General features: G+C 39.3%; 2 protein-coding genes across 3 annotated transcripts; both read left to right on the plus strand.

The window, feature by feature from the left end:
• The first annotated feature begins 3455 nt into the window (after positions 1-3455).
• Positions 3456-145993, plus strand: LOC121327812 (trafficking protein particle complex subunit 10-like). The gene is made up of 23 exons (XM_041272020.1): positions 3456-3696; positions 24314-24395; positions 46413-46548; positions 55830-56026; positions 62437-62632; positions 63275-63386; positions 86204-86451; positions 96579-96725; positions 96994-97108; positions 97547-97623; positions 102446-102537; positions 103162-103302; positions 104094-104206; positions 119582-120108; positions 120503-120644; positions 121269-121427; positions 121957-122189; positions 122698-122798; positions 124472-124598; positions 132915-133085; positions 133428-133605; positions 142120-142314; positions 144378-145993. The coding sequence occupies exons 1-23, from the start codon at positions 3636-3638 to the stop codon at positions 144608-144610; spliced, it is 3783 nt and encodes a 1260-aa protein (XP_041127954.1). The 5' UTR covers positions 3456-3635; the 3' UTR covers positions 144611-145993.
• An 18694-nt stretch (positions 145994-164687) lies between these two features.
• Positions 164688-272462, plus strand: LOC121327813 (periodic tryptophan protein 2 homolog). Of its 2 annotated transcripts, XM_041272021.1 has the most exons (21): positions 164688-164833; positions 169056-169168; positions 169438-169532; positions 180780-180879; positions 191253-191396; positions 191567-191702; positions 191955-192184; positions 196954-197097; positions 197622-197692; positions 210429-210565; positions 210895-211043; positions 217891-218038; positions 218275-218425; positions 238915-239095; positions 239315-239462; positions 241476-241584; positions 244058-244123; positions 244466-244684; positions 264697-264847; positions 269058-269132; positions 271788-272462. In XM_041272021.1, exons 1-21 carry the CDS (start codon positions 164816-164818, stop codon positions 271939-271941), a joined length of 2739 nt encoding a protein of 912 aa, XP_041127955.1. In that variant the 5' UTR covers positions 164688-164815; the 3' UTR covers positions 271942-272462. The 2 variants fall into 2 exon arrangements, with proteins under 2 accessions (XP_041127955.1, XP_041127957.1); XM_041272023.1 differs by lacking the exons at positions 191253-191396; positions 191567-191702; positions 191955-192184.
• The last annotated feature ends 15896 nt before the right edge of the window (positions 272463-288358 follow it).

Below are 288358 nucleotides of genomic sequence, written 5' to 3' on the forward strand. Positions count from 1 at the left end.
GATGAGGTTCGATTGTTATTTTGTAACTGTATTGTATGATGTATGAAGCCAGGGCAAAAGTTACACTTCGCAACAATCCTGCTTTTTTGGTGAAAAACCATTTCGGCTTTTCACATTAACCAGACAGTGGAGCTTAGGGCTTTTCATTCGCCAGTCCAGTCTGAAAAGGAGGCGATAAGCTTGATAAGCTTTGTCCGGTGCGGGCTTTAGTGTATGTGGGAAAGCTCTGTCTAAACAGAGGCTGTCAAAATGGATCGCAGACATAGTCAAGACTGCCTATTAGAGAGGCAACTTGCCCCCTCCAGAAATGCACACTGCTCATTCCACCAGGGGCATGGCAACTTCATGGACTTTGTTCCAGGGCTCATCTGTCAGGAATATTTGCTATGCAGCGTTGTGGACTACTCCACATACGCAGTTCTTTCAGCTGAATGTCGTGGATCCACAAAACCCTGGTTTTGGAATGATAGTGTTAAGGGTGGCCTGAGGGTTGACCCTTACAGCACAGACATAGAGTTGAGTTCTCCCTCAATTTTTTTTGCCCCAGCTACTTGTATTGGGGTTCCTAACGGTAATGTGCAAGGTAGCCTTGGCTTAGCCTTGTGACATACCAGCTGGTCTGCAATATTGCAACAGCTTTGGACTTTCTACCCATAGGTAATGGTTACATTTCTATTTCAGGGAACCAGAGTTATGATAACCTAATGTTCTCCACTATCACCATCTTGCACTAGGGATTTCTGTCTAATGTGGATACTCGGACACAGAGGGGAAGAGCTCTATCGTCCCTACCTCAGCGATCTGATAGACTCCATGCTGCATCTTCCTTGAGGGATACAAAAAGACCAGGCAGCTTGAAGGAACAAAGAAGCTCTGCCATGTCTCCCCCAAGGAAGAGCTCTTTTCAAGCATGGGCGTGGCAGCAGGGAGAGATACACACCTGCAAAGTCAGCTGCAGCCGTGCAGTGACTTCAACCAGCGCTCCACAGCCGTCTCCTTTACAGGTCACGATCTTTTTTGTTATTTTGACCAGTTGTCATTTTCTGCAAATAAATGCTCTAAATGACAATATTTTTATTTGGAATTTGGGAGAAATGTTGTCAGTAGTTTATAGAATAAAACAAAAATGTTCATTTTACCCAAACACATACCTATAAATAGTAAAACCAGAGAAACTGATAATTTTGCAGTGGTCTCTTAATTTTTTCCAGAGCTGTGTGTGTGTGTGTGTGTGTGTGTGTGTGTGTGTGTGTGTGTGTGTATATATATATATAATATATATATATATTATATATATAATATATTATAATATATACACATACACACCATAAAATTGCTGCTGTGTTGCATTGAAAAAAAATATATTAATAAGAAACACCTGCTACAAATCAAGGATTCCTGTATGTCCAGGTAGCTCTTGAATTCTGAGTGCAGGATACTGTTCCATAAAAAAAAAAAACAAAAAAAAAAAACAATAAAAAAAACAACCCAATTGATCACATTTTAGGCCTGCTTTTCAGTAATATATGTGAACGCACAAAGGCGCTTATAACCGCAATTATTGTATGAACAGGATTGCAGACCTAAATATGCGGCAGCCCTGGGCCAGCACAGTGGTGTGAATGGGGTCTAAGATTGTCAGTAGTCACTTTCTAATGATCAATGATTGGTTTCGAAAACTTTAATAAGCAGGAAATGTCATCATGCAATTAACATGTTTTTAACAGGTTCCTTTCCGTTTTATGCAATTCCTGTCAATTTACAACATATTCAAGGGGAATCTGGAAATACAACTACTCAGACAAACTTAAAGGGTTTGCCTACCTGGATTACTATTTATCATACTTAATAACTACTTCAGAGAAATTCATGACAAAACAAAACTCTGAAAAGCTGATTAGTGGCTTCATTTAATGCACACAGTCAAAAGACTATTTAACACATTTCATCACCTGTATTAGTAATTTTAATAACAGAAAGTGGCTGAAACAAATTCCTTGTATCTATTAATCATGGCACACTGATGAACGAAGCAGAAACTGCAATAGAAAAAATATACAGAACAAATACCATGTCATATTAAATGGTAAGAAATTAGATATTGAGATATATAATGTTTTCATATAGGAAGTGTCTGGTTTGCAGATTACAGGATAGCATAGAGATAGAGATATAGCAAGATGGAGACTGGAAATCAGTGAGGTTTAATGCAGTTTTTAAGCAGAAAGGGGACTAGATCTGCAGCAGTAATCAGCAGTAAAATAGAATCTTGGAATTTGATATTACTGAATTGTAATGTAATAACTGTACTTGTAACTTGTTGTGTAGAAATGAAATTATAAAGACAATAATCATTTAATCATTTATTCACAAAAAATATTTTTTCAAAGTAAAAGATTCCACTCTGAATATCAACATGAGTCTCTGCGTTCACTTTGAATATCATATTGGATCAAACATTGTCAAAGTGAAAATTAAACCCCTAGAGCTTTCTCATAGCTTGGAAGTTGGAAGTTACTCACAATAACAAGATGCTCGGATACATTGTGAAAAGTGTTGAATTTAAATCAAGGGAAGTAATGTTAAAACCGTACAATGCACTAGTAAGACCTCATCTTGAATATTGTGTGCAGTTCTGGTCACCTCGCTGTAAAAAAAGATATTGCTGCTCTAGAAAGAGTGCAGAGAAGAGTGACCAGAATTATTCCGGGCTTAAAAGGCATGTCATATGCAGACAGGCTAAAAGAATTGAATCTGTTCAGTCTTGAACAAAGAAGACTACGTGGCGACCTAATTCAAGCATTCAAAATTCTAAAAGGTATTGACAGTGTCGACCCAAGGGACTTTTTCAGCCTGAAAAAAGAAACAAGGACCAGGGGTCACAAATGGAGATTAGACAAAGGGGCATTCAGAACAGAAAATAGGAGGCACTTTTTTACACAGAGAATTGTGAGGGTCTGGAATCAACTCCCCAGTAACGTTGTTGAAGCTGACACCCTGGGATCCTTCAAGAAGCTGCTTGATGAGATTCTGGGATCAATAAGCTACTAACAACCAAACGAGCAAGATGGGCTGAATGGCCTCCTCTCATTTGTAAACTTTCTTATGTTCTTATGTTCTAATATTTCCATATTGCCCCAGTTTCAGGACTTAAAATTCTAGTCACCTTATATATAAATATGTAAACAATGTAAACAAGAAACAAAATCAGTTTAAACTGTCACATAATCATAGATTGGTTCTTAAATTCTCTTACAAAATTTGAAATTGTACTGTAGTCCTCACCTTCCCCGTGGCCCCTTAGTGGGCTTCAATAATGGCGCCTGTAGTGAATGCACGCATTGAACCATGGTATTGATTGTCCTAGTGCCTTTGACATATTTTACTTGGCCAAGAAAAATATGCGTTCACCTTCCCTTTAAGGCGCCCAGCCCATAGGAAGTCGTAATGCTTTGCAAATGATAGAGGAAGTGGATGGGTACAGAGAGAGAAAGAACCACTTCAATAATAATAATAATAATAATTATATATATATATGCATATATATTACTGCATACATTATCAGCTAATAACAACACTGATTTTGTTGATGTTTTAACGTTTACATGGAGGGCTAGCATTGACAAGCGGAGTCCATGGAGCCCCCTGAAGAAAAGCCAATAATATACACAATGGAGAACAAACCGATTGTAACGTGTGAGTAATACTTTTTCTAGCAGATTTTTATTTTACATTGTACTACTACTGCAACGAGCACCACTGCAACCTGTACCTGCCACCAAAGAAACGCGGCAAGTTGGGGGTTGAGGGGGCATGATTGAATCTTCCTGTATTTTATATATTATTAATAAATTTGCTTGTTTGTACGTCAGTAGAATAATAGATACCGACTGCTATGCTGGAATTTTGCTACAGTTTAAGACAACAGTTACCTGACCAGTCACACAGGAATGTGACTCTAGATATGGGCGGGATACCACACACCAAGGCGGTTTTGTTAAATATTTTTTGTATGTTTGTGTTGTGCTCTTTTTTTCTTCCTCGAACCAAAGAAAAAAATATTTTCATACTGCTGCCTTGTTTAGCGTGTATCCGCAGATGTGATGCAGCGCCATATGAACTGACAGCCAGCTTTTACTAGGGTCGTTTCTTCAGCGTGAGTGACAGAAAGAAATTGTCATATGCACAAGACTGCAATTTCCCAGCCACGGGAGTCTTTTTTTGTTTTGTTTTTTTTAAATTAGAAAATAACACCACATTCAGTAGGTATAATAATAATAATAATAATAATAATAATAATAATAATAATAATAATAATAATAATACCACAATATTTATTTAACAGTGCACTCCAAACTTGCAGCCTCGGCACTTATAATGCCCTGTGCCGGTCCAAGGAAATGGCCAGATTTGTCAAGATTTGCCAGAAAATAGGCTATCTGTCTAGCTGAGGTGTCCTCAAAGTAATTTTGGCACGGGCATAACTTGATCTTACTTGGCTGTTTGCGGGCACGCTGACTATTGCATAGGTTCTTATCTTACACACTGCCTTCTCGCGACATACCCATATATATATATATATATTATATATATATATATATAAATATATATATATATATATATATATATATATATATATATATATATAGACACACACACACACACACACACACACACACAAACACCCAAATCTATTTAGGGTGTTATTCTTGGCTCACTTTGATAAGGTAAGGTCTCAGGCAGTAATTGTGCGTGCTGCTCTTATTCTTTAAATAATTTATATGAAATATGTAGTGCAAATATTTTAGCATGTTTACGCAGATAACCATGAATAAACTAAAAGAGGTTACATAGCATCTCGCTTTGTTTGAATTTGTCAAATTTGTCAACACTGCTCTGTTCTAAAGATCGCTCATCTCCAGTACAATTATTCAGAGAAAGTGGATTCGTAACTAAATCTACTATGGTGTTTACCTTGTCTGGTGAAATTAAAAAACTATATAGAGAGAAAATTAAATTCTAAATACTGAAATGTACTATTTTTCTCAATAACAGTCGGCGAAATGCAGTACTCAAACGGCGTAATAACATCCCGCCTCCATCCCGCCTCTGCTCACTAATGATCATGCAGAAAATCGTGAACGGCCTCTGCTTCTTTATGTATTATTTGAATGATTGTCAGTGTCCTGCCTTAAAAAACAAATCTATTTTCTATGTAGTGATTGTTATTTATTCATTTATCCAAGTATACCATTCCAGTCAGTTCTGACAATATGAAAAATTGGATTTTAAAGCTGTAAAAAATATGCTTATTTTAAGGACTGTTAGCTAAATTGTAGAAAAGTACCTGATCAAGGACAAAACGTTCTACTGCCTGCCATCAGCAAAGAAAGTGTAACATGCAGTTCCCATTCAGGTTCACAGATGACACCTGTAATTTGATCCCTGATTGAATTTGTCTTTTTTTTGTAAATGTTCAATTATCAATATTTAGAGGTTGAATATTTCAGTCCAGATCTGATTCTTTCTTAGGTGATTTCATTTTAATTTGAAGGTGCTACCAACACCTGATTATGGGGGGGGGGGGGGGGGGGGCAACTCTGCGCTCACCAGGTAAATTTTTTACTGGTCAGGTGCTACTATTTTCCACTTTCAGACCTTGGCATCTCTGGTATATAGCAGTTTTTGTGGTTGCATGGCTATACACCAGGGGTCTCCAACCCTGGTCCTAGAGAGCCCCTATCCAGCAGGTTTTATAGGTGTCTTTACATCATCAGTGGCTAAAGATCTGGAAAACCTGTTAATCTGGACTAATTAAGCCAATAATTGGTTCAATTAAGTAACTGCGAGATTGGCTGAAATGAAAACCAGCAGCCACAGTAGCTCTCCAGGACCAGGGTTGGAGACCCCTGCTTACAGCATACTCAATGTCACTACCCAACAGTAGGTTGTTGCTTTTACTTCATGTACGTGCTGGGTTATGTTATTTATGTAAGCTTAGACAGTTTTCATAGTATTCTATAAAGTATTCTCCTTTACTGTGTTTCAATGTATTGTGATGTTTATTTTGAAAAATATATATTACCTGTACAACTACAAAACAAATACAACATGATAGGAAGGTCTGTCATGTTGTATAACAGTTTCTCCACCAAATGTAAATTATTATTATTATTTTCCAAACGAGATATTCCCATAAGTAATAGCATAACATCCTTAATGCTTCAAGTCGAACAAAAATATACACCTGGCCAAAAGTAGAACATTTCATGGTTGGACTCTGAACATGGATATATTACAGTTGGCAACAAATAATTGGTATTTCTGCTTAAATGGGATACAACTCTGGGAGACGGTTCTTCCCAATGCTATTTAGGTTGTTTAATTGGGACGTCACGTTATTTAATTGGGATACAGTATTTTCAAATGATGAACGGAGAACACTTTTCAGAGCAAGACAGTTCTTGTAGCGCAGTGCAATGATTACGTGACTACTTTGTGACTTGTGTAAGTTGTGTTAACCAGGTTGAACTCTTGAAGGAGCTGGAGTCTGCTATGGTTTCTCAGGCTGTTGGGGCAAGGAAAGTCGGCGTGTTAATATAGCAGGTGCCTTGCCTTGTGATAAGATGTAATTCATTATTTTTCATTTTATGTAGAAGTAAAAAAAACACGATTCATTTGGTTTAGGAATAAAAAACGGTTCATACGGGTCATGCAATTTCTGAAATGTCAGAGAAAATTAAAATCGGTTTTTCAGACCTGGAAAGTCAGGGAAGTTTTACGAATTCTAGCTGTGGTCATGGAATGTCAGGGAAAATCATGTAAGACAAGTTACATTGCCCCGTGTACAAATGACTTTTTTTTTTTCCTCCCCACTTTACGGTTATACATTTTCCTGGCACATTTATTATCAAGCGTTCGTTGGTTTTCAGCTGTAGTGTTACTATGGTTACCCAGCGGTTAGCACGTGTTTCCGTGTTTCATGTCAGTTGTGTGTGTCATTCGTAGCTGCTGACAAAGTGAGGGTTGCATGCCGATTTTAATTTATTTAGCAGAAAGTATGCCTGGAAAATGCATTTTTGACGACGTGTGGCTGGCTTATGAGAAATACAGATCATGGGTAGATGACAGGAATGCAAAATGTGTTTTGTGCGGCACAAAATTGGTTTTGTCTAATATGGGTGAGCCACGCTAAGAGCAGCAAGCATCAATTTCTTTGGAAAGGCGAATTAAAGAAAATACTAAAAATATGGACATAACTCAGTTTCTGAGCAGCAGCGTAACTGGGATGATTGATTCAAGAGCCAAGGCTGTAGACAAGGACTCAGCGACTACAAAATATCTCTCCACACCCGGTACTGTAACTTCAAAAAGTGACAGAGTTCAGGCCTTGGGTTGTCGAAAAAATAAGACATTGGAAGCAGAGATTCTCTGGTGTTCGGTCACATTGGTCCTACAAGTCAGCAGAGTCCACAGGTAAGTCTACGTTATTTGTATCATGGGGTGCATTTTTCATTTTGTTGAAACATTTTTTAAAATTAAAATCCAGTTCACTGTAGTGAAAGGGAGTGACACATTGCTCGGGTGCAAGCTCCCATAAAAATAAAATATTTTTTTAATTTGAATTGTCAGTAGTGTGGCTTATTAAAATGCCTATGCGGTGAAATTCATTAACTTGTTGCTAACGTTTTAAAAGATGAATTGTGTATTGTACTGTACTAAGCATGGATTGCAAAGCAAGTTCAGAGAAACTAGTGTCTGTGCAGACTGTGTATTTAGATTTTATAATTACATGAATAACATGATGACAAGACAGTGTTTAACTGAGACATGTAGTCTTTTCTTCATTTTTTTTCTGATTATTAAATAATTAGAAATTTAAAAGTATTACACGGTTTTTAATCTTCAGTATGGGGTGATGGTGCAATTAATATTGGAATCTGTTGTGCAGGCCATACGTTTGAAAGCAGCAATAGAAATTATGAATTAAAATAAAAATGTATACTTTGGTGCGCAACATGGCATGCTTGGATCCATGTGAGATGGCTACTGATCAGGAATCTTACGTGAAAAAGCTCAAAAAGGTTCTGCAAACTCTTGCTGATGCAAAACGTTTTAATGAGAACAGATGTGATGATGTTCTCATGCTGTACAGGCTGTGTGTATCAATGACATTCTGACCAGTAGAAAAGCAGAATTTACCGATTTTGATTATAATAAATGTAGGGTAGATACAGTCTTCTATTAAATAATGGCAGGCAACAAAGAATTTGACAAACTGTGGAAGGTTGTGCAGGTCCTGCTGCTTCTGGCTCATGGAAATGCCTCAATTGAGAGAGGCTTTTCTGTGAATCGTCAGATTGAGGTTGAGAATCTTGAAGAGAAGACCTGCATAGCCCAGCACCTTATATGTGAGCATCTTAACTCAGCTGGGGGGATCCAGAATGTGGTGATTACCGAGGCCCTCTTACTGTCTGCAGCTGGTGCCAGACAAAAGTACCATGCTTACCTGGATGAACAAAAGAGACTTAAAGTAAAAGAAAGAAAAGAAAATCTCTTGTGGATGAAATTGAAGAGATAAAAAAAACAAAATGGATTGAGAAAGATGCACATGCGTTGGAAAAATTAGCTGATGAATTTGCTTTGATGGCTGGAAAAGGAAAGCTGACTGATTGCAAAGTCAAACAGTATGCACAGATCTGCTAAGGACAAACTCGAACAATTGGGGCATGTAAAAGAAGAACTGGGCAAAAAACTCAAAGAACTTAAAAACGTTTTAAAGAAAAAAAGACAAGCATCTAGCGTTAATCTCAAATTGTGTTTCATGATGTCTGAAATGCGCTTTATTTAATATAGCACCCTTCACAACAGAGCTTCTCAGGCTGCTCAGGTGAAAGAAAAATACTCCAGCTAAGACATTACTAAAATCCAGCTGTGGCATTGATGAAGCGGCTGATCAAATCAAGACAAGATTTTCAGAGCATTATTGCTACATACATGCATTCATTTTGATGACCAGGCCTTCACAAGTGCTGATCTCTCTTATTTTTGTTTTTACAGTTTGATATAAATCTGTTCAGATTTATTTTATTGTGTGGTTGAAAGATAACAGTTCGTAATGTCATCAGTTAGTTTGTTGTCACACCACATTTCAACATAGTCTCATGAAATAATGAGCTCTAAGGAAATTATTTTATTCCACAAATAAAAGTAATTTATTTATTTTGTAGAGGTTTGGCTGACTGGTGTGCATACCAAATTATTTTAATGGTACAAAAGAAACTTCCAAAAGCTAAAAAAAAAATAATAATAATTCTATTGTATGACAGGACTTCAGTTTCTGAAAGTGCATTTTGTGAGAATTTACATTTATTGACTTGTTGATAGTTAGTGCAGATACATGCTTAGAGGTTTATTTGAAGAAAAAATAAATAACCCAGTTTTGTTGTTTGAAATAGTAGTTTTTCCTTTACTCCTTTTACTTTACAGTACCATTTCATTAGTGACTTTGTCTTGTGGTCATTCTACTGACATCTAAAATAATTTCAGTTCCCTGCAGTTTTTTAATTCTTTTTACTTGATCTAACAATTATAATGCACTAAACAGCAGCATAATGTTTTATTTGTTCTGTGACCACTAATTTAGTCTCTGGGTAGGCAAATCCGGTAATGGTATGGGTAAAAAGGTAATGGAAATAAAAAATTAAAAAATGATCATGAAAAGTAATGGAATTTTACATTCCCTAAAGTGTACGTACCTGAAAAAAAAAAACAATTGACTCATATTTTAAATTATGTATTTAACATTTAATCATAATGTAATGTGATTTCATTAGTTTTCTTTTCATTTAGAAACAAGAAACTGACTAAGGTCGTCTCAAATGCCTCTTGTTTAATTGGGACAGCCGCTTATTAAGGATATTTTTACTTCTCCAGAGGCATCCCGAAAAAAGCGGAGCCGACTGTACAAAGTACAACCCCAAAAAGTGCAATAACCAGTCTAGGGTCAACAGGAAATTGCAAAATTAAATCAACCTGGGAAAAGACAAGATATGAAAGAGGGAAGCTGCTTGGATCTCTCAGATCTTAGCCAATTGGAATGCGATGTAGAATTTTAAATTGTATCAACCCATGCAAAGCACAGATATTGTGCCCTTACACTTAGGATTTAGTTCAGCTAAGAAGTCCTCGGGATCTAGTGGACAATAAAGGAAATTGGGCCCACTGTGCAAAAGACAAAGTTCTGAACCGATAGACCAGTGGTTTTCAAAACTGGGGTATGCAAGAAAAATCCTGTAATGGTGGACAATGCATTTCTTTATCATGTTGTAGTACTTAGAAATCAAATCAACAATGTTGAATCGCCTTTGGAATAGAACTACAGCCGAATTGGTATATATTTTCTTTTTGTTGGGCGAGGTTAGCTCTGTGAATACAGCTGGCTGCTGAGAGTGAGGTGAGCGTTGAGCGCACACATGGCCGACTTACATATTTGAAATAGCAGAGTGGTGGTGACTGCAGTCTACGGGCTAAAAAAAAACAAAAAAAAAAAAAACAGATTGATTCTTTTAAAAGTGTGTAGTATTTACTAGGTAGTTTACTCTGGAGTTTAAATGTTCAGTGTTAGTAGTTTAATCAGTTCAGTGTTTTATCTACTCAGTGTTCTCACCAGGAATTTGTCACAGCGTGGTGGTGGGAAGAGCAGGGGGACGGGACGGACTGCATGCTTAACTAGTGGCCTGAATAAAATTGCTTTGTACTACTGATTAAAACACTGGCATCTGCACTGCATTCAATTGTAACCATCTGTAAGTCTACTAATTGTTCCATTCTTGAGGATTACCAAATTCCGTTTTTCTAAAATTCCATTTGTTCCCACTTTTTTTTATCAACGTATTAATAATAAAATATGGCATTTGAACATAAATATAATGTTGGTAGTTAAAATAAGTAAATGAATTAAATATTGCCACAATATTACCAAATTTCCAGTCAGACTCTTGTTGCTGTAATAGATAGTATAGTACCTGAAGAAACTTCAAACATGTCATGTTTATAGACATCACTTGGCTCATTACTGGCATTAAAATAAAAAGGAAAACCTAAGAATTATATTACAACAGTTCAGCAAAACTTTTAAGAATACCATTGCACCATCCTCATACAGATAATCAGATTTCTTTTAGATGTTTTACTGAAACATTGCTTTTTTTTTTTCTTCATTGGTGCAGCTGCCATGTTGAGTTTCAGCTGAGGCATGGAGTGAAGTCACATGATCAATAAACTCGCAAAAAAATGGACATGGTGTGTCTTCAATTACTACACACCTAAATGTATTTTCGACTAATGTGATGCTTACATTTTTTACCAATTTTTTAAAAACAGGGCTCTGTATTTAGATTTTTTACTACTGACCCCTTGGGCCACTGAGTTAGTGTTTTTACTGGCCCAGATACAATTTTAACTGGCCCAATAGTAAGTAAAAAACTGGGCGCGTTGTTTTATTCACCGCTGCAAATGTATTGGTGACCCGGAAAAAAAATTGGCTATTCCAAATTGGGAGAAAATTATAAAAACAATTGGCGACCACTAAAAAAATAAAAAAATTAATGAAAAAAATTAATTGCATCAACTTAAAATGTTTGCTTTATATTTTGAATACTTAATTTAAAGGTTGAAAAGTTCCTAACTTAATGGGATTTGGTAGGACTTTTATTACTAAGCAATTTACAGTATTCTTGTCCACTATATATTTAATTTAGTCTCCCACAGTCTACATTGACAGATTCCATGGGGAGCATCAAAGTCAAGATGACTAGATGACTATATAAAAATAAAATAATTAGTTATCATCTGCAATAAATTCACCCGATGTTTAATTTTTAAACTATTATTGTGTTATTTTATATACAGTTATTTTTGGCTTTTGAGTTGCTAAGGGTCAGTAAATTAAAGGAAAAAAAAACTCCCTGTTTTATTTTCACTGTGGAAATCTGGTAATCCTAAACTACAGGGACAGTGCGAGAAACTGAAGCTCTGGTAGAAACTTTGGTCAGACACCAAAGTCTTGCCGAACTCGACAAAACTCACAAAATAGTAAAACATATTCAATCTTTTCTAAAATTACTTTATTAATGCTGACGGTAGGAGAACGGTGCGGAATTGGGTAAACTTCATTATCCTACTATAGGCATTCGAGAAATGTATTCATTAAATCAGTGAAGTGCTCCCCAGTGCTTTCTTCCACAGCAATGTCTAAGAATCTAAAACCAGAAAAATACATCAATAGCTGCCATCTTTCTTTCACTCCACTCTCTATTTTTGCCTTTTTCATAATTTGGTTCTTATCATTGTACATTTTTTACTTTTGCCTTATTTGTGCATGTGGCAGGCTGGTCGGGGTAAGGAGACTCAGAGTCAGGAAGTGCAGGGAAAATAAAAGACTTTAAACAAAAGGCACGATGGCCAAATAAAAAGAACAAAGACAAAACACTATTAACAACAAGTTATAAACACAAAATATACACCAATTAAAACACAAGCACATGTCTTTTCACTCTCACAAACACTCCAAACCACTCCCTTTTATACAGGTGCTGCAGCTAATTGGGCAGTTTGCACCTCATTAGGTCAGCGCCTTTCACACATTTCTCACACAAACTCATTCACTCAGATCCACTCTAAACACCACAAAACAGAAAAGACATGCTGCACCCTGTCACAGTACAGTTGATTGCTTAAAAAGTGTAAAAAATTGTCATGTCAGGTAACGAATATTACCAGTTGCACTTAAGTACATAGTCTCAGATGCTGACTGTACAAATACGACGTGTGGCTGGAAAGTTCGGACGAGTTTAATTACACCGTTATCGGGGGTGGGTATGTTTTTAAAAATGGGTTAGTAAATTATTAAATGGCACATACTTTCATAAAACAAGCCATGTGGTCTATACTGTATACATTATACAGTTTAAAAATGTTACCGGCCCAATTGGGCCTGTGATGCTTCATAACTACCGGCGAAACTACGCTCTCTACTGGCCCCAGTCCACCGGGCCATGGTTAATGTCGAACCCTGTAAAAAAGGAAATATAACAAAAAAAACCTGTCAAAGTGTGAGTATTGCGATTTTTATTTATGTTTACCTGAGTATTTGCAGGAAGATTGTGTTTAACCGATTTTAGTATTCAATTATACGATGAGTTAAAAACTGTATATATAATATATATATATGATTCAAAATGTTTTATATATATATATATATATATATATTATACATGATATTATATAACTGTATATATACATATATATATATATATATATATATATATATTATATATATATATATATATATATATATAAGTATATATATATATATATATATATATATATGTATGTATGTATGTATATATATATATATATATATACACACATACATACAAAAAAATGATGTTGGCTCGTACAAGTCTATGCAACCGGCATGTTTTTTTTTAAATAAGGAACCAAGATTTCAATTAACATTTGCAATTGAAACAAAACTGAAACTTCTTGATGCACTTTTTTGGGGGGGATACTGGATGCAGCATGCCACAAATAGGGTACTGTAGTTGTAATTCTAATTTTATTCACAATCTCTATTATTATTATTATTATTATTATTATTATTATTATTATTATTAGTGCTAGTAGTGACAAATACTGTAACGATGAAAAGAAAATCGAAGAATAAAACGGTACTAATATTATTATTAATAATTTAGCTAATGCCTTTATCCAAGGTGACTTCCTTAACTTACTATTGTTCGTTTTGGATTGTCCTTTTACTATAGCGAACAAAAGGCTTTGGACTCAAACAGAGTTGTTATAGCGAGGGTATACTGTATTTAATTTTTGACTTATGTGCTTAATAGACGGCCCTTGCACATTTTTAATATATAATGTGTGTACATTTGTTATTTTTCACCACCCATAGTGTTCAACATTTAACAGAAGGTATAAAAAAGTTTGGATCAGAATCCAATATCATCCCTTACAAAAAAGTAACATAATGCATATAATATACTTAAGTATACTTGTGCTAAAATTGTCTGATTTTAGTATACTATTGTTACCATTATTCTGTCCTATTTTGGCACAAGTACTGTATACTTGCAGTATACAACTTTATATATTCTTTTTGTAAATAATGCAGCAGTTCTCAAATATTGGACATTTCTTAGATTGTATCTTCTCTTTTGCATACCTGCATTGTCTCTTGCTACATGTGCACCTCCAGATTCTGACAAATACTTTTAGAAAACGAGGAGCAACTTCTGCGCTGGATCAAAAAGCTATAATACTCTGCGGCTGCCCGCCTATGTGGATAACTATCAAAAAACTAGTAGAAACTAACTAAAACACAAGTCTGGTAAAAACAAATGGACATCTAGAAAAAGTATGGAATTTTGATGTTGAAAAACTACATAAGAAAGTTTACAAACGAGAGGAGGCCATTCGTTCCATCGTGCTCGTTTGGTTGTTAGTAGCTTATTGATCCCAGAATCTCATCAAGCAAAAAGTCCCTTGGGTCGCCATTGTCAGTACCTTTCAGAATTCTGAATGCTTAAATAAGATTGCTGTGTCGTCTTCTTTGTTCAAGACTGAATAGATTCAATTCTTTAAGCCTGTCTGCATATGACATGCCTTTTAAAACCGGAATAATTCTGGTCGCTCTTCTGCACTCTTTCTAGAGCAGCAATATCCTTTTTGTAGCTCAGCGTCTGAATTTGGCGGTCTATAGCATGCTCCTATTATGCCCTTTGAATTTCTGTCCATTATTCTGACCCATATTGATTTGGTGTTGTTTTCTTTGACCAGATTTAACACATGGGCTTCAAGACTATTTCTTATGTATAGCGCTACCCCTCTGCATCTTCTTTCTTTCCTATACAGTGTATAAATATTATATTTGTCTCAGACAACCAAGTTTCTGTAACACCTATCACATCATAGTTACTTAGTGCAGTAGCTTTAAGTTCTAACATTTTGTTTCTGATACTTCTAGCAATTAGATAAATACATTTAATGGCTGTCTTACCCGAGTTGTTGCCCTTGTTTTGATGTGGTCTCCCTTCTGTTTTTTTGTTGATTTCTCCAGTCTTTCTAGTTTAAAAGGAATGGGGGAGAAATCAACAAAAAACAGAAGGGAGACCACACTTTTCTCTCAGTAGATTGGTTCCCTTTTTATTTTTTATCTATGTTCTTTTGCTCTTAGCTCCATTCATTTTGGGGCACTGTAAAAACCAACGTATTCAGTGTGTATGCGGTACTCCTACTCGGAACTACGATCGCCTGAAGTTAAGCCTCTCATCATGTGACAGAGTTCACAGCTTATGTTTCGTTTTTAGTCTGTTGCTCCATCATTGTAGGGAGAACAGTGTATCTCTGCAGCCTGGATCTTCCAGCCGTGCAGCTCTTGTATACCCCTCTTATTGTAGCAGTTAGTCTGAAAGGGGTGGTATAGTTGGAAAGCTTAGACGCTCAGCCCCCACAAGCCTTCCCCCATGTTCTTTTCATATAGAGGTTCAGTGGTACAGTGTTGTGTTTTTTTTGGATTTTTTTTAGCCATCTGTGATTACAATATATACAGTGCCTATAGAAAGTCTACACCCCTGTGAACTTTTTTCACATTTTGTTGTGTCAGTGCCAGTGGCAAAGTGCCCGACCCTGTGTGTATTTTGTGTTCTATGTTGTATCTTAATGTTGGTGTATAGTCATTGGTACATGGGATATAAACGGGTCTGTGTAACACGAGTGTTTAAAATGTATATTTGTATTTAGGCACAAGATTTGCACAGAACTTGACGTGCAAGTAAAAAGTAATAATATGTGAGCACGGGGAATTGCACTTTATTAATTCAAATGCAGTTGTACCGCGACTCCAATTGAATGATTGATTAGCAATCGAGTCTCGGTACAGCTGCATAAAAGCAGCATGTTTTCACTCACTCTGGGTTGTGTGTTCGGTGAGTGGAGAACGAGATTGGAGATGGAGGTAATAGTAATAATCATAATCGTTAAAATATCTGCTCACCGTTTTGTCTGTATAGTCCATTTTGTTTGTCTGTTTATTTTGGCCTCACGTGCCGTGTGCTGTTTTTCTTACAACCTTTTTATTTACTGTTCTGTTGTTTCATTAAATGCTGAGTGCCAGCAAACTCTCAGCTCCACCCAACTCCACCTCTCTCTCTGTTTATTTCCTGGTTCCTGTTTCTGGTCTGACATCCCCCACTCCGGCCGTCTTTGTGACAGTGCCTCACATTTCCATGCATTTAAATGAGGATTTCTTTCCAATTATCTACTCCACATTGTTAAGGGGAAAAAAGTTTTTATTTAGAAAAAAATTGTGTATTAAAAATACAAAACTGAAAGATCATGATTGGATAACTCTCTACCCCCCTGAGTTAATACTTTGCGGAAGCACCTTTGGCAGCAACTGTGAGTCTGTTGGGAAAGGTCTGTACCAACTTTGCACACCTAGATTTGGCAATATTTGACCATTCTTCTTTACAAAACTGTTCAAGCTCTGTCAAGTTCCTTGGGGTGCGTTGATGGACAGCAATCTACAAATTTTTGATTGGATTTAGGTCGGCACTGTGACTCGGCCACTCAAGGACATTTACCTTTTTGTTCCTTAGCCACTCCAGTGTAGCTTTGGCTGTGTGCTTTGGGTCGTTGTCATGCTGAAAGGTGAACTTCCGTCCCAGTTTCAGCTTTCTTGCAGAGGGCAGCAGGTTTTCCTCAAAGACTTCTCTGTACTTTTATCCATTCATTTTCCCTTCTATCCTGACAATTGCCTCAGTCCCTGCTAATGAGAAACATCCCCTTAGCATGATACTGCCACCACCATACTTCACAGTAGGGATGGTGCTGTTTGGATGATGCTCTGTGTTGGGTTTGCACCAAATATAGCGCTTTGCATTTAGGTTTTTTTGCATACTTCAAACGGGACTCAAGGTGGGCTTTCTTGAGTAATGGCTTCCTTCTTGCCACCCTACCATACAGGCCAGATTTATGGAGTGTTTGGGATATTGTTGTCACGTGCACACTTTGACCAGTCTTGGCCATAAAAGCCTGTAGCTTGCAAAGTTGCCATTGGCCTCTTGGTAGCCTCTCTGATCAGTCTCCTTCTTGCTCTGTCATCCAGTTTGGAGGGACAGCCTGATCTAGGCAGGGTCTTGGTGGTGCCATACACCTTCCACCTCTTAATAATCGTCTTGACCATGCTTCAAGGGATATTCAAGGCATTTGATATTTTTTATACCCATCTCCTGATCTGTGCAAATTTTGAAAGGGGGTGTAAACTTGAATGAATATATATATATATATGTATGTGTATATATGTATGTATGTATATATATGTGTGTGTGTGTGTGTGTGTGTGTGTGTGTGTGTGTGTGTGTATATATATATATATATATATATATATATATATAATACAGTGCCAAGAAAGTTTGTGAACCCAGTTTGCTACGCATGTGGACTGGCAGAGCTATACTGGTGTTTTTTTTCTGAAAAGAGACCAGTATTGCAGATAGCAGACTGTTTGGTTCAAATTGCATGTACTGCTTACAATTGATAGAGACATTGCGTCTACAAGTTTCTTGCCCAACAATGACTGCAAGCTAACGAGATACAATGCTGTGGACTAGAAGGGAACAGGCTGTAAAGACTTCAGAGAGATCAAAAGAGATAATCCCACTGGCACTAAAGGGGGTCGCAAGGAGATAACAAAAGGCAGATGTATGGACCTTTTGTCTCCAGGAGTGTGAAGAATGCACTGAGTTCAGAGGTTGTCACACTAGACTACACACAGTAGAAAGTGCCACGAAAGTTTGTGAACCCCTTTAGGATTTTAACATTTCAAATCTGAAATGTTATTAGATCTTAATCTAAGTCCTAATAATAGATACAGATAACCTGATTAAACATTTATTTATCCACAAATGATTCAACATTCAATATCCATGTGTGAAAAAGTACGTAAACCTTTGATTCATTAAATGGTGGCAACCCCTTGAGCAACAATGACTTCAACTAAGCGTTTCCTGTAACTGTTGCTCAGTCACATTATTTTTGAAGAGGTTTGGCCCATTCTTCCTTACAGAACTGCTTCAAATCGGTGACATTTGAGGGCTTTCTTGCATGGACAGCTCGCTTCAGGTCTTGCCACAACATTTCGATGGGGTTTAGGTCCAGACTTTGACTAGGCCATTCTAAAACGCAGAATTGCTTCTTCTGCAGCCATTCTTTTGTAGATCTGCTTGTATGTTTAGGATCATTGTCTTGCTGCATGACCCACTTTCGGTTCAGCTTCAGCTCACGGACGGATGGCCTGACAATCTCCTCTAGAATCTTCTGATACAATGCAGAATTCATGGTTGTGTCAATGATGGCAAGCCGTCCAGGTCCTGATGCAGCAAAGCAGCCCTAAACCATCACACTCCCACCACCATTCTTGACTGTTGGGATGAGGTTCTTCTGTTCGAACGCTGTGTTTGGCTTTCGCCAAACATAACGTTTCTCATTGAGGCCAAAAAGTTCTACCTTTGACTTCTCCGTCCAGAGAACATTGTTCCAGAAGTCTTGTGGATACCTCCGAACTTCAGTCGAACTTGTGGATACCTACGAACTTCAGCAATGTTCTTTTTAGAGAACAGTGGTTTTCTTCTGGCTATCCTTCCATGAACACCATTCTTGTTCAGTCTTTTTGAACACTCACATTAGCTAAGGTGAGGGTGGCCTGCAGATCCTTGGATGTTACTCTGGGGTTCTTTGTGACTTCCTTGATAATTTTTCGGTTTGTTCTTGCAGAGATTTTGGTAGGACGACAGCTCCTGGGTAGAGTGACTATGATCTTGAACTTTCTCCATTTGTCTGACAGTGAATTGGTGGAGCCCCAAATCTTAGAAATGGTTTTGTAACCCTTTCTAAACTGATGAGCATCAGTATTTTTTTTTTTTCTGAAGTCCTCAGAGATTTCTTTTGATCGTGGCATGACTTGTTTCCACACACCTGTGTGGCGAAGACCAAACTCACAAAGTTTATGTTCTTTATATAGGGTGAGGCCTATCTTGCACCGATTCTAGTTATCCTCAATTGAGCTGCTAAAACCAGGGGTTCACTTAAGAACATAAGAAAGTTTACAAACGAGAGGAGGCCGTTCGGCCCATCTTGCTCGTTTGGTTGTTAGTAGTTTATTGATCCCAGAATCTCATCAAGCAGCTTCTTGAAGGATCCCAGGCTGTCAGCTTCAACAACATTACTGGGGAGTTGGTTCCAGACCCTCATGATTCTCTGTGTAAAAAAGTGCCTCCTATTTTCTGTTCTGAATGCCCCTTTGTCTAATCTCCATTTGTGACCCCTGGTCCTTGTTTCTTTTTTCAGGTCGAAAATGTCCCTTGGGTCGACATGCTTGTATTAGGTCGCCGGGTAGTTTTCTTTGTTCAAGACTGAATAGATTCAATTCTTTTAGCCTGTCTGCATATGACATGCCTTTTAAACCCGGAATAATTCTGGTCGCTCTTCTTTGCACTCTTTCTAGAGCAGCAATATCCTTTTTCGTAGCGAAGTGACCAGCTGAACACAGTATTCAACATGAGGTCTTACTAATGTATTGTACAGTTTTAACATTACTTCCCTTGATTTAAATTCAACACTTTTCACAATGTATCCGAGCATCTTGTTGGCCTTTTTTATATCTTCCCCTCATTGTCTAGATGAAGACATTTCTGAGTCAACAAAAAGTCCTAGGTCTTTCATAGATTCCTTCTTTAATTTCAGTATCTCTCATATGATATTTATAATGCACATTTTTTTCCTGCGTGCAGTACTTTACACTTCTCTCTATTAAATGTAATTTGCTATGTGCCTGTCATTTGCTATGTGTCTGCTCATTTTGAATGACCTTTGCTACTGCAACAGTGTTTGCCACTCCTCCTTTTTTGTGTCACCTGCACATTTAACAAGTTTGCTTACTATACCAGAATGTAAATCATTAATATAGATTAGGAATAGCAGAGGACATAATACTGATCCCTGTGGTACTCCACTGGTTACCTCACTCCATTCTGAGGTTTCTCCTCTAATCAGTACTTTCTGTTTTCTACATGTTAACCACTCCCTAATCCATGTACATATGTTTCCTTGAATACCTACTGTGTTCAGTTTGAGAATTAATCTTTTATGCAGGACTTTGTCAAAAGCTTTCTGGAAATCTAAATAAACCATGTCATATGCTTTGCAATTATCCATTATCGATATTGCATCCTCAGAAAAATCGAGCAGGTTAATTAGACATGATCTCTCTTTCCTAAAACCGTGTTGATTGTCTTCCAGGATACTGTTACCATATAGGTAATTTTTCCATTTTGGATCTTATTATAGTTTCCACAAGTTTGCATATAATAGTAGTCAGGCTTATTGGTCTGTAGTTACCTGGTTCAGTTTTGTTTCCCTTTCTGTGGATTGGTATTATTCATGCGCCCTTCACAAAGACAAATGTGCCCGATCCCAGCCTTGCTGAAGCACCTCCAGATTAGTCCAATTTTCAGCTTTGCCCAACACCTGGTCGTCTAATGGTTAGACGGAGACCTGGAGAGGCCTACAAGCTACAGTGTCTCGCACCCACTGTGAAATGTGGTGGAGGATCGGTGATGATCTGGGGGTGCTTCAGCAAGGCTGGAATCGGGCAGCTTTGGCATGAATCAAGCCAAGTACAAGGTTGTCCTGGAAGATAACTTGCTTCCTTCTGCTCTGACAATGTTCTCGAACTCTGAGGATTGGTTTTTCCAGCAGGACAATGCTCCATGCCACACAGCCAGGTCAATCAAGGTGTGGATGGAGGACCACCAGATCAAGACCCTGTCATGGCCAGCCCAATCTCCAGACCTGAACCCCATTGAAAACCTCTGGAATGTGATCAAGAGGAAGATGGATGTTCACAAGCCATCAAACAAAGCTGAGCTGCTTGAATTTTTGCACCAGGAGTGGCATAAAGTCACCCAACATCAATGTGAAAGACTGGCGGAGAGCAATGCAAGACGCATGAAAGCTGTGCTTGAAAATCAGGGGTATTCCACCAAATATTAATTTCTGAACTCTTCCTAAGTTAAAACATTAGTATTGTGTTGTTTAAAAATGAATCTGAACATATTTTCTTTGCATTATTCGAGGTCTGACAACACTGCATCTTTTTTGTTATTTTGACCAGTTGTCATTTTCTGCAAATAAATGCTCTAAATGACAATATTTTTATTTGGAATTTGGGAGAAATGTTGTCAGTAGTTTATAGAATAAAACAAAAATGTTCATTTTACCCAAACGCATACCTATAAATAGTAAAACCAGAGAAACTGATAATTTTTTCCAGAGCTGTATATATACTGTATGTGTTACACACGCAGTTTAAATTTTTTTGCATTTGCCAACCTGGCATTGCTGTCTTTTGCGGTTCTCAGTGGGGTTGTCAGCTTCAGCTATGGGCAATCTCCCTCTGTTCCAAATGCATCTTGTGAAGTTCCTGTGCGAACTGTAAAATATATTCTCTCCTTGGTAAATTCTTCTCTGTGCATTCTTTGTAAAGTACCCAGGAGTTGATGGCTGCTAGGTCCAATACATTGTAAAACACCTGAACAGGCCACCAGCGGGAGCCAGCTTTCACGGAATAGTTCTGTGCCATCTGATCCAAAATATCAACTCCCTATATTGCTGCGTTGTAAAACTCAACAGGGTTTTTTTTCACTAGACCCAGTGGTAATTGACTGATGATGTATGCTGAGTCACTTCTATCGCTTTCCATATCTTATTCATCTCCAGAATCTCTTTCAGATACAGCCCATAAAAATTACAAGCACTGCTCAGCAGTTACAGTGGCTCTCAAAAGTATTCACCCTCCTTGGACTTTTCCACATTTTATTGTGTTACAACATGGAATCAAAATCTATTTAATTAGGAGTTTTTGCCACTGATCAGCCAAAAAAAAGTCCATAATGTCAAAGTGAAAAATAAAATCTACATATTGTTCTAAATTATTTACAAATATAGAACAGAAAATAATTGATTGCATAAGTATTCACCCCCTTCGCTATGACACACCTAAATAAGTTCTGGTGCAACCAGTTTTCTTTAGAAGTCACATAATTAGTTGAATGAAGTCTACCTGTGTGCAATTAAGGTGTTTCACATGATTTCAGGTTAAATACATCTGTCTCTTGGAGGTCCTACAGTTGGTTAGTACATTTCCTAACAAAAACTACATCATGAAGAAGAAGGAACATTCGAAGCAAATCCGGAATAAGGTTCTTCAAAAGCACCAATCGGGTAGGATATAAGAACATTTCCATAATTAAGAAATGGAGAGAATATGGCATAACTGTGACTCTGTCTAGAACAGGCCATCCTCAAAAACAGATCTGGGAGAGAAGGACACTAGTCAGGGAGGCCACCAAGAGACCTATGGAAACTCTAAAGGAGTTACAGTCTTCCATGGCTGAGCTGGGAGACACTATGCATACGGCAACAATAGCCCGGGTGCTTCACAAAACTGGCCTTTATGGGAGAGTGGCAAAAAGAAAGGCGTGGTTGAAAAAAATTCACATCAAATCTCGGCTAGAGTTTGCCAGAAGGTATGTGGGAGACTGAGACCAAGTGGAAGAAGATTCTATGGTCTGATGAGGCCAAAATAGAGATTTTTGGCTTCAATGCTAAGCGCTATGTTTGGCGCAAGTCACACAGCACATCACCCTTTGAGAACACCATCCCTACAGTGAAGTATGCGGATGCTTCTCTGCTTCAGGGCCTGGAAAGCTCGTGAAGCTAGAGGGCAAAATGGATGCAGCAAAGTACAGATAAATCCTGGAGGAAAACCTGCTGAAGTCTGCAAGAGACCTGGGACTTGGGAGCAGGTTCATCTTCCAGCAGGACAATGACCCCAAACATACAGCCAAAGCCACACTGGAGTGGCTTAAAAACAAAAAAGTTAGTGTCCTGGAGTGGCCCAGTCAAAGCCTGTACCTCAATTCAATTGAGAATATGTGGAAAGAGTTGAAAATTGCTGTTCACCAAAGGTCCCCATCCAACTTGACGGAGTAATTTTGCAAAGAAAAATTGGCAAAAATTGCAGTGTCCAGATGTGCAAAGCTGGTAGAGACTTCTCCAAATTGATTCATGGCTGTAATTGCTGCCAAAGGTGCCTCTACCAAATATTGGCTCAAGGGGGTGAATACTTATGCAGTCAGTTATTTTCTGTTTTGTATTTGTAATTAAGTTAGAACAATTTGTAGATTTTATTTTTCACTTTGACATTATGGACTTTTTTGTGTTGATCAGTGGCAAAAACTCCTAATTAAATCCATTTTGATTCCATGTTGTAACACAATAAAATCTGGAATCTGTGAGGCTGTCATTGTGATTGCTCCCAGGGCTTTTAGGTATAATGTAATAAATCTCCTATATTTTTGCACTCCCGTGTTTCATGCTTTGTGAAAATATTTTATACATACGGACAGAAAGATATATGAGAAAATTACATTTTAAATCCAAAAACCAACAAAACGACTGCCGCGGGGCTTCTAGAACCATATCAGACCTGAAACATTACACAAAAGGTAAAGGGTCAGACATTTAAAAATGTTATTTCACAAAAGTGAAAAAAACTGTGATGTAAAAAATATTATAAATATTAGATTGTTTCCATCTGCCAAGGGGCTGAGTTTAAGTCAAGTCGTCTTTGATTTCATTGAAGCAGGACTGTAAACCCTGTATTGTGTTTTGGCCAAAACTATTTTTTCCAACTTACAGGGCTGAAATTATCTATGCATGGTGGGACAAGTACATCAAAATGGAAGGAAGTCAATTAATTTTATGATGAGATATCTTATCTTATCTGATGAGATAATTATCTGTTTAGCACTCTTTAGAATCACTTCTATATCTTTAGATAAACACAAAAAAGCAGGAACAGATTTTAGAGTCGATAGGGAATAACGGGAATACTTTTAGAAAATACTGCAGACCAGTTTCCTATCTTAGGAAGGTTGCATGGTTTTAAGAGCACTAGTAATTTAATAATAGCTGTTGTTTGTCAGTGCATTACATAATGAATTACTGATTTAAACTAACAGTTTAAAAACGAAAGCAAATTCAGTTAGAGTTTTCAATGGTAAGATTGACGGTACTTGCTTATACTGGTCACGTAAATCACAGTTCAACTGTACACATGCTAAAATAGAAACACTAATAAAGCATTAATCATATTTTCTTTCCTGATATTTAGGTGCTGGGGATCAGAATTTGTTTACTTCCCTCTACCACTCACTGGCACAGCAGCTTTCACGGGAGCCGATGGAATGGAGGAGGTTTGTGAGATTTTGTTGTTTGACTATAATTAGGGTTTGAAGTTTTCAATTTAACCAATAACTGAAACACACCCCTGAAGACCTATTTAGAATTTTTTTTTTTTTAACTGTAAACCTGAATTTTGCTAATATATATTTTTCATAAAGAAAATGGCTTTCAGAAGGCTGGCAGTGTGCGGAGACATTGCTACTATGTGCGTTTTGAGTGGTGTTTATTTTTTATAACCAAAAAGAAATGATTTTGCCAAATAATAAACCTGAAAAAAAAACGGAACTCAACAAAAAAAGCCCTAATTATATTTAAATGTATGTATATAGATAACATTGCACAATATTTATTTATTTTATTTAATTTCTTTACAGAATGATAGATAAAATACAAAATTTATCAGATAAAAAATTACCATCAACTTTATATCTAAATTGGATTAAAAAAGCTAATCTATGAAAGTGAGTCTTTAATCTTGATTTAAAAAGACTGACCGAAGCAGGGCCTTAATAGTGGGAGGCAAAGAGTTCCACAGTCTGGGTGCATTAAAGCTAAAAACACTTTCTCCTCTCCTTTTCAATTTTACCTTTAGGAGGCACAAAAGTTCAGCGTTGCCGACCTTAATGTGCGCAGAGGTTTAATAAGTGTAACTTCACAGCCAAAAATTGTGTCACTGTTTTTACCACACTGTCTATAAAGTGCTATAAAAAACGTATTTGTGACAGTAGAGTGAATTATGGCAGGGTGGTAGTCCTGCCATAGTTATGGTTGCAATGTTCTTTCCGTTATAAGCCCCTATTTTGTGCAGTTTCAAAAGTAGGGTTAATTTCAATCAATCTACCTGCTGTTTTGAATTTCAGGTCTGATCGGTATTCTGAGTTTTTTCTACATGTTTTGTGTTATTCTGTCCGGTAGTTTTTGAGCTACAGCACTTTTAATAAACGGGTGGTTCTTCATGTAAGTTTGGTGCCGGGAGATCGTTTTTTATTATTCACCTGTAGGTAAAAAACTACTGGACTTTTACTACTCCCATTTGGCAGATTACTGCATCTAAGCATCTTTGGTGCCTTTTGTCATATCATGTGATATGCACTATTGAAGCAGTGTCACTATTGGATGTGCATGTGCATGTGGTCTTTTGGAAGGGTATAAAGGAACGTTCATATTGTAACACTCTCTCTCGCCTCAGCTCAAGCTGAAGACAGCACTGCCATAGTGAAGTCAATGGTAATAAAGTTAAATCTGTTTAGCACATACCTTTGTCCTGGGTCCTGTGTTCCGGAGCAGTAGTTGGATGTCCAGGACCTGCAATAGCAAAATGGAGAGCCTACGGAAACCAGACAGAACAAAGAAGGCCTGAGCAGTTTGCCACGAGGTCATAGAACATGACATGGTGCCAGAAGTGAAGCAGGTCAGACCACTTTGCAGACCCAGCTAAACAGACAGTGGGTGAGGTGCTAAATGCTCTGAAAGCTTACTGTGAACCTAAAAGCAATGAAATATTTGAAAGACACCAATTCTGGGCACATGAGTGGCTAGACCAGGGGTGGGCATAGTATGGCCCGTTCAGAGGTTTAATCCGGCCACTACAGCTTCCATGTCATCATTAGCATGTTGCAATTTGTTGTTGATCAGTTACTATGGTTACGCATCAAGAACTGCGAGGGGTAAAAATAGCTAGTAGTGCGCTTGGAATTTGTTTATTTTTTCTTGTGAGTAGGGGAGCAGAATAATTCAAAATGAGTTTATCAAAGAGGAGGAAAGTTGATGCAGAATGCCACATATTTAAGAAACAATGGACCTCAAAATACTTCTTTACTGATGTGGCAGGGAAAGCTGTCTGCTTACATTGCAAAGAGAGTGTGGCTGTAATTAAAGAATACAATCTAAAACAGCATTTCGAGAGCAAACATGCATCCAGATATTCAAACTTCTCTGCCGATGAGAAAGGAAAGACAGCGAACAAGATGGTTGCTCGAGTGCAAAAAGAGCAAAGTTGTTTCACAAAGCTATACGGAGCGAAAGATGGAGTTATGAATTATCACAAGCTATGTGATCGCACACAAAATTGCTCAAAACAGCAAACCATTGTCAGAGGGAGAATTTATCAAGCAATGCTTAGTTAAATGTGCTGGGATATTGTGCCAAGATAAGAAAAAGCAGTTCCAGAACATTTCTTTGTCAAGGCGAAGTGTGGTGAGGCGTGTCGAAGACATCGTGGATAACCTGGAACAACAGCTGAAAAGCAAGGTAAATGATTTTTCTTACTTCGCACTGGCACTTGACGAGAGTTAGAATCTAAATTAGAATAGAAATGGAAGAAACTGGTGAGTGTGACTATTGACGGGAGTCCAAATCTGACAGGCAGACATGTTGGGTTGTTGAAACGATTACAAGACCAAGTGACAGAAACAAACCCAGACCAGAAATTCATTTTTCTGCATTGCATTCTTCACCAAGAGGTCCTCTGCAAAAATGTTCTGAAACTAGGAAATATCGTGGATACAGTTATAAAACTGGTTAACTTTATTAAAGCGAGAGCAGTAAACCATAGGCAATTTGTCTGTCTGTAGAGACTGTTGCACTGTTGACAAAAAGGTTTTGACTATAAATTATTTCCTAAGACAAACTTTGAATAAGTATATGTAGTTAGCTAAGTGTTGTTAAATCTCACTATTTTGTAGCGGACAGAACATAATGGGGTAGTCGTCATAATACAAAAAAGGTAGCAATAGTAATTTTAGGAATTCTGTAACGTTACAAAAAAGTACGGCCCTGACAACTTATCAGAATTGGTGAAATGGCCCCCATATGTAAATTATTGCCCACCCCTTGGTTAGACTCACATACCTTAAACAAATATGTAACTGAACTCGGGGTAAAGGCAAAAAAACTGTGTTTTTGGCACAAATGAAGAAACAGTGTTGAGACAAAATAGTCTTTAACGTAAAGGACTCCCATCTCAAAGAGAAACTTTTAACTGTCTCCGATCTAACCTTATCGAAAGGTTATAGACTTATGCAGAGCCAAAGAAATCTTACATGCACAATCAAAACTAATGCTTGAGAGCCCCGCTTCTCAGACCGTAATAACACTAGCGGCACAAACATCAGACACTGTCGATCCTTCAACCATAGACTACATTTCTGGACACAAACACACACGACAGCCATCACAAAAATCCTGTGGTAACTGCGGGGAAACCCACAGGCCCAGAGCTTGCCTCGCATATGGTTTAACATGCAGGTCGTGTAACAAAATAAATCATTTTGCTAATGTGTGTAGGGCGACATCTAGCGGTAGAACTCCAACACGACAGGTCAATGAGGTTTTTATTGGAACCCTGGCCAGATTCATAAGCGGAACAAACATACACGCACAGAGGATCAACGGAAAATCCAACTCATAGTCCAAAACAAGGACATTGAGTTCAGAATTGACACAGATGCTGATGCTAGTGTTCTTCCCTTTGCATTATATGAAGCATGGTTTGCAAACAAACCCTTGGAACACACAAGCATAATGTTAACAGCCTGTGGAGGTCTTAAAATAAAACCCCACGGTACCATACATCTGGATGTCACAAAACGAGACGCTACTGTGCTAAAATTACAATTCTTTGTAATTTTAGGAGTGAGGAGTGGCAAACACTGTTGCAGCAGCAAAGGTCATTCAAAATGATCTAGACAAGATTCAGAACTGGGCAGACACATGGCAAATGACATTTAATAGAGAAAAGTGTAAGGTATTGCACACAGGAAACAAAAATATGCATTATAAATATCAGATGGGAGATACTGAAATTGGAGAAGGAATCTATGAAAAAGACCTAGGAGTTTTTGTTGACTCAAATGTCTTCATCTAGACAATGTGGGGAAGTGTCACAGAGACGGCCGAAGTGGGCGGCGTCAGAACCAGGAAAAGGAATGAATGACAGAGAGGTGTGGTTTGGTGGAGCTGAGGGAATGTTTCGCTCAGCATTTAATAAACAGAACAGAAAATAAAAAGGTTGTACAAACAAACACAAACACAGGACACGACACACGTCGCCAAAACAAAAAGACAAACAAAACGGACTAGACAGACAAACACGGTGAGCAGATACGTTACATTGTTATTATTATTATTATTATTATTATTATTATTATTATTATACTTATTATTTCCTCCGTCTCCAATCCCGTTCTCCACTCACCGAACACCCAACCGCGAGTATGTGAAAACGTGCCTCTATATATACTGTTGTGCTGGGATTCAATTACTAATTAATTATTCACTTGAATCCCAGCACGTGAATTAATAAAGTGCAATTCCCCGTGCTCACATATTACTACATTTTACTTGCACGTGAAGTGCTGTGCAATCCTCGTGCCTAAATACACATATACATTTTAAACACTCATGTTACACAGACCCGTTTATATCCCGTGTACCAATGTCTATACACCAACATTTAAACACACAACACGCAACACATAACAGATAATATACACAGGGGTGGGCACTTTGTCACAGGAAGCTATAAAAAAGGCCAACAAGATGCTCGGATCCATTGTGAAAAGTGTTGAATTTAAATCAAGGGAAGTAATGTTAAAACTGTACAATGCACTAGTTAGACCTCATCTTGAATATTGTGTTCAGTTCTGGTCACCTCGCTATAAAAAAGTTATTGCTGCTCTAGAAAGAGTGCAGAGAAGAGCGACCAGAATTATTCCAGGTTTAAAAGGCATGTTATATGCAGACAGGGTAAAAGAATTGAATCTATTCTGTCTTGAACTAAGAGGACTACGCGGCGACCTAATTCAAGCATTCAGAATTCTAAAAGGTATTGACAATGTCAACCCAAGGGACATTTTCGACCTGAAAAAAGAAACAAGGACCAGGGGTCACAAATGGAGATTAGACAAAGGGGCATTCAGAACAGAAAATAGGAGGCACTTTTTTACACAGAGAATTGTGAGGGTCTGGAATCAACTCCCCAGTAATGTTGTTGAAGCTGACACCCTGGGATCCTCCAAGAAGCTGCTTGATGAGATTCTGGGATCAATAAGCTACTAACAACCAAACGAGCAAGATGGGCCGAATGGCCTCCTCTCGTTTGTAAACTTTCTTATGTTCTTAATAGTAAATGTTCCAGGGTCAAAAGTGATTATTGCTGACCTCCTGTCCAGGGCTCCTCTCCCTAGCGACTTTGCAGAATGGAATATAGAGCAGTTTGAAGACAGGGTTGTGAACAGCGTACAGAAAAGTGTTTCATTGCCAGATAACATGTTAGAAAAAATACAAGAGGAAACAGCAAATGATCCTCAGTTTACTGAAATAAACAAACTCCTGAATGGTGCCTGGCCAGACAGGTTGTCTCAAACCCATCCTATAGCCAAGCCTTTTTGGCCAATCAAGCACTTATTGCGAGTCCAAGACGGATTGCTGCTCTTTGGAGACAGAGTAGTAATTCCTTCTAACCTTAGAACACTGATGTTGGAGATATTGCGTGTTGCACATCGAGGTGTCAATAGAACGAAAGCATACGCACAAGAGTACATGTTTTGGCCCAATATGGGTTCTGATATAGAATTATGTGTTAAACAGTGTGACCCATGCCAGGCGCTACTCCTGATTAGTCATGACATTCCTGACATCCCATGGTTAAAGGTTGGTGCAGACATATTTGATCTTGACACACACAGCTACCTGATAGTCATTGACTACTGTTCCAAATTCCATGAGATCCAGCAGCTGCCAGACGAAATAGGGGCGATAGTGATAGGTGGTAGTGGCAGACAACATGCCTTTTGCGAGTAAGGAGGTACACCTGATGGCTACTAAATGGGGATTCACTTTTACTCATTCCAGTCCATATTACACTCAAAGCAATGGTTTAGCTGAACGTACTGTCCAAATTGTCAAACAAGTGTTGAATAAGGCTATGCAGTCAGGCACTGATCCACATTTGGCTGTTCTCACCCTTCGCAAGACCCCCATTTCGAGGATGAAGTACTCTCCTCAACTGCTTATGGGCAGAGTCTAACAAGGGGTCATACCTGTGGTGTCACGCAAACTGAGGCCATGTGTGGTACGGCAGGCCACGCAACAATTGGCCAAGAAGCAACATAAGCAAAAAGCTTACTATGACAGGGAGGCTTCTGAAACCATTTAAAGCAGGTGATCCTGTATGCCTTGAAACTGCACAGGGCTGGTTCCCAGCTACAGTTCAAACTGTTTGCAAGGAGGTCCTATGATGTGGGAACTGCCTCTGGCAGAGTGTACCGACGCAACATGAGGCATCTCAGAGCTGACCACAGTAAACTGCAGGAGTTTCTCTTTAATGCCTCATCTGTGGGGTCGCTTACTGACAATGTTCCTGTGTCCAGTGAAAATGATGGTGTTGCTATTGATGTTACACAAAATGATTTTGCTGTTCCTGCACAGCCTGGAGCTGACGTTCGGGTTACCAGGTCTGGTAGACAGCTGGTACTATCGAGTCGTTATATGACTATGCCATTTAAAAAAAAAAAAAAAATCTTTTGTTTAAAAAAAAAAAAAAAAAAAAAGAAAAAACCTTTGAAAAGGGGGGGTGTCGTATCATGCGATACGCACTAGTGATATTCAGTGTCACTATTGGACGTGCATTTGTACGTGGTCTTTTGTTCGCTCTCTCTCGCCTCAGCTCAAGCTGAAGACAGCACTGCCATAGTGTTAAGTCCCAAGTGGAATTCAATGTGTAAGTTAAATTTGATTAGCACATACCTTTTGTCCATAACCTGCAATAGCGAAAGAGAGAGCCTACGGAGACCAGATGGAACAAAGAAGGCCTAAGCAGACTTAAGTCGCAGTTTGCCACAAGGTCACAGAACATGACACCTTTTGTGTGTGGGGAGGTTTAAAAATGTGTATTTTAATATAAAAAAGTAATTTAGCTGGCTGCACAAATATGCACTCAAATCCTATTTAAAAAAAAAAATTACCGATAACAAACCCTTCACAAAACAGGGTACAAACAGCTGCATGTCAATAGAATATTTAAATTAAATACGGTGCTGTATGAAGTTGCTATTTACGCCGCAGCTGGAAGTAGACTACATTACTGGATTGCTGTGCTGTATAATAGTAGTGCATAGGGACATATTTTTTCATCAAGACTGTAATGAGCTAGTTGAAACATTTAAGTAGCTGACTCACATTTTTAAGTTTCTGAACCTAGCTGAAAAACAAAAAATGTGTTGGGATGCAGTGTTTTAATTAGCTCTCTTAGAACAGCCCTGTTTCACCTGCATTATACCAGGCTGGTTGCCTTTTTTTGTGTGGTCTATACTTCATGGGATGCTGTATAACATATTTATTTCCATGTATGTAGGACTTTAGAAATTGATACTGTAGTAGAGTAAAGTAAATTCAGTAACAAAAGCTTTGTTAAAATAACGCTAAGGTTGCATTTCAGGAAATGGGACGTTGAGGTTGAACGCAACCTTAACTCACACCTATTATGCCTGTAATTCGCATCAGATATGATGTCATACATGACATCAGTAATGACATAGCAAACGACTAATCACATGACAGATGCTCCACCAAGACTGCCCAGAAGGACATTACCTGGGTGTGTTTATTGGCATGCAGAATATTGTGCCGTCAGCGGCTGTTAGGAATTCATATGACAATAACGACACAAGAAGAGTTTGGTCCTCATTTTCCATGACACTGTTCTAGAAAAAACAAACATTCCTTTTGCTGAGTGAGATACATATTCAAATGCATTTGGTAAAAGAAAGTTTACAAATGAGAGGAAGCCATTCGGCCCATCTTGCTCGTTTGGTTGTTAGTAGCTTATTGATCCCAGAATCTCATCAAGCAGCTTCTTGAAGGATCCCAGGTTGTCAGCTTCAACAACATTACTGGGGAGTTGATTCCAGACCCTCACAATTCTCTGTGTAAAAAAGTGCCTCCTATTTTCTGTTCTGAATGTCTTTGTCTAATCTCCATTTGTGACCCCTGGTCCTTGTTTCTTTTTTCAGGTCGAAAATGTCCCTTGGGTCGACATTGTCAATACCTTTTAGAATTTTGAATGCTTGAATTATGTCGCCGCGTAGTCTTCTTTGTTCAAGACTGAACAGATTCAATTCTTTTAGCCTGTCTGCATATGACATGCCTTTTAAGCCCGGAATAATTCTGGTCGCTCTTCTTTGCACTCTTTCTAGAGCAGCAATATCTTTTTTATAGCGAGGTGACCAGAATTGAACACAATATTCAAAATGAGGTCTTACTAGTGCATTGTACAGTTTTAACATTACTTCCCTTGATTTAAATTCAACACTTTTCACAATGTATCCGAGCATCTTGTTGGCCTTTTTTATAGCTTCCCCACATTGTCTAGATGAAGACATTTCTGAGTCAACAAAAACTCCTAGGTCTTTTTCATAGATTCCTTCTCCAATTTCAGTATCTCCCATATGATATCTATAATGTACATTTTTATTTCCTGCGTGCAGTACCTTACACTTTTCTCTATTAAATGTCATTTGCCATGTGTCTGCCCAGTTTTGAATCTTGTCTAGATCATTTTGAATGACCTTTGCTGCTGCAACAGTGTTTGCCACTCCTCCTATTTTTGTGTTGTCTGCAAATTTAACAAGTTTGCTTACTATACCAGAATCTAAATCATTAATGTAGATTAGGAATAGCAGAGGACCTAATACTGATCCCTGTGGTACACCACTGGTTACCACACTCCATTTTGAGGTTTCTCCTCTAATCTGTACTTTCCGTTTACAGAGATTTTTTTTTTCCAGTGTAATGGTGGAGCATTTGTCATGTGGTTAGTCATTGCTGACATATATCTGATGTGATGCATAGGCATAATAGGGGTGAGTTAAGGTTGCGTGCCTTAACGTCACATTTCCTGACTTTTGTGATTTTGAACTGAAACCTTAACGTTATTTTAACAAAGTTTTTGTTAATGAATACATAATTGAATACATATATATGTGTGTGTGTGTGTGTGTGTGTGTGTGTGTGTGTGTGTGTCTCTCTCTCTCTCTCTCTCTCTATATATATATATATATCACACACACACACACACACACACACACAGTCGCTCCTGTACTTATGATGCACGGCACTTACTACTCTTTTGCATTGTTACCCCGCTTCGACTTTACGACATCGATACGGCATTTATGACACAGTGAGACACAAGACACGTGTCCTGTGCGCTCGCTCGTTGTTCGAACCGCAGTACCTGCCGTGGTCGTCCTGACTCAGTCACTTAGTGTTTGGTTTTTTCGGCATGTAACTGTTTTTTTTTAGAATTGATTTGCCTTTAACAATGTCTGATAAGAAGAAACTAATGGGGGGAGATATTTCGGGTTCTAAAACGTAGAACCATTACAATGGAAACAAAGTTGAACATTATCAAGCTTTCCGAAAAAGGTGAGACGGCTACCGAAATTGGTCGAGCCTTGGATATCCCTTGTACATCGGTGGAGAGAATCAGAAAAGATAAGGTAAGAATTAAGGAGCATGTTAAGGCTCTGCTGCAATGCAGGCAACAGTGATAGCCAAGCAGCGTGAGGGACTTACTGCCGAGGTTGAAAAACTTCTGATTGTTTGGATTGAGGATCAGACTCAATGCCGTATATGCCCTTGAATTTGGCATTCATTCAAGAAAAGGCTAGGAGTCTTTATGGGCAAGAACTGGGGGAGAGTTTTAAAGCTGAACCTTTTAATGCAAGCAGGGGTTGGTTTTCTAGATTTAAAGCAGGCGCTAATTTGCATAATATGAAGGTGAGTGGTGAAGCTGCTTGTGCTGATGAGGAGGCAGCTCGTAGTTTTCCTGAGACATTAGCTCAGATTATTAAAGAGGGTGGGTATTGTGCACATCAAGTGTTTAATGTGGACGAAATAGGGCTCTATTGCAGGGGTCTCAAAGTAGTGGCCCACGGGCCACAAGTGGCCCACACAGCGCAGCAATCCAGCCCGCTAAATAGTTACAAAAGTTATTTAATCTGGCCCGCATGGAGCTGCATGCGTAAAACTCAAGTAAACAGTTGTAAAATGTGTGTAGGTGATGTTGTGCATTGTTTATCGTTAGTTCTGTTGTAATACGTTGCTACCACTTTAAGAACTGTCTCATTAGCTACTGTAAATTGACACAGTCCTGGTTTACAGCAGAGAAAAGAAACCATACAGACCGACGTGTGTCTGGGAGGAGCAACTGAACTGACAGCTTGGTGACAGTGAATGTCTCAACATTTTGTGCATTAACAATTGACAAAAGAGTTTTAGTAATATTAGCCAGCCTGCAAATACAGTAGCAGAGCTTGTTGTTGAGCTTTCTAAAGATCTTGAGGAGCAGCTCTGCGAGAAAGGCAAAGCATTCAGTGCATACTGCTTGATGAGAGCACCGATTTGGTTGACAGTGTGCAGCTGGCGATATTTGTGAGGGGTGTTGATATTAAAGTCACGGCAGAACTGCTAAGCCTTTCTACAATGTGCGGTAGAACAAAAGCAAGTTAGATCTTTCAAAACCTTAGAAGCACTAGAACACGCTGGTCTGAGATGGCATTCTTTAGCAGGCTTAACAACAGATGGAGCCCCAGCAATAATTGGGAAAAAGAACGGGTTGGTAGCGCTTGTGCAAAAAAAGATGGAAGAACAAAGCGCAGAGCAACCAGTAGCATTACACTGCATCATTCACCAGCAGGCACTGTGCAGTAAATCTTTGAAGCTCGACAGTGTTATGCCTGTTGTTGTGAAATGTGTGAACTACATTCGCTCCAGGGGCTTGCAGCACAGACAGTGCTTTCTTGGAGGAAATTGAATCCAAATATGGTGACTTGCTGTACTTCACAGAGGTATGTTGGCTAAGCAGGGGCACTGTCTTAAAGAGATTCTTTGAGTTAAAAACAGAGGTGAAAAGGTTTATGGAGTAGATTAATATGCCTCAGTCAGAGCTTGAAGACACAAAATGGATGATGGATCTTGTTTTCCTTGTTGATATCACCCAAGAGTTGAATAACCTAAACCTGAAGCTACAAGGTCCTGGTCAGCTTGTGACAACAGTGGTTGATGATGTGATCATTCACAACTAAAATGAAACTGGAAAAATCAGATTTCTCAGAGTAATCACACTGATTTTGGAAGAGCTGGACATTGAAATGCAGTTCAGTGGTGCTGAATATGCTGCTAAACTTGACCTACTTTTGGAAGAATTTGGTCAGCGGTTTGCAGATTTCAGAAGGCATAGAGTAAGCTTCCAGTTATTGGCTGATCCATTTTTAGTGGAAACAGCACCAAGTGATTTACAGATGGAGCTCTTTGATCTGCAATGCAACTCACCTCTGAAGAATAAATTCAAGGAAGCCCAAAGAGATGTCACACAGTTCTTCAAGCAGCTACCACCATCTTTCCCACAGCTTTGCAAAAACTTCAGAAAACCATGGCTCTGTTCGGCAGCACATACATTTGTGAGAAACTTTTTTCCATTATGAGTATAAACAAGTCAAAATACAGAACAGAATTATCTGACACACACCTTGCTGTGATCCTGAAGGTTTCAACTGCTTAGTCACCGAGGCCAAACGTCAACAGACTCACAGAACTGAAGCGTTGCCAGGAGTCTGGCAAGCACTAAAAAATCTTTGGCAAACCCAGATTGTAAAAAAGTTCTATGACAGTTCAGTGTAACACTTCATGAAAGAAGGTTATCTTTTTTTAACCAATACCATCTTTCGTGATGTCATTGAACATCCTTAGGATTTCAGGGTTGACATTGGCCTGCATGTAAATTGAGTTTGAGACCCCTGCTCTATTGGAAAAAAATGCCATCTAGAACATACATTGCTAAAGTATCATTGCCCGGTTACAAAGCTGCTAAGGATATACCCACTCTTCTGCTAGGTGCCAATGCTGTGGGTGATTTTAAACTCAAAACACTTAATTATATACCATTCAGAAAACCTTAGGGCAATCAAGGGTTATTCAGAGGGATTCCTTCCAGTCATTTGGAAGTCCAACTGTAAGGCTTGGGTAACTGGGATCGAGGACTGGTTTAGTCATTATTTTGTGCCAGCTGTGAAGGATTATTGCCATAAGTCTTGTATTGAAAATGTTGTTGATCCTCGACAATGCTCCTGGCCATCCTGTTCACCTTGATGACTTGCACCCCAACATGAAAGTGGTCTATCTGCCCCCTATCACCAACTCTTTGCTACAGCCTATGGATCAGAGGGTATTTGCCCCTTAAAGGCCTATTATCTTAGATGAACATTTGCCTAGGCCATCAGGGCAACTGATTTTGAAGGTGGGACAACTCTTTAAGAATTGTGGAAAGGCTTCAACATCTACCATGCAGTGAAAAACAATGGTGACTCCTGGAATGAAGTGAATCAATCAAATTTGAATGGTATCTAGAGAAAACTGTGTCCAAAATACTATGTTAGGCATTCAAACATTTGGAAATCGCCATGGCCCTATTTGAGGTGAATGATTCAAACCTTGAGCTGAGTGCTTCATAAATCGTGGGATATCGAACATGTACAGTTGCAACAGAGAAATTTACAAAGAAAAGAGACATTTATTTAAAAACAGTTTACACTATACAACGCTTTTTTGTCAAGATGGTGAATGAAGAAATTAAAGGTTTGGCTCTGGATAACATGAGGTAGAAGAAAATAATAATAACAATGACAGTAATAAAGACGAAATGTCAAATCAACCCGACTATGGACTAACCCGGTTATGGAAAGTCGCTGTAAAGTCCTGTACAATGGCAGAAAAAAAGCAAGAAAAAAAATACTTTGTCAAGTTCCTTACAATGGTAACGGACATAACTATAAAGCATAATCATTTCTATATATTGACGGTACCATATACCATAACAGCAATAGGCAAATTAGTCAGTCGTCTTCAAAGGGAACTGCAGGGCCTTGCGTGCAGTGAAATCCGCAGGCACTGCAAAATCCTAGAAATGTTGGCCGAGGAAAACCGCAACCTCATCCTAAGTGTTAAAGAACAAGCGCGCTCTGTCGTGAGTAACCTTCAGAACAGCAGGGAGTACTAAAAAGTTATTAACTCCATGGGAACGAAGCTTCACCAAACGCCCTCCTCTTTGCAGCAGTAACGGAAGAATAATCCACATAGAAAGACAGTTTACGACCTTGGATGTTAACCTGGTCTGATTTTCAATCAGCCTGAAAAATGCGCTGTTGGTCAGTGTAACATCAGCACTGAAATATCAAAGTGCGGTCCCGACTGGAATCTCTATTACCACCAGAGTAAATGCAATGCGCTCTGTTTAGCTTCAGAGAGGGGTGATCGCCATTAGACTTCATTGCCAGAACCAACGTGGAATTTCTTTTTGAAGAAAGCGAACATGGTCATCACCTTCGACTCCCTCCGGTAGGCCCACCAGTCTTGTATTGCAACAACGATTTCTGTCTATTGTGTCAATACGATTGCATTGATTAATTTCACCTTTTTGCTGGCAAAGATCTGCTATGGTGTTGTCTTCAGTTAAGTTCTGCAATATCAGTAACCTCATTTTTAAGAGTATTAAAGACAACAGTGGTATCAGCCACACTTTGAAGAATAGGCCGCAAGGCCAAGTCTGTTGCTTCCTGGACTGTCCCCTTGAAGCAAGTGTCTCCCAATCCTCGGGGCCCACTGACTTTTTCAAGTGCTTCCCCCCCCGGTGTCGACTGAGAAGCAACGGATGCCGTGCGCGAATCTTGGAAACAATACTGCAAAATTAGGAAAGAAACAATTGAGAGGATTAATTATGCGTTTACATTAAAAAGGGCGCTATTTGAATTACAATCGGGTAATACATAGCAGTTAACCTGGTTTAGAGCAATGAGTCAGTCAACACATCTTTATCAGTGTTTCATATTTTATCCTGGTTGTTATTATAATGCCAGTAAAACTCTAAACTTAATGTGTGAAGTACTCTCACATGACATTGCTGGACTGTTACTAAACTGTTTCATATTTATTGTTATTGTAAATGCCAGCAATAAGCTAAACAAGTCTTTTCAAAACACCTTTATTTGTAGACTGAACTACTGTGTTAGTGGAGGACTGTAAATATGATTCTCACAAATATGCTGGACATTTGGTTTTCTGAACTCTTGTAATAGTTCTTAGGTTTTTCTGCTTATTTTAATGCCAGCAATGAGCCAAGTGATGTCTATAAACATTATGGCAGGTTTGAAGTGTCTTCAGGTGCTTTATTTACTATTACAGCAACAAGAGCCTGACTGAAAAAAAAATATTTGTAGTAATATTTATTAAATTTACTTAATTTAACTAGCAACATTATGTTTATCTTCAAATGCCATATTTAATTATTAATATGTTGATAAAAAGTGGGAACAAATGGAATTTGGTATGCCCAAGAATGGAACAATTAGTAGCCTTAAAGAAGGTTACAATTGAAACCAGTGCAGACGCCAGTGTTTTATGCAGTAGTATAATGCAGGTTTATGCAGACCACCAGTTAACCATGCAGTCTTTGATAATAACTGACAGGGCTGCATAGGATCAGAGGATGATTCAAAATCAGAGGCAGAGCAACAATAAATGTTTATTGCCTCTATTATAAAGCTGATATATGACTGCGGCGTCAATACGAGGGTGGCGCCAAATTGAATACGGAAACATGGGCAGCCTACAAAATTGTCACAGCATCTGTCAATTTTCAGAAAAAAGGTTGGGTGTCTGACTTAAAATTTTCAAGGTTATGTAAACCCTGCATACTAATGTGCTGGTGATGGTGACATTGACCTCTGACCTAATATGGATGGCACATTGAGGTCATGTGACTTTAAGTTCCTGCTTTATATGTACTGTATAATGGATACACAGTTGTATTCTGTGATTTGCTTAGTAAAGTTCCATTATCGACAGTGTCCAGTACAATTAACCATTCCACTGCTGCATATTTTAACCAACAAATCGATAGGTCTTATTCCACTTATAGTGTATATTTGCCCCTGGTGTGCTTTGTTTTTGTTACTAATGCAGGTCATACCCTGCCTAATGAATGAATCAGGACTGAGCAAGACAGCTGTAGCTGTACAATGACCTGAACTAACCTGGCTGTACGGAGAGCTTCTTTTATTAAATTCTTTGTCACAGATCACAAAGATTTAACTTTTGCATACTAGGAGATTTGTCCAAAGAACATAAGAACATAAGAAAGTTTACAAACGAGAGGAGGCCATTCGGCCCATCTTGCTCGTTTGGTTGTTAGTAGCTTATTGATCCCAAAATCTCATCAAGCAGCTTCTTGAAGGATCCCAGGGTGTCAGCTTCAACAACATTACTGGGGAGTTGATTCCAGACCCTCACAATTCTCTGTGTAAAAAAGTGTCTCCTATTTTCTGTTCTGAATGCCCCTTTTTCTAAACTCCATTTGTGACCCCTGGTCCTTGTTTCTTTTTTCAGGCTGAAAAAGTCCCTTGCGTCGACACTGTCAATACCTTTTAGAATTTTGAATGCTTGAATTAGGTCGCCACGTAGTCTTCTTTGTTCAAGACTGAACAGATTCAATTCTTTTAGCCTGTCTGCATATGACATGCCTTTTAAGCCCGGAATAATTCTGGTCGCTCTTCTTTGCACTCTTTCTAGAGCAGCAATATCCTTTTTTATAGCGAGGTGACCAGAACTGCACACAATATTCAAGATGAGGTCTTACAAGTGCATTGTACAGTTTTAACATTACTTCCCTTGATTTAAATTCAACACTTTTCACAATGTATCCGAGCATCTTGTTAGCCTTTTTTATAGCTTCCCCACATTGCCTAGATGAAGACATTTCTGAGTCAACAAAAACTCCTAGGTCTTTTTCATAGATTCCTTCTCCAATTTCAATATCTCCCATATGATATTTATAATGTACATTTTTATTTCCTGCGTGCAGTACCTTACACTTTTCTCTATTAAATGTCATTTGCCATGTGTCTGCCCAGTTCTGAATCTTGTCTAGATCATTTTGAATGACCTTTGCTGCTGCAACAGTGTTTGCCACTCCTCCTACTTTTGTGTCGTCTGCAAATTTAACAAGTTTGCTTACTATACCAGAATCTAAATCATTAATGTAGATTAGGAATAGCAGAGGACCTAATACTGATCCCTGTGGTACACCGCTGGTTACCACACTCCATTCTGAGGTTTCTCCTCTAATCAGTACTTTCTGTTTTCTACATGTTAACCACTCCCTAATCCATGTACATGTGTTTCCTTGAATCCCAACTGCGTTCAGTTTGAGAATTAATCTTTTGTGCGGGACTTTGTCAAAAGCTTTCTGGAAATCTAAATAAACCATGTCATATGCTTTGCAATTATCCATTATGGATGTTGCATCCTCAAAAAAATCAAGCAAGTTAGTTAGGCACGATCTCCCTTTCCTAAAACCATGTTGACTGTCTCCCAGTACCCTGTTACCATATAGGTAATTTTCCATTTTGGATCTTATTATAGTTTCCATAAGTTTGCATATAATAGAAGTCAGGCTTACTGGTCTGTAGTTACCTGGTTCAGTTTTGTTTCCTTTTTTGTGGATCGGTATTACGTTTGCAATTTTCCAGTCTGTCGGTACCACCCCTGTGTCAAGAGACTGCTGCATGATCTTGGTTAGCGGTTTGTAAATTACTTCTTTCATTTCTTTGAGTACTACTGGGAGGATCTCATCCGGCCCAGGGGATTTGTTTATTTTAAGAGCTCCTAGTCCCTTTAACACTTCTGCCTCAGTTATGCTAAAGTTATTTAAAACTGGATAGGAACTGGATGACATGTGGGGCATGTTGTCAGTATCTTCCTTTGTAAAAACTTGTGAAAAGTAATCATTTAACATATTTGCTATTTTTTTTTTCTTCCTCTACGATTTTGCCATTTGTATCTCTTAAACATTTAATCTCCTCTTTGAATGTTCTCTTGCTGTTGTAATATTGGAAAAACATTTTGGAATTGGTTTTAGCTCCCTTAGCAATGTTCATTTCTATTTCTCTCTTGGCCTTTCTAACTTCCTTTTTGACTTGCATTTGCAGTTCTGTGTACTCTTTCTGTGTACTTTCTTTTTGGTCCTTTTTTAATGCTCTGTAAAGTGCCTTTTTTCGCTGAATATTTTTTTTAATTGATCTATTAAACCATTTTGGCAATTTAGTTTTACATTTAGATTTTGTCTACTTTAGGGATGTAATTGTTTTGCGCCTCTAGTACTACATTTTTGAAGAACAACCATCCTTCTTCTGTGGGTGTTTTCTCTATTTTACTCCAATCTACTTCTGTTAGTCTCTGTTTCATTCCTTCATAGTTTGTCTTTTTAAAATTGTAAACCTTAGCTTTAGTCATTACTTTTGGGGTTTTAAAAAACACTTCAAATGAGACCATGTTGTGGTCTGAGTTTGCCAGTGGTTCTCTGACCTCTGTTTTAGTTATTCTATCTTCGTTATTTGAAAAGACTAAATCAAGGCATGCCTCCCCTCTAGTGGGTGCCTTGACAAATTGTGTTAGGAAGCAGTCATTTGTCATTTCCACCATTTCTATTTCATCCTTCGTGCTACCCACCGGGTTTTCCCATTTTATTTGGGGGAAGTTGAAATCCCCCATTAGTATGGCTTCTCCTTTGCTACACACATTTCTAATGTCATTGTATAACAGATTATTTTGCTCACCGTCTGAATCTGGCGGTCTATAGCATGCTCCTATTATTATGCCTTTTGAATTTTTGTCTGTTATTCTGACCCATATTGATTCGGTTTTATTTTCTTTGTCCAGGTTTAACACCTGGGCTTCAAGACTGTTTCTTATGTATAGCGCTACCCCTCCTCCTCTTCTGTCCTGCCTGTCTTTCCTATACAGTGTATACCCACAAATATTATATTCGTCCCCATCACTCTCAGACAACCACGTTTCTGTAACACCTATCACATCATAGTTACCTGTTAGTGCAGTAGCTTGAAGTTCTAGAACTTGTTTGTTTCTGATACTTCTAGCATTTAGATAAATACATTTAATGGTTGTCTTACCTGAGTTGTTGTTCTTGTTTTGATGCGGTCTCCCTTCTGTTTTTTTGTTGATTTCTCCCCCCTTCCTTTCTAGTTTAAATGCTTCCGAACCTGCTCGAGGATCTTTTCTCCAAGTAGACTAGTTCCCTTGTTATTTAAATGCAGTCCATCCCGTCTATACAGATAGTCCTCGTTGTAGAATGTGGTCCAATGATCAAGATAGGTGAAGCCTTCCCGTGTGCACCACGTCTTCAGCCATGCGTTTTGATTAATTATTTCCAGCTGTCCATATGGTCCTTTGCAAGGTGCGGGTAGTATACCAGAAAATACCACAGTTTTGGTTTTCTCTTTTAATTTCCTTCCTAGCTCTCTGAATTTGTTTTGCAGGGATTTTGGTCTGTCTCTTCCAATGTTGTTTGTACCGATGTGGACGACTACTACCGGGTCGTCTCCTGTTCGTTCTAGGAGCCTGTCCACGTTCTCAGTGATGTGCTTGACCGAGGCTCCCGGAAGGCAGCACACTGTTGTAGTAAGGGGGTCCAAACTGCGAATTGAACTTGCTGTGTTTCTCAATATGGAGTCCCCAACAATCATGACCTCCCTTCTTTTTACTGTCTTGTCACCACTGTCAATAGGGTCCTGGATGTTGTTCCTTTCATTCTCTTGTTGTTGGTTCTGCTCATCAAAATTCTGAAGTGACTCAAATCTGTTGGTTGTTTTGATTTCTGGTGGTTGTGTTTGACGAAGTTTCTTTTTTTCCCTGCTTCTGCCTACCTGAACCCAGCTGTTCTGACCTTCTATCTCCCTGGTGGCTTTCAGTCTGTTAGGGGTGATGCAGACTTCCATGAATTGTGGGTGTGCCAGTTCCTCAAGATCCTGTTGCTGTCTCACTTCTTCCAGCTCCATTTCTAGCATACTTACTAGTTTATGCAAATCCTGGATCGCGCGGCACTTTACGCACACTTGGTTTAGCTCCGCTGGGTTTTCTCGGATTTCCCACATCAAGCAGGTGTCACAGATTACTGGCTTGAAGACCATGTTGAGGGTTTTTTTTTTTTGAAGTTTAGTTTCTTCTGCAGCCGTCAACCTGCTTTCAAACTGCTTCGAAACTGCTCTGTACTTTTCCACGCTGTACTTCTCCCACTCGCTGTCGCTTCCACTCGCTGTCGCTGGGAAGACTGCCTCGTTTAACTGCGTTGTTCTGCTGTGCTGTCGGCTCCTCCCCTCGCCCGTGTCTCAAAACGGCGCTGAATTTGAATCAGCTGCTCCGAGTTTCAGCTTGTTTGTTATCAGAAAAACACACAGGGCTGTTTGACTTTGAGCTGCTGCTGTGTTTCCCCAATGTCCTCTGTTTTCTGATTAAAGCAATTCAAGATGCAATTTAACAGTATGACTCTTAAATTTACTGTACTTTTTTTTAAATGTGTTTGCTTAAATTAACATACAGTGCCATGAAAAAGTATTTGCCCCCTGCCTGATTTTCTGCATTTGTGCAAATTTTTCTTATTGAATTTGGTCAGATCTTTTTGTGGGTTATAGTAGTATTTAGAGGGAGTCTGAGAGAAAAAATGACACCAAAGTTTGGTACTTCTTTCATTTGTTTGGTGTGCTAGGTAATCAAACATGCAATCTTCAGGTGTGAAAAAGTTATTGCCCCCATAGTTAACTCAACCCAATTAAAGGGATAATTAGGCTCAGCTGTTTGAATACTATGGCCTGATTTGGGCCAGCTCTGCCCATATAAATCTGTCTAACTTTGGCCCTTACCATCAGATTGAAGATGTCAGCACACAGGTTCTAGAGGCACAACATGCCACGATCAAAAGAAATTCATGAAGACCTCTGGAAAACTTTGTTGATGCCTATCAGTCTAGAAAGGGTTACAAAGCCATTTCTAAGGCTCTGGGGCTCCACCAAACCACAGTCCGAGCCATATTGTTCAAATGGAGAAAGTTTGGGACAGTAGTGAATCTTCCCAGGAGTGTCCGTCCTGCCAAAATCTCTCCAAGAGCAAGGCATAAAATCGTCCAGGAAGTCACAAAGAACCCTAGAACAACATCCAGTTCTGGAACAATGTTCTATGGACAGATGAGTCAAAAGAGGAACTTTTTGGCCAACATGGGCCCCGTTATGTCTGGATAAAACCAAACATTGCATTCCACAGTAAGAATCTCATACCAACGCTCAAGCATGGTGGTGGTAGTGTCATGATTTGGTGATGCTTTACTTCATCAGAACCTGGACGACTTGCCATCATTGAAGGAACCATGAATTCTGCTCTGTATCAGAGAATTCTACAGGAGAATGTCAGGCCATTCGTCCGTAAGCTGAAGCTGAAGCGCAGTTGGGTCATGCAGCAAGACAGTGATCCGAAACACACAAGCAAGTCTACATCAGAATGGTTGAAGAACAAGAAATTTAGTGTCTTGGAATGGCCTAGTCAAAGTCCAGACCTAAACCCCATTGAGATGTTGTGGCAGGACCTGAAACGAGTAGTTTACGCTCAAAAACCCACAAATGTCACTGAGTTGAAGCAGTTCTGCATGAAGGAGTGGGTCAAAATTCTTCCATGGTGCTGTGAGAGACTGATCAATAACTACAGGAAACGTTTGGTTGTAGTTATTGCTGTTAAAGGTGGCGTAACCAGTTATTGATTCTAATGGGGTGATTACTTTTTCACACGGGGGCATTGGGTGTTGTATAACTTTCTTTAATAAATAAATGAAATAAGTATTATATTTTTGTGTTATTTGTTCACTGAGGGTCCCTTTATCTAATTGTAGATTTTGGTTGAAGATCTGGTAACATTCAGTGTCAAAAATGCAGAAAATCAGACAGGGGTAAATACTTTTTCATGGCACTGTACCAGTCATATATATCAGGTTAAGTGACAAGCGGCTTGCCTGCAAGAGCAGAAATTAAAAGTTACTACGATGAGCTCAAGGGGACCAAATCCTGTAGAGATGTGTGGTCCATGCCAAAGAAGAGACAAACAACGCATTATTTTAAAATCCTAATTTGTCAATTTTAATGATTCTGTTATTACTGAGAAGAACTCTTGTTTTGAAATATGTTTTAATATCTTATCGGTTCAATAGGTTGTAAGAGCACAGTGTTTACTGCAGCTACTGTAGATTTAACAAGACATTCATGGATGTGAGAAACTTACCAGTATCTGACTGCTTGTTATCATCTAACTAAAGTCTTTCACATTTGACTTAAGAGATTGGCAAAAGAGAGATGCAGCTTTAAGGGATGTCATTTTCTTTACAAATTAACCTATCCTGTGAGGCACAGCCCATTTACACAAAAGTGAGTGCAACATTTCAGAGGTGTCAGCACTGAGTAACACATTTGTCTACCTACCAAAGATACCTCCTTGTAGTGGATTTATTCTCCTCTATCCAAAGAGGCTCAGAATTCAGGTTGATTATCAGCTTGATGTATATAAAGGAAGAGTCGATATGTGTACTGTTAACGTACACAAGGCTTACAGTAGATTTTATACATGTTCTATAGGGTAAGGTGTGTCTCTGGGTGGAATATAACAGAAGTTTGTGATAAGGCCTTTTGTTCATTCCAGCTGTGCTAAGCCTACCAGGACCAATTTGTCCTGGGCAGTTTTTTCCTGGGGACAGGGTGTAAATCCTTTGATCTGATGAGGTGTCGACCGTGATGTAACTTCTCTCCTGTCTCACGCAATTCTCTGTTATTACAGCACAAGATAAAATCAAAACAGAGACAGTCCCATAGTTATCAGAGGTGGTGGCCCAGGGATGGGGAGTACTGTTGTTCACAAGCCCGAGGGCCAACTGCAGCTGATGCAATCACTGTCTACTACAATCTGGAAGGCGTTTTGTGTTCATTTAAATGTATATAGAAATACAAGGTACACACGTAACACACAAGATACAAAGTTCATCAGAATTAAATAATTTTCCTCTTCATCCTGTATGATAAGCAACCCTGGGCAGGGTATGTGCTCTATTTTAGTGTGCTCTGATTAATTAATCCCAATCTCTGCAGGTCTTATGGACGTCCACCAAAGATGATTCACCTGGAGGCCAACTTTGTCCAGTTTAAAGAAGACCTGTTACCCAAGGAAGACAATAAGGCACTTCTAACTTTCCCTTTTCTGCATATATACTGGACAGATTGCTGTGTAAGTATTGCTTAATTAGCATGTTGTAATTATAATTAACACAAATATGTTTTGAGATTGCTGTAATTTACCGTAAATGAGTGATAAAGATCGGCTTTTGTGAAAATGTGAGTTTTGGTTTGTGTTGATCAGGTGTTTGGTTATGCATCAAAGTAACCCCCCAATCCCCTCCTCTATACTTGTTTGTCCAAGAAGTGGAGTGTTCCCCTTTTTTGTTTCCCAGCCTCTCTATTGTGTAACAAAGGCAACCCTGGGTAGGGTATTAGATCACATTTGGATCCCATGTTTTTTAATCAACCTCTGTTCCAAATCTGGCCATCAAACATGGAACTGGCTTGCTTTTGTTACAAAAATGGCTAGTACATTGTTTGTTTGTATAGCATGTTGGCCCAGTGGGAACTTGCATTGTAAAAATAAGTATCTTCTTTGTATGTATCGAGTGCTTTTACCTGTTTTGCTGAGCTAAGCATTACTGGATGTCACTATATTACATTTTGGCAGTATGATTAACTGTCAAAATATACCTTGGTTATGTTTTTGTTTTTTTGTTTTATTATTATATGCAGCTATTTAACCAGTAAAAATGCCATTAACATTTTTTTTTTTTAAAGTAGCTGTTTAAATAGTTAAAATCTAAAATAAAATGTACATAGCTGTAGGTGTATCTCCCTCTTCTGGGTTTTAGCTGGAGCATATTTTCCAGTTTTCTGCAACTACAGAATACAATGAACGTCCTGTACAAAAGGACATATAAGAAGGACATGTTAATAAACTCCTATAACAGTGCAATGTTTGCAACATTTTTCTAAAAAGGCAAAAAATAAGTTTTTACTGTTTCAAAACAGAAATAACCTTAGTGTTAATTTAAGTGCTCTTAGTTACATAACCTTATTTTATTTATTGCGTTTATATAGCACTTTTGATACAAAAGTATCACAAAGCACTGTACCGTACATAGCCAAAAAAAAGACCAAACCACAATGCATTTGTATAGCATATCACACATACAACTGCCACAATCAGACCATTTAATAACAGATTTAAAAAACAGTATATACATAATACAAAAGCAGCAATTTTTAAGTTACATTAAAACCCAGCTGTACAGCCGGGCGTCAGAACATTATAGCCGGGAGCACTTTTAACAGAAAAATAAACTATAGCCTTACCTTAAATATACAATAAGACAAAGAGTTTGAATAATGTGTCGTCTTTCGTTGACTGTATCTGATTGCGCTTTTTTTATATTTTACATTTTCTTTTCATTACGATTTGACTGGGGAAAGAACGTAGGGTCTCTTACTTTTTAGCTTAATTATTGAGCTTATTGCTTCATTTAAATTGTTTTCTTTGTGTTAAGTTTTCAGGGCATTTTGTTAATGCACGTCTATTTTTGTTTTTCGCTATTCTACATTTTTTGAGTGCAGCTGTTCATTTTAACCTTTTTTTTTTTTTTTTTTTTTTTACAAAACAGTACTCACACATGATTGGTTGCCATCATAACTGTTGCATGAAATCGCAGTATAATAATCCAGCACCTCTGCACTTAAGCATTTGTATATCAGCAGACAACAGCTGATATCCCATTACGCCTTTCTTCTTAAAGTTGTACGGCCTCTATATATGAACCCCCAATATCTCTCACAAGCACCTGGGTACATATTACAATATCACAACAAAAGGAATTCGCTTTTTTTTTTTTTTTTGGTACATATGTATAGCTATTATGTACTATATATCACCTTACAGTACAATAGTACGACAAAAAATGGACTGAATGATAATACCCGAAAATAATCTTATTATTTCTTACATTGTCTGATGAACTCCACACAATGTGAACTTCCCAGTCTCCATGTCGCTTGGGTCAGGAGAAAGAACCAGATCTCTTTCCCAGAGATCCCTTTTATAATCCTTATTGGCGCTAATTTCGTTCTCCTCCTCCATAAAATCCCACCTCGTATCCACGTCAGGTTGTCCAATTTCTCTTGCGTATGCGTGGGTAAGGACTACATGCGTTTCGCTTTTGTTATTTTTGATCGTAAAAAAAAAAAAAAGTATAGGGCTAGTTTTTTGTTTTTCTCCTGTTTCCTCTCTTTTTGCCTCTTCCTGTCTTTTTGCCTCTATGCCTTGGCACATGGCAAATGACATTTAATCGAGGATAATGTAAGGTACTGCACACAGGAAATAAAAATGTGCATTATAAATATCATGTGGGAGATACTGAAGAAGGAATCTATGAACAAGACCTAGGAGTTTATGTTGACTCAAAAATGTCTTCATCTAGACAATGTGGGTAAGCTATAAAAAAAGGCCAACAAGATGCTCGGATATATTGTGAAAAGTGTTGAATTTAAATCAAGGGAAGTAATGTTAAAATTGTACAATGCATTAGTAAGACCTCATCTTGAATATTGTGTTCAGTTCTGGTCACCTCACTACAAAGGATATTGCTGCTCTAGAAAGAGTGCAAAGAAGAGCGACCAGAATTATTCTGGGTTTAAAAGGCATGCATACAGGCTAAAAGAATTGAATCTCAGTCTTGAACAAAGAAGACTATGCGGCGACCTAATTCAAGCATTCAAAATTCTAAAAGGTGTTGACAATGTCGACCCAAGGGACATTTTCGACCTGAAAAAAGAAACAAGGACCAGGGGTCACAAATGGAGATTAGAGAAAGGGGCATTCAGAACAGAAAATAAGAGGCACTTTTTTACACAGAGAATCGTGAGGGTCTGGAACCAACTCCCCAGTAATGTTGTTGAAGCTGACACCCTGGGATCCTTCAAGAAGCTGCTTGATGAGATTCTGGGATCAATAAGCTACTAACAACCAAATGAGCAAGATGGGACGAATGGCCGCCTCGTTTGTAAACTTTCTTATGTTCTTATGCATACTATCTGTTCTAAGTGTGCCATTGTCATTCCCGCAGCAGCTGAGAAAGAGATGCATCAGTGAAATCAGCTCCACCATTACGGAAGCTCCAGCAGCCAAGGCTCAACCACCGCCTTCGCAGCTACCTATGCCTAAAGATCTTTTCTTTCAATGGTTAAAAGAATATGAGCAGCCTAAACAAGGTCAACTTTGACAGCCTGTAACTCATACAATAACGGATACCGCCCCACCTGGAAGTTCACAGGAGCGATACTTTCTAGATGCTCCCATCATCGATTCCACCCCCGAGGATGACGTTTGTGAGCATACAGGCAGCTCCTCTCTTATATACACTGATGCAGATGCCGTACTGAGAAGGATTTCATCCTCTCTCAAAGTACAAACCCAGACCTGTGCAGATCAGGATGACTTCCTTAGCATCTTGGATGCAAGGGATAGAAAAGCATTTGAAGGGTTTCCCTTCCATGAGGCCTGTTGAGGCTATTTGGCAAAAACCTGCTGCTTTGCACCATGCCTGCCCAGAGTAGATAAATTCCACAGGGTACCAGTGTATCATAAAAACACCTTTTCAAACAACCTAAGTTGAATACCATCATGGCTACACCAACTGCAGGTATGTCTTCTAGATCTGTTTATTTTATTGGGTCTGATGAAAAAAACAAGAAATTGATAATTTCTTGAAAAAGATTACTCTGCCTCTACATGCAGCATGCAGATCAATAATTATCAGATCCATGCAACTAAATACCAACATATGCTGTGGAACCAGCTCTCTAAAATTTTACAATCCCCTACACCTGAAAATCTGGAGGTTACCATGTAGCTAGCAGAAGAGGGAAAAAACACTGCCAAACTTCAACTGCAGGTTGAATGTGATACCATTGATACAAACACCAGAGCCGTGGCTAATGACATCTCTGCAAGGCGGTGCATTCAAATGAGGGCATCTTCCCTATCAGCAGACACCCAGACAAAAATATTGGAGCTACCCTTTCAGGGTCATCTTTTATTTGGCACCAACCTTATGGATCCCTTGTCTGACATGAAAGAGGCTAGGCAGGCAATTCAGTTTTGTTCTTCTACAGGGAGAGGTACACCATGCAACATGTTTTTTTTCAACAGGCAGAGGTGATTTAGAAACCAACCCCCTCCATTGCCAACGGGAGGAAGGGTGTCCCATTGTTTAACCAGCTGGGAAGGAATTACATCAGACCCCTGGGTCCTGGGGCTTATTCAACAGGGTTACAGGATTCCATTCCAGGTTTTAACACCATCAACAGGCATCATTCAGATGGTTTTAGACTGGTCAAATCCAAGGGGTATCTGCAGGAGGAAATATCAAATATGCTGCATTCCCATGCCATAGAAGAGGTCCCCTTATCTTCACAGAGCCAGGGCCATTACTCAAGGTACTTCTTGATACAAAAGAAAAATGTGAAATTCAGCCCCATTCTAGACCTCAGACACCTGAACAGTTTCATTCTTTTAGAAAAATTCAAGCTGGTATCTTTAGCCATTAGCAGTTCAACCAAGGGACTGGTTGATTTTCATAGATCTCAAAGATGCCTAATTCCATCTGCCTATACACAAGGAATACAGAAAATATCTCTGATTCGCCATAAAAAAACACCAATTCAAGTTCAAAGTCCTTCTCTTTGGGATCTCCAAAGCCCCAGGGTCTTTACCAAGGCAAAGGCTTTGTTAACTGCACATCTTTGGGGCATGGGCATCCACGTCTATCCATATCTAGATGATTGGCTGGGAAGAGCTGCTTCCAGAGAGAAGGATTTGGAACACAGGGACAAAGGACTCTGTCTTTTTCAGGACTTGGGCTTACTGGTTAATGAAGAAAAGTCATCTCTCATCCCAACACACTCTAATCTTCCTGGGAGCACAGTTCAATACAATATCAGGAAGAGTTTAGCTCACAGAAGAAAGAGCTGCCACAATCCGACACATGGTAAAACAGGTCAAAGTAGGGACCAGAATAACAGCTTGTTCCTGTCAAGAGTTTCTGGGTCACATGGCAGCATCAGTCTTTCTTGTAAGAGATGCAGCATTACATATGAGACACACGCATGTCTCTCTTCTTCTTGGAATCGCACTCTACCAGACTCCCACCACATAAAAGGTCTCCCCAGGGGCAACCACAGAAGCCAGATGGTGGCAGCTTTCACCACGGGTAGGTATGGGGATGCCACTATCTCCACATCCTCCTACTCTCCGTCTATATACAGCTGCTAATATAAAAAAAAAAAACAGTACTGATCGTCACAGACAACACCACAGCAGTAAATTACATAAACCATTAGGGAGGCCCAAAATCGTGGGACCTCTGCACTCTAGCCATGAACATCTGGACCTGGTGCAGAACACGGGACATCTCTTTAAGGGCGTCTTACTTACCAGGACTCGACAAAAGTGTAGCACACGTACTCAGCAGGGTAATGGCACCCCACGAATGGAGGATCCGCCCAGATATAATAGGGGGGGTATTCAACGAACTAGGTCACCCAAATATAGACCAGTTTGCAACAGTAGAAAATGCCCAGCTACCACTCTTTTGCTTCCGGTTTCACCAGGAGACAGCAATAGCAACCTAATTTAAGCTTTCCCAGCCTTAACTCTAACCCCAGAGGTACTCAGGAAGGTGAGAAGAGACAGTGCCAGTCTCATACTAGTAGTCCCCTACTGGCCCAAGAGGTATTGGTTCTCGGAGATTCTGGAGATAACCGAGACAAGACCCATACATTTTCCACTGAACCCCGATCTGTCATCGCAGAACAGGGGGAAACTACTTCACAAACCAGCACTTGCTGCTTGGAGATTGAACGGCAACAATTGAAGGATAAGGGGCTATCGGAGTAAGTGGTAAATATTTTGCTCGCTTCAAAGAAACCGTCCACCTCTCAAGCCTACTCAGGTAAATGGAGGGAGCTTGTCTCCTGGTGCAAATTAAAATCCTTGCACCGTTCAAACATTCCCCTCGCGGAATTTCTGTCTTACCTTAGTCACTTATTCCATAAAGGTCTCTCCGTGTCCTCTATTAAAGTACATGTTGCGGCAATCTCTATCATTTTACCTGGCTGGGATAATCACCAAGCGTGCTCCCATCCATTAGTTACCAGATTTATTAAAGGGGGGAACCATCTAAACCCCCCAAGTAAATGTCTTTCTCCCCAATGGAGCCTCAGTCTGGTACTTAACAAGCTCTTGGGTCCTCCCTTTGAACCCATGGCAACTTGTGACATGAAATACCTGACATGGAAAACAGCATTCCTGATGGCAGTGACATCTGCAAGAAGGGTAAGCGAGCTCCAAGCACTGGTTATTGACGCTCCGTATTTTAAGTCCTTTAAGGACAGGATTGTGTGCAGAACTAATCCCCAATTCTTACCAAAAGTAGTAACTGTATTCCATGTAAATCAAATATAACATTTCCAGTTTTCTACCCCAACCCCACAAATCAAAGGAAGAAGCTAGAATGCATCTTGTAGATGTCAGAAGAGCCCTAAAATTCTACATCCACAGGACCATCGGTAGCAGACCATCAGGGCAACTTTTTATCTCCTTCAACTCGCCTGACAAGGGGAAACCTGTCTCTAACAGACGATTTCATTCTGGATAACGTCATGCATTGAGTTCTGTTACAGGCTTGACAGTAAACAGTTCCAAAACCCATCAAAGCACACTCTGTAAGGGGAGTGGCTACTACTTGGGCAAAATTAAAATCTGTTTAGATTCAGGACATCTGCAATGCTGCCACTTGGGCATCTTTTGACACTTTCATCAAACACTATAACTGCAGTGTTTCTTGCTCTCAACTTTGCTCATTCAGTTTTATCTGTGGTTTTCTTCTGCTAACATCTAACCTACCACCCCTCAGTCCACATGCTTTGGTATAGTTCACACTATGTGGAATTCATCAGACAAGGGAAGAATACGAAGATTACCTTTTAATACGGTTTCTTCATTGGTTGATGAACTCCACACACCTATATCCCACCCTCTGTTCCCCTCTCTTTTTCATTTCTATTTTTGGTTTGTTTACTTTATTGAAATTTGGACAACCTGACGTGGATATGAGGTGGGATTTTTTGGAGGAGGAGCAAGCAGTTAGTGCTAATAAGGATTATAAAAGGGATCTCTGGGAAAGAGATCTGGTTCTTTCTCCTGACCCAAGCGACATGGAGACTGTTCACGTTGTGTGGAGTTCATCATCCAATGAAGAAACCATATTACAGATAATCTTCGTATTATCTTTGTTTAGTAGCTGTTTTATCGACCTGTGTTTGATGAAATTAGCAGTAACATGTGCCTGCTGTATTTGACTACATCCTGTTTTGTTTATATACTGTAGAGGAAGATACTAACCACTCTGGCTGTCATCACATGACACCACTGTAACGTATCGAATGTGTGGGAGATACTGCAGTTTTTTTTTTTTGTTGTTGTCCCATGGTGTAAACTCAGCGATCACATGCTAAAAAAACCCCCAAAACATTAGGAACCACGTGTTTTTGATATATAGTTACTTTGCATGAAACCTTGTATTCTCAGACTTCTGTGTGGTTTAGTTGGTGTTGGAAAGAAAATCAATTTGCATCTATTTAACATATTTTTCTAAGAATATTATTTTGTGATCCCTCTATTTATCTATTACTTTATACTTTATTTGATCTTCATTTTTCTACCTGACAGGTGTGGCATATCAAGAAGCTGATTAAACAGCATGATCATTACACAGGTGCTGGCGACAATAAAAGGCCACTTTAAAATGTGCAGTTTTGTCACACAACACAATGGCACAGATGTCTCAAGTTTTGAGGGAGCGTGCAATTGGCATGTGGACTGCAGGAATGTCCACCAGAGCTGTTGCCAGAGAATTGAACGTTCATTTCTCTACCATAAGCCGCCTCCAACGTTGTTTTAGAGAATTTGGCAGTACGTCCAACCGGCCTCACAACCGCAGACCACGTGTAAACGCCAGCCCAGGATCTCCACATCCAGCTTCTTCACCTGCGGGATCGTCTGAGACTAGCCTCTCGGACAGCTGATGAAACTGTGGGTTTGCACAACCGAAGAATTTCTGCACAAATGTCAGAAACCGTCTAAGGGAAGCTCATCTTTGCGTGCTTGTCGTCCTCACCAGGGTCTTGACCTTACTGCAGTTCAGCGTCGTAACTGACTTCAGTGGGCAAATGCTCACCTTCGAAGGCCACTGGCATGCTGAAGAAGTATGCTCTTCACTGATGAATCCTGGTTTCAACTGTACTGGGCAGATGGCAGACAGCGTGTATGGTGTCGTGTGGGCGAGCGGTTTGCTGATGTCAACGTTGTGTACAGAGTGCCCCATGGTGGCGGTGGGGTTATGGTATGGGCAGGCATAAGCTACGGACATCGAACACAGTTGCATTTCATAGATGGCAATTTGAATGTACAGAGATACCGTGACGAGATCCTGAGGCCCATTGTCGTGCCATTCATCTGCCGCCATCACCTCATGTTTCAGCATGATAATGCACGGTCCCGTGTCGCAAGGATCTGTACACAATTCCTGAAAGCTGAAAATGTCCCAGTTCTTCCATGGCCTACATAGTCTTTTAAATTGTTGCATGTTGCGTTTATATTTTTGTTCAGTGTAGTTTTTTATATTTACGCAGAAGATACAATAGTAAATGATCAAAGTGAAATTCAAATAAATAGTAAAAAACAGAAAACTTACAAAAATTGGTCTCATACCAATAAACCCATGTGTTATAATTGCACCTGACTACTCTGTACTGTGTGAAGCACTCATCTCTGTTTTCTGCGCATGCACCATCTTTGGTACTGCTTTCAGAAAAGTGCATTTTTGTTTTTATGTGGGAGCCATAGGCAATATACTCGACGTAAAATGAAAAAGAGTGGTGTCACATTTGTACAGACTTCACTGCCATTTGACTTTTTATTTGCATTTTTTATCGAGTACCAAATAAGCAGCAAGCACCAATTAGGAGCCAGTAGGGGCCAGTCATGTAAACTACTTTAGCATATCACGGTAAACCGTGAACTCGATAACCTTGGAAAAATGGTCATGGTAACAAAACGGTGGAAATGTAAACTGGTATACCATGACATCCCTCGGTGCCAACATTGGTCAAGGAGTTGAGTCAATAGATTTCATTGCAATGCTGCATGTATCTATCAGTTTGTATTTTGAATACAGTACTGAAAACAGTATTGGAACCTCGCTTGCATGCCTCACATTGCACTTGCTGTGGTACAGCAGGTGAGCATCTGGTACATATTTGGCAAAGTGAGCCTCTGACAAAAAATGTTTTCCTGTCAGGTTCATATTATATTGAAGAGTTGTCCCTCACTACATTGCCTCTTTTGTTTCCTAGGATACAGAGATTTACAAGGCAACAGTGAAGGAGGACATCATCAGATGGCAGAATTTGTTAAAGACATACAACACAGTTGACTGGCTGATTGTGGTGGTGGAGAGTGATACCAAAAAGAAGAATAAAACCAACATTCTTCCCCGGACATCTATAGTGGATAAAATAAGGAATGACTTTTGCAATAAACAGAGTGACAGGTAGCAAAATGTCTCATTATTATGAAATTCAGTTAATGATAATGATCTAAAATACTCTTCATTAACCTATTTACAGTATGTAGTGGCCTCTGATTGGTTAGCGTAAATGATTTGTGATTACTTGATTGACTATCTTGGAAACTGTTAGTCGTACTTGTAAAATATTCCTTTCGAGATGCTCCATATTCTGTAGATTTAGGTATATTCGTTGTTTGTATCACTGGCATATTCAAACTGTTTGGATGTTCTCGTACATAACTTGCTGTATTTCCATTATTACATATTTAGTTAAAATGCCTTTGTAAGGTATAAATGAAACAGTACTGAGCTTTTAATATTTTTTTTCAGTTTTACAGTGCCAGCAGACATCTCTGAGGTGCTTGTGTTAACTTGTAATTTACCTAGATTACTCTAGTAAAAACCAAGCTGTATGAATGAGTAACTGTATGTAAAAATAATGTGATACAATGACAAGATGCCCTGGATAAGGGCGTTAGCTAAGAAATTATTAATAATAATAATAATAATAATAATAATAATAATAATAATAATAATAATAATAATAATTATAAATTATTATTATTATTATTATTATTATTATTATTATTACAAAACAAATCGAGCAATATCACGCCAACAGTGTTATTTGTAACAACATGTCATTTAAAATACATTTCAACCTTTTTAATAACATGCTCATTGAAGAATATGTCAAAAATAGTCCGAAAAGTCAAAAATAATATGAGCACCTCAGAGATCTACCCCTGCTGTAAAAGTAGCAGAGAGAGGAATACTGTTGGGCAAAGTGAGAAACCTACCATTAGTAGCAGGGTGGTCAAACATATTTTTAGATTTAAACAGAAAATAAATCAAATTTATTAATCCGTTAATCTGAAACAAATTTAAAAAAAAAGTTATTTTAAACCATTAAAAAAAAAAACTTTAATGCACAAAATCACCTTATTGTTTAACTAGAAGTCAATCTTGGATTTACTGTGCGCGCTGCTCTAACTTTGAGTTTCAACAGTTAAAAACTGCAAAATGTTTATATTAAAATAATAACGATTCCAATAAAAAAGTGAATGTGTGCTGCATTGCTGTGTTAAAATAACAAATCCCTGACTTGGTTGTACAATATGTGCTTCTAAAAACACCATCTCATGTAAACCGCCTGTCGAAAATGGAAGGCACCTTATGAGCAGCTGCAGTAAAACGCGTAGGAGTCATTTAAAATGGTAAAGTTTTATTACAATATTAAAATATGATCATTAAATGTGTGAGGGCACCGATGATCCGAACTGCCCCATCAAGTCACTGGAGAAGTGTGTAATGAAAAATGTCTGAAGAATATGCCAGCTTTCTATCTTACCAGTGTTGGAAAGTAAATACAACTTTATATAGTTTGTTTAAATATAGCTGATACAGCATACATAACAAAATAAATAACAGAAAATGTTTTTGAAGTTCATACCTCATAGATACCTACGTGTATTAACAACTGTGTATATATCAGACTTGTAGGACTCGACCTTGTGTGACTCAGACTCGAACATTCGGGCTCCATGACTCGGAGATATTAATGACGACAAGTCCTTTTTAATTTTCTATTACCCAAATAATATTACAGTTACTAGGAAACCTGTGTACAATAAAAACCCACACAACGAAACAGTGTCTAATCACTGGTTAACCACCACAGACCAATTTATTTTTTCTGTCTTCTGCATTACATTTTATGAGAATAAATAATGTCATTTCTAAAATGCATTCTTAAAAAAATATGTAATTTGATTTTGCTGAACTTCGTGAATCTCTGGTTTGCACTGAAAACAATAGAATGTTGGTCACCTTAATAATTTTGAGTTTATTCTTTTTGTAATTTTTTGGTTTCAGTAATCATATATAAGTTATAATCATTAATTTTGAGCATCTTAATTCATATCAGAAAGTCGCTGTGTGATTAAATATTCTGTGCGTTGCTTCTAATCTCCACTCGTTTCCAGCACATGCCATCACTGTTTACAGCAGCTAGATCAGACTGATATGACAGAATGACTGATAGCAAAAAATACCACTTAATTTATCAAGATGAAAATAATACGCTGTGTAGCGTCAATCTAGAAATCTGGCTGTGTGAACTTCATGCTTTCATTCCATTATGAACCTACACAAAGGGGAAATAGCTTACTTAAATGTAATGTTTTTGTATAAAAGATAAATACATTATCTGAAATCAAATTAACTGAAGCACAATCTCATAAATGCATCATTGTACTACAGGCTTAATAAAAGTGCAAATGTAATGAAAGTGAAACATAACATTTCTGTTTTGCAAAATAAATTATAAAATGAATACTAAATGTACTTTTTAAGAACACAGTGTGTGTGTGTGTGTGTGTGTGTGTGTGTGTATATATATATATATTTTTTCTTTTCTTTTTAGACCAATTACTGGTCTGTTTCCAGTTTAAAAATATATATGTATAATTAATGGTAAATGTAACTTTTTTTGACAATAGGAAAACACCCATCAGATTGCAATTGATTGCACATGTACCAAAATGTGACAGCACACGATTTACAATCAGACAACGTACCACTTTCTGACTTTAGACAAGTCAAGTTTGTATGCATACCACATTCTGACACTACACTGGCTCTGTAGTCCAGATCATGGCTTCTATCTGAAAAACAACGTCCACAAACTTGAACTTAAAGCTTATCTATAAACTTCAGGTATTCAAACAGTATTCCAATTCCAAAAGAAAATAAGATAGTGACAGATGAGTTGAAAAATAAATGCAAATAAAATAATCTAGCTAGAAAAAATAAATCTAAAAATCTTTTTTTTTTTGTATTTTTCCTGAGGGATATCAGACTATGTCCGTTAAGTAAACTGTTGCCCCACTACCTGAATGAAAATTCATTTGAGTTTGTTTCAAGGACTTGTGACTCTGACTCTGGGACTCGGACATGGACATGGACACGGACTCAAGGTTTGAGGACTTGACTACAAGTCTGGTGTGTATATACACACACAGTGCACCCTCTTTATAACGCTGCAGTCAGGAGCCATAGGGACTGTGCTGTTTTTATTCCGCCTTAAAATGAGAATACTAGTGTTAGATGAATGTCATTATGGGGCAAATAGGAGCCATGACTGTACCGCCTTATAACGTAGTAACATGAGGTTTACTTGTGCCTTTTTGTTGTTGAACAAGCAAACAAAAACTTAAATTGAACTTTAAACACTTCAAATAAAACAAATGTGGAAATGCCATTATAAAATGGGTGAGGGAGTCACCATTTTGGTTCTCGTTTATTACATTCCAAATAACAAAAAATATGTAATGTATACAATCTATATAAAATTCACTGCACAACATTTCAATCTATATAAACATCACTACACAACATTTCCAGCAAGTTGGGCACTGCTTAAGCAAGGCATTTCAGAATGCCTTTTTTCTGCCCTGTGACATTCTGACTCGCTTAAAGTCCAAAGCACCTTTGACCATTGTCTTTTTGTGCGTATTTTAGCCTTTTAGTCTTGTTCCCCTTTCTTAATGGGTATTCTTACTGCAACACATCCTTTTAGTTCTGATTTCATACTGTTGATTTGATGGACAAGGACACCTGTGCCTTCTGCCAGTTCTGTTGTCAGTTTAACGCTTATCGTCTTTCTGTTCCTTAAGGATATTATCTTCAAGTATTGCTCATCCTTGTTAGACAGCTTTTTGGGTCTTCCACCCCTGGGTTTGTCACTGACAGATGATGTTTCTCTTTACTTGTTCATTATGCTTCGGATACCACACCTTGAAAATTGAGTGATGCAAGCTATTTCATTCAATGTTTTTCCAAGTCAATTTTATTATAATAGTAGAAACCACTAGTGGAGGCTTTGAGTAAATTGTTGATGCTGATAATGCATCAGAGTAGAGTGAGACTTTTGCATCGCAGTGTGTGTGTGTCTATATATATATATATATATATATATATATATATATATATATAATATATATATATATATATATATATATATATATAGATATATATATATAGACACACACACACACACACACACACACAGTGGCTTGCAAAAGTATTCAGACCCCTGACCAATTTTCTCATATTACCAAATTAAAAATGGTACATTGAAATTTCATTCTGTTTGATATTTTATTTTTAAACAGTGAAACTCAGAATCAGTTATTGTAAGGTGACATTGATTTTATGTTGGGAAATATTTTTAAGAAAAATAAAAAACTGAAATATCTTACTTGCTTAAGTATTCAACCCCTGTGCTGTGGAAGCTCCCAGTTTGCACCTATGAAAGAAATTGCCCTAACGAGGACACAATTACCTTACCATTGGCCTCCACCTGTGAACCATTAAAGTTGCTGTCATATTTTCTGGTTAAAAACCCTGCTGTTGAAGGATTATTGGTAAGGCTGTGAATCTGAAGGAAAATGAAGAAGTTAGAGATAAAGTAATACAAATGCATAGATTAGGGAAAGGGTACAAAATAATATCCAAGTGTTTGGATATCCCAGTAAGCACAGTTGGATCAATAATCAGGAAGTGGAAGCTGCATCACACCACCCAGGCACTGCCAAGAAAAGGCCGTCCATCAAAACTCAGCGCTCAAACAAGAAGGGAGACTTGTGAGAGAAGCCACAGAGAGGCCAACAATCACTTTGAAGAGCTACAGAGTTCAGTGGCTGGGAGTGGAGTAATGGTGCACCAGTCAACCATATCAAGAGCTCTGCATAACACTGACCTGTATGGGAAGGTGGCAAGAAAGAAGCCATTACTCAAAAATTACCACCTGAAAGCACGTCTGGAGTTTGCCAGAAAGCATGAGAGTGACCCAGCTGCGATGTGGGAAAAGGTTTTGTGGTCAGATGAGACCAAGATAGAGCTTTTTGGCCAAAACTCAAAGCGCTATGTGTGGCGCAAACCTAACACTGCCCATGCCTCAAGACACACCATCCCTACAGTGAAGTATGGTGGTGGCAGCATCATGCTGTGGGGATGCTTCTCATCAGCAGGGACTGGGCATCTTGTTACAATTGAAGGAAGAATGGATGGAGCAAAATACAGGAAAATACTGCAAGAGAATCTGCTTCATTCCGCTAAAAAACTGAAGCTTGGGAGGAAATTCACATCTCAGCAGGACAATGATCCCAAGCACAAGGCCAAAGCAACATTGGAGTGGCTCAAGAACAAAAAGGTGAATGTCCTACAGTGGCCCAGTCAAAGTCCTGATCTCAATCCCATTGAGAATCTGTGGCACTATTTGAAAATTGCGGTCCACAAGCGTCGTCCAACCAACCTGAACAACCTGGAGCAAATCTGCCAAGAAGAATGGGCCAAAATCACTCCGACACTGTGTGCAAAGCTGGTACATACTTACCCCAAAAGACTTAAAGCTGTTATTGCAGCGAAAGGTGGCTCTACCAAATATTAATGTGTGGGGGTTGAATACTTATGCAAGCAAGATATTTCAGTTTTTTATTTTTCTTAAAAATATTTCCCAACATAAAACCAATGTCACCTTACAATAATTGATTTTGAGTTTAAGTGTTTTAAAATAAAATATCGAACAGAACGAAATTTCAATGTACCATTTGTAATTCAGTAATATGAGAGAATTGGTCAGGGGTCTGAATACTTTTGCAAGGCACTGTGTTTGTGTATTTATATATATATATATATATATATCTATTATTATATATTATAGATATATATCTATAATAATATATATATTATATATATGTTAATTGTTTTAGCAATAGAAAGTCAAAGTTAGTTCAGCATGCGCAGTAAATCCAAATGGACTGGGTTAATAATGAGCTGATTTTTGTGCATTAAAAGGCCTTTTAAATGGTTTAAAAAACATATTTTTAAAGTTTTTGTTTCAGATGTCTTTGTTAAGTTAAACTAATTCATGCCCTAATTCATGCCTCTGCCCTACCTCCACCATCCACTAGGGACCAGTGTGTGCAGGTGGAGGCAGACAGATGACACCGGCGATAGAATAAAGTGCTATCATGCACGTTTATGTTAACACACTCCTAAAACTCCCTCTCCCCAAACAAAGGATTCGGCTATCCTTTTATAGCACGTGCCTTCTGATTTAGATTTTTCCCATCCCTGCCAAACAAATTCAAAATATATAATTTGTAGTCACCCAGTTTTAACAAAAACTTTCTACCTGTGCAGGGCTTTGTGACCTGTCACAATGTATAATTAAACCCCTCTGAGACCTGGAGAAATGTTAGTTATATCAGGGTGTTCACAATAATAGGCTTTTGCAATTTGCTCCATCAGAACAATGAAGAAACACTAATTCACAAAGTTAATTGAATTTCATTTACCCCACTATTTTATGTTTTAATCTTCCGTAGATGTGTGGTTCTATCTGATCCTTTGAAAGACTCTCCCCGCTCTCAGGAATCCTGGAGTGCATTCCTAACAAAACTCAGGACGCTGCTACTCATGTCCTTTACTAAGAACCTGGGCAAATTTGAAGATGACATGCGAACACTGCGGGAAAAACGGACTGAGCCAGGCTGGAGCTTCTGTGAATACTTCATGGTCCAGGTGCAATAGAAATGTTTACACCCTGCTTGTTTACACTGAGTCAAGATTCAACATCCATTTTCCAGTAGTCCCACTGTTGCTTAATATATTTACACAAAACACATTTTCTGAACGGATAAAATTAGTTTTAATCGTATAGCTCCAGCAATAAACAAATTAGTGTCAGAGTAGCAGTTAACCAAGGAGTTAAACTGTCTGGTGTTGCATGTGTTTCTTTTGAAGAGAACCCTTTCATCACCCCATGCAGATAAATGTGTAGATGGGCATGTAGTGAAGGTTCCAGTACAGTTACTGTATTTTAAAGAAGTACTCATCCAATTGTGTTGAAAACTTATATACACTTTGCATAAGTCCAGATCTTTAGGATATCAGAATTTAGGGTGCACTCTTTTACAGTAAATGTAGCTTCTGACTGGAAATGATATTTGATAAAAGTTATTCCACTTACTGCGAATGTAGGTCATCTTGAAATACTTCATGGTACTGACTTGGTTGGCAGCACAGTCTTCATAACCAATGTATACACAGTGCTGTGGCTATAGGTCAGAGTGACACCATTTTACTGAGTATGCTCCTAATGTACCTGATGGCTATCTGTAGGTTAAGTAAGCAAATATTTTGTTGGCTATTTCTTTTTTTAAGGAAGAGCTAGCGTTTGTGTTTGAGATGCTGCAACAATTTGAAGATGCCCTGGTGCAGTATGATGAATTGGATGCTCTGTTTACACAATACGTCGTTAATTTTGGTGCTGGAGGTAATGTTCTATTTTCTACATTGCTTTTTGATCAAATGAATGGAAGAAAACATTTAACAACTGAAAAATTAACAAAATACTAAAGTTCATATACAAAATAATTCCAGTAAATCTTATCTGATATGCATTACCTTCACTTCATTGCTCTCATGTTTTCCTAGATGAAAGAAGCACGATTATGTTAATTGTGTTGTGATTTTTAATGGAATTTTTCTATAGCATGTATAAACAATAAAATTGAACGTAAAGCACTTTTTCCCACGCTGTACTTCCCAGTAATGGAATTCATCCAACACACTTCTGAAAGTTTGAGTCCGTGAAGGAAAAAACAATGTATTAACAAAAACATTCTAAGTGTTTGTTATTTATTTTCTTAAAAAATACCTTCTTGACCGTAGATACATTGGCTTGCATTTACCAATCACTGGTTTTCTTATGACTGACATATTTGCAATTTTGACCTAATTCCTTCATTCGATTTTATGAAGTTGACCAGAAGTACAGCACTGATGTATTCTTCTGATGTAAGATTCTTCTCCAGCAACTTAAAAAAAGTACCATTCAAGTTTTTTATTTCACCTTCTTTTATTTCACCTGCATATAAGTAAGATTGATTGGAATTATTTTGTTAGCACCATGTAGTTTAATTGATAACTAAAATATTTTGCATGATCATATTTAGAATTATATAAAGCATATTATGTCTTGGAAAAAGCCATTTAATTTTCCCACCTGTAAATTATATGGTGTCTAATAAAGCAGTAACTCTTTTTTTATAGAGCTTGGAACAAAATAGTACTTTGTTTAAAATGCCATCTTTCCCACCCATGTCTAGCTCTGTACTATTTATTAAGTAGATAGGTACCACAATAGAACATCAGATATGTCTGAAATTTACATAACAATAACAAATAATGTGCTGGTTTTATCTGATGAAAAATGTTGTTTATTGTTTGTAATTAATAGTTTTTATATATAAATTAAATTTCAATGACGGTTTTATGCGTTGTACCATGGCAAGTAAACATCACACAGTTCATGCCTGGCTTCCACTGCCAGTATTTTTTTTTTTTTGTGTCCATCCTGCTTCAATTTCATAAACAGAGTCCTGCAGAGTCCTTACAATGGAGTTTATACATTTTAAAAACCTTAACATATCCAGAGAAAACATTAATTATGTAACTATAAGTAAAATGGTAAAGGTAAAGACATGTATGTCCTCGCCCGCGGAAAAGATGAAGGCCAGGTTCCAGGTGATCAGCAGAGATGAAAAAGATCTGGGCAGCTGTTTACCACCATGGAACTGTACTCGGTGAATTACTGTGGGAACATTCAGCGCCACCTGCCCCGCATTTTCCCATGGGGCCCCATGGGGCTGAGAACACAGATTGGCCACAGGAGGACATACTGTCCATCACTGCCTCTGAGGAGGTGGGCGAATAGGAGCTGGCATATTAATAAGTCTGTCTTTCACAGAGTCTGCTTTGTGATTTCTACCCCTGATGTTTTGTACAAGGAGTTCTCTTTCAAGTTTGAAATGTAACCATTACTGAAGGGGTATTTACCTCTTAAAGACCCAAATTGATGTACCAAAGCTGCTCTTAGAGTCTGTGATGAAGTCGTGACCCGTCCCCATCCCCGTCCCCTGAGGGATGAAAAGGACTGCGCTTACAGATCTCTCAGCAGCACTGCGCAGGACTGAGGTACTCGCTTCTGTTGTTGTTGTTGCTTACAATTTCAGCCACACTTTATGCCGTTTTGGTGACAGCTTTTAGTATCACCATTGTAAAGGCATTTAGTCCATTCTAACAAGCAGACTTCCCTCGGTCTCGTGTGTGGTACTGACTGTGGTTTTGCCAGTGGCTTTTAGTGATGGGCATCCCTGTACGTTGCCACCCGCTGTGACTCCGAACCAGTGGACCTGTACCGTACTGGGACCATGGTTACCACACTGATAACAGCAGACCCGGTGCTAAAGCCACTGAACCAGTACTGAACCGACCCGGTACCGACCCTGTGCTAAAGTCACCAACCCGGTCCTATGCATTGCCAAAGCCACCAAACTGGTCTGGTGCCGACCCAGGTTCCGAACCAGTACTGTACTGGTCCTGAACTAGTACCAACCCGGTGTTAAATACACCAAACCAACCCGGTAACCTCCAGGTATGACTCGGTCAATATCTATAAGCGGATTGAGGCAGCACCTGTACATCTGTAGCTGTACACTGCATTGCTTGCTCCTTGCATCTTGCCTGGGTTCTTTCCCTGTGAGACATGCAAGGCCAGTCTGCCTATTGAGGACAAGCACGGCAGGTGCTTTTACTGCCTTACTTCTGCTCAGCGCTCTTCCCTTATCACCTTCTCTTATAGAGGTGACTGCCCTAACAAACAGTGTCGGATTTCGGAGGTGATCCTCGAGAGGGCCTATTCAGCCAGATTGTTCGCCGCACAGCTAGGAAACTACAACAGAATCCTGGTATCCTACCAGTCACATTTGCTGTTGTCCCTCTAGAAGAATCACATGCCCTAACCAGCTGGATGAGCTGCACCTGGTTAACAAAAACTTGCTCTGTGTGTCCAAGCTCAACGGAGAGGCTGTAGTTAGAAACCTGGCTATGCTGGTAGTTGCTAAAGGCAGCTTTGGCTTTCACAGGCACGTGTGTCTGACGGAGACAAACCACCGCTGTTGAACGAGATGCTGCAGCGCTCTCACTGCATGCTTGGGAAGCTGGCTCACCTGCTTCCCAAGTGACCACCTCCAGTACGTAAACCAGCAGCAAACTGGCACCCTAGGGCCCAGCAGCCGTTCAAAACAGGCCTCGTCGCAGAGACTTTAATAGGTTCCTCCATCCTGCGCACAGACAGAAGCCGCAGACCAAGCTACAGGCTAAGCAGCAGTCATAGGAATTTGCTGCCATTGGCCCAGGGCCCCTTCTCAGGAAGTCATTTGGACTATTGGGGGGCCAGTGCACCAGTCATCTGGGTGTTTATTACTGCTCAGACCAGCTATTCGCTGCAGTTCAAGCACAGTCCTCCTCCCTTTTTGGGACGTGACTGCAACATCAGTCACGGACCCACTAGACGCCACAATGGTGTCTCAGGAGGTAGCAGCTCTGCTGCAAAAGCGAGCTATTCGTATGATAGACCCCCTCCAATTGGAGGAAGGATTCTACTCCTGGTACTTCTTGGTGCCCAAGCAGGATGGTGGCCTCGGACCGATCCTCGGCCTAAGACAGGTCAACCTGTATCTGAGCCGAAGCACCTTCAAAAAGTTGACGATGCAACAACTGTTGCTGTCTCAATCAAGCCAGGTGATTGGTACACCACTGTGATGTAGAAAGTACAATTTATATTTGCTTAAATGAAAATATACCTATTGAATCTTTATTTCTAAGACACTTCTGACAAGAGATCTGGATAAACTCATTGATTACCAGAGCCATGTGTAAGCTAAATCCCCTGCTGTGTTGGTCAGCCAGATTTAAGTGGATTATAAACTGCTTTAAATTCCCTGCTGTGATGATCAGGTAGACTTGACTTTGTTAAGAACATTTAGAGTGTTATCAGAATTATGTGACAAACTTCAAATAAAGTGTTTCACACTTGTGACAATAAAATCCTAGCGACAAGACATTGTGACGCCGAATGTGTAGTCAAGAAGATCTGGTCAAAAATATAGAAATACTGCCATCTGGTGGACGATGGAAATGGTTCAGTTGGTTGTTAAATTAACATTGTTTTAAATAAGAACATAAGAAAGTTTATAAACGAGAGGAGGCCATTCGGCCCATCTTGCTCGTTTGGTTGTTAGTAGCTTATTGATCCCAGAATCTCATCAAGCAGCTTCTTGAAGCATCCCAGGGTGTCAGCTTCAACAACATTACTGGGGAGTTGATTCCATCCATGTCCATGTTATGTCCATGTTACATAAGAACATAAGAAAGTTTACAAACGAGAGGAGGCCATTCGGCCCATCTTGCTCGTTTGGTTGTTATTAGCTTATTGATCCCAAAATCTCATCAAGCAGCTTCTTGAAGGATCCCAGGGTGTCAGCTTCAACAACATTACTGGGGAGTTGATTCCAGACCCTCACAATTCTCTGTGTAAAAAAGTGTCTCCTATTTTCTGTTCTGAATGCCCCTTTTTCTAAACTCCATTTGTGACCCCTGGTCCTTGTTTCTTTTTTCAGGCTGAAAAAGTCCCTTGGGTCGACACTGTCAATACCTTTTAGAATTTTGAATGCTTGAATTAGGTCGCCACGTAGTCTTCTTTGTTCAAGACTGAACAGATTCAATTCTTTTAGCCTGTCTGCATATGACATGCCTTTTAAGCCCGGAATAATTCTGGTCGCTCTTCTTTGCACTCTTTCTAGAGCAGCAATATCTTTTTTATAGCGAGGTGACCAGAACTGAACACAATATTCAAGATGAGGTCTTACTAGTGCATTGTACAGTTTTAACATTACTTCCCTTGATTTAAATTCAACACTTTTCACAATGTATCCGAGCATCTTGTTGGCCTTTTTTATAGCTTCCGCACATTGTCTAGATGAAGACATTTCTGAGTCAACAAAAACTCCTAGGTCTTTTTCATAGATTCCTTCTCCAATTTCAATATCTCCCATATGATATTTATAATGTACATTTTTATTTCCTGCGTGCAGTACCTTACACTTTTCTCTATTAAATGTCATTTGCCATGTGTCTGCCCAGTTCTGAATCTTGTCTAGATCATTTTGAATGACCTTTGCTGCTGCAACAGTGTTTGCCACTCCTCCTATTTTTGTGTCGTCTGCAAATTTAACAAGTTTGCTTACTATACCAGAATCTAAATCATTAATGTAGATTAGGAATAGCAGAGGACCTAATACTGATCCCTGTGGTACACCGCTGGTTACCACACTCCATTCTGAGGTTTTTCCTCTAATCAGTACTTTCTGTTTTCTACATGTTAACCACTCCCTAATCCATGTACATGTGTTTCCTTGAATCCCAACTGCGTTCAGTTTGAGAATTAATCTTTTGTGCGGGACTTTGTCAAAAGCTTTCTGGAAATCTAAATAAACCATGTCATATGCTTTGCAATTATCCATTATCGATGTTGCATCCTCAAAAAAATCAAGCAAGTTAGTTAGGCACGATCTCCCTTTCCTAAAACCATGTTGACTGTCTCCCAGTACCCTGTTACCATATAGGTAATTTTCCATTTTGGATCTTATTATAGTTTCCATAAGTTTGCATATAATAGAAGTCAGGCTTACTGGTCTGTAGTTACCTGGTTCAGTTTTGTTTCCCTTTTTGTGGATCGGTATTACGTTTGCAATTTTCCAGTCTGTCGGTACCACCCCTGTGTCAAGAGACTGCTGCATGATCTTGGTTAGCGGTTTGTAAATTACTTCTTTCATTTCTTTGAGTACTACTGGGAGGATCTCATCCGGCCCAGGGGATTTGTTTATTTTAAGAGCTCCTAGTCCCTTTAACACTTCTGCCTCAGTTATGCTAAAGTTATTTAAAACTGGATAGGAACTGGATGACATGTGGGGCATGTTGTCAGTATCTTCCTTTGTAAAAACTTGTGAAAAGTAATCATTTAATATATTTGCTATTTTTTTTCTTCATCTACGATTTTGCCATTTGTATCTCTTAAACATTTAATCTCCTCTTTGAATGTTCTCTTGCTGTTGTAATATTGGAAAAACATTTTGGAATTGGTTTTAGCTCCCTTAGCAATGTTTATTTCTATTTCTCTCTTGGCCTTTCTAACTTCCTTTTTGACTTGCGTTTGCAGTTCTGTGTACTCTTTCTGCGTACTTTCTTTTTGGTCCTTTTTTAATGCTCTGTAAAGTGCCTTTTTTTCGCTGAATATTTTTTTTAATTGATCTATTAAACCATTTTGGCAATTTAGTTTTACATTTAGATTTGTCTACTTTAGGGATATAATTGTTTTGTGCCTCTAGTACTACATTTTTGAAGAACAACCATCCTTCTTCTGTGGGTGTTTTCTCTATTTTACTCCAATCTACTTCTGTTAGTCTCTGTTTCATACCTTCATAGTTTGCTTTTCTAAAATTGTAAACCTTAGCTTTAGTCATTACTTTTGGGGATTTAAAAAACACTTCAAATGAGACCATGTTGTGGTCTGAGTTTGCCAGTGGTTCTCTGACCTCTGTTTTAGTTATTCTATCTTCGTTATTTGAAAAGACTAAATCAAGGCATGCCTCCCCTCTAGTGGGTGCCTTCACAAATTGTGTTAGGAAGCAGTCATTTGTCATTTCCACCATTTCTATTTCATCCTTCGCGCTACCCACCGGGTTTTCCCATTTTATTTGGGGGAAGTTGAAATCCCCCATTAGTATGGCTTCTCCTTTGCTACACACATTTCTAATGTCATTGTATAACAGATTATTGTGCTCACCGTCGAATCTGGCGGTCTATAGCATGCTCCTATTATTATGCCTTTTGAATTTTTGTCCGTTATTCTGACCCATATTGATTCGGTTTTATTTTCTTTGTCCAGGTTTAACACCTGGGCTTCAAGACTGTTTCTTATGTATAGCGCTACCCCTCCTCCTCTTCTGTCCTGCCTGTCTTTCCTATACAGTGTATACCCACAAATATTAAATTCGTCCCCATCACTCTCAGACAACCACGTTTCTGTAACACCTATCACATCATAGTTACCTGTTAGTGCAGTAGCTTCAAGTTCTAGAATTTTGTTTCTGATACTTCTAGTATTTAGATAAATACATTTAATGGTTGTCTTACCTGAGTTGTTGTTCTTGTTTTGATGCGGTCTCCCTTCTGTTTTTTTGTTCATTTCTCCCCCCTTCTTTTCTAGTTTAAATGCTTCCGAACCTGCTCGAGGATCTTTTCTCCAAGTAGACTAGTTCCCTTGTTATTTAAATGCAGTCCATCCCGTCTATACAGATAGTCCTCGTTGTAGAATGTGGTCCAATGATCAAGATAGGTGAAGCCTTCCCGTGTGCACCACTTCTTCAGCCATGCGTTTTGATTAATTATTTCCAGCTGTCCATATGGTCCTTTGCAAGGTGCGGGTAGTATACCAGAAAATACCACAGTTTTGGTTTTCTCTTTTAATTTCCTTCCTAGCTCTCTGAATTTGTTTTGCAGGGATTTTGGTCTGTCTCTTCCAATGTTGTTTGTACCGATGTGGATGACATTGTTACGTCCATATTAGGTCTGTGGTGCCTGTCCTCTCTGTATTGCTCAGATCTGCCTTTCTTTTTTCGGCTTCTCTCGGCTCCTATCGGTCTCACTCAGACATTGAAATGTTTTCTCGGCTTTTTCTGGAGAAAAAATGACAACTGAGACCTGTGCTTGATGTCTTTTTGATGATGTCAGACAGGGTCCGACTTTGGCCCGGAAAGGGAAAATTGTAATGTCAGACCTGGTCCAATATAGGACCGCAAAGGGTTAAACTAGAAAGGAAGGGGGGAGAAATCAACAAAAAACAGAAATAAGACTACATCAAAACAATGGCAACAACTCAGGTAAGACAGCCATTAAATTAGTTATCAAAATGGTAGACGTCTCAAAAACAGTGTTAGAACTTGAAGCTACTGCACTAACAAGTGACTATGATGTAATAGGGTTACTGAAACTTGGTTGTCTGAGAGTGATGGAGACTAATATAATATTAGTGGGTATACACCAGGAGTGGCCAATAATTTACGTATGGGGGCCTCTTTACCAATTTTGATAAGTTGTCACAGGCTGCACATTTTTTGTTATGTTACTGTATTCCTAAAATTACTATAGCTACTTTTTTTGGCGTTATCCGAGAGTGATAGAGACGAATATAATATTAGTGGGAATACACTGTATAGGAACGACAGGCAGGACAGAAGAGGCGGAGGAGTAGAGCTGTTGTGGCAAAGTCCCCGCCCCTGTGTGTATTTTGTGTTGTATGTTGTGTGTTAATGTTGGTTTATAGACATTGGTACACAGTATATAAACGGGTCTGTGTAACACAAGTGTTTAAAATGTATGTTTGTATTTAGGCACGAGGATTGCACAGCACTTCACATGCAATTAAAAAGTAATAATATATGAGCACGGGTAATTGCACTTTATTAATTCACGTGCAGTTGTACCGCGACTCCAATTAAATGATTGATTATCAATCGAGTCTTGGTACAGCTGTATAAAAGCTGCATGTTTTCACTCACTCAGGGTTGTTGTGTGTTCGGTGAGTGGAGAACGGGATTGGAGACGGAGGAAATAAATAATAATAATAATAATAATAATAATAATAATAATAATAATAATAATAATATAATAAATAATAGTAGTTAAAAATAGAAGCTCACCATGTTTTGTCTGTATAGCCCATTTTATTTGTCTTTTTGTTTTGGCAACGAGTGCCATGTTCTGTGTTTTTGTTTGTTACAGCCTTTTTATTTACTGTTCTCTTCTTTCATTAAATGCTGAGCGCAACCAAGCACTCAGCTTCACCAAAACTCCGTCTCTTTGTTTGTTTCCTGGTTAGTGTTTCTAGTCTGACGTCCCCCACTTCAGCCGTCTTTGTGACACTATACATCAAAAATAGTCTTGAAGCCCAGGTGCTAAATCTGGAAGAAAAATAATGCAGAATCAATATGGGTCAGAATAATGGACAAAAACTCAAAGAGCATAATAAAAGGGGTATGCTATAGAACGCCTAATTCAAACACTGAGCATTATAATCTGTATACAATCACATTAGAAATGTGTGTAGCGAAGGAGAAGCCATACTAACGGGGGATTTCAATTCAATATAAAATGGGGAAAATACAATGGGGAGCACGACAGAGAAAGACGAAATTAAAATTGTAGAAATGACAAATGACTGCTTCCTAACTCAATTTGTCAATGCACCAACTAGAGGAGGGGGCATGCCTCTATTTAGTCTTTTGAAATAACTGAAATAAAGGTTAGAGAACCATTGGCAAACTCAGATCACAACATGGGCTCATTTGAAGTGCTTTAAAACCCCAAAAGTTACGACTAAAGCTAAGGTTTGCAATTTTAAAAAGGCAAACTATGAAGGAATGAAACAGAGACTAACAAGTAGATTGGAGTAAAATAGAAAAAACATCCGTAGAAAAAGGATGGCTATTTTTCAGAAATGTAGTACTAGAGGTGCAAAACAAATATAATCCCAAAGGATTGTAAAATAAATTTAAAAAAAAAATAATTCGGAGAAAAAAAGGCACTTCACAGAACATTTAAGAGGGACCAAGAATAACTCACACAGAAATAGTACTTGGAACTGCAAGTGTTTAAAATGTATATTTGTATTTAGGCACGAGGATTGCACAGCATTTCACGTGCAAGTAAAAAGTAATAATATATGAGCACAGGGAATTGCACTTTATTCATTCACGTGCAGTTGTACCGCGACTCCAATTAAATGATTGATTAGCAATCAAGTCTTGGTACAGCTGCATAAAAGCTGCATGTTTTCAGTCACTCGTGGTTGTGTATTCAGTGAGTGGAGAACAGGATTGGAGACGGAGGTAATAATCTGACTGTTCATTTATTAAATGCTGATCGGCACCAATCGCTCAGCCCCACCCAACTCCACCTCTCTTGTTTTATTTCCTGGTTCCTGTTTTTGGTGTGACGTCACCCACTCCAGCCGTCTTTGTGACACGTGCTGTAATCGTGGGATTACTAGTGCCTCCTAGACGCAGACCAGAGAGGGAACCGCAGTGTTTTTAAAAAAAAAAAAAAAAAAAAAAAAAACAGCAAAAATGGAAGGCTGGGGAGATGGCTGCACTGAGCTGGAGGAGCTCCTCAGTGATCTGGAGGACCAAGGCTGGTGCCTTGCCCGTGGGGTGTACGGGTGGCTGTCTGCCCTTACCAAGAGGGAGAGGAGGAACTGGCCGAGGAGAGGAAGGTGAGGAGAAGGAGGCAGAGAAGGGGAAAGATGAGGACGAGGTAGAGGGAGCCAAGATGGTGCACTATGTGCTTTGCTTATGGCATGAGGATGAGAACTGCCCAGAACAGGAGCCAGAGGATGAGGATCCCAATTGCCCTATGCCTAAGGGGGAGTCGGTGCATCCACAGCCCCAGAAGGGGGAGTCGGAGTGTCCACAGCCCAAGTGTCCACCAGCAGAGGGAGAGTGCCTGCTGGTTCCATCTCCAGTGTCGGTGGGAGAAGCCCTGCTTGCTCGAGGGCCACTATCGAGGGAGATCTGGGACTGGCTGACTGACCCTGACGGTGGCCTGGAACGAGACCTCCCAAAGGTGATTAACTTGCTGTGGGCCCGAGATGGGGAGTGTTGGGAAACTTGGGAACAGCAACACCATCCAGTGTCCCTCCGAGACATCGCAGCCATGGTGTTCAACTACCTGGCTGCTGATATGAGAGGCGTCCCGCCTCTGGTCTCATCAAAAGAATCCCTGACACTGTCTCCAGGACCTGTTCCTATCCAGTTTTAAATAACTTTAGCATAATCAAGGCAGAAGTGTTAAATGGACTAGGAGCTCTTAAAATAAACAAATCCCCTGGGCCAGATGAGATTCTCAGAATAGTACTCAAAGAAATGAAAGAAATTATTTACAAACCACTAACCAAGATCCATGAGGATTAATGGACAGTGTGGGTGCTCTGTGCATTACGATAATGGGTCGTGAGACGGGAATGCGTGCCTGTGATTGGGGGAGCGTGCACGACGGAGTGAAATCTAAGCCTGGCAGAGGGAGAGGCTGGGTGAAGAGTGTGGCTTTTGAAGCTGTGAGAGAACCAGCTGGGTTTTTTTTTTTTTTTTTTTTTTTAATTACCAAGTCAGACACGCAGAGACCGGTAGCTTTGTGTGTGTTACCTGACTGTGTATTAAACTTTTTTATTCATCCTGTGTTCATTATTGTTTATTGCATTTCAGTGGATGCTCATGACTTTTTTGACAAGTCAGGCACAAATCACAAAATAGCTATTACCTCTGCCACTCAATGGCTAACGTAATAAAAGTCAATTTACTTTGCTCAGCTGATTGCATAGATGCCTCCGCTGAGAGCATTTTAATGCATTCAAATAATAGACTTCAGTCGCTATGTAAAATATACCCCTATCAATTAAAAATCAATCTAGATCTTACCCGTCTTTGAATACCTGCCATCAATAGGGTTATTAAATCAATAATTCCTTAAGATAGAAGTCTTTCTTTTTTTTCTACTTTGCTCTTACTCTTGGATTGGCTTTCATTCACTTCCCTGTGGATTTACAAAAATATTCGGCAACTTTATTTCCATTGCACTCAAGTCTGCTTTGGGCAATTTGGACAGGATAAGTGGGTGAGATCTAACCAACAATTTATTTATTTATTTATTTATTTTTATCCTTGCATTATAACTCTTGCAAGGTGGACGAAAGCTAATATTGGGGTGCAACAGATTTGGCTATATTGTGTGTTACACCTCACAGTTGTGAAGAATGGACATTAAAAAAAAATTCGAACTTATTCTGGGTTGTGACTGTCATACTATTTTTTTCCTTTTGTGTAGAACTTGTCTTGTTTTTGCCCAGATATGCCTTTATTGTGTTGAATAATATATTGGTGTTCATTATTATTATTCCTTTGTTGTCCTGATTATTTATTATTTTGTTTTTGATTGCTGTCAATCAGTCTATATGATTATCTTCCTGTAGAGTGATCGTTACAACATCTGTCCTAAAAATCCCATCAGTCTCTCATCAGACTTCACTCAGCACTGCAGCACTCCATGCTTTACCCAACCCATAAGTCTCTATATGAACACACCTTTGCTTTCACATGTACTGCTTTCAGTCCAAAGGAGGCCAACCCTTGTACGGAACAGTGCACAGTACACAACACACAAAAACCTTTCTGTACAATGTTTAGAAATATTTTAGTCCACTCCATTATACAGTAAACTCTGGTCAATTAGCTTTGGTCAATTACATTTAGAGTCTTACGATTTTAATCTTTTTACATACAAAGAATAGCTACAAAATTAAAAAGAAGTGAAAAAAACTATTTTAACCAATACTGCTAGCACTTCCCTCACTACGCTGCATCCACGAGCTTTCAATCTCCAATAATCTATTCACTCAGGCATAAAGAAAGTGAGCTGTGAGCAGTGCATCTCAAGGGGAGTCCCCAGCATCTCAGAGTGGCGTTTCATCTGGAAGAGCAGAGATTTCCTCTTTACCTCAACCCACTGGCCCCTCTGGTTCTCCATAATAATCTGTTATATGCCTTAACACCGCTCACCCTGCTCCTCAGACAGGATCAGGCCAAGGTGCTCCTAGTAGCCCTGTATTGACCCAGGGACTGGTTTTCAATCCTGATGCAGCTCCTGAGTGGCCAGCCATGGAGACTGCTGAAGCAGTGTCACCTGCTCAGTCAGGCACGGGGGACCTTATGGTATCCAGACCCATCGATCCTTCAGCTCTGGGTCTGGCCCCTGAACAGTTGAATTTTACCCGTCTGGGTCTGTCTAATAGGGTTATTGACATACTACAAGAATCCAGAGCAGAGTCCACATGTTCCCAGTACAGGTACAAGTAGGGCATCTTTCAGATGTGGTCTCTGCCTCGTGGGTTTGAACCCACTTGTCCAATGTCAGTAATAGTACAATTTTTGCAAGACTTGTCTGACAAGTGGAAATCACCCTCTATATTAAAGGTCTATCTGGCAGCTGTTTCAGCTTGCCATGTTACTTTACACCAATTTTTTTAAATGGACTTAGCTACTTTGGCTTGAAGGAAGTTGTTCCTCGCTGGAGGTTAAACATGGTGCTTAATGTACTCGCGAAGCCTCCGTTTGAGCCCCAGCATTCAGCTAAGCTGCCATTTGTAAAGCAGCTTTCTTGCTCGCTATCACCTCCCAAATGCGGGTGAGTGAGTTGCAGGCGTTCTTGATATCGAAAATCAGCTTAATTTTTACAGAGGCCATGTGACAGGATAGCCAAAGTGAGGAGACTCGGAGACGGAAGGTGCAGCAAATAAAATACTTTTAATTAAATAATAATTACCAAACAAAAAGGCACAATGGCCAAATAAACAGAACAAACACAAAACACTGTTAACAATAAATTCTAAACACAAAATACACTCTCACATCTTCTTACTCTTACAAACACTCACCAACTAATACTCCTACCACTCCCTTTTATACAGGTGCTGCAGCTAATTGGGCAATTCGCACCTCATCAGCTGCAGCCCCTTTCACACATTTGTCACACAAACTCATTCACTCAGATCCACACAGCAGACTCACATCCACTCTAACCACCACAAAACACAAAGACAGGCTGCACCCTGTCACAGGCCAGTACAAAGGTTACGCTCCATACCAATCCAGCCTTTTTGACAAAGATTATCCCAGCATTCCATGTCAACCAGTCTCTGAAATTGGAGGCTTTCCATCCACCTCTTTTACAGTCTGACAGAGAACATAAGAACATAAGAACATAAGAAAGTTTACAAACGAGAGGAGGCCATTCGGCCCATCTTGCTCGTTTGGTTGTTATTAGCTTATTGATCCCAAAATCTCATCAAGCAGCTTCTTGAAGGATCCCAGGGTGTCAGCTTCAACAACATTACTGGGGAGTTGATTCCAGACCCTCACAATTCTCTGTGTAAAAAAGTGTCTCCTATTTTCTGTTCTGAATGCCCCTTTTTCTAAACTCCATTTGTGACCCCTGGTCCTTGTTTCTTTTTTCAGGCTGAAAAAGTCCCTTGGGTCGACACTGTCAATACCTTTTAGAATTTTGAATGCTTGAATTAGGTCGCCACGTAGTCTTCTTTGTTCAAGACTGAACAGATTCAATTCTTTTAGCCTGTCTGCATATGACATGCCTTTTAAGCCAGGAATAATTCTGGTCGCTCTTCTTTGCACTCTTTCTAGAGCAGCAATATCTTTTTTATAGCGAGGTGACCAGAACTGCACACAATATTCAAGATGAGGTCTTACAAGTGCATTGTACAGTTTTAACATTACTTCCCTTGATTTAAATTCAACACTTTTCACAATGTATCCGAGCATCTTGTTAGCCTTTTTTATAGCTTCCCCACATTGCCTAGATGAAGACATTTCTGAGTCAACAAAAACTCCTAGGTCTTTTTCATAGATTCCTTCTCCAATTTCAATATCTCCCATATGATATTTATAATGTACATTTTTATTTCCTGCGTGCAGTACCTTACACTTTTCTCTATTAAATGTCGTTTGCCATGTGTCTGCCCAGTTCTGAATCTTGTCTAGATCATTTTGAATGACCTTTGCTGCTGCAACAGTGTTTGCCACTCCTCCTACTTTTGTGTCGTCTGCAAATTTAACAAGTTTGCTTACTATACCAGAATCTAAATCATTAATGTAGATTAGGAATAGCAGAGGACCTAATACTGATCCCTGTGGTACACCACTGGTTACCACACTCCATTCTGAGGTTTTTCCTCTACTCAGTACTTTCTGTTTTCTACATGTTAACCACTCCCTAATCCATGTACATGCGTTTCCTTGAATCCCATATGCTCTGCCCAGTGTGGGCCCTGGAGTACTACGCTGACGTGTCAAAAAGTTAGAGGCAGTCCAAACAATTTTTTGTCTGCTATGGGGTGAAGTTCAAGTGTTAGCAGACACAGGCAGGCATACTGCCAGTGAGCTGGCCAACTTGCCCCCTGCCCATTCCAGCAGGGACATGGCAACTTCATGGGCTTTATTCCAGGTTGCATCTGTCAGACATTTGCAATGCAGCAGCATTGGCTACTCCCCATACCTTTACAGACTACAGACATGTCGTAGATCCTCAAAACACTGGCTTTGTAACTAGAGTTAAGGGTGGCTTCTCAGTCGACCCCGTACAACACAGGCATAGAGGTGAAAAACTCCCTCAATTTTTTCACCCTAGCTACTTATTACTGGGGTTCCGAATAGTAAAGCATAGGGCAGCCTTTGGTTTAGCCTTGTAGAATTTAGTCATCTGCAATCTTACCCTTGCAACGGCTTTGGTACACTCGCCCATTCGGTAATGGTTACATTTTGTACTTGAAAGGGAAGGTTAAATTGTTATCATAACTTTGGTTACCTGAAATAGGTTCCATTAAGATCACTGTATACATGATTGTATGAGGCTTGAAGGAAAAATGCTGCTGAGATCTGTGAGCACAGTCCTTTTCATCTCTCCGGGTCAGGGTCACGACTGCGTCACAGGCTCAAAGAGCATCTTTGATATATCAGTATTCAGGATTCAGGTCTTTAGGAGGTAAATACCATTTATTAATGGTTACATTTCTATTTCAGGGAACCAGTCTTATGATAATAACCTAAAGTTTTCAAACTTTGTGATAGTGGGCTTACCATGGGTAAGAAAAAAAATGATTCCCCCACCCACTTTTTTTTTTTTTCACCTGACAAACTGAAAAGCAAATGTAATATGTTTAAGATGACACCAGTGGAGCTTGCAAGGCAATACTGCACATACACACACTGGCCATTTTATAAAAGTTTCCCATAGTAAAAGCAAAGCATGGTATAGCATAGGTAAGCGTTGTAAAAAGTGGTTAGGTATGGTAAAGCATATTCACGAGCATGGCAAACTAAATGCATAGTTTAACCACGGAAAAAGCATGGTAAAACTGCAGAAATACCAATGGTAAACTTTTACGTTTTCAGGGCTCTAAATTGGCAAGAAAGGGCAATCCCCAAATGGCCTTGATTTCAATAAATTTGCAGAGGGCATCTAGGCCACTAAACTCATGTCAAGGCCAAAGTGTAGTATATTGTTTAATTATGCTCAGGATTCATATATAAAACTAGTCATTATCCAAAGAAAGAGACAAGAGTGTATGAACTATGCTGTGTGGCTACTGGCATGCTGGCTCCCTGTGGTAATTTCACTTTGTGAGGAGCACAGCTATTATATAGCGAGCAACTGAGTGCTTGGCAGACTGGGTAGCCGTGCACCAAGAGGCAGCGAGGTCCTTGACCAAGAAATCAAACCTCCCCTCCAGCAATGTGGCCAATTTCATTGCCGCTGGGCAGCCTGCTGGCTCAGCAACCAGCAGCCCAGATTTGAGCCTTTGAGGATGTGGCTCCCTGTGTTGAATTTGCTTTTACTGCTACGCTATGGGACCATTTTGTTCAATTTTAATAGCAGATATTTTACTCTGTTTAAGCTAAACTCAGAAATATTGTTCCCACATGTAACATACACAATCCTGAGGAACTGTGTTGTATTTATGGATGAACTGAAAAAAACTAGACTAATCTTTATCATAAGATGGACAAATAATGATAATAAACACTAATACAGATGCGTAAGGGAGGCAGCACCAGTGTTGAAAACTGGAAGAAAATGGACGGCAGAGAAAGCTGTGGAAGATGCTAAGGCTACCCTTCGAATTGGAGATATTATGGGGCAAGTTCAGCATGGAAAAGGAGGTCTTGGTCTCAGTTCGGCTCCTCCTGCATGGCACAAGGCAACCCCAGCCCAACGAAGGAAGCTGGTAGTCCATGAGGTGCAAAAGCAGGAGGAGAGTATCAGGTGTGTAAAGGCCGTTTCCCAGGCCATGCAGGGAGAATGGATGAGATGGGAGATTGTGGAACAACGCAAGATCAGCTGGCAAGTCCTATGGAAAATGGAACAGAACAGGATCAGTTTCCTCATCAGATCAGCATATAATGTTCTCCCCTGACCACAGAACCTAAACCTCTGGGTGTGAGGATCCCTCATGTCCTTTGTGTTTGTTCATCACCTGCAACATTAAGGCACATTTTGACAGGATGTAAGGTGGGTCTTAGCCAAGTACAGTTTACTTGGCGCCATGACCAGGTGCTGCAATGTTTGGCCTTAGCATTGGAAGACAAGCGTAACCTGACCAATAAGTTGCCACCAGTTACATCAAAGCATTACACACAAAAGACAATATTCCTCAGTCCAGTGTGCTCCCATGACTTCAGAAACTTTCTTCAGAGCAGTGTAACTTCCATTTCGTTCCTCCGAACTCCAAGCCACCTCTAGCATATGGACACTCCTCGTGCACACCTCCTTTTACGGACAGCACACTTGGTCAGCATGCACGTCTGGCAGCAGCAGCACGACTGCACTTCAAAAGTCAGCAGGTTTTTGTGATTCTGTCTTCAGCCCTGTGATTGGTTAGTCTTGTTATTTTGGGCAGTGTCTGAGTCCACGTGAAGTGTCTTTCATTGGTTGTTCTCGTACCGACGGTTGTTCTCCATTGGTCCGCTATTTCACCCCCGGTCGGCTGGATTTACAACAAGGACTGGTTCTCGTCTTCGGTGTCAAGGCACACAGAATTGTCTGGAAGTTGCCTTCAGCAAAATACTACTGGTGCCAAAATGACACATTCAGTGATAGGTAAAGATAAAACACTTGTCCAGCAGTTAGTTTGACTCTTTCTAAAAGCATTCTTTGTCAGTGGGGGAGTTTGTGACCAGACCAAGAAGACACAGAGAATGGTTTAAGATCCCCTCTGTATATTCCAGTTCTGTTACTTTCATGCACATAATGATATGATGACCCCCCTCTAATGCACCATCAATTAAGAAAAACTAGTACTACTACAAAACAATACAGAATTTGTATAAACTCCCCCACTCCCCTCCCTCTGAAATGGATTTGTCTTGCTCTGAAAGACAGTGCCACTTTTTTTTTCTTATGAAACTTGGCAACACTGGTCAGAAGTATACTAAAATGTTTCATTACTCTGTAGAAATATTTCCAGAATAAATATAAGCAAATAGTAATAACAGACCACCTATATTAATTCTGCTAATAAGCACTGGGCAGTTGTTTAGTGATTTTAATTATTTTATGCGTCATTTTCTGGTAGAGAGAAATTGTACAGGAAACGTAACAAAGCAAGTACCTAAGGAAAGTGTAAGCATTTTTTTATGTATTACAGATAGGGCTGTTAATCGCATTTAACTTCTGCGATTAACACGTACATTTTTTGGGAGAATAATTTTTTTAACGCACGTTAATCGCATGTGCTGTGTGTCCCTCATAGCATACCATATCATTTGCTGTGACACCATTTTAGTGCATAATATTCAAAGTCATCATTTGAATATTAAATTAGTCATGGACTAATTTATTTCAATAACCACTATATTAATCTATATTATTTACAATTATGGAGGATATATTTTCTGTTATATTCATGGAGTACAAAATCTTTTTTAGGACAAGGGAATCCACTTTGACACTGTTGCATGAATATGTGTGTATATGTGTGGTTGCTTCTGAGGAAGGTGTTTGTTTAGGGTAATTTTTGGGAATGTACTGTCTGTCTGTAGTGTGTCTTTTTAGAAGGCCGCTCTACATTAAGCCTTGCATCATGGGTTTAAAACAGCGATTCATCCCAGTTGGTGACTATGGCAAAGTGCCCACCCCAGTGTATATTTTGTCTTATGTGTTGTGTTTTAATGTTGGTGTTTAGTCACTGGTACACAGGATATAAACGGGTCTGTGTAACACGAGTGTTTAAAATGTATATTTGTATTTAGGCATGAGGATTGCACAGCACTTCACGTGCAAGTAAAAAGTAATAATATGTGAGCACAGGGAATTGCACTTTATTAACTCACGTGCAGTTGTACCGCCGACTCCAACTGAATGATTGATTAGCAGTCAAGTCTCGGTACAGCTGCATAAAAGCAGCATGCTTTCACCCACTCTGAGTTGTGTGTTCGGTGAGTGGAGAACGGAATTGGAGACGGAGGTAATAAGTAATAATCATAATCGTTAAAATATCTGCACACCGTGTTTTGTCTGTATATTCCGTTTTGTTTTTCTTTTTATTTTGGCTATGAGTGCCGTGTCCTGTATTTTTGTATGTTACAACCGTTTATTTTCTCTCTGTTCTGTTCACTCATTAAATGCTGAGCGAAGCCATTCGCTCAGCTCCACCAAACTCCATCCCTCTCTGTCGTTTATTTCCTGGCTCTGGTCTGACGCCACCCACTCCGGCCGTCTTTGTGACAGTGACGTACTGTATTAGACTCTGGTGCCTGTATATTAATTTTCTGTAGTGTTCAGAGCTGTGTGGTAGATTGATTTAGATAGTGTGTAAACTGGACCAGCTCTAGACCTGCAGAACAGTATAAATTGGCAAACTGTCTTAGAACGCCAGCTGTTCTAAGCACCAGCCATTTTAAGGGCCACACAACCAAGGGCAGTCTGAGCTGTGGCACTTAGAGCGAGGACCTTTTCCAAATCTCTCGTAATGGGGGATTCATTAGCCTCATTCCCACTATGACACCTAATGTCTGGACAAAGCGTAGTCTCTTTATCCTGTCCTAGAATGAACACTGGTTAAGTACTTGCTTCAGATACCGTCAATAACTCCCTCCCCCCCCTGTATTGCCTACTACAAACTATAAATTATTCTTCCTAAATTCTCTAACAAATCTCTGCTTCTCAACGAATTTATAACTGATGCTAATCTTGATCTTCTCTGTCTAGCAGAAACCTGGCACTCTGTAAATAATAAGCACTCACTTTGTCAATCCACTCCAAATGGCTACTCGCTCTTTGACAAGCCACGCCTCACTGGTAGAGGTGGGGGCACTGCTGTTACTGCTAACTCTGTGCTTGCTCCCTCAACTCTCTTTCCCAGCCTTCTCTTCATTTGAGCATATCGCTATCAAGCGCCCCTCTCCCATGTCCCTCACCCATGCTGTTATCTGTCCACCAAAGAATAACTGTTTTTATTGCTGAGTTCTCGCAATTCCTCTCCTTAATCTGCACTTCAAATGACAAATTTATGCTCCTAGATGACTTCAATATCCATGCTGATTTGCCTTCTTCCCCTTGAGTGACCGACTTTGTCACGCTCCTGGACTATCTTGGACGCTCCTGGACTATCTTGGACTCTCTCAATCTGTCAACATTCCCACTCACACCATGGACACACCCTGGACCTGCTAAAAAATCTGCTAAATCCTATAATACTCTCGGAATGTGTGTTATCTTCTCCTCTTACTGGCACTCTTCTGTCTTTGGTCGATGATGCCATGTCCGTCTACAACGCCACCCTTACTCAGATCATTCACATAGTTGCCCCGCTTACAACCAGAACAGTGAAGAAACATCACAGCTGTCCATGGTATACCCTCGAACTTTGACTGTTTAAGTCTGCCTATCGCAAGTCTGAGTGCAAATGGAGGTCGTCTGGACAAAGAGATTTGGACCGATCACCTCAGTAGCTACAGACATGCACTCGCTACGGCCAGGGTGAAGTACTTCTCTGAAATCATATCCAGTGACACGGTAATCCAAATATTCTCTTCAAAACCATTAAGTCCTGCATCCAGCCACTGATAAATCCATGGTGCCGGTTCTCAGCTTGCTTCCAAGATATCGAGGCCTGGCTGTCTGCCAATTTTCTTCACGATCAACACTATCAAATCTGAACTACTTCTAGTAGGATCGAAAACTCAACTCAAGAATCTCAATATTGCTTCCTTGAACCTTGGAAACTGTCTGATGCTGCCTTCTCCCATTCTACGAAACCTTGGTATACTTCTGGATAGTAACCTCACCTTTGATGCCCAAATCTCCTCTGTAGTCAAATCCTCCTTCTACCACCTCCGAAACATCTCAAAGGTCTGTCCCTACCTTGTAGCTGGTTCAAAATGCCGCTGCTAGGATCCTTACGATATGTAAAATATGTACGATATTTAAAAAAACATGATCACATTACCCCCCGGTCTTGCCCAGCTGCAGTGGCTACCTGTAATGTTCAGGATTACTTTCAAAATTTTCCTCCTTGCCTACAAGGCCCTTCATCACACAGGTCCAGAGTTTCTCTCCAACCTACTGACTTGCTATGTCCCTACACTCAAGCTGAGGTCCTCTGACTCTGGCCTACTTGTTATACACAAGCAAAAGTGTACCACACTTGGAGAGCACTTTTAGCTTCGCCCCGACTTTATGGAACCCTTAGCTTTAGTGCCTGCAGCTCCCACAGTCACTATCTTCAAATCAACTCTCAAGACTCAATTGCTCTCTCTTGCTTTCAATGTTTTTTAAGCCTGAAACCTGTTATTAGCTGTTGTCTAAATTGTTATTTCAGGTTTTTCACTCCATCTTATTCGTATGATTCTGTATGAAACACGCATCCACAATGTTTAGAATTCACATCTTAGCCCTGTATATAATGTAATATGCCTGTATGTATTGTATTTGCATTGATTTTTGCTGTTTGTATTTAACTATGCCTTGTATTTAACATATAGTCAACCCTCTTTATACCGCCAGGTAAGGGCCATGGGAAAAAATGGGCAATAAGTGAGGGTGACGTTATAGTGAGGGTATAAAACAAAAACAAAAAAAAAAACACACACACAACCTTCTATATTTCGTTTCGTTATACAATTACAGGCCATTTTAATAAAACATTAATCTTTTTAAAAACTACAGTACTAGTTCTTAACACAGCAGTTGGTCTACTAGTGACACTTTGTACAAAACATACATGGTTACTTTTGAGGAACAGTTTATACTTAAAAAAAAATATATAATAAAAAATAAACACTCATTTAGTGTAAAATCACCCAAACAACAATTCCATAAAAACAAAGGATATGATTTTTTTTTTACTGTACTGGTCATTTGAACTTTACTATTTGTGGCATGACTGTAAGCCTGCTCAGTACTATCCCCCATTGAACAATGCCATCCTATTTATTTCACAACACAATTTAAACTCAACAGCGTTATTTTTTAAGCAATTTAAAAAAAAAAAAAAAAAAAAAAAAAACGTTGAATATGTACAGGAAAACACTTATTTTAAAAATAAAAAAAACTATACTGCTGTTTACAAAACTGATGCTTTAGTTTAAGTCAGCCTTCATTTGTGCAAAACTTGCACATAAACAAACAAACCTCTTACTGTACTTTTTTTTTTTTTTTTTACTGTGGTTTATAAAAGTCACTTATTTTAGACTGCGTCAAGACTTTTTCAGGTTAAACAAATCGACCTGAATGTCTCAGATTGTCCTTCGATTAACAGAGGCAAGAAAACATTTACAATGTCTTGCTTTCTTATTTTCAGATGCATACATGCAGATTTTTTTTTCTTTTGCTCTGGTATTAAATGTAGGGTCGACTCGCCATGTTGTACTTTCTATTTTGCTTTGACATTGGTGTGTGAACGTTTGCTTGGCTTGTGAAGTTGGTGGGTGGCGGACAGCGGGGTGGCGATATAACAGTTAAAATAACACTGTTTTTATATTAGTGACATTTGTCCAGAGAGAATAGCTGGCGGTATGAGAGAGTGGCGTTATAAGGGGGGGGGGGGGGGGGGGGGCAGTATAACGCGGTACAACTGTATTATCCATTGTTCCTCAATATCTTGCAAAGCAGTTTCTGATGGTGGTCCACTATGAAAGGCTCTATATAAAATAAAGATTGATTGTTTGATTGAATCATTCTAAACTAAAAGTCTGTATGTTTCAGCAACAGCCAGCAAAGAGCTGCATCTTTAAAAAACAAGAAGTGGCAGGGACAGGCAGAGTGCCTCCACTGTAACAACTGCACGTCCCCCTAGGTTCACAGTTAGAATTGTATTCTCCTCATATTTAATTTTTTTCTCGTGTCTAATTTCCAGTACCATAAATAACTGAGACACAAAAAATGATCAATAATATTGCAATAAGCAATTATTGTTTCAACCCTACACTTTACTGAGTCCTGCTGTCCTAGTAAGTAAGGCTTTTTGGGGATTGACTGGTCCATTACAAATGTGCCTTTAATTATGTCACAAAGTGCTAGATAAAACGTGCTGTGTTAATAACTTACTGTCATTGGTTGTTTTTCCAGACGGAGCCAACTGGCTGACTTCTTTCTGCCAGCCGGTGCACAGCTGGAATGGTCTGTTGCTACGCAAGCCTATCGATATGGAGAAGAGGGACCTGATCCAGAAAAGCAAGGCCACCTTGCTGGACATGCGCAGCTACTTGTTCTCACGGCAGTGCACCCTGCTCCTTTTCCTGCAGCGCCCCTGGGAGGTCACCCAGCGTGCCCTGGAGCTGCTCCACAGCTGTGTCCAGGAGCTCAATCTATTAGAGGTATCAGACTCATCATCTTCCAATAAATGATCTAGCTGCTCTTCTCATTCATAGATTTTATTTATGTACTTGATTTATTACAATAAATAATAATACAAAAGCAACACAATATTTTTAACAGTAAGGTATTAACTGAAAAACTGAAAACCTTAAGATTTAAAGTGAAATCATCTACAACATACTCTGACCTGTGAAAATAATTAAAACCCTGTGGGGTAAGGCCTTTGTTGAATGTTTTACCCTATTAAACTACTGGGTGTGATACAAAACTCCAGAACAAATATCTCATCCAGTCTATTAGTAGTAAATTGATAAATGGATGTACCTCTGTCTAACTTTTAAGGAATATGTTGCCTTTTTAAATGAAGGCGATTAACTATCTAGATATTTAATAAATATTTTTGGATTGATATATTTTTACATGTTAAATATGGTAAATGTATGTCATGGTTATGTTGTAATTATTTCTGTGGCAGGGGACTAACCTTACTATTGTACAAGAAACAATACACAGGATAATCAGGATTTACAAAACAATTCAACCAGCTGCTATTGCCGTTACTAAAATGCAGTCGCACCTAATAATAAATCAATTTAAACACGCTCAATCGATATCACACATGCGCACAGGTGGATGATAATTTTGAAACTGTGGTCAGACTGTAAACCTGCTAACTTTGAGCTGCTAAACAAAAGTGAAATATTTATGCACAGTGATTTAGAGATAATGTAGAATACTGTTAAAAAATAAATTCAAGATCATTTTCTTTTACTTTCTTTAATTTTGTGCATAACCTTCAAAAGTACCCCAGGAGTACCACACTGTAGCGATCTGCAAATTTGCACAGCATGCTACGTTTCTTTTAAATGTTTCTCTTTAAATTAGAGGGTTAGTCTAACAGGGTAAAGCTGCAGACTGAGGGGCTCATCTAGCGTACATCATCGAGGGTACCTCACTCATCGTACCCCTGTGTGCACAGCTTTTAATTGCATCATAATGAAGCCGAGCTCGAGGGTAGCTCATCCAGCACCTCGGTCACATGACAATATTATCAATCAGTCAATTTTTATTTAATACAGTTCCCTTTGTAACAATTTGCCACAGGGTTCTTCACATGGGGAAAACAAGAAATGTACATAGTAGTAAGCATTAGAAGCAGACCAACAAATTAGTAAATACAATAAAATACATAAGTATGATAAAATAATAAAAACAATAAAACATACAGTAAAAAGGCAGTACAGTATAGAGTCAATTATCAGAACTAAATGGGACTGATATTAGTTTGCATAATCGATTTGTATGGATAATCGAACAGGTACTAATAACAATAAAGTTAACATACACAAGTACTTAGTACACAAATACCTACTGAGATATAGCTAGTAACATCAAGCATACAAAATTACAAAGCTTTACAAATCATTAAATTAATGTAATTCAGTAAAACTTTAACACCTACCGTTAAAGTTTTTAAATACTGTAATTAAATGTACCATATCAGGGCTCTACATTTAGATTTTTTACTACTGGCCCCTCGGGCCACTGTGGTAGTGTTTTTACTGTCCCGGATACAATTCTAACTGGCCCAATAATAAGTACAAAACTGTATCGCCCTGCTTGGCAAGTTAATAGCAGAGTAATGTATTCGGCTGTGTGTTAGCACCTTTTAAAAATAAAACTATCTTCTGGATTATTTGTTTAACCATTCCGATTGTGTTGATACCATATGTTTAAATGGTAACTGCTGATGTAGTTTTTAAATCTGGCTTTTTGTACATTTTTTGAGATGACAGTATAACAATAATATAAGCTATCTGTAATAGATTCGCCCAGTGTTAAATTTAACTATTATTGTGTTATTTTATGTACTGTTATTTTTGGCTTCAGAGTTCCTATGGCATCAGTAAATTAAAGAAGAAGAAGAAAAAAAAAAATTTCACTGTGGAAATCTGGTAATCTGGACCTTGCGAGAAACTGAAGTTCCAGTAGAAATTTTGGTCAGACACCAAAATCTTGCCGAACTCGACAAAAAAACTCACAAAATAGTAAAATAAGTTCAATCTTTTCTCAAATTACTTTGTTTAATGCCGACGGCAGGAGGACCGTGCAGCATTTCGTAAACTGCATTATCCTACTGTAGGCATTTAAGAAATGTATTAATTAAATCAGTGAAGTGCTCCCCAGTGCTTTCTTCCACAGCAATATGTGTCTAAAACATGCTATATTAAAAACCAGAGCAATACATCAATAGCTGCCATCTTCCGTTATGCCTTGCAGGATATTGCAAACATCCGGTTCACACACGATATAAACAAGCCGAGTACACTTGCAAACTGCATTGTGAACACAAACAAACTCGGTCCTGGAAAAAACCGAAAGGGGAAAAAAATAAAATAAAAATTTAGCTTGCATGCATATGGGTTCATGGTGGTTTTTCTTTTCCGTATCTTTAGTAATGTGAACGGTAACCAAAGAGAGCCCACATCTCAAATAAAAAAAAAAAAGCGAAACCTTTCAATATATGCTGTTGTATTAATTCAGCCATTTAACATGCACATTGGCATGCTTGTCAGAAAATGAAATACTGTATTTAAGATTTGAAATGTATGTATACAAATGATACTCGTTTTTTACAAACAAACCCGCAACCGAGCTGTTACCATGGTAACAGCAATTCTAAAAGGTTAACAGATTTATGCTAATCATAATAATAAACACCACTCAAAAAATAATCATAATAAAAGTAATCGTTCTCAGATCGTTGTCACTTGTAGTCTCTCCCAAGGCAGCACCAATCTTACTGCTGATATGAGCGAGTCGTGTAAAGATTGTGAATGGCATTTCTGACCAGAACACATTGCATCCCAAATCAAAACGTTCAATCTCGTTGTCCAGCTCCATGTGGCGTATCTGGGTCTCCATCGGTGCATCTCTGTTTGCTGCAGTCACAGCAGACATACACCTGCTATCTTGCGAATTATTACTGTGAGACTGGATATGAGGTCAACTAAATGTTGAATTCCCAACAAAAAAGCTGCTGTTTCATCTGCAAGTATAGAAAAAATTGATATTTGTTTCACTGTAATCATGAAGCCAGATTAATACTTTCTTCCACTCCACTCTATATTTTCGTCTTATTTTTTTCTTCATAATTTTTCATTATCTAATCATTATTGATTTAAACACTTTACTTTTGGTTTATTGGTGCAGTTGGGTGATTAGTTGTAAATAAAAAAGAAAAATAATTTTAACAAATTGCCATATTGATAAACAAGTACAGCACTTCAGTATGGAGTCTCAGCTGCTGACTGTACAACAAATACGACGTGCGGCGGTAAAATTTGGACGAGTTCAATTATGCCTTTATTTGGGGGGGGGTTAAGGGATTGTAAATTAGTTTATTTTAGCGTTTTTTTCAGCTTTTGACAAACTGACCTATATAATGCGTTCATATACTACATACATTATACAGTTAAAAAATGTTACCGACCCAGTTGGGCCTGTGGTGCTTCATAACTACCGGCTAAACTGCGCTCTCTACCGGCACCGGGCCGCCGGGTCATGGTTAATGTCGAACCCTGTCATATACCAAACTAAGGAAATCATCAAAGAAAACAATTTGTATAAAACTGTTTGTTTTAATTTGCTTAACTGCAACAATTTAAAGCGCACAATGCTCCATCAAGGTTTTGGTCGTTTGAATAATTCTGTTTTTATTTGCCTCCGTCAGCTGGGCCTTTTTTTTGGCAGCTAAATCTTGCAGCTGTTTTAGCAGCAGAAGCTGTGTGGGTAATACATCACACTAATTAATCACGTGATTACAGGTGTGAATGTTTAGACAGTATGGTTGATCAAAGATTGTATAATTGACTCTCTACTGTAGTAGTAAAACAATAAAACACACAGTAAAAAAGCAATAGTAGTAGTCATGTATGTGATAGGCTATAAAAATATCTCTTCAGCCTAGTTTAAATTCCTGCCATAGTTTGTGCTTCCCTTACAGAGACTGGCAATTCGTTCCACGATTTAGGGGTCCTGTAGACGAACGCTCTGCCATCTGTGTTCTTTATTTTAACATGTTTAGAACGGTGAGATACCCAGCATCCTCAGATCGGAGCGGCTGACCTGGAACATATGAGACCAATAAGTCACTCTGGTAGAATGGAGCTAACCCGTTTAAGGCTTTATAAATTTAAAAGCAGGATTTTAAAATCAATCCTGGTTCATATTCGGAGCCAGTGTAGGGATGCCAGTACCATCGTAATATGGTCAAACTTTCTTGTTTTTATTAGGATCTTAGCAGCGGCGTTTTGCACAAGCTGCAATCTGGACAAAACAGTTTGGAATGCCAGAAAATAGGGCATTACAGTAGTCTATTCTAGAAGTTACAAAGGCATGCATCCTGTGCTGAGAGAAAGCGTCTTAATTTAGCAATATTTCATAGATGTAAAAAAAGACAATTCATTACGTTCCTAATGTGAGATTCAAACAAGGGGGCGCTATGGCGCTCAGTACATTTATTAAATAAGAAAACAAACAAAAGATGTAAACAAACACAAAACACCAAACAAAAAAGCACATTTGCCAAACAAACAGAAACAAACAACTATCATGCTGGTTTTTAGCCAGAACGTATAGCAATTGTTTAATCTAGTTTTTTTATTACCTCCTCTCCACACTTGTTCTCCACTCTGAACTCTTCACCCTAAACAAAGACAGCTGCAGGCTTTTATATTCTGGCGGAGGGGTTAACTAGCTATTAATTAATTATCTTATTACCGGCCATAGTCTGCACGAGTTTAATAAGGGTGCGTGACTGTCAGCCAGTTAAATAATCAGTAGCTGATCAGTCACACATACTCACAAGGTTTTAAAATACAAAATACAAAACAATAACAAATAATGGCGACAGCTTTACATCTGTGCCGCAAACAATAAGACAAATAATACAGCGCCACACATACCCAGCCCCACCTCTTGTGTGCTGCACACGTGGCCTTAAAGGTCACCTCCCCCTTTAAAAACCCAGCAGTCCAGGTCAAAGTCATGGGCCAGGAAGGAGGCTTCAATGGGCCCATGTCTGGCAAGGCAGTCGGCACTCGTGCTGGTAGTGGCAAGTTTGCCTGTGGGGGTTGTCTCCTCACTGCTTTCTCCTTCAAACACATTCCCTTCAACTTCACTTTGTCTTCCACTACACCGTACATCTTTAGAGAAAATAAATTTCTCCATTGCTCTCTGCTGTTTCCTGGCTTCCTCTTTCTCTAAGCTTTTTCTTTCTTTTGGAGGCACCTGGTGCACAGCTTCTGTAACACTCCATGATTGACTGCAAGAATATGTGGGGTGGGGGACCTAGATCATGTTTTCTTTGTAAGTTGTAGTTTATCTGTTTATCTGTTATCAGTAGATAATACAAATAGAAAACCTGCTGATGTTTCTAACAATGTGGTAATATGTTATATGCACACATACAGCTTCATTTTAGAATTAGCAAAATAAGAGGGAGGCCTAGATCTAAAAATGATTTAAAACCTGATTTGGTCACTGAAGAATTAGCTTTCCAATAATGTATATAAATCACATTGTGTATCCCCTTTTATAACCTTTTAAAATGTTGAAATAATGTGATTTGGTCTCATCAGGCTTTAAAAACTAGTTCTTTCTTTGCCCCTTTTGAAAAAAATGCTAATGCTGTGCGCATATAAGCCAGATACACACATACATGATTAATACAAACAATTCATAAAGCACATCAAAATCTTAATGTATTATTCAGCAGGTTGCATGAAAAGATAGATCATATGTGGTGATCTGAACACACTTAATAACTTAAATACAATAATTAAGGTTTTAGAGAAACTGATAAGCAGCAATCTTGGACTACTTAATGTTAATTAAGATAGCTAGGAATAATGCAAGTCACGTTCTGTGAAACCAGCCCTATAAGTTTAAAACACAAAACAAATATACAGTATGTGTATTATTTAATATAAAATAAGTGTTTTGTTTGTCTTTTTGCGCTTCTTTTTTATATTGGGTATTTCCCGATGACTTTTAAAATATTGGTACATGATTACACATTGAATAAGTCTGTTTCATTAGCATCTTCCTAGCTCGCAGTATTTAAACCTATAGATTCCCACATTTGCTGAAGAAAATGGGAACTCGGGAACTAATGAAATACCAGTAGTAATAATAAACCTTTTTTTATTTTTATTATAATTCAGTTCTTTTTTTTTTTCTTTTTTTTTTAAATCAGTTCATGTTTTTAAATATGTTTACCAGAATCAAAGACTCAGTGTGCTCCTACCGGTACTGTATGCTGTCTTTTGCAAATTAGTACAAATACAAGGCAGTGCAGTCACGTGACACAACATTTTACCAGAACCTTACACCGGCGCTCAATGATTTTGTTATATAAAAATATAGGGCCTATTGTAATATATATTTTTAAAAATCACAACTTGAATCTCTTGCCTCAATCTCGGGGCTAGCGTCGACCTGGACTCAAGTGAAAGATCAGGGTGAAAAATGACACCCAGATTTCTAATTTCTGTCTTTGATTCAATGAGGTAACAGTCCACTGTACAAGCATATTGATTTACCCTCTCATGTTGATTTCTTGACCCCAAAATTATGACCTCTGTTTTATCAGAATTTAACATAAGAACATTTGTCTTAATATCAGTGAGACAGGTAGTTGAGGTATTTGCAGGCTTCCCACAGTCCTGTGTTGCCACTGGCAAACAACTCAGTACCTTTTACAGGTGGGAATCCCTGTACGTTGCCACCCACGGTGTCTGTGAACCGGTGGACCCGTACCGAACCGGTACCGAGGTCACTGACCCGCTCCACTCCTGACCCAGTAACATATCAGGACCGAGGTTTCCACACTGGTACTAGTACCGTCCCGGTGTGAAAGCCGACAAGTAGGGACTATAATAATAAATAAATAAATAAATAAATACATACATACATACATAAATATATTTATTATCCCACTGAACTGCTAGAGGCTGCTGTGTTTTAGGTGAATAATATTAGATTATTGCTGCGGGACTTTTGACTAAGACAACCATGCACTTTCTTAATAGGCTACTTGTTAATTGCTTGTCCATCTGTCAGAGTTTGTCTCTTGTCATTTTTCGTGTCTGTGTGTTTGGGGTAATAATTACGCCAAAGGGCACTTTATCAACTTATGCTTTCTGTGAACTTGCAGATAACAGTTTAAATACATATTTGCACATACCAATTGCTGGTATTAAGAAAACGGGATGGTTTATAAAGTGTTTTGTGTTTTACTGAATCTTGTTGATGTGCAATGCATTGCATCTGACCTGGCTTATGCTATACTGTTTCTGAATACAAATGTGATTGGTTATTTGTTGTAGAGCTGTGTGGCAGGGCAGGGCCCTGCCTGTAAATAATATTGTTTTGTGGTGTTTTGGTGGTGGCTGGCAATTAGTGGTTACATGTTTTTTTCTTTCTGCAATATAAAATATGTTGAGAAAAATGTGGGATAGAGACTAAGAGCGGGACTGTAGATAAATAAAATGGGAAGGAGAAGCTGAAAACAGCATCAGCAGCACGGGGCTGGTCGCAAGCCCCATTGCGTCTCTGCCCTGGTGGAGGTCTGCCTAACTTGCTTGAGGGGGGAGGAGTGGTGCTTTGAAGTTGGCAAGGTCGGGCATGTGTCGCCCGACTGCTACCACTCCCCATCTGAGGAAGTGGTGGTGGAACCAGGGCTAGAGCCACAGGAGGAGGTTGGCTGGGAAGCCCTCCTCCTCAGCATGGACGTGCAGTATTGTTGTTTCATCTGTGGGGAGTGGGGACATTTCCCGAACTGCCCCCTCACAGAAAGGGACGAGCCCCTGCCGCCTTGGGCAGCCAGAAGGGGATGAGCCCCTGCCGCCTTGGGCAGCCAGAAGGGGACGAGCCCCTGCCGGCTTGGGCAGCCAGAAGGGGACGAGCCCCTGCCGCCTTGGGCAGCCAGAAGGGGACGAGCCCCTTCCGCCTTGGGCAGCCAGAAGGGAACGAGCCCCTGCCGCCTTGGGCAGCCAGAAGGTGGCGAGCCGCTGTCGCCTTGGACAGCCAGAAGGGGACGAGCCCCTGCCGCCTTCGGCATCAAGAGGAGAGGAGCAGAAGCTACCTCTGCCTCCACCACCACCACCATTGGGAGAAGTGGAGCTTCTTCTGCCGCCTTCATGGCCAGGGACTCCCCTCCCACCGCTGTCCCCCCGAGGGTCCACTGCCTGGGGTTGCCTGCTGCGCCGCTTCGCTTGCGGTTGCTGATGATCCTGCTTAGCCTGGGGTCGCTGCCGGCTCTGCTTAGCCTGGGGTCGCTGCCGGCTCTGCTTAGCCTGGGGTCGCTGCCGGCTCTGCTTAGCCTGGGGTCGCTGCCGGCTCTGCTTAGCCTGGGGTCGCTGCCGGCTCTGCTTAGCCTGGGGTCGCTGCCGGCTCTGCTTAGCCTGGGGTCGCTGCCGGCTCTGCTTTGCTTGGGGTCGCTGCCGGCTTTTATTTAGTTCCTCTTGTGGGGCGTGACCTGTTTTTGTTTAACCTTTTATTATGAGCTTGTGAGCAGTAGTGTTTTGTTTTGTATTTTTATTTTTGTTTGATTAAAACGCGCAGCTGCGCTTAAACTGCAGCTTCCTTGCCTCCGAGTCTCCTTGCCTGCCGATACCACCAGGGCCCAAAACGTTACCCAGTCACAAGCTGTTATTTAATTTATGTATTTGTTGGAAATTAATATTAATTAGCGATTACATGTTTTTTTTCTTTCTGCAATATAAAATATATTGAGAAAAATGTTAGAAATGTTATTTTTTTAACTTGAGACATTTACACAAGAAAAACGTCTTGTGTAAAATGCTTTTTTGGGTTTCCATTCGCTCAGTTTATTTTACTCGAGTAAACCAGGCTTTTCACCCAACGTCATGCAAATGAATGGGAAAGGTGGGGGTTGATATGTAAACTAGCTATGTGTAAAGTACTCATGCTGTTTTTGTAGATTACTGGTGAAGTTCTGTGAAAATGTGGTTTACATGCGCAGAGAAGGGGTACACAAGTAAATCTAAGCTGCTATAATAAAGCAAAATACCTTGTGCCTTGCTGGTTAATAATGTTAATAAATTGAAAGGGGGTGGCAGATACTGATAAAATGGACTGAAGTGCAGCATTAGTTACCAAAATTGGCACTGCCTTCTGTGAGACAGACGGGGAAGGTTACCAGTGTTGCCAAGTCTCGCAAGAAAAAAAAAAAAAACACTGTCTTTCAAAACAAGCCCAAAACAAGCGAACCCATGTTAGAATATGAGTGTTTATGCAAGTTCCTACCAGCGACTTATTATAAGCGGACTTGGCAACTATGAAGGTTACCTCAGCCGCCAGTTGGACAGGAGCGATTTGAGGAGTCTCGTGCTGTCAGAGATTCTGTCCTTTCTTTTAAGTTGTGGATTTACTGTTGTGTCAAATATTAATGATGCAAACAAATAAAACACAGTACGTTAATTTGCAATTTTATTTGGTCAGTTCTGAGAGAGCATCAACAACTTTGGATGTAGCTGGGATAAATAAAAAAAAAAAAAGGACGGGAATGAATTCAGTTCAACATTTAAGCAGCAAGGGTATTCTCAAACAGATGCATTAATACTACAACACAGGCATAATGCAATTCATGGTAAGTGGTTTTATACAGAACTGTAAACCCACAAGAGATACACAGCATGACAGACCAGACACCGCAAAACACAATAATAAAAAAAAAAAGCTGCCTGCACATCATTAAGGTCAACTACACCACTGCTAACCATAAAATCACCCATCAGCCACTACTTTCTGCCGTCTTGGAATCCACCGTAATAACGGACCTGCTCCCTTGCAATATTTATAGTTAAAAATAAACACGCTCATTAACATTTACATGTAGTTGTGATATCCTGGTGTTTAAATTGGGGCAAAATAGGGTATAGTATGTAGAACTTGTTTTTACTATTAGATCCTAGTGACGTTCTTGTGAAAATGTGTAGTATTGGTAGGTATTAAATATTTACCTGGCACCACAGATAATAAACTGTTACAGTACCCCTGGTTGAAAACCCCTGACATTATTGATTTCTTGCTGTTTTAGGTTTTGGTGCTGCAGGGAGCTCTGGATTGTTGGGTCTTCTTGAGCTGCCTGGAAGTGCTGCAGAGAATAGAAAGCTGTTCTGATTGGGCACAATTAGATTCAAACGCATCACATACAGTCGGTCTCTGGACTTATGCTACTGAAAAGGTAAATAACTGTGCTCGTGTCTCAACTCTTCATGCTACTATAATAAGTATGGCAGGTATTACAGCTTTTTGAAGCAGCGAAGTGGTAAGAGCACTGGCTTGAATTTGAAATGTTTAATGCCCAGATCCCTATTTCTTGTTGCCTCACCCAAGATGCTTGCTGAAAAAGGAAGGGGAATGTATTTGAAACTTACCAAGCACGTATACATGTTTGAGTGTATTTATTTGTAATACTGGTAGATGTTTTTTTTTCTGTTCATTGGCAATAGTTAAAGGCCTTGGGTTATCTGTGTGGGCTGGCATCAGAAAACGGACCCAATTCTGAAGACTTAAACAGAACAGTGGATCTCCTGGCTGGACTGGGAGCAGAACGACCAGAAACTGGTACAAAAAATTCTTCTGATACTTTAATGAGTATATGTCTAGTGGGTTTACGTAACAGTATCTGTACTACAAATGAATCTGAAGAAAGGGTTATGATAACAGGGATATGTGAGGTAATTCATGGACTGTTCAGTACATTGTATTTTTTTATTTTGTTTATAACCAATAACAAACCTGAAATCCGTAATTATCCCTCTGTTATCTTTATGGATGTAGGTAAATATTTACAATTTTAAAAACTCAAGCAAAATGTATGTTGAATGTAAACATTATGGCAAAGTGTTACTGTCATGTAAAAAAATAAACAAATGTTGGGTACTTTATAATTCTATATTGGTAAAGCTTTTAATATTGAGGCTGGTGTTTTTATAGCATGTACAGTAGTATATCACACAAGCCAGTGCTCATATGGTCTGTTTTGGGCTTGTTCTTTTACAGCTAGCAGTCTGCAAAGCCCTTATAAAAAACTCAAAGAAGCCTTATCTTCAGTAGAAGCCTTTGAAAAACACTACTTAGTAAGTATGTTGGGGTATTTATTTTTTTGTTACTTTGTATTTACTTTGTATTTAACCTCTGACATTGGACAGAGTGCAATCACACTTTTCATTTCACAGGTATCAATGTAATTCTTAAAGGAGAGTATAAAAGTTGTGGTTAAACATTGACAGTCATGAGCCCTAATTATCAGTTTGAAATGTATTATCATTATACCAGTGGTTTCCTTCAGGTGGTCCGTGGAAAGGTTACAAAATAACAGAAAGGAAGCAGCAGCATAGTTTCTTACCTTGTCTGATGAACTCCACGCAACGTGAACTTCCAGGTCTCCGTGTCGCTTGGGTCAGAGAGCGATACTTTCCAGATGCCCTCACCCTAGGAGAGGATGACGTCATCGATTTCACCCCCTAGGATGATGTCTGTGAGCATACAGGCAGCCCCTCTCTTATATACACTGATGCAGATGCCGTACTGAGAAGGATTTCATCCTCTCTCAAAGTACAAACCTAGACCTGTGCAGATCAGGATGACTTCCTTAGCATCTTGGATGCAAGGGATAGAAAAGCATTGAAAGGGTTCCCCTTCCGCGAGGTGGTCTGGAGGCCTGTTGAGGCTATTTGGCAAAAACCTGCTGCTTCTGCACCATGCCTGCCCAGAGTAGATAAATTCCACAGGGTACCAGTGGATCATAAAAACACCTTTTCAAACAACCTAAGTTGGATACCATCATGGCTACACCAACTGCAGGTATGTCTTCTAGATCTGTTTATTTTATTGGGTCTGATGAAAAAAATTTCTTGAAAAAAGATTACTCTGCCTCCACATGCAGCATGCGGATCAATAATTATCAGATCCATGCAGCTAAATATCAGCATAGGCTGTGGAACCAGCTCTCTACAATTTTACAATTGCTTACATCTGAAAATCTGGAGGTTGCCATGCAGCTAGCAGAAGAGGGAAAGAACACTGCCAAACTTCAACTGCAGGCTGCATGTGATACCATTGATACACATGCCAAAGCCATGGCTAATGTCATCTGTGCAAGATGGTGCATTCATAAGAACATAAGAACATAAGAACATAAGAAAGTTTACAAACGAGAGGAGGCCATTCGGCCCATCTTGCTCGTTTGGTTGTTAGTAGCTTATTGATCCCAGAATCTCGTCAAGCAGCTTCTTGAAGGATCCCAGGGTGTCAGCTTCAACAACATTACTGGGGAGTTGATTCCAGACCCTCACAATTCTCTATGTAAAAAAGTGCCTCCTATTTTCTGTTCTGAATGCCTCTTTGTCTAATCTCCATTTGTGACCCCTGGTCCTTGTTTCTTTTTTCAGGCTGAAAAAGTCCCTTGGGTCGACACTGTCAATACCTTTTAGAATTTTGAATGCTTGAATTAGGTCGCCACGTAGTCTTGTTTGTTCAAGACTGAACAGATTCAATTCTTTTAGCATGTCTGCATATGACATGCCTTTTAAGCCCGGAATAATTCTGGCAATATCTTTTTTATAGCGAGGTGACCAGAACTGCACACAATATTCAAGATGAGGTGTTACTAGTGCATTGTACAGTTTTAACATTACTTCCCTTGATTTAAATTCAACACTTTTTACAATGTATCCGAGCATCTTGTTAGCCTTTTTTATAGCTTCCCCACATTGTCTTGGATGAAGACATTTCTGAGTCAACAAAAACTCCTAGGTCTTTTTCATAGATTCCTTCTCCAATTTCAGTATCTCCCATATGATATTTATAATGTACATTTTTATTTCCTGCGTGCAGTACCTTACACTTTTCTCTATTAAATGTCATTTGCCATGTGTCTGCCCAGTTCTGAATCTTGTCTAGATCATTTTGAATGACCTTTGCTGCTGCAACAGTGTTTGCCACTCCTCCTACTTTTGTGTCGTCTGCAAATTTAACAAGTTTGCTTACTATACCAGAATCTAGATCATTAATGTAGATTAGGAATAGCAGAGGACCTAATACTGATCCCTGTGGTACACCACTGGTTACCACACTCCATTCTGAGGTTTTTCCTCTACTCAGTACTTTCTGTTTTCTACATGTTAACCACTCCCTAATCCATGTACATGTGTTTCCTTGAATCCCAACTGCGTTCAGTTTGAGAATTAATCTTTTGTGCGGGATTTTGTCAAAAGCTTTCTGGAAATCTAAATAAACCATGTCATATGCTTTGCAATTATCCATTAGCGATGTTGCATCCTCAAAAAATCAGGCAAGTTAGTTAGACACGATCTCTCTTTCCTAAAACCATGTTGACTGTCTTCCAGGATCCTGTTACCATATAGGTCATTTTTCATTTTGGATCTTATTATAGTTTCAAATGAGGGCATCTTCTCTATCTGCGAACACCCAGACAAAAATATTGGAGCCACCCTTTCAGGGTCATCTTTTATTTTGCACCACCTTAAGGATTCCTTGTCTGACATGAAAGAGGCTAGGCAGGCAATTCGATCTTGGTCTTAAGAACATAAGAAAGTTTACAAATGAGAGGAGGCCATTCGGCCCATCTTGCTTGTTTGGTTGTTAGTAGCTTATTGATCCCAGAATCTCATCAAACAGCTTCTTGAAGGATCCCAGGGTGTCAGCTTCAACAACATTACTGGGGAGTTGGTTTTGAAACCCTCACGATTCTCTTTATAAAATAGTGCCTCCTAGTTTCTGTTCTGAATGCCCCTTTGTCTAATCTCCATTTGTGACCCCTGGTCCTTGTTTCTTTTTTCAGGTCGAAAAAGTCACTTCGGTCGACATTGTCAATACCTTTTAGAATTTTGAATGCTTGAATTAGGTCACCGCATAGTCTTCTTTGTTCAAGACTGAATAGATTCAATTCTTTTAGCCTGTCTGCATATGACATGCCTTTTAAACTCGGAATAATTCTGGTTGCTGTTCTTTGCACTCTTTCTAGAGCAGCAATATCCTTTTTGTAGCGAGGTGACCAGAACTGAGCACAATATTCTAGATGAGGTCCTACTGATGCATTATCAGAATACACAACGAGGCATTGAAAGATTGAATAAACTAATAAGTGTTCCTAAAGACACTCTCGTAATGACAAGTCAGTTTTGAAAATATTGAATAAACTATTTTAATTTAAGTCTGATGATGATGAGTTGTCAGGTTACAAAACAGTAGGCTACTGTATCAGTTGTGAACAAAATGCTATTGATGGCAAAAAGTTGTTCTTTTAAGCAAGTTCCTTTAGGTGGAGCATTTACCATGGGGGAAAAATCAGTTTTGCCACAAGGTTATTCTCTTAGCCAAAGTGTTCTCTTAGGAGGTGTTTCTATACGTGGAGACTACTATATCAGGAAATTTGTCTTATCCAAGTTCGTTTTAAATGACTGGAAAAATATTTAGCAAGTTTGCTGTGTTTTAAAGTGAGTGTTAACAGACTATTGCTGCTGTTTTTCATGCAGAATTGGAGTAAAAGTTAGATAATGGAATGGGTGGTATCTGATTTATCTATTCAGCTAAATAATAATAATAATAATAATAATAATAATACATCTTTATTTCTATAGCACAATTCATGTGCAATACAGCTTAAAGCTCATTACAAGCAGAGTAAAACACAAACAAAAAAAGTACAATTATTAAAAGCAGAAGTAACAGTACAGCTCAAACTAAAACATTAATATTAGGAAAAAGCAATAATTTAAAAATGTTTTGATCAAAAGATCTAAGAATGCGTTCCGGCTGGTATGGAATTAGCGTGTCATTCAAGCAGTCTGTTGCTAATCCATTCAGTGCTAGTAATAGAACTTTAAAATCAATCCTATAACGCATGGAAGCCAATGCAATGAGGCTAACACAGGAGTAATTTGAGCCCTTTTTTGGGTCTCGTTAGCATTCTAGCAGCTGCATTTTGCACAAGCTGCAGGCGTGGTAGAGCATGGCATGTAAGTCCAGAAAACAAAGCGTTACAGTAATCTAATCTAGAAAAAATAAAAAATGTACTAATTTCTCAGCATCATCCAAGGACAGAAAAGGTCTAACATCAGCAATATTCCTCAACTGATAGAAAGAGACTCTACTAATATGTTTAATATGCGATTCAAAACAAAGTTCAGAGTCAAAAATAACCCCCCAGGTTTCTCACCTCAGATTTTAAATGTGATTTTAACAAACCTAATTCAATGTTTGTCAACTCCATCTGTTGCTTAGAGCCTACAAGTAGGACTTCTGTCTTATCCTGATTTAACTGTAAAACATTTTGAGACATCCAGCTTCTAATATCAGCATGACACTTGAATAAGACATTGATAGCAGTTATGCCACCTGGTTTAACAGATATATAACTCTATCATCTGCATAGCTGTGAAAATTCATTTAAGAGATTAAAATGAGCTCAGCAATCCAGTTGTGAAACAAAATGTTAAGTATTCTGTGTTTATGTAGGAATTTTCAAATGTTATGCATGTTCTTAAGTTATTTGCATGAAGTATGACTATGACAGCTGCTTCTGGCCAAACAGAAAATGAAAAAAAGCAGCAATTAAGCTTGGAGTGGCATATACGCAAGTCACACTTTATGGTTTTACGTACGGTATAGCTAGTGAACCGCTTATTAATTCACTTCTGATTAAATAAGGCAAGGCATTGAAGGTATTGAGTAATATACAGTAAGTCTGTCAGTCGAAGTCACGCTTACACCTTTACTTAAATAATTGTGATGAAACTAGGTCAGGACATTTTTTAACACAGGTTATTGAGAGTCTGGGGGTATACATAGGCAGCTGTCTGTGTGTGAATTGTCCCTTGGACTAGCCCTGATTTAACTATTTGAAGAAGAATCTGTTTTTAATAATTTCTCTCTCAGGAACTCTCCCATGCTACTATGGATATGTACAAAACAATTGGTCGACTTCGATCAGCTCGACTTGTAGGAAAAAGCCTGGCTGAGTTTTACATGTAAGACCATTTTTAATATGTTTGACATATTATCTTTATTTTTCCCTAATGCGACTCCTAGCACGATTTTGAGAAAACAAGATAAAATGCAAATGTAAGTGCAAAGTGCTGTACTTTTGTGCTGGATTGGGCCATCCCCTTCATGTTGTGATTTTGAAGGGAGTTTGAGTTGGACACTGGCAAAACTCTGACCATTGAAGAAAAAGTAGGAGTCAGAAGCTGCTAGCAAAACAAGAGCAACTGACATTGCCTTTAAGACAGTGGTAGCACAGAGTTCGCCTTTGCTATAAAATAACTGCATAAATGTTTCAAACCGGACACACAAAGAAAATGCTTCTTAAAATGTGAAATGGTCTGGAATAAATTACTAAACACAGGTATGAACTATGGGCTTTATATTACTCAAGAAAACAGTTTTTATATTTTAGAAACCTTTAGTATTTTAGATCAGCACTCAAATCTTCTTTACAACCCATTTCTGACACATTTCATTTACAGCACTTTGCCATATCCAAAAACCCTTAACTGACCTGTGCTTGTTTTTTAAATAATGATAAAAAGTATTAATTGCACATTGTCATTTGAAGTGGTTAGTTAATGGTTAACTGTTTGTTTGGTCTGCAGGAGAAAAGGGGATCCTCAGAAAGCTGAAGGCTTCCTTCAAGAGGCCCTCAAAACCTATATGACTGAGGGCTGGGCTCTGCCCGTAACCCACACCAGGAAGCAGTTAGCTGAGTGTCAGAAGCAGCTTGGGCAGATGGAAAAGTATCCTTCAAGTATTAGCTTCGTATCACAGCCCACTGTGTGAAATGGGATTGCTCCTTTGCACCATTTAAAAAGATAACAAAAAACCTTCATCACATGATTGTACTGGAATTGGAATTGTAGTTTTATAAGGATTACGTTATTAATAACGATGTTGGGCAGTAAGTATTGTGTCTATACACAGTTCAAGTCTGCTGGGCCAAGCTGAACTTCACTTTTCACCTAAATTAACTTTTTAAATATTTAATGCAGATCCTAGAAGATGGGGATTGTGGTACGGTTACTGAGAGAAAATGTTAATTTTAAGACTATCAAGGTTTGTTTTTCCTGACATGGTTTTAAAACTAATGTGCACTAGACGTCACTGTTGGATAAATCATGTGAGTTTAACAAGGTCATTGTCTTTAACTAGAGTTAATGACTGTATGACTGTTCAGTTGGAATTACCTCATTAACTAAATTATCCAGCTGTATAAATAGGCCTGTTTGTTTCAACTCCAGGTGGAGTGTAAAGGTGGATCTACACTGGAGACGCGCAATGCGAGTGAAAAATTTAGAAGTGACTGGAATGTATGGGTGCGTCTACATCGCCAACGAGCAGACAGTCTGGGTGAAGCGAGCGACTTCAGAAGAATAGAAATGTATGAACTGGTTACTGCATATGCACACTAACATCCACCACAGGATATATAGTGTTTCACGAATCTTTCGATCTAGGGAGTCGGGGAGGCTTTCCTGCACTTTTATGAAGGTTTGCAAGAGTTTTTGTTTTCCTTTACCTGCTTTCTCAGTTATCTTCAGACAAGTAGCCTTTTAGCCAGTGATTTCAATCTCCCAGAAGAGGAGAGGAAACACTTCTGTCAGGAGATCCTGAATTTTGCTAACCAGCAAACTTATAACCAAGGTAAGACCGAAAGCTTAAAAGGGATACTGTATATTATTTTGAATTTCTTAATAAATTCACACTTGTTTAATGTCCTGTTACATTATGTGTTCTGTATTATTTTATATGACTCTTTCTGCTTGGATCATTATCTTGCTTCCTATTCTAGCAAACGTTGCTTCTCTAAAGATTCCTCTAAGCTGGTCATGGAGAAAATGAGGTTTTTAACAATATTAGTGTTGCACAGCTTTAAGATACAATTCTTTACCTGTGGGCTTCAGCTGTAAATGTTTCCCCACCACACCTCTCTACAATCAGTTTTTTTTTAAAGATAGCAACATTAAAGAATCAGACATAATAGGATATAAAGCAGGTAAGAAATTAAATACTAGGTGTGACAGGGTGCATCGGCAAGGAGACCAGAAACACTATATTTCAAGTGATCACATGCATTTATTTACAACACAGAAACAACAAATCGCACCTTAATGTTCCTTCACTACCTGATTAATACCCATGATCACCCTTTAAAGACACCTGTGACTGGAACCTAATTAATCAGTTAATTATTTATTCAATTGACTGCTCCGGCCACTTCCCCACATGTTTTTGCAACCCAATATTCCACACACACACACACCCATGCATTGGCAGAGCTTTCATGCCTCCACACTAGGAAAATGTATCTAATATTAATTGTAAATCTCACGGTTTCTAAGCCAGACGGGTTACGAGTTCAGTGATCATTGTTCCACGTTAGATGATCTCAAAGGCCTGGAATTTTGGAACCGTTCTTTTAAAATGTAAAAAACAGTGTACAAAAATAAATTTAACTGTTGTGTGAGGCGTGTGAGTAAAAATGGATTCTCCAGACAGTGATTTACGTGTAAAAATTAAAATTTTATTTAATATTACATGGAAAAAAAAAGAAAAATAATAAAGAAGGATGTGAGGAAGGGAGTGCTGGAGTAATCAAAAATAAAGGAACGGAAGCCTCTTAGTCCTCTTCACGCTCTGCTTAAATCCAAAAATAAAACAAAAAGGAATAAAAACAGAAAAGAGCCAAGTTAGTAAGGCCTCCGTTCGTGACACAGTCCAAACTCCCGCATACTTCCCTCCAGCCTTTTTTCCCCCGCCTCTATTCCTTAGGACCAACCCTGAACACAGTAGCACGTTCTCTTTAGTATGCAAACCCCGCCCCGGTAGTCAGTGGATCACCAATCCCAAACTGACAGGTATCCTTAATTTCACTTGACTCCAGTGGCTGGAATTTACATACTCGTACTTCCGCCCCTCACCAAGGTGCCGCCCCTCAAAAAGATGACTTTTGTCATGGTCACAAGACCTTGGTAAGGGAAGTCCCGAGTTGGTTTGATGCCTTCTACTGTTGGGAGGCTGAATTGCAGACCGAAACCCCTTTGACTCATCACATGTTGATTTCAACACATCAGGCAAATTAAGCCTTAAGTAGGCCTGAGCTGGCTTGTTGAAAATAATTTGCATAACTGATTTAGTTTATCAAATAAATAAAAAAATCAACATGTAAACAGACCTATCAACTTCACTGCACATAGTAATATATTTACTTCAGTGATTAAAAAAATAAAGACAAAAAGAAAAGGAAAAATGACTAAACATCAGTGGTGTTCAACAGCGATACCACTATTGTGGGCACAGAATGTTTAAAAAACCTGGCAGTCTACTAGCATGTCCGACTATTGCATCACTAGAAAAAGATATACTTTTAATGCCAGCAAACTCACCTTGTTTCTATCTAAATTTAGCTGGACCTACTGAACTGGCTGCTACACCCACTTGGTATTCAGCCATCGGAAAAGTAGTTCACGGCATATGTCACATTTTTCACCAATTCTCAGTAGTTATCCTGCAGATACAGTAATTACTTCAATTTACTATATACATATATTTTTGTATTTATTTGACATTACAATCTCTGGACTATTTTTATGTGAACACAAATATACACAGAAGTCCCCAATCTCCCTATAGCGGTCAAGTATAAATTACATTAAAATCTCTTCCGATACAAACAAAAACAAATTTCCAACAATTTTTTGATGTTTATAACAACATGAATTTACTCAGCAGTAAATTCATCTAAATCAGTGGTTCCCAACTTGTGGTCCGTGAGTAAACTCCAGATGGTCCGCAAACAACTCACAAAATTTGGTTATAATTCTTGCAAAAACTATTTCTACACAATCGCACATTGTGCTACCATGTATTACTGAGCAACACAACAAACAGCTTTAACCACATGATATATAATTATGAGATATGTATGTAGTCTGCATTTTCCCCTTTATCTGTTTTCTTTTATTACAGATGTGTTTATAAATTAATATATATTGCAGCGCCTTTTGAAGCAATACCAAGTATTGCCTTCAAAACCACCATTAACTGAAACAGCTTTCTAATGTGAAACAAATACTAACTAAAGCCTGGAACACACTGCCCAGTCCGACCGTCGCATCCCAATGGAGGAGGTTGCGTTGCTTGTGTGTGAGCATCACACACTGCCTGATTAAAATTGCAGGAAGGGATGCACAATTTGTGATTTTTTTCTGATGTTTGACCTGCCCTGGATGTATTTAGTACAGCGGCAATGAGGCAAATCAATGACAATAGGTGAAAACATAAGGCTATACTAGCTACAATTTTGGCTAGAAGGTGCCGTGATGGTGAATACTATACTATCCTATGACTGTAGACATGCATGTTTTCTCTGTCTGCATTAATACACACATACATAGATACATATACAAGGTATTCCATTGGTTTCTATATGATGTATGTACCAATATCTTTTGAAAACAAGCCTTGACAGCCCCATAAGCATTGCACTTTTTCACTGTTAGATTAAATATTTACAGAATACTTAAACTGCTCCTACAGTCATGATTAACTTATTATGAATAGCTTTATTTGCAATGTAGGGAACATACTGCGTATGGTTATAATGAAAACGTGTACACAGTATTATGTTTTCTCTTCATTGTAAATACAAACTTTATTTGGTATTGTGACAGATTGCCCGTCCACCTATATTTTGTACTAGTATTTGGGCCTTGCATTATTATTTGTATTATGATTTATTGTTATTATTGTTTGTATTTTGTATATTCTGCTGTTTGAAAAACGGCTATGTATTGGTTAAAATGCAGTTGTATTGGTGTTTGGCTAGGATGGGGTTAATTCCCATCCAGGGATGATTGGTCAGGTGCAGTTGGTTAGGAGTTTAGTGATTGTCAATTGTACAATTAACTCCTAACCACCTGCTATATAAGACCAGCTCCAGGCTTATTAAATGCATCAAAATACATACTGGACAGCTAGGCTGCTTACCAGTGCAAAACATGTAACACCCCACTTGCACTTTCAACCCAAACTTAATCAGAATATAAGCAATACCTTCAGGTTCACAGTCTCGGTCCTTTCCACCATCAGGCTTTAGCCTAAGCACAGACAATATCATCAGAGTTTCCCTTGCTTTTACCCAGAGGCTCATCAGACCCCGGTGCTTCATCTGCCTCTTGGTACAGTGCATGCTGGTAAATGTAGTCCTGGTCCTTAAGTAGGTCCCCAGGACTACATTTCTCTCTGCCTCCAGTTAAAGGGGAAAAGTACCATCCTGGAATCTTGCACTAATGTATCTCCCCTCTACTACTTTACCACACGTCCTCACCCTCAGCTCAGACCTAACGGGGCGAGCAACCTCCAAAAAAAACTTCGGGAGAGGCCATCTGCATTCCCGTGTATCTTACCAGCTCGATGTTCAATGACAAAATCAAAAGGTTGTAATGCTAAAATAAAGTCCTTTGAAAAATCAGGTGTCATTAGAAGAACATAAGAACATAAGAAAGTTTACAAACGAGAGGAGGCCATTCGGCCCATCTTGCTCGTTTGGTTGTTAGTAGCTTATTGATCCCAAAATCTCATCAAGCAGCTTCTTGAAGGATCCCAGGGTGTCAGCTTCAACAACATTACTGGGGAGTTGATTCCAGACCCTCACAATTCTCTGTAAAAAAGTGTCTCCTATTTTCTGTTCTGAATGCCCCTTTTTCTAAACTCCATTTGTGACCCCTGGTCCTTGTTTCTTTTTTCAGGCTGAAAAAGTCCCTTGGGTCCGACACTGTCAATACCTTTTAGAATTTTGAATGCTTGAATTAGGTCGCCACTGATACCACTGGGGTCTTTATATTGATATTAGCAGTGCCCCGAATCCAACAGAGCATCCACCTTAGTTCCTTCTGCTTCTATTTCACACAAGTGTGTGTTTGTTACTGATCTGAGACATAGCACACAGTGAACCCATTCCATATGATTCTTCAATCTTTTTATTTTGGTACCCCATATCACATTGCATTTTCTCTGGTTCGGATTCCTCAGTACAGTTGGTAGCTATATGACCCTCTTTGTGACATTTTAAACATCTAATGTCTCTTCCAAACCACACTCTATCTCTTGAGTCTGGCTTATATTGCTAGGACTTCCTCTCTATCCCCCCAGTGTACCACAGTCCCTTTGCAGCTACTGGCTGCTGTGCACCTTCCCCTGACCCAGGAACAGTCTTACCAGTTTTCTCTGCAGGCCTGTACTTTGGGGTTGGGGGTTGGTCCTGAGCTAGGGAGCATAGCAAGTCTCCAGTGGAACGATACCGTTCCACTAGGGTGATCAGCTGGTCAGCATTGGTGGGTCCCCTTGAATGACCCATCAGTGCAGTCCCGGCGGGATCCCTCTCAGGTAGACCCTCTCAAGAACTTCCCCGGTCGATAGACTTTCTGGCTGGAGCCACTTCCATGCATCAAATCAAACATCTGGGAACGTGCTGTTTTTTCAGGGTCAAAACCCCAGTTGTGGAATCGCTGTGCTCTCAGGGCAGTGGTGACTCCTATTCAGGCTGGTATTTCAGTTCTCGGTTGTTTATAGTGCCCGGCCTGTTCAGCCTCCAAATCATAATAGGTTTTTTGAGCGTCCCTGCACAAGAAGGGATCAAGCACTAATGCCCACTGCTCAGCTGGCCAGCCTTCACGTTCTGCAGTGCGTTGAAATGCTTTGAGGTATGCTTCAACATCATTGTCTTTAATTATCATCTGTAAACAGTGACTGGCCCGGATGTGACGTTTGTCCTTCACCACCTTGATGTACTAACCGGATAGTCAGGGTTTTTAACTCCTGGCTCATTTGCTGAGCCTGGGCGAACAGCATTTTGTTCGTCTCCTGTTGGGTGGTCAGTGCTTGCTGCTGCTTCTCTAGGAGTTGCTGGTTCCCACTGCAAGCGATTGGTCTCCTGTTGTACAGATGTGGCCTGTACCAGGGCTTTCAGCAAATCTTCCATGTTGTGGTGTTTTCTTGCACACAGACACTAATGTTAACTTGCCCACATTCTCCACCACATGTAGGAGGGGATTCTTACGTGTTAAGTCAGGACTCGTTCACTGTCCTCTTGTGCTTAAAACAGTAGATTTCCATCCAGGAATAGTTTAAACCAGGACAGTACCTGGATATTTTATTATTTGCAGGGTTTTCACAAAATAAAAAGAACAAAAGACAAAACAAAACCTAGCTTCGTATTGAGCCTAAACTAAACAGTTGTAGTTTCCCCAAAATAAATACTAAAGGGGAAAAGTACCATCCTGGAATCTTGCACTGATGTATATCCCCACTACTACTTTACCACAGTAATAATTGAGAGAATGCATGCCATGTCTGTCTCCAGTCATATGACTGAACGTACTGACTTTGAGACTTGCGAGTGGGTATAACACAGTGACTATATATTTGTAAAACACATGTACAGTATAAACAAATTAACCTGTTATGACAGGATTCATTCTGTTGTAAATTTCCTGAGTGTACTTTTCACAATCGTGAGGAAGCACTGAAGTATGGTTTATTTAGATTTCCAGAAAGCTTTTGACAAAGTCCCGCACAAAAGATTAATTCTCAAACTGAATGCAGTTGGGATTCAAGGAAACACATCTACATGAATTAGGGAGTGGTTAACATGTAGAAAACAGAAAGTACTGATTAGAGGAAAAACCTCAGAATGGAGTGTGGTAACCAGCGGTGTACCACAGGGATCAGTACTAGGTCCTCTGCTATTCCTAATCTACATTAATGATTTAGATTCTGGTATAGTAAGCAAACTTGTTCAATTTGCAGACGACACAAAAGTAGGAGGAGTGGCAAACACTGTTGCAGCAGCAAAGGTCATTCAAAATGATCTAGACAAGATTCAGAACTGGGCAGACACATGGCAAATGACATTTAATAGAGAAAAGTGTAAGGTACTGCACGCAGGAAATAAAAATGTACATTATAAATATCATATGGGAGATATTGAAATTGGAGAAGGAATCTATGAAAAAGACCTTGGAGTTTTTGTTGACTCAGAAATGTCTTCATCTAGACAATGTGGGAAAGCTATAAAAAGGGCTAACAAGATGCTCGGATACATTGTGAAAAGTGTTGAATTTAAATCAAGGGAAGTAATGTTAAAACTGTACAATGCACTTGTAAGACCTCATCTTGAATATTGTGTTCAGTTCTGGTCACCTCGCTATAAAAAAAGATATTGCTGCTCTAGAAAGAGTGCAAAGAAGAGCGACCAGAATTATTCCTGGCTTAAAAGGCATGTCATATGCAGACAGGCTAAAATAATTGAATCTGTTCAGTCTTGAACAAAAAAGACTACGTGGCGACCTAATTCAAGCATTCAAAATTCTAAAAGGTATTGACAGTGTCGACCCAAGGGACTTTTTCAGCCTGAAAAAAAGAAACAAGGACCAGGGGTCACAAATGGAGTTTAGACAAAGGGGTATTCAGAACAGAAAATAGGAGGCACTTTTTTACACAGAGAATTGTGAGGGTCTGGAATCAACTCCCCAGTAATGTTGTTGAAGCTAACACCCTGGGATCCTTCAAGAAGCTGCTTGATGAGATTTTGGGATTAATAAGCTACTAACAACCAAACGAGCAAGATGGGCCGAATGGCCTCCTCTCGTTTGTAAACTTTCTTATGTTCTTATGTTCTTAAGTAGCTCTGTGCCCTTTTCCAGGTTGGCATTGTGTTATTTGTTTTAATGTAGTGCAATAAGCATTTCTTAACACCAGATTTTCAATGCCATTACAGAAGATAAAGTGTATTTCTGCCTCACTAATATTTTTCAAGTACGAAATGTAACCATACCATATGGGTATTTACCTCCTAAAGACCCGAATCCTGAATATTGTATACCAAAGCTGCTCAGTGAGCCTGTGATGCAGTTATAGCCCACCCCCGAGGGCACAAAAGGACTGCGCTCACAGATCTCAGTGCCATTTTTCCTTTCAAGACTGACATGATCAGAGAGCCTTGTTCAGATAAGTATGTTGTTGCTTCTATCTGTGTATTTTTTGCATTTATTGTGTTTTTATACAAATTATATGTGATATTTCAACTAATCGCTGTAATATTTTTACTAATTATGCGTATTGTGTGCACTACAGCCCGTTGCTTGTTTTGTCCTGCTGCGGCTTTGAACATAAGAACATAAGAACATAAGAAAGTTTACAAACGAGAGGAGGCCATTCGGCCCATCTTGCTCGTTTGGTTGTTAGTAGCTTATTAATCCCAAAATCTCATCAAGCAGCTTCTTGAAGGATCCCAGGGTGTTAGCTTCAACAACATTACTGGGGAGTTGATTCCAGACCCTCACAATTCTCTGTGTAAAAAAGTGCCTCCTATTTTCTGTTCTGAATACCCCTTTGTCTAAACTCCATTTGTGACCCCTGGTCCTTGTTTCTTTTTTTCAGGCTGAAAAAGTCCCTTGGGTCGACACTGTCAATACCTTTTAGAATTTTGAATGCTTGAATTAGGTCGCCACGTAGTCTTTTTTGTTCAAGACTGAACAGATTCAATTATTTTAGCCTGTCTGCATATGACATGCCTTTTAAGCCAGGAATAATTCTGGTCGCTCTTCTTTGCACTCTTTCTAGAGCAGCAATATCTTTTTTGTAGCGAGGTGACCAGAACTGCACACAATATTTAAGATGCGGTCTTACTAGTGCATTGTACAGTTTTAACATTACTTCCCTTGATTTAAATTCAACACTTTTCACAATGTATCCGAGCATCTTGTTAGCCTTTTTTATAGCTTCCCCACATTGTCTAGATGAAGACATTTCTGAGTCAACAAAAACTCCTAGGTCTTTTTCATAGATTCCAGTATCTCCCATATGATATTTATAATGTACATTTTTATTTCCTGCGTGTAGTACCTTACACTTTTCTCTATTAAATGTCATTTGCCATGTGTCTGCCCAGTTCTGAATCTTGTCTAGATCATTTTGAATGACCTTTGCTGCTGCAACAGTGTTTGCCACTCCTCCTACTTTTGCGTCATCTGCAAATTGAACAAGTTTGCTTACTATACCAGAATCTAAATCATTAATGTAGATTAGGAATAGCAGAGGACCTAATACTGATCCCTGTGGTACACCACGGGTTACCACACTCCATTCTGAGTGTTTTTACTCTAATCAGTACTTTCTGTTTTCTACATGTTAACCACTCCCTAATCCATGTACATGTGTTTCCTTGAATCCCAACTGCGTTCAGTTTGAGAATTAATCTTTTGTGCGGGACTTTGTCAAAAGCTTTCTGGAAATCTAAATAAACCATGTCATATGCTTTGCAATTATCCATTATCGATGTTGCATCCTCAAAAAAATCAAGCAAGTTAGTTAGACACGATCTCCCTTTCCTAAAACCATGTTGACTGTCTCCCAGGACCCTGTTACCATATAGGTAATTTTCCATTTTGGATCTTATTATAGTTTCCATAAGTTTGCATATAATAGAAGTCAGGCTTACTGGTCTGTAGTTACCTGGTTCAGTTTTGTTTCCCTTTTTGTGGATCGGTATTACGTTTGCAATTTTCCAGTCTGTCGGTACCAACCCTGTGTCAAGAGACTGCTGCATGCCTGCATGTGTCAAGAGACCAGCATACTATTTGTTTGTTTGGCCCTTGTGCCGTTTTGTGTTTGTTTAATAAAACGCTGAACGCCGTAGTGTCTCAGTTTGCCCCGCCATTCCTCACTGTTTGGAGTCTGTTTCTAGTCTGACGTCACCACTGCAAGCCTGCAAGCCTGTTGTCCCGAGATAGAGAGTGCTGGGAAGCCTGGGAACAGCATCCCTCCCAGACATAGCAGCCATGGTGCTCAACTACTTGGCTGCGGATATGGGAGAGGCCCTGCTACTGGTTCCAGTGCAAGAGGGAGAAGCCTCGCTATCTCCAGTACAAGAGGGGGAAGCCCCGCTATCTCCAGCATCAGAGGGAGAAGAGCCATCGCTGCTGTCTCCAGCATCGGAGGAAGAGGAGCCATCGCTGCCGTCTCCAGCATCAGAGGGAAAATTCCTGTTGGTTTCGTCTCCACAGCCTGAGGGGCAGGAGCATGAACGTCCACAGCCCAAGAGGGAGGACGCCGAGTGTCTGCAGCCAAAGAAAGGGAAGCCCCCAGGTCCACAGCCCAGGATGAGAACAGCAAAGGAAAAGTGCCTGCTGTTCCCACCTCCACCAGCAGAGGGTGAGTTCCTGCTGGTTCCGCCTCCACCACTATGGGAGGACTGCTTGCAGCTCCCACCTCCACCAGCAGAGGATGAATTCCTGCTTGTTCCGTCTCTACCGCCCAAGGATGCCTGCCTCTCTCTGCCCAAGGATGCCCGCCTCGCTCTGCCCAAGGATTCCTGCCATGCATCGCCTGGGGTTGCCTGCTGCTCCGCATTGCCTGGGGTGAAGTGGAGCTCCCGCTGCCGCCTCTATGGCCAGGGGCTCCTCTCTCGAGTTCGCCTCCTGAGGGTCCGCTGCTGCTGCCGTCTCCTCCCGAGGGTCCTGCTGCTACCGGAACTCCTTCGCCTGCAGTTGCTGTCAGCCCTGCTTTTCTGCAGGGAATTTGGTGGTCTGCGCCCCACAAAGGGGAGCTGCCAGCTACAGAGAAGGGTCAGGAGACCACCCCCACAGACAACCGGGCGGCGGCCAGGATTGCCTTGGCCGGAGGAGCCGACCTGTGTACAGTCAGCCTGGCCGCCACCTTTGGCCCGTTGCTGCCCCTGTTCCTGGGCCGGGACTATAAACCAGGACTTTGGGGACTAAGGTGGGAGGTGGCCTTTTTAGGCCATGTGTGCTGCGCACAAGGGGGAGCATTTGTGGCGGAGTGTCCCGCCCCTTTGTTTATTATTGTTTTGATTTATGTATTAATGCGACGGCAAAAGCTGTCCAATATTATTATTTGTTATTATTATTATGTATTGTTTGGCCTGACGAGCGAGACGCCGTCCGCCAGGTTATTGTTTTTATTTTTTAAAACCTCGTGAGGATGCTGATTATTTAACTAGCTGACAGCCACGCATCCTTATTTAATCTCATCGCAACCAGCATACTATTTGTTTACTATTTGTTTGTTTAGCCCTTGTGCCCTTTTGTTTTGTGTTTGTTTAAATCTAGTGAGTATTATTTAATAAAACGCTGGACGCCTTAGCGTCTCACTTTGCCCCGCCATTCCTCACTGTTAGGAGTCTGTGTTTCTGGTCTGACGTCACTACTGCAAGCCACCCTTTCACAGTTGGGTATAAATAGCCTGTATCAAGCCCCACACTGAGTGTGTTGGTTTGTTAGAACTAGTTGATGCCCTGTAAAGGGCTGAGGGGGAACCTGATTATCAGAGTATAGCCTCCTTGTGACAGTCAACTGTTTCTATTTCTATTTTTCTATTTATTTAGTTATTTTTTATTTTATTTTTTTCTCTCTGTAGCCACATTTGTACCCAAATGCAATATCTGTTCCGGTGTTCCTCACTCCTGTTTGGATAAATAAAAGAAAGCCAGCTTCGTGCAACAAAAACTTTTCTGGTCATTGCTTGTTTCATAATAATATCTGATATTACACACAACGGTCCCTAACACCTGTAATGGCTTTTGAATTAAAAGGGCATTACGGTACAGTATTTTACTCTCAGGACTACCACTGCATTTAAGCATCTGTGGCTTACTTATTTTCTGTTGCGATGCAAATCTCAGTTTTTTATTGAGTGGAGATGCAAAGCTCTGCAATCCCCCCCTTTCTCCTCCTCCTCCTCACCGGACTGCAATCCCACTCCCTCTGCATGCATATCACACACTAACACTACTGTACTCGATATGTATTCAATGAACATGTACTCACTTTTTTAAACACACTTTCACTAACAGAGAACACCATACCTGCACAATGTAGTGGCACAGTCACGTTTTTCATTACAAATAATGCAGTGTTTCTTGCATCATTGCACTATCCACGCTGCGTACGTGCCTAATCATGCGAGATGTGATTTAAGTTCAAAAACAGCTTTATTGGCTCTACACGTCATTGCACTTGATCAAGTACCGTATTACATGTAGTCAGTTTGCCCCGAAATGATTCTTACAAGAGGATTGCTTGATTCTTACATGTAGAGTATTTTACATTGGTTAGTATAGGAATGATTTTGTCCCAGTGGTTTTGATCACTATATGCGGTTGATTCATATATCAGTTATTCTTATAAATGGAGTGCAGTAATATATATATATATATATATATATATATATATATATATATATATATATATATATATATATATATATATATATATATGTGTTTGTGTGTGTGTGTGTATAATGTGTATATATATAAAATTAATACCTTATTACTTCCATCTGGGACAGCCCTTGATTTAAAGACGCCCTCGTATTGACACAGCAGTCATATATTAGCTTTATAACAGAGGCCACCCTCGAATAAACTACTACTAAAAAAACACATTCAGTAAACCAATAAATGCGCAACACTATGTACATGTAACGCCCCCGAGGGAGCCTCAATGTAGCATGTGAATTGCAAACTAATGCACACATTTTATTTTATGGTAGTACAATTCACATACAAATAAAAACAGTATTACTATCGATGAGAATATTTAGCTTCGGTTTCTCTTGCAGAGAAATTACAAACAAGCAAGTTACAGTGAGAAAAAAAATAACCAAGTAGGTTATATTGTAGTTTTTACAGAAGTCAAACTGATATTCTGTACAGTACAGTACTCCCCTGACCTTCCAACTCCCACCTAATAGGCTGTCGATAACTCACCAATAAATGTACTGTAGTCAAAGTAGGTTAGCCATACACGCTGCTACATACTGGTAGGCTACTGTATTACAGAAAATAAGCAACTGCAATACTTCTAAAATGTCATAAATCACTTAATAAAATATTGCAGTGTTTGAAATCATAGTATTATTAATAAAGATTGTCCTCGTATAAAGGCCGCCCTCTTAAGCACCGCAGTCATTTTTATCAATTTAAAATAAACGATGCGGTGTGAAATTGAAGTAATATGTTGTGTGTATATAAAAAATGTTATATGTGATATATTAAAAATACAAAAATACAAAACTGAAAGATAATTGGATAAGTCTCCACCCCCCTGAGTTAATACTTGGTGGAAGCACCTTTGGCAGCAATTACAGCTGTGAGTCTGCTGGGATAGGTCTCTCACAACTTTGCACACCAAGATTTGGCAATATTTGACCATTCTTTACAAAAGTGTTCAAGCTCTCTCAAGTTCCTTGGGGAGTGTTGATGGACAGCAATCTTCCCAAGTCATGCCACAAATTTTCGATTTGATTTAGGTCTGGGCTCTGACTGGGCCACTCAAGGACATTTACCTTTTTGTTCCTTAGTCACTCCAGTGTAGATTTGACTGTGTGCTTTGGGTTGTTGCAATGCTGAAAGGTGAACTTCCGTCCCAGTTTCAGCTTTCTTGCAGAGTGCAGCAGGTTTTCCTCAAGGACTTCTCTATACTTTGCTACATTCATTTTCCCTTCTATCCTGACAAGTGCCCCAGTCCCTGCTGATGAGAAACATTCCCATAACATGATGCTGCCACCACTGTGCTTCACAGTAGGGATGGTGTTCTTTGGGTGATGTGCTGTGTTGGGTTTGTGCCAAACATAACTCTTTGATTTAGGCCAAAAACTTTCCATTTTAGTTTCGTCAGATCACAAAACTTTTTGCCACATGGCTACAGAATCTGACTGTTTTTTTGCATACTTCAAGCAGGATTCAAGGTGGGCTTTCTTGAGTAATGGCTTCCTTCTTGCCACCTTGGGATATTGTTGTCACATGCACATTTTGACCAGTCTTGGCCATAAAAGCCTGTAGTTCTTGCAAAGTTGACACTGGCCTCTTGGTAGCCTCTCTGATCATTCTCCTTCTTGCTCGGTCATCCAGTTTGGAGGGACAGTCTGATCTAGACAGGGTCTTGGTGGAGCCTTCCACCTTCCACTTCTTAATAATCATCTTGACTGTGCGCCAAGGGATGTTCAAGGCCTTTGCTATTTTTTATACCCATCCCCTGATCTGTGCCTTTCAACAACTTTGTCCCGGAGTTCTTTTGAAAGCACCTTGGTGCTCATGGTTGAGTCATTGCTTTGAAGTAGTTATTGATCAGTCTCTTACAGCGCCGTGGAGGGATTTTGGCCCACTCCTTCATGCAAAACTGCTTCAACTCAGTGACATTTGTATGTTTTTGAGCATAAACTGCTCGTTTCAGGTTTTGCCACAAAATCTCCGTGAGGTTTAGGTCTGGACTTTGACTAGGCCATTTCAAAACTTTAAATTGCTTGTTCTTCAACCATTCTGATGTAGACTTGCTTTTTTGTTTCGGATCATTGTCTTGCTGCATGACCCAGCTGTGCTTCAGCTTCAGCTCACGGACGGATGGCCTGACATTGTCCTGTAGAATTCTCTGATACAGAGCAGAATTAATGGTTCCTTCAATGATGGCAAGTCGTCCAGGTCCTGATGCAGCAAAGCATCCCCAAATCATGACACTACCACCACCATGCTTGACCGTTTGTATGAGGCCCTTACTGTAGAATGCAGTGTTTGGTTTTAGCCAGACATATCGGGGCCAGTGTTGGCCAAATATGTTCCACTTTTGACTCATCTGTCCATAGAACATTGTTCCAGAACTCTTGAGGATCATCCAGGTGCTTTTTGGCAAACTTGAGACGAGCATTCAGGTTCTTCTTGGTGAGCAGTGGTCTGCCTTGCTACTCGGCCATGAATCCCATTTTTGCCCAGTGATTTTCTGATCATGGAGACATGAACACTGACTTTATCCGAGGTGAGAGAGGCCTGCAGATCCCTGGATGTTGTTCTAGGGTTCTTTATGAATTCCTGGACAATTTTACGCCTTGCTCTTGGAGAGATTTTGGCAGGACGGCCACTCCTGGGAAGATTCACTACTGTCCCAAACTTTCTTCATTTGGACAATATGGCTCTGACTGTTTTGATGGAGCCCCAGAGCCTTAGAAATGGCTTTGTAACCCTTTCTAGACTGGGTTTAACAGGCATCAACAACTTTTTTCCAGAGGTCTTCAGGAATTTCTTTTAATTATGGCATGATCTGCCTCTAGAACCTGTGTGCTGACAATTTCACTCTGATGGTAAGGGCCAAAGTTAGTCAGATTTGTATTGGGCAGAGCTGGCCCAAATCAGGCCTGATTGTTAACCAAAGTATTCAAACAGCTGACCCTAATTACCCCTTTAATTTATTTTTAATTAATTTTCTTCAAATTTCTAGAATATTTTTTTTCACTTGGAAGTTGTGGGGTAGGATGTGTAGATAAATGAAAAAAACTATTTTAATACATTTTAATTCCAGGCTATAAGGCAACAAAAGGTGAACATTTTGAAAGGGGGTGTAGACTTTCTATAGGCACTGTATATACAAAAATTGGACTGCAAAATATTCTCTCGTAATATGAAATATGCTAATACTAATACATCTTTATTTGCTATAAATATAAAATTTTTACAACTAGGGGGTTTATATACATTCATACTTCTCAGTAGCTCAATTCATTAAGCTACCGAGGGAATCATTTCCTCAATTAACAAGTTACAGTGAGATTCCTCAATGTTGAATGCACAACCATGTAGAAAAATATCACAGACAATTATTATTACAAAATGAAAACCTAGGTTTGATTAACATGTGCTTAACTATATTCTAGGGCTCCCAATCCAGTACAGTGGAACGGTCTCACTCACTTGGTTCTCATGCGCACAGCTGCCACATCCCCTTTTCGTATGTTCAGAAATCTAGCGAAAACATTATTAAACCTGTCAGATTTAGCACAAGTTATTGATAGTATTGGGGTATATATAGGCTTTCTGCCATATGTAATGCTTTAATTTTTAGCTCTCCGCTATAATTATTTACAACCGTGACTTTATATCACTAACATTCACTAGCAAGTTTAAATGAAATCATTCTTATTTTCTTCTTTTTTTCTTACTTTGCTCTGTAGTACAAAAGGTGGTTTTGGGGATGAGCTCATTTGCACAACTAAGGCAGCTGCACTTCAAACCTTGCTCAGCCGTGGTCCACGTAGGTGGCTCCTTGACCATTGAGCTGAGCCTACACAGCCACATGCCAGTCCCTGTGTGGGTGGGGCAAGTGGCAGCCAGCGTGCACTTCAGCAATGAGAAAAACTGCTTCCACAATGCAGTAGAGTCCCTGAGCAAACAGCGGGTAATGGCAGGTGGGAACAATGGCATTATTCACATTCAAACCGACCCTCCTGCTGGGCACTCTCCACGAGTCAGTTTGCCCTCACTGGAGCTGTACGAGATGCATGACAAGAGCCCCTCTGACAACTCGCTCAACTCCACCGGCGTCATCTGCAAGAATGTGCACCTGCTGCTGCGCCACCAGGAGAGTGTTTCCTCCATAGAGACGCCATCTGGAGTTTCACTGGAAGACAGCGCACAGGTCCTCAAAACAACTGATGTATTGCTAGAGCCAGGTTTTAACAAGATAGTATTTACTGCGCCGGTAAGTTCAACAAGTCAAATAGCTTTCTGTGCACCTTTATCAGAACATCGAATTTACTCAGCTTATGTAGGGATACAGGTATCCTCTCGCCCCTGTAAATGTACTCTGAGAGCTATTGAAATTAGGCCAGTTCAAGCTACTACTGCTTGCAGTAGGAACCACCATTGATTTTTCTATTTTTCAATAAACAAATTTATTTTTGATCACATTGTAGGAAGACCACTATAGAAGATAATACGAGAATGAAAATTTTCATTTTTTAGGATAACATTTATTAGAATAATGTGTAAAACATTCCGAAAATTAAGCAATTGAGCGTTGTATTCCATATAAGAGCTTCTGGAGCACTGTTTGGGGACAGCGAGTAAATAAATTAACAAATCTCACATTTCAGACCCACGAGCCAGGGATGTACACCCTTCGTCAGCTGTGTGCAACAGTGGGAAGCGTGCAGTTTGTTCTCCCCCACATCTACCCCATTGTGCAGTATGATGTCTATTCTCAAGAGCCCCAACTCAAGGTTGAGCCACTGACAGGTAAACTGTATGTTGCTGTGAGTACTGTACATGCATATGTGCTTTAATGCTCAAATATTCAGGAAGGTATACTAGGGATTAACAGTTTGATATTAAGATTCTGTCTCTCATCCCTGTTGATTTGGTATTTTTTATTTATTTATACGTTACAGTGCAATACCGTTTAGACTTAAGTGTGCGTCTACAAAACAAAACATCACAAGTGTCTAAAAAAACCCAAAAGTGAGCATTAATACTTCGAGCACTGAGTAACTTTACAGAAAGTACTAGGATAGCTACTAAAATAGTTTCAGTGTATTATACTGAAAAAATGACAGACACATTAGTGTATTAGAATAGTTTTGTGCTCAACCGGCCTGTACTGGAGTGGCGTTTAAGACGTTTATGCAGTGGACGAGTTAAGCTGATGTGCAACTACTTCGATGTGTTAAGTCATTCTGGTGTGTTTAATAATTCCTACGAATAGGAATCATAATTATATAGAATTTTATGTTAACATGGCCGAAATAAACCCCCTACAATCTGAGCATATATAATGAATATACTGTACAAATACTGAATTAACAAACTGTAATTGGAAATGCATCATATGCTTACCTGTCTCTCTGTTTATGTATATTACAGACAGTCTTTTGGCAGGGATTGCCCAAAAACTGAAGTTTACAATAATTACTGGGCACTATGCAATAAAGAAAGGGGATGTACTACAGCTAAGCAATGTTGATGCCATGCATATCCTGTATTCTCCTGGGAATACTGCAACAATATTGTCCAACACGGGAGGTGAGGCCACAGTAGTCTTTTCACTGGATTCCACATTCACTTCCTGTGTTACAGCAAATAGGACCTTATCGGATGCCACACAGATTCCTATGAGTAGCAAATGTGAGTGAAAGGATAAGGTGGGGAGGGGGACCTAAACCTTAACTCATGAAGCTATATTACAGTGCTTAACAGAAAAAATGGCTATAAAATGAAAACAAAGATAGCAAATCAAAAAACAGTAACATCAGTACAATGTCATCCAGTCTGCCTATTTCCAAGATTGGGAACTTGTGAGAAAGTTATACTAAAGAGGGTAAGGCCAATTTCACAAGGCACTTCTAGGTACTCTAAATCTGGTACAGTTAAGAAAGTAAACTGAAAGAAAAGAACATTTTAGCTTAAGTAACTGGAGTGTAAATGCAGTGCTGTGAAATATTGTGTTATGAAACAGCATGATTGGCCTGCTATAAGTGCTTTGTAAAACTGGCCTTATTTATTATACTTTTTAACTTGTGAAAGTAGTCCTTTTTTGGTTTTCCCCCTCCAGAAAAAGTTGAGGAAAGTGTATTGATGATCCAGTCATCCGAGAAGGTTACCAGCATTATGTTGCCACTTACTCCTGCTTATCATGTCATTGAATTTGAACTGGAAGTAATTTGCCACATCCTCTCCACCCTCTCAAAACCATTTGACAATGAGAGGCTGACCAATGGAGAGCTCCATTGGAAAACCAAAGAGAATGAGAAGCCAGACTCCTGCCAGGCCTCCATCGCTCAAAAGGTAAATACATTTTGATTGTTTATTTTGGCAAATGTTTTAAAATACTTAGGGACCTATTTTTATGTGCAGGGGCATATTTTCTGAGTGGAGTAAAACGAGGGGAACAATTGTTTGTCTGCTATGAGGCAAAGTCCCTTGGTCAAGCCCTGTCTAAACAGAGGCTTGGGTGTACTGACCCATTCGGTAATGGTTACATTTGTACCCTGGTTCCCTGAATTAGAAATTTAACAATTAACCTTCAAGGTTGCTGCATCCATGATTGCAGCAGGCTTGAAGGAAAAATGATGCTGAGATCTGTGAGCGCAGTCATTTTATGCCCCAGGGGCAGGCCATGACAGTGTCACAGGCTGTGCGAGCAGCTTTGATATATTTATTCAGGTTTCGGGTCTTAAAGAGGTTAATACCCATTCGGTAATGGCTACATTTCTATTTCGGGACAGCAGGGTAACCTGATGTTTTTTACCTAAGTATTGATGTGCTTATAACAGGGGTTTGGTTCTTTTTCTAGATGTCTATTGACTGCCCATGGTCTATTTATTCTACAATTATTGCCTTGACGTTCTACAACCCCTTTAAAGCTGCGCAATCCTTGCTATCTGCTGGAAAGAGGTGACGCATGCCATTAATTATGAGTGCAGTTCTTTTACACAGAGACGATAATTATTGCATGTTACAGAAGCTTGGTATGAGTGCTCAATAAGTGTCAAGACCATGTAGTCCAGTAAGACATTACATTCCAGAAAAATATTTCTTGGAATGTCTCTCTCTCTCTTCTGCTCTTTGCTTTTTTTAGATGTGTAAATAAGTCCTAGACTGGATTGAAAGGTTAGAAAAACATTTTGTTCACATTTTTTACATTGATTCCACCCACAGAAAACAGTTTAATAAAAGGGAATGGAGATACAACAATTGAGATATAGTTATTTTTGCAAGACTCAAAATAGTATTGCTGTTAATCAGCGATAAACTTGAGAGAGGAATGTTCTTGTATTAAATTATACAACAACTGGACACTGCTTTCCCATTGTTTTCTATGGAGTTTAGTCATTATTTTATAACTCAGTAATGGAAAAGTTGATGCCAATTAACAATATCTGTATTAAAATCACTGATTTACTGATGAAGGGGACAGTGAAGCCCTGCTCTCAACTTTCAGTGGACAACAATGATTATTTCAGACAGAGCGGTAAAAAAATAAATACCTTTAGAAAGTTGTAATAATGAAACTCCCTTGTTCAAGTAATTGATTCATGACCTCCATTATTTCTATGTAACATGCCACAGCAATGCCATTATCATTTAAGTAACAGCTACTTTTAATTTAGGGAGATATGTCGGTTAAACGGACAAACTTCTATTAAATTTCTTTAGTGAATATCAACACCCAGGATCTAACCTACAAAGCTAATAACACAGGATGCAGAAAAAATTCACACATTCACTGTAGTAGTGGGTGGAATGATTTCAGACATTTGACAAAACATTAATTGGAGACATTAATAAGATTATAATTAATTTAAATCATGAATAAGATTATAATGTTATATTCTAAATTTAAAGTGTATTACGTATTCATGATTTTCCCAAATTTATAAATACATTTTGAAACATGCTCTTTTTATTTATGTATAATATAATATAATATTTAAACGTTAAACATATTAAACCAGTCATTACTTAGTGGGGTAAATCTTTGCCTCACATAACCCTACAGTATAGAAAACATTTACATATTATGGTAATTGTGTGTTTATTTTTCAATTATACATTTTGCTATTAATAAACAACGTTTACTGATCACTTCTTGATATTGAAATGCTGCACAGTACATCCGGGTCTTGGAGCAGCATTTGTTACTGAAAGGTTTTACAAGACCTCAAATTCCCAGAAGCTTCACACTTGAACACTCCTCAGCAGCCAGTCATTGCTTTTCCATGACGCATTTTTTCTGTCTCTGCCATCCTTCATGTGACCTCTTGAGTTAGAATGCAGGGAAGCTTTGGAAGTGTGGCTTTGAAATATCTTTAGGAAAGACTATTTTTTCATGAGTAAAAAAAATACCATAAATACCATAAACAAATATATGATGTCTGTAGGTTTCATGTTGTCCTCTAAAAAAAACACAAAGTGAAGGTTATACTGTACATATTATATGCCATAGATTGTTTTTTTTTCAGTTTTTAGGTCTACATACTTGAAATGTTAAACCACACTAGATAAAGGGGTTAAACCTCACCACTGTCTTGTATTAAGACACTAACCCTGCCCTTTCTTTTTCACAGGAAATACATACAGGTGTGCCTGCAGAATATGTCAGAAGTGAGCTTTCATCTGTTAGACCACAACCTGACAGAAAGCTTGAAGTGCCCAAACATTGAGCTGGTGTCTATGAATGTTAAAACTCGCCAGGTAAAGACTCAAACTTTTGAGGGGAGCTAGTGTTGAACGATTATTACTTTTGAAAATAATTTGATATTTGTAAAAAAAAAAAAAATTGTAAAAAATAAAAATAAAAATCCTGATTTGTAATTAACAATTGAGAGATTGTATGAAATACAAAAGTCTAAAAACAAATGCTAAAATGGTGCAGAAGTCCATTGCAAATTAAGAGGTTCAAGGGGTCAAACAAAGTATTGTAACCATGGATAACCATCAAATAGTAATATGGATAACATAAAGATTTATATGTTATATAATTTGTTATTCTGCCTTGTTTATTGACTCTATTTATTATCGAAATTTGAAAGTAAAACAAGAAAATTTTGTGGGTTTGTATAATGGTCATATTTTTTTAAATAATGCATTTGCACTAAAGCACTCAACACGAACTAAGGACATAAGATACAGAAGCGGCTCTTCTGTTCTAGTTGCCAGCTTTTCATTCACCGTAAGCATAGTTGTATGGACCAGTCCATCTAGTGAACTGGATATAATCAGCAATTTATAGTAACTGTTCACTAAATGGAACAATCTCTTAGTAGTTCATAGATACACATTTTCCAGCAGCCTTTTAAAGAAATAAACAAACCTGCCCCCATAGATAACTACCTATTAACATTTACTTAATAACTAAAGGCAGGCTTACAAACAGAGATTTCTTTAACATAGTTTTGTAGCAGATATCATTGTGTAAAGTGAAAATACAAAAATAACTGCACTTTTGAGACTTATATAGTCAATGGATGTGCATGGCAGGGAACATTTGTGGTTCCCTTTCAAGTACGAAATGTAACCATTACCTCGTGGGTATTAATCCTTTGATACTGTCTAACCTGAATAGAAATTCAGACAACTTATAGCAGTAGGGGGCGCTCTAGGGAGTAGCCAGAGGCCCCATTCTGTAGAGCGCAGTGCCAGGGCACGTAGCTCCAGGGAGCCTACCTCTAGGAAGGGACACAGGAGAAGCCCCACTTCCTCTTCCTTGTGTTCTTCTTCTCCTGCTTCTTCTTCTCCTCCCCCCCGCCCCCCAAGGAGTAAGAAGTGGAGGTCCAGGTCATCGGACCGCTGGCGTAATATATGCGAGATGTTCCAGCAACAGCAATCAACTCTGACCCAGTTGTTGCCAGTACAGGCACCTGTTCCATCACAGACGGTGACTTCTCTCTCCCCCCTGGGTGGGGGAGGAAATGGAGGATGCTCTCTCTGTCCTTGCTTCGGAAGAAACGGAGGAGCAAGAGGGGTTTGTATTGGAAGAACAAGCGGCATCGGATTCGCTGCCCATACCTCCGTTACCTAGGGAGCTGTACCAATGAAGCTTTTAAGGTGCCATGAAGGCTGAGAGGTGCTCACTGTTTGACGAGCGTAAGGAGATTCCATCTGTATCCCCCGTCCATCCACCCAGATTTTTGGCAGGAGCTTATCTCATCATGGCAACACCTGGTCACAGCCTCTGCGACCCCTAGGTCGGGCACAACCTATAGGGTGCATGAGGGGGATAAGATGGGACTGATCCAGTTCCACCCAGTGGGATCGACCAGACCAGCCTTGGCGCAGCCAGCGAACCTGGCGTTGCTGTCCAAGGACACCGCTTGCCCGAACAAGCAATGTAGGGTCATGGAGGTCCTTTTCAAAAAAGCCTACTCCACTGACACCTTCGTTGCACGTTTGGTCAACTACAATACAGGCCTGGTGGCTTATCAGAGCCACATTAGAGCGCCGGTGCTGAAGTGGGACTCACCTCTGATCAAACGGATGAGCTGCAGTTAATCTCTTGCATGTTGCTATGGCTGGCGAAGCTCCTGAGCCAAGCAACAGGGCGGAGTATGGCAGCATTGGTAGCAGCACGCCGTCAGATGTGGCTTTCTCAAGCCAGGCTGACGGAGGGGAATAAGGCTGCACTGCATGATGTCCCCATTACACCAGGGATGATATGTTGCTTCGGTCCAAGGCAGCAAGGGAAGCAACAAAGGTGTTTGATGACCTTGCCCCTAAGCTTGTACCACCGCCTAAGAAGCAGTGGTATCAGAGACCACCACCTCAGCCACAGTGGCAGCCTCAGGGCGGTCCACAGGATCCTCCAGCAGTTGTTGGTACGTCAGGCCGAGGGTGTGGTAGGCACAAGTGGTTTCAGCGCAACGCGCCTGGCAAGAAATCGCTGGTGCCAAAGTTGAAGCAACAGCTCTAGGACATTGCTGCCACAGGCCCAGGGCCTCTTCTCCAGGGACCAGTGCACCCACGATTCTTGGGTGCTCACCACTATACGTCGGGGCTACTCCTTACAATTCAGCCATGGACCACCCCCCTTTCAGGGAATGGTCCATACGCTGGTCAAGGACCCCCGAGCCCACAACTCACTGGCTCAGGAGCTAGAAACCCTCCTGGCTATTCACAGCTTACCACTCTCCGACATAGTCGGAGGGTTCTACTCAAAATACCTTCTGGTGCCCATACAGGACGGCGGCCTTAGTCTGATCCTCGACCTCAGACAGGTCAAACTGTACCTGAGCCGCAGGCGGTTCAAGATGTTGACCCTGCGACGGCTGTCGCAGTCCATCAGGCCAGGCGACTAGTTCACGACAGTGGACTTACAGGACACCTACTTCTACATTCCCATAAAACCAGTGCACCAGAAGTACCTTCGGTTCGCCTTTCAAGGAAAAGGCTTCGAATTTTGTTTACTGCCGTTCAGTCTGTCCCTGGCACCACGAGTTTTTACGAAATGCATGGACGCTGTTCTGGCCACTCTGAGACTTGAGAGTCTCAGAGTTCAAAACTACCTGGTGACTAGCTCATTTGTGCATTGTCACCAGGTCAGGCATGACAACACATGCAACGCGTCACCGGTCACCTCTTTAGACTAGGTCTGAATCATGCGAAGAGCCAGTTGGTCTCTCGGTCCATGACAGCTGACAGGGTGACAAGCATGTTGGCCTGTCTAGACCTATTCCGGTTAGGCAGTGCTTTACCAGTGGTAACATTCCAGAAACTTCTGGGCTTGATGGCAGCAGCTTCTCAATCCCTTCCCCTGGGCCTTTTACATATGTGGTCCCTACAGGTTTGGTTCAACAGGATGGTCCCTGTCTCCAGACTCTCTCTTGGTGGAAACAACCAACGCACCTGCGCTTAGGCGTCAGGCTGGGAGCAGTCACAAGAAGAGAAGTGATCACCACCGATGCCTCCAACCACGTTGGGGCGGAGTGCGGAACGGTCGGGGTGCACAGTAGGTGTGACGTCCCCCTTGGCTGGGCCGACACATCAATCTTGTGGAACTGCAAGCAGTGTTGCTAACCCTTCAGTTCTTTCTGGAGATCAAGGGGAGATGCGTGCTTGTCCGGACGGACAACATGACAGTGGTGGCTTTCATCAACCACCAAGGTGGTACGAGGTCGCCCAGTCTCAACAGGGTGGTCACCAGGCTTCTGCTCTGGGCACACACCCACCTCCTCTCTCTCCGAGCGATTCATCTACCTAGAGTGGTAAACACTGCCACAGACCTCCTTTCGAGGCAGGTTCTGGACGGTGCAGATTGGACACTCCATCCCGAGGTAGTGAGCCTCATATGGGAGCGGTTCGGGTCAGCGGAGATCGATCTCTTTGCCTCCCGGGAGTAGACTCATTGCACCCTGTGGTTCTCCATAAAGAGAGATGAAGGGTGTCTAGGGGACGATGCACTGGCTCACCAGAGTAACTGTAGAATGAGCAGCACGAATACTACACTCTGTCACAATTACAGGCAATCCCCAAGCCTGAAGAAACTATCCCAGCCGGGGTAGTACTATATTTATATTTAATAAGGCACAAATCAAGTAAGTAATGAAAATCTTAGCTCAGATGCTTTCACTCTTGGTGAAAAAGAAAAAGAGAATTTGCAAATGGCCGCAGTGTGCTTTTGTCGGGGCAACTCGTACTGCATCATGCACTCTCACAGAGTTTATTGGCATATATGCTTCAGTTCTTGGGTTCTTAAAGGGGAATAACCCATTAGTGATGGTTAATGTTTCTATTTCACAGAACCAGGGTTATGATAATAACCTGACGTTCTGCTGCTGTACTTCTGTTGAATGATGACTCATCCCTTGATATGTCGTCATAGCAGAGACAGAGCTGGTTGGCAGGCCTTACCGCAAAAAAGATGATTGCTTTGCGCTGGCAACCACCGCACTCTCTCCCCTATCGCCAATGGATCTTCTCTTACCTTGGTGTTGTTCATGTGGAGCTATCCATGGCTTGGATCCACGGTGCCAGGGGTGAGAATGTTCTAGCCTGGAAATCAGCTGCTGATATCATAAAGTCTATGTTGGTTGTACCATTTGCTAACGGGGAGTGATGTGGGTTCTCAAGGTACTCTGGGTGGGGGGTGAGTGGAAAATTGGAATAGGGTCTTTTTCTGTCTTATTGCAATGTGCTATTTGTTAGGCAGTGCTTTACCAGTGGTAACATTCCAGAAACTTCTGGGCTTGATGGCAGCAGCTTCTCAATCCCTTCCCCTGGGCCTTTTACATATGTGGTCCCTACAGGTTTGGTTCAACAGGATGGTCCCTGTCTCCAGACTCTCTCTTGGTGGAAACAACCAACGCACCTGCGCTTAGGCGTCAGGCTGGGAGCAGTCACAAGAAGAGAAGTGATCACCACCGATGCCTCCAACCACGTTGGGGCGGAGTGCGGAACGGTCGGGGTGCACAGTAGGTGTGACGTCCCCCTTGGCTGGGCCGACACATCAATCTTGTGGAACTGCAAGCAGTGTTGCTAACCCTTCAGTTCTTTCTGGAGATCAAGGGGAGATGCGTGCTTGTCCGGACGGACAACATGACAGTGGTGGCTTTCATCAACCACCAAGGTGGTACGAGGTCGCCCAGTCTCAACAGGGTGGTCACCAGGCTTCTGCTCTGGGCACACACCCACCTCCTCTCTCTCCGAGCGATTCATCTACCTAGAGTGGTAAACACTGCCACAGACCTCCTTTCGAGGCAGGTTCTGGACGGTGCAGATTGGACACTCCATCCCGAGGTAGTGAGCCTCATATGGGAGCGGTTCGGGTCAGCGGAGATCGATCTCTTTGCCTCCCGGGAGTAGACTCATTGCACCCTGTGGTTCTCCATAAAGAGAGATGAAGGGTGTCTAGGGGACGATGCACTGGCTCACCAGAGTAACTGTAGAATGAGCAGCACGAATACTACACTCTGTCACAATTACAGGCAATCCCCAAGCCTGAAGAAACTATCCCAGCCGGGGTAGTACTATATTTATATTTAATAAGGCACAAATCAAGTAAGTAATGAAAATCTTAGCTCAGATGCTTTCACTCTTGGTGAAAAAGAAAAAGAGAATTTGCAAATGGCCGCAGTGTGCTTTTGTCGGGGCAACTCGCACTGCATCATGCACTCTCACGAGAGTTTGTTGGCATATATGCTTCAGTTCTTGGGTTCTTAAAGGGGAATAACCCATTAGTGATGGTTAATGTTTCTATTTCACAGAACCAGGGTTATGATAATAACCTGACGTTCTGCTGCTGTACTTCTGTTGAATGATGACTCATCCCTTGATATGTCGTCATAGCAGAGACAGAGCTGGTTGGCAGGCCTTACCGCAAAAAAGATGATTGCTTTGCGCTGGCAACCACCGCACTCTCTCCCCTATCGCCAATGGATCTTCTCTTACCTTGGTGTTGTTCATGTGGAGCTATCCATGGCTTGGATCCATGGTGCCAGGGGTGAGAATGTTCTAGCCTGGAAATCAGCTGCTGATATCATAAAGTCTATGTTGGTTGTACCATTTGCTAACGGGGAGTGATGTGGGTTCTCAAGGTACTCTGGGTGGGGGGTGAGTGGAAAATTGGAATAGGGTCTTTTTCTGTCTTATTGCAATGTGCTATTTGTTCCAAAATAAAAAAAAATAAAAAATTTGATTACAAAAAAACAGCTCACACCTTCACAAACACCTTCCTATTGAGGAGTGTGTCTGGATTACAAGACCATGTTGTCTACTTTATCAGAAGACAGAGTGCAGAGAATAGCCACTTGTCTGAAACTTTTTCAGCTCAGCAGGAAACTCATAATAGTGACGTTTCAATGGTTTCTGGGTTGATGTTGATGGCAACAGCTGCCCAGACCCTCCCCTTGGGTTTTCTGAACATGCGCCCTCTCCAAGGCTGGTTCAACCCACATTAAACCATGGCCATATGCTGACAGTGTCTCAGCTGGGGCGCAATGTGGAACGGCAGGGGAGCACAAGGAGTATGGAGACCCTGCCACTAAATATTCTGGAATTGCAGGCGGTGTTTCTAGCCTTGCAGAATTTTTTACAGGAGGTGCAGGGCAGACAGGCTTGTCCGGATGTACAACACTACTGTGGTGGCATACATAAACCACCAGGGCGGCCTCAGGTCCTCCAGTCTCCACCGGGTTGCCCGCAAGCTGTTGCTTTGGATGCATCATCACCTTCTTTCACTGTGGGCAGAACATCTTCCCAGGGTGACGAATTGGGCAACGGACCTCCTTTCAAGGACAGTCCCCAGTGCCTCAGAATGCAGTCTTCACCCAGAAGTGGTGAGCCTCATTTGGAAACGGTTCAGGAGAGCACAGGTTTTTGCCTGTTTGCCTCCTAAGAATCGACCTGTTGCGCCCTTTGGTTCTCAATAACGGGAGCTGGGGACCCACTGGGAATAGATGCTTTGGCACACCAGTGGCTGGCAGCTTCTGTATGCCTTTCCTCCACTAGCCATGCTCCTACTGTGCTTAGAAAACATCAGGCAAGACTGAGCCAGGGTGTTATAAATAGCCCTTTATTGGCTCAGGAGACTGTCGTTTTCAATCTGATACAGTTGCTGAGAGGCCAGTCGCGGAGTCTATCGAAACGCTGCGACCTTGAGTCAGACAGGTGGGATGTTGTGGAATCTCAACCTATCGAGCCTGCAGCTCTGGGTCTTGCCCCTGAACAGCACCATTTGAGCCATCTGGGACTTTCTAATAGAGTCATTGACACTACAGAATGCCAGAGCGCAATCCACACTTTCCCAGTATGGGTACAGTGGGGCGTTTTTCAAATGTTGTGCCTGCCTAAGGGATTAGACCCTACAATCTGTCCAATAGCAGTTACTCTGCAAATTGTATATGTCTATTTGGGAGCCATTTTGGCTTGTCATGTTAAAATTGATTCAGTCTCCCCAGGAGCTCATTTCCTGGCAGGGCAATTTTTAAAGGGTGCTTGGTGGCTTGGTGGCTTAATGTGGTGCTAGAAGAGTTTATGAAGCCTCCCTTTGAGCCCATCTATTCAGCGGAGCTGAAATATTTATCATTGCAAGTGGCTTTTTTGCTCGCTATTACATGTTCCAAAAGCCTGCTTAATTTTTGCAGAAGCCAGGGCGAAAGTAACACTTCGCACTAATCCTATTTTTTTTTGTTGCCAAAAACATCTCGGCATTCCACATGAACCAGACGGTGGAGCTTGAGGCTCTTCATCCGCCTCCTTTCCAGTCTGTTAGAGAGCGGCAGCTTCATACACTTTGCCCGGTCCAGACACTAGCGTATTACGTGGAAAAAACCAAAAGTTGGAGGCAGTTTTTTTTTTTTTTTTATAATCTGTTATGGTGCTAAGTCCTATGGGAAAGCTCTGTCTATACAGAGGCAATCAAGATGGATCATACATACGGTTCAGACTGCATATGATCGAGCCAACTTGCCCACTCCAGAGAAGCTCACTACCCATTCTACCAGGGGCTTCGCAACTTCATGGGCTTTCTTCCAGGGCGCAACTGTCAGAGACATTTGCGATGTAGCGGTGTGGGCTACGCCCCACCCTTTTACACGATTCAATTGGCTGAATGTTGTGGATCCACAAAACCCTGGTTTTGGAACAAGAGTGTTAAGGGCAGCCTTGAGCTTGATTCTTACAACATAAAATTAGAGGTGAGTTCCCCTCAATTTTTAAATTTTTTTTATAGCCCTGTTACTTGCACGGCGTTCCCCATGGTGATGTGCAAGGTGGCCTTGGCCGAGCCTCGAAGGTTTTCACTTGGTCTGCAATTTTCCTTGCGACAATTTTGGTATGTCTACTTATTAGGTAATGGTTACATTTTGTACATGAAAGGGAACCAGGATTATGATAATAACCTAACAATTAATTTTGTTATCTACAGTCACTTTAAGGGGTATACCTAAATAAATACATAGCTATAGTATATTGGTACAGTACAACAATTTAGCAAATCGCTATCTTGAAATCCTCCCATAAACCCATGTGTATGTTGTTAAGGATTATCAGATTAGTAGCATCTGCTTTCTCCTCCAGCATGTCTACAGAAAGCAGTCAGTATTCTGCCTGTGGGAAATTAAGTGGACCAAAGAACTTCCTTCCAGTCTGCAGTGTCAGTTTTCTGTCAACTTCTCTCCTGCAATCAGTGAAGAGGAATCCACCTCTTTTAAACCCTATGTCTATGAATTTCAGTTGGAAAACATTGTTGTGAGTACCACATGTTGTCTAGTGCAGCTTTAAAAGGGTAAACATAAGAATATAAGAAAGTTACGAACGAGAGGGCTTTTTGGCCCATCTGTGATTGTTCAGTTTGTACCAACTGACTCTCTTTTCTAAGTCTGTCGCCACTCAATTTTCTTTACATTTATTAACATTAAATTTAATTTGCCATATTTCAGTCCAGTATTGGGGCTTAATCCCTTTTGGATTTCCTGGGCTTCGGCATGCGTGTCAGCCACTCCCAACAGCTCCAACTTTTAGATTGATTTTAGTAATATTATCTGATGGCAGTACAGCTTTTTGATTCCCTGCTATGTTCTCCACTAACAGACACTGTATAATGTAAAAGCAGAGATCTACCCAGTGCTGGGAGCAGAACACTGCAGAACTGGCTCCCTCTGCTCTCTAGAAGTTTCCATCACACGGCTTTCTGACCTCACAGAAGCAGATCAGGATGAATCTCTGACAGAATCTGATGGGCTGTGCACAACCAAGCTCATGTACGAAGGTAAAATTAATGCTAATTATTCAGATATGTACACCTGTTTTAAGGGAGGCAACATCACTGTGTTTCTAACAGGGTTCCAACGAGTCATGGAATTTCTGGAAAGTCAGGGACAATTAAATCTGTTTCCCAGACAAGGAAAGTTGGGGAAATTTTACGAATTTTAGTTGTGGTAAAGCAATATCAGGGAAAATCACGTAAGAGTTTATTGCTGAGGTTGCTTAGCCACTTGCGCAAATGCCTTTTTTTTTCTCCACACTATTCAGGTTATACATTTTCCTGGCGATTTATTATCGAGCGTTCATTGGTTTTCTGCTATAGTGTTGCTATGGTTAGCGCATGTTTCTGTGTTTCACATCAGTTGTGTTTGTCATTCGTAGCCGCTGACAAAGTGAGTAGACTTTATGTAGCCATGCTAAGAGCAGCAAGCATCGAGTTCGTTTGGAAAGGCGAAGTAAAGAAATAACTCAAAACATGGACATAACAGTTTCTGAGCAGCAACTGAGGTGGTTAATTCAAGAGCCAAGGCTGTAGACAGGGAGTCAGCAGCTACAAAAATTCTCTCCACACCCGGTACTGTAACTGAAAAAATCAAGAAGTGACGTTGCTTGAGGCCTCGGATTGTCGACAAATAAGACGTTGGAAGCAGAGATTCACTGGTACTTGAAACTTACTCGGTTGCATTGGTCCTACTAGTCAGCAGTCTGCAGGTAAGTCTTCATTATTTGTATCATTTTTCATTTTTTTAACCAAATTACCAGTTTTTATTAAAATCCAGATCGTTGTGTATAGTGAAAGGGAGTGACACTGCTTGAGTGCAAGCTCTGATAGTTTTATTTTTTTTAAATGTAACTTTATTTGAATTGCCAGTAGCCTGCAGAGCTGGGTTAAAAAATGCCCATGCGGTGAAATTCATTAACTTGTGTAGCTAACGTTTTAAAGACAAATTGTGTATTGTACTGTGGGCACATAAGGACCTTTTTACACTGAACAAAAATATAAATGCAACATGCAACTATTTCAAAGATTTTACTGAGTTACAGTTCATATAAGGAAATCAGTCAATTGAAATAAATTAATTAGACCTTAATCTATGGATTTCACATGACTGGGAATACAAATATGCATCTGTTCATTACAGATACCTTAAAAAAAAAAAAGGTAGGGGCGTGGATCAGAAAAACAGTCAGTATCTGGTGTGACCACCATTTGTCATGCAGCACGACACATCTCCTTCACATAGAGTTGATCAGGTTGTTGATTGTGGCCTGTGGAATGTTGTCCCACTCCTCTTCAATGGCTGAGCGAAGTTGCTGGATATTGGCGGGAACACGCTGTCGTACACGTCGATCCACAGCATCCCAAACATGCTCAATGGGTGACTTGTCTGGTGAGTATGCAGGCCATGGAAGAACTGTGACATTTTCAGCTTCTAGGAATTGTGTACAGATCCTTGCGACATGGGGCCGTGCATTATCATGCTGAAACATGAGGTGATGGCGGCGGATGAATGGCTTGATAATGGGCCTCAGGATCTCATCACTGTATCTCTGTGCATTCAAATTGCCATCGATTTAAAATGCAATTGTGTTCGTTGTCCGTAGCTTATGCCTGCCCATACCATAACCCCACCGCCACCATGGGGCACTCTGTTCACAAAGTTGACATCAGCAAACTGCTCGCCCACACAACGCCATACACTCTGTCTGCCATCTACCCGGTACAGTTGAAACCAGGATTCGTCCGTGAAGAGCACACTTCTCCAGCATGCCAGTGGCCATCGAAAGTGAATATTTGCCCACTGAAGTCGGTTACGATGCCAAACTGCAGTCAGGTCAAGACCCTGGTGAGGATGATGAGCACGCAGGTGAGCTTCCCTGAGACGGTTTCTGACAGTTTGTGCAGAAATTCTAAGGTATGCAAACCCACAGTTTCATCAGCTGTCCGAGTGGCTGGTCTCAGACGATCACGCAGGGGAAGAAGCCGGATGTGGAGATCCTGGGCTGGGGTGTTACACGTGGTCTGCGGTTGTGAGGCCGGTTGGACGTACTGCCAAATTCTCTAAAACGACGTTGGAGGCGGCTTATGGTAGAGAAATGAACATTCAATTCTCTGGCAACAGGTCTGGTGGACATTCCTGCAGTCAGCATGCCAATTTCCTGTTCCCCCCCTTGTATCTGGCACTCCCCTAAACTTGAGACATCTGTGCATGTGTTTGTGTGACAAAACTCTCCGGACATTTTAGAGGGCCTGTTCCAATTTTACTCTACAGCACAAGGTAACTGAGATGGATTTTTTACAAAAATTAACTATTGTGTAACAACAAAAAATAATCTTTAGTGGGGGGGGGGCTGGGGGTCCAGTTGATATTTTGGAGCGACCTGAATTTTTTTTGTTTTTAAAAAGGGATGGCTTAAGGTACATTATTAATAATATTAAATTAATATTAAATTAATAGTAATATAATATTAATATTAAAATCTGCAGTGCAGGCCTATGTTCAAAAGCAGAAATAGAAATTCAATTAAATTAAAAAATGGTAATCTGCTTAATGTATTTTATGACTTACTGTCACAGAGACGGCCGAAGTGGGCGGCGTCAGAACCAGGAAAAGTAATGCAATACACAAAACACAGGACGGATGAAATGAAGTGATGAAGATGCCTGTTGGCGCCGGTTTAATACAAAATAAAAGGTTTACACAAACACGAAAAACACAGGACACGGCACTCTACGCCAAAATAAATAGACAAACGAAAACAGACTAAACTTAACAAAACGGTGCACGGACAGACACTGACAAACACGGTGAGCGGATACTTTCTCCTATTATTATTATTATTATTACTACTACTACTACTAATTTCCTCCGTCTCCAGTCCCGTTCTCCGCTCACCGAACACCCAACCCCAGTATGTGACAACGTGCATCTATATATACTATTGTGCTGGGATTCAATTACCAATTAATTATTCACTTGAATCCCAGCACGTAAATTAATAAAGTGCAATTCCCCATGCTCACATATTACTACATTTTACTTGCACGTGAAGTGCTGTGCAATCCTCGTGCCTAAATACACATATACATTTTTAAACACTCGTGTTACACAGACCCGTTTATATCCCGTGTACCAATGTCTATACACCAACATTTAAACACACCACACGCAACACATAACAGATAATATACACAGGGGCGGGCACTTTGTTACATATACCCCCTCCTGTGCAAAGCACACATGGCCTCAATGGCCACCTCCCCCCTTAAAAGCCCAAAAGTCCCGCCCAAAGTCCTTGGCCAGGACCAGAGGCTTCCAGGGGCCCACAGGTCGTAATGCTGTCAGCAGGGTAGCATTCTCCTGCCAGGGTAGTCCTAGCAGCGGAAAGGCTGCTTGGGGTGTGGTCTCCTGACCTTCCCCCTTCTTCGGCGCCGGCAGCTCCCCTTGGTGGGGCTTCAACCACCGTTCTTCCTGCAGGGAAGAAACTGCAGAGGGAGCAGGTCTCCGGACCTCCCCCACGATCTCCGGCGGAGAAACTGCTGCTGGGGTTGGCGGTCTCCAGACCTCCTCCCCCTCCTCCGGCAGCGAAACTGCTGCTGGGGTTGGCGGTCTCCAGACCTCCTCCCCCTTCTTCGTGGCCGGCAGCTCCCCTTCGTGGGGTTCCGGCCACAGTACTTCCGGCTGTGATGCGGAGCGGCGGGCAACCCCAGGCGATGCAGAGCGGCGGGCAACCCCAGGCGATGCAGAGCGGCGGGCAACCCCAGGCGATGCAGAGGCATCCTTGGGCGAAGCGAGGCTGGCATCCTTGGGCGAAGCGAGGCTGGCATCCTTGGGCGAAGCGAGGCTGGCAGTCAGGACAAGCTGGGGTGCGGGTGTTGGCCCTCTTTTCGGCCACTGCAGCCGGGAGGTTCTTCCCCGTGCTTCCCTCAGCAGCCTATGCAAGGGCTGCTGAGGACCGCCAGCATCTAGTCCTGGCCCTTCTGGTGCAGGGAGAGGCAGCTCCTGCTCCTCTCCCCCTGATGGAGGTGGAGGCAGAGGAAGCTCCAGCTCCTCTCCTCGTGATGGTGGGGGAAGTGATACCAGCAGGCATTCACCCTCTGCTGGTGGGGGAAGTGATACCAGCAGGCATTCACCCTCTGCTGGTGGGGGAAGTGATACCAGCAGGCATTCACCCTCTGCTGGTGGGGGAAGTGATACCAGCAGGCATTCACCCTCTGCTGGTGGGGGAAGTGACCCAGCAGGCATTCACCCTCTGCTGGTGGGGGAAGTGATACCAGCAGGCATTCACCCTCTGCTGGTGGACAGGGACCCAGCAGGCATTCACCCTCTGCTGGTGGCGGAGGCAGAGGCAGCTCCTGCTGCTCTGCTCCTGCCGGTGGAGGTGGCGGAGACAGAGGCAGCTCCTGCTGCTCTCCCCCTGCCGGTGGAGGTGGCGGAGGCAGAGGCAGCTCCTGCTGCTCTCCCCCTGCCGGTGGAGGTGGCGGAGGCAGAGGCAGCTCCTGCTGCTCTGCGCCTGCCGGTGGAGTTGGCGGAGGCAGAGGCAGCTCCTGCTGCTCTGCTCCTGCCCATGGAGGTAGGAGCGGCGTGTAGTCTCCTTGTGGTGGAGGTGGGAACGGTGTGTAGTCTCCCCTTGATACAGGGGACTGGTGCGGCTCTTCCTCCCTTGCAGGAGACTGGTGCGGCTGTGGAGACAGCGGTGGGACCTCTGCCTTCCTCTTCCCCTTTCCCCTTCTCTGCCACCTCCTCACCTTCCTCTCCTGCGGCAGTTCCTCCTCTCCTTCCTGGTAGGGGCAGCGCACCACCAGGTGCCCAAACTCCCCACAGGCAAGGCACCAGCTCTGGTCCTCCAGACCACCGAGGAACTCCTCCAGGTCCTGGCAGCCATCTCTCCAGTCCCAGCCTTCCATGTTTTTTTTTTTTGTTGTTTTTTTTTTTTTTTTTTTTTTTTTTTTTTTGTTAAATTTTTTTTTTTTGACAAAACACCTCTCCTGGTCTGACGCTTGGAGGCGCTGTTATCCCACGCAGGACACCACGTGTCACAGAGACGGCCGAAGTGGGCGGCGTCAGAACCAGGAAAAGTAATGCAATACACAAAACACAGGACGGATGAAATGAAGTGATGAAGACGCCTGTTGGCGCCGGTTTAATACAAAATAAAAGGTTTACACAAACACGAAAAACACAGGACACGGCACTCTACGCCAAAATAAATAGACAAACGAAAACAGACTAAACTTAACAAAACGGTGCACGGACAGACCCTGACAAACACGGTGAGCGGATACTTTCTCCTCTTATTATTATTATTATTATTATTACTACTACTACTACTAATTTCCTCCGTCTCCAATCCCGTTCTCCGCTCACCGAACACCCAACCCCAGTATGTGACAACGTGCATCTATATATACTATTGTGCTGGGATTCAATTACCAATTAATTATTCACTTGAATCCCAGCACGTGAATTAATAAAGTGCAATTCCCCATGCTCACATATTACTACATTTTACTTGCACGTGAAGTGCTGTGCAAAAACCATCGTGTACCAATGTCTATACACCAACATTTAAACACACCACACGCAACACATAACAGATAATATACACAGGGGCGGGCACTTTGTTACACTTACGTATTACATATGGCAACATTTTTAAACTAGCTTGATTTTTTTTTTTTACTGTTACGATTTTTTGCTACTAGTTTAATCCAGAAAAGTTTTTTTTTTCTTTTTTCAGGGGAACTCTTTCAAAGAATGTTTCCAGACAGTGAAATAGCTAGCAAATTCCAATGTGGAGAAAAAAAATAGCATACTTGACTGTTTTTGGTATTGCGCCGTAGCTTCAAGTCACTGCGATGTGACAGAATTTTACGTAAGTTTTACTTTTTGAGGAAAGCTTGAACGTGAAAACACAAACTAAACAAATTGACAATCCAGAGGACATGGAAGAGGTTTTCCACAAGTCAACAGGACAGAACTGGAAATCTTTAGCTTTTAATGGATGGGCCCAGTGTTAATTGGAAGTTCCACAACCTGATTCAAATGGACCTTGAACTAGATGTGAATTCAGTGCTACTTAATTTAGGAAGTTGTGGATTGTACATGGGGCATTCAAGAATGGAGCAGATTCTACAGGTTGGAAGGTAGACCAGTTTTTAAGTAGTGCTTATTTAGGGTTACCATAATTCAGATCGTCAAAAAGAGGACACTACCCAGGGGGTTGCTGATGGGCGACCAATTTTTATTTAAGATTAACGTTTCGTTGTGGAAAATGAACATTGATCCTGTTATCTGTAGGGAAACTGATGTGCTGGCAATGACGAGAGACCCATAGGAAAACAAATAGGCTAATAACAAATACTGTACAACCATTCCCTCATAATTTCATGAGTCTTCCCCTCCTTTCTCAAATGCACAAACACCCTAAATTGAAATAATCCATTCCCAACAACAACATATGAGGCTTGTTGCTCGGGAGCTGAAGTCACTGTCTTGTGGTTTATGATAGTGCATTGCTGCTGCCACACTTGAACACCTCGTTGGCTAAAATAAAAACCGCTTCAGCAAGTAGGTATTTAATTTGCTTTGTGTTACTGTGCAATACGTGTGCATATAATAACAGTACAATATCAATGCTTTGTTTTTAATTGATTTGTATGTTGTTGTTTGTAATGTGCAATACAAAATAAAATGAATGTATATTGCAGCTAAGGCATACGCAGTTAGACAGTAAAAATGGGGAGCCAACTCCAGGACTGCTATATATACCATTCCGCAGTATAGCGAGGGGTGATATAACGATGGGTGGGTGTATTAGAAACAATGATTTCGGTTTGATAGTTTTGTGTGTACTTATACCTGTTTACATCTGTACACGGATATATGTACATACCCGTTTCTTTTGAAGTGTGTTTTGTTGTTTTTCCACTATTTGTAGTCATGATCATTTTAAAAATAAAGCCTTTTATGTTTAATTTTCCATATAAATACAATGTTTCTGCGATGCAAATGTTAGATATGATGTTCATGAATAAAACTTTTCAGTTTTATCTGATAGTATGTCTTTCATTTTCATAACAGAGCAGTTTAAAAATGTATGGGTCAAAGTGACCCATGTGACAGTTGTAGGTAGTTCGCAAATCCGGCGGTTCAATTGTTAACACAAAATATAAAAAGAATTATTAATCCAAAGAATATAAAAACATCCCTAACGTTTTTCACATGCAGTAGTTTTAATGACAGATGTCAGCAAATTATATTTTTGCAGCTTCTAGCAAATGCACTGTAATGATGAAATAAACAAGCTTCAATGAATTCCCCTTTGATCTTCTAGCGCCTTCTTGTTTTATATGTTTCTTTGTTGAGATTTTTTTTTATAAGTAATATGCACTTGCTTAAACTAAAAGGATGTAAAAAACTACAGCAAAAGAAAAAAATAAACCGCTAAAGAAATCAGGGTGGCAATCTGAAATATGTTTCACTAAAATGGTGGCATTTCCTCCTTTTTGTTTTTCCCTTCTTTAAAACACTTTCAACATTTTGATTGTCCACCTTCAACCAGATTGCTGTTGTCATCTGGCTGAAATCCTAGAGTTCTGCATCAAGCTTCTCTCTCCGGCATTTGTCATGACTGCTGCAGTAATTACATTTTCCCAGAACGCATAGGGTAGTTGGTCACGTCTGCTAAGCGGAAATGAGTAAGCTTAGTTCATATTCTTTTTAAAGCACACAATTACAGAGTTTTTTGTTTTACTGATATTTTTTTATATTTTTTTTTTTTAATTTTTCCCCAATATTAGGTATCATAGGATTTTGGTATTATGCTATACTGTAGGTATTGCTGTACCTCTCTCCGGCAGTGTTATTGTGATCCTCACATGCCATACCCCCGCTCTCCCATTACTTTGTGCCGACTGTGACATGGCTCCTCACGATGTGACCTCCGTCAGGTTCTATCAGCCCCTAATCAAACACCAGCAAGGGTTCAGCGGAGACCCCAGGGATTGTCCAGAGGACTGGGCCCCAGTGCGGAGGTGTCTCTCACTAAACAACCAACTGCAACCGGCTCAGTCCAGCCCGACTCGCCTTCAGTCAGGCCCGGAGAGAATAGCTTGACATAGGGTTTTTTTCTGGTCCGAAGATTGAAAGGAGAGCCTGTTGCCAAGGTAGTTTTGATATTGAAAACGTGTTTCTTTTGGATTTACCTGATTTTCTCTACGTGGAGGGCCCTGGAGGGTTTTTGTTTTGACGTGCACACTAGAGAATTGTGGAAATATGTTGCTGGTTGACGGCTCGTATTGGAGTAAGCTCTATGTTGTTGATATTAATGGTCGTGTGTTTCCCGTATCACACCCTACGCAACTCTGTATTGGTTTATTAACAGCCCAGAAATATTGTAGTGTATGATGCCATGGATAAAGGGGAAAGGGATTTCATGAGCAAGCATTATCAGTAGTAATGGTGGGGGCTTGGCCAAACTGATCTGCTGTTTTTCCAATTTCTTTCTTTTACAGTGGTGGACAACAGCAGTAACTGGGCATTGTGTGGAAAGAGCTCGGGGGTCATCTCTATGCCTGTGGCAGCTCGGGCCTTGCACAAGGTCCACATGGAGGTGATGCCACTGTTTGCTGGAAACCTGCCTTTCCCCAATGTGAAGGTCTCCAAGTACCTTCCTCACCACTCATCCCACTCCACACAACCTGACATTGGTAAAGTTAAAACCAGAATTATTGCTCATACACTAGTCCCTCGCTAAACCGGACGTGTTTAGAGACAAAAAGGTTGACCGAAATATTGCCAGTTTTAAAAAAAATAATAAAACAAAAAAAGGGATCCCACTCAGATATACTCAGTTTATTTTAAATGTATAAATCATTGCACTGAAATAACATTAATATATTATCTGTACACATGGCATTATGTAAAAATTTAATATTTACATTAGATATATGCAGTACAGTAGTAAAATCAAATAATTTCTAGTGCACTTTCTTTTTAATTTACTACAGGCTAAACAATAAAAACAGTGTTTTAACTGAAACTAAATTATTTTAGTGCATTTTCTTTTTTACGTATTACACAATTAACACAATATACTATACAGTACCTTACATATACTAACAAACTTTACATAAATAAATCACTTTTAAATTTACATAGAACATTTAACAGTGTTCTTTGCAAAAAGCAATATAAGACTGAATTTGAATTATTGTAGTCCACATCTTGTGTTTCGAACTACTGGAGTCCATCAGTATTTCTGAAAGCTTTTCGTCCTTTTCCAACAGTTCAATCAGTTAGTTTAAACTCTGTAGAACATCAGTCTAAAATGCCGTCTTTTAATCAAGTTATTAATTATAGCGGTTTAGTAGGCTAATTGTATCTGCGCTTCTGTTTATTTTCATTCAGCCTTTGTTGTCAGTATAACAACTGTGTGTCTGTTTGGATCATGCAATTCACTTAGCATCACACTACATTGTACAGAGCCTGGGAGGGGACATGAGAGAAAAAACATATATCTTGCACACACGTGTTACTATCTCATGGCCACAAGGTATACCATGCACACGACTTAATATCTTGTGCTCATGAAATAGTAAGTCATACACACAAGTTATTATCTCGTGGCAACAACATATATCTTTTTCTGGGCTCCAAAACATTGGTTATTATTGGAGGACTGCTGTACTATTTTTATTTTTATTTTTTTTTTAACTCCCAAGCTGCCAAGTAGTTTTCTAAAATGCCAATCCCCACTCAGAATATTACTATTAATTCCAAGTAACATTTTGTACTGTGAATAATTCAGACACTATTTTCAGAAACGTGATTGATATCAGCATTGTTAGTAACCCTGTGAGCTACCACACAGCCCAAATTGCATTCCAAATTTCACAGAAAATGAAACCTTTGGAATGAAGTTGTTAGAGGGGTTTTTTCTTTGTGTAAGAAAAAAGAAATGTTATGATTTTAAAGTACAGTACTCTGAATTGGTTTATGAACAGCCTAGACATTTTCTAGTGTCAAAAGCCATTGTGGGGAAAGGATTTGATGCTCAAGTAGTAATAGTAAATGTGTATTGGTCTTGAAAATGACCAACAACTTCATTCCAAGGGCATGTGATGTAAAACAGACCATTTATACAATTTGGGCTATGGTGTAGCTGATGGGGTTATCAGCAACTTTTTTTTTTCCTGAAAAATCTGGTGTTGATCTGAAAACTGCAGAAATGACCATTGCAAACCTTTTATAGGGGCAAAACTGTAACAGGATAAACCTGTAATAGGGTAATGTGTTAAACTTTTTTTAAAACCCCATTACCATGAAAGTAAAGAAATGGTATTTATCAGTTATAATTTATCCAATTTTTTTTTATTAATTAGCATTGCTGTTTTATAGATTAGGACTATTTTTAACCAATCGAAAGTATACAACCAGAAAAGTTTTGTAAGAATTACATTTATGATTTTCGCATCAGTTTAACTCTCACCTGAAAACTCCATCAGTGTCAATAAAGGTGGCACAACATCAGATAATCCTTTCTCCTTATCCACCGATATTTAATTTTGTGTGTGTTCTCTCTAAAACTTTGCATTGCAATGTAGTATAAATACACATTGCTTACATGTAACAAAGGGGTCTGAAGTTAAGTAGACAAGCCATTGCAATCGCACAGTATATAAATACCAATGTATATAATATCAAATGTTATTTATATTACTTGTACATTTAGTACACAGTGAAAGTGCTTTTATATTATTTCTCATTCTAGACAGCTGGCTTGAGAATGACCTTTCAGTTGACAAGGCACTGGACGAACAGGCAGACAGCAGTAGCATCCGAAGCCGAACCAGCACGCACTCCGCCAGCAATGAACACAAAGGGTTGTCCATGCCCCGCCTGCAATCATTCAGCCCTGGCCAGGTCTTCAGCTGCAGCACTGGCATGCAAGTCCTTGTTGTTCCCAGCAAGGACGACCACGTCCTGGAAGTTAACGTTACATGACACTGTTGCTTTCACATTCATAAAACAGACCCTGGTATGGTTGCACTTGACTGGATGGTAACACATGCACCTAGTAGGCCTCTGTTTTAAAACAGCCTACTTTCCTGACAGAGTGTTTGGGCAAATACTGCTGTAATTCTCTTTTTATCTTATCACCTGCCCAGTCTTTTTGTTTTGTTTTGTTTTTTAAACATTCACATAATGTACAACAAACTTAAAACCAGTGTTCATATGTATACGCTGACAGGGAAAGCAGCTTGACCTAGTGCTTGGAGCAGTGGACTCAGTCAGGAGATCCATAGTTTGATTTTCAAGCACTGCCTTTGATTCACTTTGTGACTCACTGGGATTGTCAATTGTCCCTCATGCAGGTCAACTAACTCCAGAGATGTTACTTCACATAAATGCTGTGGAAAAAATAAATATACCATATCCTATAGGGACAGTATACACAACAAGAAAAGTGTGGAAGCTGCTGCCTTTCAGTTGTTATCCCAATGTCAGCTGTGTTGGCTAGGTAACCCTGCAGAGCCTGTTAACTCAATGTCTGATTTTCTTCTCTACATGTGTAGTGTATGTACTCCTGTTTGAATTCTACAATCCCGGAACTATATGATGGAAAATGTACTGGTCCTGCTGCACCCACAACAGATAATTTGTGTCAGGCTTGTGGACTGAAATCAGAGCCATGCTAAACCTGGAACCCTCCTATTGTTGTCTTTTCTCTTCTAGTAGAATATACATTAAATCAGTAAGACCTTATTTCTGGTTGAGTAACACCTTATAGGTCATTTTAAAAAGAAAGGTTCTTGTCTTATTAACAGGTGAAGATCATCTGTAGGGTTAGTCATTTTTAGTACACAGCTTCATCTGCTGGGATCATTGTAGTTACTGATTAATATTTGACAGATGTCAACACTGATCAAAATACATTATTATTTAAAGGCTGGCTGATACACTACAGTCTTTCTGAATTGTGACATGGTTGGAACATAGCTGTATTTTTTTTCACTGATTTCACGATTTCCATGAAATGTACCCATTGTCATGTAATATGCAGTTCCCTGTAATAATTGCTATTTCTGAAAGAATAGTATAGTATTTTTTTATCACTTAAAATAAATATAGCAAACATTTATCTTATTGATACTAGCTGTTACTAACTGCATTTATGAACCTGGCAACTGGTTTAAATTGCTTCCGGTAAATGATTGAACACACTGCATAGTGCTGCACAATTTTTTTCAACGAAAAAGACACCAGCTGCATTTCTGCTAAAGATTGCTTTGTCCAACACAAGAAGGACACATTTCATGTGTCTGTTGTTATATTACATTTATGTATGTTTTTATTTTGTTTGATATTCATTGAGGTGACAATAGAATGTCTTTAAAGGGGGGCTTAAAAACAAAATATTCTAAATTTAGCATGTACTGTTTTTCAGGTAAGCATTTACAACTCTTATTTTTCGACTTTAATAAATATTATGTTTAATCATGAAATATCTTGAATTTTTAGGCTGTGAACTAAGCCATTTTTACTGTGAAAAAAATGCAGCCCTACTAATGGGGATTGAGTAGTTGTGTGGATATAGGTACTGTACTGGGCTCCTTGTTCATATCTGACTAACTGAATAATGTGCTTCTGCCAAAAACACAGTCCTACCTTATTTCAGGTTTGTCCTCTCAGTTAAATCTAAAGTTCCTTCCATGATTCCTTGGATGATGTAAAAGGTAGAAATATAAGCATTTAGAAATATAAAAACTACTTTGAAACACCTCTGAAAGAAAGCAGATTTGTGTTATTTTAGGTTGACTAATGAATAAAAGTAATTTAAAAACTGTATTACAAAATCCACTACTCTTTCTTATAAGTAGTCACACAAGTTTTGAAACTTTTAAAAGCTCACAAAATGTAGGTGTTCTCACATTAACCTATCAAACTAGGTCTTTTAGAATATCTCTGTCCACTTGCATATTACACTCATTTACATATCACATTTTTGTGGAATGTGCAGATTTCAGTTTTAAAGAAAGAGCCCAGATATTAACTATCCAAAGTGTCTGCTTGTGCTTTAGTCTTGTATAGTCCATTAATGGCTAGGAGTAAGTCTTTATTTATTTTTTTATATACAATAATTTTGAAAAGGTACCACTATGGAAATGTTGTCTATCCTCTATCTCTGTTAATAAGACCACTTACAGTGTGTAACAGCTTCCAACTGAAACAGACCCAGGAGTTTATGTTGACTCAGAAATGTCTTCATCTAGACAATAGGGAAACTATAAAAAAGGCCAACAAGATGCTCGGATATATTGTGAAAAGTGTTGAATTTCAATCAAGGGAAGTAATGTTAAAACTGTACAATGCATTAGTAAGACCTCATCTTGAATATTGTGTGCAGTTCTGGTCGCCTCGCTACAAAAAGGATATTGCTGCTCTAGAAAAAGTGCAGAAGAGCAACCAGAATTATTCCGGGCTTAAAAGGCATGTCATACACAGACAGGCTAAAATAATTTAATCTGTTCAGTCTTGAACAAAGAAGACTATGCAGCAACCTTATTCAACCATTCAAAATTCTAAAAGGTATTGACAATGTCGACCCAAGGGACTTTTTCGACCTGAAAAAAGAAATAAGGGCCAGGGCTCACAAATAGAGATCAGATAAAGAGGCATTCAGGACAGAAAATAAGAGGCACTTTTTTACACAGAGAATCGTGAGGGTCTGGAACCAACTCCCCAGTAAGAACACAGAAAGTTTACAAACAAGAGGAGGCCATACGATCCATTTTGCTCCTTTGGTTGTTACTAGCTTATTGATCCCAGAATCTCAAGCAGCTTCTTGAAGGATCCCAGGGTGTCAGCTTCAACAACATTACTGGGGAGTTGATTCCAGACCCTCATGATTCTCTGTGTAAAAAAAGTGCCTCCTATTCTGTTCTGAATGCCCCCCTGTCCAATCTCCATTTGTGACCCCTGGTCCTAGTTTCATTTTCAGGCTGAAAAAGTCCCTTGGGTCGACATTGTCAATACCTTTTAGAATTTTGAATGCTTGAATTAGGTCACCGCGTAGACTTCTTTGTTCAAGACTGAACAGATTCAATTCTTTTAGCCTGTCTGCATATGACATGCCTTTTAAACCTGGAATGATTCTGGTCGCTCTTCTTTGCACTCTTTCTAGAGCAGCAATATCTTTTTTATAGCGAGTTGACCAGAATTGAATACAATATTCAACATGAGGTCTTACTACTGCATTGTACAGTTTTAACATTACTTCCCTTGATTTAATTCAACACTTTTCACAATGTATCTGAGCATCTTGTTGACCTTTTTTTATAGCTTCCCCACATTGTCTAGATGAAGACATTTCTGAGTCAACAAAAACTTCTAGGTCTTTTTCATAGATTCCTTCTTCAATTTCAGTATCTCCCATATGATATTTATAATGCACATTTTTACTTCCTGCGTGCAGTACCTTACACTTTTCTCTATTAAATGCCATTTGCCATGTGTCTGCCCAGTTCTGAATCTTGTCTAGATCATTTTGAATGACCTTTGCTGCTGCAACAGTGTTTGCCACTCCTCCTATTTTTGTATTGTCTGCAAATTTAACAAGTTTGCTTACTATATCAGAAACTAAATCATTAATGTAGATTAGGAATAGCAGAGAACCTAATACTGATCCCTGTGGTAGAGAAAAGTGTAAGGTACTGCACGCAGGAAATAAAAATGTACATTATAAATATCATATAGGAGATATTGAAATTGGAGAAGGAATCTATGAAAAAGACCTAGGAGTTTTTGTTGACTCAGAAATGTCTTCATCTAGGCAATGTGGGGAAGCTATAAAAAAGGCTAACAAGATGCTCGGATACATTGTGAAAAGTGTTGAATTTAAATCAAGGGAAGTAATGTTAAAACTGTACAATGCACTAGTAAGACCTCATCTTGAATATTGTGTGCAGTTCTGGTCACCTCGCTATAAAAAAGATATTGCTGCTCTAGAAAGAGTGCAAAGAAGAGCGACCAGAATTATTCCGGGCTTAAAAGGCATGTCATATGCAGACAGGCTAAAAGAATTGAATCTGTTCAGTCTTGAACAAAGAAGACTACGTGGCGACCTAATTCAAGCATTCAAAATTCTAAAAGGTATTGACAGTGTCGACCCAAGGGACTTTTTCAGCCTGAAAAAAGAAACAAGGACCAGGGGTCACAAATGGAGTTTAGAAAAAGGGGCATTCAGAACAGAAAATAGGAGACACTTTTTTACACAGAGAATTGTGAGGGTCTGGAATCAACTCCCCAGTAATGTTGTTGAAGCTGACACCCTGGGATCCTTCAAGAAGCTGCTTGATGAGATTTTGGGATCAATAAGCTACTAACAACCAAACGAGCAAGATGGGCCGAATGGCCTCCTCTCGTTTGTAAACTTTCTTATGTTCTTATGTTCTTATGTTCTTCCACTGGTTACCACACTCCATTCTGAGGTTTCTCCTCTAATCAGTACTTTCTGTTTTCTACATGTTAACCAATCCCTAATCCATGAATTTCCTTGAATCCCTACTGTGTTCAGATTGAGAATTAATCTTTTATGCGGGACTTTGTCAAAAGCTTTCTGGAAATCTAAATAAACCATGTCATATGCTTAGCAATTATCCATTTTCCGATGTTGCATCCTCAAAAAAATCAAGCAGGTTAGTACATTTCCTAACAAAAACTACATCATGAAGACGAAGGAACATTCAAAGCAAATCCAGAATAAGGTTCTTCAAAAGCATCAATCAGGGGTAGGATGAAATAACATATCCAAGGCATTGAATATCCCCCAGAGCACAGTAAAGTCCATTATTAAGAAATAGAGAGAATATGGCACAACTGTGAATCTGTCTAGAACAGGCCGTCCTCAAAAACTGAGTATCCGGGCAAGAAGGGCACTAGTCAGGGAGGCCACCTAGAGGCCTATCGCAACTCTAAAGGAGTTACAGTCTTCCACAGTTGAGCTGGGAGACACTGTATATGGCAACAATAGCCCAGGTGCTTCACAAAACTGGCCGTTATGGGAGAGTGGCAAAAAGAAAGTCATTGTTGAAAAAAACTCACATCAAATCTCGGCTAGAGTTTGCCAGAAGGAATGTGGGAGATTCTATGGTCTGATATATATATATATATATATATTTGCAGAGAATTTCACATTTTTTTCACAGTGATTATGCTCAAGTGTGACAGGCAGTATTCAGTTCCATAGGTTCGATTTTTTTACCCTAGAAAACGCAGCGAGTAAACGCTGTCGTGTGAATTAGCCCTTAATTCTGACTTCTAAGTTGGTTTTTTTTTGGCCCCAGAAGATTGAACTGGAACACCTAGGTTGGCTGAAAAGTATATTATATTATGACTCTAGTCAATTTTGGATTAGTTGCTTACCGTCAACTTGTATACTCCGTAACAGTAAAATGAAGAGTTGCAATTCTAACTGCAAGGGATTCTGTATGTTAATTTTAATCAGTAAAAAGTTCATTCAGAACTGGAAAGGTGAAGGCATGTGTGACTTTTACACTGAAGCATAATGACATAATTTCATGGTTCAATTAGTTTAAAAAAATAGCATATTTTCACATTGTTCTATAAATGATTCCATTATATTAATACACCTGAGATTGTACTAAGATTGTTTAATTATTTAAACAAAAATGTAAGCATTATACAGTTTAAAATATATAAATGTTATATACGTCATTATTTCTTTCAAGTCCTGTGTTTATCTATATTGATGCATATTCTCTAGAAATGTAGCAGGTTTCATTCACATTGTGTTAATAAATTAAACTTCATCCAGGATGTTCGAGTCACAAGCCGCAGCAATTGTTTATTGGTCTGTAGTAGTTTAGTTCAGAAAAAACGAATCGGCCCTCCAGGTTACTATTGCAGCTGCTCACCAGGCCTCTAGCGCCTCCGCCAAGATCTGACCAATACATATATATCGATAACACAAGTATTAAAATAACCAATCACAATGATACATACATTAATATATTAAAACAATAATTACCTCATTAAAGTCATTTTACAAGTAATACAGTTTAAATCCAAATAAACAGATCATGAAAATAATACTTTAGTCAAAATAAATTATCATATATACAGTGCCTATAGAAAGTCTACACCCCCTTAAACTTTTTTCACATTTTGTTGTGTCAGTACCTCAGAGTTTCATACATTTAACAGAGTGGAAAATGGTGTGTAGATAAGTGGGAAAAATCCTCATTTAACCTTTAGAGGTCCATTTATTCAGCACTCATCAGGCACGCTAGATCCAATTTATTTTCACACACGCTGTTTATTTTACACGTGCTGTTTAAATATGTATTTTTTCAGAGTAAAAAATGTTCAAAAGACATTGAATCGCAAAAAAACACTCAGTACTGTATCTACAGCCAAGCTCCACCCCTTGTTCACTGTATTTTTCACATACCTCTTTATAGACATGCATACTGATAAATCCACTCCTGGTCACTCGTTTTATTGCCAAACTCCTCAATAATGCGATCCAAGTCATTGAGATCAACTCGGCCATTGAAAGGTTTTCTCTGCTTTTTCTGGAGAAAAAACAACTAGAGACCTGTGCTTTACGTCTTTTTGATGATGTCGGACAGTGTCCAACATTGTACTGGAAAGGGAAAATTGTAATAGGACCGCAAAGGGTTAATCAAGGTTTGCTCACGCTCTGTGTCCACTAATGCATGGGTTTTCACATTCCCTAAAACCACATCAATCATACAAGGCCCATCCCGACCATTTTTCCCATGCTTATCTCTCTCAGGTTCCCAATTACACATGGCCACGTCACACTCCATGGCAGCAGGGCATGACCTGGACAGATGTCCCAGTTGGTTGCACCTAAAATAAGTTGGGGGGGGGGGCATTGGTTAAATATCTGTCCCATTGCTGGGGGCCAACCTTGGTCTCCATGAAGGGGAGGCAAGGGGGCCCATTGTTGTCAGCGGTCTTGGCTCCGGGGCTGATGGTGGTGGTGGAGGATAGAGAAGAGGGGCTTAGCTGCTCTGAAGGGCGGGAACCAACAGTATCCCTTTCCGGGAGGAGACTAGTGAGTCAAACGAAAACCAGCTACTCCCCTAGGTCATCCTCCGTTGACATCTTCATCGCCCGAACCTTCTGTGTGACATTGCTGGTGTTTCTGTAGGGGCTGGTGCTGTGGAAAGTGCCAGAGCTACTGTGGCAAACTGGTAAGTACATGTAGGTGAGTGCCGTGCAGAGCGGATTCATCAGAAACACAATGATTCACAGGTGCAAGGGTGTTTATTAATGATTATAATGTTCAGACCGTTATGGCAAAACCTGTAAACAATAATAATGATGGAAGTGGTACAGCGGCATATATCACTTCTGTTTGTAAATCCAACGGGTTTCACCCAAAACCAAAAGTCCAGTCTTTTCTCACCCACATAAAACACAGACGCAGTTCCTAAAATGCGTGATTTAAGTGCTCGTGGTGCAAAGACAGTTCCTCAGTGAAAAGTGAGTGGTGATATACGGGTTTGATGCTGGCCTGCGGCTGCAGCTCTGGGTCATGTTAGTAATCTTGAAACAGACAATGCAAACAGTGTTATGAGACAAAACTAACAAACACTCATGGTTTCTTTCACAAATAACGGGGACTCCTTCTAGATTGTTGCTAACCATATGCAAAGGAAAAGGTCACTTTCACTACATCCCCTATTTATATCCTCGCTCATGACCCCTAGGTTAACAAACGCATCCGCTCTCCAATCCTTGGATGCCACGCCGTCTCCCATCCAGGTATTTGAACTTGGGTGCCGTAGCTCAGCCCCCTTCCTAAATGACCGACTTCCACCTACCCTAAGGAATAAATTGTCGTGCCATTTAGTTAAGGGTACTCTGTTCCTTTTACATAGTGCCCTCACAGGTCGGGAGGGAGATCTAACACCAAGAATCATTCGATCTCTGTCACAGCTACCATTCAATGCGTGCAGTGTGTAATGCTCCTCCCTCTTTCTCTCCTCTGTCTCCCGTCTGCCGCTTCCAGCAGCTCCGTCAGTGTGTTGTGATCCATATCCCATGTCACGTGTGGCAAAGTGGCTGAGTGGAAACAGGTGCAGGAGTGGTGCAGTGCGGTGATGAAACAGACAGAGACTTGTAAGGGGTATTTATTTCTTTTAGCCAGGTCTGGCAACCAAAGGGGTTTTTATTTCTTTTAACCAGGTCTGGCAACCAAACAATAATCCCCCAGCAATATACACCAATGTGTACTGCATGGGGTAAATATGCAGTACAAGGGAAATGCAGTCCCAAATATTAAACAATGCCGGCCCCACAATAATAATCAGTCCTGGGTGCATGCAGTAGTGCTCGTGGTGAGTGATATGTTTACATTTGTGATAATAGTGAAGTGTTGTTCCGGCTTAGTGCTGGCCCATGGCGACTGCTCCAAAACTGTGTTAGCTGTCTGGTAACATACAAGACAATCACAAATAAACAAAACACAACACTCACGATACAATTTCATTTAGCGGTCTCCCACAGTCTTTCTTGGTTCTAGTAATTCAAACCAATGCGAAGGAATAAATTGTTCCTCTCTGTCCCCTTTAATGCTGTCACACATGACCCCTGGTAAACGAGTGCAACCGCCTCTCCAATCTGTGGCTGCCATGTTGTTTCCCTTCTGGGTCAATGCATTATTGCAACAGAGTCCTGTCCCCTTTCTGGCTGGCCAACTTCCATTGAACCCCGGTAAATAACTGTCAGGGCAGCCCGTCCAGGGAACTCTGTTCTCGCTGCTTAGCACCCTCACAGGTCGGGAGGGAGATTTACAACGCTGTATTTCTGTCACAGTAAAACATGCATTACAAGGCAATATCAACAGAACTAAAATATAGCCGTTGCTTATTTTTACAATGAACAGTATAAAAAATAATAAAACTTTTTTTTTTTTAAAAATGACATTACTTACTAATGGGAGGGGTGAGCTTGCATGGATGAACACAAATGCTTGAAACGGGACTCATAAGAACATAAGAACATAAGAAAGTTTACAAACGAGAGGAGACCATTCGGCCCATCTTGCTCGTTTGGTTGTTAGTAGCTTATTGATCCCAAAATCTCATCAAGCAGCTTCTTGAAGGATCCCAGGGTGTCAGCTTCAACAACATTACTGGGGAGTTGATTCCAGACCCTCACAATTCTCTGTGTAAAAAAGTGCCTCCTATTTTCTGTTCTGAATGCCCCTTTGTCTAAACTCCATTTGTGACCCCTGGTCCTTGTTTCTTTTTTCAGGCTGAAAAAGTCCCTTGGGTCGACACTCTGTGTGGCTGAGGTAAAGTGAAAGGTATCTTCAACAGTGAGGCGGGTCCTGTACTTGTTTTTTAGTAAAGTGAGTGCAGAAAAACCTGATTCACAGGTAGACGGAAAAGGCATGACCACTTTCAGGGCTGCAGAGGATAGCTCTGGGTATTCCTGTCATACAGAAATCCAAAAGTTAGCAAGAGGTTGCTGAGCAAACCTGATCTTCTGTGTCTTGTCATAGGAAAGGTCCATCAATGCTTCTTCTGCTGTAAGTGGAAAATTAGCACTTGCAGTTGCTTCAGTAATAAAAGGGTTTCTAATCCACCCCTCTGCTTTCTGATCCTTTTCAGGGAAGTACTGTGGAAACTGTAGCTGAAGGCTTTCCAGGTGGCTGGCGATAATGGATTGTAAGTCACTTTTTGACAAGGTGGGCTCATTCAAAAAATTATGTAATAAATAAAATGCTTGGCCACAGCGAATGAGAAGATGGCCAGCACTGCCGCAGTCACTGCCAGAGTGGCCAACCCCAGTACCATGACTGGTCATGACTCATCATGAGGGGAAGAAGTGGAGCTCCAGGTGGAGGTGGCGGAGGCGTGTAGTCTCCTGCCGGTGAAGGTGGCGGAGGCAGAGGCAGCTCCTGCTGCTCTGCTCCTGCCGATGGAGGTGGCAGAGGCAGAGGCAGCTCCTGCTGCTCTGCTCCTGCCAGTGGAGGTGGGAGCGGCATGTAGTCTCCTGGTGGTGGAGGTGGGAGCAGCATGTAGTCTCCTGGTGACGGAGGTGGGAGTGGTGTGTAGTCTACCCTTGTTACAGGGGACTGGTGCGGCTCTCCCTCACTTGCAGGGGACTGGCGCGGTTCTTCCTCCTGCTCTGGAGACAGCGGTGGAACCTCTCCCTCTGGTGCTGGAGACGAAACCAACAGGCATTCGTCCTCTGCTGGTGGAGATGGAAACTGCATGTCATCTCCCTTCAGCCCATTGAGGATGCAGGTAGGCATGGCTCCTCCCACTTGGAATACAACCTGCTGGGGCAGTCCCATATCGGCAGCCAAGTAGTTAATCACCACGGCTGCCGGGTTCACGAAGGGCACGGGGTAGAAGTGTTGTTCCCAGCATTCCCAACGTTCCCCATCTCTGGCCCACAGCAGGTCAACAACCAGTGGGAGGTCCTCCCCGCTCCACTCCGGGTCCAACACCCAGTTCAGCATCTCCTCAGATGATGGGAAAGGCTCTAGTTCCTCCTCCTCCTTCTCCTGCAGTTGTTTCTGCTGCTTTCCTCTCCTGCTTCTCCCCATTTCTTTCTTTCTTTATTTTTTTATTTATTTTTGTAATCCAAAAACACTTTTTTTCCCACACACACACACAAAAAAAAAAAAAACTTTTTTTTTTTTTTCTCCCAAAAACTACAGTCCCTGCTCTGGTCTTCGTCTAGGAGGCGCTGGTAGTCCCGGTTCTGACACCACGTGTCACAAAGACGGCCGCAATGGGTGACGACAGACCAGAAACAGGAACTGACTCAGAACACAGGCTTTGGAATGGTGAAGGTGCTGATGCACAGTTTAATAATGAAACAGACAGAAAATAAAAGGTTTGTAAAAAAAACAGCACATGGTACACGAGGCCAAAATAAATAGACAAACAAAACGAATAGACGCTGACAAAACACAGAGTGGACGAAAGCTACACAAAACAATTGAGATTTATAATTACGTTATCTCTCTCTCTCTCTCCCCCCGTTCTCCACTTCCGAACACACAACCCCGCGTCTGTGAAAACATGCTGCTTTTATGCAGCTGTCCCGAGACTCGGTTGCTAATCAGTCATTCAATTGAAGTCTTGGTACAACTGCACGTGAATTAATAAAGTGCAATTCCCTCGTGCCTAAATACACATATATATTTTAAACACTCGTGTTACACAGACCTGTTTATATCCCGTGTATCAATATTTATACACCAACATTTAAACACACCACACGCAACACATAACAGATAATATACACAGGGGCGGGCACTTTGTCACAGGGATATATCAAAAAAAGAAGCACGCCCTACTTAATCAATAACATTACAGTGTACAAGACTACACAGAGAACTACATATATGCTATCATCCTACTTTTCAAGCCATGGAAAGGCAGAACAGACCTTCTTCCTGAAGGGTGCCATTCCTATGTGGAAGCCTTCAAAAAGTTATGGCCTATCATGACCAACTAAAAGAAACAGCTGCAGCTGGTGAGGAGTTAAAACGACTAGTAGAGCAGAAACAAAGGGAAATAGAAGCTGAAGAGGACAATAAGCTTGAAACAGGACCTGAAAATCAAGTTCCTGTTGATCCTCTGTGCGCTGCAGAGGTAATGGCTGAATTCAGAGATGTGGCGGCACAACCTCTTCTATAAAATGTAGAAGACATGCTTAAGCACCTTAATAAAGATCTCAGAGAGTGTTTGACCACATTGCCAAAACTTTGCAACAACAAACTGTAACAAAATGGCAATCACAGCACCCACTGGAGTGGCAGCTTACAATAGCAATGGGATGACCATTCACAGACTACTAATGCCTCTAGTGGAGCATGGAAAAACACTGGTGTATTGTAACCTCTCTGACTTCAATGCCTTCATACAGATGTGATCTTTCTCATTATTGATGAGGTGTCCATGATTTCCAATGTCACATTATTACACCCACCTTTGTCTGTGTGAGATTTTCCAGGCTGCTAACACAGATGATGGCTGGTTTGGAAAAATCAACATCTTACTTCTGGGGGATTTGCTACAGCTTCCACCTGTGCATCAGAATCCACCTTATGTGCCAGTTACTCAACAGGAATTGCAAACTGACTGGCTCCATGGGATCTGTGGATCTGTGGAATTTGTTTGCGTATGATCAACTCACACTTAATATGTGCCAGAAACAGGACAGAACTTTTGGTAACCTCCTTAATCGTGCCCGACCTTGAGCCACCAACCAAGCTGATGGCAGATTGTTGACTTTACGCTTGATACCTATGAAAGAGGAGATATTTCCAGCTACAAAAAACAAATTATGTCCTCTCGTATGCCTGGAGAGGACATTCATCTTATGGACTGTGGACTGCGGATGAAATTAAAATGGTGGAAATGACAAATGACTGCTTCCTAACACAATTTGTCAAGGAACCGACTAGAGGGGAGGCATGCCTTGATTTAGTCTTTTCAAATAACGAAGATAGAATAACTAAAACAGAGGTCAGAGAACCACTGGCAAACTCAGACCACAACATGGTCTCATTTGAAGTGCTTTTTAAAACCCCATAAGTAATGACTAACGCTAAGGTTTACAATTTTGGAAAAACAAACTATGAAGGTATGAAACAAAGACTAACAGAAGTAGATTGGAGTAAAATAGAGAAAACATCCACAGAAAAAGAATGGCTGTTCTTAAAAAATGTAGTATTAGAGGTGCAAAACAATTACATCCCTGAAGCAGACAAATCTAAATGTAAAACTAAATTGCCAAAATGGTTTAATAGATCAATTTTTAATTATATTCATTGAAAAAAGGCACTTTACAGAGAGCAAGTCAAAAAGGAAGTTAGAAAGGCCAAGAGAGAAATAGAAATGAACATTGCTAAGGGGGCTAAAACCAATTCCAAAATGTTTTTCCAATATTACAACAGCAAGAGAACATTCAAAGAGGAGATTAAATGTCTAAGAGATACAAATGGCAAAATTGTAGATGAAGAAAAAAAAATTGCAAACATAATACCGATCCACAAAAAGGGAAACAAAACTGAACCAGGTAACTACAGACCAATTAGCCTGACTTCTATTATATGCAAACTTATGAAAACTATAATAAGATCCAAAATGGAAAATTACCTACATGGTAACAGTATCCTTTTGACAAAGTCCTGCATAAAAGATTAATTCTCAAACTGAATGAAGTAGGGATTCAAGGAAACACATGTACATGGATTAGGGAGTGGTTAACATGTAGAAAACAGAAAGTACTGATTAGAGGAAAAACCTCAGAATGGAGTGTGGTAACCAGTGGAGTACCACAGGGATCATTATTAGGTCCTCCGCTATTCCTAATCTACATTAATGATTTAGATTCTGGTATAGTAAGCAAACATGTTAAATTTGCAGACGACACAAAAATAGGAGGAGTGGCAAACACTGTTGCAGCAGCAAAGGTCATTCAAAATGAACTAGCCAAGATTCAGAACTGGGCAGACACATAGCAAATGACATTTAATAGCTGAAAGTGTAAGATACTGCACGCAGGAAATAAAAATGTGCATTATAAATATCATATGGGAGATAGTGAAATTGGAGAAGGAATCTATGAAAAAGACCTAGGAGTTTTTGTTGGCTCAGAAATGTCTTCATCTAGACAATGTGGGGAAGCTATAAAAAAAGGTCAACAAGATTCTCAGATACATTGTGAAAAGTGTTGAATTTAAATCAAGGGAAATAATGTTAAAATTGTACAATGCATTAGCAAGACCTCATCTTGAATATTGCATTCAGTTCTGGTCACCTCACTACAAAAACGATATTGCTGCTCTAGAAAGAGTGCGAACAGAATTATTCCGGGTTTAAAAGGCATGTCATATGCAGACAGGCTAAAAGAAGACTATGCAGCAACCTTATTCAAGCATTCAAAATTCTAAAAGGTATTGACAATGTCGACCCAAGGGACTTTTTCGACCTGAAAAAAGAAACAAGGACCAGGGCTCACAAATTGAGATTAGACAAGGGCATTCAGAACAGAAAATATGAGGCACATTTTTACACAGAGAATCGTGAGAGTCTGGAACCAACTCCCCAGTAATGTTGTTGAAGCTGACACCCTGGGATCCTTCAAGAAGCTGCTCGATGAGATTCTGGGATCAATAAGCTACTAACAATGAAACGAGCAAGATAGGCTGAATGGCCTCCTCTCGTTTGTAAACTTTCTTATATTCTTATGTTCTTAAATGCCAGGGTGTGACTCTAAAAACAGTTATGATGGATCTTGATAACTCCATTTCCTCCTATGGACAAAGTTTTGTTGCACTTTCCAGAGTTACATGCTTAAGCGGTGTCCACCTTATCAACTTTTTAACCCTTTGCAGTCCATTTATTCAACGCTTGTCAGGCACGTCAGGTTCAATTTACTTTCACACGTGCTGTTTATTTTACAAACGCTGTTTAAAATTTTTCAGAGTAAAACAGGTTTAAAAGACACTGCATGGAAAAACGACATCAGTGCTGCATCTTTATATACTGATAAATGCTTTAAATCATTTTATCACCAAATTCCTCAAAAATGTAATCCAAGTCATTATTTTATTATTATAACATCTCAAAAAAGCTCTGCAGATGTCTGTGATATTCTTTGAGCGCTGGATGCAGAAGCAGCTATCTCCTTTGTTATGTGTCTGTGTTATTTCCATGGTGCAGGGGCTATGTGTATTCCTAAGATATGCCCCTTTTTTAAAAAAAAATGTTCGGCTTCATTCAGCTCCTATCGGTCTCACTCAGCCATTGGCTTCATTCAGCTCCTATCGATCTCACTCGGCCATTGAAAGGTTGTCTCTGCTTTTTCCAGAGAAAAACAACTAGAGACCTGTGCTTTATGTCTTTTTTTAATGCTGTCGGACAGGGTCCAACATTGGACTGAAAGGGAAAATTGTAATGTTGAACCTGGTCTGATATAGGACCGCAAAAGATTAAGGCACCTCAAACTGTAGTTGCAAAGTACAATAAGCTCAGAGATCAACACGTACAAGGGACACAAGGTAAAAGATCGAGTGCATTTCATTCACGAGCCATCACTAATGTTCAGGAACAGCAATCTTCAATCTTCTAAGAGAACACTTGCAGTTACACATCCATTCAGAGGCTTGAGCAACCCGAATTTCACCTCATGCTATGCAAATGCAACATTGCAGTGCCTTCTTCACTTGCAGCCTCTGAAGGATTCATTAAAACACAGTCAACAAGAGGCTATCAGGAGCTTTGTTTATTTACAGTATAATCATAAATCTCGAAAAACTACTCACTTCTAAATCTTTTGTAGTCATTTTTGTATTACTTTAGTATAAGTACATGTTAATTTGTATTCATATGTTGTTTTTTTCTGACTTTATGTGAACGAAAAGACACAAATTTGCCCGTTCTCCCATTGGAAATAGTGATATTTTGAAATATCACGTCCTGGTCACAAAAGCAAAGTTTGTGGGGAATAATAGCCATTTTCTATACTTTTGAGGCATAAGCAATTAGGAAATAACACTTACTACCCAGGAACAAAAATTGTGTTACATAGTGTAATGCAAGGACTACACCTTTTCTGCTCAACACAAAACCTATTCTCGGATTGACTATATTTTTACCTCATCTACACTTATTGAATATGTGACAAAAATTGACATACTGCCAATATTAATTTCGGATCATTCCCCTGTACTGTGTAATATATTACCTACAATATGCCCTCCATGTGCAAAGAGATGGTGTTTTAGTACTTTTACAAAATTCAGAATTTATTACACAACTTAATAATAAACTACAAGAATTTATTACATTTAATCTCAGTTCTTCTAAGAATCCTCAGGTTCTATGGGAAGTTACTACATGTTTTGAGAGGTAAATCCACTGCATTTTCTTCCCATATACCCACCTCTAGAAACAAAGAAATTATTAACCTTGAAACCCAAATTCAAATTTTAGAGAGAACAGAAGCAGGCTTTTTCTAATTATAGAGCAAAACAATTAAATATTCTCAAAACCAAATTTAAAGCCCTAACTTTGTCGCGAGCAGAATTACTCATAAGAGACCACTACAGATCACGCTGCTTGTAAAAAAAATTCTAAGAACTAAATTTAACTAAACTGGATCCTGATCAAAGTAAACTTCCTGATGCACCGATTCCCTTAGAAGAATTAAAACAGGGAATTAAATCTATGCAAAAGCATAAGCCTTCGGGCTTATATGGCCTCCCCCCCTGAGTTCTTGCAAGCAATATTTGATATTGATGGTTCTCTTATATTGAACTCTATAAACTACACAATTGAAACAGGCTATTTTCATAAGGATCAAAATACGGCCTTAATCTCACTATTATTGAAAAAAGATCCAAATGAATGTTCCAGTTATCATCCAATTTCCCTTATATGCACGGATGCAAAGCTCTACGCTAAGGTCATGGCTTCTAGATTAGAACAATATATTGATAGTTTGATGCACTTTGATCAAACAGGCTTCATGAGAGGACGTCTAGCTTCTGACAATATTCGTAGATTACTACATATCATTTGTGATGCTGCCTCCCACTCTGAATCTTGTGCAGTTTTTTCCCTGGATGTGGAAAAGGCATTCGATCAAATTGAGTGGCACTACCTCTGGTTGGTCTTGGAATGCTTTGGATTTGGTCAAGATTTTATTCATATGGTGCAAATACGATATAACAATTCTCTGGCATCTGTGATGATTAGTGGCTGTCAATCCTCCCCTTTTAACGGGGAACACGTCAAGGATGTCCTCTCTCCCCACTGCTATTTGCTCTATTGTTGGAACCGCTAGCTCAAGCTGTTTGACAAAGTACAGATATCTCTCCAATAACAACCGCAGGCTCAAAACATTACATTTCTCTTTACACAGATGACATTCTTTTCTATCTTTCAAATATTTCAGAATCAACTCCTCATTGTCGAGCACGATTTACTAAATTTGGCAGCGTTAGGTTATAAAATTAATTGGGCTAAGTCAATTTTAATGCCTGTAAATCTAGCTGCAAAGAATGCAGTACTCCCTATTACAATCCCAACTGATTTACATATTTGGGAATACAGATTCACCCCTCTCTGCAACTTATAAACAAAGTTAATTACACTACTTTATTCGACAAAATTAAAAAAGACTTGCAGAGTTGGTCTCCCTTGCATTTATCTTTACAAGGCAGGATAGCCACGATTAAAATGAACATATTACCGAGAGTTAATTTTTTATTTTCTATGTAACCCTTAATCCCATATCCTACTTTTTTTAAGGAAGCCAATTCTATTATATCTAAATTTATCTGGAATGAAAAACTAGCGCTAGCCCGAGTATTAAATGTGTTGGAACAAAACAGGCTCAAAGCCAGCCCCAAGAAGGCTCAAATCGGGCAACCATAGGTCACATACTTGGGTCACCTGATATCGCAAAGAAAGAAAGATATGGCAAGCGACCACAGAGAATGCATACAGAACATGCCACAACCACGTAATGTGCGGGGCATGAGGCAAGCCTAAGGGCTATTTTATTATTGCAGACAGTACATCCCAGAATACACCACCATTGTAGAACCAGTACATAAACTCGTTACTGGGAGCCCCGGACCCCTTGACCCAATCGACTAGGGCCCCGAACAGGAACATGCTTACACACAGATGAAACAAGCCTTGACCAGTGCGCCTGCACTGGGCATACCCTCCCCGAACAAACCCTTCCACCTGTATCATAGTATAAAATTTGTTCTTAAATTTGTTCTAAAATTATTCAGGTAGTTGGGAGAGACGCGGGTATGTGACAACAGGAGAGGGAGTAATAAAGAACTATGAGTATGTGCAACACCTGGTAGCCGCAACGAAACTCCCCTCTCGATTAGCTGTTGTAAAAATTAAAGCTCGCCAGACCGGGGCAGACCCACATGTAGTTGGCAAGAGGTGGGCGGACGAGACAGCTAGGGCAGTTGAGTTTGGCTGTTCCTCACCCAGTTTTATTCCTCCTACACAGCTGTTTCTGTTTCAGTTAATGATTGTGTTTCAACCTACATATTGAATTGATGATCATTAGCACCTGTTTGGTATAATTGTTTAATCATACACCTGACTATATACCTACAAAATCCCTGACTTTGTGCAAGTGTACCTAGAGATGCTGTTTTGAAGGCAAAGGGCGGTCAAACCAAATATGGATCTGATTGAGATTTTTCTTCTGTTCACTCACTTTGCATTTAGTTAATTGATAAATATAATCTATTAACATGTCTATTTTTTAAAAGCATTCTTACTTTACAGCAATTTTTCACACCTGCCTAAAACTTTTGCACAGTACTCTCTGTGTGTGTGTGTGTGTATATATATATATACATATATATATATATATATATATATATATATATATATATATATATAGAGCGAGAGAGAGAGACACAGACACATATTTCAGATTGTAGATCTCAATATTGATGAATAATGCATACGACGTTGCATATTCAGTCACCATTAATATAATAATCTGTATTGTGACTAATGTAATGTACACGTCCGTTTGCTGCATTTACGCATGATCCAACACGATCGCTTCATTCCACAGTAACCGACTGCACTGTCAACACACGCCTTTATCATATCTTATGAAATAAGTACACTACCAACAGTGTTGCAAAAGATTGCCATATTTATGTCTGCATATTTCCCAGCTCAATCTCTTATATTTACTTCCGGGAATGTGGTGTTTACATCACTGTTTACATTCCCGACAAGCACTTCGCCGCAATTTAGGCTTCCTTTTCAGCCACATATGTGAACGCACTCAGGCCCCCTAAAACCTTAACTGTGAACGGAAATTTTGAGGAGGCACAGTGACGGCCCAAGGCCGACTCAGTAAGTGTGAACGGGGTGAAAGTGTACTTAAACTTTATCTACACATGCGGTGCAGCGCATATGTTTACATTTAAGAAACGATTAAACAGGTTACACAGCACAGTGGTAATACTGCAATCTACCTGGGAGTGAACTTCTGTCACTGGGTTATACACGTTTTTATCAACGCATGTTAAAATAATACAAAATGTGTTTGAATAAGCACAAGACAGCTTGTCACAATGCATCACAGAGGGCATCTTTACATTTTCCTGCATCAACTGTACTTAGTAAACAATGTACAAACACACGATAATATCAATACACGTAGAAACAGGTACTTAATAAGCAACACTATACATATTAGTTAAATTAAACGTTCTCGAACTAAAACTGGCAGATAAACACATGTTATCTAGTTAGGATAGATAGTACACAGCACATATAGTATAGTACAGTATTCACTATCCGACCGCCAGATAAGACGCTTGGTAATTCGCCTTCAGTGTCATGAATATAACCCTGGGTCTGGTTGATGTACCCGTTCTGATGTGTGGTTTTAGGAATTCGCGCATCATTATTCGCCCAGTTAGCGATTTACTTTTGCTTTATTGGAGATACACAAATCATCGACTTACTCCATGCAAAAGTAGCTAGCACATCGAGCCTCGTTTTCAAATCCAACATGGGCGCTGTATGGAATGAATACACCTTTACCAACGAGCTGATTTATTTAAAATCTGCCACTCTTAAAGATGGCTTCCTCTTCCTTCAAGAAGTGCTGGTTTGCCCTTTGCCAACATGACCGCCACAGTACCTCTTGTTATGAACAGCATGTTCTTCATTGGCGAGGCGCGCCCTCTGTAATGGGAGGCTGAACCGTTCGATCATAGAACCGTTCAAGATATTCCTGTATGATGGATTGTAATCGTGTTTAATAGGAACTTGAAAAAGTTTAAACTTCTTTTTTTTTCTGCTCTAGGAGAGTGCGTTTGAACTTGTTTGTTCAAGTCATGGAATTAAAGAATTAACCATGACTAGCAACCAACAAAAGAAAATAAAAAAGTTTGTGACCTCCAAGTCAGCAGGGGTCTCTGCAGTCTATAAAGCGAGGACACGTACAAGCCGAGCTACCCTCTGTTACTTGGAAGTTGTTCTTTGCAAACAGTAGTCACTTCATGTACATGTGCGTTTGCATAGTGTGGGACATACGGGCTGGTTTACAGTTTGTTTTTAGATAGATACATTTTTATTCGTAAAACCGTCGTTTACACCAGGGGACACAGACATGAAATTTGCATATAAAGTAAGTTATTTACTACTACCTGTTGGTATCTTATTTTTTGTTTTATTTTGTTTTTAAGATATTTACGTGGTGACAAATAAAAGTTTGTATTCTGGTATTATTAGGAGGGGGGGTGGGGAGCTGATACTTGTCGCAGTAGCTGACAGGGAACCTTAAACCAGTGAAGATATATTACCGGGGGGGACAAAAAAAAAAAAAAAAAAATACCACAATAAAAAGTTGTTTAGGTTTTTAGCAATTTTCAAGGGTCACGTAAGAACACAAGATTCTGTATCGGCAGGTCTAAAGTGGAAAACTCCATCACACAATGTAGCATATCAGTTCGGGTCAGTGTTGGATCGATAAGACACAAATATAGTAATGCATCAGTTTTTAATTTGCGCAGTTAACGTATATTTTACGCTTGTTTGAATTTGTTGGTGATTTTGAGTACTCAATGGCAATATTGCAGCAGAATTATATTCATGATTTCATAATTTATGATTTTGATCAAATATGCCCAGATAGCACAGCGATTCTGGCCCAGTACTGGCCCGATTACGGTTGTGATTCTGGCGAGATGACGGCTGCTGGAATCGGCCTGATGTCAAACCTCAATCGGGCCAGACCCGGCCCGATTCTTCTGGCCATTGCTAGTAATGTAACCTTGAATTCTACATTTTAATACTAAAAATGTCTGTGTTAGGGCATGCAGACCCCACGTTTGATGCTGTGAAACCCGTTTAAACTGACACCTGCATACACGAGTACATGTAGTCTAAAAGTCAAACTCCACAAACCAACAATTATGCAAAGTGATTAATTATTTGAGTTCGTAAAGTACAATATACTATACCGTAAAACTTCAAATAATCGCCTGTCTCCACAATAGGCGCCGGGTCTGCTAGCTAATATTGTAAATAAACGCTGGGTCTCTCTCATTGCCATGACGCTGAATCCTAAAATGAGGAGCTTGAGCATAGTGAACTGCTGTGACAGCGGTGAAAGTGACTCTCGGGATTAATAAATAATAGTAATAGAAAACTTAATTTAAGGTAGGCCTACATGTAATGCAGATTTGTTTAATGCAGTTATTACATTATTAAAAGTTTCTCAATGACTGCATCCAGCAAATAATCGCCTGTCGTGCTGGCAAATATCGTAAGTAAACGCCAGAGTCGTTTAATTTAAGTTTTACGATATGTTTTGTATGCTTAAGACTACTGTTACAAGCAGTAACTTGCTAAATACAAATAGCACAGGGCATGGTGACCAAGGGGTTTGGTGAAATTATCTCAATTTACAATTGGACCTTAAAAAAAAAAAATTGCTTTGAAACTACAAACTTTCAACTTTATGCTTAAACATTGGATTCACACTGCTTAGACAGCGTATCTATAAAATGTTATTTATTTTATTTCACAGTAATAAAAAAAAAAACATTTTTTTTAAAAGAAACACATTATATTTATTCATTACATTGCAGAAAGACAAAATAAAAGTTGTTGAATTAAAAAAGAAATAGAAAACTTCCATAACTTCCAGTTCCATCACAGGAGGAGATGGAATGCGAATCCAGGACCATCTTTTAGTAATAGCTTCAGTTTCACCTGATGCTTATGATGTTAGAGTTTCGTCTGACAGTAACTGCAAAATTGTACAGAAAACAGAATTATTTAAAAATGAAATTCATATGTATATAATACATAGCTAGTGATGTTCCTCTAGAGCAGGTCCTCAATCCTGGTCCTGGATGGCCGAATTCCAGCAGAGTTTTCAGCTCTCTTTAAATTACTAGTACCTCAGAACTGGGAAGAGTATTTAAAATGGTTCAGTTAACACAATTAGCTGTCTAGACTATGCATTTAAACCGCATTATTTCCCTTTAAGATGGTTTAAAGTGCTAAATACGATTCACATCCACACTATAGAACGTTTAATACCATACTCGAGAACCAGACTCGAGACTTAATTAGGTCACATCAAGTAGTCGCTTTGTCAGAAGTGTGGACGCTGTAATACCAACCTACTGTATTCAGTCCCATTGCTCTGTAACTATTTTTGACACATTAGTCCCGACTAAAGAAAAGGTATTACAGTGTGGACGCACTGTGCTGGAATAATTAAAGTTTTTGAGTATGTTTCTCAAGATTGGTTATGTAGTCTGGACAATTACACATAGTTTAGTGATCAGATTGAATGAAAATCTGAAAGGCCTGTGGCCAGGAGTGGGGACCCCTGCTCTGGTGGATTGCAATTGATCGTTGAACCCTAAAAACTAAAAACACATGCAAAAATGTTATTGCTGTTCATTACTTTGTTAATCACTTAATTTAAATATTAACTCACATTTACAGTCTATTTTACAAATGCTAATATCCATGTATTAAAATTCATAGGAATTAAATTATAAATGTTCCCATGTCATGGTTCTGTGACATTTTATGAACAACTAACCTAACAGTATCCATTGCGTACTAGCTGTTATTCTCAGTTTCAGCATTTAGTACAAGTGAAACAATACTTAAAATTTGGCCAAAGGTTGTCACGTCACATCAGCATTACTCCAATGTTTCTTTTAACTGTATTTCGTAAATATATATATGTGTGTGTGTGTATATATATATATATATATATATATATATATATATTATATATATATATATATATATATGTGTATGTGTGTGTGTGTATATATATATATATATATATATATATATATATATATATATATATATATATATATATATATATATAATTAAAAACAAACTTGCCAAAAACCACTTCTTTTAAAATATTGTCTTTAAAGGTCCTTTTGCCATTGACACCTGTCCAGTTAATTTGTTTTGCAAGGTTATTTGTTAATGCCTTAGCTAGCACTCTCCACACCGTTTCTTTGATTTCTACACCTCCCAACATGCTCCGGTGAGAAATCTAAAAAACAGAATGCTTTAATTATCACAGATGTACTGGAAATCAGACACCTGTTAAAATTTGCAAAGGCTGATTTGTTTTGCAACAGTCATTATTTCATTTTTATAAGAGTCATATTTTAAACAGTAATAACATTCATAACAAAGTAAGTCACACAAAAACAGAATTTTATTGTGTTTTGAAATTTAAAAAGGATGAATTACCAAGCTGTTTTTCAGGACACTGTCTGCCCTGAGCTGTTCTTCCAGCTCTAAAAGGGAAGTAACGTCAGCAATTGGGAGCTGAAATTCAGGTGACTCAGTTTTCGATTTTGAAAACAAGTGGTTTACAGTTTAATTCAGAATTAAAGAATGCTGCCGTTGCTGCTCCTTAATTGTCTCCAAATTATCTCTTTTTCTACCTCTGAAAAACAAAAACAAATTAATTTAAATGTATTTTACTGTAATTGATATGCAGCTGCTACAAATGGGATTTATGTCGAGTTTGGCGTTAACCTAGCATTCTGCAGCAGCAATCAAATTTGCACTCTGACAACTATATACTACATCGGAGTCTTAGCTGTCATTCAGCTCAGGATGGCACTTCCCCTTGGCTCATGTTGAGGACAGGCGGGATAACGTTCAGAGGACATCCCAGGGTCACTTTGTTGGGGATGCCAGAAGATGCGGTGGTAAAGTGTTATCATCTCACTTCTCAGATCCCCGTAGACCCAATACCTAAATTGAGAATCAGCTAGACCCAAGCTCTCCATCAACCTATAGGGACAGCTATCCCTTCACTTCATTTCAGGCCACAGAATATCTCCACCTGTTCCTGATGATGCTTGTGCTGCTTACACAGCGTCTTTTAAAAATGTTTTTATTTTAATGTTTAAGCGTTTAAACTATATATTTAAAAGTTTAAAGGTTTTTATTAAATTAAATGTAATCTAGCACCCCTAGTGTCCAGTTGGGTTATTACTTGTTTAATTTATTAAACTTTTTAACCCATATGAAAACCCGTCATCCTCGGCAAATAAATCCTGCAGGGTGGAGTAGCCCCAAATTACCTTTTTTACAGAGATAGGCAAACTTGGCTCTTCCAGCCCATTTTGTAGGACCGTACTGAAGATCAATTTAATAAGGACCTTGGAACAAAGTCTTTGGAAGAACTCAGGTTGCCTAACCCTGCCTAATTAATTTTTTAGGCAACACAGCTACAAAGCAGATAGCAGGACTTTTGCACCTACAGTCAGATGTAAAATGTTCATGTTGTAAGCAATTTTTATTGGAAATGAAATTCCTAATTTGTCTTTTTTTTTTTTTTTCAGTTTTCAAATTTGCTCGGGACAGTGTATCGTCATGGCAACCTTAATTTTTCTCATGATGGAAATTCAGTGATTAGTCCAGTTGGAAACAGAATTTCGATCTTTGACCTCAAAAAGTAAGTGAAGTCAGCTTTCTCTTTGAAGCATGATTTTTAAACGTGTTTCATTAAAACCTAAAAGTTGCACTTGCAATAGTTCTTAAGTTGAAGACAAGTTGTGTGTGACATTTTAGTATTGCATCAGTAATTGTTTGTAAAATACAGAATATATGATGCTGCATGTATAGCTATATTTATCTTGTCCTACTTGTCCTGCTTGTTTAATTTAGTTTTTCGATAACTAATAGAGCTGTTTTGTGATTATTGCTTTGCTGTTTCATACACAGCAACAAGTCTGAGACATTGCCAGTGGCTACAACCAAGAATATCACTTGTGTCGGGCTCTCCCCTGATGAAAACCTGGCCATCCTGATCGATGAAGGTGAGGTCACCAGACATGATGAAATAGAAAAAAAAATACAGAAAGACACTGGAACAGTTTTTGACAGAATGTAGTTAATAACCAGTCTTAATACTAATGTGCAGATTTGTCACCACGTGGCATGTATATAACGTTTTATATTGTAGATTGGGATTCTCCATTGTTTGCTTATTGGTAAAAGTGGGTCATGTATTCTCCAGGATTATTTTATTTTATTCTAACACATCACAGTTTCACATAATTGTGTGATAACTTCTAAAAACAAGATTTTGTTTTCTTTTTAGTAAAACAAAAGCAATCATGTGATATTTTGTAAATTTGGGCATATTTATGCAGGGCTCGAAATTAACAACGGCCATGCGGCAATTGAAAATTTCTGTTTAGCTTAGTTATTTATCATCCTCAAAGACTTAATTGTCTGAATTTGGTGAACTTTTAGTGACACTTGCTGTTAGCTGTGATAAGATTGTGGTGTTGGTGAATTTAATGTATGTTGATGTAAAACGACATCCCCTTGGAAGATAACTTCTTATATTGCTTGAGTCCCTTGGTTTCACTCAACATGTTACTGGCCATACTCATATTCATGGCCATACTCTAGATTTAGTTATCTCTGGTGGCCTAAACATTCAGAACTTGACCATCATTTCAGATGGTTTCAGATCACGCTATTATTTCTGAAGCATTAATACCCGGTTCTATAAAACTTCTGGCTCGATGCATTAAAACTCGATCTCCAAGTCAGTCAGCTAATGACAAGTTCGTGGAAGCATTGTGTGCTTCATCTTTTACTCAGTCAGGATTGGTTGAAGAACTGGTGGAAAATTAGAATGATGTTGTACAAGCATCTTGGGAACTATTGCACTTTATAAAATTAAGAAAGTGGGTATAAAAAGATTCTCCCCATGGTTTAATGACACAACACATATGAACAAACATGTGTTGTAAACTAGAATGTCGATGGAGAGCTACTAACTTCAGGTCCATTATTTAATTTGAAAAGATGATATCTTAGGGCTGTATTCGATGGTTTTTTTGCTAGCCAGAAATTCAAATGTATTTCTAATCCTTCAAAGGTTCGTCATGCAGCATTCATGTAATGTTTTTTTTCTTTTAACAAAAACTGTTTGAATACTATATAAATTTCACTTGCATGCAAAATTCGATGTTTTGATTTGTATAATGCATACTACTAAAATAAAACTTGTTGTATTAAAATGTACTACCAAATTGCTAAACGTAGGAACTATATATGGCGCCGCTAACTTGCATTCTTGCACTAGGATGGGGGCTACCTGTATCGGTTTTAGTGCTTCTGTAAAATATGTACTGAGTACCTAGTGTACAAGGCATTGTAAGAGAATGCTATGGTAGTTTAAGTATAAAACACTAACTCTAAGAATTTTAATTTCTTAAACTGAGCATCCCCACCTCCCCCAGAGTCAGAACTTTAATTTCTTCATTAGTCCTCGCGACAACAAAGTGTTGTACAGCGTAAGCTGTATTGAAAAAAAATTCTCAAAGCCTCTGCTGTTTGGGATTTTTTTTGTTAAATGTGCATAGGAACAAAAACAACTATTTGAGTGCAAACTGTTAAGAGTTCGCATATACTTCTTTTATTGCTCTGTGCACTCTCTTAAACTCAGGGGAGACGTTTAAGGAGGACAGAGATGTGCTTATCCCTTAGACTAGCCATGTAAAAAGCTAAAACGCCCACCACTAAATCCTAAAACGCCCAATATATCACTCCCCACAGCTAAAATATAAATCCTGTACCTTATAGCAATACATCATTATAAATGAGATGAGTTCAAAATTGTTCTTAATTGACTGAGGTTCTATGTCAGCTTTTATAGTCTTTTCTCTGTTTCATGTCAAAGACCCAATTAAATCAAATTATTTGGTTTGTTTTACAACCCTTATCTTTTAAGTGCACAATATATTTAAAAAGTACCAGTGACTCCCTTTTCAGAATGTAATTCAATGTGAGCTCATGGTTCACTATCTTCCACCCCTCATTTCCCTAAAAATTAGGTGAACTGGAGTTCACAGGGTCCTTGCTGTGTGTGTGTGTATCTCTCTCTCTCTCTCTCTCTCTCTCTCTCTCTCTCTCTCTCTCTCTCTGTATCTATATATATATATATATATATATTTTGTGCAAATATATAATAGAATAAAAATCATTGATTTGCAGAATCCTGCATAAAAGATTAATTCTCAAACTGAACATAGCTGGGATTTAAGGATGAACACATGTACATGGATTAGGGAGTGGTTAACATGTAGAAAAACAGAAAGTACTGATTAGAGGAAAAACCTCAGAATGGAGTGTGGTAACCAGTGGAGTACCACAGGGATCAGTATTAGGTCCTCTGCCATTCCTAATCTACATTAATGATTTAGATTCTGATATAGTAAGCAAACTTGTTAAATTTGCAGACGACACAAAAATAGGAGGAGTGGCAAACACTGTTGCAGCAGCAAAGGTCATTCAAAATGATCTAGAAAAAATTCAGAACTGGGTAGACACATCGCAAATTATATTTAGTAGAGAAGTGTAAGGTACTGTACGCAGGAAATAAAAATGTGCATTATAAATATAATATGGGAGACACTGAAATTGAAGAAGGAATCTATGAAAAAGACCTAGGAGTTATTGTTGACTCAGAAATGTCTTCATCTAGACAATGTGGGGAAGCTATAAAAAAAGGCCAACAAGATGCTCGGATACATTGTGAAAAGTGTTGAATTTAAATCAAGGGAAGTAATGTTAAAACTGTACAATGCATTAGTAAGACCTCATCTAGAATATTGTGTTCAGTTCTGGTCACCTCGCTACAAAAAGGATATTGCTGCTCTAGAAAGAGTGCAAAGAAGAGTGACCAGAATTATTCATGGTTTAAAAGGCATGTCATATGCAGACAGGCTAAAAGAATTGAATCTGTTCAGTCTTGAACAAAGAAGACTATGCGACGACCTAATTCAAGCATTCAAAATTCTAAAAGGTATTGACAATGTCGACCCCCAAGGGACTTTTTCAACCTGAAAAAAGAAACGACGACCAGGGTCACAAATGGAGATTTGACAAAGGGGCATTCAGAACAGAAAATAGGAGGCACTTTTTTACACCGAGAATTGTGCTACAATAAGCTACTAACAACCAAACGAGCAAGATGGGCCGAATGGCCTCCTCTCGTTTGTAAACTTTCTTAATGTTCATACTTGAGGCATGCCATTCCATCAGGATTACTGCTAGTTGGGCAGTCCTTCATTCTTCAGCAAGATAATGACCCGAAACACACCTCAAAGTTGTGCAAGAACTATCTGGCGAAGAAGGAAAGTGAAGGACAACTCAATCTAATGACCTGGCCTGCCCAGTCTCCAGACTTCAATCCCATAGAACTTGTATGGGATGAACTGGACAGAAGAGTCAAAGCAAAGCTACCAACAAGTGCCCTACATCTCTGAGAATTGCTGCAGAAGAGCTGGGAAGACATGTCGAGTGATTTCCTGCTGAAACTTGTTAACAGAGTGCCTTGTGTTTGTGAGGCTGTTATTAAGGCAAAGGGTGGCTATTTTGAGGAATCCAAGATTTAGAGACCATTTTTAATTTTCTTGAGCATTGCTTTGATACTCCTTTTGTTTTGTATATTGTAGCATGTGTTTTCATTTAAGTATTTAAAGAAACGACGTAAAACATTGTCAGTTATGAAAAAAAAACCTAGTTTCTAGCAAGTGTACTCAAACTTTTGACTGGTACTATACATGTATGTGTGTATATATGTGTGTGTGTGTTTGCATGCATGCACGTATATGTTTTTGGTCAAAACCATTTGAATAGTAAGCAGAAAAAATGTCTGTTCTCAATAATTTAAACAACATGGAATCGTCCTTTTGGCTCTGTTGCAATAAGCTGTTAGTGAGATTCCTTTCATACTTATTACATTTTTCATTCTTTTGAAATGTATGAAAGTGTATTTCATCGCTTGTTTTATTCTAGTGCAGTTCTAAATTTCTTGGAGTGAAGAATTTCACTGCTTGAAAAGGGGAAACTATCTGTACAAATGAACATTTGATTGCGAGATAAGTGTCTGGTACTTGACCGGCATTACAAAACTGACTGATTAGCTTTCAACACTGTCTTATGACTGCAGTATATAATTGCATATCAAAATAAATCACAAGACAAATGCATAATGGTTTCTGATAAATTGTCAACATATACAAATTATACATGTATTTATTTCTCTTTCGCTGTATTGTTTGTACCTAATATAAATATCAGCGGCGATTACAAATTTAAAATGACAACTCTGGTGAGAGTTTGTCACGTCTATGTAAACTGGGAATTAAACTTAACACCTGTTATTAAAAATAGGTAATATGTCGTTTATAAACTGTTATTACACTTTAAACACAAATATAATTGAACATAAAAACAAGTTTGCGTGACAAATGGTAAATTATTTCTGCTTATGTCATAACCCATATACAAAATAATGCATGTATTGTATTTATTTCTCTTTCGCTTGTACTTGCAAGTACATGTACGAAGAAAACCTATAATATGAAGTAGCCAGTGATTAAATGTAAACTACTTAACTAATTATTTTGGGTAATGAAAAATATAAGAACATAAGAAGAGAACATAAGAAAGTTTACAAACGAGAGGAGGCCATTCGGCCCATCTTGCTCGTTTGGTTGTTAGTAGCTTATTGATCCCAAAATCTCATCAAGCAGCTTCTTGAAGGATCCCAGGGTGTCAGCTTCAACAACATTACTGGGGAGTTGATTCCAGACCCTCACAATTCTCTGTGTAAAAAAGTGTCTCCTATTTTCTGTTCTGAATGCCCCTTTTTCTAAACTCCATTTGTGACCCCTGGTCCTTGTTTCTTTTTTCAGGCTGAAAAAGTCCCTTGGGTCGACACTGTCAATACCTTTTAGAATTTTGAATGCTTGAATTAGGTCGCCACGTAGTCTTCTTTGTTCAAGACTGAACAGATTCAATTTTTTTAGCCTGTCTGCATATGACATGCCTTTTAAGCCAGGAATAATTCTGGTCGCTCTTCTTTGCACTCTTTCTAGAGCAGCAATATCTTTTTTATAGCGAGGTGACCAGAACTGAACACAATATTCAAGATGAGGTCTTACTAGTGCATTGTACAGTTTTAACATTACTTCCCTTGATTTAAATTCAACACTTTTCACAATGTATCCGAGCATCTTGTTAGCCTTTTTTACAGCTTCCCCACATTGTCTAGATGAAGACATTTCTGAGTCAACAAAAACTCCTAGGTCTTTTTCATAGATTCCTTCTCCAATTTCAATATCTCCCATATGATATTTATAATGTACATTTTTATTTCCTGCGTGCAGTACCTTACACTTTTCTCTATTAAATGTCATTTGCCATGTGTCTGCCCAGTTCTGAATCTTGTCTAGATCATTTTGAATGACCTTTGCTGCTGCAACAGTGTTTGCCACTCCTCCTACTTTTGTGTCGTCTGCAAATTTAACAAGTTTGCTTACTATACCAGAATCTAAATCATTAATGTAGATTAGGAATAGCAGAGGACCTAATACTGATCCCTGTGGTACACCGCTGGTTACCACACTCCATTCTGAGGTTTTTCCTCTAATCAGTACTTTCTGTTTTTCTACATGTTAACCACTCCCTAATCCATGTACATGTGTTTCCTTGAATCCCTACTGCGTTCAGTTTGAGAATTAATCTTTTGTGCGGGACTTTGTCAAAAGCTTTCTGGAAATCTAAATAAACCATGTCATATGCTTTGCAATTATCCATTATCGATGTTGCATCCTCAAAAAAATCAAGCAAGTTAGTTAGGCACGATCTCCCTTTCCTAAAACCATGTTGACTGTCTCCCAGGACCCTGTTACCATATAGGTAATTTTCCATTTTGGATCTTATTATAGTTTCCATAAGTTTGCATATAATAGAAGTCAGGCTTACTGGTCTGTAGTTACCTGGTTCAGTTTTGTTTCCCTTTTTGTGGATCGGTATTACGTTTGCAATTTTCCAGTCTGTCGGTACCACCCCTGTGTCAAGAGACTGCTGCATGATCTTGGTTAGCGGTTTGTAAATTACTTCTTTCATTTCTTTGAGTACTACTGGGAGGATCTCATCCGGCCCAGGGGATTTGTTTATTTTAAGAGCTCCTAGTCCCTTTAACACTTCTGCCTCAGTTATGCTAAAGTTATTTAAAACTGGATAGGAACTGGATGACATGTGGGGCATGTTGTCAGTATCTTCCTTTGTAAAAACTTGTGAAAAGTAATCATTTAACATATTTGCTATTTTTTTTTTTCTTCCTCTACGATTTTGCCATTTGTATCTCTTAAACATTTAATCTCCTCTTTGAATGTTCTCTTGCTGTTGTAATATTGGAAAAACATTTTGGAATTGGTTTTAGCTCCCTTAGCAATGTTCATTTCTATTTCTCTCTTGGCCTTTCTAACTTCCTTTTTGACTTGCGTTTGCAGTTCTGTGTACTCTTTCTGCGTACTTTCTTTTTGGTCCTTTTTTAATGTTCTGTAAAGTGCCTTTTTTCGCTGAATATTTTTTTTTAATTGATCTATTAAACCATTTTGGCAATTTAGTTTTACATTTAGATTTGTCTACTTTAGGGATATAATTGTTTTGCGCCTCTAGTACTACATTTTTGAAGAATAACCATCCTTCTTCTGTGGGTGTTTTCTCTATTTTACTCCAATCTACTTCTGTTAGTCTCTGTTTCATACCTTCATAGTTTGCTTTTCTAAAATTGTAAACCTTAGCTTTAGTCATTTCTTTTGGGGATTTAAAAAACACTTCAAATGAGACCATGTTGTGGTCTGAGTTTGCCAGTGGTTCTCTGTCCTCTGTTTTAGTTATTCTATCTTCGTTATTTGAAAAGACTAAATCAAGGCATGCCTCCCCTCTAGTGGGTGCCTTCACAAATTGTGTTAGGAAGCAGTCATTTGTCATTTCCACCATTTCTATTTCATCCTTCGCGCTACCCACCGGGTTTTCCCATTTTATTTGGGGGAAGTTGAAATCCCCCATTAGTATGGCTTCTCCTTTGCTACACACATTTCTAATGTCATTGTATAACAGATTATTTTGCTCACCGTCTGAATCTGGCGGTCTATAGCATGCTCCTATTATTATGCCTTTTGAATTTTTGTCCGTTATTCTGACCCATATTGATTCGGTTTTATTTTCTTTGTCCAGGTTTAACACCTGGGCTTCAAGACTGTTTCTTATGTATAGCGCTACCCCTCCTCCTCTTCTGTCCTGCCTGTCTTTCCTATACAGTGTATACCCACAAATATTATATTCGTCCCCATCACTCTCAGACAACCAAGTTTCTGTAACACCTATCACATCATAGTTACTTGTTAGTGCAGTAGCTTCAAGTTCTAGAATTTTGTTTCTGATACTTCTAGCATTTAGATAAATACATTTAATGGTTGTCTTACCTGAGTTGTTGTTCTTGTTTTGATGCGGTCTCCCTTCTGTTTTTTTGTTGATTTCTCCCCCCTTCCTTTCTAGTTTAAATGCTTCCGAACCTGCTCGAGGATCTTTTCTCCGAGTAGACTGGTTCCCTTGTTATTTAAATGCAGTCCATCCCGTCTATACAGATAGTCCTTGTTGTAGAATGTGGTCCAATGATCAAGATAGGTGAAGCCTTCCCGTGTGCACCACGTCTTCAGCCATTCGTTTTGATTAATTATTTCCAGCTGTCCATATGGTCCTTTGCAAGGTGCCGGTAGTATACCAGAAAATACCACAGTTTTGGTTTTCTCTTTTAATTTCCTTCCTAGCTCTCTGAATTTGTTTTGCAGGGATTTTGGTCTGTCTCTTCCAATGTTGTTTGTACCGATGTGGACGACTACTACCGGGTCGTCTCCTGTTCGTTCTAGGAGCCTGTCCATGTTCTCAGTGATGTGCTTGACCGAGGCTCCCGGAAGGCAGCACACTGTTGTAGTAAGGGGGTCCAAACTGCGAATTGAACTTGCTGTGTTTCTCAATATGGAGTCCCCAACAATCATGACCTCCCTTCTTTTTGCTGTCTGGTCACCACTGTCAATAGGGTCCTGGATGTTGTTCCTTTCATTCTCTTGTTGTTGGTTCTGCTCATCAAAATTCTGAAGTGACTCAAATCTGTTGGTTGTTTTGATTTCTGGTGGTTGTGTTTGACGAAGTTTCTTTTTTTCCCTGCTTCTGCCTACCTGAACCCAGCTGTTCTGACCTTCTATCTCCCTGGTGGCTTTCAGTCTGTTAGGGGTGATGCAGACTTCCATGAATTGTGGGTGTGCCAGTTCCTCAAGATCCTGTTGCTGTCTCACTTCTTCCAGCTCCATTTCTAGCATACCTACTAGTTTATGCAAATCCTGGATCGTGCTGCACTTTACGCACACTTGGTTTAGCTCCGCTGGGTTTTCTCGGATTTCCCACATCAAGCAGGTGTCACAGATTACTGGCTTGAAGACCATGTTGAGGTTTTTTTTTTTTTTTTTTTGGAGTTTAGTTTCTTCTGCAGCCGTCAGCCTGCTTTCAAACTGCTTCGAAACTGCTCTGTACTTTTCCACGCCTGTACTTCTCCCACTCGCTGTCGCTCCTTCCACTCGCTGTCGAGTTTGACACTGGGACGGGTTTTATTCTCAGTCGATGTTGTGCTTCATTGGTGCACTATGTGTTTGTGCCTGTAGTAGTTATGTTATGGTATCAATTCCATGGCGGGGTTAAATAACGTTAATGACAAGTGTTTTTTTCAAGCGAGTTTGTTCTGTATTTTAAAATGGCATCTCTAAAGAAAGGAAGCTACGTTTGGAAGTGTTTTGAGGAACCTGACGAGAAAACCGTGGTATGTAAATCATTATGCCGAACAAAATTGCCGTACCACAGACAGCTGTCATCAACTTCAAACTTCGTGGGATTATAGAACTGTACAGTTGCTTGGATCTTCTTTGTATCATTCCTGATGGCAGCGGAAGGATGAAACATGCTCAGCAATTTTTCTTGGTTTGCAAGTGTAGACTGTTAGAGTGCAGTCCTTCTGCTTCCACAAGTTGATACACGGCCCATCGATTGTCCTCTCTCTAAGGTAGGTAATTTCTCCTTCCCCAGGTGCTAACAAATTTAACTTGAGTATGCAGCTGTGGCTGTGTTTTGTCGCTTTCCCAAAATTTCTGCAACTTCATCATCACTTTCACTGTCACTATCAGTAACCTTGTTCTGATCACAGTACATTTCATCACTGTCTCTTGGTCTGACGCATTTTCGTGTCCAGATTAGTCTTCCAATAACTCCTGAAAGTACTGCAGTCCTACGTTGTGTTTGTCTATTCATTTTCACTACACAATAATTTAATTTTACAGTTGATAAATAAATCACTTGTCTGAAAAAGTATCCTGTTGTAGCTATTCAAAATAAACGCAAAGCTTTCAGGTTCAGCAGCTCGATCACACTCACTACAAACCCACCGTTTTTACTATGACGGTCAAAATGGCAGCTCCGGTAGTTCTAGCTGTAATGTATTATATCTCCATAGGTTTCTGCATCCCTGGGTCTGCTGATGCTTTGAGATGTTTAATACATATATTTAGGAAGTGACAAAAAAGCACAGGTGCCTAGCTGCCAAAGTGGAGAAAAATGCATTTAAAAACCATGATCAGTCAAAAAGACTGCTCTGGTATTTCTTGTGTTAATCCTTCAAGACTTTTTATGGGCTTCTGTGACGGGGCACACCCAAACCCTGTGCATATTATGTTTTGTATTTGTTGTATTATTAAAAACCGTGTTGTTTAATTTGTATAAAGCATGCTGTTTTGTTGTTTTTGCAGCATGGATGGGGTTAAACTTCCCCATCCATGCAGACTCTGTTCAGAATGTGACTGTCTCCAGATTGCTTGATTCATTGTTAATTTGGAGACGATCACTTGTATATAAGCCACCGCTTTGGCTGATTGGAGAGAGTGTGTTCAGAATCGGAACAAGGGTTGGGAGGTAGAGCTTATTAAATATAAGCAATTACTACGCATGTGGGTTATACCCCAGCACGATACTTGTTTGTCTGTTTTTGCCAACGTGCCATTTTATTTTGAATAAGTCTTCTATTTTGTTTAACCCTTTTTATTTTACAATAAACTGTGCATTTATTCATATCCCAGAACTGTCTGTGTCCACTGTCTTCCGGGTTCTGATGTCACCACCAGCCATCCATGTTGTATATGGTGTGCTGTGTGGGAGCAACTAGTGGTCTCCCTCTTGTGGTGGAGGTGGGAGCTGCAAATAGTCTCCCACTAGCGGTGCATGCGAGAGCATCAGTTAATCCTCCCATTGCGGCGGAGGCGGGAGCAACAAGTAGTTCTCTTCTGTCGCCGGGGACAGTGGGGCAGCTCTCCCTCTTGCGCCATGGAACTGGCGCTCCTTATGGAGGAGGGGGCAGAAGTGGCCCGACTCTCCGTAGGCAGTGCACATGTTTAAGGCCTCGAGAGCTCTGAGGTAGGCCTCCCAGCTGCCTTCCGGTCATCTCTTCTGTTTCTCTCCGGGGTGGGGTAGTTAATGGAGTGGCACCCCTCCCTGCAGGAAGGGCACCAGCTCTTGGCCTCAATCAGGTGAAAGTAGCTGATCCAGCGGACCCCTGCTATGCCTGTTGCGCCAGTTCCACCTCCAGCCAGGGACGGGTTGGTCGGGTGCATGTGCCTCACCTTTTAGGCAGGTGAAAAATGGCATACGTGGCGGCACTTATGACCAGCCCCGTGCTGCTGTTGCCCCACCTTCTTTTGGCTCTTTCTTCTCGTCTTACAATCCCTTTTGGTTTTTTTCCTTCAAAAAAAAAAAAAAAAAAAAACACCTTCAAAAAGAATATTCTTGGGGGGGGGGGAAATAAACTGCACCCGCAGTATCTCTGGCTTGACACGTCGAGGCGTTGTTTAATCCCACACAGGACACCAAATGCGACACGAATGGCTTGTCGTGGTCAGACCCGGAAGACAATGGACACAGACAACAGTGCTGGGATATGAAGAAATGCACTTTTATACACCTACCAAGATTCTTAACTGCAGTAGAACCACGTATCTGTCAGTGTGATGTGCTCTGACGTGTAGTTATGTAATTTATTCTTTTTTTACAAGTTGATATCAGATTATTAATTTGTATGTTTCATGTTTTGAGTCTGTAAATCAGAAAAACATTAATTATGTAAAATTCCATCTTTTTGTTGATTTGTATTACAGATGGAGCGGCTGTCCTCGTGAGCCTAATTACCAGGGCTGTTCTCCATCACTTCAATTTCCACAAACCTGTGCAGTGTGTCCGCTTCTCTCCTGATGGCAGGTAAGCTGATCTCCCTTTCTATGTGCTTATGGGGCCTGAAGCCGCTTCGGCTGGATTACCCTTTAAACAAACTTAAGAAAGTTTACAAACAAGAGGAGGCCATTCGGCCCATCTTGCTCGTTTGGTTGTTAGTAGCTTATTGATACCAGAATCTCATCAAGCAGCTTCTTGAAGGATCCCAGGGTGTCAGCTTCAATAACATTACTGGGGAGTTGATTCCAGACCCTCACAATTCTCTGTGTAAAAACGTGCCTTCTATTTTCTGTTCTGAATGCCCCTTTGTCTAATCTCCATTTGTGACTCCTGGTCCTTGTTTCTTTTTTCAGGCTGAAAAAGTCCCTTGGGTCGACACTGTCAATACCTTTTAGAATTTTGAATGCTTGAATTAGGTCGCCACGTAGTCTTCTTTGTTCAAGACTGAACAGATTCAGATGTATCTGAGCATCTTGTTGGCTTTTTTTATAGCTTCCCCACATTATCTAAATGAAGACATTTGAGTCAACAAAAACTCCTAGGTCTTTTTCATAGATTCCTTTTCCAATTTCAGTATCTCCCATATGATATTTATAATGTACATTTTTATTTCTTGCGTGCAGTACCTTACACTTTTTTCTATTAAATGTAATTTGCCATGTGTCTGCCCAGTTCCGAATCTTGTCTAGATCATTTTGATTGACCTTTGCGCTGCAACAGTGTTTGCCACTCCTCCTATTTTTGTGTCGTCTGCAAATTGAACAAGTTTGCTTACTATACCAGAATCTAAATCATTAATGTAGATTAGGAATAGCAGAGGACCTAATACTGATCCCTGTGGTACTCCACAGGTTACCACACTCCATTCTGAGGTTTCTCCTCTAATCAGTACTTTGTTTTCTATGTGTTAACCACTCCTTAATCCATGTACATGTGTTTCCTTTAATCCCTACTGCGTTCAGTTTGAGAATTAATCTTTTGTGTGGGACTTTGTCAAAAGCTTTCTGGAAATCTAAATAAACAGTGTCATGTGCTTTGCAATTATCCATTACCGAAGTTGCATCCTCAAAAAAATCAAGCAAGTTAGTTAGACACGATCGCCTTTTCCTAAAACCATGTTGACTGTCTCCCAGGACCCTGTTACCATATAGGTAATTTTCCATTTTGGATCTTATTATAGTTTCCATAAGTTTGCATATAATAGAAGTCGGGCTTACTGGTCTGTAGTTACCTGGTTCAGTTTTGTTTCCCTTTTTGTGGCTTGGTATTACGTTTGCAATTTTCCAGTCTGTCGCTACCACCCCTGTGTCGAGACTTGGTTAGCGGTTTGTAAGTAACTTCTTTCATTTCTTTGAGTACTATTGGGAGGATCTCATCCGGCCCAGGGGATTTGTTTATTTTAAGAGCTCCTAGTCCCTTTAACACTTCTGCCTCAGTTATGCTAAAGTTATTTAAAACTGGATAGGAACTGGATGACATGTGGGGCATGTTGTCAGTATCTTCCTTTGTAAAAACTTGTGAAAAGTAATCATTTAATATATTTGCTATTTTTTTTCCTTCATCTACGATTTTGCCATTTGTATCTCTTAAACATTTAATCTCCTCTTTGAATGTTCTCTTGCTGTTGTAATATTGGAAAAACATTTTGGAATTGGTTTTAGCTGCCTTAGCAATGTTCATTTCTATTTCTCTCTTGGCCTTTCTGACTTCCTTTTTGACTTGTGTTTGCAGTTCCATGTACTCTCTGCGTACTTTCTTTTTGGTGCCTTTTTTAATGCTCTGTAAAATGCCTTTTTTCGCTGAATATTTTTTTTAATTGATCTATTAAACCATTTTGGCAATTTAGTTTTACATTTAGATTTGTCTACTTTAGGGATGTAATTGTTTTGCACCTCTAGTACTACATTTTTGAAGAACAACCATCCTTCTTCTGTGGGTGTTTTCTCTTTTACTCCAGTCTACTTCTGTTAGTCTCTGTTTCATACCTTCATAGTTTGCTTTTCTAAAATTGTAAACCTTAGCTTTAGTCATTACTGTTGGGGTTTTAAAAAACACTTCAAATGAGACCATGTTGTGGTCTGAGTTTGCCAGTGGTTCTCTGACCTCTGTTTTAGTTATTCTGTCTTCGTTATTTGAAAAGACTAAATCAAGGCATGCCTCCCCTCTAGTCGGTGCCTTGACAAATTGTGTTAGGAAGCAGTCATTTGTCATTTCCACCATTTCAATTTCATCCTTCGTGCTACCCACCGGGTTTTCCCATTTTATTATATATATATATAAAGCTCAAAGAGCCAGCTGCCCAACGTTTCGATATGTTGTACATATCTTTCTCAAGGGAGCCTGTGTTTTAATCCAAACATTGGAGGTATTTATAGGTTTTTGACGGCATGACAACCACTTGTTATTGTTTATATACAAATCCACGAATTACTCTTACATGATGTAATGGTGTTCTATATATTCACTATGGAGGGGGAAGCAGGCGTCTGATGATTGTGCCTATGGAGATCGCTCTGTGCAGCTCATGAACTTTGCTGTTTTTCAACTTGTATCATTGAAGCACAATGCCTCTGCATTTTTTAGAAGTATAAATGCTCCGGTAAACATAAATAATAAATCACAATACTCATAAATAATAATCACAATACTTCGACTTTTTTGTTTTATTTATTAGGCGCATCTGGATTTAGCAGTAGCGACTGGTTGAAATGGATACATTTTTTACTTTCAAAAGAAAAACTAAGGTGAAATCACTTCATTTTACCTGGCACAGACTGGGGTGGTTTCGTGATTTGTATATTGAAAATAAATTATAGGGGTTTGTGGCAAAGTGCCTGCCCCTGTGTGTATTATATGTTCTGTGTTAATGTTGGTGTATAGTCATTGGTACACTTGATATAAACGGGTCTGTGTAACACGAGTGTTTAAAATGTGTATTTGTACTTAGGCACAAGGATTGCACAGCACTTCACGTGCAAGTAAAAAGTAATAATATGTGAGCACGGGGAATTGCACTTTATTAATTAATGTGCAGTTGTACTGCGAATCCAATTGAATGATTGATTAGCAGTCGAGTCTCTGTACAGCTGCATAAAAGCAACATGTTTTGTTACTCGGGGTTGTGTGTTCGGTGAGTGGAGAATGGGATTGGAGACGGAGGTAATTGTGATAATTGTAAGAAAAATAGAAGCTCACAGTGTTTGTCTGTGTAGAACGTTTTGTTTGTCTCTTTTGTTTTGGCGAATGTGCCGTGTCCTGTGTTTTTGTTTTGTTATGACAGTTTATTTTCTGGCTTTTCTGTTCACTCATTAAATGCTGAGCGAAGCCATTCGCTCAGCTCAACCAAACTCCACCTCTCTGTTGCTTATTTCCTGGCTCTGGTCTGTCGCCACCCACTCCGTCCGTCTTTGTGACAGGGTTATACAATAAACTTTTGTATACATGTTTATTCTTTAGTATGTTTGCACATTGTACAGGCCATGGTCATTTTAAATGTTGCATCCGATTTGAATGGAAACATTGTATTTCAACTACAGTATGTCTAATTATTATCTGAGACACAGGCCTCTATTCATCAGTGCTAGTTCGAAAATGTCTTACCAAGGACTGCTGTGACATCACTTCATGCAAAAAAGTTACAATGCAAAACCGCACATTAGCCCCATTGCCATTGACTACAACAGTTGAAAACTAAATGATTCGTTACATGTTTTAAGAGTAAATAAGGCCTTTTTTTGCAGGTCGGAGTTAACACTGCCTCTGACCTCTTCTAAAACATTTGCACAGTTCACATCCAGGTATTCTGTGAAGATGTATGTCCAGGTTGCAACTATAGTTAGTTATAACATTCAAATACGCCGTTTGCGAAAGTGTTATCGTGCGTCTTACTCGTGTGCTGTCTTAACTCTGTCTCTAATTCTTTCTTTATCCTCTTTTTTAAGATTTTGTTTTTAATACATTTCTTTGTTTTACATAGTCACTTTTTTTAGCACATAATGGAAATAATAATAATAAATAATAATATTGTAGCGGAGGCACTCGCTTTGCGTCTGCACAGTAATTGGACGCGGGTGCTGAGAGGCCAGCAGCACACAGACAGAAAGCAAGAGGCAGGAGACAGAGAGAAAAGGGAGAGAGGGACAGGCTCACACTGCCGTTAACGCTCACATTCGCTACCACCAGTCAATCTTAGATGGGTGTTACTGAAATGTCTCATTACAGACTGACCGCACCGCTTTGGATAATGTGTAGCGATGACGTTAGCCTCTGCTGACAGAACTGGAAGACAGACACACAGGCAGGGAAATGCGCTTAAGTGCTACGGCGCATATTTAAAACACAAATATAAAAGAAAAGGCAGCAAACAAAACAAAAGTACAGGTAATAATTACTGGCTTTCTGGGTCTCAATCTCTCTCCATCTTCGCTGAAACTCCTAATCTCCCTCCTTACTCAATTGCAACTCGACAGCATGCGCACGAGAATAATTAACAAATCAAAACATTAAATCAAATAATAACAATGTGGCAGCTGCAAGCTAAAGGTATGAGTTTTTTTTTACACAATGTTATAAAATTCAAAAGCGTACTTACAAAATGAAAGGTCTCCCCTGCTTTCCGATGGCATGTACATTTCTGAACATTATTTTTTGTTTTCCAGTGTTGGCGGCTTTCAATGACGTTAAAGCTCTCGCTGCTGTAGATTCCGAGGAGGGGGCTGCCTTTGCTGTAGAGATCCCCAGGCTGTGTTGGTGGCACTTTGACACTTCACGGTCTTTGATTAACTCTAATTTTTTTGTCCTGATTACAAAATTATTTTTTTTAGATTAAATTTTGTTAAAACGATTCCATGATTTCTTTTTTATCTCCAATTGTTTTTGTTCTGTGCTTTAATTTCAGAGTACATTGAGACATTAAACTGCATAAATTTCAGTAAAAACTGGAAAAATGGAGGTGTTCTAAAACTTCTGACCGGTGGTTTGTGTGAGTGTGGGATTTGACGTGTGTGGTGTAGTGTGATATATTGATATAGGTATATATATATATATATATTATATATATATATATATATATATATATATATATATATATATATATATATATATATATATATATATATATATAGCGCCATATATAACAGCATACATATTTATAAACCTGAAATGATGGCAATTATGGTGATAACCATCAAAAAAGCATACCACAGTTATCATTGGACCGTGATCTTTTTTTGTAATCCATTTGTGGCTATTTAAAGACAGTCAAGTAATTTTTTGATGAGAAAAATAACTTCAAAATAAAGTTTTAAAACAAATACAACACACTGGTACTACAGGTCTATCAGGCATTACCTAACTGGACGTAGTGTTCACTCCAGCTCTGTCTCACAGGCTCAGCAAAATAATGCTGCTTTTTTTATTTATAAGGATATAAAAGGGTAAGGATATGACCACTGCAGCTGAATACCCTCTTCATCTTTATCAGTTTGGACGACATCCTATTATAAGACAGGGGTTTTAAACCAGGGGTATGCGTACTGCTGGGGGTACTTCTGACGGTCATAGGGGGGGTACGCAGGACGACTCAAATGCACAAATAAAAATGAAAGTAAGAGAAAATAATTATCTTTTTTGATCTTTAATGATCTTTGATATTTTTTTTATGGTATTATATATTCTCTAAACCACGATGTCTACTTATTTCATCTTTGTTTAGCAGCTCAAAGTGAACGGCTAATGAAAAAAAAACAATCTATCACATCCACATACGCAGTTTCAATTTCGTGGATTTCCACTCCCTTTTTAAACGCTCTGTAAAGTTCTTTGTTTAGCTAGGCAGAGTGAACGGCTAATGAAAAAACAATCTACTACGTCCACATTTTCCGCCTGTACACATACAAGATTTTGATTGTGTGGATTTCCACTCTGATATACAGGTGAAGCAGGTGTCTGGTGATTGTGCCTAGAGAGAGGTCTATGCTGCTCATGATCTTTGCTGTTTTCAACTTGTCGTATCAGTGAAGCAGCGTTTCTGCATTTTTTTATAACTGGAAATGCTCTGATAAACATAAGTAGTCAACATACTTTGACGGTTTTGGTTTAATACCGCGGCTGCATTTTATTAACAGCAGTAGTGGCTGGTTGAATATGTGTTCAGTGTTTGATACGTTTCTTACTTGCAGTAGAAAAACGAAGGAAAACACCAAATTCAAAGTGACATAGTTATACAAAGCCCCTTCGGATCATTTTTAGTTGGTAATTGTAGTTTTTTTTCTTGAGGTTAATGTTTTTATATTGTAAACATTTTAAATGGCACACACAATTATGCTGAGGTGGGAATAAATAGTAACGTGACAAACATTTACAGTGCAGACTATTTTGTATTATTTATGACTTTTCGCAATAGAAAGAGAAATATTCCTAAATACTGCCTTTTAATCTGTGCATCCAAGTTTTCAGAATGAAGCTTACTGTTTGATTTTCTGTCTCAGCAATTTGACAGTCCCAGACTGTAGTGTACAATTATATGTTAAACTACAATGGAGAATTTTTAGAAAGCTCTTCGTTGGTTTCTATAAGTTTCCAATAGTACATATAAGCCTATCTGCAGCATTTATGGAGATAGAGGCTGTCAAAACAGTCACTTGTCCATTTCACCTTGAACTAGAGGTCAAAGTCCAAGACATTTTTAGAAAGCTGTTAGTTGGTTTCCTATACATGTTCAATAGTAAATATGAGTGTTGCTGCAGTTTAAGACGATTTAAGCTATTACAGCATTTAGTTGTGAAGTTTGACCAGTAATGAAAGGTCAAAGTCCAAGAAATTTTTAGAAAGCTCTTAGTTGGTTTGTGTTCAACAGTAGATATGAGTCTATCTGCAGTATTTAAGGAGATTTTAGCTATTATACAAATGTGGACACACTTGTGCGCCACGTGGAAATTAGTAAATATGAGTATCTGCAATCTGTAAGATGATATGAGCTATTAGTCTGTTGTCCAGTTTGACCATGAGTGAGAGGTCAAAGTTCAGAATAAAGGTTTTACGTCAAGTGTAGACAATATTGTAGATTATACCTTTATACAGAGATAGTTGAGAGGTACATACCTGCGAAAACAGAAGAGTGAGGTTCCTGAGTTATAGCCATTACAGTTTATATGGGTCACAGCCTGAGACCCCTCAAATCCATAAGTCCGATCATCACCAAACGTAATAGAAACTAACTACAGATATAGTACAATCACTGTGCAAAGTTTCACATTGATTCGTTAAAAACTGTAGGAGGAGATGTGTTGACAAATTCATATCAAATATGCCAATCGCTTTATTTGGCAAGCACATTTCTTAGGGACTGCTGCCATCTGCTAGTCAAAACTGAGAATTGCAGACAACTTTTATTAGTCAACTCTATCTGCAGTATTTAAGGAGAAGTAAGCTGTTTGACCAGTAACAAAATGTCAACGTCCAAGACCTTTTTAGAAAGGTCTTAGTTGGTTTCCTATAAGTGTCCAGTAGTACATATAAACCTTGCTGCAGTATTTATAGAGATAGAAGCTGTTAAAACAGTCAATTGTCCAGTTTGGCCATGAATCAAAGGTCAATTTCCAAGACATTTTTAGAAAGCTTTTATTTGGTTTCTTATACATGTTCAGTAGTAAATATGAGTCTAACTGCAGTATTTAAGGAGATTTAAACTGTTCGTGTTTCACTGTCCAGTTTGACCAGTAACGAAAGGACAAAGGTCAAATTAAACAGCAAGGACATATCTTTATATTGGCCAAATATCCATTATCTTGGTCTAGGAAGGTCATAGGTCAACGGAAATGTTGGTCTTATAGAGAACCAATGGTTTCCTATACATGTTCAATAGTAACTGTTTTACTATATATAACTATAAGTTAACTAACTTATTTTTTGGTGGTCTTGACCTGGGACCCCCAAAACCGTAAGTCCGATCGGCACCAAAAGTAATAGCAACTCAAGTCAGATACAGTGCAATAGTTATACCAAGTGTCGATTTGATCAGTTCAAAACTAGGAGGAGATGCATTGACAAAAAGCGGTCAGAAATGAAAAGTTGAATAATAATAATAATGAAACTGAGAGAAAGTGATGTCTGCGTTTTACAATGCAGACAATAAAAGGAATAAAATAGAAACGTGTTAACCAGATTATTCTGCATTTTATTACAAGTGTGGTACCATTCATTGAGCAAAAATTGTAAAGGGTACTTCAGCTGAAACCTCCCGACAGAAAGGGTACAGTTTCAAAAAAAGGTTGAAAACCCCTGAGTTAAGAGAAGCAAAGTGTTACCTAGCAATAGCCAGTCAAGTGTGTTTTGAGTCATGCAGTGCCCGCCCACTGATCTCTCAGCAGTGTGAGGAGACGGTGCCTGCAAATTGTTGTTTTCTTTTTGAACTGCGTGTTAACAGCAGCGAACATAAAAGAAAGAAGAAATGTTAAGGTGGTTATGACACTGTTGCAAAATTAAGCTGCATTAGGGGACTTTTTTTTTTTTTTTCATGATATACAATTGATTTTTGAATACATAAAACCAAAATCCCTACACTGTCAACTTGAGGAGACGGCAATATCTAAATATCTATATCTATCTATATAGAAAATAATACAAATAACTGTAGCATCTTAGACTTGGTTATATAGTAGTAAATATAGACTCTTTGATTATCTGCATTTTTGTGTGCTTATTGCGTTTCTCTTGTCCGATCCAATAGATAATAGCTGCTGTTACTGCTTTGGTAAATTAATAGGAAAGCAGTGATGAAAAGTTACAGTGCTTTGTTCTTGCTGATATTTGAGAATTTGTGTTTCATTTACTGACAATCACGTTTACTAGTGATCATTGTTTAGTAGGGCGGTTTATATTAAATATGACGTCACTTATTTAATAGCCTACTCGGATAATCTCATGCATGGCAGCTTTCAGAACTTGATGTCAGTGTTCGACATTAGTTAGTTCTAATGAACACAGTGGCTCACAGAGAAACTGTGAATAAGAAATCGCATCCCTATCACCTTAAACGCGTGCACTCGGTAATCATGGTATAGAAAAATAGTTGCGGTTTCAAAACCTTGGCAGTTTATACTGCGGTTTACCATAAAACCGCTATACTGTGATATTCCTAATAGCAATACATTTTTAACTTTTCAACAGAAATTTACGTTATCAGATGAGCAAAAGCAACTGAACAACATAAATAAGTAAACTTAGAAGAAAACATTTTACTGAAGCGCACAGCACAACAAGTTAAGTCAATTTTTTTTTCTTTTTTTGACAAAAGGGTAATCCTTTACCTTGAGTCTATGGCTGTTCACAATCAACACAGATAATGCACTTCTCCACACGCTACCTTTCTGCATAGGGCACAGCTGTCCTGAAGTTTTGTTTTTATTGTACTTGCCAACCTGGCATTGGCATCTCTTGTGACTCAGCGAGTTTGCCAGCTTCAGCTGTGGGTACACGCTTGGCAGTCTCCCTCTGTTCCAAATGCTGCTTGCGAAGTTCCTGTGCTAACTGTAAAATATATTCTCTTCTTGGTAAATTCTTGTATGTGCATTCTTTGTAAAGTACCCAGGTGCTGATGACTGCTAGGTCCAGTACATTGTAAAACACCTGAACAGGGCACTGTCAGGAGCCAGCTTTCACTGAATACTTACATGCCATCCGATCCAGATTTTTTTCTGTTGTAAAACTCGAAGGTCTATGGTATTTTTTTTTCACTAGTCCCGATGCTAATTGACTGACCAAAATAGCACACCTGGCAAGCTGTCGTCTGCTTTTGAAATTCATTCACTCAGGCAGAGAGTAAAGACTAATCGAATTACAGCTGAACACATTGCGGGCTGGTAAATAAATAAGAGTACAGTTCTGTATAATCAAAATACAGTTGTTTTCTGTGTGGCAGTCCCAGGGCTTCTAGGTATACTGTAATATATCCTTTATTTCTGCACTTCAGCGTTTCATGCTTTGAGAATATTTAATAAATATGGACAGAAAGGTACATGAACATGCTGCCCCAAACGTGTTACACGACTGGAGAAAATTTCATTTCAAAACCAAAAACCGCCAAAATGACTGCCGCGGGAGGCTTCTAGTGTTAAGCTTGTCTTGTGATGGACCTGGACAGAAGCCAAAAATCAGTAACCTTCAATTAAACTGTGGCTGTGTTAAAAAACAATACTGTGAACGTTTTGTAGCTGCCCCCTTGTTTAGCATTCACTGGAAGACCACAGTTGCTCCTACTGTTTTAGTGTTGTTTTTTTCCCCTTTTTTTTCTGTTTTTGAGAACATTTGTAATTGTTGCCATGCGACACAGTTAAAACAGCATTTGTGTGCTGTTATCTCTGAGCTATATCAGCTCCCTAATTACTCTTTATTTTTCTCAGGAAATTTGTGGTTACCAAAGATAATGTGGCGCTTATGTACCATGCCCCTGGAAAGAGGAGAGAGTTCAATGCTTTTGTTCTTGACAAGAGCTATTATGGGCCATACGATGAGACTACTTGCATAGACTGGACTGATGATTCAAAGTAAGTATAAGTGCTCGTACTACATCATGTAAAAATGCAATGTCTTTGTTGCTCTCATCTCAGTCTTTGTCAGTAGAAGATAATTGGTTTTGGTAACCTAAAGAAAGTTGTTTATACTGTAGAATAATGAAGAGCAGTTAATTCTAATGGTTTTATTTTCAATGATGCAGGTGTTTTGTTGTTGGAAGCAAAGACATGACCACATGGGTGTTTGGAGCTGAGCGGTGGGCAAACCTGGTGTATTACTCACTCGGAGGGCACAAGGATGTAATAGTTGGGTGCTTCTTTGAAGAGAACAGCCTTGATGTAAGTCTAGTGCAATTTGATTTGACACTTAGGACAGTAAAAGTCCTTTGTCTATTAAGAAGAGTACACTTACTTTTTCAATAGTATGACATGAAAGTGCCTGGGGAAATGCATTGAAGACTTATTCTCTGATTTTTTTTTTTTTGAGAACCTGCTAAGTCTGTGTGAATTAAGCATTTACATTTTATGATGACATAACCTGGAACTGAAATCTCCAGGCCATGCTCATCTCTTGAGCTTTTGTAATTACAGCTGTACACTGTGAGTCAGGATGGAGCATTAAGTGTATGGCAGTGTGACACTGAGCTTGAGGGACTAAAACCCAGACCCCCGAAGCAGACGCCAACCGTCCACACAGAGGAGGATGCCGAGGTTCTGAAGTTCGATGAGAATAGGGTGCCTAGAGGAGAGGAGATTAGAGGGAATGCCAACAGCCAGGAGCAGGAGGGCAGTGGAAAGGTCAAATATAGACGACAGGGAAAGTAAGTAACCAAAAGCTTTTTGGAACAGTGTTTCACCTTTTTTTCAAAATAAGTCTGACATGTCCCAGGTTTTCCAGGATGCATGGGAACCCTGCTCGTATAAAGGCAGCATAATATTAGTGCTATGGTAGAGTATGTTTGAAACATACAAAATATATGCTAACACTAATAACTTTTATTTGGAAAACTGAGCCCCTCCTGCAGCTTTAGCCACTGGAAGTGGCTGATCAACACTCCAAGAATCTTACACCAAGAATCGTTCGATCTCAGTCACAATTTTTGTCTTTAATATTTATGCATATGACATGCCTTTTAAGCCCGGAATAATTCTGGTCGCTCTTCTTTGCACTCTTTCTAGAGCAGCAATATCTTTTTTTATAGCGAGGTGACCAGAACTGAACACAATATTCAAGATGTCTTACTAGTGCATTGTACAGTTTTAACATTACTTCCCTTGATTTAAATTCAACACTTTTCACAATGTATCCGAGCATCTTGTTAGCCTTTTTTATAGCTTCCCCACATTGTCTAGATGAAGACATTTCTGAGTCAACAAAAACTCCTAGGTCTTTTTCATAGATTCCTTCTCCAATTTCAATATCTCCCATATGATATTTATAATGTACATTTTTATTTCCTGCGTGCAGTACCTTACACTTTTCTCTATTAAATGTCATTTGCCATGTGTCTGCCCAGTTCTGAATCTTGTCTAGATCATTTTGAATGACCTTTGCTGCTGCAACAGTGTTTGCCACTCCTCCTACTTTTGTGTCGTCTGCAAATTTAACAAGTTTGTTTACTATACCAGAATCTAAATCATTAATGTAGATTAGGAATAGCAGAGGACCTAATACTGATCCCTGTGGTACACCGCTGGTTACCACACTCCATTCTGAGGTTTTTCCTCTAATCAGTACTTTCTGTTTTCTACATGTTAACCACTCCCTAATCCATGTACATGTGTTTCCTTGAATCCCAACCGCGTTCAGTTTGAGAATTAATCTTTTGTGCGGGACTTTGTCAAACGCTTTCTGGAAATCTAAATAAACCATGTCATATGCTTTGCAATTATCCATTATCGATGTTGCATCCTCAAAAAAATCAAGCAAGTTAGTTAGACATGATCTCCCTTTCCTAAAACCATGTTGACTGTCTCCCAGGACCCTGTTACCATATAGGTAATTTTCCATTTTGGATCTTATTATAGTTTCCATAAGTTTGCATATAATAGAAGTCAGGCTTACTGGTCTGTAGTTACCTGGTTCAGTTTTGTTTCCCTTTTTGTGGATCGGTATTATGTTTGCAATTTTCCAGTCTGTCGGTACCACCCCTGTGTCAAGAGACTGCTGCATGATCTTGGTTAGCGGTTTGTAAATTACTTCTTTCATTTCTTTGAGTACTACTGGGAGGATCTCATCCGGCCCAGGGGATTTGTTTATTTTAAGAGCTCCTAGTCCCTTTAACACTTCTGCCTCAGTTATGCTAAAGTTATTTAAAACTGGATAGGAACTGGATGACATGTGGGGCATGTTGTCAGTACCTTCCTTTGTAGAAACTTGTGAAAAGTAATCATTTAATATATTTGCTATTTTATTTTCTTCCTCTACGATTTTGCCATTTGTATCTCTTAAACATTTAATCTCCTCTTTGAATGTTCTCTTGCTGTTGTAATATTGGAAAAACTTTTTGGAATTGGTTTTAGCTCCCTTAGCAATGTTCATTTCTATTTCTCTCTTGGCCTTTCTAACTTCCTTTTTGACTTTCATTTGCAGTTCCATGTACTCTTTCTGCGTACTTTCTTTTTGGTGCCTTTTTTAATGCTCTGTAAAGTGCCTTTTTTCGCTGAATATTTTTTTTAATTGATCTATTAAACCATTTTGGCAATTTAGTTTTACATTTAGATTTGTCTACTTTAGGGATGTAATTGTTTTGCGCCTCTAGTACTACATTTTTGAAGAACAACCATCCTTCTTCTGTGGTGTTTTCTCTATTTTACTCCAGTCTACTTCTGTTAGTCTCTGTTTCATGCCTTCATAGTTTGCTTTTCTAAAATTGTAAACCTTAGCTTTAGTCTTTACTTGTGGGGTTTTAAAAAACACTTCAAATGAGACCATGTTGTGGTCTGAGTTTGCCAGTGGTTCTCTGACCTCTGTTTTAGTTATTCTGTCTTTGTTATTTGAAAAGACTAAATCAAGGCATCCTTCATTTACCCACCGGGTTTTCCCATTTTATTTGGGGGAAGTTGAAATCTCCCATTAGTATGGCTTCTCCTTTGCTACACGCATTTCTAATGTCATTGTATAACAGATTATTTTGCTCACCGTCTGAATCTGGCGGTCTATAGCATGCTCCTATTATTATGCCCTTTGAATTTTTGTCCGTTATTCTGACCCATATTGATTCGGCTTTATTTTCTTTGTCCAGGTTTAACACCGGGGCTTCAAGACTGTTTCTTATGTATAGCGCTACCCCTCCTCCTCTTCTGTCCTGCCTGTCTTTCCTATACAGTGTATACCCACAAATATTATATTCGTCCCCATCACTCTCAGACAACCACGTTTCTGTAACACCTATCACATCATAGTTACCTGTTAGTGCAGTAGCTTCAAGTTCTAGAATTTTGTTTCTGATACTTCTAGCATTTAGATAAATACATTTAATGGTTGTCTTACCTGAGTTGTTGTTCTTGTTTTGATGCGGTCTCCCTTCTGTTTTTTTGTTGATTTCTCCCCCCTTCCTTTCTAGTTTAAATGCTTCTGAACCTGCTCGAGGATCTTTTCTCCAAGTAGACTGGTTCCCTTGTTATTTAAGTGCAGTCCATCCCGTCTATACAGATAGTCCTCGTTGTAGAATGTGGTCCAATGATCAAGATAGGTGAAGCCTTCCCGTGTGCACCACGTCTTCAGCCATGCGTTTTGATTAATTATTTCCAGCTGTCCATATGGTCCTTTGCAAGGTGCCGGTAGTATACCAGAAAATACCACAGTTTTGTTTTTCTCTTTTAATTTCCTTCCTAGCTCTCTGAATTTGTTTTGCAGGGATTTTGGTCTGTCTCTTCCAATGTTGTTTGTACCGATGTGGACGACTACTACCGGGTCGTCTCCTGTTCGTTCTAGGAGCCTGTCCACGTTCTCAGTGATGTGCTTGACCGAGGCTCCCGGAAGGCAGCACACTGTTGTAGTAAGGGGGTCCAAACTGCGAATTGAACTGTGTTTCTCAATATGGAGTCCCCAACAATCATGACCTCCCTTCTTTTTGCTGTCTGGTCACCACTGTCAATGGGGTCCTGGATGTTGTTCCTTTCATTCTCTTGTTGTTGGTTCTGCTCATCAAAATTCTGAAGTGACTCAAATTTGTTGGTTGTTTTGATTTCTGGTGGTTGTGTTTGACGAAGTTTCTTTTTTTCCCTGCTTCTGCCTACCTGAACCCAGCTGTTCTGACCTTCTATCTCCCTGGTGGCTTTCAGTCTGTTAGGGGTGATGCAGACTTCCATGAATTGTGGGTGTGCCAGTTCCTCAAGATCCTGTTGCTGTCTCACTTCTTCCAGCTCCATTTCTAGCATACTTACTAGTTGATGCAAATCCTGGATCGCGCGGCACTTTACGCACACTTGGTTTAGCTCCGCTGGGTTTTCTCGGATTTCCCACATCAAGCAGGTATCACAGATTACTGGCTTGAAGACCATGTTGAGGTTTTTTTTTTTTTAAGTTTAGTTTCTTCTGCAGCCGTCAACCTGCTTTCAAACTGCTTCTAAACTGCTCTGTACTTTTCCACGCCTGTACTTCTCCCACTCGCTGTCGCTGGGAAGACTGCCTCGTTTAGCTGCGTTGTTCTGCTGCGCCTCGCCCGTGTCTCAGAACGGCGCTGAATTTGAATCGGCTGCTCCGAGTTTCAGCTTGTTTGTTATCAGAAAAACACACGCGGCTGTTTGACTTTAAGCTTCTGCTGTGTTTCCTCAATGTCCTCTGTTTTCTGATTAAAGCAATTCCATGCGTGGGCCTGGATGAGCCAGCACTCAATCGCAGTCTGCATGATGGTTACCAAGAACGTCACACACAGCAATTTGTTTTTTCTTTTTAGCTCCCTATAACTTCTCTCCAAAGCGTATCGTTTAACCCATACAGTTCTGTTCGTCAAGCTATTACAACTGGGGGAGGATTTTTTTGCCCAGTGAACTAACCACGTTTGATTGATAGACGATAATGAATGTTGCTCATTATCATGTAAGAAGAAAAAAATGACTTTTATACTGCACTAAAATTGATTGAGAGTGTCGAAACAAATATCTAGGTATTTTAAAAGACCACTGAGCGAAGACGAGCACACAAAAATGTGGTGCTGTCTTACTGTGCCATTTGTCATTTCAAATGAAAGTTTTACACATATTATGAAAAAAATAACCGGAGCTTGACTCTCCAGTGCCTGCTATTCTTTCTTGTGTGCTGGAAAGGAAACGTGTACTAAGATTAGAGGATCTTTTTGTTTCTCAACCAAAACTCAAATATCATGAACTGTGACACATGATATTTCTGGTGGGTACAGTTCCTTTTCAGAAGACATGTACATATAAGTTATATAAAAATATCATTGTTATCATAAAGCTCTTAACCTCTCACTTGCTTTCATCACCTGTGTGTGCAATTTAAAAGATACTGTAAAAATATAATCTATAAAGTCAAATAACAAGACCTTCAAATGTCCCCTCAAAATCATCCAAAAAAATGTGTAACATGACTTAAACACGACCGTTGTTGTTTTTCCATGAACAGGTATTTTTTTAATAAGGAAGGTGATTTCAACAACCTAACAGCTGCTGCCTTCCACAAGAAAACACATATCCTGGTGACCGGCTTTGCTTCAGGGGTATTTCATCTTCACGAGCTACCAGAGTTCAACCTCATCCATTCCCTCAGGTGAGCACATTGCCCATTCCAGACCCCAATACAGTAGACAGGATCAGTTACCTTTTTCACTCCCACTGGACCCTTGCATAACACTGCCACAGAAATAGATGCATGTCCAAATAAAGAGACACATTAGCATTGTAACTGTTCTACACTCCTTGTGGAGCTGAATTTCAATTTTAGGTGTTTCTGAATAGGAAGCCCCTCTTTCAAGTCTCTTCTAAAATGTAATTGTATTGTGTTTATAAGTACATACATACAGTGCATACATACAACAAACAAAAGAGCAATTCATTTTTTATTTTTTTTAGATTATATCCTGTTAACTTTTCCAAGGTTCTGGTTTGAAGCATTAAGCAAAGTTTTGTAATGGTCAGAACATATATATTTTTCTGAATCTAATGCAACAATTTTATGCTCTAAGTTCTTAAGTGAATTGTAACTGGGTTTTTTTGTATCTTCCAAACTAAAAGATGGCTTACCAAAAGGGCATTGTGCATTTCAAATGGTATTTACAAGTTTTTTATTGTCAGTATTTCAGACCAGAGGATTGCATCAATCTCCATCAACAGTATGGGAGACTGGATTGCTTTTGGTTGTGCAGGTATGTTGAAATTAATAAACTAGAACAGCGGTTCTCAAACTTTGCTGCTTTGTGACCCCCTCCTAGCATTAAAAATGAATCCACGACCCCACTGCTGTGTGTTATTGCAGAATAATTAGTATTGAGAAGTAAAACATGCATTGCAAGACAATATCAACAAAACTAATATATAGCCATTAGTTATTTTTAATTCACAATATAAATCGCAAGAGGTTTTACAGCCAACAGTAAAAATAAAATTAAATAAAATGCATTATTAACTTAATGGGAGGGGTGAGCATGCATGGGTGAACACAGAAAAGGCACGAGTGCTTTCAGAGCTGCAGATGATAGCTCTGGATGTTCTTGTCACATAGAAATCCAAAAGTAAGCAAGAAGTTGTTCCTTTTCAGGGAAGTACTTTCGAAACTGAACCTGCAGGCTATCCCGGTGGCTGACGATAATAGGTTGCAAGTCACTATTTGACAAGTTATCTAGTAAAAAGAAATGCTTCCAGGTGCCTCTGTTTACGCTATTGTATCACAAGGACAGCATCTTGATCCAGTTTTAGATTTAGTTAGTGAAAGAAAAGACAGATGTGTTTCATCCTTGGAGTGACGTGTTAAGAATATTTAAGCGATCCGAAATATCTGCCAGGTAAGCTAGCAGAGCAAGCCATTCTGACTGAGTCCTTGTTTGTGCTTGCAGCTACTGTAACTTTCAAGACTGAAATGCTGCTCTAGACACTTGCTAAAGACACAATACTACTGAAGGCTTTACTCTGTGGCTTGATTATTTCAGTTTACATGTGTGTTGATTTAAAAAAAAAAAAAAAATAATACAACTACAGTAAGTTACAAAGACGCTCACTGAATAAACGTGATAGAGAGCAGTACTGAACATACAGAGTACAGTTAACTTTAAACAACTTTGGTTTAATGGAATTAAAATACATAAATCTCATAGCAGGGCTCAATTTTAAGGCATGTCCGTTTGCCCCGACAGACAAATGCTTCCAATATACTCAAGTGCTTCATAAATATAATGAAAGTATTAAATGTTCTGTAAGAAAGCTGTCGCTTCCTGTATTAGTGTGTGCAGGCATATATGCAGTGGAAGTAGATAAAGATAATACAAATGCTGGTAACCAGCAAACACCTGTTCTTGGGCCAAGTTTATTCTCCCTCTACATGCTGCCTTTGGGTGATGTTATCAGGAGACATGACGTCAATATCCATTGCTATGCAGACAACACTCAATTATATTTATCCCTTAAACCAGGTGACACCTCAACTGCAAATATCTTACTACCTGTCTTGCTGATATTAATCAATGGATGTCAAATATTTATTATTAAACTGATAAAACAGAGGTAAATGTAGATGCAAAAAATCAATTAAACAATACAAATTCAGATGTTTTTGCAGTTGACAGCTTTCCATTCAAGTTGAGGTCAGAAATGAGAAATCTGGGTGTAATCTTTGACCTGTATCTCTCATTTGAACCTTATATTAGAAAGATAACCAGAGTATCCTTTTTTCATTTCAATATTGCTAAGATACTTTTCTCTCCATTCAAGATGCAGAGGGGTTTTATAACATCCAAACTAGATTACTGCAATGCTCTGTTCTCTGGTATTCCTAGATCAATCTCATCTCGATTGCAGCGTGTGCAGAACACTGCTGTCAGGGTTAAGAAGTACGAGATATGATCACATTACCCCGGTACTGGCAGCCCTGCACTGGCTCCCTGTAAAGTTCAGGTTGATTTTAAGGTTATTCTTATTACATATAAAGCATTAAATGGTTTAGCTCCCTCATTTAAATTATATTTTAATCCCATACACACCTATATGACCACAGCGATCCCAGGACACAGGACAGCTTACTGTCCCTAAGATTTTTAAAAAGAACACAGGAGGTAGAGCATTTGGCTTTAGGGCTCCCGAACTAAGGGAGGCACCAACTGTAGCGATTTTTAAAACCCGATTTGAAGACATATTTTTGTATCTGCCTGTCCTTCTCAGCATTGAGGAGACCATTAATTTTGACCAAATCCCCAGCTCCATTTGCTGAAATGCAGCCCCAAACTTGCAATGAAACACAAACTGGACGTTTGAAGAGTGGAAGTCAGTCTTATGGACAGATGAGTCAAAATTTGAAATATTTGGATCCAACCGCCGGGTATTTGTAAGACGCAGTGTGGGTGAGCGCATTAGTTCTGCATGTGTGGTTCCCACTGTCGTCATGGAGAAGGCAGTGTCATGGTCTGGGGTTGCTTTGCTGGTGACCAGAGATGGTGATCTTTACCAAGTCCATAGCAGGCTCAACCAGCACGGCTATCATAGCATACTTCAGAGGCATGCCATTCCATCAGGATTACGGCTAACTGGACAGACCTTCATTCTTCAGCAAGATAATGACCCGAAACACACCTCAAAGTTGTGCAAGAACTATCTGGCGAAGAAGGAAAGTGAAGGACAATCTAATGACCTGGCCTGCCCAGTCTCCAGACCTCAATCCCATAGAACTTGTATGGGAAGAACTGGACAGAAGAGTCAAAGCAAAGCTACCCACAAGTGCCCTACATCTCTGGGAATTGCTGCAGAAGAACTGGGAAGACATGTCGGGTGATTTCCTGCTGAAACTTGTTAACCGAATGCCTTGTGTTTGTGAGGCTGTTATTAAGGCAAAGGGTGGCTATTTTGAGGAATCCAAGACTTAGATGTTTTGTATATTGTAACATATGTTTTCATTTTCAAGTGCTTATGGAAACGTATATGACGTAAAACATTGTCAATTATGAAAAAAACCTAGTTTCCAGCAAGTGTACTCAAACTTTTGACTGGTACTGTATATAAATTCCATTTATATAGCGCTTTTTATAAAAAAGTATTGCAAAGCACTGTACAGTACAGTGACTACTGAGACACAGACATCAACTAGTCCTCATCAGTTTTAATTCACCTCGGCCGAGCATGTGAGCGTTAGTTGCTTACCCTGTTGCACCCGTGTATTGTCCATAGACGTGAGGTACATTTTCATTGTTCTGGTAATAACTATATTTATCTCTGAAACCGGGTGATCCATTTGCTGAAAATATTCCAACTACCTGCCTTGCTGAAATTAAGCAATGTGGCTGTCAAACTTTTTAATGTTAAACTCAGATAAAACAGATAGTGCTGTTGGGATCACAGAATCAACTAAATACTTTAACAGTCCATATGATTTTACATTTGGTAGTTTCTCGTCTGAGTTGAAGGCAGAAATGAGAAGTCGGTGTCATTATTTATAGACCGCTCTCATTTGAGCCACACATTAGGAATGTAATTAAATTGTCAGTTTTTTCATGCAAGAAATACAGTGGAACTCCGGTTATCAGTGTGCTTGGGGGACAGGTCCACGGATGTGTGAAACCCGTGGATAAAATAGGTGTCATTGCATGCGACCTAGATGCATGAATAAAATATAGAAACTAGTAATGTAAACCAAATTAGCACTTACTGAAGAGGTATGCAGTACAATATATTACAAACACAGAAGAATGTTTTAAAATTACTTTACTTTGACAGTGTTACTCTTAGCAAAATCTTTTTAAAATACCATACACCTCCAACCCTGTTTCCCAAACTTTTTCTGTTACCAAAACATGCAAATAAGTACTACAGCGCTACAAGATCATAAGACGTTTTATGACTAGAATAAGCTATTCAGCCCACTAAGTTTTGTGTCTAGCAGCTAGAAATATCACAAGGTATTGTTGCTGATGTATTCCACGCATTCATATTAAATAATGGTAGCTAAGTGTTGCTAGTTTTCTGGGGTTTCAAACAAAAATACTTTAAATAAACAAGGCTGCTGTGTAATTAACTCTTCTACAGTACAAAAAAATCTGTGTCAATAGAAGTGTTTTTGTTTTTTTCGTAACAGGTTTTTTAAGCAATTCACTGCTGCAAGTCGTTCTTTTGAACCTTGAGAGTCCATCGTAGTCTTTTGTTTCAGTGATGCAAAATATGTTTGGGCTTCACGAAGTAACTGCTTCAGGAGAACTGATTTTACAGAATTTACTTCTGCTGTTCATACAAAGAAACCCATTTTCATCTATAGAGCTCTCTTGGTGTCTGCTGCACAGGTTTTTGGGGCCTCTTCTTCCTCACTGTCAGCATACGGTTACTCTTGTCCAATTTGGCGCTAAATGCCATATGTTGTAGACTGACGCATGTGTCATTATGTTTGTGTGTGTTTGCGCAACGCAGGCATTAAGGCTACATTGTCAATGTACTATATTTCAGAGGTGAAATTCGCCAGGGAACCATGGATAATTAGTCGCGGATAAATGAGGTTCTACTGTATTGTTAAACTGAGACGTTATCTTTCACTGCAGAATGCTGATGCATGTCATCTAGGATTGATTATTGCAATGCTTTTTTTCAGATATTTCAAGTTGTGTTTTATCTCTATTGCAGCTTGTGCAAAATGCTGCTGCCAAAGTTTTAACAAGAATAAAGACGTATGAACATATTACCCCTGTGATCGCAGCCTTCCATTGGCTTCCTGTATGGTTTAGGATTGATTTTAAAGTCCTGCTTTTAACTTATAAAGTTTTAAATGGCATTGCTCCCCTATATCTAAAATGTTTGCTGACCCCATATTTCTCTAATCGCTCTTTTAGATCACAGGATGAAGTTTTACGTAGTATTTTATGGAATCGGAGAAAAAGGGCAGATGGCCGAGCATTCAGCTTTAGATCACCGTAGTTGAAATGATCTGCTACTATTTGTAAGGGAGGCACTATCTCTAAAGAGAACTTATCAGCCTGTTTTACTATTTTTTTTTATCACCTTTAAAGTAATAATTCAAATGACTTGTTTTACTGCTTTATTGTATGTAATGTAAGGGGGTATTTGTATTTTCTAAATCTATTATGCTATGGTACATCTAGATATTAATTCCATTTGTATTTTTTTTTTTTTTTTGTTTGTTTTATTTTGTGTTGTGGACAGTCACTTGTTTGCTGGCAATCAGTGATCTGCCTTGCTGTCGTGGGGCAATCAGAAAAAAATCCCTTAATCTAGCACTGAAAAGAAACGTGGATTGGTGCTCAAGTAAAAGGAACTTGGCAATGTTATAATATCACTTGTTTGTTCATAGATATAATGACATGTGTTACCTGTTAAAATATTCTGTACTCAGCATTGTTTTAAATGTGGTGCTGGATGCTACAGAGAATATTTTACATATTTTGTAAATCTGACTTTGACATAAACATCCCAGTGAAACCAACTGCTGCATAGTAAAGGCTTTCTCCTAGAGCAATGCTTAGTGAACTAATTACCATTCTCCACATGGCAATGCCAATTGGTTGAAACAGTTGATTCACAACTTTTTTGCAGGGAGTATTAGGTATGAGTCTGAATATTTGAGTACCGGTAAGTAAATAAAATTACTACTTGTATACTTTGATCAAGTTTCAAGTACTGGTTCATTTCTAAAACAATTTTTTTTTTTTTTTTTTTTTTTTTTTTACTTTAATTTGGATTTTGACTGCAAGCTACCTGGGAATGTAAGGCTTTGTTTGAGTTTTGCTGTTATTGGTCTCTTACTGAATTCGGCTTGATTCCAGAATCAGCCTTTTTTTAAATTATTATTATTGAATCAGCAAGTGTGGGTACAGTAAATCTCATTTTTATGTTATGTACCATATTATAGCATATATTTTTATTGAGCAAACATATTTTGTTGTGCTTTTAGTAAGCTGTTGTGTGTATTATACAAGTTGACAGGTGCTAAAAATGCAGTTGAAAGTTTTGAATGTCATTTTTATAAAGTCCAGCGTTTTATGGTAAACCCCCTCTGCTGTGTGTTATTTCTTACACTAGATTAAATCATGTTTTACTTTGAGTACATTAAATGCCTTAAATGTTTGTTCACTGTTGCTGTTGTATTTATCTATGCATCCCTGTGTGTGGTTGCTGCTGATACGTTCTAAGGACCTGTCACTGTTATGAATAATTAGAGGTTCGGTATTCAAAACTTTTATTCTTGGTATATTCGAATATCTTATTTGAAATTCTCACCCCTAGACAGTATAGGTCTAACATGCTCATACATACAGTATGTTTAACAAGAAGAAAGTTGTGAGTTTGACTGCACCACCGCACATACCTCGGCTTTTCCATAACCCCCACTTCCTGTGTCCTTGGGCACCGGAAAAAAGCATAAAAACGGATGCGCCACTAGAACATGTTAGTATGTGAAATGTATCCGCCCCAGACCAAATCATCCTATATTTGTCTGGTGGGGGGTTGCTGATTTCGAACCCTGTTTGTATCAGTTATTTTTATACGTGAGCAATATCCAGGACAGGGTGAGCAGTATGACATGTGTTACGCACACCTGGGTGCGTTGTGAGGCACAGGCTATAGACAAAGTTCCTTCAACCACCCAGAAGCACAGTAAGATATGTATTCTCGCACACTCTAGAGTAGGTTATTGCGCTTATGAAATGGCTCTGTCTGTTTTATATAAAGAAAACAAAAACATTTAAAACATTGCATAGTTTCTGTACTTTGTCTTTTAGAAGCTTCACATTAGTTGGAAAAAAAAAGTACTAAGTACATTTTAAAAACGAATAATATAAGTGCTTATTTATGTGTTTTATACACGTTGGTAGGTACAGTTGATGTTTGAAATCACTGTTTCCCCAGTACAGTAACCTTTTATTTTTTATTCCTCCAAACATGCTGCCTACGTCTCTTCTCAACACAAGTTTAACTTCAAAATCTTCCAGTCGGTGAGGCAGTCATGCAGTCAACCGGAACAAAACTGCTCACTGCATTGTAATACACACTAGTGTCTACAGTTATTGTAATTTATTTAATTTTGTATACCACATTCTTAAATATGAACATAGGTTAATTTTTTTAATTTAATTATTTTTTTTTTTGTCATAGTGCTCCTTTCGTTAAGATCCAACACAACCAGTCTCCAATCCGATTTCAGATCCTGCAGTCCACCAGCGAAGCGCTGGTGTGTCCAGGCCTTTAGGGTGCTAAAAGACATGGTGTAAGCATAGATACACAGTATAAAAATGAATGGGTTAGCTCTGCGTTTTGCTTTCACTTTGAAACTTTTTACTCTTTCTCCTATGCACACTAGCTGTAGAGTTGGCTCATCAATCCGAGTGGCTCTCGTGGTGACACGTTCTGGGAAAATTGAGATACAACAATATTACATTGAAAGTCTTAGTGTATACAATCTACATTAATAACTTTTACCCTTGTCCAGGGTACTACACAAGCTTGCTCTTTAATTCACAACGCTGAAAATCATAAAAAAAATTAACAAAGTTACACCTCTTCTAAATTTTGGGTCCCTATTAAGGCACATATCTAGGCCCAGGATAGGCATTTTTAGATCCCTGCAAAACCCAGAAATTAATTTGACGGGGGGTGTTGCACCCTGCACCCATGCTGGGGGAGACCCCCATCCCCCACTTGCCTTCTACTCAGTATTTCTAGCCTCCTACTTTTAAATGAAAACAAAAAGACTGCAATGTAATTCACTAAAATATCCAAAGCCACCACTGCTTGGATGATCATAAAAATAATAATTTAAATACAGGGGCAGCTGTAAAAAATAAATAACTAAATAAATAAAATTTAAAAAAAGCTAAATGACAATGTTGTGCCGAACATGCAAGAAAAAAAATTGCTGCAAAAAATTGAATTGAATTGAAACATATTTGTCCACCTCAGTGATCATCATTCCGCACTCTACAGACAGTGCATCTTCTAATGGAAGTGAAAGTCTTTGCAAAGCAACCTGTCAGATAGCTAGTACTACAAAAGATTGATGTTATAATAGTGGATACTTTTATATTGCTGTAATGTTTAGATAATCAGGTGCACAAGGATCAGCTAATACATAGCTGAGCAATACTGTAGGAGTTTGGATATCATATTTGTTTTGTTAATTTAAACTATAATAAGATCCAAAATGGAAAATTACCTATATGGTAACAGTATACTGGGAGACAGTCAGAATGGTTTTAGGAAAGGGGAATTGTGTCTAACTAACCTGCTTGATTTTTTTGAGGTTGCAACATCAACAATGAATAATTGTAAAGCATATGAGATGGTTTATTTAGATTTCCAGAAAGCTTTTGACAAAGTCCCGCATAAGATTCTCAAACTGAACACACTAGGGATTCAAGGAAACGCATGTACATGGATTAGGGAGAGGTTAACATGTAGAAAACAGAAAGTTCTGATTAGACGAGAAACCTGAAAATGGAGCGAGGTAACCAGTGATGTACCACAGGGATCAGTATTAGTCCTCTGCTCATCCTAATCTACTTTTATGACTTAGATTATGTTATAGTAAGCAAACTAGTTAATGTTTTAGGTAACACAAATAGTAGGAGTGGCAAACACTGATGCAGCAGCAAAGGTCATTCAAAATGATCTAGACAGCATTCAGTACTGGACAGACACATGGCAAATAACAAGTATCTGATATCAAGTTGTGTGCGTTTCATACTCTGGGCCATGAAAAGTCTTATTTTTTTTATTTGCTAAGCTGGCATTGGATTCTGCTGACTCATTGTCAATTTTTTGTTTGCGCCACAAGCACAGCTAGTGAATGTGTGGACTGCTTTAAATTCTGAGATGAGGTTTCAGCATCAAAGGTGTCAACTACAACTTGAGTGAAGCATGTTTCACCATCAGTAATGCCTGATAATTCATAATTGTCTAAAGCAGCATGAGCAGCTGATTTTTTAAACCTCAGTATTTTATCATGGGTACAAACCACCTGAAAACCACCTGTGCATAAAGCACTCTTTAGAATGGTGCATCTTTATGCCTAATCCAATCTGTAGGTGTGTGAGACAAGGTGCCAGTAACCATGTTACTCATCAGTAATGTTGGGGGGGTGTCATCAAGTTTTGGTGATAGTGAGCCAAAAAGTTCCATCAATGTCTTGCTGGTTGCTTGTCGAGCATCATCTTTACTTAGACTTGCCTTGTAGTGCTCTCTCTGTCTTGTGATTGATTTTACCTCGTGTTTAATCTGCTTGGATACTTTTGCAATAGCAGCACGGCGAACATAATCTCCTTCTGTCCTGCGGTTGGCACCAGATGAAGAGGGTTTTGTGTGGAAGGCTATAATATTGGCATATCCAGGCGAAAATAGCACAAGGAGGTCTTCATTGAATTGTTCAGTTTCTTGTAGTCTCATAATATAATATTGATGATTTTTTCCTTTCGGAAAAAAATGGGAAAACTTTAATTCAAAATCAGACCTGTAGTATCGCGATACTCAATGTATTGCGATAATTTCTGTCTTATGCTTATATTCAAAATAAATAATTAGCATACAAATCATTTGCAGCAATTATGTAAATAATGTATTGTTTTATCACCAGTCTTCTGCTTTTTTTAGCGCCTGTCAAGTGCGTCAGGTCCAATTTATTTTTACTCACGCTGTTTAAGTGTTTTTTTTCATAGTAAAACCGGTTTAAAAGGCACAACATATCAAATGGCTACTCGGTACTGCATCTCCAGCCAAGCCCCAGCCCTTGTTCGCTGTATTTCACATACCTCATCATAGCCGTGCATACTGATAAATCCTCTCCTGATCACTCGTTTTATTACCAAACTCCTCAATAATGCTATCCAAGTCATCATTCTATTACTGTAACATCTCAGAAAGCTCTGCAAATATCTGATTTTCTTTGAGCGCTGGATATGAAAGCAGCCATCTTCTTATGTCTGTGTTATCTCTGTGGTGCATAGCCTCTGTGGTTTTCGGCTCCTATCGTTCACTTAGCCATTGAGTGGTTTTCTCAGCTTTTTCCGGAGGAAATAAGAACTGGAGACCTATGGTTGACTTCTTTTTGACTGGAAAGGAAAAATCGTAATGTTGGACCTGGTCCGACATAGGACCGCAAAACACTTTCAGCATTTAGACTGCCCACCTTCAACCAGATTGCCGTCGTCATCTGGCTGAAATAGTTCTAGACCAATGTAGCGTCGGAAGGGGGGGGTCATCATATCATTCTGTGCATGAAAGTAATAGAATTGGAATATACAGAGGGGATCTTAAACCATTCCTTGTGTCTTCTTGGTCTGGTCACAAACTCCCCCACTGACAAAGAATGCTTTTAAAGTGAGTCTCCAACTAACTGCTAGATAAGTGTTTTATCTCTACCTATCATTGAATGAGTCATTTCGGCGCCAGTAGTATTTTGCTGAAGGCAACGAGAACCAGTCCTTGTTGTAAATCCAGCCAACAGGGGGCGAAATAGCGGACCAATGGAGAACAAGGGGCCGCGTTGGTACGAGAACAACCAATGAAAGACACTTCACGTGGACGCAGGCACTGCCCAAAATAACCAGATTAACCAATCACACAGGGTTGAAGAGAGAATCACAAAACCCACTGACTTTCGAAGCGTGAGCAAGCTTCTGCTGCGTGGTGCTGCTTCCAGTCGAGCTGCTGCTTCCAGACATACGTGCTGACCAAGTGTGCTGTCCGCAAAGGAGGTGTGCACGAGGAGTGTCCAGCCGCTAGAAGTGGCTTGGAGCTCTGAGGAACGAAATGGAAGCTACACTGGTCTGAAGAAAGTTTCTGGTCATGGGAGCACACATGCTTGAATTCACAAAAGGCAAGGAAGAACCAGTGTTCTGAATAATGGCTAAAAATCTTCTTCTGAGAAAGGGCCCTGCCGTCTGTCCTACGAGAGACCAGATCAATAAACGGGATACTGCATTAATTGGAAAGCGGGTCTTTGTTTCCACCTATCTGCACGAAACGAACTGAAGCAAAGCCATACAGAAGAATTGCCACAAGAACATTTATACAAACTATAACTTTTCAATTGCAGCAGTCTCTTGACACAGGGGTGGTACCGACAGACTGGAAAATTGCAAACGTAATACCGATCCACAAAAAGGGAAACAAAACTGAACCAGGTAACTACAGACCAGTAAGCCTGACTTCTATTATATGCAAACTTATGGAAACTATAATAAGATCCAAAATGGAAAATTACCTATATGGTAACAGGGTACTGGGAGACAGTCAACATGGTTTTAGGAAAGGGAGATCGTGCCTAACTAACTTGCTTGATTTTTTTGAGGATGCAACATCGATAATGGATAATTGCAAAGCATATGACATGGTTTATTTAGATTTCCAGAAAGCTTTTGACAAAGTCCCGCACAAAAGATTAATTCTCAAACTGAACGCAGTTGGGATTCAAGAAAACACATGTACATGGATTAGGGAGTGGTTAACATGTAGAAAACAGAAAGTACTGATTAGAGGAAAAACCTCAGAATGGAGTGTGGTAACCAGCGGTGTACCACAGGGATCAGTATTAGGTCCTCTGCTATTCCTAATCTACATTAATGATTTAGATTCTGGTATAGTAAGCAAACTTGTTAAATTTGCAGACGACACAAAAGTAGGAGGAGTGGCAAACACTGTTGCAGCAGCAAAGGTCATTCAAAATGATCTAGACAAGATTCAGAACTGGGCAGACACATGGCAAATGACATTTAATAGAGAAAAGTGTAAGGTACTGCACGCAGGAAATAAAAATGTACATTATAAATATCATATAGGAGATACTGAAATTGGAGAAGGAATCTATGAAAAAGACCTAGGAGTTTTTGTTGACTCAGAAATGTCTTCATCTAGACAATGTGGGGAAGCTATAAAAAAGGCTAACAAGATGCTCGGATACATTGTGAAAAGTGTTGAATTTAAATCAAGGGAAGTAATGTTAAAACTGTACAATGCAGTAGTAAGACCTCATCTTGAATATTGTGTTCAGTTCTGGTCACCTCGTTATAAAAAAAATATTGCTGCTCTAGAAAGAGTGCAAAGAAGAGCGACCAGAATTATTCCGGGCTTAAAAGGCATGTCATATGCAGACAGGCTAAAAGAATTGAATCTGTTCAGTCTTGAACAAAGACGACTATGCGGTGACCTAATTCAAGCATTCAAAATTCTAAAAGGTATTGACAGTGTCGACCCAGGGGACTTTTTCAGCCTGAAAAAAGAAACAAGGACCAGGGGTCACAAATGGAGTTTAGAAAAATGGGCATTCAGAACAGAAAATAGCAGACACTTTTTTACACAGAGAATTGTGAGGGTCTGGAATCAACTCCCCAGTAATGTTGTTGAAGCTGACACCCTGGGATCCTTCAAGAAGCTGCTTGATGAGATTTTGGGATCAATAAGCTACTAACAACCAAACGAGCAAGATGGGCCGAATGGCCTCCTCTCGTTTGTAAACTTTCTTATGTTCTTATATAAAGAGGTGCTGTAGAACGATCTGGTAGTGGATTTTAATACAATAACTTTTGTTTAAGTAATAGGCATTCTACAAATCCAGACTAATTACTTTCCTTGGATTACAAAATCTCAATCTCTTCGGCCTTGGCAATAGTGCTTGTAAAGCCCAAGGATAAAATACAAAAATCAGCCAAAACAAGTGCAGTATCTAAAAAAAATACATGAAAAATGTACCGTTTTATAACCACAATAACCCACTCCAGGGTGTGCGGTTAAATATGTCTTACTGTATGCCCTGTCATGAATTATTTGTTCTTTGTTTCCAGTGGCATTGTACAAAGGTTGATCATAATGTGTAGTTTTAACAACTGTGAATGAGATGCTGAATCCCAGTAAGACTATGTACTGTATAAAGTCAATTTAATTAGCTTGTTTTGCTATGCTGTGTTTCAGGTCTAGGTCAGCTGCTTGTTTGGGAGTGGCAGAGTGAGTCTTATGTTCTTAAGCAGCAAGGCCATTTCAACAACATGGTGGCTCTGGCATATTCACCTGATGGGCAGTACATTGCCACAGGAGGGGACGATGGCAAAGTAAGTATCACCAGTGCCTTGCTTCTGCCGGACTATATAGGATGTCAATATGCACAAGAGCTGGAATAGACAGATTTAACTGTAAGCATTCTTTTTGGATTTCTTATTGATGAAACCAGTATATATAACCTACCTAAATATGAGACCGAGGTCTACCATGATAAAATGATTTTTTTTTCATAATTTGAGCCCATTGGTATTTGTATTCTGCAACTGCTGTGTGGGGAAACAATGAAAAAATACTGCATAAGTAACAAATGCCATTGCAGTAATGTTTCATTACATCATTATTTCTTGTATATCAACTTTTTATTGTTTCCTTCCCACAGGTCAAAGTGTGGAACACAAACAGTGGCTTCTGTTTTGTCACTTTTACAGACCACACCAGCAGCGTCACTGCAGTCACCTTTAACTCCACAGGGTTTGTGATTGTGAGCGCATCACTAGATGGCACAGTCAGGGCTTTTGATCTTCACAGGCAAGTCCTTTACCTGCACCCCCTTGCTGTTTTATGCCTTTTCACCAATTCAAACTAAGTTTGTATATGTATGTATTAGAGTTGTAACAAGTCACCAAAATTAGAACTCGAGTCTTTGACGTGCCAAGCTCGAGTCGAGTCACCAATCTGGCTTGAGTCACTTAGTCATTAGTTTTGACCAGTGTTTAATTTGTAATTAATTTGTGTCTGGGGTGCAAACAATGACAATAAAACCATCCTTAAGAACTGCACATTCAAAATCATAATATGTTTATTTGAAGGAGTATTGTACGTACTAGTGTTAGATTTGTACATTCACATATTCTACATCATATACAAAGTAGTAGCGGCTACAGGATTTAATTCCTGGCTGGGCCCCAAATTTTTACGGACGGGCCGTTTATGACTTAATGACGGAAACTTAATGAAGTAATTACCAATATGTGTACTGAGGACACTATACTGTCAGAAATAACACCATATTCTCCAAGAATGCACACTCTACCAAAACATTTTGACAGTTGGAAATCTGATTTACCACCAACAGGCGTAGCAGCACAAATTCCGTAACGTTAACGAGCTACAAGTCACTACCACGCAAAAAGTGTATTCGACTTTCCAGAGTGAGCTTAAATTTAAAAAGCTCTCATACAATGACTAAAAGTGAATGTTATTACTTCCCTTTGAGCTTTAGAAAAGTGTCAAAGTTATATGGGAACAAAAAGAAAACTGGAATAGAGGCATGAGTTGAGCATAACATACAGTATATCTGCTACATCAGCCAACTGAGTTGATAAAATTAAATGTAGGTACTTGCATTACTGGCGCATTTGTTGATTTGTCGGTTTGTTTTCTTTTTACAAAATGTGTCGGGCCATAGTTAATGCGCAAGACACAAATATAGCTACGGTTTACTGCAAAGTTGGCTAAACGTTCTGTATTTAACAGCAACGCAAAACTTACCATGATAACCCAGACCCAAAGAAAAAACAGCAGCACAAAACTTACCATGATAACCCAGACCCAAAGAAAAAACAGCAGCGCAAAACTTACTATGATAACCTAGACCCAAAGTGACAACAATAATGTTACAGTGATGACCCAGAGCCAAAAAAAAAACTATGCAAAACAAACATATACCACAGACCCTGGCTTCCAAACAACTACTAAAAAAAACAGTACCATCAGAACCCACAGAGAAAGAACACCTCATGCAGGGCAAGTTATGCTGACAACATTTTGCTTGAGAGAGCTAGATAGAAGACAAAGCCACAACATTTACTACAGGGTCAAACAAATAACTAACACATACAGAAGAGGAGTTGTAAAGCACCGTCTCCAAAAACAACACTACATCACACAACTTGTGAAGAACTTTAAAGACAGGAGTCCTCCTGCAAAACTCATGACAGCAACATATCTTGTTGAGCTTTCTCTCCAAGTTTCTGTGAAAATGCAAAGAAGCATAGTTCGAGAATTTGTTGCATTACGGTGCAAAATACATGCACTACTTACTGAAATAACAGGATATGTGGTCAGCACAAGTCAGCACACATCGAACACTGAAGCTTACTTTTGGGAAGCAATGTATGACGCCACAATGTATCATTCATTCCCATTAGTGAAAAAGGACAATGCCAAATTTTCCCTGATGTGCCACAGAAAGATCCCAAAAACAGTACTCAGCCCGAGGCACTTCCAGACGAAACCACAAGTGAAGAAGGGCAAGCAAAGCAAAAACATAGCTTACACATTTGGCAATGTTATGAGAAGATCTGTCGAATTGACTCAAACACTGATCTTGATACTTGTGTATTGAACATCCTTCAAAGCATCGTTTCAGCAGACCCAAAATGTGCATGTGCATTTATGGACACATTTAATGAATGTGCTAACAAAGCCTTTCGTGCATCTAACAAAGCTGGCCATCACATTACCTGCTACATGTCTGGGAGCACTTCTAAGTCATAATTGCAAATATTGCCTGCAACAATTTCGCACCAACAAACTGCCACCAAAATGTGTTCTCAATCAAATGGCTGCATGGCCGAACCTTTCACCTGCCCTTGCCTATACAGGAAACACTGAATAAACTGCCACCGCTGAACCAAGCCCTTGCAGATGACCTGGAACTCCACATCTTGGTACGCAGTGCACCAACCAAGTCCAAAATTGTTTGGGAGGACATTGTAAATGTCAATAAAGTCTACAGTGCTTTACAGAAGCTGAAGGAAATCAATCCTTTGTACAAACCCATCATCTTACCACAAAAACCAGCAGACTTGCTTGTCAATCACAACTTGGACCAATGCAGTTCTGATAATCAAGAAGGTGAGGCTGAAGTCAGTGTGGAAGAAACGAGACAAGAACAACCTCACCCCAGAGAGGCTTTGCTGCGTAAAGTTTAACCAGTGGCAGAGGCTGTTTTTACCACAATTACACAATCCATCCCCTAAACAGTGAAAGTAAGTATACTACAGCCACAGCTCTTTACCAGATGCTTCACATACAATATGACACTCTGGGAGACTGGGGGCGAAAAAAAAATGGACTTAGTGTGTTTCCCAGACTTGCACACTCATGAAATCCATGGAATACATGCAGAAAGGACACCCCGTTTTTATCCAACCCATTTTGTCAAGGCTCGCCTTCAGTCACGCCATGCTCAATTTAGGCTGAATCAGCAATACATTTTTCACCTGTACCATCAGGCCAACCTTCGACATATTAATGGGGACGTTTTCCATAAGTTGAAGGTGCACCGTCCCTGGGAACGTATAACAGTAACAGACTGGTTGCAACAGGTGTCCAATGATGCCGTTGTGTCTGATCTTACCACCATGTTCTCCCGTTTAAGGAACACTCCACAGTATTGCCTTAAATGAAGAAGTGATGTGGATGCTAGAGCATACGGACTAGCAATATGGTTTCTCACATTGAGCCCTGCAGAATGGACCTGGACTGACCTGGGAAAATACTTCAAAGAGGTGAATGGACCGCAGTTCAAAAGCTTACCCATAAGTGAACTTGTTGCACAAGATCCTGTTAGAGCATCCAAATTCATAAATGACGAGCTTCATGCATTCATGGGTTTCATCACATCTGCAAATGGCCCTCTGGGGAAACTTACATATTCTTTCTGGCGCAGAGAGTACCAGGGCCGTGGCATGCAACCTTTCCACATGTTTCTTTGGGTGGAAGGTGTGTTATTTGAATTTCGCCCAAGCCACAGATCACACAGTTCATTCACCAACATGTCACCTGCACCATTCCAAGTGACCTGATAGCACCTATAGTCCGAGACCGTGTCTCGAAATGGCAGCAACATAAATGCAACAAGTACTGTCTGCGGTCAAAGAAATTCAAGAAAAGCGTGGTGTCAGTTTGTTGTTTTGGATTTCCCAGACAAGAACAATCAATCATGGTAGTCCGAGATGTGGCTGTGGCAACTGCTGGCCGGAGAGCACTCGGATCTAACAGACTTTATGATCTACCGCGGAATAGTACACAAGTCAGAATTAACGATTACAATCCAGTTATTTTACTAGCTTGGGAAGGCAATATGGACATTCATTTATTGGTGAACACTCTACAACCCTCAACTGCTACAACACAAAATACCAATCAAAATCTGACAAGTTTTGCCTTTGGCATCATGAATGACATTAATTCAAACAAATCTCTGGCAAGCAGATTGTGGAATGTTGCACTCCGCAGCCTGTCCAACAGAGAATCCAGTGCTCTTGAGGCAGCAGACAGTCTTCTAGGCATTGCTCTGTATGGCATGGATCCACACACTACTATCAAGTCTGTTGATGTAGCTATGATTCATAGCCGTCGAGTGAAATCCAAAGGAAGAAACTGATAAGTTAGTGGAACAAAACCCAGACTCAACTGACCTCTACTTTTCTTCCTGGATTGACTGTTACTGTCCAAAACTTCCAGAGGCTCTAAGGGAGATGAACCTCTATGACTTCATTGCGTGGCATGATGTGGTGACGGAAAAGCCCTGCAATGAAGAAAAGAAGAACAAAGTCCTATTTAATCAATCATTACCCCAACAGTGTCCACGACCATATGGGTGGACTTACAATATGAATGGGATGACTATTCACAGACTACTAATGCTCCCACTGGAGCATGGAAAAACACCAATGTATCATAGTCTCTGATGAGGTGCTCCAATGCCTTTGTAAAGACATGAGAGATGTGACGCTCCTAATATTGATTATATATTGATAATATATTGATATAATATAATTGATAATATATTGACATAATATAATATTGATAATATTGAATATTTCCAATGTCACCTTGTTGTACATCCATCTACGCCTTTGTGACATTTTCCAGACTGCCAACAAAGACGATGGCTGGTTTGGAAAAATCAACATCTTACTTTTGAGGGATTTGCTGCAGCTTCCACCTGTGCATGAGGAACCACCTTTTGTTTTACTTATTCAAGAGGAACTGCACTGGCTCTCTGGCATCTGTGGACCTCTGGAAATTGTTCACATATGATCAACTCACAATTAGTATGTGCCACAAGGAGGACAGGCTTTATGCCAACCTGCTTCATCGTGCCAGATTGGGAGCCACCATCAAAACTTATCAAATTTTGTTGACTAACGACTGATACCAATGAAGGGAGGAGATATTTACAACTTTAACTTGTCTTATGTCTACAGTAGATGACTGTAACCAGATACAGACCACTATGCTTGACGGTAAGCCTGGGGAGGACATTCATCTATTGGCAATGGACACTGTAGACTGCCTTCCTTCCCTCAAGAAAAATATGCTGAAAAAAAATAGCTTACAAGGCTGACTGCAGTCATACAGCTGGACTGGAAACTAGCATACGAGTGAAAATAGGGTGCAAGCTGATGCTTTGGAGGAATATCGACATTGCCACTGGTCTCATCAATGGGGCAATAGGGAAACTGCAAGCTGTTTCCTATTATCTGGAAAAGCCCAGGATGGTGAAAACTAGAACCATCCATTTTAACAATGGACACATACATACCTTTGAATGCTTCAGGTCAAAGTTTGAAGTCATGGACAGGGCCTACATTGTTCGAGAGCAGTTTCCAGTCATCCGTGCTCATGCAATCACCATTCACAAATGTCAAGGCATGACACTCAAAACAGTGATGATGGACCTTGGTAACTCCATTTTCTCCTGAGGCCAAAGTTTTTTTATGACAATTTCCAGAGTTACTTCCTTAAGTGGCGTACGCCTTATCAACTTTGACCGCACTTGCATTAAGGCACTTCCAACTACAATGGCAGACTACAGCAGGCTCATAGGTCTTTACTGCCCTCAGTTAAGAAGCTTGCAGCAGATCAACACGTACAAGGGATCCGTGGTGAAAGATCGTTTTGTATTTTGTACATCAAGCCATCGCCCATGTTCTGAGGGAACACTTGCAGTCACACATTCAATCAGAGGCTTGAGAAACACTAATCTCACCTCCTGCTATTCAAACGCCACTTTACAATGTCTTCTGCGCTGCCAACCTTTGAAGGAGTCGATAAAACAGAGTGAACAATAAACCCTCAGGATGTTTGTTACCAACTATGATCAGCTGCCATGCACTACATCTCTGAGTACTGTGGATATTTGTCACTTCTTAGGAGAACCCCTCAGTAAAGTTGAGCAGCAAGATGTTGTTGAGTTTCTCACCAAATTATGTCAAATTTGCCTACAAATATCTGATATGCTTTCAGTCACCTTAAGGCACGACATACTATGTGCAGTATGTGAGTACCACACATCAAATCAACAGGTGGGGCATGTTTACTCTGCCTATACCTGATGGTACACATTCCATGTGTTTGGAACAACTCATTCATATGGAGCACAAGTGGACACTCATTGATGGTGGAAGATGTAATGTAACAATTCACAGTAATGAAATGTCAATTCCTTCAGTCAGCAGGAAGAATGCTTGCAATCCAGCTTATGCTTTGGAAGGAAGCAGACAGGAATATTACAAAGCATATTATTATGCGTAGTATTATCTATTATGTGAGAAAAGAAGAGATATCTGAAACACATTGGAAATGTGAAAAAACGCCATGTTATCAAAAGTGCTCAGCCATTAAAAACACAAGCAAAGTTTCAAGAAACCACTGGGGCAACCTTGCCTGGCACAAAGCAAATAGGCACAACTGTCAAAGCGGTGGGGGCCAAGGTTGCCCCAATTGTTTCTACTAACTTGACTTGTGTTTTTCATGCACAATAAACGCGGATTACTCTTATGCAGCTTATTCTTATTGTCGCTTTACAGTGCTGGCAGGATGCTGCCTGCTTGTTTCTCTCCCGGTCGACCTGTATAATTATTAAAAGCGAACTCCACGACCGCAGGTACTTTTAGCATACTCTCCATGTTGTTGTTTTGTTTTTTCCCCGTGTCTGTGACAACTCAAAAATCACTATTTTCCTCAGGATTTTCAGTGATTAGTGACCAGAAATCTGTCTTTGCTTCCCACCTACACATTTTGATTCTGGGGCTCCTTGCTGCTTGTGACGTTATGATCACAGAACGGTACTATAGGCTAGAAAGGTGTTTTCTATTTCCTTAGCAGTGGTCTTAACAACCATGGCAGGAACCTGTTTATGTGCAAAATGACAAGATGACTACGTGTGTTAGAGAGGGGCTGCATGTACTGAAAATGAAATAAGTTTATTGATTTTATCATAGACAATGGCTCCAGTCAGATGGAGACTTTTTTGTGTGACTTGAATCGTCTTTTGAGTCACGAAAAATTGCAACTTGATTCAGAGTTGAGTCATTGGCTCATAATTACAACTCTGGTATGTATATTTTCCACCTTTCAGGTACCGGAACTTCCGCACATTCACCTCCCCAAGGCCCACCCAGTTCTCCTGTCTGGCTATTGACGCGAGTGGTGAGATAGTGAGCGCTGGCTCCCAGGGCTCATTCGAAGTTTACATCTGGTCCATGCAGACTGGTCGACTGCTGGAAGTAAGTGTAATAATTCAATTTAGTCTTCATGAAAAGATAAAAGCAGTTATTTGACTATAGTAGAACATGATACATGACCAATACTAGACAGGCTTTCCATAGTGGTTCAGTACTGAACTTGTGGTCTGAAGGAATATTATGTGGACACTTGAGTTGTAGGTGGTTGTCAAGGCAATTGGCCAATATAGGTACTTTGCAGTTGTAATTTAAAAAATATTTAAGACTGTCATTTGCAGGTTCTAGCTGGGCATGAAGGACCAATCAGCAACTTGAGTTTCAACCCTGTGCAAGCAATCCTGGCCAGTGCCTCCTGGGACAAGACTGTAAAGATTTGGGATATGTATGATAGCTGGAAAACTAAAGAAACACTCATGTTAACCTCTGACGGTAAGTGTCTGCAAACCTATTCTTTCTGACTAAATTTGGTTAGCTGCGATGCAACAACGCAAAAATGAAGGCACATGATCTGGAGTTCTGCTCCTAGTCAACTGATTGTTCACGCTTGTCTCAGACGGGATTTATTGACATCCGGGTAGACGAGGACAACTGACAGCTGAGTCAGACAAGCTGCTGTAGGAATGTGCAGCTTTGTTGTTTTTGGTGTGATGAGGGCAATGAGTAATCGTCCCAATAAACTCTGGATTTGAGTACGTGCGAATTGTTTGCGTCTCCTTCCTTCATTTTCCACTATATGCTACAGTATTCATTTGGAATTTGTAAATTATTTCGGGACCAAAATTCCAGTATTTCTTATAAGATGAAACACAAGTAACGCGGCATCCAATTATGGACCCTGACAACCGCGTTATACATATATAAATAAAGATGTCTCTACAAGGTCTACTATCAAGCTACAAGCCATTGCCAGCAACGATAAAAGCATTTGGATCCTTATTGAGACGTTTCAGTATACAAATTGTCTTTATATTGGTTTGCACCTCTAATAGCAAGCATTGTGGTGCACTTTGTGTTTTTTTGGTTTGTTTTAATGTGTGTGTGTCTATTATATATATATATATATATATATATATATATATATATATATATATATATATATATATATATATATACACACATACATACAAACACACACACACAGAAGTATTCACATTCTGGTATAAGTGTGTGTTGTTGCACCAAAGTCTTTCATCAGTAGTGGGATATACGTTTCAAAATTGTAAAACATTTTGTTGGCACCTGGACTCCACGAGGTGCAAAGTGACAGTTGACACAACAATTTTGAGATGTTGATTGATGACTATGTAACTATTCAACTTTTTTACATAGAACAATAAACTACTAACAACCAAACAAGCAAGATGGGCCAAATGGCCTCCTCTCGTTTGTAAACTTTCTTATGTTCTTATGAATATAAATAAGTAAGATTTACCGAGAAAAACAGATTAATCTCAGTTGCATAAGTATTCAACCCCTTTGCTATGGCAGCCCTAGATCAGCTCAGGTGCAAATTATTTGTTTGAAAGGTCACAAAGTTAGTGAAATGGTTACAGCCTGTGAGTACTCAAAGTGGTTTAACTTGTAGATAATTTCCTTCAGGTATATAAAGATTTATATTCTGTGAGCTTAAAACGAAACACAGTGCCAGTATAGTGCTCCTAACTAATCCCTTTTAAAATAAGGCTGCAGTAAAACATGTTTTAAATGAAATTTTCAAGCTGCAACTCACATAGTGGTCCAACAAAACAACCATGCAGACAAATGAGCTTTCATAACAAGTCAGGAATAAGAACATAAAGTTTACAAACGAGAGGAGGCCATTCGGCCCATCTTGCTTGTTTGGTTGTTAGTAGCTTATTGATCCCAGAATCTCATCAAGCAGCTTCTTGAAGGATCCCAGGGTGTCAACTTCAACAACATTACTGGGGAGTTGATTCCAGACCCTCACGATTCTCTGTGTAAAAAAAGTGCCTCCTATTTTCTGTTCAGAATGCCCCTTTGTCTAATCTCCATTTGTGACCCCTGGTCCTTGTTTCTTTTTTCAGGTCGAAAAAGTCTCTTGGGTCGACATTGTCAATACCTTTTAGTATTTTGAATGCTTGAATTAGGTCGCCGCGTAGTCTTCTTTGTTCAAGACTGAACAGATTCAATTCTTTTAGCCTGTCTGCATATGACATGCCTTTTAAACCTGAAATAATTCTGGTCGCTCTTCTTTGCACTCTTTCTAGAGCAGCAATATCTTTTTTTATAGCGAGGTGACCAGAACTGCACACAATATTCAAGATGAGGTCTTACTAGTGCATTGTACAGTTTTAACATTACTTCCCTTGATTTAAATTCAACACTTTTCACAATGTGTATCCGAGCATCTTGTTGTCCTTTTTTTATAGCTTCCCCATATTGTCTAGATGAAGACATTTCTGAGTCAACAAAAACTCCTAGGTCTTTTTCATAGATACCTTCTCCAATTTCAGTATCTCCCATATGATATTTATAATGCACATTTTTTATTTCCTGCATGCAGTACCTTATACTTTTCTCTATTAAATGTCATTTGCCATGTGTCTGCCCAGTTCTGAATCTTGTCTAGATCATTTTGAATGACCTTTGCTGCTGCAACAGTGTTTGCCTCTCCTCCTATTTTTGTGTCGTCTGCGAATGTAACAAGTTTGCTTACTATACCAGAATCTAAATCATTAATGTAGATTAGGAATAGCAGAGGACCTAATACTGATCCTTGTGGTACTCCACTGGTTACCACACTCCATTCTGAGGTTTTTCCTCTAATCAGTACTTTCTGTTTTCTACATGTTAACCACTCCCTAATCCATGTACATGTGTTTCCTTGAATCCCTACTGCGTTCAGTTTGAGAATTAATCTTTTGTGTGGGACTTTGTCAAAAGCTTTCTGGAAATCTAAATAAACTATAGCATATGGTTTGCAATTACCCATTACCGAAGTTGCATCCTCAAAGAAATCAAGCAAGTTAGTTAGACACGATCTCCCTTTCCTAAAACCATGTTGACTGCCTCCTAGCACCCTGTTACCATACAGGTACTTTTCCATTTTGGAATTTATTATAGTTTCCATAAGTTTGCATATAATAGAAGTCAGGCTTACTGGTCTGTAGTTACCTGGTTCAGTTTTGTTTCCCTTTTTGTAGATCGGTATTATGTTTGCAATTTTCCAGTCTGTCGGTACCACCCCTGTGTCAAGAGACTGTTGCATGATCTTGGTTAGCGGTTTGTAAATAACTTCTTTCATTTCTTTGAGTACTATTGGGAGGATCTCATCCGGCCCAGGGGATTTGTTTATTTTAAGAGCTCCTAGTGCCTTTAACACTTCTGCCTCGGTTATGACAAAGTGGCACAGAGCAGGAGAAGGGTACAAGAAAATTTCAAAGGCGCTGATTATCCCTCTCAGCACACTGAAGTCTGTCATTTAAGAAGTGGAAGATGCATCACACCACCCACAAACTACATAGATCAGGTCGCCCTCCCAAACTGAGCAGCTGGGAAAGCAGGAAACTGGTTTGGGACATCGCTCTGAAACCAAAAGTTACCTTTAGAGATCTGCAAACATCAGTGTCTGAGATGGGAGTCAGTATTCACACATCCTTGCACAAAGCTGGCATGTAGGGAAGGGTGGCAATAAAGAAGCCGTTACTCAAAAAGCCTCATCTTAAAGCACTTACGGAGTTTGCAAAAAAGCATGTAGATGTGGAAAAAGGTTTTGACAAAAAATTTACTTTTCGGTGTAAATTCCAAGCGTTATGTCTGGCACAAGCCCAACACTGCACATCACCACCCAGTCAACACCATCACAACTGTCAAGCATGGTGGTGGCAGCATCATGTTATGGGGATGCTTCTCTTCAGCAGGGACTGGGAAGCTTGGCAGGATAGAGGGGAGAATGGATGGTGCAAAGTACAGATGAATCCTTGAGGAAAACCTGTTTGAGTCAGCCAAGACTCTGAAACTGGGGAGGAAATTAACATTTCAGCAGAACAATGACCCAAAGTACAAAGCCACACTGGAGTGGTTGAACAAGAGGAGAATTTATGTTCTTGAGTGGCCCAGTCAGAGTCCTGACTTGAATCCAATTGAAATTTATGGCGAGACTTGAAGATTGCAGTCCATCGACGATCCCCAACAAATTTATCAGAACTGCAGCAATTTTTCCATGAAGAATGGACAAAAATTTCATCTACTGTGCAAAGCTAGTAGAGACCTATCCAAAAAGACTGTCCTTTTATTTATATATATAATATAGGTATTTTATATATAATAATATATATATATAGATATATATATATATATTATATATATATATATATTTAATAATACATACACACATATATACTTATATATGTGTGTGTAATTTTATTTTCCCTTCTCATCTGTACCGCAGGGGTTTTAATTGAACGTTGTCTGTGTTTTTGTGGTCCAGTAATATTAGTAGGTTTGGAATATATTTTACATAAACCAGTCAAAACTCAGGGTGCCCAGATATAGCAACCATTGCCTGGGACGTTGATAAAAACTTGTGACCTCACAAAAACACAGAGCAAACTAATGGGGCAAACTAGGGAGACAGACAAGCAAGTCGGTTTTCATTTTTCTTATCCTCAGCCAGTTAGCTTAGGAGATTCTTACCGGAGCCCTTTATTATTTTTTTTAGCAGCAGAAAGTTAAAATTTAGCCCCCGATAATTATTTAGTTGTGACCAGGAAAAGAAATCGACCATTTTGCGGACATAATTTATTTGTCTTCAGCTTGGTACAGTATTCTTGTAAGGCACCTTTTAAAAAGGACTGCATCTTTGTTTAACCTGGAACACCAACAAGGGATTCATCATCTACTGAAGAGCATTTCGTTGGCGCTGGATTGTTTTTTTTTCTTCTGGGAGTGAGTGAACAGGTTGTTCTTGTGTTGTTTTTTTTTATCTTCATCACTTTTTGTACAGTTAACATTTTGTAATTAAGTCCCTGGTCAACTGTAATCATTTGCCAAGATATAAAAGGTAATCTATTTTGGGAACTGCATTGATAGTTGGGGACGGGGTTTATTTTTGTTTTACTATTTTATTTGCCCTTGTGAACGGAGATCTCCAGTACTATTTTTACTGTGTGTGTCCGACAGCGGAAAATAAGAGAAGTTTTATTTTGAAAACTCCAAACTGTTGTGTGTTTGCTTTGTTATTAATGTAGACTGTTACCAGCAATTTTATAGTATACTCTTTATTTTGTATATTAGTATTAGGCGTATTGGAACACTGGCATTATTAATATTTTGTATAAATACCTTACTAGAGGGTGTTATCTATCACTACATTACCCTATTTTTCCCCTGTATTTTATAGTACTGCTAATTCTGGGTAACATGCAATATTACAATTGATTTGCATTGCATTATATGGTCATATTACTGAATTTGGGGCTTGTATTTATTTTTTCCTGGGTAATTGCTACAGGGCACCTTCGGGAAGTGTGTTGGCATCATCTGGGTGGAGCGTCAAAAGAACCAATTTATTTAATTTAAACAACACTAATAGGTTACGCGAAGGAGCTTTCAGCCAATTTACCATTCTACCGCTGAGAACCAGGACCATCTTGTTTAACTAACTTTACCAACCTATTTAACATTCAGTGTTAATTCCCATTCCATGTCATCTGGCCCACAGCAAACAAATTAATTATATGCCTAGTTTGTCTGTACCCTGCAGGTAGAGTGACCAGGGTGGGGTTACCGCGTAATCATCTTCTTTGTTCATGATTTCCATTACATGAGAGTAGGTGTTAAACTTCATGCTGATCTGAACTTGGCTCTCGCCAAGGTTAGAACCAACGAAGACATAGCTTTACAGTAAACTAATGTGATCCATCTGCATCTCCATCCATTTGCATTGCTTTCCATCTGATGAGATTGTTGATGAGACTCCTGTCTGGTGTTGACTGCTGAAGTGTAATGCTGGCTCCAGGGATCAGCTCATTTTGCCTCCCCAGCGCATCAGCACACACAACGGATGCGATGCTGGCTCCGGGGATCAACCCAGTGCGGTCTCCCCAGCGCATCAGCATGACACCAGTCTGGATTGAGCTTAGGATACATCTCCTGGGGTCTTCAAGTGGGCACCTTCCATCCTCGGTGTTTCGTCGTCTAGCCCACTACACCTCGAGGGCTCAACAGTGATTCTGGCGTCCCAGCATCGCCCCCCTCCATCCCCCACCAGCGTTGTAACCTGTACACCAGCGTTGCTTTCTTTCTATTGTGCTTGAGATCCACAGCCAGTTGCTGCTCCTTTCTGCTGCTTCAGATAAGTTCTTCACTGTGTGACACAACTCTTGGCCACTGAGCCTGACATATCTGAGAAACCGTGTTATAGAGTGTGCCACAAATCCTCGACAACCCACCTCCACTGGGTGAATTCGGACTCTCCATCCTCGGTGTTCCGCTTCAGCAGCTAGTTGAGCATACCGAAGTTTCTTCCTCTCATACACCTCATCCACAGCATCCTCCCATGGCACTGTTAACTCTACCAGATGGCGTGCTGATCCAGACCAAGACCAAGACAGACCAAGACAATGTCTGGTCGAAGGTTAGTGGTGGCAATCTCAGGTGGAAAAATTAGCCGTTGACCAACATCTTCCAGTCTCTAGCAGCTCGCTTTTATCCAGGGCGAGGTTTGATTTTAACACCTTTTATTGGTGGTTGCTTTCCTGGACGGAGCAATATTGTCTTGTGTGTAATGCTTTGATGGAACTGGTGGCAACTTACTGGTCAGGTTACGCTTGTCTTCCAATGCTAAGGCCAAACATTGCAGCACCTGGTCATGGTGCCAAGTAAACCGTCCTTGGCTAAGACCCACCTTACATCCTGTCAAAATTTGCCTTAATGTTGCAGGTGATGTACACAAAGGACATGAAGGATCCTCACCCACTCAGAGGTTTAGGTTCTGTGGTGATGGGATAACATCATATGTTGATCTGATGAGGAAACTGATCCTGCTCTGTTTCATTGTCCATAGCTCTTGCCAGCCGATTTTGCATTGTTCCACACTCTCCTATCTCATCCATTGTCCCTGCTTGGCCTGGGAAATGGCCTTTACACACCTAATCCTCTCCTCCTGCTTTTGCACCTCATTGACTGCCAGCTTCCTCCGTTGAGCTGGGGTTAACTTGTGCCATGTAGGAGGAGCTGAACTGAGACCAAGACCTCATTTTCCATGCTGAACTTGCCCCATAATATCTCCGATTCAAAGGGCAGCCTTAACTTCTTCCACAGCTTTCTTTGTCGCCCATTTTCTTCCAGTTTTCAACACAGGTGCTGCCTCCCTTATGCATTTGTCATGTGAATGAAGAAGACCTAGGAGTTTATGTTGACTCAGAAATGTCTTCATCTAGACAATGTGGGGAAGCTATAAAAAAGGCCAACAAGATGCTCGGATTTATTGTGAAAAGTGTTGAATTTAAATCAAGGGAAGTAATGTTAAAACTGTACAATGCATTAGTAAGACCTCATCTTGAATATTGTGTTCAGTTCTGGTCACACTACAAAAAGGATATTGCTGCTGTAGAAAGATAAGGTACTGCATGCAGGAAATAAAAAATGTGCATTATAAATATCATATGGGAGATACTGAAATTGGAGAAGGTATCTATGAAAAAGACCTAGGAGTTTTTGTTGACTCAGAAATGTCTTCATCTAGACAATATGGGGAAGCTATAAAAAAACGTAGAGGGGGGGGGGGACACAAGAAGGCGTTTCATGGATGCTCGGATACACATTGTGAAAAGTGTTGAATTTAAATCAAGGGAAGTAATGTTAAAACTGTACAATGCACTAGTAAGACCTCATCTTGAATATTGTGTGCAGTTCTGGTCACCTCGCTATAAAAAAAGATATTGCTGCTCTAGAAAGAGTGCAAAGAAGAGCGGCCAGAATTATTCCGGGTTTAAAAGGCATGTCATATGCAGACAGGCTAAAATAACTGAACCTATTCAGTCTTGAACAAAGAAGACTATGCGGCAACCTTATTCAAGCATTCAAAATTCTAAAAGGTATTGACAATGTTGACCCCAAGGGACTTTTTCGACCTGAAAAAAGAAACAAGGACCAGGGGTCACAAATGGAGATTAGACAAAGGGGTGTTCAGAACAGAAAATAGGAGGCACTTTTTTACACAGAGGGTCTGGAACCAACTCCCCAGTAATGTTGTTGAAGCTGACACCCTGGGATCCTTCAAGAAGCTGCTTGAGAAGATTCTGGGATCAATAAGCTACTAACAACCAAAGAAGCAAGATAGGCCGAATGGCCTCCTCTCTTTTATAAACTTCTCTTGACGGCTTTTCCTGCTGTCATGCTGTTGCTATGCGCTTACATCACTGCTATTTCTGAAACACTCAAACATTCCTATTTTTATTTATTTTGTTTCTTTAAACAATCGAACGTTGTTTGCATTATGCAGTTATCCAAATTAAAATGCAATGTAAAATGGACAACACAGCTTCATGCAATTAGGCAAAATGTGCATTTAGCCGATATGCATTTACATCTCATACAGTCATAGAAAATGATACACTAAAAGACAGGACCAGCTTCATGCTATGCAATTAAAAGATTTATGCAGTTATCCAATGTGCAAATAAGTGGAGTCGACTGTTTGTGTGCGTGTAAGTTTTTGCTCAAAAGAGCTAATTGTTTCGGTATGTTTAAATACCTTTGTCAAAGGGAAAGTGAATTTGAAAACAGTGGAGGTAATTGTAGGCTTTGGGTGTCATGGCAACTACACTAATTTATTTATCTTTAAATCTATTAATATGATTGTGATACTGTAGTTGTTGATGTAATCTACTATTCCTTTCTATTTAAAACTTCAGGCATCATGGTATTGAGTTTATTTATCCATGTATTTTCTTTGTCTTCTATATTGTACATTCTATACCGAGCATCAAAAGAAACTTCGCTATAACACATTTATTTTCAAAGAAAATAAGGATTATAAATGATGGACATTGACAAAATGTTTTTTGTTTCTTTTTAAGCACTCCTTCATTCACCTTTTGTCCATGACACGCTTGAGTGACTATGACAGAAGCATATGCATTTAACCGTTTGTGGTCCTACACTACCTGTCAAAAGTTTTAGAACACCTCAATTTTTCCAGTTTTTATTTAAATTTACGCAGTTCAATGTCTCAGTGTACTCTGAAATTAAAGCAAGAACAAATAAACAATTGGAGATAAAAAAGAAATCATGGAATCGTTTTGTTTAACAAAATTGAATAAATTTTTTTGACTCAAGAAGCCACCTTTTGCAGATATAACAGTCGAACACACTCGTGGCATTCTTTCTACAATGGAAATCAAATATTGTTCGGAAAGTTCTTCCCACACTGTTGCAGAAGTTCCCACAGATGTGTTGCACTTTTTTTTGCTTTCACCCTTCTGTCCAGTTCATCCCAAACCATCTCGATGGGGTTTAAGTCTGGAGACTGTGCTGGCCATTCCATGATTTGAAGCCTACCGTCTTGTTCTTTTCTTCTAAAGTAGTTCTGACATAGCCTGGAGGTATGTTTTGGGTCATTATCTTGCTGTAGGATGAACCCCTGACCAACTAGGCGTATACCAGAGGGTATTGCATGGCGCTGCAAAATGCTGTGGTAGCTGTTTTGGTTCAGTGCCACTCACTGTGCAAGTCGCCGACTCTGGATCCAGCAAGAGAGCCCCAGACCATCATGCTTCCTTCTCCATGTTTGACAGTTGGTGTCACACACCGAGGAACCGTCCTTTCGCCTACTCGACGGCGTACAAAAACCCTACGTGATGAACCAAAGATTTCAAAGTTTGATTCGTCGGTCCATAAGACCGCCTTCCAGTCTTCAGTAGTCCACTGGCGGTGCTTCATGGCCCAGGCAAGCCTCTTTTTCTTATTTTGCCATCTTAGCAATGGCTTTCTTACTGCCACTCGACCTGTCAAACCTGCAGCTCGAAGTCTTCTCTTCACAGTTGAAACTGAGGTTTGCTTACTTCAACCAGTGTTAAGCTGTGCTTGAAGCTGTTGTCCTGTGAGCCACCTATCACGCAAGCTGTTGACTCTCAGAAACTTGTCTTGGATTCTGTAGTGGCTTTGGGTCTGCCAGACCTCTTCCTGTCAGAGTTTCCTCCAGTTTCCAAGTGCCTTTTGATGGTGTAGGAAACTGTACTCGCTGACACCTTGGCTTTCTTTGCAATTTCTCTAAAGGAAAGACCTACACTTTTAAGGGTTATAATGGTCTGTCTGTCTTCCTTTGTTAATTGTCTTTTTGTCACCATTATGATAGCAATATACTACTTCCTGCAGTACAATACCGTCCAAATAATGCTTAAGAGGGTGTAGTAACACAGTCTGTTCCAACACTGCTTTTATACAGACAGAGGGTTTGTAAGTAATCAACAAAAGTTGGGACACCTGTAGGAATTGTTAGCATCAACTTTCAAGGCTTAATTTACTTCCATTGCTGCAGAACAGCTGTAAGTTGTTAGCCCATTACTTGTTCCCTGAAAAAGGCCTATTTATATAACTCTGAAATGTACATTATTTTTCAGTTTTTGATAACCTAAACTTTTTTTTAAACCTCTGGCAGTTTACCACTTACCTTTGTACCATTTCAGATTATTCACTGGACTTGAACTGCTTAAATTTCAATAAAAACTGGAAAAATGGGGGTGTTCTAAAACTTTTGACCGATAGTGTATGTCGGACCAGGTTGTTAATAACCGGCATCTAGTGTGTGTGTGTCTATGTATATATATGTGTGTGTGTGTGTGTATGTATGTGTGTGTATATATATATATATATATATATATATATATATATATATATATATATATATATATATATATATATATACATACATACATATACATACATACATACATACATACACACACACACACATATACAGTACTGTGCAAAAGTTTTAGGCAGGTGTGAAAAAATGCTGTAAAGTAAGAATGCTTTCAAAAATAGACATGTTAATAGATTATATTTATCAATTAGCTAAATGCAAAGTGAGTGAACAGAAGAAAAATCTAAATCAAATCCATATTTGGTGTGACCACCCTTTGCCTTCAAAACGGCATCAATTCTTCTAGGTACACTTGCACAGTCAGGGATTTTGTAGGCATATAGTCACGTGTATGATTAAACAATTATACCAAACAGGTGTAAGTTGAAACTCAATCATTAACTGAAACAGAAACAGCTGTGAAGGAGGAATAAAACTGGTTGAGGAACAGCCAAACTCAGCTAACAAGGTGAGGTTGCTGAAGACAGTTTACTGTAAAAAGTCATACACCATGGCAAGACTGAGCACAGCAACAAGACACAAGGTGGTTATACTGCATCAGCAAGGTCTCCCAGGCAGAACTTTCAAGGCAGACAGGGGTTTCCAGATGTGCTCTCCAAGCTCTTTTGAAGAATGCAAAGAAATGGGCAACGTTGAGGACCCTAGACGCAGTGGTTGGCCAAGGAAACTTACTGCAGCAGTTGAAAGACGCATCATGCTTACTTCCCTTCGCAATCAGAAGATGTCCAGCTGTGCCATTGGCAGAAAATTGGCAGAAAACAGTGGGACCCTGGTACACCCATCTACTGTCTGGAGAAGTCTGGTCAGAAGTGGCCTTCATGGAAGACTTGCGGCCAAAAAGCCATACCTCTGATGTGGAATCAAGGCCAAGCGACTCAACTATGCACGAAAACACAGGAACTGGGGTGCAGAAAAATGGCAGCAGGTGCTCTGGACTGATGAGTCAAAATTTGAAGTATTTGGCTGTAGCAGAAGGCAGTTTGTTTGCCGAAGGGCTGGAGAGCGGTACACAAATGAGTGTCTGCAGGCAACAGTGAAGCATGGTGGAGGTTCCTTGCAAGTTTAGGGCTGCGTTTCTGCAAATGGAGCTGGGGATTTGGTCAGAATTAATGGTCTCATCAATGCTGAGACGTACAGGCAGATACTTATTCATCATGCAATGCCGTCAGGGAGGCATCCGATTGGCCCCAAATTTATTCTGCAGCATGACAACGACCCCAGACATACAGCGAAAGTCATTAAGAACTTTCTTCAGCGTAAAGAAGAACAAGGAGTCCTGGAAGTGATGGTATGGCCCCCACAGAGCCCTGATCTCAACGAGTCTGTCTGGGATTACATGAAGAGAGAGAGAAGCAACTGAGGCTGCCTAAATCCACAGAAGAACTATGGTTAGTTCTCCAAGATGTTTGGGCCAATCTACCTGCCGAGTTCCTTCAAAAACTGTGTGCAAGTGTACCTAGAAGAATTTGATGCTGTTTTGAAGGCAAAGGATGGTCACACCAAATATTGATTTGATGTAGATTTTTCTTCTGTTCACTCACTTTGCATTTTGTTAATTGATAAATATAAACTATTAACATGTCTTTTTGAAAGCATTCTTACTTTCCAGCATTTTTTCCACACCTGCCTAAAACTTTTGCACAGCACAGTATATATTAGTACCACTCAAAAGTTTGAGTACACTTAATGAGTACATAAAATTGACAAAGTTTTACGTTGTATACGTTTCTGCAAATACTTGAAAATGAAAACACATGTTACAATATACAAAACATAAAGAGTATCAAAGCAATGTTCAAGAACATTGAAAATTGTCTCTAAATCTTGGATTCCTCAAAATAGCCACCCTTTGCCTTAATAACAGCCTCACAAACACAAGGCATTCGCTTAACAAGTTTCAGCAGGAAATCACCCGACATGCCTTCCCAGCTCTTCTGCAGCAATTCCCAGAGATGTAGGGCACTTGTGGGTAATTTTGCTTTGACTCTTCTGTCCAGTTCTTCCTATACAAGCTCTATGGGATTGAGGTCTTGAAACTGGGCACGTCATTAGATCGACCTCACTTTCCTCCTTCGCCAGATAGTTCTTGCACAATTTTGAGGTGTGTTTTGGGTCATTATCTTGCTGAAGAATGAAGGACTGCCCAGCTAGCCATAATCCTGATGGAATGGCATGCCTCTGAAGTATGCTATGATAGCCATGCTGGTTGGGCTTGCCATGGACTAGGTAAAGATCACCAACTCTGTCACAGGCAAAGTAACCTCAGACCATGACACTGCCTCCTCCATGCTTGACAGTGGGAACCACACATGCAAAACTCATGCACTCGCCCTCTCTGCGTCTTACAAATGGTGGTTGGACCCAGATATTTCAAATTTTGACTCATCGGTCCATAAGACTGACTTCCACTCCTCAAACATCCAGTTTGTGTTTTTTGGCCCAGGCAAGTCTCTTCCTCTATTCTGCACTGTTAACAATGGTTTCTTTGCAGCAATTCTTCCAGTTAGGCCAGCTTCACGCAATCTCCTCTGAACAGTTGATTTTGAAACATCTGTACTTCTAGTAACATTTAGCTGAGCTTGTATTTCAAAGGCAGATAATCGCCGGTTTCGCAGACTTATGACTCGAATGAACTTGTTCTCTGATTCTGAGGTCATCCTTGGCCTGCCTGACCTTGTTTGGTCCTCATGAGTGCCAGTTTCTTCAAATCGTTAATGGTCTTGGCCGCAGCAGTTACAGACACTTGCAAAGTTCTTGCGATTTGTCTTAGATTGACCTTCATTTCTTAAAGTAATTACATTTTCTTTGCTTAACTGAGCGTATTTTGCCATTTTCTGCTCCCTTACATTCAGGAATGACAAACTTAGCCTATGCTACCTATATTTATAGTAATCATGGACCCTCACCTGTTAACAATAATTGGTAACAAAAGGTTATTTAGGTAACATGCTAGTTAACTCAGAGAACATCTAACAAAGACAGTTATACTTAGGCCAGTATTCTAACACCATGTTATACACATTTCAGACTTTTAACTGACTTGGGCTTCAGACTGAAATCTCCTTGCTTTGGGTGACCATTTCATTGAAATTGACAAGATTTACATTTTCATTTAAAAATAAAATTTTTGAATGCAATTCACTTATGATTATCAGCTTATATAAGTACATGTATCATAATGAAATACTAAGTGTTTATAAACAAGTTTATACAGTTAAAAGCATAGCTAATCATGAAAAATCTGGTTTCAAGCAGGTGTACTCAAACTTTTGACTGGTACAGTGTGTGTGTGTATGTGTGTATATATATATATTATATATATATATATTATATAATATATATATCATATATAATATATGATATATATATATTATATTATTTTTTTACCCAATATAGTTATACCCCGCCACCAGAGGACCCAATACAGAGTTATGTCTCGCAGTCGCTGCATGGTTTGTTTAAAGTTATTGTTTTTATTTTTTTATTTTTTTTTACACATTACCTTAAGTTGCTGTTCTTCAGTAAAGGTGTATTTTCCATGCAAAGTTAAAGGGCACTTCAGAAGCAAATCATATTCAAAGCACTTTTTTATTATTATTTGGCATACAGTACCAAAATAAATAGTCAAAACAAAGTGAATGACATTTTCCTTCAGACTCTAACAAATAGTTCTAGTGTCACACTAATATCTGCGTGGTTGGAAAATAACTTAAAAAAAAAAAAAAAATAAAATAATAATAATAATAATAATGGCTTTTCAAATAAACATGGTTCCTCTTTTTTGTGTGTTATGTAAGCAATAAGGCACGACAGGGTGTGGGATATACTCTAATATCCACACTCCCCAGGAGCGTTAAGTCACGAGGCAAAGCCAAGTGGCTTTAACCGCCTGGGGCGCGTGGATATTAGAGTATATCCCTCACCCTGAAGTGCCTTATTGCGCTTATAAAATGTATCAACAAACATAACAAAAAAAAGTAAAAACATGTTTCATTTAACAAAGTAATTTTTATTAAATATCCTTCCACTTATGCCTGGCCTTAGAAAAAATAGTCCCTTAAAACATAAAAAAAAAAATAAAAAATGCATTAATTAAAAAATAATTTCAGGTGTTGAATTGAACATTGCCATTGAAAGTGCAGTTTTGATTCATTACACTTTCTGTAATTCTTAAAGTAAAATATTACTTTTAAATCATGCAGCACAAATAAGACTGCCTTTAATCATACAGGCCCTTCACAAGACCTGAGAGAGTGAGAATGCAATTTTTTTTTTTTTTTTTTTTTTTTTTTTTTTTTTAAATCATCCTTTGTTATTGGGGGTAGTAGCAGGAGGTATCCATACCAGATTTGTGCTACAGCTTCACAGTGGCGAGAAAGACGTTATTTGCATGGAATACCTGGTTACTTATCAAACTGGCTTTGTAATTTACAGCTTAGTAACCTGGAGAACTACTGGACCAGTGATAGGAAACAGTTTAAACAATGCAGGGCATAGCAGAAGGCATGATACTATCATACCTGGACACATTTAAATGGTATGGCAGGAACTGTTGAGATGAATTTATAAATGTTCGGTATCAGATCACACAGCTGCGCAGGGGGTGGGTCTATTGGCAGGCAGGTAGACTAAAGAACGGACACTGGGAGCAACGGCAACAAAACATCTTTTAACCCCAAAGTCTCTCTTAAGAGGGGCCCAAATATTTTGTGAAAAGCTGAAAGTTTAAGAGATATTTTTAAGAAACTATTTATTTTCAAAATGGGATCGGGAAACTCAGTAGTTCAGGGAGAAGGAACAGAGCGATCAGAATGGCGAGTTTTGAATTTATTTGAATACTTTTGCTTTTTTTCACTACTTCATTTGTGTCCAATTCAGATTTATTCAATATCTCATGTACAGTTCGGTTTCCCAAAAGTTCAGCATTTACATAAATCTCATCGGTCATGTTTACTGCGATAAATTCCAATATGTCTGCCGTTTTTGTTTTTAAATTCTAGTTTGTATGGATATCTGCCAGTGATTTGCCCGTTTTTGAAAAAAGTGCCAACCCATGGTGATATCAACACCCCCATGTGACCTTTTTTGACCAATCAGGATAGAGTATTTAAAATACCCTTTTTACAATTTACGATATGCTATGGTAAATTAAGATTAGGCATTGAACAAACGAATAACGAAAACTATGTTAAAAAAAAAAAACATACATCCTAAGATTTCAATTTAACTGCTAACTTCAGCCTACCCTAGAGGTTTTGGCAATCGGTTATTGAGGTTTTTTTTTCGTTATGTTTTACATAGTAGCAACTGTAACACATAGGAGATACCAAGGTAGACTATTAATTTAAAAGAAAAAGGCAGGGGACATGTGCTCACCTTGTGTCCATCTTGAAACTTATTTTCCTTTTGATGCATCATGAGTAAATAAAACTTTATTTAAAAGCTTTAGAATCTGTGGGGGAACATGAACTATTGTTAAGGTAATGAGAAATCTTTCCGGACACTCTTTTTATAAAAAAAAAAAAAAAAAAATCAGTCTTTTAAGGTGCACTTTTACAAGCCATAGATTTATGTAAATTATGAAAAATTCTGAACAAGATGCATAGTTTTTATGTCAGTGAAATGCATGTATTAACTAATTTAGAATTGCATAAGATAGCTAAATAAATGGACGCATTACGGTAATGAGATTTCAACAGTAAAAAACTTCAACATATAAAAAAACAGTAAAAATTAATTATGAAAAATTGTAAAAATACATTTGTTGTCAAAGAATGGCTTTTCTTTGCAGTGATTATAATCTTTTGTCATAGTTATGTATTTTTTAAAAGATATACACCTCAGACACATCTGGGTCTCCATCGGTGCATCTCTCTTTGCTGCAGTCACAGCAGACAAACACCTGCTATCTTGCAAATTATTACTGTGAGACTTACTGGATGTGATGGAAACTAAATGTTGAATTCCCAACAAAAAAAAGCTGTTTTATCTGAAAGTCTGTGAAACTGAAGGCAAACAAAGCAGAACATGACCTAATGAAGCCAGATTAAGTTTTTCTTCCACTCCACTCTAAATTTTTGTCTTCATGTTTTTTCATAATTTCTTATCAATATTGATTTCAGTGCTTTCCTTTTGACTTTCTGTGGTGTTGGCCGCTTTACTTGTAGAAAACTCGAATTGTAAACATTTGCCATGTTGAGGAACGAGTCTTACCAACAGTATACCATCAGTATACAGTCTCAGATTCTGACTGCACAGCAAATATAACATGCGGGGGGGGGGGGGGGGGGGGGGGGGGGCTCTCATTATGGGGCAATAACCTCCCCCCTCTCTTTTGTTTTGAAAAATGGGTTTTGAAGGTTTTTTTTTTTTTTTTTTTTTTTTTTTTTTTCCCCAGTTTTTTGGCACACTGACCCATTTTCCTGCGATCTCTACTGGCCCCGGGCCATGGTTAATGTCGAACCCTGATCTCACAGTGATGCTTAGTTTGCATACCTAATTAGAATTTGTTCAATTCATGCTGCTTTATCGAAGAACTGTGACTTTCAAATCTATCCGTGCACCAATGCAAACGTGCGCTGCAGTTTTTTGTATTGCACATACCTATGAATAACACGCACTATTTTCACCACCTTGGTATTGGTTGTTAACACTACATTCCTCTGCACACTTCACATGGCAACAAGCAGTATACAGTAGGCTACTACATCTGCCTTAGTGCAAGAAAAAGCAGATCAAGTTCAAAGTCTGAAACACACTGTGGGGCACTTAGATTTTTTTAAATTTTGTTCAACGCAATGCGTTGGAATTTTTTTTTTTTTAAATGAATAGTAGGGTTTGACTTTTAGGTGTAATGTGACGCCTCCCTCCCTTTGCACTATTCTGACTATAGACAGAACAAAATGACTTCAGAATGAGCATTTCTGCTGTTCTACCCTACTTTATCAAGTAGAGGGGGCTGTCTGGGATTTGTCGCGTCTCAGCTCTCTGTTTCACTTGGCGTCTCAGCTCTCGGTTTCAGTGGACAGGAATTGTGGTGTATAGTGAAAGCTCTATCCGAGGCTCACCAGATTACCCCTTATGAAGTACCATCCAGCCCACCCCAGACAGTTGCCATGCTGAGGTGCAACGGAGACCGCACTTGGTTGATCCCGGGAACCAGCATCATCGCCGTTGTGTGTGTGCGCATGTGCCAGTGAGGCCCCAGATAGGCTGATCCCTGGAGCTAGCATTACATTCAGCCATCGACAGCAGGCCAGTAGGAAAGCCATGATTTAGACAGAGGGAGGAAAAGCACTGAAGGCTCATAGGTAACAGTGAAGCTACGTCTTGGTTCATCCCCACCACTACTATCTTATTTTATCTTGGTGAAAATCAAGTCCAATATTAGCATGAAATAAATAACAGCTACTCATCATTTAATGAAAAAGTGTAGCTTCCAACATTTGCTAACTTAGACTCCATCAAGCATTTTCTTTGCTATTTTTTGTACCGTAATCAAAAATAATGCAATTTCCGATCTAATGTCAGTAACATGTAGGCATTATTACAGGGCTCTACGTTTAGATTTTTTTGGGACACTGAGCTAGTGTTTTTACTGGCCCGGATGCAATTTTATCTGGCCCAATATAATAACAGTCTACAGTAACCATATTTTGTTTGAAATTATTGCCAATTTTATTGTCTTGTTTTTAGCTATTGTTAACAGACCCCTTCATGAGTTCAGCTGTAATGACTATACACAGCAGCTTCTGCAGCTGTTTCTAGCCAGTCGTGAAACAGCTTCCAGGAGCATGGCACTGGCAAACTTTGAATGTGTGAAACGAAATAAAATAATGTATATAGCAAGTGCTAAAAGAAGTAATCCAGACTTGGGTAACATTGAAATTAGAAAGGTAATTAACGTTATGATGAATATAAAGACTAAATACTAAGTGTTAAGCAGAACAACACAGTGACTAATATAAGATATTTGTATGGAATGGAGTTATTTTTTAACTCTGGACTTCAGTTCAATGTAAAACATCTACTGTTGACTTTCTGTTAATGGATACAGTAATAACGTTTGCACTGATCATTAAAAGTACAACCAGGTTGAATTATTTACAGGTTATTGAATAAACAAATAATTAACTTGACTTGGATTCATCTGATGTCAGTACTTGATGGCTAGTTGCAATTAGTAATATTAAACTATTGTAATGTATTTTCTATTGTTTTGGCCAGGTTACAATATTTACACTATTAATATTGTTTTATAAATATTGTTTGTTAGAATTAAACAGATGTGGAATATTTAGGTTGCTATATATGGGTGTTATTTTATTCAGAGTACACTACAGCAAAAATTATTATTTGGTGGTTTGCGCAGTGTTATGGTCCTTTGCTTTAATTGGAAGAGATACGCGCTGTGACGTTGCTGCGCATTGAGTTCTGTATTTTAATTCAGTAAACAAAAGGAAAAACTTGTGCCTAAGGAAATAGGGTACAAAGCGACGAAATCTTGTCTTGGACATTGTACACTTTATGAACCCAGCTAAACTTTATCGGCTTACACTGTTATACCGTCTGCTTGTACACATGTATTTGCCTTTTATTATTGGGAGCATTAGTTCTTGTGGAAAACTGGATTTGTAAAAGATTTGCCATGTCACAGGAACGAGTACCACCAACACAGCACTTCGGCACGCAGTCTCAGATTCTGACTGTACAACAAATATGACGTGCAACAGGAAAGTTAGGATTAGTTTGTAGTTATGTTTTTAAAAAATGGTTTGTAAATGAGTTTTCAGCTTTTTGGCACACTGGCCCATTTTCCTGGTTCATGAAATGCAAGCCATGTGCACTATATATATTATATTAGTTAATTGTAACTGGCCCTTTCGGGCCTGTGGTGCTTCATAACTACCGGCCAAACTGTGATCTCTACCGGGCCGTCGGGCCTGGTTAATGTTGAACGCTATTAATATACTATAAAAGTCAATGTAACAATAAGAAAACCTGGAGATTACAATTTTCCAAGTCTAGTTACATCCAGATTTATTTTGGGAGACATTCCCAGCATGTTTATAACTAAACACATTAGTAAACAGCTTGGTAAAGCACATTTTCCTAGTGTTACTGCTATGATGCATGGCACATCAATTGTAATACGGTACTATTGGCAAAACATCACACAAAAATACATTTGTTTATTCTATTTCAGTGGTTGCAGTATTTTGTTATACAGTCTCATTGATTTATTGAGATCAGCAACTAGTTAGCTCTCACACACTTTTTAGGAAGTCTGAATATTTCTTTATTAAACTTTCAGTGGATTATCCTCCTGCTTTCATCTCAGCTGTGCTCTGCCAACATACATGTGGGCACAGAACTGTATGCACGACACATGCCTGCACTCTCGTGTATGTTGCGTATTTGTGGGAAACGTGCCAAACTGGGTAAAAGGTAGGCTGACAATCAAAAATCATAGTACAAGAGCATTATGTAAACTGTAAGTCAATATTGGTATCCTTTGTAGTTGTTGTTTAACTGTTTCCGGTTAGATGATTAAAAAAAAAAGGGGGGGGGGGGGGGGGGGGATCTGAGCAATACACACAGCCCCTGCACCACAGAGATAACACGGACACAAACAAACAAGATAGCTGCTTCCACATCCAGCACTAAAAGAGTAACAGACAATTGCCAAGGTTTTTGAGATGTAGTAGTAAAATAGACATGGATCGCATTATTGACGAGTTTGGTGATAAACGAGTGATCTGGAGATTTATCAGTATGCACGACTATGATGAGGTATCTGATAAATAAGGTTGGGACAGGGCTGGAGATGCAGTACTGATGTCCTGTTGATATGCTGTGCCGTTTTACTGTGAATAAAATTACTTTTAAACAGCTTGTGTAAAAATAAAATTGACCTGATGCTGAATAAATGGACTGCAAAGGGTTAAATGAGGAGCAATAAATAGCATTTGCTTTTTCTAAAACCAGGATATACTGTTCTGTGAAATTAGAGGTACAGTTTATTTTTGATAAATGTGAGCAGTGAATATTTCTTAAAATTGTCTTGTAGCTTTGGCAGTGACGTACCGAGCTGACGGGAAGGAGCTCGCTGTGGCCACTCTTGATGGAGAGATCTCGTTCTGGGACCCCCAGAATGCAGTGCAAACAGGCACAATAGTCGGAAGACATGACCTGCAAATGGGCAGGAAGGAAGTAGACAAAATCACTGCTAAGCAGGCAGCCAAGGGAAAGTAAGCTAACTTGTGATGTGTGTTTTCTTAAGTTATTTTCCCTATTATCTTCATCCTCCAAAGAAATGTGTTAAGTTTCCCAGAAAAAAAGGCATTATTATTTGAAGTAGAATTTTTAATTGTTTTTTTTTAAATATAGGTGGAATGAAAAAAGCAAATCTTATTCTTTGGAAAAGTTGATATTAGTGTCACAATTACCATGTGTTTTGTTTTGGTCAGGTCCTTCACATCTTTGTGTTATTCAGCTGATGGACAGTCTATCCTGGCAGGTGGTCAGTCAAAGTTTGTCTGTATTTACAATGTTAGAGAACAGATTCTCATGAAGAAATTTGAAGTTTCCTGCAATCATTCTTTGGATGCAATGGAGGTGAGTTTAAATAAATACTAAAAATCTCTGTATATATATATATATATATATATATATATATATATATATATATATATATATATATTACACACACACACACGCAGTGCCTATAGAAAGTCTACATCCCCTTGAAGTTTTTTCGCATTTTGTTGCGTCAGTGCCTCAGAGTTTAATGCATTTAAATGAGGATTTTTTCCACTTATCTACACACCATACTCCACACTGTTAAGGGGGAAAAAAGTACATATTAAAAATACAAAACTGAAGGATCATAATTGGTAAGTCTCCACCCCCCTGAGTTAATACTTGATGGAAGCACCTTTGGCAGCAATTACAGCTGTGAGTCTGTTGGAATAGGTCTCTACCAGCTTTACACACCTAGATTTGGCAATATTTGACCATTCTTTAAGTTCCTTGGGGAGCGTTGATGGACAGCAATCTTCAAGTCATTCCACAAAGTTTCGAATGGATTTAGTTCAGGGCTCTGACTGGGCCACTCAAGGACATTTACCTTTTTGCTCCTTAGGGTTGTTGTCATGCTGAAAGGTGAACTTCCATCCCAGTTTCAGCTTTCTTGCAGAGAGCAGCAGGTTTTCCTCAAGGGCTTATCTGTACTTTGCTCCATTCATTTTCCCTTCTATCCTGACAAGTGCCTCAGTCCCTGCCTATGAGAAATAGCCCCAAAACATGATTCTGCCACCATCATGCTACAGAATCTCCTGAGTGTTTTTTTGCATACTTTAAACAGGATTCAAGGTGGGCTTTCTTGAGTAATGGCTTCCTTCTCGTTACCCTACCATACAGGCCAGATTTGTGGAGTGCTTGGGATATTTTTGTCACATGCACACTTTGACCAGTCTTGGCCATAACAGTCTGTAGCTCTTGCAAAGTTGTCATTGGCCTGTTGGTAGCCTCTCTAATCAGTCTCCTTCTTGCTCGGTCATCCAGTTTGGAGGGACGGTCTGATCTAGGCAGGGTCTTTGTGGTGCCATACACCTCCCACTACTTAATAATCATCTTGACCGTGCTCCAAGGGATGTTCAAGGCCTTTTGATTTTTTTTTTTTTTATACCCATCCCCTCATCTGTGCCTTTCAACAACTTTGTCCTGACATTCTTTTGAAAGCACCTTGGTGCTCATGGTTGAGCTTTGACATGCATTACCCAGCAGTGGGAACCTACAAAACTGCTGAATTTATCCTGAAATCATGTGAATCACTACAATTTAACACAGGTGGAGGCCACTTAGCTTGGTGTGTGATTTTGAAGGTGACTGGTTACATCTAAGTTAATTTAGGATTGCTATTACAAGGGGGTGGACACTTATCCAACCAAGCTATTTCAGTTATTATTTTTAGTTAATTTTCTACAAATTTCTAGAATATTTTTTTCACTTGGAAGTAGGATGTGTAGATATAAATGAATGCATTAATGCACAAAAGGTGAACATTTTGAAAGGGGGTAAACTTTCTATAGGCACACACACACACTCAATACTGGAAGCTTCTTGCTTTATTATGTCATACATTGTAAAGTATTTTAGTTTTGATTGCTGTACTGATATTTTTAAAAGGGTTAGCTAAGGGTAAAAAATAAAGCATTGCAGCTAATTTACTTGCGACTTGGTTTCAGGTTGAAACACTTTCAAATACTGGCTTCACACCACTTAAACCAAATAATTCTCAAGGCAAAAATAACTGTTTTATATACATTTGAACTGTAAAAATCGCATTTTTTAGACTGAGGTATTGATTTCATAGTTAGCTACATAGGTCTCACATTTACAGTTTTAAAACATGATACATGGTACAGATTTAGGTTAAAGAAAGTTTTCAATGCCTATGCCTTACTGTTAGGAAATCTTTTTCCTATGCTTTCCATGGTTTCATCATATAAAATTGACCAGTTTGCAGGAACATTAGTTTAATCCTTTGGTCGTACGAATGGTAAACTAATTTTGAGATTCTGTCTTTTAAACTGTTTTCACATGTGTTTTAACCTCTTTGTGTTGCAGGAGTACCTGGACCGGAGGAAGATGACAGAGTTTGGAAGTTTGGCTCTCATTGATGAAGGTGCAGGTGATGGGGATGCAGTAACTCTTACTCTTCCAGGGGTGAGAAAAGGTAAGAAGCTCCACACACATATGCTGCGGAACTATATCAGGGGTTTACAGTGTATTTGTATGGGACGTTTGTATTTTAACAAATTAGATATGCAAGCTGGTTATGGTTTTTTATCAATTCATTCAGCTGTTTTTAAAGTCCAGTCGGTTTTGAAAAAACGAAATTAAAAGTTTTAAAACTGAAAAACCAAACTGCATTTGTTGTGGAGCCAAAGGAACAGGTACATACCATTGTACGCACGTTGTTTTTTTTAAGGGTGGGGACCAATATCAATATTTTGATATGATATAGATAATAATTTCCATATCGCGATATCGTGGGATTTAAAACAAATAAAAAAACAAATACAAATTCTGGTAGGCTTGTAGAGACATACTTTTTATTGCTAATACTGCTTAACCCTATGCCAACTACAAGGAATGACCTATAAATTGTGCATGTATCCAACAACTTTCTATTTTAACACTTGTAGTTTAATAACCATAAATCACAAATTAAAACCCAATAGATCAACAGAAAGGGTTTGAGGTTTAAAATGATATCTGTTTTGTTGGTGTGTTTTATAGATTTTATGTAAGCAACGCCTCCAAAAAATATTGAAATATGACATTAATAATATTTGACATTTTTCCAAACAATTTAGAAAAAAAGTTAGAGTAAATGGGAGCTGTGCAATTTCATGAGAATTTCAAATATTTACCCCTTTGCAGTCCATTTCTTCAGGTGCGTCAGTCCAATTTATTTTCACACGCGCTGTTTAAAATATTTTTTTTCAGAGTAAAACAGAATGGATGCAGAAGCAGCTATCTCATTTATGTCTGTGTTATCTCTGTAATGCCTGGGGCTATGATATACACCCCTTCCCCACCCCCAAAGTTTCATTCAGCTCCAGTCGGTCTCACTTCGCCATTGAAAGGTTTTCTCTGCTTTTTCCGGAGAAAAAACGACTAGAGACCTATGCTTTATGTCTTTTAGATGTCAGACAGGGTCCGACATTGGACTGGAAAGGAAAAATTGTAATGTCGGACCTGGTCCGACATAGGACTGTAGAGGGTTGATCAGAATTGAAATTGCTTGTACAGTTGAAGAGCTACATAAGGTTTTATAATGTGCTTAAAAGAGCCGAAATGGCGGGTGTAGAACTGAAAGTGAAACTGAAGAAACCTAGAAATATAATATAATCCCCTTTGTGATTAAAGTTAAATATTTGTGTAGAGGTCTCAATATGTATGCTACACAAGATGTTGAGTATGTTTATTATTATTTTTATTTATTTATTTTTAAGAAAACTTGCAAATACTGTATAGGTTAAAAAAAAAAAAAAACTACCAATAATAAACAGCTAAATAATAATAAAAGTAATGACTACAGCAAAGTACTTGCCCATCGTTTACAAACACAGAAACGCAGTACACTAATAATAAACAAATTAATCATAAAACAACACTGACACGACAAATATACTAAGTTATCTAGCTAAGAGATCAGACAGATGTCGTATTTACTTTCGCCTCCATCCAGAGAAACATTTTCAAAACATTTATAGAGGGCTATCTTAGATGTCTTTTCAGTAATTAGTTGTTTGTCTCGGTCAGCACCTGATGTGCCCTGCAGCTGCACGCATACACACAGACACAGGCCACAGCGGGGAGGAAAACATTCTGGAAGTAATTTTTTGAAAATGTGTATAAAATTAATTTTTAATAACATGAAAAAATAAAAAAAGCAACTAGTTAGACCTTGTTTTTCTCCATGGATATTGCGAAGCAAAGCACCACTAAGTTAAAGTAAGTTATTGCTTTATTTATGTAAATATCTGTTAATGTCTATATTTATATATGTTTTGATATTGCAATTGTGTTATTATATTATTCAGTGTTTTGGAAGACTTCGAAATTCTCAGTATCGAAATACGTGCACGATATCGCTATACAATTTTCATATCGTTGCCCACCCCTAGTTTTTCTTTATTTTTTTTACTTTGACAAATAAGTACGATGTATTATGCATTTAGACACAGTGAAGAAATAATAAAATAATGTATTAGGCATTAAAAGTCTAGGCATTAGACTTTTATTTATTTTCCTGGTTTCATCGTCACCGCAGTCTGCTGTAAGTGTGAAATTATCAGACAAACTACTAACACTTTCTCATTGTACAAAAAAAAGTTTTTCGTTTGTTTGGTTTTATCTTTTGTCTGTAATCATTTGGTTTGGAATTTTATATAAATTTTGGTTTCAGATTGGGGAAAATCATAAACCTCTATCTCTGTAACATGTTTAAGCTGGAGAAATCCCAAGATTGATCACATGCTGTATAGTCAACCTTTGGAAATATAACAGTAATACATAAAAAAAAAAAAAAAAAAAAAAACACCTTACTATGAATCACTCAACCCTTTCCCAGATGGAATTCTTGTCAGGTTTTTATCTTTGGTCTGGAAAGGTGGTTTGTGACTTAATTTTTTCTTTAGGTGACATGAGTTCTCGTCATTTCAAGCCAGAAATTCGTGTTACTTGCCTTCGATTCTCCCCCACTGGTAAGTTAAAAATTCAGAACCTGTGTGGAATCATGAATTTTAAAGCTTTTTGTTTCATATATGTTTAAAAAAGTATAGTGCGTTGTGCTTCATTTGTATACTCTATTAAAATGTTATAACATGTCATGTAGCAAGAACTGTATAAAGCTTAGGTACATAACCCTATGTTTCAGTCATTGCTTAAAGTATGCACTATGTGTAGAAGTTTTTTAAAGACTGGTCATGAATACTATACAGCAGTCCACTTTAAGTGATAAAAATAAAAATTGCGTTTTCCCATTAAATAATTATATTTCAGTTATATGGAGAACCCCTGGTTTTTAATTGTCCTGTTGTGTACAGGCCGGAGCTGGGCTGCCACATCCACAGAAGGCCTGCTAATTCACTCCCTGGACAGCAGGTTGGTGTTCGACCCCTTCAACCTGGACCTCGATGTCACCCCCAGTAGCGTGCGCAGGCAGATGCGGCAGCGTGAGCACACAGACGCCATCGTGCAGGCGTTCCGCCTTAATGAAAAAACCCTCATTCAGGAGGTGCTGGAGAATGTGCCATATGGCGAAAGTAAGTGCTTAATTTCCAATTTTTTACACAACACGTTAATATAATAACCAAAAATGGTCGCTCCATGGCAGACTTTCACTTAAAGATCACAGACAATTTGTTCCTTTGAAAAAAATACTGTTAACCATCCAGTAAACTAAACTTGCAATAAATCGGCTTGTTTTCCATGTGTCTGTCATCCACCATCTTAATGCAATTTCTGTTCTTCAACAAATGTAATTGAACAGTATAAAAAGAAACGACACTCCAAGTTGGCAAGACATGTTGCTGTTAAGTCTATTAATACAAGTAATATTATATATTTTAATGTCATTAGAAATAAAAACTAGCAACATTTATGGTTAATACAGCCCATTCAGCATAAGATATGTTTTAAGAAATCAAGTTTTCGAACCTTTGATACATGGATGAAAGTTTTTTCCGTCTAACTCAGTTCTGTCAATGTCTATTCCAATGATTCGCGTAGAAATGCCCAACAAATCGGGATTGGGGGGGTGTATGTTTTATCATGGGAAAACTGTAAAATGTTTTCACACGTACTTGATTTTTTTGTGAGCTTTTTATAATTTTGTTTTCTTCTGATTAAATATAACTTGATTGGGACCATAGGAGCCTAACCCATAGGGCGCAGGGGAGGCAAACTATTTAAGTGATAGAGCCCATTGATGTGGGCTCTACCATGTGGTGGATGACCGCGACTGGAGTTATACGTCCCAAGCCGTAGGCGAGGGCGCTAATGAAAATCAAGATCATCTACCACACGGTAGAGCCCGCATCGAGGGGGCTATATCGCTGTTAGAAAAGTTTTTTATTTCTTTATTTTCTCTTAAAAAAAAAAAAAAAAAAAAAAAAAAACCAATAACTTTGAAACCTTTATTTACCTTGAACTTCTGATATTTTGCCAGCTAACATTCCGCTAAGGAAAACAGTCCCTAACATAATTAGAATAGAAAAACGACATACATGTTGAGAAAACGTTGTTGTTGTTGTTGTTGTTATTATTGCTAACATATTTATTTATTGGGGTCTTATTGTATAATTTATATGGACATGTACAATTGTTGAATAGTCTGTGTAGTATTGAGTTGGACTCAATTGTTGTTGGAGGCGGGGTGTCATTCAAGCAGGCAGGGAGTGGATTGGCTGGTGCGGTAAGAACTGAAACAGGGCTGGGAGTTTGACTGGCTGGTTTTGAGGGAGGGTTTTGTTTGGATCCACCAGATGACAGAATTGTCATCACTGTTAATTGCAAATTGAGCCTTCAGTACATTGTTCTGACAGACATGACTTCGCTTGTCTCTAGACCAGCATCAGAAAGTATGTTAAGTAGCTTTTTATGTTATCAGATGTAGATTATAATGTTAAGAGAAAAAGACGGTATTTATGCGCGGATTGATTTTAAAATGTAATTCACAGTTAAGCACTTCAACGTTCCAGCGGGAATCTCTGCAAAATAGAAGCCAGCTAGATCTGGAAGCTGATTGGCTGTTCGCACTCAATCGTTTTCTAAATATGTTTTGCTCCTACTACTTTTTTTGCTCATAAGAACGTAGAGCATAGAAAAGTTTACAAACGAGAGGAGACCATTCGACCCGTCTTGTTCGTTTGGTTGTTAGTGGCTTATTGATCCCAAAATCTCATCAAGCAGCTTCTTGAAGGATCCCAGGGTGTCTGCTTCAACAACGACTATGTGTACACACTGTTATTCTGTGCTTCACTATGGTTTTGCTTGTAAACGGTTTAAAATGTAATAAAAAAAACAAAAATTATTCAGAAGACGCCAGAAGTCTGACACGAACATTGTCTTGACCTGTAGTCTGCACTACACAACAACTAATGTTAGCAGCGGTGTGAATGCAACAGACGATTTCTTAAAACGTATCAGTAACATATTTTCCATCAAACATCTTTTTTTTTTCTTTTTTATAATTCATTAAAACTCATGCATATAAAAAAAAAAAAAACTTGCAACTGTGATGGTTCATCTGAGCGAATAAAACAAAACAAAAAAAAACTTTGGTAGGATATGACAAAATGTATCCTGTACAATAAATGATGCACACAAATGCAATGGAAATGCTTTCCAAACTAATTTTATGAGCTAGTGCACACTTTTTTCAGTTGTATGGTTGTATTTACATGGTCAGTGCACATCTCCAGACAGGGCAATTAAAATATTTCCTTTTTGGTCCATCAAAACGGCATTAATCACAGGTCCCTAGTCATTTTTTTTCTCTGGAAAAAGTTGAGAAAAGCTTTCAATGGCCGAGAGAAGCCGGGGAAAAAAAAAATGGAGGCAATACACGTAGTCCCTTCCCACAGACACAACACGGACATGAACAAAAAAAACAGCTGATTCCGTATCCAGCGCTCATAGAAAATCGCAGACATTTCCCAAGCTTTCTGAGATGTTATAGTAATAAAATAATAACTTGGAGAGCATTATTGAGGAGTTTGGTGATAAACCGAGCGATCAGGAGATGATTTATCAGTGTGCGCGACTATGAAGAGATATGTGATAAATACAGCGAACAAGGAGTGGGGCAGGGCTGGAGATGCAGTACTGAGTGTCAAGTTCATATGCAGTGCCTTTTAAACCTGTTCTACTATTAATAAAATTACTTTTATACAACACTTGTAAAATAAACAGCTTGTGTGAAAATACATTAGACCAGTACAGAGCGAGTCCAGGGGGACTGGTCACGTACCACCCAAACTGCCTCCCTTAGTAGAAAAGGATGGTGGACACATTGGTGGCTACTCGGAAGGGGCCAAAGAGATACCAGTTCGCCAGAGGGATGGGCGCCTCAGTCTGGTGTAAGTCTGAAGGAGAGGGTAAGGCTGTTGGTCTTGTTAACCCTCAGGGTAGTAACATTCAAAACTAATAGTCCAGACAATGGTACATTTTATTTAATTGTCATCAGGAGTGACATATTAAACCAGAATGGCCACTAAGAGAACAAACAACTCATTTTTGCTGTGTGCTGAGACCCACACAGACAGGCATGGGAAGGGGGTGGGGCAAGAGCAGAGTGACTGTAGATATTGAAGGGAGACCATTGTGTGCATTACTAGACACCAGTAGTACACAGACACTAGTGAGTACCAAGGGAATGGTGTAATGGAGATTCAGTGTTACATATACAATGTGTGCGTGGGGAAGAAAAAGAATATCCCACTGCAGACTTGTACCTTGGTGTACGTGGACAGATGTTTCTGGTGACAGTGGGGTTTAGTAGAGGAATTGCCTTGCCCTGTAATTCTGGGCCAGGCCTGGACCTGCCAATCCTAGCAGACCTTCAACAAAATTAGGCCTGTAATGTGACCATGACCAAGGCTCAGACTAAGCGACAGGCCCAGGAGCCAGACTCCTTTGATTAATTACCATTTAGAAATGAGGAAATAGAGGGGGGTACAGTTAAGAGAAGGAAATTTAAACACCACAGACAGCTAGAGCGGTTTCAGGGAACTATGTTGAAAGGTACTCAGGAGATAGGCAGGAACCCAGAATTAATCTCTGACAGGGTGGGAAGTCCTTGGCAATATTGCTAAATTGCAAGGTGAACCTTTTTTTTTTTTTGATTTGTGAGGAATTGTGTGAAATAGAGGGGGTAGTACAGTGAAAAATAACTAGTCTGGTACATTAGGGGAAGTATGTTATGAAGCCAGGGATATTGTATTGTAGGACTTATACATGGGAAAATACTTGCTTTGGGGCATACTGTGCCATGGGCTGGACATTTGGTAAGAACTAAGTCATTTGCAAAATCCTCTATACCAGTTGGTAGACTGGAAAATTTGATACCTTCTGAAGGAGGACTACACTGCCTCCATGTGCAAACGTGCGCATCAAGTGCAAAGAAGAGCGACCAGAATTATTCTGGCTTTAAAAGACATGTCATATGCAGACAGGCTAAAAGAATTGAATCTGTTCAGTCTTGAACAAAGAAGACTACGCGGCGACCAAATTCAAGCATTCAAAATTCTAAAAGGTATTGACAATGTCGACCCAAGGGACTTTTTCGACCTGAAAAAAGAAACAAGGACCAGGGGTCACAAATGGAAATTAGACAAAGGGGCATTCAGAACAGAAAATAGGAGGCACTTTTTTACACAGAGAATCGTGAGGGTCTGGAATCAACTCCCCAGTAATGTTGTTGAAGCTGACACCCTGGGATCCTTCAAGAAGCTGCTTGACGAGATTCTGGGAACAATAAGCTACTAACAACCAAACGAGCAAGATGGGCCGAATGGCCTCCTCTCGTTTGTAAACTTTCTTATGTTCTATCAAATTCTTGTGGCCAAATATCAACATAAACTATGGAGCCAGGTGTCTGCTGCCCTACAGAGACCTACCCCAGAGAACATCGAACTGGCTATGCAGCTTGCGGAAGATTGGAAAAATACTGCAAAGATTCAGCTGCAAGCGTCATGTGATGCATTGACAACAATGCTAGGGCTGTAGCAGACAGGTTCTGCAGATGAAGACAACTTCCTTCACTCCCAACACAGTCAAAAATTACGAATTTATAATTTCAAGGGGACTTTCTATTTGGCACTGATCTTAAAGATTCTATGACACAGGTGAACTAGGCAAAGCAGGCTATCAGATCCTGCTCAACCACAAGCAGAGATATACCCCCTAATATGGTGTATTTTAATAGGCAAAGGTCAGAGCAGGTTCCAAAGTGGACAAGGCTCCAGGCCATATGGATCCTTTTCTGGTCAGTAGGGGAAGAATTTAAAATTTTTGAAAATAAAATCAAACCCCTGGGTCCTTGGGCTCATACAACACAGCTACAAGGTACCGTTCCGGTCTGAACCACCAGCAACAGGCATTTGGACACGACTGGACTGGGCAGGTCCACAAAGGGGTCTGTCTACAGGAGGATATAAGATCCATGCTCCTTTTCCTCGTCATAGAACTGGTCTTCTCATCTTTAGAGACAGGGACGTTACTCCAGGTATTTCTTAATACACAAAAAGAACGGGAAGTTCAGACCAATTTTAGACCTCAGAGGTCTGAACAAAATGGATCAAAATGGTACCTTTTGGACATTTTCATCAAGGCAGTTCAACCCGGTGGATGATTTCTTAGACCTCAAGGATGCCTATTTTCATCTTCCCATACATAAGGATTCCAAAAAATATCTTCAGTTTGCTATCAGGTTTGCATCCCTTCGAGATCTCCACAGCCTCCAGAGTGTTCACCAAGGTGATGGTACAAGTAGCATCACATCTACGAAGCAGGGGCATCCACGTTTACCATTACATCGACGTCTGGTTGATACGAGTGTAACGGCTTTGACTCATTTTGGGTGCCAGGTAGGTTGTAACCCTACCAAAGATAAGAATAAAAAAGAATAAACAAGAAAAATACCAATTTTACAAAGTCGTTACCAGGACACAGATACTGAAGCTAAAACAAAATCAAAAGCTTCTGAGTTGCACCCTGTGCTAGATAGCTTCAGAGTTGAATATCAAAACATGTTTAGACAGAAAATGCTCATAGAAAGAGAGTTTGAGAGAATATCAGCATATGCATAAATGTAAACAATAGCAATATATTTTATCATCAATTTGCAAAAAAAACAAAAATAAATATTTAGTGACCAAGCTTTAAGTCCCTTTTCAGTCCTTAATGTCCATTATAAACACAGCCGCACACAAAACAAAATTACACATTTATATAGTCAGTCTTTAAAAATGTACTCCCTCTGTGTGCTTTGTTTTTGGTCCCTTTTAAACCCTCTGTAAGTGCCTTCTTTCACTGAATATTTTTTAAATTGATCTATTAAACCATTTTTGCAATTTTGTTTTAGATTTAGATTTGTCCACTTTAGGGATGTAATTGTTTTGTGGCTCTAGTACAACATTAAAAAAAAAAAAAAAAAAACAACCACCCCTTTTCCTGTGGATGTTTTCTCTATTTTACTCCAATCTACTTCTGTTAGTATCTGCTCATACCTTCATAGTTTGAAATGTAAAAAAAATTCTAAAATTGTAAAACTTGGCTTTAGTCATTACTTTTTGGGTTTTAAAAATCACTTCAAATGAGACCATGTTGTGGTCTGAGTTTGCAAATGGCTCTATCCTCATGTTATTCTCTCTTCGTTATTTGAAAAGACTAAATCAAGGCATGCCTCCCCTCTAGTCAGTGCCTTGACAAGTTGTGTTAAGAAGCAGTCATTTGTCATTTCCACCATTTCAATTTCGTCCGTCGTGCTCCCCACCAGGTTTTCCCATTTTACAGTGCCTATAGAAAGTCTACACCCCCTTGAACTTTTTTCACATTTTGTTGCGTTAGTGCCTCAGAGTTTCATGCATTTAAATGAGGATTTTTTTCCGCTTATCTACACATCACATTCCAAGGTGTCAATCTCCCGAGTTAATTAAGTGATTAATTGGGAGATGGTCACCAGTATATATCCCCGTCTTACGTCGAGGAGGTGTGAACCCTGCAGCTCTCCGCCATCACTCTGGGTGGGGTGTCGAGAGGCGGACTCTCTCTCCTCTTTTGATGGCGAAGAGGTTTTCCGAGTCAAGGCTCAGTTGATGGCAACTACGAACTGTAACCCAGACTGTTTGTATTTTTTGTGTTTGTGATTATTTTGTTTACATCTTTTGTTTGTGCTCTGTGAGCAAGTGTGTTTTTTTGTTTAAATATTTTATTTATTTTTGTGTTCAAAGTAATACGGTGCACTCCGCATCTTTGAACTGCAGAACCTTGCTGCTTTGTTATTCTTCCTGCATCTGGCCTGATGTCACCACTCGCCGTCATCCTGTCACAGCATGTAATTTTGTTTTTTTGTTTGTTTTTTTTTAATTTGCCATTAACAATGTTTGATAAGAGCAATTGACTCAAAAGAAAACCTAAGCTTTGAACTCTGTCACGTGATGAGGGGCTTAACTTCAGGTGATCATATTTCCTGCTAGGAGTACTGAGTAATATGCGGGTAAACACCGGGCTGCGTGTAACGATTGAAATTAATATTTTCATGAGTACAGTATAGTGGGTCATTTTTGTAAAACTATATTATCTGGCTGAAGAGTCAGGAACAAACCCCAATTTATAACATTTTTCCTATGGAAAAATGCGCTTCAACTTACAACACAACTTTCAGGAACCAATTGTGTCATAAGTGCAAGGACTGCTTGTATTTATTTATTTATTTATTTATTTGTTTATTTTGTGATAGCGATACCCAACTTCACAGTCACAGAGCCCCTTGCAAGGAAGGGTGTTAGAATACAGAGACACAACTCTTTCAGGACCTGGGCCTGTTGGTAAACAGGGAGAAATCCTTGCTATTCCCAGCACAGTCTGGTTTTCCTGGGCGCCCAATTCACATGATCTCAGGAAGGTTGTCTCTCGCAGGGAAGAGTGAAATCAACATTTAGCAATTGGGGAGTCATTTCAACGTGGAAGCCAGGAGGCACGCTCCTATCATCAAATTCTGGGGCACATGGCAGCAGCAATTTCTCTGGTAAGAGATGCAAAACTACACGAGACACACACAACGGTGTCTCCTTTCTTCATGGAGCCCAACTCTTCCAGACTTGTCGAATCAACAGAAGCAAGATGGTGGCAATTCTCGCCTCAAGTGATAGGGGAGCTACAGCAATCTCAACGACCTCCAACACTCAACCTGTATACAGACGCCTCCCTACTGTGGTGGGGAGCACACGTAACAGAAGCACAAGTCCAGGGAACCTGTTCCCCAAGACACACCTCCATATTAACCAGCTGGAGCTGTTTTGCCACAACAGAGAATACCCAGTCTCATTCTAATAGCTCCTTAATGGGTTCTTGTTCTCAGAAATACTAGAGGTAGCAGAAGCGGGGCTAGTGCACTTACCTGTGACCTGCGATCTGCTGTCTCGAAACAGAGGGAGGATGCATCACCATAATCCTGCATGGCTAATACTAGCTGCTTGGAGGTTGAACAGCAACAATTACTAGAGAAGATGCTATCTGAACAAGTAGTCAATATCTTACTGGTTTCAAAAGAAACATCTACATTTCAAGCCTATACAGGGAAATGGAAGGAATTCGTTCTTTAGTTCAATTCAAAAAATCTTTGTACCACACAGATATAAAGCTACCAACATTTTTCTTACCTGGGCCATTTATTCCACAAGGGTCTGGCATTGTCATCCTTAAAGGTGCATATTGCTGCAATGTCTAGTATTTTACCGGGGTGGGAAGATCACCCGGTAGGTTCTCATCCTGCGGTGTCCAGATTTCGTAGGGGGGTTAACCACTTAAGGCCCCCAAAGAAACATATTTTTCCACAGTGGAACTTCAGTCTAGTACTGAATAGACTCATGGGACCATCATTTGAACCCATGGCAACATGTACCAGAAATTCTTGACATGCAAGACCGCATCTTGGTAGCAGTAACATCAACAAGAAGGACTGGTGAGCTACAAGCACTGGCCATTGATACTATTTCTAGATTTTCAGGGACAAGATTGTCTGCAGACCTGATCCTCAATTTCTACCAAAGGTGGTAACACACTTCCATCTAGATCAAATTATAACTTTTATTGATTTTTTTGCCAGAACCTCACCAACCAAAATCAGAGACCAGATAGCACTTAATTGTTGTCCAAAGAGCACTGAATTTCTATATTCATAGGGCTATAAAAAAAAACTAGCAAGCTCAAGGCAAACCTGTCCCTAAAAGGACAATCTCTAGGTCGATTACATGTTGCATTGAGTTTTGTTATAATCTGGACAAGAAACCGTCTCCAGGACTTGTAAAAGCCTACTCAATGAGAGGGGTAGCTACTACATGGGCACAACTAAAATCTGTTCCAATTCAAGACATTTGCAATCCAACTACTTGGGCCTCTTCAGAGACCTTCATAAAACGTTATAACTTAAATGTGTCGTCTTCTCAGCCAACCTTTGCTCACTCTGTGTTATCTGTGGCTTCGGGCACTAATATCTAACCTACCACCCTTTGTCACTTCCTATGGTAGAGATCACTCGGTGTGTCGACCTCACGAGGTATGTTGAGTTTAGTTTGAAAATTTGGACATTGATACTCCAGGAAGGGGGGCTTTATGGAGAGGGGACAGTAACTGGCACCAAAAAAAGGATTATATCAAGAATCTCTGGGAAAGAGATCGCCGCTTCTCCTGACCCAAGCAACATGGAGACTGGGAGTTCACTTGGTTTGTGGAGTTCATCATTCTACGAAGAAACCATATTACAGGTAATCTTCATCTTATCGGGAGGTGCCTCAAGCCCACCAAGTTCTCGTCTTTTTAACTGCTCTACGGACGTCAGGTGAGAGGAATGCGGGACATCCTTAAAGACACTTGGAAGGCCACAGGAAAAATTAAATGTGGTTGCCTGTGTCTTTAGAATATGAGACACTGGAGGAGGTGTCCGCACTAGCTCATGACAACTCGGGAAAGGCCCAACGTTTGAGGAGCTGGCACACCTGAAATTCTTGGAAGTTTGCACCCATAACAGACTGAAAGTAACCAGGGAGATAGAAGAGGGTTGAAACAACTGGGTTCAGATAGGTAGAGAGGGGAGAAAGAAACCGTCAAATACAACTACCAAAACGAAACTGTGCTGGCCAGGCAGCAAAAAAAAGGGAGGTAATGAACTCATGTAAGATAGCCATTAAATGTATATCTAAATGCTAGTTGTCTCAAAAACAAAATTTTAGAACTTAAAGCTACTGTACTAACAATTAAATAAAATGTGATAGGTGTTGTAGAAACTTAGCTATCCGAATGGGATATAGACGAGTATAATATTAGTGGGTATACACTATATAGGAAAGACAGACAGGACAGAAGAGGCACAGGTTTTAAATCTGGAAGAAAAAACAACACCAAATCAGTATGGGCCAAATTCAGATAATGAGCAAAATATTCTGTTGTACAATTGCATTAGAAATGCATGAGAAGTCATACTATGAGGGATTTCAACTTCCCCCATATAAAATGGGAAAACTCGATGGGGAGCCGAAAACAGAGGTCAGAGAACTATTGGCAAACTCCCATCACAGCATGGTCTCATTTTAAGTATTTTTTAAAACCCAAAAAGTAACAACTTAAGCTAAGGTTGACAATTTTAAAAAGGCAAACTATGATGGAATGAAACAGAGTAACAGAGTAAAATAGTAAAAACATCCACAGAAAAAGGATGGCTATCTTCAAAAATGTAGTACTTGAGGCGCAAAACAAATGTACATTCCAAAAGTAGACATATTTTAATCTAAAACAAAATGGTATAACCCTTTGCGGTCCTATGTTGGACCAGGTCCGACATTACAATTTTCCCTTTCCACTCCGATGTCGGACCCTGTCCAAAATCATCAAAAAGACGTAAAGCACAGGTCTCTAGTCGTTGTTCTCTGGAAAAAGTCGGAAACCTTTCAATGGCCGAGTGAGATAAATAGCAGCTGAATGAAGCCGAAAAAAGGGCATATCTGAGCAATACAGGTAGCTCCATGCACCACAGAGATAACACAGACACAAACAAAGTTGACAGCAGCTTCCACATCCAGTGCTCAAAGAATATCAGACATTTGCAGAGCTTTTTAAGAACATAAGAACATAAGAACACAAATGAGAGGAGGCCATTCGGCCCATCTTGCTTGTTTGGTTGTTAGTAGCTTACTGATCCCAGAATCTCATCAAGCAGCTTCTTGAAGGATCCCAGGGTGTCAGCTTCAACAACATTACTGGGGAGTTGATTCCAGACCCTCACAATTCTCTGTGTAAAAAAGTGTCTCCTATTTTCTCTTCTGAATGCCCCTTTGTCTAATCTCCATTTGTGACCCCTGGTCCTTGTTTCTTTTTTCAGGCTGAAAAAGTCCCTTGGGTCGACACTGAACTGAAGACTGAACAGATTCAGTTCTTTTAGCCTGTCTGCATATGACATGCCTTTTAAGCCTGGAATAATTCTGGTCACTCTTCTTTGCACTCTTTCTAGAGCAGCAATATCTTTTTTTATAGCAAGGTGACCACAACTGCACACAATATTTAAGATGAGTTCTTACTAGTGCATTGTACAGTTTTAACATTACTTCCCTTGATTTAAATTCAACACTTTTCACAATGTATCCGAGCATCTTGTTAGCCTTTTTTATAGCTTCCCCACATTGTCTAGATGAAGACATTTCTGAGTCAACAGATAGATTCCTTCTCCAATTTCATTATCTCCCATATGATATTTATAATGTACATTTTTATTTCTTGCGTGCAGTACCTTACACTTTTCTCTATTAAATGTAATTTGCCATGTGTCTGCCCAGTTCTGAATCTTGTCTAGATCATTTTGAATGACCTTTGCTGCTGCAACAGTGTTTGCCACTACTCCTACTTTTGTGTCGTCTGCAAATTTAACAAGTTTGCTTACTATACCAGAATCTAAATCATTAATGTAGATTAGGAATAGCAGAGGACCTAATACTGATCCCTGTGGTACACCACTGGTTACCACACTCCATTCTGAGGTTTCTCCTGTAATCAGTACTTTCTGTTTTCTACATGTTAACCACTCCCTAATCCATGTACATGTGTTTCCTTGAATCCCTACCACGTTCAGTTTGAGAATTAATCTTTTGTGCGGGACTTTGTCAAAAGCTTTCTGGAAATCTAAATAAACCATGTCATACGCTTTGCAATTGTCCATTATCGATGTTGCATCCTCAAAAAAAGCAAGCAAGTTAGTTAGACACGCTCTCCCTTTCCTAAAACCATGTTGACTGTCTCCCAGGACCCTGTTACCATATAAGTAATTTTCCATTTTGGATCTTATTATAGTTTCCATAAGTTTGCATATAATAGAAGTCAGGCTTACTGGTCTGTAGTTACCTGGTTCAGTTTTGTTTCCCTTTTTGTGGATCGGTATTACGTTTGCAATTTTCCAGTCTGTTGGTACCACCCCTGTGTCAAGAGACTGCTGCATGATCTTGGTTAGCGGTTTGTAAATTACTTCTTTCATTTCTTTGAGTACTACTGGGAGGCTCTCATCCGGCCCAGGGGATTTGTTTATTTTAAGAGCTCCTAGTCCCTTTAACACTTCTGCCTCAGTTATGTTAAAGTTATTTAAAACTGGATAGGAACTGGATGACATGTGGGGCATGTTGTCAGTATCTTCCCTTGTAAAAACTTGTGAAAAGTAATCATTTAATATATTTGCTATTTTTTTTTCTACATCTATGATTTTGCCATTTGTATCTCTTAAACATTTAATCTCCTCTTTGAATGTTCTCTTGCTGTTGTAATATTGGAAAAACATTTTGGAATTGGTTTTAGCTCCCTTAGCAATGTTCATTTCTATTTCTCTCTTGGCCTTTCTAACTTCCTTTTTGACTTGCTTTTGCAGTTCTGTGTACTCTTTCTGCGTACTTTCTTTTTGGTCCTTTTTTAATGCTCTATAAAGTGCCTTTTTTCGCTGAATATTTTTTTTAATTGATCTATTAAACCATTTTGGCAATTTAGTTTTACATTTAGATTTGTCTACTTTAGGGATATAATTGTTTTGCGCCTCTAGTACTACATTTTTGAAGAACAACCATCCTTCTTCTGTGGGTGTTTTCTCTATTTTACTCCAATCTACTTCTGTTAGTCTCTGTTTCATACCTTCATAGTTTGCTTTTCTAAAATTGTAAACCTTAGCTTTAGTCTTTACTTTTGGGGTTTTAAAAAACATTTCAAATGAGACCATGTTGTGGTCTGAGTTTGCCAGTGGTTCTCTGACCTCTGTTTTAGTTATTCTGTCTTCGTTATTTGAAAAAACTAAATCAAGGCATGCCTCCCCTCTAGTCGGTGCCTTGACAAATTGTGTTAGGAAGCAGTCATTTGTCATTTCCACGATTTCAATTTCATCCTTCGTGCTACCCACCGGGTTTTCCCATTTTATATGGGGGAAGTTGAAATCCCCCATTAGTATGGCTTCTCCTTTGCTACACGCATTTCTAATGTAATTGTATAACAGATTATTTTGCTCACCGTCTGAATCTGGCGGTCTATAACATGCTCCTATTATTATGCCTTTTGAATTTTTGTCCGTTATCATATTGATTCGGTTTTATTTTCTTTGTCCAGGTTTAACACCTGGGCTTCAAGACTGTTTCTTATGTATAGCACTACCCCTCATCCTCTTCTGTCCTGCCTGTCTTTCCTATACAGTGTATACCCACAAATATTATATTCGTCCCCATCACTCTCAGACAACCAAGTTTCTGTAACACCTATCACATCATAGTTACTTGTTAGTGCAGTAGCTTCAAGTTCTAGAATTTTGTTTCTGATACTTCTAGCATTTAGATAAATACATTTAGTGGTTGTCTTACCAGATTTGTTGTTCTTGTTTTGATGCGGTCTCCCTTCTGTTTTTTTGTTGATTTCTCCCCCCTTCCTTTCTAGTTTAAACGCTTCTGAACCTGCTCCAAGTAGACTGATTCCCTTGTTATTTAAGTGCAGTCCGTCCCATCTATACAGATAGTCCTCGTTGTAGAATGTGGTCCAATGATCAAGATAGGTGAAGCCTTCCCGTGTGCACCACGTCTTCAGCCATGCGTTTTGATTAATTATTTCCAGCTGTCCATATGGTCCTTTGCAAGGTGCCGGTAGTATACCAGAAAATGCCACAGTTTTGGTTTTCTCTTTTAATTTCCTTCCTAGCTCTCTGAATTTATTTTGCAGGGATTTTGGTCTGTCTCTTCCAATGTTGTTTGTACCGATGTGGATGACTACTACCGGGTCGTCTCCTGTTCATTCTAGGAGCCTGTCCACGTTCTCAGTGATGTGCTTGACCGAGGCTCCCAGAAGGGCAGCACACTGTTATAGTAAGGGGGTCCAAACTGCGAATTGAACTTGCTGTGTTTCTCAATATGGAGTCCCCAACAATCATGACCTCCCTTCTTTTTGCTGTCTGGTCACCACTGTGACCACTTTTGAGATGTTATAGTATTAAATAATGACTTGAATCGCATTATTGAGGAGTTTGGTGATAAATCGAAGAGTGGCAAACACTGTTGCAGCAGAAAAAGTCATTCCAAATGATCTAGACAAGATTCAGAACTGGGCAGACACATGGCAAATGTCATTTAATAGAGAAAATTGTAAGGTACTGCACACAGGCAATAAATATCATATAGGAGATACTGAAATTGAAGAAGGAATCTATGAAAAAGACCTAGGAGTTTTTGTTGACTTAGTAAAGTCTTCATCTAGACAATGTGGGGAAGTATAAAAAAGGCCAACAAGATGCTCGGATATATTGCAAAAAGCGTTGAATTTAAATCAAGGGAAGTAATCTTAAAACTGTACAGTGCATTAGTAAACCTCATCTTGAATGTTGTGTTCGGTTCTGGTCACCTCGCTACAAAAAGGATATTGCTGCTGTAGAAAGAGTGCAAAGAAGAGCGACCAGAATTATTACGGGTTTAAAAGGCATGTCATAAGCAGACAGGCTAAAATAATTTAATCTGTTCAGTCTTGAACAAAGAGTACTACGCAGCAACCTGATTGAAGTACTTGCAATTGCAAGCACAAGTCAAAAAGTAAGTTAGAAAGGCCAAGAGAGATAGAAATGAACATTGCCAAGGGGGCTAAAACCAATTCCAAAAAGTTTTTCCAATATTAAAACAGCAAAAGAACATTCGAAGAGGAAGTAAAATGACTAAGAGATACAAATGGCAACATCATAGATGAAGAGAAAAAATTGCAAATATATTAAATGATTACTTTTCACAAGTTTTTACAAAGGTGGATATGGACAACATGCCCCACATGTCAACTTGTTCATTTCCAGTATTAAATAACCTTGGCATAACCAAGGTGGAAGTGTTAAGGGGACTAGGAGTTCTTAAAATAAACAAATCCCCTGGGCCAAATGAGATGCTGTCAGTAGTACTCAAAGAAATGAAAGACATTATTTACAAACCGCTAACTAAGATCATGCAACAATCTCTTGAGGGTTGTACCGACAGACTGGAGAATTGCAAACGTAATATCTATCCACAAAAAGGGAGACAAAACTGAACCAGGTAGCTAAAGACCAATAAGCCTGACTTTGTTATATGTAAACTTATACTAAAGTCCAAAATGGAACAGTGTCTATGTGTTAACAGTATCCTGGGAAACGGTCAGCATGTTTTAGGAACGGGAGATTGTGTCTCAAGGGATTCAAGGAAATGCATGTAACTGAACTTTCACAACAGCAAAGCTTGCTTGGTTTCTTAGAGCTTCTTAATTAAAACCATTTTTAAAAAATAGATACATTTCACTCTCCTACGCTTGGCTTAGTCCTTCAGTTCAGTTCCGCCCCGCCGGCCCTTTTTTTTTTTTTTTTTTAAACAGTTAGGCGCCTAACATTGAAACACAATTCTTGGACTATTCTGGCATTGATTAAAACACTGTATTGCTGTACTGCTTTTAGAATTAGACTCACCAATAGGTACCAAAATTAACTTAATGTTAATGAATAGCAACATTTGCTGATCCAGAGCTTATCTATACTCAAAAAATGAGTATCATTTAGATGTGTTATTATAGTTAAATAAGCTGTTAATGCAAAAGCCTTATTTTGAGTTTATTAGTTATCAACATTGAAAATTATCAAACTCCTCCTTAACCCTTTCTGGTCCATTGTCGGACGAAGGCGGAGACAGCCGAATAGACCATACACAGGCTCAGCAAAGCCGAATTGAACAGACGGAGACTGGCAGAGAATGGCACAGAGAAGGCAGAGAAAGTCAGGGCAGCCTGAAGAACTTGCACAGATGATGGATGAGGCAAAAAGTACAGATGAAAGCAGTTTGGATGATGATTTTGATCAATCCAGTGACGAGGAAGTAAATACTTCTCTTACTGAGGACTCTGAGGAAAGTGAACACGAACCAGACGCGCAGCCGGAGGGCGAATGGAGACGCGTATCAGTAAGTGCAGATGCTTTCACAAAACTCCCATTTACTGTGGTAAATAGGGGATATCAAGGGAGTACTACTTTGAGGACTGCACTGGAGTTTTTTCAACTTTTTTTCAAAAACGCTTTGTTTGTTGAAATTGTAACTGAAACCAATAGACATGCAAGTGTAAAACTAATGGGACCGCTGTGTCAATTCTATTTGGAACGTCGGGAAACCTGTTACGCTACCAGAGATGAAGGCATTTTTTGATGTTCTGCTGAATATGGGACTGAATGTAAAAATGGACATAAAAGAATATGTCTCAGAGGAAAGGGCCAACAGAATGCAGTTTTTTCAAAGATGTATTCAATAGATCACATTTCTTGCAGATCTTTTGGATGCTACACCTTTGCCCTCCCCCATCCAGGTGCCTCAGACTGCTTTTGGACAAAAAGTCAGGAATGTAGTCAGCTAAATAGACACAAAATGCTGTGAGCTATTTATCCCAGGTAGAAACATTTACGTTGATGAGAGCACCGTTGGCTTCAAAGGAAGTATTATGTTCAAGTGCTACAATCCTCAGAAGCCTACCAAGTGGGGGGGATGCGTGTGTTTGTTTTAGCTGACTGTGAAACTGGTTATGTCTCTGCTATTGTTCCTTACTTTGGTAGCCCAACAACAGACTCCATGTTGAGACCTGACATGCCATTTTCATCAATAATTGTTCTTCATCTGTGTGAAACATTGCTGCAGACAACAAATGGACATGGCTTTCATTTGTTTACAGATAGATTTTACACTACGACCTGGCCATGGAACTGCTATGCTTTCACAAGAAAGTCTCTGAAGTGGTGGAGGAAGATGTTCTTTTGGCTGCTGGAAGTAGCAATAGTGAACAGTGCTATCCTGTTCAAATTGATGAAGGTGGAATCAGGACAGCTACCTGTTTGCCATAAAACCTTCAGGAAAACCTTACTGATACAACTGGTGGGAGATCTGTGCAATCCTAGCTCAAGACAACGTGGTCGTCCATTATCAACAGACAGAGAAAAAGGCTGAATGCAAAACCACAATTTCCAAAAATGAATCTAAGAGCACCAAAGACTGTGCAGTGACGGACAAAAGGGGGGAGGAGAGAGACAGTGTGGTTCTGCAAAACATGCTCAAGGCAGCCAGGGTTACACCCAGGTAACTGTTTTGAAAGATACCATGTCATGGACACATACAGATAATTTCTGTCACTAAATGCATGTTTTGTTTGCAAACACTTGCCTGATGTAAATAGTTATAACATTGATAAATTGTTTAGTTGATATTTTTTTGCTTTTTTGTTTGTTAGTAGTGTGTAATTGATTTGTAAAAAGTTTTGTACCTGTCTGATTATTCTAAAGGTAGTATAATCAAGCAAATTTCAAATAACTTGTGTGATGTGGCAGTCAGGCTGAGTCGTGATGTCAGAACCAAGAAACGAATAACACAGACAGGATGGGTAAAATGATGAAGGCGCGCGCTTGCTTGGACAATCCATCATTAGTCAATGGGCGTTTTCCCTCAAAAAGGACTCCAGACCTGTACTGATCTTCTGTCCTGGAGACGCCGTTACCTACCGTGCTGCAGTTCCCTTTAATGCACGTAGACCTGCCTCCAGGTAGCAGAGGACCAAGACCACACCTTCCTCCAGAACTTCCTTTTGGTTTTGTGGTCTTGTCTCTTGCTCCCAGGTCTCCCATCGCTCCCTATCCATCAGCCAGAGGACCTGGATGCCTATGAGCATGGACTGGGCCTCCAGCCCCGCATTCTCCTGGATCCAGTCCCACAGCCTGATGGTGTCTTCTGACTCCCCCCCCCCCAAAAAAACAAAAAAATACTTTCCAAAAAAAACGCACTTTACTTTTCCTGGTCCGGCTTCTGGAGGCGTTTATCCCACTTAGAACACCATATGTGGCAGTCTGGTTGAGGGGCGACGTCAGAACCAGGAAATGAATAACAGACAGGATGGGTGAAATGGTGAAGGCGCTTGCTTGCGTCTGTTTATTTCAAAATAAAAAGGTTGTACAAAACCGAAAACACTGACTGAATAAACAAAATGACATGTAGGCCAAAGTAAATAGACAGGCACCCAAAGTGGACGAACCAACCAAGTATTGTGCGAGTCCTCCAGCACGAGTGGCATTTGTTTTTATCTATAAATATTATCTCCTCTCTCTCTCTCTCTCACCCATTCTCCACTTACGAGCACACAACCCCGAACATGTGCATCAACATATATTGTTGTGCCGGGATTCAATTACTGATTAATTATTCACTTGAATCCCAGCACGTGAACTAATTTGTGCAACCTTGTGCTCACATACTATGAATTACTTTAAATGCACGTGAAGTGCAATCCCTGTGCCTAAATGCAAATTACACTTTATAACACTCGTGCTCATAACCCACATTATACCTAGGGGTCTACTTAAATCGCAGTAAATTCTTATTTTTCACTGGTAGGTTGTGGAATACAATGAGGATTTCACAGATATTTAGCTGACCTATTTAAACATTAAATAAACCTAAGTAGACAGTATTTCACAACACTATAAAGCCTAAAAATAGTGGTACTTGCTTCCTGTCATTTGTTATAGGCAAGCATGCAGCATCCCCCTGCAGTTGACTTGCCCATACATTGTGACTGCACGTTCTGCATCCACTGAATTGGTATGAAGTTAAGGCAAAGCTTTGCCAAGTTGATGTGGAAATCAATTTGAAACAGCCTAAAATCTTGGTTACCCAAAGGCCTCTGGCATACTTTAATAAAGGGAATGTATGCAGCACGTTCGTTGTCATGTTATTTGTCTCATCCAATAATTTATTTTATTAGTACCAAGTCAAAACAAAGAAAAAGCGGCTATTCCAACTGCGAAAAAGTAAGCAGCAGGTTGAAGCGAGGTGGCGGTGCTAGAGAGTTGTAGTACTGATTTAATTTGCCGACAGGAATACTTTTTGTCTGCGCTGACTTTCCAGTTTGGTTTCTGAAAGTTACTTATTTTACGTTCTGTTCAGCAGCCTCTGTAGTAGCCTTGTTTAAAGTGTGATTCTGAAGATAAATAGCGATCAATTGTATTTTCTCCAAAGACATATTAAGATATGCAAAACAATTACCTCAATTTGCATATACAGTTTCTTTGGGAAATATCTTGAAATGATCATTACCTGAAATATACTTTGCTTTTTTTCTTTGTCGTCCATTTCTATTATTTTACATCCAGTGTTGAAAACTAGATTTTAGCAACTAAATCAAAATAATGCAGCACTAACTTTGTCCCTGCTCCTACTGCACAGTACAGGTCACAGAAAAGCAGTACAGACGCACTGATAGGCTGTCATTTGAATAGTAAACAAGAATGTTAACCGCTTTGGAGATTTTTTTTTTTTTTTGTAAATGTTATTTGTGGACATTTTTTTTGTTTGTTTGTTTTTTGTTTAAGTGCAATGACACAGGACGGTGAAGGAATACAGTTTTTTAAAAATGGCTTCTACAGAAGGAATATACCTAACTTGCATTGTGCAGTAGTTCATTAAACAAGGTTTCTTTTTTTTTATCTCTCCGTACTTGTTGGGTATGCATCGGCTCCTAAAAGAGGTGAATTTTGCGGTAACCCCTCAATTTCATGATTTAGGTAGACCCCTAATTATACCCTGTGTATTTTATACATAAACACCAACATTAACACACTACAAACAACATAAAACACAAATAAATAGCACAGTGGGTGGGGCACTTTGCCACAGTGACTAATCAGGTTGATACATCTGGTAAAATAACAAGTTGTAAGTTAAGTAATTTCTGAATTTCTTTTTCTACAGTCAATTTAAAATTTGCTTCTGAAAGTTGTCCAAAATGGCTCAAAATGCATCTAGGAGCATGTACAACCCCAGAGCTTCAGGGGGCCTACACAGCCCCCAGACCCACAGCCAAAAGATTGTTTTTGCCCCAGTTTGTCAAAATGATCATTGGCCACTTTCACCCATGTTGATAGATATAGTAGTTCTTTAGGAATATTTAGCATATAGTTTATTATAAATTAAAAATTTGTTAACACAAACCTTTATCACTTTGGTGTTTTTGTGTGGTCCAGTTGAAGTTGTGTGCACCTTGCTGCCTGACCTCTATGTGGAGAAGCTGCTGAACTTCATCGCCACAACCCTGGAGTCGTCCCGCCACCTGCAGTTCTACCTTACATGGACTCTGAGGCTCCTCAAGCTGCACGGACAAAAACTGAAAGCAAGGTGGGTATTGCTATGCCTGAAAATACCTGCAGAGTTACTTCCGGGTTAATATGTGAAATCAGTGCATCAAGGATTAATCTTTTGTTCTTCCCCCATCCTTAATACAGGGTTTGTGCACTAGTCTGGAAAAAGTATGGAAAAATGCCAACCTGATTTCCAGGTCTTGAAAATGCTTAAAAAACCATGTCCTTATGAGAGTCTTGAAAAAGTCTGGAATTTTACTAGTATCATGAGAATTTAAATAATTCTGCAATTATTTTTTATAATTAGTAGTTGATCTCGAAAGCAGGTCAGCAGCTCTAGCAGCAACTGTCTAGGTAATTTACTAATAGCAACTATATTGCTTGCGACCAAATCCCGCGAGGATTGCCCCGTGTAACACCCCTGATAACTTCCTGACAACTCAAGCAGTCCTATCCAGTCAACACACTGATATGTCACATGACTGTCTGCTCCAGTGAAACGAAACGTAAGTAAAATGGACACTACGACAGCCAAAATATATACATTTATACTGAAGGCTATGATTTTTTAAACTATGAAAATTACAAACTGGAATTACAAGCTACTGTATTCTGCGCCCAAGATTCACATTTTGTTGTCTTGTTGTTACCTTTTATAAAATCATTAAAGCTATTTCCCAACCCAGGAAAAAAATGGAATACAATAGTTATCACTCACTCAGATTTGAAAAAAAAAAAAAAAAAAAAAAAAAAAAAAAAACGCTTTCTGTAGCCCCTATGGTGTGTTAAACGTAGCATGTTAACATCGCTTTTTTCATTTCTTTAATGTGATTTAGTAAAATGTACCAGTATGTAGTAATTTTATTTCAAATGTATGGTGCTTGCTTGTAACTTATTGTACCGAGTGCAGCTAGAGTCTCTGGTCCAAACTGTCAGCCGAGTGTAGATATACTGTTTACATCCTCGCTATATGGCCTTCATTATATGATTTAATACTGATTAAAAAAAAAAAAAAAAAACAACAAAAACAAACTGCTGCTGATGTTGGCTCGTACAGCTCTATGCAACCGGCACGGCAAAGCAATGTTGATATGTATTTAATATACGACACTTGCACAAATATACTGTGCACATTAGTTATTTCATTTTTGTTATTTTTCACCTCCCATAGTGTTCAACATTTAACAGAGGGTATAAGAAGTTTGGATCTGATTTCAGTATCATCTTTACAAAAAAATGTTGTATACTGCAAGTATACTTGTGCCAAAATTGTCTGGTTTTACTATACTATTGGTACCATTGTACTATCCTATTTTGGCACAAGTATACTTGCAGTATACAACTTTTTATATTCTCTTCGTAAGTAATGCAACGTAGTTCCCCAGTTTGACATTTCTTAGATAGTATCTTACTTCTCTTTTGTATACCTGTATTGTCTTGCTAGATATGCACCTCCAGATTCTGACAAATACTTTTAGAAAACCAGGTGTAGCTTCTGCTGTGGATCAAAAAGCTATAGTGCTCTGCAGCTACCCATCTGTGTGGATAACTATCAAAAAACTAATAGAAACCAGCTAAAACACAAGTCTGGGAAAAACAAATGGAAGTCTGGAAATATGGAATTTTGATGTTGAAAAAGTGTATGAACCCTTTTAATAAATCATGCAATTTACAAATTGTAGAGCTTTTTAGTGTGTTTTGGTCAACTTCATATTTCTGCTATCAAGTGTGTGTCTGCTTCAATATTTATCCATGTATTTTCCATTTGCTATTCCCAGACACTCTGCTCCTGAGTAACCCCCCTTCTACGGTCCCCTTCCACTTAGATAACCACCATACACTCAGTAAATAGGGTGGGGCTTGTGCGGCGCGAATTGAGCAATTGCAAAAATACATACTTTAAATACACAAATTATATATTGTAAAAGCTACAACAATGGATATAGAAAATTGATAAATAAGTATGTCTGATACTAGTTGGAAATTTGTATCTGAGACTAGCGACATTCCTAATGAACAACCAGCGACCCACGCAAATAGCTTTCTGAATGCTGCACAGCAACTCCCCCGGACGGTTCTGCAGCGAGTAGAAAGTAGTAGTAACGAACAAGTTTAATGCAAAAAGAAAGGAATGGTTTCAGCATTACTAAGGACAGTTACTTCACAACATTGGCGTATATTTTGGATTTAATTAATGTGCCTTGCCTGGTCTTAATCTGGTGGTCCTCCATCCGCACCTTAATTGACCTGGCTGTGTGGCATGGAGCATTGTCCTGCTGGAAAAACCAATCCTCAAAGTTGGGGAACATTGTCAGAGCAGAAGGAAGCAAGTTTTCTTCCAGGACAACCTTGTACTTGGCTTGATTCATACGCCCTTCACAAAGACAAATCTGCCCGATTCCAGCCTTGCTGAAGCACCCCCAGATGAGTCCAATTTTCAGCTTTGCCCAGCACCTGGTCGTCTAATGGTTAGACGGAGACCTGGAGAGGCCTACAAGCCACAGTGTCTCGCACCCACTGTGAAATGTGGTGGAGGATCGGTGATGATCTGGGGGTGCTTCAGCAAGGCTGGAATTGGGCAGCTTTGGCATGAATCAAGCCAAGTACAAGGTTGTCCTGGAAGAAAACTTGCTTCCTTCTACTCTGACAATGTTCCCCAACTTTGAGGATTGGTTTTTCCAGCAGGACAATGCTCTATGCCACACAGCCAGGTCAATCAAGGTGTGGATGGAGGACCACCAGATCAAGACCCTGTCATGGCCAGCCCAATCTCCAGACCTGAACCCCATTGAAAACCTCTGGAATGTGATCAAGAGGAAGATGGATGGTCACAAGCCATCAAACAAAGCCGAGCTGCTTGAATTTTTGTGCCAGGAGTCGCATAAAGTCACCCAACATCAATGTGAAAGACTGGTGGAGAGCATGCCAAGACGCATGAAAGCTGTGCTTGAAAATCAGGGTTATTCCACCAAATATTGATTTCTGAACTCTTCCTAAGTTAAAACATTAACTTATTTTCTTTGCATTATTCGAGGTATGACAACACTGCATCTTTTTTGTTATTTTGACTAGTTGTCATTTTCTGCAAATAAATGCTCTAAATGACAATATTTTTATTCGGTATTTGGGAGAATTGTTGTCAGTAGTTTATAGAATAAAGCAAAAATGTTTATTTTACTTATATCTATATATAGAGAAAGTTATACCCCCCGAACTTTTTCACATTTTGTTGTGTCAGCGCCTCGGTTTCATGCATTTAAATGAGAATTTTTTTCCACTTATCTACACACCATACTCCACACTGTTAAGGGGGGGGGGGAGTTTTTATTGAGAAAAAAATTACATATTAAAAATACAAAACTGAAAGATCCTAATTGGATAAGTCTCCACCCCCCTGAGTTAATACTTGGTGGAAGCACCTTTTGGCAGCAATTACAGCGCACACCTAGGTTTAGCAATATTTGACCATTCTTCTTTACAAAAGAGTTCAAGCTCTGTCAAGTTCCTTGGGGAGCGTTGATGGACAGCAGTCTTCAAGTCATGCCACAAATTTTCAATTGGATTTAGGTCGGGGCTCTGACTGGGCCACTCAAGAACATTTACCTTTTTGTTCCTTAGCCACTCCAGTGTAGCTTTGGTCCCAGTTTCAGCTTTCTTGCAGAGGGCAGCAGGTTTTCTTCAAGGATAACTTTGTACTTTGCTCCATTCATTTTCCCTTCTATCCCGACAAGTGCCCCACTCCATGTAAGCCCAGTTTTAAATATGCTTCATCATGTTTTCGGCTTCTGCGTTTTGCTGGAACCACCACCGCTGCTGCCCTCACTTTGGCTTGCCTTGTATGTTTGAGAGAACCGCTGGTCTAGATGATGACATTACTGCGTCAACATAAACTCCTAGGTCTTTTTCATAGATTCCTCCTTCAATTTCAGTGTCTCCCATATGATATATACTGCAGATTTTTATTTCCTGCGTGCAGTACCTTACACTTTTCTCTCTTAAATGACATTTGCCATGTGTCTGCCCAGTTCTGAATCTTGTCTAGATCATTTTCAATGACCTTTGCTGCTGCAACAGTGTTTGCCACTCCTGTTTTTGTGTCATCTACAATTTAACAATTTTGCTTACTATACCAGAATCTAAGTCACTGATGTAGATTAGGAATAGCGGAGGACCCAATACTGATCCCTGTGGTACTGCACTGGTTACCTTGCTGAAATAGAAAAAATAGAACTTTGTTTTTTTCACAGGTCAAGCACAATATTACCCATGATCCAGTCCCTCCAAAAGAGCATTCAGTGGCACTTGGAAGACATTTCTAAACTGTAAGTACAAAACATATTTTAATTTGACAGAAACTACATGACCAAGTTAAAATTGAGAAACACAGTCTTTAAAAAAAAGTTATTCCTAGTGACAGATTTGCTGCAGCAAAAACCACAGAAAACAGCAATCGTGTCAAAGTTTTTAGTTGTTTATATACACATATTTTTCTTTATTCTCCTGGAGTAATTTGGCAGTTAGTTTCCTAATAGTTACCATTTAGTAAAAAAGAAAGTAAAATTCATCAGAAATTATCATCTATTCAGGTGAGAAAAAAAAATTCATAAAAATTCACCTTTTGATACAGCTAAAGTAATGCATCCCCACACTTCAATTTTAGAACAATGTGTGTGATTTTATATACAGTGTCTTGCAAAAGTATTCAGACCCCTGACCAATTCTCTCATATTACCGAATTACAAATGGTACATTGAAATTTCGTTCTGTTTTGATATTTTATTTTTAAACACTGAAACTCAGAATCAATTATTGTAAGGTGACATTGGTTTTATGTTGGGAAATATTTAAGAAAAATAAACTGAAATATCTTACTTGCATAAGTATTCAACCCCTGTGCTGTGGAAGCTCCCAGTTTGCACCGATGAAAGAAATTGCCCTGACGAGGACACAATTACCTTACCATTGACCTCCACCTGTGAACCATTAAAGTTGCTGTCACATTTTCTGGATAAAAACCCCACTTTTGAAGGATCATTGGTAAGGCTGTGAATCTGAAGGAAAATGAAGAAGTTAGAGAAGAAGTTAGAGATAAAGTAATGCAAATGCATAGATTAGGGAAAGTGTACAAGATAATATCTAAGTGTTTGGATATCCCAGTTAGCACAGTTGGATCAATAATCAGGAATTGGAAGCTGCATCACACCACCCAGGCACTGCCAAGAAAAGGCCGTCCCTCAAAACTCAGCGCTCAAACAAGGAGGAGACTTGTGAGAGAAGCCACAGAGAGGCAAACAATCACTTTGATGGAGCTACAGTGTTCAGTGGCTGGGAGTGGAGTAATGGTGCACCAAGTCAACCATATCAAGAGCTCTGCATAACACTGGCCTGTATGGGAGGGTGGCAAGAAAGAAGCTGTTACTCAAAGTACCATCTGAAAGCACATCTGGAGTTTGCCAGAAAGCATGAGTGACCCAGCTGCGATGTGGGAAAATATTTTGTGGTCAGATAAGACCAAGATAGAGACCAAAACTCAAAAAGTGCTATGTGTGGTGCAAACCTAACACTGCCCATGCCTCAAGACACACCATCCCTACAGTGAAGTATGGTGGTGGCAGCATCATGCTGTGGGGATGCTTCTCATCAGCAAGGACTGGGCATTTGGATGGAGCAAACTACTGGAAAACACTGCAAGAGAATATGCTTCAGTCTGCTAAAAAACTGAAGCTTGGAAGGAAATTCACCTTTCCGCAGGACAATGATCCCAAGCACAAGGCCAAAGCAACATTGGAGTGGTTCAAGAACAAAAAGGTGAATATCCTACAGTGGCCCAGTCAAAGTCCTGATCTCAATCCCATTGAGAATCTGTGGCACTATTTGAGAATTGCGGTCCACAAGCGTCGTCCAACCAACCTGAACAACCTGGAGCAAATCTGCCAGGAAGAATGGGCCAAAATCACTCCGACACCGTGTGCAAAGCTGGTACATACTTACCCCAAAAGACTTAAAGCTGTTATTGCAGTGAAAGGTGGCTCTACCAAACAATGTGTGGGGGTTGAATACTTATGCAAGCAAGATATTTCAGTTTTTTATTTTTCTAAATATTTCCCAACATAAAACCAATGTCACCTTACAATAATTGATTTTGAGTTTCAGTGTTAAAATATCAAAACAGAACGAAATTTGTAATTCAGTAATATGAGAGAATTGGTAAGGGGTCTGAATACTTTTGCAAGGCACTGTATATGTGTGTATATATATATATATAGATATATATATATATATAATATATATTATATATATATATATATATATAAATATATATATATATAATATATATAACACGCGTGTGTAATATGTGCGTAACCTTTGGTGCGCTGGCGCTCTAAAATTAATGGGTTGAGTTTTAAGAGTTAAAGCGAAAGTCACCACTTAAAAAACAACACCTAGATAGACTTAATATAGTTTTTTTTTTCAAAACTGTTTACTTACTGCTGTGCACCGAGTTTCATAATGCTTAAAGGTAGTGGCCGAAAATCACGTACGAGAGAATAAAGTCTCGCGGCACTTAAGCAGCAGTACTTCATTTATGTATTTATTTTAACCAGAACTACTCAATGCGGCTCATAGTGGTTTTGTCACTGACACCCACTTCCTTAGAGATTGTTTTAGCAATTCAGGCATTCTAAATTGGGTGAAAAATAGAGTAGCTTGGTGTCTTAAAATATCTCTGCGGAATTTTCCCGCACTGAAAGCAACTTGAAAATGCACGATTCCCTCATCCTGCACTGAAATTCAAGCCCTGTCCACAAAAGCAAAACTTTTGCTACAAAAGATTTTCCTTAAAATTCTTTGTTGTTGGGAATTTTCATTGGGGTATGTAAACTTTTGACTACAACTGTGTGTGTGTGTGTGTGTGTGTGTGTTTATATATATATAAACAACTAACCATTTTGTTCTGTTCTTGTTTAACCCTGAAGCTGTGACTGGAATCGGTACAATATCAGATACGCTCTTGCAATTTCTAAGCAGAGAGGCATGAAGAGGTCGGCTGAAAAACCTGTCAGTGAGGATGAGGAATCAGATGAAACAGCCAGCGAACAATCTACAGAAGAGATTGGCATGCACATATAAGGACATTCATCCTTTGTCACTTGCAGTCTGTTTTTAACAGTCCTTTTGATTACAATATATGTCTGGTAGTGACTTTGTGGAGACTGTGATGCAACATATAATTTCTAACAAGGTCTGTTTACACCTGGTTGAGATTAAGCCACAGCGCCTTTAAGTGAAGACACAGCACCCATAACCAGAGCACCTGATTTGTAGTATTAATTTGTTCATCAGTTCTGTCTTTGTATATACTGTACTTCACTTTTGTATGAAACAAGTAGTACAGATTCTATATTAAGGAAGGCATCAATCTCAAACAAGAAAACAGGTTTTTACTATAAAATTGTGCTTTATGTATTTTACTTGTCTGGATATTTGGACACGTTTCCTATGTTGGGCATTAGCAGGGAAACCCAAGCAAACCATTACACTGAAGGCTTCTTCCTGCAGTTTTCTTTGTTTTATGCTGTTCATTATACAGTTCTATTGATCAAAACTGTACAAGTTAATTTTCTATTTTTGCATTCATATCAAATTCCATATTAGTATTACTTTTTTATGGAATTTGTATGCAATGCAAATGGGTGTGTTCTATTGTGCCTGTGATTTTTATTATGGATCTGAACTCAAAATGGCGCTCCATATTTTTCCTTAATTATCCCAAATGACTAGGGCTGTATTTTTTCACTGTAAAAATGGCTTATTTCACTGTCTAAAAATATGTATTTCAAGATATTTCACGATTAAAAAAACAATAAATAAATAATAAAATAAAATGTTGTCACATTCAAAAATGTCTTTAATAAATGTTCCTACATGTTAAAATGCTTACCTGAAAAACCGTAAATCTGCCTAATAAAGACTTTTTTGTTTGTAAACTTTGTTCTTATTTAGCATCAGTAAATTATCAAACAAAATAAATACATAAAAAAATGTAAAAATAACAACAAACACATGAAATGCTCCCTTCTTGTATTGGGCAGTTATCTTTAGTGTAAGTATTTCTGCTGGTGTCTTTTTTGTTGGAAGACATTTTAAAGTATATTTACACTAGGCGTAATTTCATACCAAAGGCGTAAGTCATTCTGAAGCCCCGTCATTGAAATCAACATTTTCCTTACAAAGTATTGTTATATTTGTGTTTTTCAGCACCAAGTACTGTAATATAAATACTATCTCATGAAAACTAAGTAATGAAGTTATGTCTTTTGCAGGAAAAAATGTACTAAAAATGGGAAAATATTATGAATATTTTAATATACATATTTGGTTAGACTGCCTTTGAGTGGTGTGCAGACTGATGTCTTTACTGTACTTCACTGAATGTGACACACACAGTAATTAATTATAAACTTTTTGAACACTTGCTTTCTACCTGCTAAATCGGCTGTTGAAATTCTGAACTCCTGGTTGTGATCTTCATGTACATACAGCGTTTCCAATTTAAACTGTTGATAAAAACAAGTTTTTATCTAAAAAAGAAAAAAAAAAAAAATTCTGATCCCAGTTTCTTGGACAGTAGGGATACCTGCCTGTGTGCTGTGACCTTTCAACTCTTGTTTGTTATTTTTTTTAAAAGGTGCAGCGCTGTAGGCTGCTCAGAAACAACCATTTACAATTTAAAAGGCTCGTTCATATTACTGATGAAAAAAGTTTCATTTTGAACAAGGTAATAAAAACTATTTGCCATGCTGATGTTTATATATTTGTTGTGTGTGTGTGTACAGTGGCTCTCAAAAGTATTCACCCCCTTGGACTTGGAATCAAAATGGATTTAATTAGGAGTTTTTGCCACTGATCAACACAAAAAAGTCCATAATGTCAAAGTGAAAAATAAAATCTACAAATTGTTCTAAATTACAAATATAAAACAGAAAATTACTGATTGCATAAGTATTCACCCTCTTTGCTATGACACACTTAAATAAGCTCTGGTGCAACCAGCTGTCTTTAGAAGTCACATAAGTAGTTGAATGGAGTCCACCTGTGTGCAATTAAGGTGTTTCACATGATTTCAGGTTTTGTACATTTCCTAACAAAAACTACATCATGAAGATGAAGGAACACTCAAAGCAAATCTGGAATAAGGTTCTTCAAAAGCACCAATTGGGTAGGATATAAGAACATTTCCAAGGCATTGACTATCCCCCGGAGCACAGTAAAGTCCATTATTAGGAAATAGAGAGAATATGGCACAACTGTGAATCTGTCTAGAAGATTCCATGGTCTGATGCGACCAAAATAGAGCTTTGGCTTCAACGCTAAGCGCTATGTTTGGCGCAAGCCTAACACCGCACATCATCCTGAGAACACCATGTCTACCATGAAGCATGGTGGTGGCAGCATCATGCTATGGGGATGCCTCTCTGTGTCACAGCCTGGAAAGCTTGTGAAGCTAGAGGGCAAAATGGATGCAGCAAAGTACAGAGAAATCCTGGAGGAAAACCTGCTGAAGTCTGCAAGAGACCTGGGACTTGGGAGAAGATTCATCTTCCAGCAGGACAATGACCCCAAACATACAGCCAAAGCCACACTGGAGTGGCTTAAAAACAAAAAGGTCAATGTCCTGGAGTGGCCCAGTCAAAGCCCGGACCTCAATCCAATTGAGAATATGTGGAAAGACTTGAAAATTGCTGTTCACCAAAGATCCCCATCCAACTTGACGGAGCTTGAGCAATTTTGCAAAGAAGAATGGTCGAAAGAAAATTGCAGTGTCCAGATGTACAAAGCTGGTAGAGACTTATCCAAATAGACTCATGGCTGTAATTACTGCCAAAGGTGCCTCTACCAAATATTGACTCAAGGTGGTTAATACTTATTCAATTAATTTAGTTTTGTATTTGTAATTAATTTAGAACAATATGTAGATTGTTTTTTTCAAGATCTGTCCATGGAGGTGCTACACAGGTGGAGAGAATTAGCTGCAGAGAGGAAGAGGTTCACCGACCTCTGAGTATTCAGAGGCTTTGCCTATCCAGCTAAACCTTCAATTCTGCACAAGGGGAGGATTAAAGTTTTCGAGACATCAGCCTTGGATCAAGTTCTGGGATTCTGTGGACCCTTCTTCTGTGGATTCCCTTGCTTCATATTTTGCTTCATAATTAACAGTTTTATTGTTAGTGTTAATGGTACCCTTACTGCTGCTGTTAAGATAAATACTGTTGCTGTGTATGTACGCGAGAGTGCATGTTGCTATCCATACTTGATACTGAGTTTTTTTTATTTATTTTTTTTAAATTAATGCCTAATGAGTTGAAGACTTAAGAACATAAGAAAGTTTACAAACGAGAGGCGGCAATTCAGCCCATCTTGCTTGTTTGTGTGTGTGTGTGTGTGTGTGTGTGTGTGTGTGTTGTGTGTGTGTATATATATATATATATATATATATATATATATATATATATATATATATATATATATATATATATATATAGTGCATATGGCTTCCGTTTCATGAATCCAGGAAAATGGGCCATTGTGTCAAAAAGCTGAAAATTAATTTAAAAACCATTTAACAACGAACTAATCCTAACTTTCCCGCTGCATGTTATATTTGTTGTACAGTCAGAATCTGAGACTGTGTACCGAAGTGCTGTGTTGGTACTCGTTCCTGCTGCAAATCTTTTACAAATTGGGTTTTCTACAACCAAGCAGCCAATAAGCTAAAAGGAAAGCACTAAAATCAATAAATCATAAAGAATGTAATTATGAAAAAAATGAAGATGAACAGATGTACAGATGTACAAATAAAACATCAGCTTTATTTGTTGGGAATTCAACATTTCCTTTACATCATATCCAGACCCATAGTAAGATGTCCCGATGGATACCCATATACGCAATCGAATTGTCTAACTTTTTGATTTGGGATCTGATGTGTTCAGGTCAAAAATGCCGTTCAGAATCTTTCCAGGACTCGTTGGTATCACTCAGCAAGGTTGGCGTTGACTTGGGAGAGGCTACACAAGCGGCAATGCTCTGAGAAGGATTGTTATTATTTTGTATTATGATGTTTTAATAGTGTTTATTATCAGGATTAGGGGTGGGAATTTGGAATAGTTTCCTATTTGTATATATAGGGTGTAACCTTTTTGTGTATTCGATTACCTGAACTCTGGTCCCTTACACTACCAAAAAGGCAAATGATTGTGCACAAGCAGACAGCCTAACAGTGTAAGACAAGACAAGATTTCTTCACTCTGTAGCCTATTTCCTTAGGCACAAGTTTTTTTTTCTTTTGTTTACTGAATTAAAATACAGAACTCAATGAGCAGCAACGTCACACCGTGTATAATATTGCGCAAACCACCAAATAATAATTTTTGCTGTAGTGTATTCAGAATAAAATAACATCTATCATATAGTAACCTAAATATTATATAGCTGTTTAATTCTAACAAATAATATTTATAAAATAATCATAGTGTAAATATTGTAACCTGGCCAAAACAAAATACATTCCAACATTACAATAGTTCAACATTACTAATTACAACTAGCCATCAAGTACTGACATCAGATGAATCAAAGTCAAGTTACTTTGTTTATTCAATAACCTGTAAATAATTCAAAACAAGGATACCTGGTTGTACTTTTAATGGTCAGTGCAAATATTGCAGTTACTCCATCCATTCACAGAAAGTCAACAGAGATGTTTTACATCGAACTGCAGTCCAGAGTTAAAAAAAAATAACTCCTTTCCAACTTGAAGTATCTTGCCTTTTCTTATAGTTACTGCATTGCTGTGCTTAATATTTAGCATGTCTTGATATTCATCATAATGTTAAAATAGCTTTCTAATTTCAATGTTACCCAAGTTTGGATTACCATACTTCTTTTAGCACTTGCTATATACATGTTTAACGGCTGAAGTAACATATATTGAAAGGCTTTGTTAAGCCACTTTCTTTTGAGGCGTGGGCTCTTCTTTGGTTACCATACACAGTTAGAAACATACTGAAAATAAAATCCATTATGAAAATATATATAAATATATTGGGCCAGAAAAAACACTAGCTCAGTGGCCCGAGAGATTCCCATGATTTTTTGTGTGAAAAAGTGCCTCCTATTTTCTGTTTTGAATACCCTTTATCTAATCTCCACTTCTGACCCCCATTCCTTAGGTCAACATTGTCAATACCTTTTAGCGTTTTAATGCTTGAATCAGTTCGCCACGTAGATTTTGTTTAAGACTGAACAGACTCAATTATTTTAGCCTGTCTGCATATGGAATTCCTTTTAAACCCAGAATAATTCTGGTCGCTCTTCTTTGCACTCTTTCAAGAGCAGCAGTATTCTGTGTGTAGCGAGGTGACCAGAGCTGAACATAATATTCAAGATTTACTTCCCTTGATTTAAATTCAACACTTTTCACAATGTATCCCAGCATCTTGCTGGCCTTTTTTATAGCTTCCCCACATTGCCTAGATGAAGACATTTCTGAGTCCACAAAAACTCCTAGGTCTTTTTCATAGAGTCCTTCTTAATTTCAGTATCTCCCATATGATATTTATAATGCACATTTTTATTTCCTGCGTGCAGTACCTTACACTTTTCTCTATTAAATGTCATTTGCCATGTGTCTGCCCAGTTCTGAATCTTGTCTAGATCATTTTGAATGACCTTTTTGCTGCTGCAGCCAATCTAAATCATTAATGTAGATTAGGAATAAGAAGACCTAATACTGATCCCTGTGGTACTCTACTGGTTACCATACTCCATTCTGAGGTTTCTCCTCTATTCAGTACTTTCTGTTTTCTACATGTTAACCACTCCCTAATCCATGTACATGTGTTTCCTTGAATCCCTACTGCTTTCCATCTGAGAATTAATCTTTTATGTGGGACTTTTATGTGGAATTTTATCATTATACAATGAAGCTGTGAACAGCCTTGTCAACGCTATATAAATAAATAAATCAATTATTTATTTAAAAAAACATAATGTACTAGATCTCTGATAAGTGATGTATCATTTTACAATAAAGTTAATGTTAATCTATTACATTAAACTGACTGTTGATAATCCAGACAAATGTAAATATAGGACATTGAAATGTATGCTATGCTGCAAGGTTTGGAGAAGGCGTTTCTCTAAAAGCTGCATGTGACGTCAGAAAGACAGCAGCCGACGCAGCAAACTCTAGGTAACAGAACGCAGCAATTGAATGTGTATTCTGTGTCGTTGACATTCCTTCAAAACCATTATCAAAATACAGTATCAGTTCACAAAGAGATCTTCCTCAGACACTTTGCTAAGGCTGCAATTACCATTGCTTGATTTAGAAGCAGATTTGCAATTGAAAAATGTGTTAACCGTTGTATAACCGAGTTGCGGTTTAGGATAAAACCAACGGTATTAATACCGTAATATACCTAAACCGCGGTAAACCGAAAAACCAGTATACCGACCCATCCCTACAAGGGAACATGTAGTGCAGCTAGACTATTGGGCGCCCCTGGTAGAGTGTGTATGCTTATGTTTAAAAAAAAATATGATTCATTTTGTTCTAATTTCAATGTTACCCAAGTTTGGATTACCATACTTCTTTTAGCACTTGCTATATACATGTTTAACGGCTGAAGTAACATATATTGAAAGGCTTTGTTAAGCCACTTTCTTTTGAGGCGTGGGCTCTTCTTTGGTTACCATACACAGTTAGAAACATACTGAAAATAAAATCCATTATGAAAATATATATAAATATATTGGGCCAGAAAAAACACTAGCTCAGTGGCCCGAGAGATTCCCATGATTTTTTGTGTGAAAAAGTGCCTCCTATTTTCTGTTTTGAATACCCTTTATCAATCTCCACTTCTGACCCCCATTCCTTAGGTCAACATTGTCAATACCTTTTAGAGTTTTAATGCTTGAATCAGTTCGCCACGTAGTCTTTTTTGTTCAAGACTGAACAGATTCAATTATTTTAGCCTGTCTGCATATGACATGCCTTTTAAACCCGGAATAATTCTGGTTGCTCTTCTTTGCACTCTTTCTAGAGCAGCAATATCCTTTTTGTAGCGAGGTGACCAGAACTGAACATAATATTCAAGATTTACTTCCCTTGATTTAAATTCAACACTTTTCACAATGTATCCCAGCATCTTGTTAGCCTTTTTTATAGCTTCCCCACATTGCCTAGATGAAGACATTTCTGAGTCAACAAAAACTCCTAGGTCTTTTTCATAGAGTCCTTCTTAATTTCAGTATCTCCCATATGATATTTATAATGCACATTTTTATTTCCTGCGTGCAGTACCTTACACTTTTCTCTATTAAATGTCATTTGCCATGTGTCTGCCCAGTTCTGAATCTTGTCTAGATCATTTTGAATGACCTTTTTGCTGCTGCAACAGTGTTTGCCACTCCTCCTACTTTTGTGTCCTCTGCAAATTTAACAAGTTTGCTTACTATACCAGAATCTAAATCATTAATGTAGATTAGGAATAGCAGAGGACCTAATACTGATCCCTGTGGTACACCGCTGGTTACCACACTCCATTCTGAGGTTTTTCCTCTAATCAGTACTTTCTGTTTTCTACATGTTAACCACTCCCTAATCCATGTACATGCGTTTCCTTGAATCCCAACTGCGTTCAGTTTGAGAATTAATCTTTTGTGCGGGATTTTGTCAAAAGCTTTCTGGAAATCTAAATAAACCATGTCATATGCTTTGCAATTATCCATTATCGATGTTGCATCCTCAAAAAAATCAAGCAAGTTAGTTAGGCACGACCCTGTTACCATATAGGTAATTTTCCATTTTGGATCTTATTATAGTTTCCATAAGTTTGCATATAATAGAAGTCAGGCTTACTGGTCTGTAGTTACCTGGTTCAGTTTTGTTTCCCTTTTTGTGGATCGGTATTACGTTTGCAATTTTCCAGTCTGTCGGTACCACCCCTGTGTCAAGAGACTGCTGCATGATCTTGGTTAGCGGTTTGTAAATTACTTCTTTCATTTCTTTGAGTACTACTGGGAGGATCTCATCCGGCCCAGGGGATTTGTTTATTTTAAGAGCTCCTAGTCCCTTTAACACTTCTGCCTCAGTTATGCTAAAGTTATTTAAAACTGGATAGGAACTGGATGACATGTGGGGCATGTTGTCAGTATCTTCCTTTGTAAAAACTTGTGAAAAGTAATCATTTAACATATTTGCTATTTTTTTTTTCTTCCTCTACGATTTTGCCATTTGTATCTCTTAAACATTTAATCTCCTCTTTGAATGTTCTCTTGCTGTTGTAATATTGGAAAAACTTTTTGGAATTGGTTTTAGCTCCCTTAGCAATGTTCATTTCTATTTCTCTCTTGGCCTTTCTAACTTCCTTTTTGACTTGCGTTTGCAGTTCTGTGTACTCTTTCTGCGTACTTTCTTTTTGGTCCTTTTTTAATGCTCTGTAAAGTGCCTTTTTTCGCTGAATATTTTTTTTAATTGATCTATTAAACCATTTGGCAATTTAGTTTTACATTTAGATTTGTCTACTTTAGGGATATAATTGTTTTGCGCCTCTAGTACTACATTTTTGAAGAACAACCATCCTTCTTCTGTGGGTGTTTTCTCTATTTTACTCCAATCTACTTCTGTTAGTCTCTGTTTCATGCCTTCATAGTTTGCTTTTCTAAAATTGTAAACCTTAGCTTTAGTCTTTACTTTTGGGGATTTAAAAAACACTTCAAATGAGACCATGTTGTGGTCTGAGTTTGCCAGTGGTTCTCTGACCTCTGTTTTAGTTATTCTATCTTCGTTATTTGAAAAGACTAAATCAAGGCATGCCTCCCCTCTAGTGGGTGCCTTCACAAATTGTGTTAGGAAGCAGTCATTTGTCATTTCCACCATTTCTAATTTCATCCTTCGCGCTACCCACCGGGTTTTCCCATTTTATATGGGGGAAGTTGAAATCCCCCATTAGTATGGCTTCTCCTTTGCTACACACATTTCTAATGTCATTGTATAACAGATTATTGTGCTCACCGTCTGAATCTGGCGGTCTATAGCATGCTCCTATTATCATGCCTTTTTAATTTTTGTCCGTTATTCTGACCCATATTGATTCGGTTTTATTTTCTTTGTCCAGGTTTAAACACCTGGGCTTCAAGACTGTTTCTTATGTATAGCGCTACCCCTCCTCCTCTTCTGTCCTGCCTGTCTTTCCTATACAGTGTATACCCACAAATATTATATTCGTCCCCATCACTCTCAGATAACCACGTTTCTGTAACACCTATCACATCATAGTTACTTGTTAGTGCAGTAGCTTCAAGTTCTAGAATTTTGTTTCTGATACTTCTAGCATTTAGATAAATACATTTAATGGTTGTCTTACCTGAGTTGTTGTTCTTGTTTTGATGCGGTCTCCCTTCTGTTTTTTTGTTGATTTCTCCCCCCTTCCTTTCTAGTTTAAATGCTTCCGAACCTGCTCGAGGATCTTTTCTCCGAGTAGACTAGTTCCCTTGTTATTTAAATGCAGTCCATCCCGTCTATACAGATAGTCCTCGTTGTAGAATGTGGTCCAATGATCAAGATAGGTGAAGCCTTCCCGTGTGCACCACATCTTCAGCCATGCGTTTTGATTAATTATTTCCAGCTGTCCATATGGTCCTTTGCAAGGTGCGGGTAGTATACCAGAAAATACCACAGTTTTGGTTTTCTCTTTTAATTTCCTTCCTAGCTCTCTGAATTTGTTTTGCAGGGATTTTGGTCTGTCTCTTCCAATGTTGTTTGTACCGATGTGGATGACTACTACCGGGTCGTCTCCTGTTCGTTCTAGGAGCCTGTCCACGTTCTCAGTGATGCGCTTGACCGAGGCTCCCGGAAGGCAGCACACTGTTGTAGTAAGGGGGTCCAAACTGCGAACTGAACTTGCTGTGTTTCTCAATATGGAGTCCCCAACAATCATGACCTCCCTTCTTTTTGCTGTCTGGTCACCACTGTCAATAGGGTCCTGGATGTTGTTCCTTTCATTCTCTTGTTGTTGGTTCTGCTCATCAAAATTCTGAAGTGACTCAAATCTGTTGGTTGTTTTGATTTCTGGTGGTGGTGTTTGACGAAGTTTCTTTTTTTCCCTGCTTCTTTCAGGCTGACTTAAAGTAATGTGAGATTATAAGAACATAAGAACGTAAGAAAGTTTACAAATGAGAGGAGGCCATTAGGCCCATCTTGCTCATTTGGTTGTTAGTAGCTTATTGATCCCAGAATCTCATCAAGCAGCTTCTTGAAGGATCCCAGGGTGTCAGCTTCAACAACATTACTGGGGAGTTGATTCCAGATGCTCACGATTCTCTGTGTAAAAAAGTGCCTCCTATTTTCTGTTCTGCATGCCCCTTTGTCTAATCTCCATTTGTGACCCCTGGTCCTTGTTTCTTTTTTCAGGTCGAGAAAGTCCCTTGGGTCGACATTGTCAATGTTGATTAATTGGAAATCTGATTGTTAGTTATCAGTTATCAGTTAGCTGCAGCCTATTTAAACAAACCATGATTTTTTTAAAAGTAATTTTAAGTACAACCTGGAGTTGTCTTTGTTTTGTTCAGCTTAAAAAAAAAGTTTTTTTTATTTGGCTTACGTGGATAAATCACTACTATTTATTACCATATGGGTTACCTAAAGGGAATCTATGGTAGTCTATCACAAACTTCAGTACCCCACAGCAGGCACATGGTGCAGCAGGTTATGGAGAGGGTACAGTAGAGTAGACTCAGCCGCAGCCTTGAAACAATGGTTTGAATCCTCATAATCTTTTTTGGTATGTCACACTGCTGCAGGTTACACTTAATGCTTAAAACAAATAACAAATGTCAGTCAGTTAAGTAGTCCACATTTTGGTAAGGGCATAGACTACTGATTTGTCCACCCCTGTAAGAGAGGTGCTCTGCAAAAGATAGATAGATAGATTTAATGTTTATTCGCCTGTGTCATTGCTTTTAATTATTATTATTATTATTGTTTTTTTACAGATGCCGAGTCTGTACTGGCTGTTAGCAACTGCTGCCACTTAGTGACAGAGAAGATTAATATTGTCATCAAACTGTCACATTTATTATTAATAATTAAATACAAATTGAAGAAGTACATTTGAATGTAATTAAATATAAATTGCAGAAAGTAATATTTGAAAATAAATATTTAAATATAGTTTGTGGTTAGCAATTATTATTTGAACACATTTAAAAATGAGTTAGTGAAGTGGAGGAAAAACGTTAATATGTTAAACATTAGCCGACGTTGGCCCAATGGACAAAATCACAACGACGCTGATGGGTCCTGTTTCACAGCCTGAGGTCGCAACTATCAGGTTTCCTACTGGGAACCACACTGGCCTCATTTACTTGTACCACAGCTGGAGTTGCAACAGCACAGTTATACCCATCTTCCTCTGTTCTCAAAATGGCCTCCTGCTTAAGTTCAGCAAATGTATGTAAGCTTATCATCCATTCTCACTCAAACTCTCAATTCATGCATCAGCCCTCTATCCTTTAACCCGGCCATAAAGTGATTCCTCAACAACCCATCTGCCCCAAACAGACCCCCCAGGGTCACGCCATGCAAGCTTATTCACCAACTCTTGCATTACTAAAGCAAACTCTAACCGTTTCATTACTATGCTGCTGTCTATTAAAGAACTGTGTTCTAAGTACTGCCAAAGGTGTAGCAGGAAATAAAAATGTACATTATAAATATCATATGGGAGATATTGAAATTGGAGAAGGAATCTATGAAAAAGACCTAGGAGTTTTTGTTGACTCAGAAATGTCTTCATCTAGGCAATGTGGGGAAGCTATAAAAAAGGCTAACAAGATACTCGGATACATTGTGAAAAGTGTTGAATTTAAATCAAGGGAAGTAATGTTAAAACTGTACAATGCACTTGTAAGACCTCATCTTGAATATTGTGTGCAGTTCTGGTCACCTCGCTATAAAAAAGATATTGCTGCTCTAGAAAGAGTGCAAAGAAGAGCGACCAGAATTATTCCGGGCTTAAAAGGCATGTCATATGCAGACAGGCTAAAAGAATTGAATCTGTTCAGTCTTGAACAAAGAAGACTACGTGGCGACCTAATTCAAGCATTCAAAATTCTAAAAGGTATTGACAGTGTCGACGCAAGGGACTTTTTCAGCCTGAAAAAAGAAACAAGGACCAGGGGTCACAAATGGAGTTTAGAAAAAGGGGCATTCAGAACAGAAAATAGGAGACACTTTTTTACACAGAGAATTGTGAGGGTCTGGAATCAACTCCCCAGTAATGTTGTTGAAGCTGACACCCTGGGATCCTTCAAGAAGCTGCTTGATGAGATTTTGGGATCAATAAGCTACTAACAACCAAACGAGCAAGATGGGCCGAATGGCCTCCTCTCGTTTGTAAACTTTCTTATGTTCTTATGTTCTTATGTATCCCTGTAGTGTTCCTCCAACGGTTGAAAAACTTGATCCACCGTTTGACGCTGGTCACGTGGCTGAGCCAACACCTCCCTCCTAGCTTCCCCCTCGAAACTTCCTATAACCAAATCCAGCTTTTGTATTCTCAAAACAGCCTGTAAATTATGTAGCCGTTCCCATAAGGACACTTCACTATCCCTACCTCCCCAAAACTTCAGTCCTTGGTGCACCGACTACATAAGGCAGCACCAACATATTAACTACCTGCAGCCCTGGTTCTCTTCCCCCTTCAGCTCCATCCTGCTGAGCGTTCATACCGAGCCAACCCAGTCACTTATGTTTATACCTCTATCCTGCCCACCTAAGCCAAGTTGTAACAGTCACCCAGTGACACCCAACAGGTGTTCCAACACCGAATCTCAGGTCCCCCCCACACCTGTCTGTGAATCAATGTGAAAAAAACTTATATCTTTTATACACAATGAGACATAAGTCGTCAAACTTAGGTCAAATTGTTATTTACCTTCCTCTTCTGTTTGCTTTTTTTAAGAGTATACAGCGACTATTCAAACAGAAAAGCTAAATAACTGGACATCTATCATGTGATTCCACACGTTGGTCAAGGTCAAAATAAACCAGGGAACTCAAGCAGTTTGATATCCACACCATTTATATTAAACAATGTATTCATGTTTTAAAACAGCACATATTGCAGAAAAAATATAAAAAATTACTATGGTTTGAACTTGCAACATGACGTCTTTGAAGAGCACACGGCGAACACACACAATCTGCCTGCACCGAATGTAGGTCCTCGTTTAACACTAGAACCGCCGAGTTTATGCTACTAACCGCCAGGAGTAGTCATTTTAGGGTACATTTTAAACAACATATGAAAATATAACGCAAACTATCAGAAGCAACTCAAAAGAGTTATTTATGCACATCATATCTAACATTTGCATAGAAGAAACATTGAACTGCTATATGTACATACACAATTGTAAAAACGAAGTAATTATTTACAAAAATAACATAATTTTTTTTTTTTTTTTTTTTTTTTTTTAATTTGCGCGACGTTTACATGACGTAAAAAATTAAAAGATGATGATGGAAACTCTTTTCTCGCTTTGTTTACTGTTCCAACCAGGCTGTGTTTTATTTTTCTTCAACTGTTTTGCTAATTACAGTGAAATAAAAATGGTCATTGGTAACATTCATCCCTTTTCCTAAGCACGGGTATATCAGTCTAACTACCACATTGCCACTCAAGTCTCTGACCAGCTGGGCGAGTTTCATCTTTGTACAGGTAGTATGGTCCGCTGTCAACCAAAACTTGATCCCGAATTTGACAGGCTTGTTTGACGTATGTTGGAGGTATGGCACAGGCCTGTTTTTTGGGACGGAACTGCATAACAGACTCGCATTTTGATTTCTCCATGTCTGTCACATGAATATGTCGTCACACGAGTGGAAAAGCTTGCAGGCATTTTTAACATTGCGATTAGCGAGAAATCTGCTTTCCACAACCTTTCAATTAAAATATAACATGACAAACTATGCTTTATTACTTTATATGAATTATCATGTTATGCACGAATGTAGGAATACTGTTTTTTTTTTTTTTTTTTTTTTTTTTCTGTAGTGGTTTTCTTCCAAATAGCATATATCGATAATCGTTGCGCGATGTATTTTAATATCAAATATATACAGTATTGCAGTTTTGTTACAGGATACATTAGTTTATCTCTAATGTAATCACATGTTTTATATATAGACAGCCCCTGTTTTCATTTACATCCCAAATTCTGGGCCACTTTGCTTTTCAGATAACGTCACAAATTCACAAATTCGAATTAGGCCCAGTTTTTGGGACTCAGCTGACAGCCGAATATCTAAGTCATGCATGCACAGTTTACCATAAACTAGATCGTGAATTAACAGTAACCCTTAATACATGAATCGAAGTTAATGCATTTTTACTCGCCCCAGTAATCAAATAAAAAAATGAAATAAAATGTAAATGTAAAAAAAAACGTATTTATTACAATGAAGAAACTACACTGCACTGAAATAGATACGTGCAAATTTATTAAAGCAGTCGTTTCCCTTTAAGGTTAATATTAAAACACATTTTTAAGAAGGCTGTTTATTTTGACAATAATTAAATAATCACAAAATTAAATCATAAAATGAGAAAGGGGGACTGGCAGTCGAAAGTGAAAATAAATGATTGTAGTAGTTTCTCTTTTACCCTACCTTCCCAGTCTTTTCCCTGCACCCCCTTATATGCCCTTGCGGTCGGCACCCTCTTTTGACGGCCAACATGGGTACCAGGAGAACCCCTCTTTGCTACCACCCCCAAACCTACCTCCACCCCCCCCCCCCCCCCCCCCCCCCACCCACACACATCCAGCTCCTTACACATGGAACCCCTGCGATGCACACGTGTCATACTCATGGAACCCCTGCGATGCACACACCATGTCATATACAGACAGGCTAAAAGAATTGAATCTGTTCAGTCTTGAACAAAGAAGACTACGTGGCGACCTAATTCAAGCAATTCTAAAAGGTATTGACAGTGTCGACCCAAGGGACTTTTTCAGCCTGAAAAAAGAAACAAGGACCAGGGGTCACAAATGGAGATTAGACAAAGGGGCATTCAGAACAGAAAATAGGAGGCACTTTTTTACACAGAGAATTGTGAGGGTCTGGAATCAACTCCCCAATAATGTTGTTGAAGCTGACACCCTAGTATCCTTAAGAAGCTGCTTGATGAGATTCTGGGATCAATAAGCTACTAACAACCAAAGGAGCAAAATGGGCCGAATGGCCTCCTCTCGTTTGTAAACTTTCTTATGTTCTTATGTTCTTATACACCCACCATGCAACCCCTGCACACTCACACCACCATGCAATTCCCACCAAGCAACCCCTGCATGCACATACCACCATGCAACCCCTGGACGCATGAACCATCATGCACACACCACCATGCAGCTCTTGCACACTACACACTACTAAGCAACCTCTACATGCACACACCTAACCATCACTTATAGTGCATATTTCTGGAACAGAACCACCTATTACCACCATTCAAATGGTTCTGGACTCAGAGGACCAGCCTGAATGTAACATCCATAATTTTGTAGCAGTTCTTTGCCAAAAATATTTTCAGGGTGTTCAGCCTCATTCATGTCTATGGCAGGGTTGAAAAACACATTTTCATGCATATCTCTTAAACCCGAGCACGTAGAATCACCATTGAAAGTAATTTAGACTCAGGGGAGTCCCCCAAATCACCTTCTAAAATGGCACAGTGGTTCACCTAAAAACTCTAGTTGTGACGAAAAAATTAACTTTGCCGAGCCGTCCTGGCACCTAGAACGCCGCAAAAAAATCACGTTCCTAACCTCCACCGAACCGAAGATAAGCCCCATCAAAAATGTTCAAAAACGACCCTTCTCTGGGTCATATCTCAATGACCCTAGGGCCGAGAACCTGGTTTAAACTTCCTAGAGTTATATCTGGGGCCTGTCTTTCACAGGGAGCGTTTTCAAATGCTACATTTTCAACAAATTTTCACATTTTCGGCATGATGGCATGTCAAGGTTGGATTTCCAACAGCTTTTGAGCTCCAGGTTGGCAAAAAAAAAAAGTCTGAATTGGGGTCCTTTCCAGCTGGGAACATGTGGCTTGAAGAGCTCAACAGGGTCTACGAGGTGGTTCCCCGTAACGATTTTCAATTCTCGGGGATCCCCGAAATCCGACATATAGCACCCTGAAAAATATCTATGGGAAATCCTATTATAAAACACCTTTGGGGCAATGCCCTGGCAGAGGGGTGGAATACGAACCCGTGGCCATTGATTTTCGTTAGCTGAGAGTCATGTGCACATGAAGAGAGTGCTCCTAGTTTGTTGCCTCAGGGGTCATGGAGATTTGGGGTATGACAAGAGACCAAATCCCATTATAAAAATACCATTGGGTAAGGCTTGGCAAATGGCGGTCATGGGTTGTACGAACTCTAAGGAACCCAATTTCTTTAGCTAAGACTGCTGT

Source organism: Polyodon spathula, chromosome 15, assembly GCF_017654505.1.
Source record: "Polyodon spathula isolate WHYD16114869_AA chromosome 15, ASM1765450v1, whole genome shotgun sequence".
Taxonomy (NCBI): Eukaryota; Metazoa; Chordata; class Actinopteri; order Acipenseriformes; family Polyodontidae; genus Polyodon; species Polyodon spathula.

Coding starts and splice junctions, on each gene's coding strand:
- LOC121327813 (XM_041272021.1), top strand. Junction 218,039..218,274: donor AGACTGGTCGACTGCTGGAA/GTAAGTGTAATA, acceptor TGTCATTTGCAG/GTTCTAGCTGGGCATGAAGG. Junction 244,685..264,696: donor GAATGTGCCATATGGCGAAA/GTAAGTGCTTAA, acceptor TGTGTGGTCCAG/TTGAAGTTGTGTGCACCTTG.
- LOC121327812 (XM_041272020.1), top strand. CDS start 3,636: ATGGAGCCCCCTGAAGAAAAGCCAATAATATACACAATGGAGAACAAA. Junction 24,396..46,412: donor GAGCCGATGGAATGGAGGAG/GTTTGTGAGATT, acceptor CAATCTCTGCAG/GTCTTATGGACGTCCACCAA. Junction 103,303..104,093: donor CAGCTTGGGCAGATGGAAAA/GTATCCTTCAAG, acceptor CTGCTTTCTCAG/TTATCTTCAGACAAGTAGCC.